General features: G+C 38.4%; 1 protein-coding gene across 1 annotated transcript; it reads right to left on the bottom strand.

The window, feature by feature from the left end:
• Window positions 1-50,538: 50,538 nt before the first annotated feature.
• TLL1 (tolloid like 1) lies at window positions 50,539-192,540 on the bottom strand. Its single transcript, XM_068403312.1, has 21 exons — window positions 192,384-192,540; window positions 128,630-128,740; window positions 124,472-124,552; window positions 121,702-121,854; window positions 119,550-119,667; window positions 108,123-108,301; window positions 106,210-106,315; window positions 103,196-103,320; window positions 96,106-96,221; window positions 87,698-87,800; window positions 86,212-86,328; window positions 85,031-85,176; window positions 78,736-78,931; window positions 77,197-77,322; window positions 74,071-74,231; window positions 70,963-71,143; window positions 64,209-64,334; window positions 62,671-62,798; window positions 57,973-58,186; window positions 52,406-52,656; window positions 50,539-50,673 (listed from the first exon to the last, which is right to left on the bottom strand). The coding sequence occupies exons 1-21, from the start codon at window positions 192,538-192,540 to the stop codon at window positions 50,539-50,541; spliced, it is 3,030 nt and encodes a 1,009-aa protein (XP_068259413.1).
• Between the last annotated feature and the right edge of the window lie 95,818 nt (window positions 192,541-288,358).

Raw genomic sequence — 288,358 nt, forward strand, 5'->3', positions numbered from 1 at the left:
TGTTATTGTTCCTTTTGTCAGTGTGGGAATAGATGTGTATGTTGTGATGTTTTTTTCACCCACCTTCTGATGTCTGATGGATCACCAGCACTTCACTGATCTAGGGCATTTCTCTGTCTCTAGCTTGGCAACTATCTAGATTGTATAAGCTGCTGACTGGCCAGCAATAACCATGTCACATTAATAGGAACTGTAGCTCATCAGAACTGGATCTGAAGAGCATGAAAGATGGTGCTTATGATCATTTCAGCTATGCACGTTTGAGCTCTGACTAGTGTTATGGATGGAACACTCATTAGCTTTCAGAGTGTGCTGGGTTTGCCCTACAAGCACTTCCAGTGTGTTTTCCTCTGAAAGGCATCAAATCTGTGCAGTCCACCATCCCTCCCTGGTGTAACAGCAAAACATGGGTTGTGGGGCCGATCAGTAGACTAGCTTTATAAACACAACCCTAATGTAAGCACAACTGCTACAGAAGATACAAATAAATGTTTCTTCATCATCATTACAAAGGCAATTAATCTAGTAAAAGAGTAATCTAAGTCAGACCTAAAACTGTGCTGCAGCCAGTATTGTCCTACCAGATTACTAACACGGGGAGAATGGGAAATCCATAGAAAATACCAACTAAAACAACAACATCAATAAATCTAAGTAAAACCTTCCATAGAAAATATCAAATCTTCATTGTAGCCTCACATGAATATATGTCTTTTCAACGAGAAGTCAAACTGTTACATGGACTAATAATTTCAACAAAAAAACTGCCTATATTTCAGTTGGAAAAATTGCTATAAAATGTTTTCACTAGACACAGGAATTATTAAAAAAAAGAAAAATAACAGCTTTCTAGATATCAAAGACAGGACTCATCAGTCCGTATTTCTTAACCCTGTTCCTGGATTTTCTAGTACACAGTTGCATAAGCTTATATAGCCTCCCTTTGTATTGCAATTAATACATTAGTAAAATACAGATTACATTATCCTTTCTATTGCTTAATATTCCAGGTTAATTTAAAAGCGCCCATATCCTTGAAACAAAATTCTATCAAATCTTACACTCCTTATTCACTCTGTCAGTCCGTTAAGAGTTTAGTCTTAGTGAAATTAAATAAAAATGAAGAACCTGCTATTTTTGCCTTAAGTGATCAAAGGTTACCAGTTTTGTATGCAGGCAGCTCTCAGAACTTCGTGAAACTTGAAAGACAAACTAAAAAAAACTGTTCAGGATTGTCCTGGCTTGGCCTAACCCAGGCCAATTTTCCTTTCAGTGATTTTTACTTTCAGCTAAGTCTCTTCTAAGTAACTGCACTTTCTGAAACTAACTGCATGTTTTGCAGACAGTGTCTGCTTCCAGGACTGATAACGCTGAAAGTTTGTAGTTATCGCTGAGGCACCGGTAGGGATGTTACGCAGAAAGGCTCTTGCTGTACTTATTCTTAGAGAAACCAAGGTCACTGCTAAATTCCTCACTGCTTACGAGTGAAGAGCCGAAGGGGGGTCGCAGCTGCAGGGGGGAGCAGACAGGGCAGGTGACCCAAAATTGACCAACGAGGGTATTCCATCCCATACACGTCATTCTCAGTATAAAGCAGGGGGATCATGAGGGTCTCGCTCTCTTTCTGCTATGGCCGGTGTCCAAGGAGGACTCCGTCTGTTTTCCTGCTGCCCCCGATCCTGATCCGTGCATTCCTGAATCCAGCTCTTGACCGTCGCTAGGCCCAGCCTGGGCCTTCCCGGAGCCTGCCCTGCAGTGCCGGTGGTGACGTGGCCGACATCGGGGGAGCTCGATCTTGGTTTTTTATATATTTGTATATATTTGATTATTCCAATATTATTATTATACTCTTTTTCATTATTATAGTTTATTAAAACGGTTTTAACTTTCCAACCCATAAGTCTCTCTCCCTTTTCCCTTTCCCTTTCCCCTTCGGGGTGGGGAGGGTTAATAGAGACCATCTGCCACAGATTTAATAGCTGGCCCAGCTTTAAATGGTGACAAGGATGATTAGGCAGTGATCAGACCGTAGCACCAGTCAAGGCGATGTTCCAGGAAGCCTGGAAGTAAATGAAGTGGGAACAGTATTTCCTCTCCTATTGCTGTAGTAATGAGGACGCTTCTGTATTGTGTTCAGCACAAGGTGTTTTCTGCTTAATTTCTTTTAGGGAGGATGTGCAGATCTCTGAGAAGCAACAACGTCTGGTTTAAATACACACCACTCAGTACCCAAGTAACTACTGGGGAAGATAATTCTTGTTAACAAGCTGGCTCTCAGATTTCCAATGAGAAAAGCTGTCAGGACAGGATTCTTCACCATCTAAGCATACTAACAAGTGACTAAATGAAAGAGAACAGTGTTTCTATAAGCAAGCTAATGTATGTGGAGTAAATCAATATGTCTGAGAAAACAGCTTTGGTTAAAAGAATTTTTAACATAATTCTTTACTTCTAAAGTATTAGGTGTAAGTAAACTACAGAGATTCATTCTCCCACTTAAACACTGGTGATTTTTCCCTCTTGAGGACTATGCTTTCATTTTTGGCAGGGTCTGACTGACTGTTCTGGTATAATTGAAAGAGGCTTATAAGGGGAAAATTTTTTTTTCTCAAAATACAGTGAAGAAGTATATATAAAGTTATTGCTATACTTTTCTAAGTAGAAATCCTTTTTATTATACAATAAGGCAGTGATACAAGGCAAAGACCTTGAGGAAGAAGCTAACTCAAATCCATACTTCAGTTAGCATCAATATTAAATAGGGCTTAACGTGCAGCTGTTTCTTTCAGCTTTAATTTAATTTTTTTATGGTTAGAACAGACACTCTACAGTTGTAACCCCAAAATGCCATCTTTAATTATTCTCCACTCATATTTTTTCCATTGTGGATGCCCAATTTCAACTCAGCACCTTTGCATTTTCAGAGCAGCAGTTGCACCCCCCAAATCCCCCTCCCTTTTCTCTGTCTGTTCTCTCCAGTCCCAGAATTCAGGGCAGTTTTGGAACGAGCTGACATGTGAAAGAGTAATTATCTTTCAGACACAGTCTGCATGAGGAATTAAGACATCAGCTGAAGACTGGATATCCAGCACTAGCCTAACCATCAATTTATGCCCAAGCACTTGACCCAGCTGTAGCGCATGAAGATTAGACATGATATCCATTAGTGCTTTAGTTGTGCTGATTGACAGCCAGGTCTTTTGTGCTTGAATTGGTGTTTGGGTATGCACAGATAGAGAACAATTACTTTGACATTCTTGACTTAATGTTAGTTAAAATTTTAGTTTGTAAAAAATAAAAGAAAGAAAGGAAGAAAAAAGGCAAAGAGGCGGAAAAGTCTCCTGTGTATTGTAAAATCTTTTGTGTGTCATTCAAAGTGAGTATGTGGGGTGTTGGGATTTGGTGTTTTTTTTACTTTTTCTAATTACTGTATTCTTTCCTGAGTGACTGCATGTTTAAACTTCCTTCAAAGAATTAAACCTTTTATTTTACTGCTTTTAAGTCTTTATGGCTCATGGTGGCTGTTGACAATTGCCTTGCTTGAGATATTAGCCCCAAGACATCTTATAACAAGATACTAAGTGACGCCACAGATAGCAGGAGGAGCACTTACTGCTCTGAAGATTGAAGTTGATTAATGACTGAAGGAAATCATGCTTAACTATTCTAACAGAAGGAAGGTGCAAATAGCCTTGCTAAAAAAGTGTGTTTCTTTTCAACAGCCTCCAACCTTACACAAAAACACAGTATCATACATAATTATTATACTGTCTGAGCTGTTATTAGGATGGTACATTCAGACTACTTGTGATAAGCCCCAGTGAAGAATTATAATCAGACAAATCAGTCTTATTCAGAAGTTTCTTTTCTTCAACAAAACAAACCCCAGCAAGACCTTTCCATGCTAAGTACAGACTGCTGTAGATTCCTAAGTACTGAACATTATAAAACAAAGGTAATTGACAAATGAAAAGAGAAGTAAACCTTAGTCCTATCCTCCAAAAAAGTGTATGTAATTGATGTCAGTGGAGTGAGGGTTTTAGCCTAGATATTTTACCACTGAGCAGGTGGAAAAAATGTCATAGCAGTGTGACAGCACGGACCTTCTCCATAGCAATAGGTATTAACTAAAAGCAGACTGAAAAACGCATAAACTCTTCAACCAAGAAATACTTAGTTATACATCCTTTAACCAGCTATTTTAATTTTGTTGGTATTCAGTATGGGTAAATAATGTTTTCTTGTGTGGAAAGAGCAACTAAAGAGAAGTTCAAGTAGCATAGGCCTTGAGGTAATACTCAAGAGAAGACTGAATTTCATCCTTTTAGTCTGACAAATGAGGAAGACAATCACAAATATCCTTGAGTTTTTTGCTTTTTATATCAGCCAATATATCTTTATGGTACTTTGCTGGAAACTGTAAGTCTTTATGCATCTTCTTGCAGTCCAGAGTGAACTGCTTGTGAAAATATTTTTCTGGTTTTTCCTGGTTTTCTTTTTTTTCTTTTTGATACTTCTGTGCCTCATTATCCTATTGCTGACTTCAGATTTTGCAGTTTACTTGCTCTTTCTCATGTGTAGCATTATCTAAAACTGATTGGGTATTAAAAGAGTTTTGTTTGGATTGTTTCCTTCATTTAATTTTTTTAAATAAGACCTGCTGAGGCAGCATTATGTTGTTTCACTACCAAATGCATATATTTGCCTTTTAGTTGGTAATTTACAAGTTCCATAAGAAAAGAAGTTTCACATCATCTATTCAGCTGCCATACAAATATGGGGAAGCATTAACATATGGCTGTAGCACTCTACATATAGCAAAATCAAAAAATACAGCAGCACTGTTGCAAAATACTTGCTAACAAGTTTTTTTTCACGTTTTTGAGGTTTATGCTACAGAGTAAAGAAAGAGGCCATAGTAATGAAAATGAAAGTGCTTACCCTGCAGCAGTCATAACAAGAAGCAATGTCCTGAAGACACCTAATGCATTTTCAGGTATTTCCTCAGCAATAATAAGTAGAGGAAACACAATTATATAAAAGGTTCAATACATATTTGTCAGAAAGTCAGCATTCAGCAAATCTGATTCCAAGTAAATTGTGTATCTGCAGTCATAGTAAAAGATATGTGGTTTCCTACCAGGGAAATTCTTAATCATATAGATGGCATATCATAAATACGATAACAGTTCAGAGCAGTTTCCAGAGAAGACTGAAAAAAACACGGGCATTAATAAATTTATTGCTTTGGTACTGCAGTGTACTGTTCAGCGTAGGCCAGGACTTTTAATGACCTTGTGGTATGACATTAGGCAGCAGAGACTGTGTTCAGTTAGTAGTGAAACTGAAGAGCAGAAGAGGCATAGTTTGCCTCCTACACACAGAAAACTTCCCTTCCTATTAATTATGAACTGAATGAGAAGTGTTTTATTCCTTACTACACAGTAACTTCTCCAAACTCTTAATCCGCAGAAAATTAATACCAGAGAATGCTGTGTATTTGTATGTGTGTGTATAAAACACAAGAAGCCATAGTGATGAAGAGCATATAAACGACTAGGTATATAAATTTGCTGTATATTCTGCATGTCCTAATAGTAAGCAATCCTCATATTTTTCAAGATACAGCAACCTGGTTTTGCTGGTCACTATATGTTTGATGAACACCTTCTAGCTAGATTTTTATCAGATTCTACCTAATTGATGAAATCCAGTTTCAGCGTAAACTAACCAAAAGATTTGTAATTAAATGTAACACCCCAGAAAACTGATTTCATGCAGCAATTGGTTAACGCCTGAGGGCTTGGAAAATACTTGAAGGGCACTGCGAGAACTAAAAAAAAAAGCCTAAACTAACGTCTGGTTCATGGGCTGACTGGGACTTAGGGAGAGCTTCTCTTCTAAGAGAAACTTTACTACTTCCATGATTTCCTCTCTTTCACAAAGTGTCTTGTTTTCCCTTGTCACCCCAAGGTTAAAACTAAAGTGTGATAAACAGCTTGTAGCAAGAGCTAAAACCAACGGCAGAGCAGAAATGTCAAGGCAGTGGTTTCATCTAACTGAGAATATTAAAGCTTCATGCTTGGGGCCTTATTTCAGTGAGAGGGTCGTGACTAGTGAGCATACCAGACAGCACAGCGGTGGCATATGGAGCATTTTAGTTCTGGGTCATTGGGTTCAAATCTGACCTAGCTTTTAGTAGCCAGTAGTAATTGCCATCTGTTGACTATTAGTGACTATATGCATTGGTCCTCTGTCTAAATCCTAGTAAAATTATTCCCTTTCACAGATAAAGACAATATTCCAGATTTTATTATGTATTCCTCCACCTTTTTGTCCCCCTGCAGGATTGCCTTCTCTCAAGAAATCATCCTCTTTTCCACAGAATTGGGCCCTATAGAAAGGATTCAGGCTTACTAGGGAGGATGTGTCCACTGGTGCTTATCATGTGGTACCTGCTGTGCAGATAAAGGAAAATGTTCATGCTCCAGGGCTGCCAGTCTGGCCACCTTTTATAAAGCCAGAAATTTTAAACCTAGAGAGGAACATGAAAACCATCTCAAGAAATCCTCTGCATTTCACATGCCATACACCACAATAATTAAACAAGCTCTACACTCTTCAATACTGTTTTGAGCTACAGTACTCCTGTGTTGTGCTCCTCTACTCTTATTGATCCAAGATAGCATTCATAGAACAGTACTTTCCTAATTAAATTGATACATAAAAGTGTTACTATTGATAACCTGCACGTTATTTTGAGTCTGAATTTCTTTAACTGCAGCTTTCAACTAGGTTATTTGCTGTCAAGAGCCAAATATCACCAGAAATCTCTTCTTCAGGTAGGTAATGCATACCCTGATCAACTCCACTGAATTTTTACCTTCTAAAGGCAAGTGTCTTTCAAATTTCAAAGCATTCCTGGATGCTTTGAAAAGCATTTTAATGAAACAAAGAAGATTTTCAACATTTGTTCTGAAGACACCTGGGATTTATATAGCTATAATCAGAGAACATGTAATCTCCCTACTTTATGTCTTGTCTTTCTTTTTAGGGCTGTTACGTAAGTATTCTAGTAACATCAGTGCACTAGAAATTAATTTCACATAATCTTTAAAGCCTGCAAGATACTGTAATTCATGGTGCAAGGGCATGTTACAGACTTAATTCCTAGATACATTAATTTACATTTGGCCTCTTTAATGTTCATCAAATAAGTTCCCCGTATGAAGAAACCCAAACGTATGGACTTTCTCCAGCAACAGTTGACACCTGTCACTTGATATAAGGAATCTGTGCAATTCTTTCTTTTACCCCTAGCAGCAGAACTGTATAGGAAGATCCTGTTGTGAGAAGGCAGGCTCACCTTCTTGTGTCAGCAGCTTTGAGTCAGCTTCAGCAGTAGCTATGGCCTGCTGTTCAATCCTCATGTAGCAAAAGCTTAGAAGGTTCAGAGTACGCTTAATGGTTGCTGCTCCTGATATCAGTAAAACGGCATTTGCGTGCTTGTTGTGTTGACCAGCATGGGAGGAATCCCAGAAAGTAAATACAGCCCTACAGCAGCTGAGACCAGTGCCATGCATGATCCTTGATGGTTCTGTTCTACCAGTCAGTGGTAACTCAAGTGGTAATAGACAGTCAGATGATTAATGCTAGCCTCTTCTTTTACTCGCTGTTTGTCCTCCTAGAAGAAAATACACCTACTTATTTAGAAACGCATATTTCAAACTACCAGGCATGAGAATTATCCCGCAATGTTTTAGCAAAAAAAGTCTACAAATTTAGTTTCCGAAAGAAGTGTTTCTCACTCCTCTTATTTCTCCATCTCTACAACTAGCAACTAAACAGCAACAGACATTATTACCACTTCCTTTAATGTTTTAATTCTTTCTATTCAAGCTAGTTATGAGCTACTGTCTCCATTTAGCTACATCCAGGGCTAGACAATAACCAGTTGTTCTATATCCAAGACCCCTCCCCAGCTGAGAAGGGGAACTGGGAAAAGGAGAGAGACTAGTGGGCTGAAAATTAAACAGATTTAATAAAATAAGAAAACTAATATCAATACTAATACAAAAGACACACAGTTATACTCAGCCCACAGAGTGGCTGCAGGTTCCTCCAGGGATCACAATCATTGAGGAGAGCGAGAAGAGAGCAGAGCAAAAAGCTAGCTAGTTAGTTAGTTAGTTAGTTAGTTCGTTCATTCATTCGTTCATCACCCACCCATCCATCCTTCCTTCCATCACCCAGCAGCTTTCCCATTTATAGTGAACTTGATGTTTATGTTATAGAATACACCTGTGGGCCAGCCTGGGTCAGCTGCCCTGGGTTTAGCTGATAATGGCCCTGATCACCACGGCTGGCCACAAACTGAAACAAAATGTAACAGAAACTTGATTCTATAAATTTTATCCCCACAAAACCAGGACAGCTACCCTGCAGGACAGCCCATAGACACTCATTTAAAACTCCTATTATTCACACTCCAGGAATACCCGACAACAGCCCAAAATCTTTCTATGCAGCCCAAAATCAGACTTTTCCACTGTGGTGGTTCTCAACAGCATCTACTGCTTTGTGGAGGCTGTGTTGGTGAAATATCTCCTCCAGCATCAGAGGAGTGGAGGATAAGTGTCCAGGAACTGAGGTGACCACAGCTATCAGCTCTTCAGTGCAGAGAGATCACAGCCATAGAGATCTACAACTACCAATTCCAGGTCCTGCTGGCTTCCCTACCCCTTCCTACAGATGCACACAGAAACAAAAAATACTTCTGTGTATGTTCCAGGACCACCATACCACTAAAGGCAGACAGTTTGTGCTGGCCTATCCTCTCCTTCCAGGTATTTCATCCCTTGCTGACCCTTTGCTGCACAAATCTCTGGGAATCTCTGACCTAGTGCATCACCCAGAAGAAAGGTTCATCCAACACACACTTTTCTTGGTGCCTACCCCCATCGTGAAAGGGCACAACCATAGCTTGACACAAAAGCTTCCTTCCTCTTTCCTAGATTAAGGTCTATTTTTCCCACAGGCTGCTGGGACCAGAGACAGTTGAGAGCCCTAAGAGAATCATAAGAATTTTCCTCTTCTTTATCTCCCTTTTAAAGCCCGTGACAATCTCTGGATCAAGGTACTTTGTGCCAGGGATTCCAGTCATCAACAGGACTTTTACCACACTATTCAGACTCCTATCAGCCTTCTTTGTGATGTATGTTTCTATTGCTTCAAGAAAACACTAAGCAGACTTTCCATCCCTTTGCCCTCTGCTGAATGTCTTGTCTGCTGTTCTTAATGTCAAGAATGCTGAATTCATGAAAGAAAAAAAAAGAAAAAAAATCCCGTGCCCTATGAATGCTGTTGCTGAGTGTTCCCAAAAAATTTGGATGTGCTCTTCTGATACCTTTTACCTATCAAACATCTTCACACATATTAAATTACCTCTGTGCTTGCTTTCATGTTAGTTTGGAGACAACGTTGCTTTGAAGTGTTTTAAAAGGCATGCTTTTGTTTGTTCCAGTATTAAAAATGTGAAGCCTTACCTTTAAAGTATGAGGACAGCTTTCTGAAAACTGGGAGTTTTGGGGGCATTTGTGTTTATGGCAATTGTTCCTGTCAACGTATAATGACAGCTAAGTATTTTCTGTGGAGGCTTGGTTAAGTGAGAGGGGGCATGATTTCATGCTTCTGAGCAGTCTGAGCAATCCAGGCTCTGAGCAAGAGTTAGGCCCGGAGCGAGTCACCTTGGACTCTCCTTGAACACTGCAAAAATGCAACAAAACAAGGACTTGGCAGTTGTAACAAACAGATAAGAGAAACAGGAAAAGGGGAGGGGGTGCTCATCGCTCCGTGTATCTAAAATTATAGACCAATCATATATGCTACTAGTACGCGTGGACAGCAAGGCTTTACCAATGGAAATGCGGGCTTTGGTGCGTGATCAGCGTGCTCTCTGCTTAGAGTCTATATATATCCTGTACGTGTAATCATTAAAGGGAGAACTTCCATACTCATATTGGGATTGTGTCGTTACACTGGGACCGTCGCCCAGCACCCAAGATTATACGTACAGGATATATATAGACTCTAAGCAGAGAGCACGCTGATCACGCACCAAAGCCCGCATTTCCATTGGTAAAGCCTTGCTGTCCACGCGTACTAGTAGCATATATGATTGGTCTATAATTTTAGATACACGGAGCGATGAGCACCCCCTCCCCTTTTCCTGTTTCTCTTATCTGTTTGTTACAACTGCCAAGTCCTTGTTTTGTTGCATTTTTGCAGTGTTCAAGGAGAGTCCAAGGTGACTCGCTCCGGGCCTAACTCTTGCTCAAAGCCTGGATTGCTCAGACTGCTCAGAAGCATGAAATCATGCCCCCTCTCACTTAACCAAGCCTCCACAATTTTCTACATTGACTTTCACAACCAGAATCAATCAGGTAGCAGCATGAATACACAGCAGTACATACTCAGCCATAAATTGATTTACAGGGTCATTACTTTTCTCACTAAGTTAAGGGAGCAGCTCCTGTTAGTGACACCAGGAGATGCTTGACAGTCAACTGCTCATAAAATAATAAGATGCAGAAACAAGACTGAATCTTTCAAACCGATCCCAGCAGCTAGCAGGAAATTACATTTAAAACTAAGCTAATATAACAATTCAAGATTCCAGGGTGACCCTGATAAGATAGCACAAGTAATATATCTGGAGCATGTATTATGTAATTAAACTTTCAATGGCCTGGAATTACAGAATCACAGAATCACAGAATGCTAGGGATTGGAAGGGACCTCGAAAGATCATCTAGTCCAATCCCCCTGCCGCAGCAGGATTACCTAGACCATATCACACAGGAACGCGTCCAGGCGGGTTTTGAATGTCTCCAGAGAAGGAGACTCCACAACCTCTCTGGGCAGCCTGTTCCAGTATTCAGTTACCTTCACCGTAAAGAAGTTTTTTCTCATATTTATGTGGAACCTCCTGTGTTCCAGCTTGCACCCGTTGCCCCTTGTCCTGTCAATGGATGTCACTGAGAAGAGCCTGGCTCCATCCTCATGACACTTGCCCTTTCCATATTTATAAACATTAATGAGGTCACCCCTCAGTCTCCTCTTCTCCAAGCTAAAGAGACCCAGCTCCCTCAGCCTCTCCTCATAAGGGAGATGTTCCACTCCCTTAATCGTCTTCGTGGCTCTGCGCTGGACTCTCTCTAGCAGTTCCCTGTCCTTCTTGAACTGAGGGGCCCAGAACTGGACACAATATTCCAGATGCGGCCTCACCAGGGCAGAGTAGAGGGGGAGGAGAACCTCTCTTGACCTGCTGACCACACCCCTTCTAATACACCCCAGGATGCCATTGGCCTTCTTGGCCACAAGGGCACTCTGCTGGCTCATGGTCATCCTGTTGTCCACTAGGACCCCCAGGTCCCTTTCCCCTACGCTGCTCTCCAACAGGTCTGTCCCCAACTTGTACTGGTACATGGGGTTGTTCTTGCCCAGATGCAGGACTCTACACTTGCCCTTGTTATATTTCATTAAGTTTCTCCCCGCCCAACTCTCCAGCCTGTCCAGGTCTCTCTGAATGGCTGCGCAGCCTTCCGGTGTGTCAGCCACTCCTCCCAGTTTTGTGTCATCAGCAAACTTGCTGACAGTGCACTCTATTCCCTCATCCAAGTCATTAATGAATATATTGAATAGTACTGGTCCCAGTACCGACCCTTGAGGGACTCCGCTAGACACAGGCCTCCAACTGGACTCTGTCCCATTGACCACCACTCTCTGGCTTCTTTCCTTCAGCCAGTTCCCAGTCCACCTCACTATCCCATCATCCAGACCACACTTCCTCAGTTTAGCTGCGAGGCTGCTGTGGGAGACCGTGTCAAACGCTTTACTGAAATCGAGATAGACCACATCCACAGCTTTACCATCATCTATCCACCGGGTTATGTCCTCATAAAAGCCTATCGAGTTGGTTAAGCATGACTTCCCCTTGGTGAAGCCATGTTGACTGCCCCTAATGATCCCCCTATCCTTGATGTGCCTAGAGACAGCACCAAGGACAAGTTGTTCCATTACCTTTCCGGGGATGGAGGTGAGGCTGACCAGTCTATAGTTACCCGGGTCCTCCTTCTTGCCCTTTTTGAAGACTAGAGTGACATTCGTTTTCCTCCAGTCCTCAGGCACCTCTCCCGTTGCCCACGACTTAGCAAAGATGATGGAGAGTGGCCTAGCAATGACCTCCACCAGCTCCCTCAGCACCCGCGCGTGCATCCTATCGGGGCCCATGGATTTATGGATATCCAGATTGCTTAACTGGTCCCTGACCCAGCCCTCATCTACCAAGACAGACTCCTCCTCTATCCTGACTTCTTCTGGGGCCTCAGGGGTCCGGGGCTCCTCAGGACAGCCTCCAGCAGTATAGTCAGAGGCAAAGAAGGCATTACCATAGAATTACTTTACATTTATGCACATCTGAAAAAAATCTTTACTAATAAAAAAGCAATTTCTTATGGCAAATGACTTACTATGCATAGCTTATATAAAATAGCAAATTCCTTTAAAACTTACAGTCAGTTTTATTGTTTGATTTGACATTGTTTGATTCTTGTTTTATTAGTTTATGAGTTTCAGGACAGACGTCCTTCTGATAAATATAAAAAAAGCTATCAATGCTATGTCAACTCTGCATTCTAAGACTCTTTTTAAGCCAAAGTGTTTAAGCGATCTTTCACTGTTCAACAAGGTTTATGCTGCTTATACCTGTCATCACCACCCTCAGACTGCTGGTTTTCCATGTTCTACCACAAAGTCTATGTTCTGTACTTCAACTTGAAAGGTGAGTCTGTCTCCTGAACATCAAAGGCTGACACTTCAGAGCTTTTATGTTCCCACATGTGCTCCTCCTGACGCAGCTGAATAAAGACATCATACTCAGAGCTCACCTGAATCAGCTCTAACACTGCAACTCTGTAACAGCAATTTTCCTCTTTTTTGCTAGCCCAACCCCAGTATCTCTTCTCCCATTTTGCCATTGCTTTTAGTGTTCTTCCTTAACCCCATTCAGGACTCACCACTGTTATCAGAGCAATGCAATGGAAATCGTAGGGCCACATCAACTTGGCACATTCTTTCTTGCTGGTTTAACTTTTTGCTCAGTAACTTCTCATGGTAGATAGGTATCTGCCATCACGTAGTCTGAATGCTCAGCTGCCATTCCTGGCTACGCAGGAATATTTCAAAAATATATTTTTGAAAAAAAGAAATCCTTTCCTTCTTCAGGAGTGAGTTGATTCAGGACTTGAATGGATTTTCCAAACAAGTTGTCATTTATGGTGCAAACCATAAAACCTTAGTAAGATAAGGGGTCCTTCAGCTGGCATCTTTCTCACCATTGACACAGCACAGGTATGTTGGGAAAATTAGCAAGACAGTATAGTCTCCCCAATATTTACCTTCTCTAGTTTTCTGGGTAAGTCCAGGTGCTTTATTAAAATCCTCATAGTAGTTTCTGTTAAAAAAAAAAGAAGTACAAAAGGTTGCACAATGGATTTATTCTGTTTAGATTTTCCTCCAAAACTTCAAGTCTAAAGCAGGACCACATACCAAACTCTATATTTAGTTCAATTTCATCTCAATAGAGAAGATTACTTGACTGAAGAAGTTGAAAGCTTCATGTGTTTACAGGTTTCTTCCATAAGTACTTTCATGTCAGGAAAGTAGCTCCTACTTTCATTCTCCAACTTCATTCTCCAACTCATTGTCCAGCTTCAGCTCCTACTCTGTCATAGCTCTCTATTCTGTGTTTACATAACATCTTTATAGCTTGTGTTTTCTTTTCAAGAACAGGCATCTCCTTTATCTCAGTCACATTTACTGAAAGATTTTTTATAATTTTGTAGGCATTGAGATCACTAAGATTTAGCTGTGTGAACTGAGAGTCTGTATGAGCTTGTACTATGTATCAAAGAAGCACTGTGGCAGAAAGGTTAATGCAAAAAGCTAGAAAATCAGAGTTTAAGTCCCACCTTTGTTGTTATTTTCCTGAATATACAAATTATTTTTTCTCCCTGTTTCTCTCTAGTGGTAAAATAGGGGCAAAATATTTTCCAGGCTTATAAAGTCTTTTACAAAGGAGCTTTATAAAAGGCACCGTGGAAAGTACTTAAAGACTAGGTTAACAAAGAGAAAACAAGAGCTGCCAGAATAAAGAAACATTATTATTTTCTTATATTGTCTTCATGAATACAATCCTTTATCAAGAACCAACTCACTAATGTGCTAGATGCTGTGCAAACACAAACTAGAAAAACAGCTTCTGACACAAAGACTCCACAACCCACATATAAGACACGTGACAACAGCTGGATACTGACAGTGAAAAAGAATGGACACTCCAAAAAATGGAACTTTCTTTTTCCCAGTTAGATGTAGAAATGACTCCTGGGTGAGATAGAAATGGATTTCTACTGATCAGGATTAACAAGAATGGGCCTTCTGTATCAGTAACATATTTTGTTCAAGGTTTTCTGTGAGTGACACAGTAGAGGGGAATTTTAAGACAGATAATGAAGCAGCTTTGTGGCTATTTACGACACAATTCTCCAGTGCAGAAGAGGCATCGTAGGTCAAGGCATAAGGGTACCTTTTGAAAACTTAACAAATGGGCAGTGAAGTCTGTTGCCACGCTACGGTCAACACTGATGAAAGAAAAGCCTCTTGTTTGCACTGAATGCTTCTGCTACAAGGAAAATATGATTTTCTTTGGGACTCTCTGTTATGTCACAAAATAGAAAGTTTCCGCTTGAGAAAATCTATCTCCCTGCTGTGTGTCATTCCTATTTCCACAAATAAACAAGAACATTTCTCAACCCAGCTAAACATTCCTGCTACAAGATTGCATGTTCATAACGGCATGTACTGCACGTTACCAATTCATCAAAAAATATGCCCATCTTCAATGTGAGTCATTTTTAGAGAGCAGAATCTTTTTTCAGTTTAAAGAATACAGCCCAGGATTTTAATGTTTTCAAATTTTTAGTTCCCCATTTCTGCTACTTATTAAGGAAAATTCTGTCTCTCTTCTATGAGATTCCTCCTTCCTCTACCCCATGCACAAGCTTAATAAACAACATATTTCTCCCGAGAATGCAGTTTAATAGGCAAAATGTACACAGTGCCACTTTTGAGCCCCCCCACATGGACTGGATTGTGCTTAGACAATATTGCCATTATCAATTAGCACTTTGACAATTAGCCAAGCACAGGACCTGAGCCTCCTGCAGCAGGTGATGCAGAACTTTCAATTACATCTTTCTATTTCCCACAGCTCAGCACTGAATTAATAACACACTTAGGGAACTCTGGTGGCAGGCTGATAGAAATGAAGATATGGATTAGCTGTAGTAATAAAAGCAGAAGGGAAAACTTTAGGCAAACTGTAAAAGAGCCTTTTATGAAGCCATATATCCTGTGAGACAACATTAAGGTACAGGTAGCCTTCATCAGACTAGAATACACTGGATCTTATTTACACATTTGCCTCACAAAGTCTCATAGCTACATTTTCAGAGCTTTCATGTAGCTTATGAATTCCTGCATGATTAGGTGTTGGTATGTACTCGAAGTAGGCACTGATTTTTCTAATTTAGCACACAGCTGGTTCTCTGAACCCTCTTTGCCACAACCTCATTCTCTGCTACCATGGTAGAGACAGCTTGATCCCTGAGCCTTCAAGGCTTTGTGAGCCTTCAAGGCCTTGTGAGCCTTCAAGATTTTTGCAGTTTTACCTGTAGAAATAAAAAATTATTTGGGAAAGGGGCACCACTGAATTGTAGCTTTTATATGTTACCTAGTTTGTGCAGTCTGTGGGGAATTCATGCAACAGCTTCTCTTCTTACAGATAAGAGACTGGGGGAGTCTCGTGGGAAAAACTACTTAGAAATGGCCAGTCTTACCAGGACATATCTGAGTTTACTACTTCTGTCGTGGGATCTCTCCTGGCACTGCTGGCAGCCATTGCACTGTATCCACACCTAAGAAAGGCAGAACTGCTGGATGGAGAAGCAGCAAACTCAGGAAAAAATCCTCAGAACTAATGTCACAATGTGCTTGTTGAAGTGTCATTTAAAGGCAGGTTTTGAAGGCAAGAAGCACTTTTGAGAAGGGACAGCTGTGTGTTGTGAAGAGCACGCCTTCCTAAAGCTACTTGAAGAGACTGACAGGTAAAGGAGGGGAGAAAGAATATAAAAAGAAGTAATTTTGTGGTCTGGAGGGGAAAAAAAAAACAAAACAAAACCAACAACTCTTAGATATTTTTACTTCATTACCCTCTCCATAACTCAAAGCAACTAGGTTTGCTGGGCTTTTATGATTTTGACAGATGTAAACATGACAATGCATTTCCTATCAACTGTAAGCTTATTATCAGCCACTGACACTTTCAGTTTGGAATGGGTCTAAATTTTCGGCTTCAAGAACCATCTTATAACTACTAAGATATTTATTCCTCTACCACAGTTGCTGTTAAAGAACTGGAGAAGAGAGGAGCAGGCTAAAAGTAGTGACATGCTTTTTTTGTATGTCTTAAGTTTATCTGTCTCACATCAGCATTTGCAGTGGCATTTTTTCCAAAACAGATAATATTAGGTCTAGATTATGCTCTGGGGTAAGACTGAAGCAATACAGTTTAAGTCTATCTTAATCTCCTTATATTCCTGCAACCCTTACATCTATTTGTGAAGTGTGGATGTTTCTTCCATACTCATCTTGTTTTCTTTGTATAATCTGCATGACATTGGGAAAAGAGACTGTCTTTAGTTATTCTTCTGTGATGCATTGTCCCATTAACAGTTGTGCATCTTGGCATCACTGCAATACAGCCAATTAATAGTACCTCTCTTCTTATACGGTCTCACCTCTTTCACAAAAACATGGGTTTCATTCAGGTAACTACAATTACTTACATGAAGTAAGGTCTCATCTTTGTCCTTTGTAATGTAAATCCTGAAGCAGCAGAAGGCATATATGAAATGGAAACAAGGGGTAACTCAGTTAAAAAAAAAAACAAAACAACAAATTAACTAATTCCCTGTTTGCTCTGCTGTCTCTGCTATCTCCACAGCTACCTACTTCAGATACAAGACAGAAATGTGCTACAGCATAACCTTGTAATTTCAATTTTTCCTACACTGTGCATGTGTTCTGTAACTCAACACCCATTTCTTCTCCTCAGTCTTCTGCCACAGGCATTAGTTTATAACAAATTCCTGTACGAAAAATGTGAAACATAATGAAAAAAAGTAAAAAGAATCACTAAAGAGAAAACTGGGCACTGACATTTTTCTGGGACCCATTTTCCTTTTCTTTGAAAGCAAACTGGATCACCAGCCAAACCTGACTAAAAGCTATAGACTTCTTTCCTGCCATTTATTATTCCTGTTTCCTCCTCTATGCAGATGGATCCTGCTAAAGGCAATAAATATGTGTTATTCAGATAGCAAAGAACAAGCCAAAAAAACTATAAATCATTAAGTGCCAAAGAAGCTACTCAAATAATAAGAAACAGCAACATCTGCTGCTGTACTTCTCCCACTTCTAAATGCTTTCTGGTAGACTGACAGTTTAGGCAAACAGCTCTTCCCTCCAGAACAGATTGGAATTGTCCAGGCAAAAAATAAAAAATCAGTCTTTCTCAGGGTTGGTAAAGTCTCATAAAGCTACACCAAAAATATTATGCATTCAGAAAGAGACCTCTGTCTTTCCAGGCACATCTTTTCAGGCCTCAGCAATGTGACAAGTGGTTCTTGATTCTTATCTCTTGTAGCTAATCCTGGTGAGGATGCATTTAACGTGAAACTGAAGTTAAACTTCATGACTGCTAAGGAGTGTCTGAATTGAGTGCACTTCAGGACCTGGGGCACCATCCTTCCCAACCTGCCAGAGCTAAACCCTGTGCACCCTCAGAACCGGGAGGTTTCTCCCATCCCAATGGATGCAGCTGCTGCTTTTCCCATCTGCAGGTCTGGCCAGCAGCAAGATGCAAATGCACACACACACGATACTAACATTGCCTCTCACACAGACTAACACAGGCAGAACAGCGCCTTTTCCAGCATCCACAGAAAACCCCAGTCTTACTCACACAAATGTAGGCACAGGTAGCCAAAGCTTGTTCCTCCTCTCCAGCTGATCAAGTTTGGACTTTGCTCGTGAAAACAGACACACTCCTCCTCACTCCTTATATTTGCAAGCATGCCACTTTTCCATGGACAGAACAAGCTTTAATTCCATCTAATACCCATGCCTAAACCCTGGGTCCCTTACCTAGTTACCAGCTCAGACCTTGGGTCTTTCCAGGTGCAGGTCACCTCCTACTCACCAGCCAGAACAGGCTGAAACTCACTAGCACACACAAATAATACACACACAGAGGACTAAAATTCGCTGGGGAAACACGCATCCCCAGTCTTTCTGGTTGCTGGCACCCAGACCTAAAGGCATCTGTGGCCCCTTTTCCAGTTGCTGGCACTTGGACCTCTTACATGCCTCTTACACGTGTGCACACACAGAGTATAGAGAGTGAAATCACAGATAAAATATTTAATAATAGGACTTAATGGTAAGAAGAAAAGCTCACAGTGATCAGGAGCTAGGCTCAACCTGATGAATGTACTGACCATCAGCTTGCTTGCAAGCGACTGGTCTCTTTAATCCCCCCTTCTCTGCATTTCTCTGTGCTCGTTCTTCCTCCATTGTCAGTGTTCGCGAGAGGGCACGGAGACACTGCACGCAGACCAATATGGTCATTAAGCAGATCTCGTTTATTTACGTATCTGAGGGTACATTTATACTATTCTATTGAGGGTACATTTATACTATTCTATTTTTGTACACACTCTGTGTACATGTCATTTCTATTATGATTGGTTAGTATGCTTTATTCACACGCCTCTATATTAATTCTGATTGGCTTATGCTAAAAAGTTATATCTTGCAGGTGCAGCATTCTTTCTTATTTTTCAACTTCCCTATATCTTATTTTTCTCATAGCCAAGGTCCTCAACTTCCCCCATATCTTGTTGGTCTCATAGCCAAGGCCCTTGTTCTGTATTATGATTGGCTAGTTCATCACCACCCCATTACCACCCCCTGGACATGCCTGGACATAGCTCGTTCAGTACTTGACCGTTGTCCCGTGGGAACCCCACACTCCATCAACCTTAATCCCTCTCTAAGTCACCTCAGCATTACGCGATATTACTGACAAGGTTATAGGTAGGTGCTGTTGGCCTGGCAAGATTGCACTCCTGAAAATATCCCCAACACTCCTCTAAAATTGTGCATGAAGTGTAGCCGCCTCTCACGTCACTTCCACTTAACTAGTTGTGAAATCCTGCCCTTCCTCAAGGTGCTATATGTAACTGTGAGCCTCTTTCTCCGTTATTTGTGTTCAGTAGTTTCTCCTGTTGTGTCCAGACGTTTCTTGTGGTCTGCTCAGCTAGCCAAACCTGGTGCCAAGGCCTGCACACCTTAACAATGACTACTTGGCAAGGTACTATGTGCATAGGTTTAACTACATGCCTAAGTTTCACTGGATTCCTCAGTGGCTGCTTTCTTTTTTAAAAAGAAAATTCAAAGGGTATATGTGCATTAACCTACAGAGTAAAACTGCAAGATGATTGCAATTAATCATAACTCCCCCAAAAAACCCTATGTTCCTATTACATCTCTCCATGTAGGGATACCACTATTTTATCAACGTTATGAAGAACGCCTTTTCTATAATGTATACACACCTCTGATACAATGCAGACATAATATTTAATCAATTTTAATGACTACTGTATTCTCATATCTGAAAACATCTAATCTAAGATCCCAGTAAGAAGGCATCTAAGATGAGAACTATGAAGTTCTCATACTTATCATAGAAGTTCAAATTTACTTGAAGGCAAAAATATATATATTATAGATATTTTAATGTTTATATGTATTTAGTTTAGCCAGCATCCATTCATAGCAGACATCATTTTTTCCAAGAGTTTCCTAAGAGTTATTCTAAACATGTGAAAGCAAGCCTTTACTGCTTTAAAAAGTATACTGTACACTGACAGGAAGATACTTCTATCTCCTCCTGTGAAGGAATTTCAGTTGAGGTTTTGGCAACTTATGTTTTATATTTTACATTTTGTGAGGCAGGGAGCTTTGTACCACAATCTGGTAATAATTTCACTGTAACATGCAATACATTTAGTTGCCTTCATCAACAATATTCAGCAGCATATTCTGTATTGTTTTGCTGTTGTCTTCAGTCTGTTTAAAATATGACCAAGATTACTGAACTCCTTCAATTGCCTGTTGCATGAGCCATCTGGTATCTGGGTATAAGGAAAGAATAAATACACACAGGGACATACACAGCCTAAAGCAGGATGCACAACTTCCAGTGACAGCCAACTTGTTTCCCTCAGCAGAGACAGGGCAAGACAGGACTTAATTAAGAAGGATGTATAGTTTGTATGATATTTGGGGTGAAAACACAGCTTCAAATCTGCATAAATTTACACCATTTGCAAAATTGGTATAGATTTAGCAGTCTATAAAAAAAAATTGTTGTGAGAAAATCAAATGTCTGAAACCAGAGGCAAAGCCACCAACCAAAACAGTGTCTTCTCTTACAGAAGAATATTGTGGCTACAAACTTGCTGCAGTTAATTATGGATTTTAATACTGCTGGAGTAGCTTGTGTCAAACTCTCTTTCATGCCAACTGAGCTAGGAAATTTGTGAGTCATTTTAAAAATCCTCCTCCTTCTGTAAACACTGCATATGGTAAAGAGGAAATAAGTGACCTAGTCAAGTGAAAGTTTGCCCTCTGGCTCTGGCCTGTGCACTCAGCTGGCTGAGTAATAGACTGCCTGCCTGGAAGGTTTTGTCTTTTTTAAACAGTTCAGAGGTGCAGCTTGGAATCCACATACAGAGGAAGCAGAGTTTAATTCTGTGCAGCCTCTTATTGTTCAGGGTAATTGTTACAATGGCATAATACCTGTGGGAGAAGTGTTTTTCCTCTCTAGGAATGTAGTTAACTTTGCTGTACATTGCACATAAAGATGGAAAATGCTCTTAAAAAACCATATTGTGAAACCATAACAGTAAAAGTAATTCAAATTTAAAGAAAGTCAAGCATAATTAAGCGTAATGTCTTCTATAATTTTGATCTATACACTTTTTATAATAATAATAAGTGGTTATTTTAGCTGAAGAACAGCCTACTTTGCCTGGTGATAATGTTCAAGGATATTACAAATTCAGTTATCCAACAGGTGGAACAGACAGTGTCTTTACTTTGTCCTGGGGTTTTTTGGCTATAAGGAAAGATCAAATCCAAAAAGGTCCCTGTTTTTGTGTAGCTGAAAGCAAGGCAAGTCTCCTTGAGCATTTAGACAAACAAATAAATGTATTGCATTATTAATTTATTCTATGTACAAACTGCTTTATAATTACTACAAATTGCTTTCTTTTCTTTCAAATGCAACAACTAAGTGAATTGAAATAATTTAGTGGGGTTATGTCCTCTTTTTAAGCATTAGGTTTGGATGCTACTTACTGTTGGTATCGAAGATAGTTTTCTCTGCATGCAGACTGCTGAATTGCAAAGGAAAAAGGAATTTCAAAGGAAAAGCCTAGCGATGGTTAATAATACAGTTCATGAATGAACGTTAATGAAGTAGCAGATGCAAAGGCTTCAGGTAAATTTGAACTGGACAGAATAGATGATCAGAGATCCTCATGTAAGGTGCATACACAAAGACAATGACAATTTTGGTATGCAAGATCTCAAGCATGTAAGAAATCTAAAAAGCAGTTTGGGGCTAACTTTGCTCCAAGCAGGTTGTGAACTACTTGTTTTCCCTGATTTTTCTGTCAGTGTGGAGAATAAACAGAAAAGGCAGGGTGACCTGAAATGCTACCTGTTTCAGACCTTGTTGAAAAAATTAACATATTACTTTCAATAAACCCTTTCTCTCTCACACATGCATAATACACACACAGAGATACTCAGCTGTCTCTAAGCATAGACAAGGGAGGCTGTTTTCTGGAAGTGTACCCTGAGAGGCAACAGAGTGGCTGTGGTTTTGCCCATAGACTGCCAGTGCCAGAAATTTTGAGACAGCAAAGGCTGTCAGATGTAGCTCCACTTGTATCTCCAAAATTCAGCCTGGAAACCCTTTCCACAGCAGCATCTAGCTAGTCCTAGTGTATCTCCCTTGGCATGGCAAAACTCATTGATATCTACCTGTTTGAGAAGTACAGAGATGGTTCAGCACACACCCACAGAACTGATATACTATTTGAACTACTCATCCAACAGGCTGGAAAGAGAGGAGGCTGTTTGTATTGGTTTAAAATACTCATAAGTGGTGGGTGATGGAGCCCTCACAAGCAGATAAATAAAGGATGACTGGAAAGAGTAAGAAGTAAAAATCAAAGAGATACAACACTGACTGGAGGAGAAACAAGCAGAAGGTAGATGAAAACAGAGTATTATTTCAGAGACAAACACCTACCTAAACTTCCGAGGGATGAACAGTTTGCAATGGTGTCAGGTGTACATGGAAAAAGGGGAAAGCTAGACAAGAGAAGCAATTAAGCCTCAGCAAACGTGTTTGTATCAGTCATAGCTCTGGCATTCACCTCCAGCTGAGGAGAACCCAGAGAGTGCACACATGGGCCAAATGCAGATCTGTTTATGTCCTTGAAATTTTCTCTTTCTTGTAACAAATCTTCAACCCTAAGACAAATCAATTTTATCAATTACTGCATATAATACGAATCTACTATTATTTCTCAGATAATGGAAACAATGTTCATCCAGGATTGACATCTACCAGATTTTACACCTTCAGGTACAAGGTTAGTCAAAGAGGAAGGCCAGTATGAGTGTTCATCTGTGTGTATATTAGTAGTTTCCATCAATATAATGGCTTTGTATTTCTTTTGGCTTATCTCTGTGCATTTAAAAAGCAGAGAGATGAAGCTGAGCTTCTACTATTCATTAGCCAACTTGGCAATTGCTGTACTATTTCTCAGTATCATTCACTGCTATAAATCTTCTTTTGAAGACTAAAAAACGTTTGCACTGAAATTGTTTGAAGAGCATTCACATCCACAGTGATTAGGACGTCCTTGGCTCTGAGGAGAAGAAATATTTTCCATTCTCCAGACAGGAGCGATAGCTTAGACAAAAACCAAAACAAAACAATACTTTCAGGCAGCACTGTGCTATTAACATGCTCTCCTGGTTGCACCTTCTCATACACAACAGACTTTTAAGTGTCTTAGAGCAAGAGGTTGCATTGCAGTAAAAGATGGTCACCATATTTTAAGAAGTGTAACAGTGACATCTAGTGCAACAAAATTGCGTGGCAGGGCTCAAAAACAACTTGGGTAGACTTTTCATTTCTTCAAATACTGAGGCAAAAGTCATTGCCAGCAAGTTTCTGTAAACTAAACTTACTAAATGAGCTTTGATTTTATATTTTATTAGATTGACATTAATTTCTTAAGTCTTGGTCAGACAAAACAAGATAAACATTTATGATGTGGGAGAGGAATAAATAGGAAAGGAAGAAATGCAACTTTTGTTTGGTTCTGACCTACTCTTAAAGGCAGAGATATCTACCATGCTGTCCTGGCAGGCATTTTCATATTACCAGTTGGGTCATTGATTTCAGGTGTCTCTGAGGCCTCTTATGCAAAGAAAATGGAGGAAGTTAAATGGAAATCTGTGTAGATGAAGGAGGCAATTAAAATATTGGGCCCAGAAATGAAAAGGAGAAGAGGTTATCTGGAGAATGGCTCAGCAAAGAGAAAAAACAAAATAAGAAAACTAAGAAAGAAAAAGAGAAACAAATACAAGCCATCTGAAGATGATAAGAAAAATGAGAATGTAATCTGAGAGGGGAAAAATACGCATCAAAATAAATAGCAGATCTAATAAGACGAAGGGAAAATTAAAAAGAAAGAAATATATGAGACAAAGATAAATAAATTGTGCTGATTCTCGTTGTTTCAAAAATATGACCTTAAAATGTTCAAAATTTGCACTTTTTATTGATCATGACCACTTAATGTTGCTTAAAAGGCCTGGGAGAAAGTTACATGTATCTAAATTCCATGTCCTGCAGAGATTTCAGAAGGATGTCACACCAAGCACTGTAAAAACTTAAACTGTGCTGCTGGGTTCCATGCTTAAATAGGAAACATTGGCTGAAATGTATTTAGCCATTCTGTTAGAATGAGGAAAGCAGAGAAACAATATCACTTTGTTATTAATTGCTGTGAAGTTGGCATGGAAGGGAGAAGAGTGGAGCTGACATAGTTGAGACATTGTAATCCTATTGGAGCAGCGGATTAAATGTTGTGGTAACATTTGTTCAGTTCCTATTGACTAAATATCTTAAAGGAAAAAAAATCTGAACCCTTAAGCCATTAAACATCTGGTCAGTTCCAACAGTACTAAAATATTACTTGCACAAAGTAAAATTTCTGCTGAACTTTCTGACAAAAAGACCCATGTGTTTTCTATCTTGGTAGCAGAGACGAGGCACTTCAGTTTTACTTTAGATGAACCATGGGTGAAGACGTAAAACAGATCTTGTCCTGTTACCCAGAAATACTATAGCTGCCTTTTCTCACTTTTGATTTTACAGTGTCTTAGTCACTTCATACTGTGGCCGCTTTGTCGGGGAAGACAATCCTACCCAAAGTAACTTACGCTTGCTGGAGAAATTTGCATTTGCTTGCAGTCTCCCAGCTTGTCTTCAACAGTTTGCTCTGATTGCAGAGGATCCTTTTGGATCCTTATGGTTCGAGGAGGAGGAGACAGCCTATCTATTTAGAAAAAGAAACTTAAAGCTGCTCTATTTCTTTCAAGGAATTCCCAGATGGAAAATATGAATGCCTGCTGCGTTGCGTAAGTGCAGTAAATCCAAAGCCTTCAGGATATGTTGCAGGAGTGAATACACTGTGCACTGTGTGTGCACAGTAAACCCAACATTTTCCAGAAGTATGGTACTCACACTCTGTGCATATGTGCTATGGAACTTTCTAGGCTTTCCAGACTCAGAGTTACTCTGTCAGAGCTACAGTACAGTAGGTCTGGTAAGCCTGGTAAGCAAGATGGGGGGGGTTGATTTACCTCTCATTTGCCAATGTCTTTCTGACCAACTTATAACTTAAAGCAAAGCAGACTGTAAGACCTGTATGTAAACCATGGTGACTTTCTAAGAAGCAAAGGTGACAGGCTTCCTTCTCCTGACCTAGTCACAAGCGAGGATTCAGCACTGTACTTCCAGAGATCGACCAATGACAGGGAAATGCAGCAAAAATAGAAGAGCCCAAGGGACAAACTAAAAATTATTCAGCAACATTGGGAGCTTTCTAGATGAAAAAGGTTAGAAATGCTTAATTTAGAGAGGAAAATAATAAGGGGAGAACAGAGAAATGTACCAATAACACAAGCAAAGATGAATCAGATATTTCAATTCATCGTCTTGGTGTACAAAAAGGCTATTACAAATACAAGTGCATTACAAATACAAGAGCAGCCTTAAAAATCCCAGCTAAATACAATCAAGCAGATATTTTGACTGAAATTATCGTATTACATGCTGACAAGTTTGCCACTCAAGTTATTAAAATCCTGTGTCACAAGCCAAACCAAAACCGCATCTCACGTTTTCAATGGAGAAAGAAGTAGTAAATCACAGGGTAGTTACAAGAAGCCTGCGACACATGTTCACTCCTGCAGATGGGACAGCAGGTCCTGCCCACATATGGTTGCCAGCTGGGCAGGAACCTCTCACCCCAGCCAGAACCTTCCCCCTCAGAAGAAATTTTAAATTAAACCCTGAGTGTCCTCTCCCTGAATTCACCACCGCAGCTGCCTTTCCCTGCTTGTGACTCATTAAAGCTGCTCTCAGCAGGAAGCAAGAAACCTTGCGTGGGCCCCTCAATTTTTACTGTGTCTGAAGCTTTCACTTTTTCGCTTTTATAATTGATTGTTTAAAGCTTTCACTTTTGAGTCCTGCTGTGCCTGAAATTCTTACAATTTTTAAAAGGTAGGCTCCCATCAAGTATGGTGTTTGTTAAGGTTACACACTTGACTGCCTTAAAACCAGAAAAAGCTGCTCTTCTCATCATCCTTTTCCAGTCTTTAACGTGGCCCTACAATGCAGCCACATTCTCTTCACTCCACTTCTCCGGTCTTATTACATACAGTTTGGGTTTTCAGCCAACTGTGCGAAATTTCTCAGCCTGGCACAAATCTATTCTCTGCATCTTCCTTATCTCCTGCCGCACGCAGTACAGCCTCCTCAAGTCCTGTCATCAGCTCATGTTGGACTCAGGGGCAAGTAACTATATTCAGACTCCTCCTTCATCATCCTGGTATTGCCAGTATGGCCACAGACTGCTCAGCTTCTAATTCAAATGAAACATACTCCTCATATCCCTGAAGATCTGAAGAGCTGCTTTTTCCTTTAACTACATTTATAGACATTTCTATTTTCTTTACTTGTTGTACACTTCTCATCCTCACATACTCTTTAAAGTTATCTTCCATTGTTCAATAGTCTTCATCTTCTTAGAAACCCACTGACCTCCCTCCTCCCATCCAGTCTTTTCTTATAAAACACACTTGTTTCATTACATCCTCAAATGTTTGTGGAAAATTCACTTCCCAAAGTTTCCTGTGCCCAGAAGCCACATGAGGCCTCACTGAGAGTCTCTGGCACTTGCACCAGAAAAATGGCTAGCATGATCAAGAGGATTTTAGCCCACTTGATAAAAAAGGTTTTGCCACTTTTCTGAGCCAGTCAAGAAAGAAAGGCTTTTGTGGATATTGGTTCTTAACAGAAGGCTGCAGCTCTTTGCAACAGCAGCTCCACCTCTAAAGAACTCCTATGTGAACTCTGCTCTTGGTCAAGAAGCTGAGAAGTGGATAATAGTGACAGCCCTAGATAAGATACCAGTGTGATTTTTGCTTGTCTAAGATATAAAATATTTTTCAAAGAAGTCCAATTTTGCACATGATTCTCCTGCATAACACTGGGCAATCTGCACCAGGCTTTTATGTGCATTATTCATGGGCAATGTGAAAGGTGGTTTGCATATGAGGCAGCAGCGTACTTTCTCTGGCTCACCTGGAGCTGGACCTGTTTTCATAGGGAAAAATATTTCTTGGACATGGAGTAGCAACTGTGTTTTGTGGTTCATGTTCCATTTTTGATCTTGGCTTACAGTTACCAGCTGGGAGTTAAAATACTGTACCAAGTGTCAGAGAGATTGTTTTGGCTTCTCTATCCTTATACAAGGGTTACAGGTCTTCAGATGCTTCAGACACCTGGGTTTTCCATCTGCAGCCTGTTTCTGAAACAGTTTCATTTTTCCATGGCTGTTTTACAGACCATTAACTTAGCATAAGGAATTATCTCTAAATTCAACCCATCTGTCATTTAAAAATTGTTGGCTCTGTAGTTTCACCACTATGATCTCTAATAAAAGGTTTTTCGGTACAGAGAGTTCAGCTGAGCCCTTTGATTTGCAGCACGTGAATACGTAGGACAAGCAGCAGACCATTTTCACCTTCTTTTCCATCCTCTCAGCATACAGAAGTCACAGGCACAGGAGATTTAAATGTTATACTACCCAACTGAGTAGGGAATACAGATACATGAGTTCATAGTAAAGACAGCTGGTACGTGTAAATGATAAACCTGAACTCTATATGAACAGCTTGGACCTAAAAGCGGTAGGTAGGTCTGCATTCATAGCATTGCTGCACCATAACTAATAAACCCAGACTATTTAGCTTTCTTGTCACTGATTTCCTAATGCTTCCAGTTCTAAGAAATGACTTCAGCACATCTGCACCAGCATGTTTTTAGAGGTATAGTCTCATAAAATTCAAGGTTATTCTGTACAGATATTTACTGATTTCTGGAGCTGCAATGAAGGAACTAGCTTTATGTGAAGGGTAGTTAACAACAGCAATCTTGTAGTATGGAAGTCAATTTATATTGCTCAGAAGTAGGTTAAATTAGGTCTCTTTGCCATACGTAGCCAGTATGCGTACGTTTTCACTCTGCCATTTTAGATTTGAATTTTTATAGGGTTTTAAACCAGAAAGCCCTGTGTGAGATGTTTAATTTGGAAATATATTCCAGATAATTTACACTCGGGTGCTCTTGGAAGTTTGAAAACTGTGATCTCTCTTCCAGTATAAAAGCTGTAGAGTAAAATAGATTCACCTTCTGCAGAAGTGTTCACACTTACCAAGTCCAGCGAAGAAGCATCTCCATTAGCTGTTTGCAGAGTGAAGTGAAGTGAGGTGAGGTAACTGTTCAGACTTTGTGTTTTCACTCCCATCTCTATGTCACTTCACAGGCTAGTGGAAGACTTCTGCTCATTTAAGGCAATCCCACTCTGTCACATTAAAAAATATCTGCTGCTTTTTCACAGACAGTGAAACATTGAAAAGACATGGGGAGGTGGGGAAAGAAATGAAGAATAACACAATTTCTCATGAACAATTTTGCATAGCTTTTCATACTTGACTATTCCTTGACATTACACTGTATGTACAAAGCACCAGCCAATGCTGTGAAATATGTAAACGTGCAATCATGAAAAATTTAAGAACACAGTTTAAAGGTTGGTTTAAAACCTCAGTGGAAGTTTATCTGAAAAACGCATTGAAGGTGTACCTGTACCACATCAATAACAAACCACGCACACTCCTGTTTTCAGACTACATTCATTTGTGACTTTACACTGACAGTAGGGCTATAAATCTAAACTTTCTGCTCCAGCAACTAAAGTTTCTGTGATCAGAAACCTAACAGTAGTTACAAGTAATAAATATTGTATGACACACAATTGAGCAACCTTATTCAACAGAGGACAGACATACCTAAACCACATTAATAATTTTATTATTTTATATTTATGCTGATTTCCCTTAGATAGCAAACCTTTTTGGAAGTTTTCTTAAATTATTTTTCTCCCTTCATGGTTCAATTGTTGCATTGAAGCGATATCAAAGAACGGGGATTTTTTAAAAGATGCTTTTTTTAAAAAAAAAATTCTTATTTCTAAATGACTGCTAAAAGCCTATGGGCATTTATCTCAGGGCTATTTCAAATGATGTGTTCATGGTTGCAGCATCCAGGAGTTATGATGTGTATACAGCAAGCCTGAAAAGAATGAAGGTGGGGAAGAATAAAGAAGATGGAACAATCTGAATAACGCCTCTGGTAACCTCTGACATGTGTGGTTATGTGTTCTGTTGTCATCTAACCATAAGAAACTGGAGTACATCTCGTTTCACTTAATCAGAGCAGATGGATGCAGTACTGTTGAGCATCATCTACAATAAGTAACTGTATTGCCATCTCATTGACATACAGTCTACATCGCTTTTATTTTGTTTGGCATGCACATATTTTACAAAAATGTCCCAAAGATGCAGCAGTGGCATATTAAGAGCTACTACAGGGAAAGATCAGGCATTCCCACCTGTTCCTCCTTTTATGGTTCTCAATCTCACAAAGCCTTTGGGCTGCCTTCCTGAAGCCCTGCAGAATAAACAAATGTTTCAGTGTGGCAAAGCTGAGAACATGCTTGGGTGCCTTAGTAATTTACTCTGCTCCATTTGTTTTTAACTCAGATCAGGAAGGTCACTATCAACATGAAAAATGTGAGCAAACCCTTACTTCCCACACAAACAAATAATGAGCAACAAAACCCGGAAAGAATCAAAATTTGCATCAGCTTTTTTATATATTGTTTAGTCCAGTATTCATAGAAGGAACACTTGTAAAAGGTGTCTTTTTGTCTCATGAAATAGTCTGTGTTTACTGGATTTTATTGTAAAATGATCTACAGTAACCCTGGCCATTAGAAAAACACACATATCTTAAAACTATGAATTTGTTATGAGCTGGAAACATGGGATCAACATTTTGCTCCACTAAAGCCAAAGAAAAAGGGAGTAGTTGTCTTAAATACAGCCAGGAATTCAGCCCCAAGTCCTACATGGCACCACAAGTCAAGGGTGTTGCAAACGGCTGAAATGGAGTGTCTCGGCTGCACTCAGTGCTGGCTGCTAAAGCCATGAAATGACCTGATGGCCTCTTCCCCTCTGTGAAAAGTGAAATACCTCTTTTATTTTTTCCTGTTTCTCATCACAACCACCTACCACTGCTCATCTGGCCAGAAAGAACAGAAAGAGAGTGTAATTGCTGCCCCTGCCTGTTTAGACCTGCTGAAATACTGCTGGTTACCTTTAATCACTAACAGAAGTGCGACTCTTCGAGACAAGAGTGTGTGACACACACACCACAATTTCTCCCTTCCCTTCTACGGCTGAATTTGATTTCCTGTCAAAGGAGAACACATTAAGGCAGATGTGCCTGAAAGAAAGTCACTCTTAAAAAAGCCCTTTCAAATACAAAAATTATGAAATGGAAAAAAACAGATCATGAAGAAATCTCTTAAATCTTTTCAGAAAACAACTGAGAAGTAAATAAATGTTGGGCTGCACCGAGGAAGAAAATAGTCACACACATGGTGGGAGCACTTTCTGTTCTTTGCACTGAATAGGAAGGGGTCTGTAATCATGATAATTACAGGCTTTAACAAAAAGCATATGCAAGTAGAGGGGGGAAAGTGGCAATTCAATATTATTGAATCAAATGGCAAGTCTGATGGTTTCTAACTTCCCATTACACTTTCCTGCTACAATCTTAATAGCATTCTTCTGATGTATGCACTTGAACATATGTATGTTATACACATGCAGAGTCTATCTATAAATATTTAGAATTGCCTGGACACTTTAGAAAACTGGACACTTTAGAAAACTGTGTTGAATTTTTAAATTACTTTTCTATCTCAAAAAATCAGGTTCAGATCATGTCTCAGGTATTTAGTCAACTACCAATAAAATTAATGAGTTATCAATGCAGGAGTTTCTTTACTATTTGGCTGGTTACAGAATTTTCTGATGAACATATATTATTACTCCTATCTTTTCAGCTGAGATTTGGAAGTATATGGAGGAATCTTTTAACAGGCATGTATATGACTTACATATTAAGGGCATACATACGCTCAGACAACACTTACGGTATAAAATGTACATCAAAAAATACCCCAGTTTATAGTGGTGTGAGCTGTTGCTTTACACAGAACTGTCAAATGGCTATTGAATGTTTTTAAAATTAACTGATGGCACCCGTTTTGAATCCTGCCATAAATTTTTTGTCATGGCAATATGCGTAACAAACAGAGATGCTCCCTTTATAACAAATAAAGAACCATAAGGAAATCAGTTTCATTCTATTTTTAGGAAAAGGGAAGTATTCCAATTACTTTATGGATACCATTATTTTTTGAACACAGTTTAAAATAAAATTATGCCATCCTAAATTACTACAACAATCATTTTGGGGTGCACTTCTGTATCACTGGTATCAGTTTCATTAGAGTATAGCTCGGACCATCCACTGCTCAAATAAAAGCTTTGCCTTAAGTGTTGACCAAAAGGGACTTCACAGAGCTGTGACTGATAGATAAACTGTTTACACAAGATGAAGGTGCTAACAGGGTCAGAAGAATGTTACAAGATACACAGTCTTGTCAAAAGTAAGTAATTGAGATAAATGTATTAAGCATGGGATGGTGTACGGCCAATGATAAGGGAGGAATGCGAACATGTAGATTGGGGGACAGGTCAGGCGCAATGCTTGAGGGGGCTGCGGTGCAGGTGGAGTCTCCTGTACAGGTTTAGGTCAGTGTTCACCCTTCTGATCACAGAAGAAAGAAAACACATAACTCTGTACCGACCAAAAGAGCAGTGCTTTCTGCCAGGCGTACAAACACCAGCACCTCAGCAGAGCCACCACCCAAGGACCATCCTTATGATAACCTTGCCAAGCCTTAGTCAAACTTGTGGTCATTCCTTATAAGACAAGAGTAAGACTGAAGCCTTCTGGCTAAAGACATGCTAGCACTGAGGTCCTGTCAGACCATACAGTGCTGAGAAAAAAATACTACCAACAATAGACTGCAACAGCTATTACAATGCTTAAAAGTAAACAGGCTATAAAACAAAAGAAACAAAAGATAGACCTTTTAGTGCATGTAGTTTCCAGATAAAAGACAAGATTAAAAACTAAAAAGAACTTAGAGCAAATTTTATAAAATTCCAAGTTTGCTATCATGTATGAAAAAAAAAAATTCTATATGTGCAACAATATAGTAGCATTGCTACTGCTTTGGGGGAAGCAGAGCCACTCATCTGGAGGAAGTCACTGACTAATCATCTTAAAGCAGAATTTGTTAAAGTGTTAAACTAGATTTTGTCCCCAGTAGTTCCTTCTGCTATCTGGTTATTTCAATTCAGTAACTCATTTGCTCAAAGCTGAAAAACCAACTGGGAAGTAAAGAAAGAGCAAGGGTTGTTTTCTTCATACAATCTGTAGAATAAAAAATTATGTAATAGCTGGTAAGGTCTCCTACTTCTGAAATGTTGAGTATGTACTAATCAGAAATAACCATCCCAGTTCACTAATTGCAGATAGCAGTCATTTTATATACATTTTAGATTCTTCTCAAGTATCAGGCATGTTTAATGTAGATTTAAATGACTAACAAAAACATCTAACTCGTGACACTTTCATCTCACTTTTAAATTCTGTCCAAATGTACTCTACTCTCAAGTGAAATACCAAAAATAAGCTTTAAATAAATGACATTCTTTACTTTCTAATAACTGAAACACAAAGAGTGAAGTCACAATTGAAGTAGTTGATGTATATCAATTCATTTCAGTAGAGATGCTCACTGCTTTATTTCTAATCCATCAACGTCAGATTTTAAAAGTCAAAAAAAACTCCAGCGAAACATATGAGAAGCCTTTTTTTTTTTTTAAATCAGGAATACTGTTATGTTTTTTTTTCTCAACATCCCTCCTATCCCTTTCATGCCTGCAGCAGCTGATCGCAGTATTTAGTAATTCTTAATCCAGTCAATGCCATTAGCTCATCTACATGTCATCTAGTGTAAAACTCATTGAGCCACTGGTCTGGCTACTGGCTCCCCTTTCCTGAAATGCCTTCAGTAAACTGCCTTCCCCATAGAAAACAATTAGACATGAAGAGTGGGGCATCCAGGCTGGTTGGAGCTCGTCCAGTACAGCCTCACATGTAGAAGTGGGAAGTCACTATATTCATTTTAATGCTGGCTACTTCCGAGATGACAACAAAATACTTATCTGAAAGCTGTCAACATGTGTAATGAAGAGAAACAGGAAGATGCAGCTCTGTATGTGTTTTTTTAAGCCATAGTCACTGCTAGGGAAGTAATATATTCCTAAGTTATTTAAGCAGTGCATACAGCTTAAGGCTGAAGCAATTTTTTTTATGTATTTGTAGTAGCATTACACACTGGATTATGAGTTAAGTGGTTAACAGATGGAGGGACAGAAATTTCCAAGTCCCTTTGTTAAAAATACCTAGGTTATTCCTTCTTCACTAGCCAAAGAGGCTTTGTAAAAAGAAAATGACATACCTTAGGCCAAGGTATATAAACTTGCACTTCAATCTACTACCCTATTTACAAGATACATGAGATAAATATTAGAAGACTGCAGTTATCTGAGGACTGCCTGCAGATGAGTTCTCAGTTATGTTTATTCAGCAGCTTGAGTTAAATTTTTTGCACTGATTCAATGGCAAAATTCAGATTGTTTCCACTGAGAAGAAGAGGGAGACCAGTACTACTATTATGGAGGGGCCTAAATCCCACCTGAGGTTTCGGTATTAACACAGCACATTCATCTATTCTAGAATGACTAATTTACAGAAGGGTTTTCCTCTGACTTCATGGATGATCCCTGGGAGTGACTGACAAATCTAATTTGTGTCTACAGAACTAACTGTAAAGTTGCTTCATTGTCTAGTTTAGACTTAACACACAAAACCCACAACACCACAAAACAATTTATGCAAGATTGCTGACCTCTTTAACCAACTCAAATTTATAAAACAATATATGTCTGCTAGCAAAAAAGTATCTAAAAGTAAGTTTTTGGAAGATGTAAATATCATTTCTAGTACAGCTTTTCTCTAAACACAGAACAGAGTTGTTAAAAAAATCATTCCAAATGAAATCGCAGATTAGACAGGTAAGGTGAGTCCACACTGATTAGAAAAGTTGTATGTGCCAGACAGTGTAACTCTTCTGTAGAGCTTCTGCAATGATCTGGGCCAACACTTCACTACACGAGACTCAGAAGCCTGCAAGAAAAAACTCAGTTTAGTACTCAGTTACTTGGAAAGTTTTTGGGCATCCTTCCCCTTTTTTGGAGAGAAGAGATAATTGAATAAAATTGGTAGAAAGTGAAAAATAGAAACCCTTCCAGAAATAAAAAGGTTTAGTTACTTATTTGTAGAATACTTATATTTTTGTTTACATTTCTTTATCTCCTTCATGTAAATAGTACGGATGAAAATCTAACAGATAACATCTCAAAAATAAGTGTGCTAGGGAAAAAGTAAATAAATGAGTTTTGAGATATACACTTCTGAAAAGTGTGTAGCTGAGTAATTATTGCTGTATTTCTGCATTAATAACCTCTTTCTCGAGGCTATTTTTTTTATATATATGTATATGTATAGGCTTAGGTAAAATTATAAGAGCAGGAGGCAAATGAGAGGCTCGGTGACATGCTAATTGCTGGATGAGCTATTAACGTGTACATGGAAAGTCCAGATTAGCAATAACAATTCAGAGTGATTGCAGCCCCCAGTTTGCAAGGGTGTCTTTTTTTGCTGGTTGACTACAATAGCAATAACGATGGGCAAGAAAATATGCCTGGAGTCAGTGTCAGTCATGAGATTCAGTCACTGCTCAGGTATCGAACTGCAATACTGTAGGCCTAACAGAAAAATAGCCTGTTTTCAAGAAGAAAATCAAGTGCTAAGATCAGGGCAATAAACCAAGAAGGCCCACTGTCATCCTCAAGCTTTTTCTCTCCGAGTCAGTTTGCTTTCTACATCATAGACACGAGAAATGCAAATCATTAGATGGAGTCTGGGTCCTGACTGATGGCTGCCTCTAGCTATGAAAAAGCACCAAGACTTGTGGCCTCCAGAACATGAATAGAGAACATATTAGATTGTGGCTTCGTAGTGGCTTTGCTCCTTTGGTGGCTGTTGACCAATCTGGATTGTAGCCATGCTGTGTTTATGGCCATATTCTGTGAAGATGACCTAGCTGAAAGTCTTTTGCACAGTGGTTCTCAATTTCTTTGCCATATGTAAGTAACAACCTGAACATTTTCCTTAGATATGCTTCCTAAAAACAATTTTCATGGAGATTGGATCCTAGCAATTTGATATATGGAGTCTGCTGATCAGCACATATGAACTCATTTTACTTAGTTGCCTTCGCTAATTCCTTTGGTATAGTCCACATACAACAAATTGTAAATTACTGTTTTAAGAACAGGGTTTTCAAGGCACATATTGCATTTATGCACAAAAGATGTCTCTTGTGCCTCGCTTCAAAAAGCTACAAAATATGAGACTTTTCTTTACTAAATATCTGCTCACTGACTTCAATCAGTTGGGGAACACAATAAATGTTGTCTGATTGCCAAGGCACTGCATGTACAGTGAAACCCCAGGAAGAGGGGCTCTTGTGGAAGGGCTGATAAACAGCACTGCTGTCACATAACAGAAGTAAACACAGCCACTTCCAGAAATGTTGCCTTTTAAAGGATGGATTCATGAAGCATGAGAGAATACGAGAATGAAAAAGCTAAAGTAGAAATTTTGGGATTTTAGGATGACCTGCCTTATTTGCAGGTCGCTGAATTAATCTGGTGAAGGATGCAGGAACTTATGGACACAAGTACAGTAGGCTGGCCATCTCTTTTGAGGCATTATACTGGAATTAGGGCTCATTAGATGACACTGTCCACATGTCATCCGTGTTGCTGGGTGTCTTTCAGATCACCTGGTCAAGCAGCATGCAATGATATTGCCTGTCACTGTGTTACAGAACGTGAAGGTGATATGAACACTTGCATTCGCTTTCAGGGGAGGCATATCAAAGGTGCAATTCTTGTTAGCAGTGGGCACCAGCAGGGAGATTTGCATAGTCTGTCATTACAGACGTTATTTGTCTTCTTTGTAAATGCAAACGGTGGCTTAGTTTTTATACTCTGAGAGCAATCTGCAGCTGAAACAAGAGCAACAGTTATTGGTGTATTAATATTTGCTCTTTATGGCAGTCATTAATCCCATCCAGAGGAAAATAATCTTAATTAGATCTTAATCATACTGTTTACCAATCTGATAAGTAAAAGATCTCTCTTCCTCATTTTCAACTTGCCTAGTAGTAAGGCGAAAAACCAAAAGCAGTTTCTGAAAGGAATTTCCCTTTAATGAGTGGTAGTGTAGGACGCTTTGAGGCATCAAGGGAGGGAAGATACTAGAAAGAGTTGGAAAGCACCTCACTAGGATGACAAGAGTGATTTGTCTAAGGAGCCAGCAACAGTGCAGGAAAGTTCATCTGCGCTGAAGTTCTTGATTCTTTCAGAATGAGGAACGCTCTTGAACAGCTTAATCCTTGCTTTATATCATTATTTGTTTCCTGGCAAGACTTTTCACATCTGTTTCTCCCCACCTCTAAACAGAATATCTAGCCAGAACACTAGTTGTGTGTGTTTGCTCATCTCATGCTTCGGGAGAAAATCATCAACTATCTTCCCACCCTGACCCTGTATGAACGTGAGCCAAGGTTGCTCCTTTGTGTGTAGGTGTAAACAGATGTTTAACTCTGTAACCGGTGTCCTTGAGTCTTGTAATTGATTTGCCTTTTCCTGTGGGGATGTGATTCATGATAGCCTCTCTCTTCCTTTCATATTCATCCAAATACATCAGAGCAGCCTCACAGGCCACTGGCCAGCAGAATTGAGGATCCCCTTCCTGCAGTCATTAGAGCCCAAAGGGCAAGGTGGAAATGACATTAAAATGAAGGTTAATCCATTTGAGCTCTCACCATCTTCCTCATGAGAGGAAAAGGGAGTAATTTCAAGCAGGAATGTGGGGACAAAAATTCCTCTTTCAGTGCTGGGCACCAACCCCACAGTGTAATCCTAAAGAGAAAAGAGTCTATTTTCACACATTAAAGCTAATATAGGTAAGATACAATCATAAATCCCTCTAGACATTACAATTCCTTACCTTAGAGCATAATGCCCAGGTCAGTGGCCTGGACCACAAAAGTAATGTTGTTGGCTATTACTTTCTTTTGGTAAAGGCTTTTGACTGAAGTTGCCAATTCCCTACACGGATTAAGCTGCACAGGTTATAACCCAGATGGAAGATGGATACAATCTCCTTCAAACAGTTTTTCACTGGTGAGAAACAACCCTTTGGGTCCTTACCGTATGGCCATTCAAATCTCTTTCATCACTGGGACGTGACTTTCTCCTCCTTACTTCCAAATGCATTGCTGTAGGTGTTGATTTAGAGAAAGGATAGGGGTTTGTACTTTCTATTCCCTTCCCTGACATGTTGCTGAGACTCAAGGATGGCTATAGTATAGGAGTATATGATTTGTACACATGCCAGATGCAGAAAGGCAAAAAGAAACTGAGGCAATGCTCAGTAGCCAAACCACACAATGTCTCTCCTCATTTTCGGCTTTGTATGGCCCCACCCCAATGCAGCAGAAAAAGAAGGGAGCTCAAGGCTTCATCAACCCCATTCACTTTTGCATCCAGCATGAAACAGGCACCGCTCCACTTCTCTCAAAAAAAAATAATTATAGCAGGATAGCCAGTAAACAAAGTCAATATTTGAACAAGAAAGAAGTCCAACTCTTTGCAACTGTGTAATGACAACTTCTCATTTTCCCATTAATGATGGCAGACTTTAAACCACCTGTCCCACCTCAGTCTTATTCCTCCACATTGCTGATGCCTCAAGACCACTTCAGCACACTGTCCACATGTAGCCAATAGCACTAGTTTAAACACTTATTTAAGGAATCAAAAGGAAATGGAATAGAGAAGAAGAGTTCTTTTAAACAAATGAAAGAAGATTATTGTCTCAGTTAAGAATAAATTTTACTTTTAGTCTACTAATGTATTTATAAATGTTTCCTGCAAACAACTTGACATCTTTTTCCTTTAGGACTTAAAGGTTATACTAAATTTCAGAGATGTCTTATATTGGCTTTGATCTGGGTGTTAAAACTAAGTAGATAAATGATGCTTAAGTCTCTTAATTCCAGAAGGATGTTGGGTGATAAACTGGGTCAAATTCTGACCTGCACAATCCCAGAGCAGAACTTCATTACTTCATCTGTACAGAGAACTAAAAAGACCTGATTTCCTAGTGGTCCCAAGAGACACAATGATTGACAGGCAGATAAATAAGGAACTACAGTTCTAAGAAATTGAATTTAGAGGAAATGAGAAAAACAGAAGGGCCTTTTTGCAGTCCTAGTGAAATGCAAGTTTAAGAATAAAAGGAATAATAGTAATAAATATTCAGATTAAATAAATATTCAGATTGAATAAATATTTAGATCAAATAAATATTTAAGACAGGGGAAAAGTAAATTACTAAATTAAAATGTGCTCCAAATTTGGATTAGAAAAGACTGCTCTTCAGATAAAAATATGTCTTCCTTGAAAACTGATTTTAAGTAAAATTGAAGAAAAGACAAATTGACTGCCAGCAAGAGAAATATTTAATTTTTGCATCTGATGATACTAATGGATAAACTGCATTTTGGGGAAAAGAAAAAGTGAACTGATAAGCTTAACACAGAAAATCAAAGGAAATATTCCTGCAATTTTGCCTGCTAGGAAATAAAATTTAAAAAGCCCAACTCCACCCAAACCATACGACTACTTGTTTATTCATTTAGATTTCTCTGCATACATACAAACATAATTATTTTTCCTTCTGATAGCAGCTTTAAATACAATGTGGAGTGGTAAGAAAGCACATAAAGCAGTTTCTTGTTAAGTATCTCTAAAAGTAAATTCCAAAGGAAAGCTACTGTTGATTTCGTGTGTGATATATATGACAAATATGGAAATCCAATGGAAGGTATTGTTACATTTATTACTGCCATAGATGTCCCAATGATTACATTGTCCCATTTGTATGTGTGTCTGTCTGTTTTTAGACAAATTTGTCTTTTGGAGGAATAGCAAAAAAATTCAAAATTCCACATGATCTTTGGGTTAATTCCATCACATAAAGAAGTAAAAGCTAATAATATTTCAGCACAAAATGTTTTATCTTTGTTATTTACTTATTACAGCACATAGTAACAAGTTATTTAAAGTAACAGTGACTTGACTTGTGGGAAAAATTCTTTTCCAGTTTTAATTAAAGGCTTAATATTATCTCTTTTTTTGAGTTTTTGTCAAATTACAGCTATTTTGGATAGGGTTGTAGGATGAAAAACAGACTTTGGAAAACCAGAGATTGACTGTGGATACGGCCATTAGGCCCTGCTATGGTATACAGCAATAAAGTTACTGTAGAAATCCCATGCTCATTAATAGCAATCATCAGCTCTATAAATCAGACTAGAGCTTACCCATGTTGATCACGTGCTCCCAAATGAATGACACATGGTCCTGGCACAGACCACAAGAAGAGTGCAATAGTCTGTAGACTTCATAAAATAAGGTAGAAAGAATTAAATCCATTCTGTACAGAACAAAAATGTGATGATAAAGTTTGTTTTAAATCTGGCAGGTTTTGCCATTCATCCACCCATCTAAGCCAAAAGCAGTTAGAGAAAGGTGATATACAATGATCGTCTTGTCAGAAAAAAAGGGAAAAAAACAGCATTCCTGCCATTTAAAGAATGAAACACTTTTCCCTCTATAAATGTCACTGCAGCTTTTGTGGAGTGCCTAACCACAACCACCATTTCCATCTCCACTTTCCCTGGAATGCTTCCTTGGTGCAGAATTTCATAATTATTTCTCATGACCTGACTTCATCAATCCTCTGGCATTGGAGCTGCTCCTTCCAGACTGCGGCAACAGTCAGGCTCTTCTACAGAGCCACAGAGGTACACAGCATTTGGAGATTATGTACTCTGCCATCTTTCCAGTCATGATTTAACCATTCTGGTTCTTTGGTTGCATGTAGATCTAGACAAAGCAATAAAACGTCTTCATACTTTTCTCAGCCTCAGTTATCCTACCATTCACATGTTTTTTACAACTGAAAAGTGCCAGATAAGAAACTATAGGTCCTTTATCTTGGGTTTCCTTCTGGAATTGCCAGAATTCTCTCACTCCTGTAATTAATTTTCTATTTCTAAGTTTGGTCTGATTCTCTTTTTCTTGCAGAAACCCTGTGAAAGTTCCTCTTTTTAATCCTGTTCTTTATTCCATTTTTGCTTCTTTCTAGTCACTCTCTGGTGGTCAAAGACTCTGTACATCAAGATATATTGTTTGATTCATCAGTTTGCCCAGAACAATATTTGTCTCTGTGGAGACTACCTTTGGCCCAAGTGTGCTCTATTTAAATGGGTAATATTCAATATATACCCATTTTCTATCACTAGTCTGGAGGTAGGAACTCCTCCTGACCAAAGAGCATGAAGGCAGAACTCAGTAGAGAAAGTGGACAGTCTCCATGTTCAAAATACAGTCTATGTTTGCAGAAACATGAAAGAGTTCTCAGAATTAAACTGAAGTAAACAACTAACAAAGTCCAAAGTTACCCCAGAAAAATTTCTTTCTTTAAAAAAAAAAAATAAAATAATTATGGGGTAGGCACAAGTGAATATTGAAAGTGTGCATCTAATTATATTAACAAAACTTTAGCCAGGTTAAATTACCCATTAAATTTCACAGGGGACAGATTGACATGTTTATAACGTGTTGTACTTGTTGAACAAGTCTAAAAGAATATTATTTCTTTTTGTATATCTATTACCTTTAAGTGGATCTAAAATAGCAGTTAATATCACTTAATTAATTTTAGCACTTAAAATAAAACATCTCCCCATAAAAAATTTTCTTGTCCTTGCTAACATCAACTATTAGAAAAAGACAAACTAAGCAGACAGTTTTTGTGTTATGATCCAAAGGTAAACAAGTCTGAGTTCTTGAACTGAAAGGTCTAGTAAAAATTGTCCTTCCCCATCTTCAAGTAAAACAACAATCTCAGTGAATCTTGACCCTCAAGGCGGGGCATGATGAAAATGAGGAAGAAAGCATTGAAAGTACATTGAGTCAGATCATACAATGGCACTCTAGCATCTTCAAATTATCTATTTGAGCCTTTATTCTACAAACAAGCTTATGGGATTGCCCATTTGCAACCTGTACTGCTGTGTGTGCAATGGTAGGGGCATGCTAGAGAATGAAATATTAGTTGGTGAGCTACCCTTGCACTGAAATATATTTGAGACATGTAGGAATAGAATGGAAATTTCTACATGTTAATGAAATAAGGAAAGTCAGCTAAACAGCATAAAACTCACTCATATTGCATCAGTCCAACATACCTTCTTCAAAGCACTCAAAATTTATTTCAGAGTCCATAAGGGAATAATCAAAAGAAACAATGTCAAAAAACATGCCATGTTACCCACTAAAATTTAGCAGAAATGAGTATAAACAAAGTCTCTCCATTCCTCATGCCTACTTAAGAGCAGTTAATTACAACTGTCTAGAAGATATCATTTCAGTAAAAAAAAAAACTCCAGTGGGAAAGATGAAGCCAAGTTAAAAAAGTGTCTTGATAAATTATTTTCTGGGTAGGAATTTAATTCAGTGAAGTAGTATGACAAAATACAATGCAAGCAAGATGTGACTGTAGACCAGGGTAACTGCAGCTCTCTTTCAGAACTCTACTATTCATGCCAGGGATCTGTTTCATTACGCAGTCCTGATGTTATTTTACCATAAATTTTGCTATGAACTCATGAGTGATTTCCACTATATTTCTTACATATTTGAATAAATGAAGTAGGAAACTGAACAACAAGTTCTGAAGTATTCCTCAGGTGACTTGCATCAGAACAAAGTATTTAATGAAGTGCCATAACAGGCAACTGTAGCCCTCCTTTTTGGAGAGACATCAAGCACTGAGGATGTTGGCAATAGCATATATTTTTCATTTGAACACAATTTCCAGAGACTATTTTTTTTCACTTGAAACAATCCATCTCACTTAGGATGCAACAGCTGTCTTCATTCAACAGCTTCACGCAGAGAAGCGATTTTAAAGGGCACATTTGGGATGTTTCCTATGATCTTATAGCTGTGAAGATCATGACCAAAAGTAAAAATAAAAAATAAAGGTTTCCTCCTGTCTGCAGACACAATAACGCCACTATATTTAATCACAAACTTTCCATTTTTCTATTCTCCCTCAGTGGTTCTACTCCATAGTTTGAAATCCTATTTAGACATTTTCAGACTCAGGAGTTCATTATGAAGACACATTGTGACAATTCCAAATCATTTTTAGCAGTGGAAGGTTAGAGATTAAAAACTGGTTTTCTCCAATTTGCTCTTGCAAGGTCATTTGTTTTCAGATTTTAGATAAAAGCAGTGAATATGTGGTTTCCTGTAAGAGATGGAGTATACATTGTGATCAAGAAAAGGAATAGAGGCAATTTCACATATATAATCTTACTTCTGACAGATCTCTTTGTTACCAGTTGACTTTGGTTCAGTAGTCCTTGGTATAAAGTAAAGATAAACTTAATCCAATTTACATTTCTAAATATTTTCTTTATTGTTTTCAGTGATATCCATCAAATACACCAACCAATCCAAGTTTCTTGGGTAAAAACCAGCACAAGGGGGGAACTAATCACATTGTCTACCTAACAGTCTATTCAGGAAAGGCCAAGGACCTTTAAATACAAGGCAGGGAGGAAGAAGGTGCCTGGACAGCTTAGTGTGCGGTGTACATCCAAGACCCTTCACATGCTGGCCTGCTCCTAGGAGGTTCAGACTCCCAGAAGGTGTTGCAGCTGCCTGCCATGGTAAATCTGGCCCATCCTCCTTTTGTCCCCATCCCTACAGCCTGTAGCCACCATAGGCACAGTGTGGGCCACAGCATCCATCAGGCAAAGCACAGACCTGTGTTCTTACTCTCTATTCTTACTATATTATTTTTACCTGGAGTCTCTTTAGGGGCACACACTTATGGTTTGGACAAATATAGCCTGGGATAGATAAACAGCCCTAATAAATACTCTATAGTATTTCAAAGGAGTATTCTCTTTTCCTGTTAACTTGAGGAAATGGACACCTATAACACTAATCGATATGCACTACGTATTTGGTTTTTCTGTGAATTCTCAACAGCTGTAATATGGATGAATTCCATAGTAAAATCAGCCTACGGACAAGTTACTGATTGATCATTCAATCTCTGAATTGCCATTTTGTGCAAAATCTACAAACAAGAAGTAGGAAGTCCTTGTATCTTCCCTGATGTATATTCCAACTATATTTGCAAATACATATTTAGCATTGTGCACTTACCATGCCATTAATTTTGCTAATGATGTGTTTACTTCTGTCAATAACGATGTGATTCCAGGTCTTTCTTGGTATTGCTTTGGCAGAACTAGGAATGAGAGGCTATAGAGTTTGCCTTTCCAAAGTTATTTAAAGCACAAATAATGCTTCTACAAAATAAATCAAAATCAAGTCAGCCAGTCTGGTTTTTATTTATGCTCTTTATAAATTTATTTATGCTCTTTATTTATTTATTTTATTTATGCTCTTCTTATTATAAAAAATACTTTCACTAGATTTCCTGAAATGTTCCTCTAGTTATTATTGCATATCAAAAGCTCTCTTACCTGAAAACTGCCTTAGAGATCTGACACTTAACATTACTCCTCGCCCCCTAGAATCTAGCATTCCTTCCGTTCTATTTGCACTTCTCATACACATTCTTCATTTTAATTAAAGATAAGCCTAAAAACAAATATGGAAAGCTTCCTTCACTTCCAAACAACATTAGATCTCAATATAGGCTTGCAGCATGAAACCATTTTTTTTAATGGCTGATATTGTGTATGCCTTGAAGTCTTTGCCATCTATTTTATTAAATGCAAGTTAGTACCCAAACCATCCTCAAATGTGAAATATTAGTTGTTTAGAAAAGTTTACAATATCTCAGTGCAAGATTCTACAGACAGCAAAATTAGCAAAATGTAAATTTAATGGTGCAGTAAAAATACAAATAAAATTGATAGAGAAAGGCATCAATAATTTTTAAATATCTTTTAAGGTAAAACTGCTGTGGAAAATTTTGTGTTCAATTGGAGAACAGCATATTCGTAATGGAAGTTTTGAATTGTGACTAGATAAAAGTATTTGATACTTTATGGCATTTAATTTGTATTATTCAACTCAAAGATTTAATCGGATTGAACTACATTTTTCACAGGCAAATTTAGATGAGGATAAAAGTATTGTGAGACATTCTCAGAAAAACTTTCATTGTGCCTGTACATAAACATAATACAAACATGCCCTTTGCAACAGAGAATTTATGAGCCAGATTTTCTGTAAACAACATTGAGAGTGGCCCCTCCCTGCCTGCCTCCCTCCCTCATTATTAATAGCATTATGGTAGGTTAGCACACACTAAGTTCATTTAGCACTCACTGAATTTCCCAAATGTTAAGATCCTCCTTTACAGCATTAAAAAAAAAATCCTTTCAACAATATAACTGAACAGCCTATTCTTTAAACAGTTGTAAACTCAGATTAACACAGTTTTTATACTCCTCCAAGTCAAACTGACCAAGAAGATTCAGGATTTATTCGTCTTTTCTAAAATGCACATTTTGAAAAATATTGTGTCAATGATGCAGCAATCTCCAGGAAGATTCACATTGAAAGGTCAAAAATTGACTTCCTACTGTGATTATCTAGAAATATCCCAAAGATGTTTTATTCAGTGTCTTCACGGTATCTCTGGTTTTGCTGACATCATAACAATGAGAATTTTTAAGTAACTAATTATGACAATAGGTAATATTCTCACCTCCATATGGTCTTCCTATATAGTATAGACAAGGCTAAGGATTTTACTGATGAAAATTGTTTGTATCATGATCATCTAAAGAGATAGCAACAATAAAAAAAAGGAAAGCATGTTAATATCCCATGATGTCTCAAAGAAATCAGCTTTTGGCCATGCAGCTCTTCAGAATACCAGCTTAGTAAAAGCATCTCCACTGTCAGCACCAGCTACACATTAAGATACTGCTTTAGGATTTTGACTAGAAATATCCAGGTTGTAGATGTAGGTCATTATTGTTTTCTATCTATTGTAATAGAAATGCTTTTGTCTTCACTAACTTCAGTTCTTTTAATTACAGAAGTGTATCATTATTACTATTAAATTCATTGATCAGACACCAAATGTTTTGCACAGACTTGAGTGTAGAGTTTTGAATGAAGTGTTTCTAGGGAAAGAAAGGTCATATTTTTTGTAACTGCTACAGCTTGCTTCCTTTGTGAACTCAGAATGAGAGATCAGGAGAAATAAGAACATTTGCTCACAAGCAATAACTTGCAAAATACATTTTCCTTTGTTCTTTTTGTTTTAATCAGACTTCATTCAGCCTGATTCCATGTAACAACAGTATTAAGCAGCTGCTTATTATTTTGATTAGTTGAATTAGATCATGAGGAACAACAGTATTCAAGTATTCAACTTACAGCAGCAAAACTTGAGAGTGCTAGAGGGGGAAACCCCACCCCATATCTATAAGAGCTATAGCCGTGTTACTCCCACTCAGAAACAGGTAGTTACTCAGGATATGCATCATTAGGAACCAAAAGCAAGTCATTTCTTAGGTTATCTTCAGTTCTGTGCTTGAGAAATTCACTGACCAATGTAATTAATCATCTAAATATTCCTTCAGGTAAGTGAAAGCAATACAGCGTGAAACATTTTTAATGAATATGAAGGATGCATTGGAAAATTAATATATCAGCAACAGTGTTGACTTTGGAGACTTAATTTTTTTTTTTATGTAACGTAGTTCTATCTGTGGTACCTTTATATTTTCCTTTTCCAGGCATTTTGTTTGTTCTTGCTCTTCTTTCCTTTTTTGACTGATCAATTAATAATTGAATCATAATAATCAGTGATAAAATCAAAATAAGAGCAAGTTCTTAGATCAGGTTGTGCCAATCTATAAGATCACATATGTTACTGTGATAAAACCCGTCCCCTCCTATTACTCATTTGAACCCAATTTAAGACCTAAAGTCAAAGGAAAATTCCCCACTGGTTACTTGTCAGGTCTATTTTAAGACTGAATACTTTTCTGAAATTACATACCCATACCAGGTCCCTAAACACTGAGATCTGTAAATTGTGGCAGAACAGAACCATTTAATTATAAAAGAAAGTTCCAGTGTGCCTCAGCAGTGACCACACTATGGCGGTGCAGCTCGAGTTAGCGCAGCACGCAACCTGTGAGGTCAACAACAATTTCCTCCATTATAAAAAATTAGGTGTGCCACTTGCACCCCTGGCAACATAGCAAAATTGCAAAACTGATTCCCCAGGTGGATAAAGCTTCCACCTAATTAATCTAATTTTTTACAGTGGTTCAAAAGCAATCTGCTTTAAATGAAAAATTAATGCTGCAATACTGTATTAAGGACCTGATCTGGCTCTTACCCATGCTTAGGTCAACTCACGGTTTCACAGGTCTCAGAGCAAGGCAAGATTACTCAAATATGCTGCAGATTATAACAAAGGGCCAGCAAAGAACAGAATATCTGTTGTGTATACACCTACCTTGCTTTATCCACTTCAGCAAGACCTTCACACCTCTTATGTAAGGCAGCCATTTTAATTGACTTTCACTGGTGATTTTTAAGGATGGAAGGAAAGCCTTTCAGAAACATATCTTCCCTCATCTGAGCATGGTATTGATCACATAACTTAGTCTGCTACAGACTTAAATTCTTCAAGAGGCAGTCAGCCACACAGATCCAGCACATTCCATCAACAACACTTAATGCTGAATTTAACAACATTAAAGAATAATACTCAGGACATGTCACAAGCTCTTTACATAGCTGCAAAGAAAACTTTACATCATGTTACAGGAAAACTAATTTGAAGCCAGCAGATTACCCACAATCAAGAAAGTTTGTGTCAAATAGGAAGTAGGATAAGTATAGTCTTCACCCTGCTGGGACCGTTGCCAGTAAATGCATTGTAACTAGGTCTCAAAAGGTGGATCTCCTGTCCTTCGGATTTTGTGTCTTGTTTTGTTGACTACTCAACAGGCAAGATCTTTAATCAATATGTTGTGAACAAATCTCTCCATTTCAAAGATTTTTTTGGGATAACCCACATTGCCTTTCACAATTTCATCAGCATAAACGATTTTTTCATTGTTTTCTTATTGTTAGGCTATTTATAAGGCATACTTCCATTAAATGAGCAGTTCACTAAATATGTGATTTTCATTACATCAGGAAAAACCTCTTAGGACTTGGAAATAACTGTTTTTAATAGCATCTGATAGCACCATGAGGCATTGACCAGGACCATGGCCAATGCAAAGATACAATCCATATAGCCCATTTATCATCAAGATAATCATTAAGAACACCTTCTTCACTTTCACCACTCTTAAGCATATGGGATCTACAAAGGAATAAGCAATTTGAGAAATAAAATTAAACTTTGTATTCAAAGTTACGGCAACTCTCTTCTGACTTCTACATGTGCCGTGTGAAATAATCCCAGACATACTGTGCTTGAAAGTGATACTTTGATACGACCACAAAGAATCACCTTCCACAGGCTCTTGGAAATGCACTATATGGTGTTCTTACCCTCAGCTTGCCCAGTCTAGCCTTCTTGCCCAACTACTCCAGTCACACTATTTAACATAGGACAGTAGGATTTATACACAAAGGGGCCTGTATGAATGAACAACAACAAAAAAAACCCTTCCAAAAAATAATCTTGGCTCAACCCTGTGATTGTTAAAGTAACCCTAAGGGAAATAAAAAGACAAATTTAGAGAAAAGGAAGACTTAAAATATTTTGTTTAGCAAATAGAAGGGACATAATATTAAGAGGAGACTAGAACAGAAAAGTGGAAAAAGGATAACATGGAAACTTGCTCTTGCTCCCAGCCTCAGACTTTCCCAACACCTTTTGATTACCCGTGACAGGGAGACATTGCTTCTGCTGCTGCTTGCTTTTCCTCTCAGAAATTCGAGCACTGGAATTCCACCCGGCTGATAAATTATGTATCAAGGTTAAGAATACCTTTTTTTTTTTAACTATAGTAATATTACTGCTTGCATTTTGTAGTAAAAGACCTTGGAGAAAATGTATGCAGTCAACTTCTTGTGCAAATACCCTGAAAAATGAACCAATGGAGCAGCATTACAAGAATACAGAAATTATTCAGTTTTTGAACTTCACACAAATAAGCTGTCTGTAAACAAAAACGGTAATATATGAGCAGCAATACTGGTGTTAAAAGAGCCAAAGACACCTATACAGACATTTGGGATTTATTTTTGTAAAAAAAGATCAGGTTTATTAGTGCCAATGTATGTTCATAGTAAGGTAACAGAAACTAAGCTAATCTGAGTAGCAACTTACATCAAAGGATATCAAAATAATATTTCTTGTAAGTGAAACATAATACTTCATTTAAACTTGATTCTTGCCAACTAGAAGTCCTTATTATCTGTCTATGAAGCCTTTAAAGAAAAGTTGCTACAGTCAAACAGGGTCCTGAAAGAACTTGGCACATAAAGAAACAATTCAATTTTCACCCATACAATACCTCTCACTCCCCTGGAGCACTCATTCATACAATACTTACATAATGCATATACATTATGACTAAAGCCATGTATGGCCTAAAGCACATAGAATATCTCAGTTCTAAACGTAACATATCTCTACATCAAAAGCAGGTCACTGTATTTACAGCAGATGATCTCGGTCTGCAGATGGGGGTTTCGCTTGAAGTTCCTTTTGTTAGCGTACGCTAAGATGCCCAAGTCGTCGAATTATTTATCAAATTAGAGGTGTATCTACAGGAAGATCTGTCTGACCGTGTGCGAGGATTCTAAGGCAATAGTAGTAGTTGTTCCACAGGACTAGTGCTGCCGCTGCAACACGCTCTCCCTCAGAGCAGTAAAGCCTTCCTTCTCCAGATGCAGCCAGGCGTAGTGAGACATTCATGATCTGCAAGCTGTTGGCTTAAAAGTCTAAAACTTCTTGGTTTGTTTTTGTTTTTAATGTTCATGGAATAGCACCATAGGAATTCACTCTTGATAACAAACAAATCCTGGGTCTGTTGTTTTGTTTTGCTTTTTTTGCCATCACAGATACTCTTACTCCCAGAAAAAAACCTCTTCAGGAAACCTCCCTCTTGGATACTACTGCAGCTTCATTTCTGATTAGCTAAACCAGACAATTAGCTCATTCACAAAGAGGTCTGAAGAAATAAAGCTTAGTAGTGGTTCCAAAGGTACTGCTAAAACCAAATTCAGTAGGAGGAGGTTCAGATGATCCTTGACTATTTCTGCTTCTCATGGATACAGATTTTGATTCGGGACAGGTTTTCGTCTCAGTCTCTTTCCATGTTCAGTGCAAAATAAGAGCACATCATCAGAGATAGCTTACTTAACCAGTAAATCAAACATTTTCAGATGCTTACAGTGTTCAAATTCAAATTCAGTCAACTAGTGATTGGTCAACTAGTGATGACTGATGTAACAGTTCAGACTTCTCAGTCATTAGTAAGACCAAATACGCTAAAGATCAGTTATATTTCAGAAGTAGGATTTTCCAGTTTCAAAACACAGATAATCTGATATGACAGATGAATTTGTAAAAAATACAGAACAATGCAGGAAGACCTTCCCATTTCATATCTTCTTGCAAGTCCTTGTACACACTGTATGCAGGATACAAAGTCAAAGCAACCAGATATAAGGACAGTATTTTGAGTGTGTGACCTGAAAGAGCTTTTTTCCCTCCTGGACACCATACAATTGTCAGAAGGAAGAACGATCTGCAGGGTCACTTCCCCTGAATGCAACTGATTGAATCTGCATGCATCTATGACAAATGTCAAACCATGAACAAAAGCTTTTACATTCTCCCTGCATGCAAAGTCCTTTCACAAGCTTTGCAGAGACAGTCAAGTATGGAGCCTGCATATCATCATCTTGACTATTCCACTGGGACAGGTGATTTTTTTTTTAATTTTATTTCAGTCTGTGGTCTTATAAGTCATCATTTCAACTGAACTCATATAAAACATTTGTGCTAATAACTTCAGTTTAAAAAAAAAGACACGCCTTCCTTCCTTTCCACTGTGCGTTCTTTCTTTCTCACTCTCCTTTTCTGGCATAGAGGTTCTTGTGTTATTTTTTGGTGTGCACACTATCTGGATATTTTATACTTCTGTATCGTATATGAAATCCTTTCTTGTTGATTGTATCATCAGTGTGAAAGTGAAGTAAAAGAGCTTCCCCTGCTGAATAAATTTCTTCTGGTGGCTAAAATAAACAAATAAACAAATAAATTATCTGTCTACTCTGTGTATTTATCCCCTTCATTCACTCTTTTTTCTTATGGATATTTCTCTTTTCCTGTTATGCCTTGTCATGTAATTCCATTGGGTCTTACATGGTGCCATCTGACATCATCAGACAGAATACTTCTATCTCATTCAGCTCTCAATTACAGGCTAGGAATTTTAGAGACAGACTAAGGAAATGACAACCTAAACTCCTAAAAGCTGGAGGTTAGTTTAAATCATGATGTTTGAATTTTTATCTGCTGGCAGAAGTTTTGAAATTATCTATTATAGCTTTTTGCTTTTGTATTAATATGCACTCTTTCAATCTTGAGCTCTGGGCCTCAAAAAGCATCTTTTTGCACAATCTAAATAAATGTGGCATCACACTTCCCAAATCTGATTTAACTTCTCTGATTTGTATGGAGTATCTCTGCAATCCTTTCTTATGAGACAAACAAAAAGCTCCTCATTCTTTTGTCCTCCCCGGATGTCTTCTATAGTTCTGCTGGAGTCATGTAAGTGACTGGGCAGGACCATACACAATATTCTAAAGTTAGATAAACAGACTTAAGTACCTATTTTCCATCTTATTCTTCATAGTCCTTTTTCTAAAGTTGAGAAGGTGGTAATATGTACTAATAGTGCCTTTTTTCCCACTTCAGTTTGGATTATTTTGCTTTCAATACCTTTTGTATTTAATTCCATCTTTCCTATGTGGCCTCTGAAGCCATTCATCCATATCTTACAAGAACCAAACCAAAACAACAACAACAAAACCCAACCACTCCACCACCATCCATGACCACCCCACCGCCCGCCCCCCCCCCCCAAAAAAAAAAAAAATCGTCTCGAGGTTGGGTCATTCTCCCAACCATTTGCTGCCCTCCTACTTGTAAAATAGGGCAACTTGCAAAGAAAAGTATTGTTTTGTGCAAATCAGTAGATGCTGGGATCAGTTGTAGCATTGCCCTTAGAATATATTGCTTACAGTTCAGTGGTAGCACCTTTCCTGCCTCTTTAGCTGTTCAAAAATGCCCTAAAAGGATTTAAGCCAGCTTACAGGTAACTTGTCTGAATAACTGAGATGTTTGATCCAGCACTGTGGCTGAATCAAAAAAGTGACACGTGGTTAACTAAGGATGTCACCTGGCCAATCTCCTCCATGTCTCACTGTTAAAACTTGTAAGAGATGCATTTGGGATGGCAGGGCTTTCTTAAGGCTCATATTAATCACACAGTTTAGAAGCACTTTTTTTCCCTAAAATCAGATTAAAGTAGTAGATGAGCATATTATAAATGCTTCCTAAACTCCTCTCCCACTGCAAAGTGTGGCTTATTCATTCAAACTGAAAATCATCACATTAAAATTCTTTCATCACTGGTGCATTTCTCTATCTATAAGGGAAAATGCTGCTAACTTTTTTTTGGGTGCTGATCAACACTCCACTGTCAGCTACCTAAAGCTTAACATAACATTACAATAGTTTGGTCAAAAACTAGGTAAGAATATTTATTGTTGAAAATATTACAAGGGAATGCTTGTACTACAAGCCTGCAAATTTATATTAAAAAAAAAAAAATCTGAAGCAGATAACCTAGTTTCTTCATTACAAGGTGTAGTAACCGAACCTCATCCCTTCTTGACCCTTTCCTTCCTCTGACCTTTCTTTTTGTTGTAGAAAGAAAAAGTTTAGTACATGGTTACTTACCCCAGATCCACAAAATCGACCAAGTCTCACAGCTGTCTTATCGTGACCATCAAAGAGCTCCACATAATCGTAACCACAGTCTGCCTCTTCTTCAACCTCAAAAGTCTGAAACATTAACTCGACTCGATAGCCACGCTCTGCCACCAGGAGCCAGTCGCAGTCCGCCTGAACTGGATAGTTGTTATCACCAAACTGAGCATGCGAGTAGAGATCTCTGGCCTTGGTTTCAGCTTTCAGCCGACCACCACACTCTAAACAGGGGAAAAAAATAAGGATGAAGAAGCTTATTCAGTGTAAATTAGTATTTTCTTTTCATAGATGCCCAGCCTTTTTCAGGCTGAGAGCATTTTTATGCCACAAGCAGGTCAAACAAACAAGGTATAAAGTGAAGTACTAGCCAGTATGAATACAGATCCGTCATTCTGAGCTTTCCCTAAACAAATTATGTTTTATATCTACAGAGACTTGAGCATATTTAATAATTTTCAAGTGAAAGGCTAAAAGACAGGGAACACCAAAGTTATAAGGAATGTGGTTCAAGAGGTAGGACATTATTCAGGTAGGCATTTGAGAGGTGCCTATGGCCAGCAAGGCAAGCGCTGTAAGCAGGGTGTCCACATTTCAGTGGTGACAGCCTTTCCACATGGGTTAATGACACCCTTTATAAGTGGCAGGGGAGGATCAGCTCTAGCTCACACGGAGTCAGCGATCAACGGGAGCTAGCGCAAAAGTCTTGTGTCTCATAGGAGTGTCAGCTTTAACCATCATGCAGTGCCTGGAGAGACAGCTCAATTCTAAACACCACTGCCACGCTCACTAGCTTATTTGCTGTGTAGTTCACGGACGGGAACAGGTCCTTCTCCACAAAGACTGTGGCCAGGAGAAAGCTGCTACTACCAGAGAAAGTCTTGTAAGCTGAAAGCCTGCTCTTGAAGCAAGTCCTGAGCTGGACATCCTTGCCCTATGCCAAAGCAATATTTTTAGTATAAATCTCTATTTGTACACAGTACTAAAATGTATGTGTTACTTTAGAGCTTGCTTATAACTGCTCAAAAAGTTCATAATTTAAATATGAATGAACTTTACTGTATAGTCAAATAAGCTGTTCTTTAGCCAGTTTGCACAAGGGGAACAGAATTTGCTGAAAATGCACTGAACAAAAAATAATAATAATAAATACAGTAGCTAGCATTTCACCCTTTCTACATATTTTCAACAGCTATAATTAAAACTAGTGGTTTATCCTAAATAGCCAGTGAATTCAGCTTCTATAGTAACTTAAACATACAAGTGTTATGCATTTGCCAATTAAAAGTTCTATTACAATGCAATCAACAACAGATGGAAAACTGTACTTAAAAGAAAAAATGTATTGTTTGTTTCCAAGAGATGGGTGGAGGCTCTTTTCTTTACAGCTACGAAGATTTCAATGAAAACAGAATAATTTTGTTCTGGTTTCTCATCAAGAGCAATCTATCCTTTATAGCACCCATAAAAACACCAAGTGCAAACGAGCTTGAACCAAAACCTGAGATTCACAACTTTAGATTCAATTTTTGTAAATAAATGAAGAGACAATTCTATCTGCATTTTGATCAAATGTAGCTATTTTAAATCGATCATTATATAATATCCTGAAACAAACTGCAAGATTCAAACATATCTAAGCTTTGGTGAAGAGAATTTGAATTTGACTTCAGTGTCATGGACTCCACCGAAACGAAACATGACCAATTGCAATATCGTATTGTGAGGAGTCAGATTTCAGCTGGGAATTCATCACAGTAATGAGCAAATCTTTTTTTTTTTTTTTAAAATGTGGTCGTTTTTCTTAATAACAAAATGAAGGAGTCAAAGTAGGAAATATAAATTATGTGAGTAATCCATTATGCACGATCTGTTCTTCAATCTGAAATTTCAGAATTTTTTTGCTTTTAAAGAACAGATAAGAGCACACGATAAAGAAAATTTGTTAAATGAGATAGTTCAAACAGTTATTTCTCATTGGTATTCTAATTTACTGGGTTTTTTTCCCTTTTTTTCCTATTCTTGACTTCATTTACTTCCTTTTTCCTTTGACTGGACTGTTGCCAACAGTAAGAACATCTCCCTGCTTCAGACACAGAACAGTTGCTAAGGAGAAAATAATTCATGAACTGTCTGCAATGTTTCCCTCTGCTTGCTACAGCAGACAGGAGCTTAAAGGAAAGTTGTAGCCATACTAGCAACTACAGAAAATGGCAGTTCCCTTTCCTCTGCCCTTCTCCCATGGATTATAGCCTTATATTTTAGGATAAAGTATTGATTTTAGAAATTACAAGTCAAATTTTCAATTTCTTAAGGAGTAAGTTGTAGTTTCAAAAGCCTGAATCCAGCCTGCACAATGCAGTGCTGCACTAGGACAAGTGGGACAGGCTTGCAATGGGTCTGAACAGAACAGAGCAGTGCCACCCAGCAGCGCCTGCTTAGCCTTGATACCAGAACTAACCTAGCTGCACTGACCATCACTGTGCAGGTACGCCTGCTCTGCTGCAGACATGATGTACAACATCTGAGTGCTCAGAAATATGCCTGACTTGTAAAACACTGTTGATCTGACAGCTTTAGGCGAAAGACCCTTTTCTAGATCTGCTAAGGAACAAAAAAATCCTTTCTCGTTTCATAGAATCACAGAATGGTTTGGGTTGGAATGGACCTTCAAGATATCTAGTTCCAACCTGTTTTTTCTAGTTTCCTGACCTTTCTAGGGGCTTTTAGGCTTTTTACAAATGTAGGAACAAATCAAGCAGTAGTCTCTTGACTGTTTAACAGGCTGGACAGGTGGGAAAAGCTTAAATCCACACTACCTGAACTAGTGAAACAAGATTAGAAATTTGATTCAGCATTGCCACACTGAATTATTATAGTCATTTTGGAAGCGACACAGAAGCCTAAACTGAGTGACATCTGAGATGTCCAAATTTGTCAGAGACATCAACCCAGGGTTGACAGGTAGGAACAGGACCTACAGCAGACCTGCAACCTCCTGCAGCAGTGGCTGGAGGCCAGGCACCATAAATGAGGCCATTCAGAAGGGAACTAGATGCCTGTGTTAGGGCAACCAAATCACTCCCTATGGAATGACGCTCACTGTTCTGTCAGGAGCATTTTTGTAAGTTCCTTCTGAACAGGTTATGCCTTTTCTGAGGGGAAAAATATAACAGAATCTCTTTCTAAAACTATGTTGCACTTTAAAAACAGCATTTTATAAGTTTTGCTCCACATGGTGAAGGCTTTCTATCCAATCTATTTTTTGAAACTTTACTGCCTCTACTGCTACAGTTTTATCTTGTTTTCTGAAATATTCTATGGAAATTTGGAATTTGGATAGTATTTCAAGCCAAAAAGTGTCACAGAAGGGAAATCAACATCATCATCAGGATCTACTAGAATAAGAGGCCATTAAATCATGACGATGCCAGGAATACAGCAGCACAGACATCTTTAGGCATAGGATCCAGTTACTCTTTCACTGCTGTTACATTACACAGCTCCTTCTACTGAGTGAGTTCTGTCCAGAGGTCAGAAGTGAAGGGAGCAGCTTCCTGAGCTCTCCCTGTCTGTCTGCACAACTATGCAGAATTGAGCGCAACCTTGCCTACTTCCATTGCACACTGTCCATTATTATTTGCTAGAAAAAGTAAAATAAGGAAATACAATTAACTTTCTATACACTTATCAGATATCTATCCATTCACATGTGTGTCCAAAGCACTGAGGTAAAATTCCCACAGAGCATCTGTGTTTGGCTCAAGACTGCAGGAAAAGGCTGCAAGATCTGAGTTGTCTCTCATTCAAACGCTACCTCAAAGCACACACTGGTGATGCACTGTTCAGCTTAGCAAGCAGTTTGTGCAACAGCAGTTGATGGAAATACACATCCTCTCTTAAGGAGGTAAACTTTATAATTTTAACAACATTCTTGAAAACTGGGCATATTTTATTCTTCAGACTTTCCCAGAAAAGTACTCTTATGCATGCTAAGAAAGTTTTTACACTTAAGGCACATAAAACTCAGCAGATAAATATATATTAGGGATATTCCAGTAAGTCATAACTTAACTAGCAATCTTTAGAAGTTAGGGAATATAAATTCGAACTTCTTTCAACGTAATGACTGCTCCAATTGTGCAAACTGAAAGTGAAAAGAATAAATGAGACTGTAGTTTTACAACACCTGTTTCTAACAAGAGTTCTGACCTTTAACTATTTACCCCAAGGTCATTTAAAAATGAGTAAGTATTACCATTTCTGTCTAATTTTCTATCTAAGGGAAGGCAAACAATGGCATGCTTGTAAAAGAGGATTTTCCACAGGAAAACCAAATTGAATTACAGGTAGCTAAACTTTTCACTTTCCAGGCCCAGATCATGAAGAGTGAATATTTCACATACTGTTGCAGAATATTTCATATACTGTTGTCTTTCTCTGAAAGGTAAATTAAATTAATAAAATTTTAGAATTATTCTTAACAAAGCAGAAGGAAAAAAAGAGCAAATTCTAATATTGATATACGAGTATTTGTTAGCTGAGCACTACACATCAACTTGATGATTACTCTGGGTAATATCAAATGGTATTAACAGTGACTAATGACCCTGATTACTATCTTCTATTAATAAATGCTACCTGTCAGTAAACCTTATGTACTAACACAGATATTTGTAATCTTTTTCTGCATTAATATTTATTGCCAAATACTGGATGAATAAGAATGAACTTTGGAAAGTAAAGACAGACTTTGGCTGAAGAAGAAAAAAAAACAAACAAAAAAAAACAAACCCCAAACCCGTCTTGCATCAGGCACTGGAAGTTCAGAGATTCAGCACTAGGGGCCACTGTAAGCCAAGCAACGTCGGGGAAATCATGTACACGCTACGAAAATGTCCCAAGAAGTCTACTAATGCAATTGCAAAACACTATTTTTAATTTCAGTGATTTCTCCCAAAGAACAAAATCAGATGGTACATGTAAAGGAGATTATTTTCTTATGGTCTTAAGAAAGTCTTCCATATTGTTTTTCCTTATTTTTCTTTGGCTTGTCTTTCCTTTTTTAGCTCTACAGGAAAGTAATAGCTGTTTACACAAAACCCAGACTTTTGTTTAAGTTAGAACAGGAAAGTAACAGAGATGTATCACATGCCCCAGTGAAGTATTGCTGTTACAAATACAATGAAAAGCTATTGAATCTTTTACAAACTAATGGCATGACTCTTAAGAAAAATCTCTTAGACTGTCTGTCAATATCTTCTTTTTATCATATTTTGTTTCAAAATCTTTGAATCATTTACCTATAAAATTGAGACAGACACACAAAGAGAGAGAGAAGGAGAAAGAAATGGCTAAAATATTAGAGAATACTTTCTGCAATCTCAGACTTTTGCTACTGTTCTTAAGGTTTCATTGGATTTAGTTGTAACATTGTCTTGTCTGTTAACTCATCCCATTCCTATAAAAGAAATGACTGAATATCTTCCACTAAAGAACAAAGGGGAAGTTATTAGTGAAGCGCATCCTGATTTTCTGACCTGTAGAGTACGTTGCTTGGAAGCCTTTTCTTTGAACTGAAGCATCAGAAATAAAGCGGAGAAACATTTTGTTGCCAGTAGCAATAAGAGGATCTGGTATCTTATTGCCACATAAGCGTCCCAGAATTGGTGATTTTTCACTTTCACCATCAAACACTTCCAAGTGGTCATAAGCACATTCTTGATGTTGTTCTATCTCAAATTCATTGAAGGTCTGGGAAGAAAAGAAGCAAAATGACTCAATGTAGTACTGTATTTACTGTACTTATATAGTACATATGTACGCTAGTACGTTTCAGAATAGAAAGTAGATGTAGTTGAGATGACAGATTTTAGCATTTCTGCCCCTACAAGCCTGTAGCTTTGAATTTGATTTTGAGAAAGTGGAATGATAATTAAGACAGTGTATTTCAAGAGGGCATCATCCTTCATACAAAAAGGGATTAGTATCTTTATAGTCAATGAATATCCATGACAATATTAAATCTAGATTACTGTGACTTTTCTGTTGAATTTATACCATTTGTAGGTTAATTCCAAATTTCAGAAAACATTCAAAATAGCAAAAAGCAGGAAATCTATTGGTTCCTCAGATAGTTGAGGACCAACCGAAACATCTGCAAAACATAATGCCGCTTCCTCCCTTTTTTATTTACCTCACACCGCAACTAAAGCCTTCAAGAACGACCTTTCCACATGAATGGTTATGCATGAAAGTTATATTTTCTAATCTATTATCTAGAGATCTACTTCTTATTATTACAATACTAACAATATTTCAGGCTGCACCCTTCATGCTAAGATCACGTATTTGCTAGCAAAATGGTTGTGAAAAATAGCAAGATTTTGTTGACTGGTTTATTAAAAAAACTTCATCAGACTCTTTTGCTGTCCTCAGCTCTTCCAAGAAGATTCGAATTGCTGCCATAGTTTGAATACAGTGATAGCAAACTTTACTTCATTTCAAATCTGTGATGTTTCTTCTATACTTCAAAACATTTATCTTAGTTTCTGAGCTCCTAAGGATTCTCAGTCTCTCTTAGTGTTCATGGCAGCTTGTAAGGACAAATTTGGGTCTATTAAAAATTGTAAAAACTGCAAGTCCTTCAGAGCAGAGCCTGGCCAACTTACTTTTAAAAACTTTTGTAATCTATATTTCTCAAACTCAGAGTGTTCAACCAAAAGCATTTCCCAAAGGTATATGCCATACCCTACAGAAACTGCTAAAACACATACAACTAATATGTGCTTTTCAAATATGGAAGAGTGTCTTCCAAGACTGGACTGGTATCAACGAATTTATTTCAAGGGGACATCTAAGAGATTTCAGATAAGAATTTTTGACCAGGGCTAAATTTCAACCAGAAACCTAAAGAATAAAATCCAGTAATTTCCTCTCATGTAAACACTGAGAAGGCAACATACACATCTTTGTGAATTTTCAGAAATAACCTACTATTTAAGGTGAAATTCAAAATCTGTTTTGCTCAACAAAACAGTAGAAAAGTGCTAAGTGTAAATGCTCCCATGAGTAGTCACACTGCTGACTATGAAAAAAACACTAAAGGATTAAGAAGCAATAATTAAAAGGAACATAACAGGACTACCAAATACTAAGCAAATATCATAATTATGCATTCTATCTGGTACATCAAAGCAAATCTGACCTACCAAATGCCTTGTGGAATCTAGCCAGCGTGAAATGTGATGGTAATTTATACTAACGTCTGACCTAAAGGAAATATAAAGAGCTAACACAACGTCTTTTGCACAAAGAACTGGAATACTCAGAACAGCACATTTGCTTTGTGAAAAGTGAACAGCTGCATGATGCAGTGGATGTAGGTTCATTTCACAGGAAAGTTTGGGGGTTTTATTAAGAGAATGAAACTGCAGAGGCAGTGAAAACAGCTGTACAGCAGTCCCTCCTGCCGCTCTTAAATTGTAGTCAGCCAACCTACTTTCATGATGCCAAGTACGTGTTGTCATTTACACACAAATAAAATCTGATGGATTGAAAAAAAAAACAAAACAGAAAGCTGAGAGACTAACTGTAAGGGAGTTAGTTAAATATAGAATTGAGTCAAGCCAACTTGGAATCAACAGGAGCAATAGATGTGATCCAAGAGCAGCCTGCAGAACTTCATTTTCTTTTAAGGAAAACTATATGTTTTGTTCACTTCTCATCAGTACAAAAAGATCACTCTCTAGGAAGAACTTCACACCATGAACTGTAAGATACACCTATTATTTTTCATATTTGACTTATCACTGGGATTCTTAAGCCTGCAGGGGGACCGTACATGTTATACTCTCACAATGAAGAACAGAAAAAAGTCCTAAATATGTTATGAATCTAAAAACTGATTCTAGCAATTACAGAGAGAAACAAAGGAATTTGTTTGTTAAAGGAAAAGCGAGTCTTAGGACTTAAAAGCTCAAAATGCCTAATATTTCAAAACACCCAGAGATGATCTCCATTTTTTTAAAAACCAGTGAGTTCCCAACATTGGACTAAGGGTGGGCTTGAAAGAGAACTGACACAAACTTTCCTTCAAGTTGAACATGACTCGAACAGTTGCTGCTAACTTTTTCTCTATTATTTAGTGCCAACAGAGTTCACACACGATTTAATAAAGTTGGTAGCATAATTAAATCACACTCCATCTTCCTGGGACAAATACTTTTGAATACCTACCCCACCATGACTACAGTCCCCATTTTGTCCCATTAGTCAGGATGGTGTTCAGAAATGTTACACATAGCTTCTGAATATCCAGCCCTTTCTATCTATAGCACTCAACTGAGTAGATACGTTGGTGGCACTTATGGATAGCTGCCTGAATGAGACACTTCAGTCTGTCTCTTACAAACATCCGGCTGATTAGCTTATGAAAATCTCTCTCTCTGCTACACACATTTTCAAAGCCATCTTTATCTAGACATTTCATTTAAAAATTCTGAAGTGCATATCCATTTCTTCATAGGCTTCTTAATTACACCACATGCTTAACTTTAGCCTTTTCAGAGAGACTTTTCAATGATTATCAGAGTGAGAGCAATTGCAACAAAAGATTAGTTTCTGTACACCACCCCTCTTGAAAAATGAAGCACAGCCTCACAATTCACGTGGTTTGTTACCATGAAGAAATCAATTCTCTCCTTGTTCAATTTGACTAAGTAAACTATGAGGAGTAAACTTAAATATGGTGTGAAAGTCCAAGAAAAAATATTTATCCATAGTGGAAGTATGGTATTAATACTATTAATATTATTGATATGGCATTTTACTGTACTAGACAGACTTAAAAGTTATTATATACATGGAATTTAGAAGATTGACCCTACTGGCTTGCACAGAAAAGGGGTTTTCAACTCTAAATCATGGAGGTATTTTTTAAAATTCCATCTAGTAAAATTCTGTCTCATTTTTCCAATTTCATTGGTGAAAGCAAGTTTAAAAACCTTTTCTTTTTAAACAGATCATATGATATTTTACTGAAGAAATCTGAATGCTGGAATTTTGCCTGCTGAGGTTAAAAGTACCGAAAAAGCTCTTACAGTAACATGCCCATGCCTGGCTGCCTTTGGTTTATTCAGCCAGGGTGAAGAAGGCTTGCTCAGAAGTGGCAGCAGGAAGGCTGTCTGAATCGAAAACCTGTTTTTCACCCTTTGAATGGACAGAGCATGTACGCCACTCATTTTCTGCAACTCCCACATCCCCCAGAACAGTTTAACCATTTTACTTCTGGTGAACAGGGATCAACACGTGATCCCATATCAGCACCAGTAACACGGGCTGTGGTTTTGGCTAAGGTCAGGAGTTATGAGATGACAATATCCCTTTCATCCCTGCATCAATATTGGGTATTGCTTCTATTTCTCTGAAGCAGCCACATCTCTCAAGTTTCTTTGCTTCAAAACACTTGTTAAATCAATTTATCAGATTTTAAAATATGTAAGGCTAGCTTGCTTTTGTTGTGGCTGTCTCTTGTGTACTCTGGCTGAAGGAACACTGGGGCTGATCTCAAAGCAGAGAAGCCCCCTGGGCAGGTCCATGCCTTTGGCTTCGTACAGAGGCTACATAACCTCAGCAGGTCTGCTGACCTCCCTGAGGTCTGCTAGCCTGTCTTTAGCCACCAGCACTGTCCTCAGCCAGCTAGACACAAAGGTCACTTAACTCTACACTTAGGTTGCTCTTCTATTTATGTTAAAATTTGGAGCCACTTTTAAATGAGAAGTCCAGATTCGTGGGTTTTGTATCTTGTTTTCCTCCTCCAAAAGTACAGAACAGAAACGAAAAAGGTGTGTGGAGAGGACTGTTCATAACCTCTAATTTTGCTTACTTTAGATATTGGAGTTTGCGTAAATGGCCTCAGTCATATTTGTCAAAACTTTGTGCAAATTTTATGAATTGTAACAATGATATAGTAAAGTCTGACAGGAGAAAAGTATTCCTCCTGCCCTTTGCTGTCCAGAGTATTTACAATCACCACAAACTTAAATTCACAGCTCTACGATATTGAGTAGCCCCAGTTGGCCAGGAAAGAACGGGAGTCAGCAGAGTTTTAAAACAGTTTACCTCTGGGCTGCAAACTGATAGTAAAGTTTAGTAATAGTTTCATGTTGTTGAGTAGACACTTGAGAAACAGGTTTGACAGAAAAAAAGAGAAAAAGGAAAGGTAGGCAGAAACTCACCAATTTGACCCTCTGCCCAGGGGTGGCACTGATTTCCCACGTGCATTCCTTTCTGCTGGGATACTTGTCGGGCCAGTTGGGACTCGTGATGACGCCGTTGGGACTGTGGATCTTCTGTTCACACTCAGCTGTGCCAACAGTGATAGCATCAGTTAGTCTGGGGGTCTGCATTCAGAGGTAGCCAGAAAAGTACCCTTTTTTTTGTCAGGAGACCCACTGAATGGAAAGGATCTTTACAAAGACAGCTAAGCATGCTCTTCAGTGTGCACGATCACGTTCTTCCCCTTTGGCAAATACGTCATGGCTATTAACCCAGCATGCTTGTTTATTGATTGTTGTGAAACATACACTGTTGTTTACAATGTATGGCTTTTTTTAAAAAAAAAAATATTATGAAGGAATAGACATAAGACAGGTATTAAAATTTAATCGAATATTTTGCTATTTCCCCCATTCTACATACAAATATGTATGAAAATCCATATAAGAAATCTTGCTACTCCAACTTCAAATGATATTTCTTGAATCATTTATTTTTCTCTCCTCACTAATTTTCATACTGCAGCTACAGATCAATCATTTTGATTTCTAAACCACATTTTCAAGGGATATATATACAGCTAGACAACAGCTAAGACTAAACTGTGAGTATGTACCAGGAACAGCTTAGTCATTCACATTGTAACTGAATCACCAGAAGTGCGTTTCTGTGAATAAATACAAAGAACTAAAACTTAAAGAAGGCAAGAAGGAAAACAGTTTCATTTTTGTATTTAGTTTTTTAACAATCCCAAATTGCTTTATAAACATTAGAGAATTTTTAGAGCAGGCAAATATCATTCCAACACCAGTGATAATGCAAGTGATTCACAAATGGCACATCTTTACTCACAAATTAAATCCATGCTAGAATATAGCCTTGAGAAATTACAGTAGCTCACATGATACTGCATGCTTGAGGTTCATTTGCAGATAATCTAAATTCTACTTAAGCCCCAAAGCCTACTGTCTTCTTGGAGGTAGCCGCACGTTGAGACAGCAAATAGGAAGAAAGACACAGATGGACTTGACTGGAATTTAGATTGTCTGAATATGTCCTCTAAAATAAACCCAGAAAGGACAGATACAGTTTCAACCTGACCGCGAGGAAACTAAATGCTACTGATACAAGCAAATGACAATTTCACCAGGCTTCTCTCCAGAAACTGTAATCCTGTATTTAATACAGCATTAGATAATTACTCTATCACAGCTTTAAATGTTCTATACTTCACAGCCCTAATAAAAGTAGCACTCCCTGCCAATCATCCCAAGTTTTCCAAACTGCATTCCTGTGGACCTCAAACTCAGCCACACACACAAATGCTGGGGATGGAGGGGATGGGAAAAGGGGGGCATGGGGGAGTGTTTCAGCCCAAATATCTATGCCCCCATTACCAAGATCTTTCTCTTTCCTTTCTTTTCCTTGGAAGGAGAGCTGCAGAGATCTTTCTGTAAGACAGTTGTATAATCAACCATTCAAATACCTTATTACTTACCCTCCTTGCAGTCATGTTTGTTTTCGTGTAGCACAAATCCATTTCGGCACTGGCAAACGTAGCTTCCTACCGTGTTGATGCACTCATGCTGGCAGCCACCATTGTCCTTCGAACACTCATCCTTGTCTAAGAAATACACAACAAGGTCGGGTGAGCATCACAGCTAGCAGTAGTCCTCATTACCAAAAAGGTTTAGCAGAGTGTTTGAGTCCAGAAAAGGATAAATTAAGGCACAGTCACTCTTCTCAGTATGGCAGTTTTGTGGTACCTTAGTTCTAGCCACTCATTGCTCAGCCTGCAACCTTGCACCATGGCACAAATAGTCTGTCTCATCTTTCTAGGAAGTGAGGGGTAGTTCCTAGACGAGAGGAACACTAGTAAAACAAACAAGCTAAATCAAAGGAGATAAGACAGTTACCAGCGGTTAGTCTTTCAAGGGGTCTAGCTGGTAAAATTTTATAAATATCTCATTCAAAGCTTTATTTCAGTAAAGAACAGGAGTGTAATTTATGGACAACACATAAAAGTATTCCAACTTCATGCAAATTCCACAATTTAATGGTGGTATGTTGAAAGGAACACATAGGCCAAACAAGGTTTCAGGCTCTACACATTAAACATGTAAGAAAAGATGGATTTAACAAACTTTTTTAGTAAGTTGATTTTTTTTTTTTCCCCAGTAGAGTGACAGTCTGCTTTACTTTTAATGATTCTGGACATTACAGAACATCACAAAAAGAAAAATATTTCATTGAAAAACATACAAAAGAAACTACCATTAATTATTTCAAGGATATATACAATAGAGCATGCAGTTCTGTTTATTAACATATAATCCTTTAAAAGAGCTTTTAGTGTGTTAGAAGTAAAGCAGAGAGTAGGGGAGGAAATATGACCTGCATTAAACAGCTACAAATTCATTGCATGGAAAAAAGCCAAACTAGATTAACAGGCTGTCATTCTAGCAAGAGGCCTCAGCTGCCACCCTTCTATGCCATTCAGCTGTTGTCATTTTAGGTGAGGCTGGTCCATTTAAAAGAGGCAGACTGCTCCTGACATATACATACACATACATGTATATATGTATGCACATGTATATACCTATATATATATATATGTATAGACACATATATATAAACCCTGAGATATAAAAATATATACCTATATAAATATATAAAAATAAACACACACACACACTAAAAAACTGTATCTCACAAAGAGTGTCATTTCAACACACAAGAGAAAGGAGGAAAAAGAGCAAAGAAATTGTTGTCATCCTAGAGGTCCAGCTGTTTCAGGGCTGGAATGCAGAGCATTCACCCCCTTCAGCTTCATGTACCTTGGAAAGCAACAGTGAGCGTTATCTCCAAACAAGGTTACATGCGATGTTTCAGACTTTAGTAGGCACAGTAAGAATTTCTATAGATTATAAGCCACTATAGATAATTTAAGCCTCTTTTTGTTGTCTTATGTATTTTTTTCCCTGCCTTTACTGATGCTCGTATTCAGTAACATAGCAGAGGAAGTTTACACTATAATTGCATACACATCAGCTTTATCTGCCAAAATGTATGCAACACTTGACCTGTTGACTTGCAGGTCTTTCCATAAAAATTAGCTGCTACTTTTAATACATGATGATAATGTACATTAATAGAAAAATTCTGCAAGTCAAACCCAAGCATCCATTGCATTTCGTCTTGTTTGCACTGAAGGTTTTTGGAAGCTTCTGCAGAGGTGAACAGATTTGAAGGTTAAGAAACAGTCAAAAACATAGGTAGCTCCCAGAATCATACATCCAAAGGCTTATACTAGTTGTAATTTTGATGATGAAAGAAGCATAAAAGCTCAATACACTGTTTATACACCTTGCAATGCAAGTCCAAACTGAGGTAGTAAATCTATTTAATTTCAAACAAAAGTTTTAATCTTTCATCTTTGCAAAAGCAAGCACTGTCATAAATTAATTCCATGTTGCAAGTGAAGAATAGTAACAAGCAAATGAGAAATTAGATATAGTATGAACAAAACTCTTCAATATTCCCCCTCCTAAGCATTAGTTTGTAGTTTTCTACCAAAATGACAAAATAAATGGAAGGCAAGCTCAAAATGCATTCAGGTGGGGCTTTCAAGTACAGAGTAGGTACACAAATTCTAAATGAAAGCCCTGTCCATTTTCATCTTCCACCAAACTGTGTGAAAATACTGAAAAGTATTTTAACATTAAATAAGCTTATATTCTGTTAAATAATCTCTTAAGAGACAAGTGCATAAGCAAACTGTCCGATGCTGGACCTCCTCAGATATAAAACAATGGACAGAAGGTAGAAACAAAAAGCTTTGGCATATATTTGAACCACAATAATTACTTGTGCACGGTTAATCATGGATGCAACTGTTGAACAAGCCTTCCTCACACTTCATAATTTGGAACAGACTTTCTGTCAAATTGATTGCCCAGTTTCAAAATTCATGAAAAAACAATTAGTCTGTATTAGTTATAGGAACAAATGTTTTGCCATGTAAAAACAAAGCCATTTGTTATGCTGACAGATGGAAATGAGTCTCCCCGTTTTGAATGGATACTTTCTTTCTTTTCTCATTTCAGTACTCTGAACAGGGAAAGATCCATTCTCAACAAAATGTTAGATTGAATCATTCAGAGGACAAACGGTCGTACCTCTGAGACTCTCAGAGGCCACCAGTCTGTGAATAATACGTACTCGGCCTGAAGGGACCTGTATCAAGTCCTTGCAAGATTCAAAAACAAAAATTTTCTCTTTGCAGCCAGCTTTCTTGTCTGTGGAAAAAAATGTACCAGGATGGCACCAGAGATGAGTTTGTGCTCCAAAACAAATTTGCTCAAGGCTAGAAACATTCTAGCTTCCTAACTGCTCAATGAATCATCACCCAAGAAAAAAATGTCCAACAAACCTCATTTCTATATTACATCAAACACCATGTATGTTTTGAACGATCATGCAAAGAATCATGTTTGTTTATAACACTGAAGTAACTCTAAAACTTATGATAAATGGAAGTAGTTTAGTGACATATTATCACCGGGTACTAATCATATAACTACACAAAGACAGATTTAAAGAAATGATTAGGCTATCTTCTCAGAAATATCACAAAAAAATATATTATTGTTATCTTTTTTCCTCCCTAGAGTAAATTTAGGAAGTTATTTTCCTCTAGTCTTATGGGCCCAGCAGACTGCACTAGGTCACTGTCTTCTAACAAGAGAAGAAGAGAGAGAGAAGGACAGAAGAAAGAGAGAAGGAGAACGAATAAAAATCTAATTACTGGAAGCTTTTAGTTTAGAAGCCTAATATCCAATTCCAAAAAGCTTTATTAAAAGTTTTTAAAAAAATTAATATATCGACTCCCTAGTTTCTTCTCTCTATCCAAGAAACTCAATTATAAATATACAAGAGTGTCTCCGGTGATTAGCTAAATCCCTGCAACAGCTACCAACTAAGCTTTCTTCAGAACAGTCCCATCAAATGTAAATTTTACAGAATGCTGAAAAAAGTTTTTCTCACTTTCCAGTAGCACCTGTCTGGCTTTTAACACCATTTTACAGCCAAAAATGTAATTGCATGTTGTCTTATATCAACATAAATACCTTCCTAATATGCAGGTCATTTGGTTGCCCTGTGTCACTGTTTGCTTTCACAGTTTATCACAGTGGGTTCCAACCACCCAAAAACTGCTTTCTGTCGTCTGAGCTGGAGCTGGGCCATGCTTTCTCAACTGTAGCCACGGCTGCAGAATTCACCACCAAAAGATTTGCAAAAAAAAAAAAAAAAAGTTCTTTGGCTATGCTTGAGGAACACATTACCATTCCTAATCTTCAAACTAATCTAATTTATCCACCTGTCTCTCTTGCTGAGCATTTCATATGCTTTTTACTGATGAATAGACTGCAAGATGCAGCATTTTACTCATATCTGATTTTTTTCATAATGTATGTCTTTATAACTAAATGCTTACACGTATTTCTATTGTGATTTAATTAATGTAACTGTTAAATGCCTTCCAGCAAGTATCTTAGACACTAGCACTAAGTATTTCTCCACAGATACCATTCCAAAAGTATTGTATTCTGAAGACAAGTATATACATAGGCAAAAAAAACACTTCATCATCTGAACAGTGATCAGCTATCAACTCCCAAAAGTCAAAATACTTGAAGTCTCAAGTTTGTTCTTCATTGACAGACCAATAGCATATTGTGTCCATATTAAGGAATTCAGGGGTAAAAAAGTTATAGTTTTCTGACCACCACAAGAATTTTGTCTGATGAATTATTCAGAGGTGACTACCTTTTTTTAGATACTTTAAGTTCAGAAGTTTGATTTGTCTCAACCATTACAAAGTTTCTGGTTTTATCTGTCAAAAGGGGAAAGCCAGATAACATAGAAGAATAGAATCTGCTAGAAATGATAACAACTGGAAGAGAATTGACAAAGAATAAAAATAAAATGCAAAGTATCTGGACTCATATGAAATGAGAGAAGAGATTATGGCAGAAATGCATTATGAAGCATTCACTAAATTTATATACTTACAGACTCAAAGACCATTTATATCAAACTATCTTTCTTTGATAGGGCTTAGATATATACTATACCCAGGACACATCACACATTTCTGTTCATTAAAAAACACATTAGTTCAGACTTATCCATTGCTAATGAATTTATTCTAGTGATCAATGGTGTGATTTAAAACTTATGTTTTTTAAATTAGCAGGAAAAATGTGTTTTCACCTGTGCAGAGAAAGGGAAGAATATTTCATTGAGAAGTGAAAAAGATAAGGGAAATAATGGTTCTAAAGGATTACAACCTGATGCTTTGAACTCCATGAATTATAGACTAGTCTTTCCCCAACATACAGCATTGGCCTGATTTCTTCATAGAACCCGCTATAATGTTAATAGATCTTTTAAATAACCACTAAAATAAATAAATAAGTCTGTGAAAATGAACTATCACTTTAAAGAAACCCAAAATTTAACTGACTATAAACATATAAATGTTCAGCATGTCCACAAAAAACGACTTCTGAACTACAGAGCTTACACAAATTACAAAGCTATCATTGCCAATCTTATCTGGCATAGGTGTATGGATCCTGAAAATACGTAACAAATTTATTTTGCCGTTTTTAGAACTGGAACATGTCAATACTTATTCTTGTAAAAAGTCAAAATATGTGACAATTCCTGCTGGCACTACTTAGCCCTGCCTGAAATCACAAGTTGTGTAACTGTTTCTAGGCAGAAGCTCTGTTGTGTGCATATACGTATTTACTACAAACGATGAGTAAACCTTGAAAGCTTCTTGCTAACGTAAAATATAAATTTAAAAGTAAAAAGTGCTACCACATGTAAAGACGGATCTGAAAGACTATGACCAGAGAAATGAGATTACTAGAAAAAATAATATACTTTAGAGGAGGTAAAATGTTTTTTAATTTCTTTGTAGGAGATGAAACACTTTTTTTCATCTTTCATAACTGCTTAAGAAAACCGTCAAAGTAGTCATAATGAGAAAACCTTGAAAGTCTAAACTGTTTGTCTTGACATTTATTTTCCTTACTTTCCAACCACATCACTTATACAACATACTGATTCTTATTACTTGTTCATAGTTGAGTTATCAGTTATTAAAGCTAACCAATGAAATATCGTTTTCATTTCAGGTTTGATAATATATTTTAGCAAACAAACGTTAATAACAGTGCCTGGTAATACATTTTGCTACATGCAAAACGTAATCAGGATTCTCCAGATTCAGATTTTTAACTGCTATCAAAACACTTAGGGCAGAATTCAAATCCCAAATGCGTCTGGATGACTTCCAGTTCACGGATGTGGGCAGATGGGACTGTTGTGTTGTTTTACACAAGATAACATACCTATGCACATGTGCATGTGTAAACACACAAGAAAAACACTAAGCAAAATTCCACTACTAACACCAGGTGGTATCCTGTCACAGCCAGATTATTATAGTCTAATTTCAATGGGTAATTGCAGAGACCACTGTTGTGCAAGTATTTCCTCACATCTTCAGCTTCACTCAAGTCTAACTTTATTCAACAATCCATGTCCTCAGATAATAAGAACTTCCATCACTCTGATCTGCCTCAAAGAAATTACACTCATAACTAAAAAGAGACATATTTTTGCAAGAGCAAGGTCTTAAACTCTGTTCTTCTACAAAACATTAAGAAGTGCAAAGTTTGGCAAGAAAGCACCCATAATGTTAAACAAATGTTGTAGCACAAAGTGGTAATTTCATAACTAAGGCATTATATTAAGAGACCTGAGTGAAAAAAACCTACAAGTGTACACATTATGTAACTCATATCACATTACGACTGGGATTTGAAAGAATAGCAAGAAAACTTGGTATAAAAGAAATCTAATCAAAATTTAAAAACACTTAGTAAATTTGCTTTTTTCCTCTGTATCTCACAAAGTTCATTTACCTCTGCTGTTTTTTAAAAATATATATATATGTGTTCTGCATATTTTCTACTATATACAGACATTACAATACAGAACAGTATTTTTAGATAGAAGAGTGGTTTAAGCTTACATAAATAAAACAAAGTCAAAGCTACCAGGAAAATAATACGGGAAATGGCCACTCACTTTCATACCAAAACATAGTATTCACTCCATCTAGTCAGTGTATGCTCAGAGGCACTCACAGGTACACAAGTGGTTTTCTATACCTGAGAAGAAATGTGCCTTGAAGCCTTTTTTTGACACAGTGTTGTCAGATCTGAACTCAATTCGCATGTTGTTGTACTGAGAGGTGATAACTTCAGGCACTTCTGTACCACAGAATTTACCATGTAGTTTAGAATCAGAAGAAAGGCCGCTACGAATCTCCACATAATCGTACTTGCAAACCTGAGAAAAGAAATCAATTATTTTTTTGGCTAACCGAAAGAAAAACATGAAGTTATTTACAAATGCAAGAACTCTGACTGGTATATGCTGCTTAATAATAGGATGATAATATCTTTTTTCACTTTTCCCTGACTCTGAAAACATTTGTAAATGCTTACAAATGTTCACTGATTTTGTGTAAGAAGATTTTAAGGTCACTACAGCATAGCTCTACTATGCATTACATTCAAAACTGTATTTTGATAGATACTGATCTGTGTTTAGTATCTAAATTTGAACATGCTTAGCAATGTTTCCATTTAATCTAAAAAGTAAAAATTCCAGTGACATTAGACTAAAATCTAGAAATATTCACCCTAAAAATTATACCTATCTTTACATTGTAAATCACATATCCAGAACCTACAAACATTCAACTACTAGCATCTCATAGATTTTTTTTTAAAAAATATTTTCACTTAGAAACTTACAAGATAGGTTTTTACCATAATGTATTTAAGATATACTCTTTTATTTACAAATATATAAATCTGCACTATTAAAATTATACATCTTTCTTTAACAGTAGCATAGCTATAATTTGGAGGTCTGATGCATGTCATTTTCATTAAAAGGTTATAAAATAAAATACTGTAAAATAACGTAATAAAAAAAGTCTTATGCAAGGTCTACTACTCGTGATAATATTTTCAACGCATAATCCCTTGGTCAACCTAAAGCCTTCCACCCAAAAACTTCTAAGCTTCTTAGGCTCAACTATCAATCATTTAATCAAAAATGTCCCTGTTGTCTGCAATTAATAGCTTAAGAGAAAACAGTGGCCAGGAGGATTCATACAGAGCTTAGATTGTCCATTAAATCCAAGTTGTATTTCATAAATCGCAATTTCTGTTCAAAAAAGTAATGTCAAGGGAGCTGGAGGAGAACTACAGAAAAGGATGTCTCGTTTTTTTTATCTCTCTCCCCCTATGAAGTATTAAATGATTGTCAACATTTCCAATTTTTTTTAATATAATACATTCTGGACACAGATTAAATTTTCACTGCTACTGGAACAATTTTCATATATTGCAGAGTTGGAACTTGACTAATTCACTTGAAACTACTTTTGCACAATATAAAAACCACAAGGATTTATAAAACTTGAGTTACTGCCACATGTTGATTTATATTCCTTCTAAGATAAATTCTTATTAATGTATGTGATTTTCAAACATAATTCACAATGTTAATAAATCCCAGCAATTTCAGCAATACATTAGTGGTTAGTTTTGATGGTTTCATGGCTTTAGATTAGAAATTAAATGTAATTTCAGATAAGTCTAACTTCCTTCATACAACACTGTATTTAAAACAAATAATTACAAGTTAAATGTAAAATTAAGACTGTAAATGGTAAATGTAAAATGTTAAAATTGTAATATTGGAAAAGACATTAAACAAACATATTAAAATCAGAGCATTTGCTAAATGTGTACTTTTCATGTCTGTACTCAGACAACATACTATATTTTTTTTTTGTGATTTTCACAGGTAGCATTCTTAGTACTGCTACTTAATAATATAAAGTTGAAGCTGATTTAGTAGCACAGGAGAGGATGAAACAAACATTCTAAATGTTGAAAAACATTATGTATATATTTTACATATCTGCTGAAGTTACGTGGCTTGTATGACCTGAAACTGATTTAAATTCATTATACCCCAGGTGTCTTCCTTGAAAATCTGGCTTAAGTATCAAGAAAATGAGGGAAAAATGTTTTATGATTTGTCCAAATGACAATTCAGTTTTAATTCTTTGGGATTTGTAAGATTTTATTACACCTTTTGCCATTCTTATAATGATGATAACAGGACATGAATGTAACATATTAGAAAACATTAAAAGTTGGAATTTCACAGACTTTAGAACCCACCCCACATTATTTAAAGTAAACCTAAAAATTTCACTTTGCTGCCTCTGCAAATAATTTTGAGATATTTTGGAGAAGTCATGACTGGGTTGTTTCTTAGTTCTAAATTGAACTCCAGTTTTTGCCACTTCATGTCTCCTGCCCAAAACATGGTACATCCCCACATCAAAAACGTTGCTACAAGTTTTTTTAGTCAGAAATAATATCATAGGATTTGGGTTCTTAACACCACATGAACAATATCCAGATAAACTCGATGGCTACAGCACTTTGTGGCTAGAGTGCAGCAAGGGAACTCAATGGTATGACAGAGCAGTGCCTAGGAAGCAGAACAGAGGCTGAAAAGTTGATGTTGAAACCCACATTTTACTGATTCTACACACCCAAAACCCACTACAACCCCACCACTTTGTTTAAAGCTATAGGGAGCAGCCCTTACCACATGGACGGCTCTGCCCTGCACCTCTCCCCAACCTCGGGACGAAATCCCCCATGCCTCCAGGGGCTGCCCAGCTCAGTCACTGCTGTTCCATTGTGCCTTATTTCTGGTACTGCTCCTTTTAAAATATTCCCCCGAGATAGTTGTAAGTGATTTAAACTCTCCCTCGCTCCGTCACTAACAGAGCTTATGTATATTCTTTGTCATCATGGTCTGTAAAGATGATTTGGTTTCTCCAGATTTTCTTCTCTTGAATTCTTTCCAATATGCCTCAGCCATTTGCTCTGTTTTACTTTGTTGATAAAAAAGTCAGCTGAGACTCAGCAGAGAACATTTCTTTTAAAAGTCTAGTAATGCATATACATTTAGATGATATGTAAAAGAGAGCTAATTTTCTCCATGTTTGTTTTGAAAAAATCCAGAAACAGTCACAAAATGAAAACAAGAATATCTATGGTTATTGTCAGTGTATGAACAGTCAGCAAGGGTTTTATAAGACAATATCTATTTTTGAACGCTCGTGAAACTGTTTAGCACGTAACAGATTGTGCAGCTCTTTGTTCACAGTTACTTACTTCATTCCCTTCTAACTCAAAAAACTCAAACTTCATTGAAATTCGGTATTGCGTTGGGGCAACCACCTGCCACACACAGTTTTTGTTTGGAGGATACTCTTTGGGCCACCCTGGTGTGGTTATAGTCCCGTTTAGCTTTGTCAGGAGTCCTCCGCAAGCAGCTGTAAAATTAAAAGGGAGAGCATCGTTTCTTGACTGAAACTGTGTTTTACTATAAACAGAAGCACACTGAGAAGATTCAGTCCTCTCATTACTTATACTGCTGTAATGCCCAGACAGACTAATCAGAATCTTGTTTTATCATGCTTGGTGCAAACAAAGAGAAAGAGACAGCCCCTATCTTGAACAGCTTGCAGGTTTGCGGACAGAGATAAGTTTCAGGACTACACAAAGCTACTACAATACTCATTCTTTTCCCTTCCCTCTAGAGACTCTGGTTATTCTCTCACAGCCTTTCCCATGCAAGCCCTCTGACCTCACCACCCTCCCCAGGACCTTGACCATCCCTCTTCTGACAGATGGACTACTTAAGATGCGCTTTGCATTTCCCCAGCTTCTCTTCTTGATTATTGATCCAGAATCAGCCCTACCTGTCTCAGCTCATATAGCTTTATATACCTCCCATAACCTACTAGATAGGGTCACTTCTTTGGGATAGCAGTCATGTACTCTTCAGTCACAATTACTTTTCCTGAAGTATGGATGTTCAAGTAATAGAGAAAATACCTATTCAGCATATATTTGGAAATAAGTCACCTCCATACAACAGAACAATGCTGTACTATATTTGTGAATGCAGTTCAGATAGCAAAGGATAAACACATTAATCTTCTCCAACTGTGGAAAAAAAAATTAAAAAGTAATGGGATTTGCAGGTGTTCTTGATCACTCTTTGCTCCACTGATATCATTACAGCACTGTGACAGCACTGGAAATCATCCACAAATCTCTTTTGAAAGAGCTGGTGGGGCAAAGCTCTACCTTCTTCCGGCTGCTCTGTGCTAACACCGAATGCTTTGAAAACTGGCTATTCCTGTCTAGCTGATGGTCTCACACACTACATCTATTTCACCTAACACACCTGGGAGAACTCTCCAGTTCCTGTGTCAGGGCATACTTGGCCAACCCACACACATACCAGTCTTCCTCCTGGCTCCTGGCTTTCCATGCAGAAGACTTCTTGGTATACATGCAAAGGTAATCTGACCGGGGTGCGGGGACTAAGACCCTGGGTCACACCTCAGTGTATCAAAAAAGACCAGGCACAGGTTAGAGACCACACTCAGATGACACAAGTTGTACCCTCAAATGATCCAGTCTGGGTCAGGAAAACTGACCATGAGTTTTCAGTTTCTGCTTTTCAACATCACTCTGTTGTTCTTTGAGGCTACGGTAGAAAATGTGGAAATACTTTAAAAAAATCTTAAAGCTTTCTAATATGCTGCCAGCAGGGGAGATTTGGATTAGACCAGCATGAAGCAATTTTCTGTGCATGTCAACACTGCAGTGAAGCATTGGGCAGAGTTTCTGAGTTAGAGGCTTCTACTCTGGTGTCACGTGTGAATTAACAGAGCTAGGTCACCCCTCAAATTCCCAAACTACAACTAGGACGTAATGCTCACTGTGACTACAAAATGATTTTAATTGAGCAGTCCCAAGTGTTATCCACATACAGTGAGTGCTATGTCACGTGGAACAAATGCACATACACTTTTAGGGGTAGCTCAGGTTTTTTGTTCCACGCTGCACTGCACTACTTTGAGCGACTTCTTTTGCCAGAGTTGCTTTTCTGTTTGGGTGCCGGGAAGGTATTCCTTCTGTATTTTTCAGAGGCAGAGGGAAGAGTTTTCTGAAAGACTGGTAATCTTCCCCAATATTCTGACTCAGATCAGCAGGCAGACTAAGCCAAATTCCTTACATAAATTTGGGCTGATGATTAAAGGCCCAGAGATCAAACCTCTGTCTTCATGGCCCCCCTTAGATTAAGCTTACTTTCTGCATACTGCCTAAGATGCAGACATCTAAATAAATTGTTTTTCCAGTGTGCTCACTATTACAGTTGAGGGAGGGGCAGGAAGCAACTAAAAAAACCAACCAGCTTGGTGAGAGCCACAATCTAACATGCCTGTAGTCTAGAACTATCGTCACCTTACATGAACACACATCCCGCCCCCCCCAACCAAACAAAACCAACCCCACAGAACCAAAAGCAAAAGAACAAAAAGCACAAAGAAACTAAGCAAAACTACCCCAAATTGTGACAAATCATGAATTAAAGCCAGGAAATTGGAAAAAAAGAGAGACAGTGAATCGCATCAGAAGAAAACCATAACTCCAGGCACTCCAGTTTTCAAACTCCACTCACTACTCAAACAAATGAGCTGAGATAAGAAGAATTTGTGCTATCTCTGAATTTATTGGTGTTTATGAATAAAAATCAAACAATAAATGGTGTGTAATGATTAAGAGCTTTTGCTTCTTTCCTTTGATATGAAATATGTATAGAACGCAAAAGCTTATCTGAGACTAATCCTATGTTTACACAGACTTCCACTTATCAAGTTTTTATTTCTCCAAATGATTATTTGAACACGCTTTGCTCACCCTGACATGTAGAATTTGTTTTCAGCAAGAAAAGTCCACAATCTGACTGGGAGTGGGGAGGATTTCTTTGAGCTAGAACAAAGGATCCTGCTCTTCAAACCTGTCAGCTTCCCAGTCACACCCCAGAGGTGGTCAGAGGGATCGTTAAATACTCCGATTCTGAGACAGTGGCACATTGCTCTGCTGATAATTGTCTCCTTATGCATGGTGGGAGGCTTTGCTTTAATGACTACAAATAGTGTAATAAGTGGTTTGGGAAGGTACGAAGTCCTGCTTTACATCGTTCCGTATCGACTAACAGCAAAACCTGTAAAGCTAAATTAGTGACGGACATCGGATGAAGATGACTGCTGTGGACAGACATTACTCTGGCACCACTACTCAAAAGGGAGCACTGGTTTTCCAGGCTGGGTTCCACAGATCTCACATTACTAGGGCAGAGCATACAAAAGGTGTAGCATTTCATTCAAGCAATGGCACTCTGTGAGCTTTAAGAGCCCATAACACAGCAACGCACTGTACCTTCACAACTCTTTTTGTCAGGACCAAGTTCATAGCCAGGATCACAGGCGCACTGGTAACTGCCCAGAGTATTTACACAGCGCTGCTCACAGCCACCATTGTCAGGTTTGGCACATTCATCTTCCTCTGCCAAGACAGGGAAGAATGCAAAAACGTGTTAAATAATTACCTTCCTCAGCTGTAATTGCTGGATCAACATTAACCCAGAAAGCTGTATGCATGCCATTATAAGGTGTGCTACATAACACACTGTGGTTGCTGACTAGAGCATTTTCAAATGCTAAGGAGACCTGCAATGGAGAAAATAAAAATTTGTCCTTTGTGGTGTTTGGGTGGGTTTTTTAATAACAATACCTACTGACAGCTGCAGACCTAATTTATAAGCACTTTGTGGGCAGCATACAATAATTCAGGCAACCGTAATCTAAAGGTTGTATAAAGTACTGAAAGACAGATTGAAAATCCACAGCAGGGTCACTTGAAGGGCACTTTATCTCCCACAGAATCAATTTGTGCATTATCCCGAATTCATACTCAAAAACAGATTAACAGAATCCTCAAATCCCAGGTTTTCATTCTACTAATATTAAAGGGAACAAGATGCATCAGAGACGGGGGAGGGAAAGGAATAATGTATTACCTCTACTAGCTCTGAAGTATACCCATGAAATTAATTGTTAAAATATTCCTCTGACGTTGAAATATTGTTTCCTTACACCAGGATAAGTAATTTCTTCAGAATAAAACAGAGCTCCCACTCTCATGTCTACAGCCCTCAAGGTTATAATTGTCTACAGTGAAAACTAACAGCATAAGAAAAGCCCCAGCTTGTGGCTTTTCAAAAGAGCAAAAAGGTTCTCCTGGTGCCATGACCTGTATTTCAGGGGTCACTATGGCCACACCACTGCTAGTGGCTTTCACTGTGCCATAGGCAGCACAGGGTAGGAGTTACACACTCCCCATGCACCAACTGCAATTGTATGACACACACACCCCCCTCCAAAACTGGAGGAAGACTGTGAGGTTGTTGACCACTGTATGATTTCTCAGTTGTGTTTTTTTTTCTTGCTCACAGAGAGTAATAAATCGATAAAGCAGCCTAATGCAGCCAATGGGTTATAAATAACACAACATTTAGACAAAAGAAAAAAACCTTAACAGAAAAGACCCAGTTGTCTCTATTCTGATTATACTATTTAACTTTACATTTGATAACACAATATGTCCAAAAAACCCATTTACAAGATTAGGTATATTTCAAAGGTCCTTCAAAACTCAGCTGATTATTTGAACCTGGAGAGTAGGAAGTTACATTAAATATGTTCCTTCATTCTTTGGACATATTTTACAAGAAGATAGAAATACCTTCTTTTGATATGATAAAATTGCACGCCCAGGTAAAAAATATGCTGGAGTAGTACAGAAATGGTTTTAGAAAAAATAGGTTGAAAAATATTTTTCATATCCTATCATAATTTTTCTAGTACAAAAACAAGTGATAAGCAGTTCACAGCTCCCAAAACATGCTTTAACATTTACCTCTAAAAAAGTTAGCTGCAAACCCTGCTTTGTTAACAGTTCCATCGGAAACAAACTTCATCCACAGTGTATTGGAGGTAGATCTAATATCTTCTGGTTTGTCATAGCCACAAAAGTGACCAATTAAAGGACTGTTCTCATTCGTTCCATCTCGAATTTCCAAGTAGTCATAGGCACAGTTATCGTGTCTTTCAATCTGTAAAAAAATATTTTTAAAGTGACTGATTTTAACTTGACTGTAAATATCAAATATCAATCAGCTAATAAACAGAAGAAAAATTTTTCAAAGTTAAGGTTAGGGTTCTCTGTTTAGAGTTCAAACATCAGGAAGATGAGGAAAATAAAAAAGTATCACTGGACTGGTTTAACTATACTTATTTTTTACAAGAAGAAATAATTTTGAGATTGTTACACAGGACACAACAGTCTAACTGGAAAAAAGTAACTAAAAAAGACATGCTCACCTCCAAGCCTCCCAATGTTCTGTCAAATTCCTACTCTGACTTCAAGTAAAGTCCTCTTTTCTCATGTATGCTCAAGTATACAAGATTAATGTTTCAACAACTAACCAGGTCAGAAATATTAATTGGTTTTGAAATATTAAGAAAACTTGATTTGATTAATATGCATAAGACTTTTAGACATTATCAATCTCTGCTATTTCAGGTGATGAACAATATATTACTTTCTTCCTTTATGTTCAATACAGTGCAAAATTTTGCATTTGTCACTACCCACTGAAAAACTACAGCGCATTAAGAGTTTGAGGCAGCTGTGGAATTAGATCTAAACACGTTTCTAAAATTATCAGCTACTAAGTAGCCAATAGAACAGATAAAAAAAAAATCGTTATGTTTCTGCAGCTGATGTGTCTAGTTCCTGTTGCACATTTCCTGGTTTCAGATGTCTTTTGACTTTCTGGGTCAATCTTTGCCATACTGATGGACAAACCTACTGAAACCAGAAGAACTGAAAATGTGCCTCTCATTTAACCATCCTGCCAGATGACATCCAAACACAGACTAATATGTGAGCCGAGATTTATTCAAGGCCAGGTTAGATGGGGCTTTGAGCAACCTGGTCTAGTGGAAAGGTGTCCCTGCCCATGGCAGGGGGGTTGGAACTAGATGATCTTTAAGGTCCCTTCCAACTGAAACCATTCTATGATTCTATGATTTCTACTTGGGTAACAAGTCTTATGCTCTTTACATAACAGTACCTGCAAAGTCAGTCAGAGTGGGAATTGCACCAAAGAAGAAAGCAGTAGCAGCCTGAATATGATCCTATCTGGATCCTAGACAATTTATGATACCTGTCTTTATTGAGAGAGTATCTTTCCCAACAAATTAAAACCCCTCTTGATCTGGGTCATTTTACTGCAGAATTACTTCACATTACTCAAGTAATACAGTGTCTTAGCTATAAAAGAATTAACTAAATCCAAGAATTCAAAAATAAGTCCTCTAAGAAAACTATTGTTCAGCTAAGCGACTGAATCATGAGGTAGGCTTAGGGGTGAGGGGAGTGGGACCACAGCCAGGGAGAAGTGGTTGAAGAAGCCTTAAATTTAATTCAGCACATCCAAATTCTGTTAAAAGTCAAAACCAAACCAAACCCAGAAAAATCCACATCTTATTTCTAGATAGAGTTTTTCTTGCACATAAGCTGCACAGTTAGTAGAAGTGGCTGCTGATACTCTGCTCTAGTTGTGCATTATGACCCACACTAAGCTCTGTAACCACCACAGACTAAGGAGCTTTCATTTAGCACATTAAGATTTCGGCTTCTTTTATGTAAGAGAGCAAATTGGTGGAAGGTGCTCTTTGATTTTATTTCATTTTAATGGCATCGGAATATGGCACTTACACACAAAATTTGTCTGTCTTCTTTCCAACTTTCCAATTCTTCAAGCATTTACATACGTAATTTTCTCCCACTCACTTCTCTGGCACAATCTACAGTGCCATTTACTCTGATTTCTTAGCTGTTTGCTTGGGAATTGCTTTGAACCAGAGCTTGGGAAATGAGTGAGAAAAGTCAAGAAGATCTGGGGTGCAACCACCCATTGCTGACTTCAAAGCCAATTGTATGTTTGCAACTAATGCAGTCAGGCATGTGTCTACCTGAGCACTAACAAGTTTTTGACACTGTAATATCGACTCCAAATTTTCATTAATCTAAATAATAAATTTTAAACACAAGACATCATATTCCAATTTGAAACAAAGTCTGCCTTGTTATCTCAGTAAAATCATATTGCACTCTGATGTTGAAAGAAGTGACCTGGTCCAAAGCCCACTAATATCAATGAAGGAATTGTGTATTTCCCCCACACGTCTGTGGTCATTTCACTACTCAAGACTTCTAATTAACATCTGTCTTTTTCCATGTTTCCGTGTTTTCCATGTTCTATGGGGCAATATGGAAAATTTGATTTTTCACAAGCCAAGGGCAGCTCTGAGTTACACATATCAAATTCCCATTGAAGTGACTTGTTAAGTCTATTTTCTGAGAATCACTCTATTTTAGGCAGAAGACAACAGCTAAAAATACATTTTGTATAGCAGTAAGTTCTAGACTTCCTAAGACTATAAAAATCAACCAACTTATAAAGTGCTATTGATTTTCAATAAAACAATTTGAAAGGTGGCCATTCTACCATATTCATTTATTTTTAGTGTACTACTACTGCAAGTGGTGCCATTATTACTATTAATATTATTATATTAAAGGATTAAATCGTTACACCTATATATAAACTAACAGATAAGTATTGTGTTTTTGAGAAATGATAACTGATGTTAAGGCACTTGGTAATCAATGAAAAAGAACTAGTATAAAATGTGCTTTGCTTATCTGTACCTCAGGTTTTAAGATGTCGTGGTACTGTCATCTGGGAACACTGCCATACAACAATCTATTACACTTGCAATAGTCAGTTATTCTTCCTACTATAAGGGCAGAAAATCTCCTCAAGTTAATGAAAGGACTTCCAGTGAGTTTAGTTGCAACTGGACTGATCCTGTAAACCTTATTTACTGGAGCATTAAAATTTCACAAGATTGATATTACATGCAGATGAGAAGAAATATGCAAAAAGTTGGCAAATGCAAAAAAACCATAAATAAACAAGTTTTACAGAAAAATGCATTGCTTATAGGAGAATGAAAGATACCATCGGCTCCTGAAGGCCTTAGAGGAAACTCAGAATTTGAATGGCATTAGAGAACTAAGTTGAGAAAATGCCAGAAAAATTCCTAAGACAGGAGCATAAGCACAAGAAAAGACTAAGAAATCTCCTGGTGAAATAGAAAACCAGATATGTTCTCAACATTCGTTCTCAAAAGAAAATAAAATTCCTTGTACATAGTTTCAGTCTTGAAAAAAACAATTACTTTAGACTAAGACATATTTGGTTAAAAATTCCAGACTACCTTTGTTTTGAAGCACTTCCCCAACAGAAAAAAATATACGTATTTAAAAAAAAGATTAAAGGATTGGAAGAGCAAATCTGGGAGCAATCATATTTCAGGAGAAATCTTCCAGTTGCTTTTCATCATTCTTAATTTATTTGTTGATAGAGTGAAATTCCAGTACAGGTAAACATATCTGACTCAGGTCATAGACTTTAATCATAAAATGTGGGATATATGCCTAGTAGAGTCAGATCAGATAAATTTTATTCCCTGACTTATGTAAAAATAATTTAAATGAACACTATCTGCACAAAGATTAATAGGGCCACTCAAATGAGGAAGATTGATATGGCTCAGGTCTACAAACCCTCTGGATTGCCTTAGCTGGTGAGTCTGCGTGCCAACAAAAGTTCTTTAAAAAAAAACAAAAACAAAAAAGCACTGCTAATTTTCAAAGAACAATATAATAAAGGTGAATATAACAATGAAGCAAAAAAGATGGAGTTACCAGTCCCAACATCTCTGCTGTCATCTAGATACTGGAAAGTGTAGCTGCCCATCAGGCAGCCAAATAAGAAAGGGTAATCCCACACTCAGTGGAAAATGCGTTACCCACAGCAGGCAAAACAAGATGACTCATTGATACAGTTTGAAATTCTCAGCTTCCCTAGTGCTTTCATTTCAGAGTGAAGGTTATTTATACAGTTATTTTTTCTAGCATTACACATGGATAATGAGAATTGCTCTTACTTAACTGTACCTTTCACAGGACAGAGAAGTAATTTTCTCATAAACACGCTGCAATAACTCTTTGGCCTGACATTTACTTTTTTTGATCTCAGCTGGCATAAAGAACTGTGATTTTTAAACAACTTTTTGTTTTACTGGGCAGTGCACCAAGGATTCAGTCCAGAGAGGGACTTAGTACCAAAAAACAGAACACCTACGTTCAGGCGCTTGGACCTGAAATGGAAATCAGACCCAATGGTGAATGTCTAGGCAAGGAACTTCAGAGCAGTTTCCAAAGCAACTCTCACTCTCAGCAGAGAGCCCTGTGGATGAGCCAATAAGAAATGCCATGAAGACAGATATAACAGAAGTCTTGTGCCTTTCTTGGGCACCTCATTTGCTGCTCAGGAGTGTCTTGCCACTCTGGAATCACAGCTCAGACTCTCCCTGGAAAAGTATGTGCCTTTCAAGTCCCTACTGTTGGAAATATTTTTTTGCTTTCAAAACACACCTCGCAGAGGCACTAAATTGAGAGTACCACTCAACTATACTTCTGTTCAATTTCCTCTTTCTTCTTGTGCAGTGTCAGTCCACATGTTTCACCTCTAGAGAGTGCCATAATACTAAACAGTCTGGGGGAAAACCGACATTTCTTTTTATAGCCTTAACCACTAGCTTACTAAATTGTGCTCTTGTTTGCTGGTCCTCTATTTCTAATTATTTTCTATATGGTGAGGCATGAACATGCCATCTTCACACTTGCAAATGGTCCATAATTTGGTGTTAGAAAAAGGTCCTGAAAGATAAGAAGAGATGGAAGTTTGATGCTTCCAGAGGTGATATTGAACAAGGGTGAGTTCAAGCGATAATGTACCATGCATGTACACCAATCCTGAGCATCTGCATAGAGATAAAATACTGGGGCAAATCTCTTATGCCAAGGCATAGTGCCATTTCTCTTGGAATCACACTAAAAAATACTGAGCACCAATGGCAGACTAGAAAAGCTCCATACCTATTCCGTAAATTATATAAAGTTACTGAAAACATTGTTCATTTTCAACAGTGCTTAAAAAGAGAGACTGACATACTGTGTTAAGTAATCTTGAGCCAGGCCATGGAGAGTCTGAATGGCATTTGGAAAACTCTTTGGGCAGGGAGAACTGATCTTGTCTGCACTAGACTCAACATTAATTCAGGATATGAAAAAGGGAAAATGGAGTAGAATCTGTTAAATTATTAAAATTTCCATTGCTTGCATTCATAATTGCTGATAAAGTCCCAAACCCTTGTTATCTCATGCTCAGACCTTTCTTCAGTCATAGCAAAAATGTACCATACCCCTGAAGTCTGTCTGTAAGACTAAAATTACAGGTTGGAAATTATATCTGTATTTAAGATACCTGTGTTTATACCTAAAATTTATATCTGAAGTTTGGCTTTTAGATATAAAAGCCAAAAGTTTAGATTTAAAAAGTGTTCATGTCATCACTCACTGCTGAAGCATATTCAAATAAAACAAGTGAACTCAAAAGTATGTTGTTAAATTTATCTATAAATGCCAAGTCAGTGCATCGCGTATGCACAAAAAAGATGTATGAAATATTATTTTTGTTACACAATAGTTTACCACTGTTTAGCAGTGTTATACACTGAGAGATGTACCCTAAAGACATGCAAGTATGACTCACCATGGCTTTTTTCTTCCCTCTCTAAATATAGGTTTGTAAACTGAATTTAAGTAGGCTTTTTTTTTTTCCTTTCTTCTCAAAACAGAATCCAAAACCCACAGTGGTTTCTTTCCGGACAGACATTCCTTTTTAACAATAAGATTTAGCAAAGATAAAAAAAAACCTATTATTTAACAGAATATTAAAGCAGCCTTGATGAACTGGATTATGTATCTGCTAAACTGCAACTCTTGTCAGTGCTTTAAACATTCCAATTCAAATAGCATAGAAAACATGAAAAACCTTTAATCCTCAAAATTTCTGCAGAAAGGAAGGTTTCATGGAGAGTAAAATTGGATTCTGGAGCTTATTTTTCATAGAGAATTCTTAAATTCATTCACAGGTTTAATGAGGATTCCCTTAAATGTCACTGTCACTTACTCACTAGATGCTCTTCTGAGATCAGTTAAAAGGCTTTACCTCAAATGCTTGAAAGGTTAATCCTACATTGTAGTTTTCTGACACTGTTATTTTCCACACACATTCCTTCATTGGTCTGTAGTCATCAGGATAATTGGGAGACTGGATCTGGCCTTCGTTTTTGTGGATTTCACCTCCACAAATAGCTGATAAAAGCATAAAATTCTTATTGTCAATAATGGCATTTTCTGTTCCCCATGCCTAAACTGACATTTTATGCTCCACTTTTTAAAACTAATGATAAGAATAATCTGGAGAAGACTTAAAAAGTCTACCAAGGACAAATTCTTGAAAACGCAATCCATTTAAACCACTATATATATTTCAGTTAGCGAATATAATTCAGAATTTCTAATAGCTCTAAACACCTCTACAGTGTTCAGGAAGACTTTGGAATCATGAATAATCTTAATCTATACATTTTACAGAATATATTTAAAAGGTCAAAATAATTAGGTTTTACTTTTTCTTCACCTTTGAAATACAGTTAATAAACACTCTTCATTAATATTTACTAACCTTTAGAAAGAGACAAATGAGACAGAAATCTCATATTTTATAATGATCTATGCATTTCAACCTACAGTTTATCACTTCAAGCTTACACTGAACTTGAAGAAACAGATAATATAAATAAAAAATATTTTCATGAAAAGTAAATGCACTTTTCAGGATCCACACTAATAATCATGTAAAGATCTGTGAATATCAACTAAATCATACAGTTTACTACCATAGATGCAATATTTAAGAAAACATGCTCTGTTTTAAACAGGTGAATGTTGACTTGCTAATACACTGTGTGGGAGTGTCTATTAAGTAACCCCAGAGCATATGGAAAACTTAAGTCAGATTTTTCTGAAGAATAGACAGAAAGTACTCAAAGAAGTCTTTCCACACACTAAGCACAAGAACATGCACATTGAGTTAATTAAATGACTGGTAAAAAATGCTTATGAATATTATCAGTGGTGTCCCTGGAAAAGAGGTCATCTGAAATCTGATCACAGGAACAGTTTCAAAGTCTCCTGTCTAGTAAGTTAACATCTACTGTCTCTTTTAGTAATAACATACCAATTTCATATTAGGTTATTTCTGACTTTTTTTTTAAAATACCCAAAGGTATCAGTTAATAATTTTCCTCCATAATCAAGTCATTTTTAATGCTGTAAGAGGCTTACCTTCATAAATTGCTGCAAAACCTTTCCCAACCCAGTTGCTGCTGCTGCGGAACTCAATCCACATCCTGCTGTCAGAGGATGCGAGGACTTCTGGCAGTTTGTCACCACAAAACCTGCCTAAAAACATGCAACCAGTAACTGCATTTTCTGCCGCCTCTGAAGCCAAACGCTGCAAACATTTATACAAGTGTTTAACATTATAAACAGGAGTAGCATAACCAACTCAGTGGAACTATTCACATGCTTATGGTTAAGCACATGTTTTTATGCAGATCAGGACCTAATACACAAAGATTTTATTATAAAGCTTTCAGTGCTTCTTTTCATTACAGTCAGGCTCACTAGTCTAAGTATAAAACCTAGGGGAATTAAGTAGAAAAATTATTGTTATAGATTGTTTCTCTACATACAAACCCGGGCATTTTGAAAGGGGAAAGTGAGTACTAATCTTGAGAGGAACATAATCTAGGTCACAGTAATACCGCTCATTGTGTCTAAGGACCAAAGAGATTTAAAAACTAACATCCAAATGACCTTAGACTATATTATCCTCTTAAATTTAGCCTAGGTAGGTGAAATTTCTGTTTGTCTAGGTGACAGAGGAGGGAACGGGAGGAAAGGGTAATTACTGTCTGTTCTTAATTGTTTCTTCTTTATTTTCTTTTCAAGATCAAGAGAATAGGCACTACTGTTAAAAAGCTGTCCTCTGTATCTGCTTCCTTTTCTTTCTTTTTTATTGTTTTTCAATTGTGGCTGTTAGGACGCTAACAAATAGTTTTAAACTTCATTCTAAAAATGACAACAAAACTGACCCAAGAAACTGGAGACGTTCAGGTTTCCTATGGTCTGAAATCCCCTGTTTCAATCATAGAAGATCACAGGATGTCAAACTGAGCCTCCGGATTGAGCAGTGGCATTATTATCCTCACCAACCCCCTGAATTAAGAAAAGGATGGCTGCAGCTTCCTGCATAATAGTTGCAACCCTAAGACTTAATTCATTATTGCTTTGCATGTCTTTTCTCTGCAAGAGCAAGGAAGGACATGCAAAGAAGAAACAGAAGTAATCTTCAATTCGTAATTTAAAAAGTAGAGGAACAGAGCTGATAAGTACAACTCCACAGTGGGTGCTCTATGGATTTTCCATCACGTGTTCTATAGATTTGTTTGTATACTATTTCTTCATTTCTGTGAGCAAAACTATGGCAACTTCATATTTTAATATCCATAAGCAAAGCATTTGTAGTTTTCATCTTTCCACACATGAAACTGAATAACAGCTAGCTGCAATGAAAAAAAGGGTTGAGGCTTGAAGTCAAATAAACGACTTATTTGAGGCCATTTGGAGTTTTTTCCCCTCCCCAACTTTAGATACATTCTAGACACCTAAAGACCAAGAGGTTTGTTTTGGGTTCAACAGCAATCAAGCTCACTGAACTGAATAAGTGTGGTAAATATGGACAGTGCAGCATCCAACAATTGCATACCAAGCAGAGGTGATTTTCTCCAGTAGCCATCTCTTACTTCAATATAGTCATACCAACATAGACTGCTCTTGTAAAGGTCCATGGTAGTGAAGTTTAAAATAATCTGCAATCAGAAGAGAACACCTAATTAAATCACATGTGGTTAATACTAGAAAATGATCACAAAAACATTCTGCAGAACTGAAGGAGAGAGTGGTCACCTGTAACAGGATTCCAACTACTTAGACACTTAATTAACCTCTCCTCAATTATTTCTTATACTAAGTAAAAGTTGTTTGGAACATTAGAAGTTTTTTATTTAATCTTACATATTTGAACAGATTCAAGACAGACTACTCATATTTAATTGCTTACAGGGAGCTTTTTCACTGAGAAATAAAAATTTGAGAATGCTAATAAGGTAAAATAACGTGCTAATATAATTTAAAATATGCTATTTGATAATTCTCCTTCCAATTCCTCTTCCATTCCATTCTGACTATAATCAGCACTGACAGCTGTAAAAAAAAAAACCCTGTTGTTTTATTTTGGTTTGTGCTTCCTTCTACTACTGTTTTGACAAGATAATTCACTTTCAGACAAGTTAAATATTGACAGTGGTGGACAGTAATGCTGCAAGCAATATCACTAGAACAAATGGTACACAGTCCCTTAATGTCTCTTAATGAAACTATAATAAAGCTTTTTATACAGAAATCTGAGTTCTGTGCATTTCTGGAACTTTTGAACTTGGGCTCTCAATTTTACTGAGCCCATCTGTAAAAAGGCATTTTTTCAATACTTAATATCAGGACCCTAGACCTTTACATCATCCCACTTTGGTTTAGAAGTACTAATCCTAAACTGCCATAAACTCACACTTTTAACACAGGAATAGGTTTCATCCTGGATCACAGGATGACACAATAGCTACAGTTTGGACTCTGACTGACTGGGACAGTCCCAGCATCATGTCCTGCAATTTCAGGGATAAATCCAAACAAGAAGATTGAAAGTCATCCGTATTTTGTATTATAAAATAATTTCCAATGCATACCCTCTCATTGGATTTAGGTGTATTTGGAAAAAGAATTCATCTTCTTCCAAATCAGTTCCCCAGTGTAGATTATAATAAATATTTCAACCTAACTAAAAAATCTTCTTTAATCACATATGAGCATAGAAGTGGTTTTATTTTTAGCTTTGATCCTAGGAACTCACAATTGAAACCTGCTATTATAAAGCAAACATGCATTGCTGCACAGTAGCAAATACCTCACACTGCAAAAATATATCTCCATGGCAGCCTATGAAGCAGCTGTGAGTGTCAGTTGAAAGGAGAGGAATTTACCCTTAGTCCAGTTGCGAGGAGGAAATATAACACCATAACTGGAACAATGGGCCCAGATAGTCAGATGAGATGGTTTACTTCCATCTCCTCTGAAGGCACCATGTCTCTCTCCAGCCACAACATAGTACAATATTAAACCAGAAAGGCAGAACTTTTTCAGACTTGTTAGTTTTAAGAAGATAAAAACTATTAGCTATTGGAGGAAGCTAATTTAAAGATAACATAAAGCTCAGTGGTTTGGGTGTGTAGGTGGTAGAGAGTCATGGTAAGACTCTTCTCCAAACAATGCAAAATGGAGACAACCTTTCATAGAACACATTACGCTAGCAGGGGTTTTGCTTTCACTTACTTTCCACAAAAAATAACTAAGTACATCCATACGAGCAATTACATTCTATAAAAATCTCTTCTGTTTTCAATGGAGAACAGGAAACTTTCTGACTTAATCTTAAAAGCTCTGTCTTCCCCTATCCCCTAGTGCTGACACTACTGACTGTCTGGGTGGAAGACCAAGATCACAGGTGATTCTATTCAGCTTTTGCCTTTTGCCCATGATGCCATGGGAAACAGAAAACATCTGTAAGGCTACACATAAAATTCAAGAGCCAAAAGTCCTGTACAGTGAGGCACATTATGCTGGCAGCCACAGCCTTGTGGGATGAGGTATGGGTCATGAAGCATGCCAAGGACCACAGGACAGCACTGCATAAATGAATACTTGTTCTGATGGTTGAGTATGGCCAAACATTTATATCCACAATCTGCTACCACATCCACAAAACCTGCAAAAGGGTTGCTTAAACAGCACTCTGCCTCTAGCACTGTGTTCTCCATGGGAACAGCCTGCAAGCAGCTTTGGTACGTTTTTAGTGTAGCAGATGCAATAAGTATAGCCTGCCCTCTCTTTTGGCCCCTTCCTTCTGTCATTTTAGAGCCTCAAAGGGAGGCGATAATTTAATCTCAGATCTATATGCAAAGAATGTCTGCTTCAATGTTAGTTTGATACTTCGGAAATATATTTAGATAATATTAACTCATGTCCAGGCTGCCATTGGCACTCTGAATTGTAAAGACCTATAACAATGAATAACCATCAAATTATATTGTAGGCTTCCTTCCTGAGCTAAGAGATGAAAATGGACTAATCTGAAATCAGGCACAATTGCTGTGCAATACCTTCTTTTTGTTGCAACAGAATTACAGTAGAAATTAATATATTTAAGGAAAACGTGTTCCATATACTGAAAGGTTTGCAGTAATAGATATTCTAGTATCTTGAACTATTTGTCAATATAGATACCCTTTCCCTGAACTTTGATAAACAAAGCAAATCAAGTCCTAATGAAAAAAACAGTTTCAATTAATATCTTGTATTACGTAGATAGGGGATGTGTTCATAAGCATGGAATTCAAAAAGACAAATAAATGCTCACCCATTCAATCATTCAGTGAATTAGAACAATAAAGAGTTTTTTATATAGAAAATACATCAAATTAGTGCTTTTAAAGCTAGAGCAAGTAGGGAATTGAGTTGAGGGGAAAGGAGGGAGTGTTGCTTGTGTCTTTTGGGAGGGCATTTTTTTTTGAGAAAGCCAGTAGGCAAATCATCCAGACAGTCCACTGTTGAACTCCAAGGCTTTGAACTTCTAACTTTGAGACATCCAAGATTTGATTCTAGATGTCCTATATCTCTGCAAGTTCTGTAAGCTAGACTTTAAGACTGCTTTCCCATTCGGATGTGGTTAAGTAGAACAAATTTCAACAGCAGAGGGACAACTGGAATGATTCATGTAAGCACAGCATACACTTTGGATGCACTGTCAGCAGAGCAAGCAGTACAATCTGGGCTTCTACCTAACCATCTCCATCTTCAATCCAACTATTGAGCTACATCTCTCTTCAAATGGCTCTCATTTTTCCCTTGCCAGTTTTTCACCAGGGCCTTGGTGGAGAATGATTTTAGGTTTTTTTAATTTTGCAAAATAGGAAGAATGTTTTCTTTCCAGTGTTACTGAGAAAACTGACAGAAATCCTTCAATGCCATACTCATTTCCAGACTACTGCACTGTTTACCTAAAAATGACATACATCAAAGCATTAGTTGATCCTCTCAGCTGGCATTCACTAGGTTACTGTGTTGTGTCCATCCACATGCTCTCACACTTCTTTCAGTCTAACTGCAGCACACCTCCTATTTCGACTTCCCTGTCTTATTCTTGGATGCAGACTTCCCGTGCCATTCCTTCCCGGAAGGGGAACCTCACAACTCACCTCTTTGCTTTTGCCTACTGCTACACCTCTCGAACTTCTTGTAGCTTACAAGCAGCCTTTCCCAGATGTCTAACCCACAGGACATTTTGCCTTTACTATTCAGACATTCCTTCAGGGACATGTACTGAAGAAATAAATGCACAAATACTATCAGAATTCCAAAACCACCTACTTATCATGTTATTCTACATGAGAAATATGCAGATCTGGATAAAAGTACAATCATTCATATGCTTTCCTCTGTTTCAGCTTTTCATTACATTTCCAAAAGCTACTTGAATCTACCTCCAAGGATGGCAGAGAGGTCTTGTATATTCTCCCATTCACACAGCAACTCTGTCTGTCCTTTGCAGACTATTTCTACTTCAACTTGTCCTTCAAATAAAGAGGCCTCACCAACTACAAAATTTTTGTTCTTCTCCTCAGCTCATCCAATTTGCAATTCAGATTCCTTCTAAATTCTTACCTTCTTTCTTTCCTGAGTTTCTCAGACCACAGGCAGGTATCTCTGTTTGTATCTAGCCATACTACTTTAAAACCCTACTGCCCTCAGCAGTCTCCTTGTCCTTTTCCACCCATGCCCACCTCACCTCAGCTGTGCAGACAGAGGGGTTCACAAAGGGGAGCCTTTTTCTCTGCCCAGATGAGACACAGACAGCTGGGTTGAGGTCAGGCTACCTTCCACAGCTGCTTAAGCTAGCCCAGCTGGCTCTGTTGGAAGCAAGTTATGGAAGTCACATCCTATACCTCCTCCATTGGCTCAGCTGTGTAAAGCCTGGAGGTCTCTCACCAGTCTAGCCATAAGTTTTCCATGACACAGACAAAACATAAGATTTCTCTGTTTTCTGTTTGGAAATTTGCCTTTTTCCAAACCTGAGATGCCAGGATAGAGTTGGGAAAAGAATGGTTTTACTTAGGTGTGATCATGTCATTGTCTCAAAAGTGCTGCTATCTAAATGCAAACCACTAAAATTTAATGGCCCCCACCTTTGAAACTATATGAAATAACCTTCACAGCCTTTTCTCACTCTGACATGCCAAGGTATTTGATGATACAGCAATTCCTTAACGTTGACCAGAATTCATTAGCTGTACATAGGCAGAAGCCCCAATATGTCACAGCATGATTTCTGATCGGGAACCAAACAGGTATAAATATATTTAAGATACTGATTTGCAATTCTGCGAAGTATTAAATAGAGCTACAGACAAGACAGAACTTGTTCAAGGGGACAGGATAGCTGAAAGTCTTCATAGAAAAAACAATCAATGGGTATTTATCAGCACAATTAAGGAATTATTGATTACACAACAGATTCAATTGTGCCACTGCAGCTTCAGAGAGAATATATTATACCTCCTACTGCCTGGGATAAGAAAGCACAAAATATATAGCAAACACCAGGTAGTACTAAGTTTTCTGCAGGTAACATTTATTCCCATATCATTGAAGGATTTGTCTGTCCTATTTTATCACACATGTAAAACATTAAGGAAAATTGTAAAGTAATGTAATCTACTCAAAAAGGTGGATTTAAAAAAAAACACTGGCACAGCTGTAACTCCCTATGCCAACAAAATTTCTACACACCGGAAGACAGGATTCGCCCTGGCAGAGAGCATACAGTATTACTAACACCATCCTCCCTCAGAAATTTTTCTGTGTATAGATATACTGTGTACAGCTGTTTACCATGTAGTCTTAAATCTTTAGAGAAAGTAAAAGGTAAGTGAACTGCCTTGGTTTAGTAATAGGGACACACATATTTTAGGTTGGGCTGGCAATTTATGATGCTTATCAATAAAAGGAATGCTGCAGCTCGTGCACATCACTGGAGTCCCATCCTTCATTGAATTTCCTGCCATCAAAGATCGGAAGTGTCTGTACTTGCAGGAAGCAGCATGGATAGAATAGAAGTCCTGTCAACTATGCTCAAACAGAACAATGTTAAATCTCAATAAATAAGAGACAAGAGCTAGACAATCTGGACTGATGTTTTTCAGTTTATTTTTAGGTGACTGAAGTGCTCAATGACATTTCAGAACATGATGTAATATACTTATACATACTCCAATCTCCACACAACATTCCTGAGATCAATCAGGGTCAAAGCAGCAAACAAAGGAACAAAAATTTAAATACATTTTTATTTTCCCTTCATAACGTGAATATGTCATCATCATTTGCTGAGAAAATTTGGGATCAAGCATAACGTGTGTCAAAGGTACCACAATATATGCATTAGTTAAGTTTTAGACCTCATTTCTGTTATCTGCTATTCACATCAGGTACTTGCTGAAAATAGGGTCCTTTATCTCAAGACAGAAAATATCGTATGAGAATAGCACTGACAAAACAGAGTTTCTAACATTAGCATAAATATCATTTACTGTGTTCTTGCTGAACTATATGGAGACTCAGAGACCTGGAGGTCAGACCAGTGCCCTACAGACATGACTTGTCATGTCAAATTCAATTAGAAAATTCTGTTTAGTCCTGTTCCCTATTTGGGGTGAGGGGCAAGATGGGAAGGAAGCCGTTCTTACATTGCTGACTTCAAGAGAGGGGCTTTCCCCCATTATGCTTTTGTACAGTATAATACAGCTCCAGTGGTGGTTACAATCTCAAGACATAATGGTATTACAAATATATTACAATTACACTAATGTCCACAGATAGGCTTACACAAAGTTGGAGCATGCTATGAATATTTAAGCATAACCATTTTCTAACTCATATATTAATATTGTTTTTAAAAGCCAATAACAATTGTAGATGAACACATTTTTATTTTTTTTTTTTACCTGAGGAACAGAAAAGAAACCTAAGCAATTTTTGTTGTTACCACATGTCACGGTTTAAAGCTGGGCCAGCTATTAACCAGGTGGCAGATGCTCTCTGTTAACCCTCTCCCCCCCCGCCAAGGGAAAGGGAAAGGGAAAAGGGAGAGAGACTTATGGGTTGGAAAGTTAAAACAGTTTTAATAAACTATAATAATGAAAAAAGAGTATAATAACAATAATAATAATCAAATATATACAAATATATACAAATATATACAAAGCCAAGATTGAGAGCTTGGAAATCCTCCTCAGGCAGAGTTGCTCCCCCCAGCACAGGCAGAGGGGAAAAGGCAGTACCTCCCCCCAGCACAGGCAGAAGGGAAAAGGCAGTAGCTCCACCCAGCACAGGCAGAGGGCAAAATGCAATAGCTCCCACTGCCATCACACCTGCAGGCTTTTAACTGGAAACTGGCAAAGCTGGTACCAATCAGTGGGAGACAGGAGGGCCCCTCCCTCCTGGGCCCCACCTCCAGGAGGCAGTGGGTTAGTGATAAATAGGAAAGTGAGAATGACGTGTGTGGGATGGAATACCTCGTTGGTCAATCTTGGGTCACCTGCCCTGTCTGCTCCCCCCTGCAGCTGCGACCCCCCTTTGGCTCTTCACTCGTAAGCAGTGAGGAATTTAGCAGTGACCTTGGTTTCTCTAAGACTAATTGGCCTGGTTTGGGCCAAACCAGGACACCACAGCAGTGTCTAACAAGCAACACAAATAGTGGGGACATAAAATTATCTATCTAGATTAATTTGCATCTTTTAGGCAAACCTTCTCTTATTCATCTGTTTCCATTTGTTTTTCCCTGCCAACCTGCAGAGCCACCCACGCCCTTCCAGTTCAGAGTGTGTTTATTTTTCCTCCTGTCTCTGGCTCTTGCCCAGAGACGGGCAAATGCTTTCCAAATGACTTTGCTTTCATCCCCCACAGTGGTAAATGCTCTTGCAGCTCCTCAGGATCTATTAGCACATCAAGAATGTATATACTTGGTGTCTACCAGCACCCTGACCTGAAAGAAACATGGAATAAAGTAATCCAATCAGGAGAAAACTATGTCCAATATTGAGTGGGAGACCACTGACAAAATACACTGAAATATCTGAGGGCAAATGCTAGGTTTTCCTCTTTGGACTCTCCAGTACTGAGGCTGGTGCTAGGTTCTATATTTCAGCCTTCAGGCTGTATTTGGCTGCTTAATATTGGCCACTGCTTCTTGTAAAGAAACTTACATATTTTTTTTTTTCCCCCTGCGTATTTTGTCTCAGGTGAAACTTCCCATCACTCCCTCTATCCTTATTTATTTTGAGGCAGGATAATATTTGAGCCAATAATTTAAAACAAGATTCAGCTAGCACATTTCGAAAGTGTACACAAGGAGAACAGGTTTTGCTTTCACTAGGATGGCACAGTTCCTTCCCCAAGCCAATTTTTCTTCCCCACTTTTTCCCTTAAAATTGATGCCCAGAAAATAAAACTATATGCACTAGAACCGATACCAGGGAATACCTACAATGACACTTTCTTTACCCCACATTATTACTGTTTCACTTTAGAAACATCTCATTCAACATACTAAAAGCTTCCTTAAGCAGGGCCCAGCCCCACACAGCTCAGTCAGCTCGCCCGAGCCTGTGCTGGAGAAGAAACCATTCAGGAGCTTGAGCTACCTCTTCCACCTTTACACCTAACCACCAGCTGAATTGGAAGCATGTCTTGAAGGGATTTCATGATGCAAACATGTAGCAGATTGAAAGCCTTCATTTCACATGGACAGCCACCAAAGAGATCATGTGGTTCTAATGCCACAGACCAAAATCAAGTCAACAGCACATAGTTCATGGTCCCTTTTTTTATGGCATACCATTGTTTTCAATTATTATGCAAGCTTTAAACTTAAATGAAAAGCTAAAGAAACACAACGTTTTATTTTGAAAATAGTATCTGTGTTTAGCTGAGGGAATGTTAAATTACCTTCTCCCCTGGGGTCACAGAGATTCTCCATATGCAGTGTGTGTAGGAAGGATAACCATTTGGAAATCCTGGAGAAGAAAAGTTGCCTGTAGATTCCTGCAGTGTTTCTCCACAGGCTGAAAGAAACAAAATACAGTAAAAATATAAAATTGAATGCGTCTAACAGAGAAAAATGCATCTTTCCAATATCTACTCAGAATACATTTAACTCACTGCAGATGCAGAATGGAAAACAGACTAGTTATTTTACGATTTATTCAAAACAATGATTTTAAGCCATTCTGACATTCATTCCATTTTACACAGCATGTTTTTATTCCATGAACTCTTTCACTGGTGTGCTGTCTGCTGACATAACCAAAATTACAGCAGTCTTAAAAATGTCACTGCTGTCAATCAACTGCAAAATTATACATATAACTTTACTTTGGTGAAAAAAAGTTAGCCACGCCCTTAGACACAACCTTTAGGAACTAAAACAAAAGTAAAACAAAAGCTGGCACAGCATGACTGGCACCACACTGGAATTTTGTCAGTGGTTTCATTTAATTTAGTACTTTGCCCGCATGAGAGACCAATCTGACCTAAACTCACTCATTTATATTGGTATAGAAAACTATATCCTATATTCAACAAAATCTCTTGCAACAGTGATTTGTAGAGATATGAGTAACAAAGTAAAGCAAATGTAAAGTCCTAAAATACCAAAGGCTTTTGTATTCTTTATTACTGAAGCTTTTAGCACCCATATCTCACTTGTCAATCATGCTACGAGCTACTGGCAGACTGGTTAATAATTCTTCTTCACACTAAAATATATCATTGGAAGTTCCTGCCATCCTCCACCACTAAAACTGATTCTGGTAGGGTGTCACACCTCAGTCAGTCATCTTTTTTGACCTTAATCAAGTTGTTTCACCCACCAATTTTGCAGGTGTGATATGAGACATGTGAATTTGAGAATATTATCCCATGACTGACAGTGTAATCAGATGTGCAGTGGTTTCAAATTACAGCACTGCCACTGCCAGCAGGTGAACTACTGTGCCATCAAAAATCTCAATGAATAATAAATTATCTGGAAAATCTTTAAATAAAAGGGGACAAAGGAAGAGATTGTTTATGACAAGGACAGACAACACAGCTGTAAAAGCTGTCTTGTTAAAATGCATCTAAGATGTAATCTGACAACTACACTGTAATATCAGGCATAAGCTTACATTCAAGGCATTAAATATGCTCTCTGACTCTGAAATGGTTATTGTGATGAGGATAGAAAAAAAAGATTGGTGCAGCCCCCCAAAAATTTAATGGTTAAAGTCACTGTCACTGTGTCCTTTAGGAATGAAACAGAAAAAAAAAACCTTTTCCTCCCCTCATTTAAAAAATGTGGTTTTATCTTTAAAAAATTGCAGGCAGCCACAGCAAATGACACATACAAAAAAAGGTATTCAGTGTTAAATAATTATTTCTGTAAAAAGCCTTTTCAGTGAAAAGGCTATATCCATAATTAAGCACAATTTATTTTTAACACAGCAATGAATGGAAACTTAAATAAATCGCAGAGTCCTGTACTGGGTTGCCTCAGCGCTAGTGAACTGTATGGTAGCTTACAACACACATGTAAAGCACTCAAGAGAAGGCCAAGAGTAAAATCGTAGTCTTGTACAGGAGTAGAGGAAAGCAGAGCTCAAAGAGGAGATACCCTGTGCAGCGGATGCACGCACAACTCAGGAGATCCGTGAGGATCCAAGTATTCTGCTTACTGTTTTTAGAGCCCTTCTCTTGTTCTTCCCCCCACGCACGGCTTCATTGTGAGTACACTGCCTCAGCATACTCTCACAAGGCATACAACCATATTTCCAGCTTTAGTACATCTTCTGTTTGCTCTAGCTATAACTATTTCACCAACACTACAGTTACTAGGCAAGCCTTGAGCAGATGACATGATGAGCGATGGGGAATGCTATTTGTCCAATCTTTTCTGCTCACATCACATTTTTTTCAATTCGACTCACAAATACTGAATATGAAGTAATGCAATGCACACACTCACATAACGTGAAGTATGTAAGCAAACAAAATGCTATCAAGTATGTGGGACATACAAGATACCGGTGCAAATGCGGCCCTGCAATTAGTAAGAGGAGAGGAGGAAGACCCTGGTGTAACTACCCCTTACGCTATTGAAGTCCCTAAATCACCCTGCTTTAAAAGTAAACACATCAACGAATTAAGCCTAATAGCTTTACATTTTTGAAAACATTTCAGAATTTTTCTCTCTTATACAGAGTACAGGATTATTTTCTCCAGAATATTAATAGCACTCTATGTGCCATATACAGAAGTTGTATATAGCCTTAAAACTATGAATTTTAAGTTGCAAAAGGTGCTGTGGAACATTTTGTTTTTTCTAGGAATTATAGAATAAAGCTAGTTAATACAACAATTTAACTTATATCTCCATTAAATGGCCAGGAGCTCTCTATCAAAACACAATTTTCATAAATATCTCTGAATTTAAGGGAAGCATAAGAAAAATTGTAATTGGATAACTTCTACTAAGAATTAACACAATTAGAATTTATAAAATATGTTTGCGCTTTATGTTTTTCGCCATATTTACCATTTAATTTAAAATTTGTGGTTAGTCAAGGGAACTTTAACGAGAACAGCTTATACCAATCAATAGTTGAATTAATTATCTCTGGGATCTGAGTTCCAGGCTGGTTTCCAGAGCCACTGTAGACAGGGCGAAATTTGTGCATTTCTTGTTTAAAAGCACATTTCTCTGCAAGGTGACAATAGTAATTGAAACTGTTAAAATTCTATCACTAGAAAATGTAAAGGTTTTCTCTGTAATTGGACTGTGGCAACTACAAGATTCCTGATTAGGCTTATAAAATGGTATATTATAAACATTTTACCATGTGACAGTCCATTAGTAATAGAGTCCACTTTGGGAAAGACATGTAGAAGGAAAATGAGTGGTAAGGGCCACTTATTTAAATTTCCTAAGAACTAATCTTAGTACATTTCATGTCAGAAGAAATTATTTACAACTTCAACCTTATACACCTCTGTTTTATAAAGCATTTTTACATTTTTATCCCATTGTTAAACAATAATATTGCCAGTGTTTTCTCTGGTGCTTTTTTTCCTCATCCAAATATCATGCCTTATATCTATTTTACTAGGCTAGACCACATGCAGAAATGCCACTTTAGCTCTCCCCCCACACACACTCCAACCAAATAAAACAATCTCACGTCTATTTTACAGCTTGAGAAAGTTACCTTCTGATAAGCCCTTCAGTAGTAAGTAAAGGGAAACTATTTTTTCTTCTCCTTGTAAAGATTAGCAATGGGTGCAGGCAGCAGGCAGATTATATGCTTATATAAAGCAACTTCTACCAGTGAACTCTGTGGCAGTGTTTAATTACACAGCCTGTGTATAACACCTCTCTGGTTGGGCCTACACACACGGTCATGTTCCATCCAGGAGTACTGCATCCAGCTCTGGGGCCCCCAATATAAGAAGGCCATGGAGCTGTTGGAGCGAGTCCAGAGGAGGGCCACAAAGATGACCAGAGGGCTGGAGCACCTCTCCTATGAAGACAGGCTGAGAGAGTTGGGGCTGTTCAGCCTGGAGAAGAGAAGGCTCCCAGGAGACCTCATAGCAGCCTTCCAGTATCTGAAGGGGGCCTACAGGAAAGCTGGAGAGGGGCTTTTTACAAGGGCAAGTAGTGTGAGGACGAGGGGGAATGGTTTTAAACTGAAAGAGGGTAGATTTAGATTAGATATTAGGAAGAAATTCTTTCCTGTGAGGGTGATGAGACACTGGAACAGGTTGCCCAGAGAAGTTGTGGATGCCCCCTCCCTGGCTGTGTTTAAGGCCAGGCTGGATGAGGCTTTGAGCAACCTGGTCTAGAGGAAAGGTGTCCCTGCCTGTGGCAGGGGGGTTGGAACTAGATGATCTTTAAGGTCCTTTCCAACCCAAACCATTCTATGATTCTATGAAATCTGCAAATGACAAAGCCCAGATCCTCCAAGACACTTGGGGAACCAACTCATTCCTTTGTCCATAGCACTAGGAAATACATACTGTCATATACGGCTAATTTAAGCTTACCCTTTTCCAAAGACAGTTAAGATCTTTAATACTTTTCACTTAGACCCAAGTCTGTACATCTGTACATATATGGCATACATAGCTGCCACAAATGCCAAGACACTCAAAGTTCAAAATAAGATTGGCAGAGGAAGGACCCTCAACTTAGTTGTTTGCTTTCTTCTTATTATTCTATCATGTAACAATGTAACTCAGTATTAAAACGTAACAGATCCCTATCAGCAATTATGTTTTCCTTTGACAAAAATCCTAAGAAAAGTTAAAGACAAACCATAATTGCTGTTGCTAGGTTGTTGAGTCCTGGCACTTACTCAGCTGATGAAAGACAGGTTATCAAATCTCATGCCTTGGCTTCACCAAGCTCAAAACTGTTTCTCGGTCACTAAACCCTTTCCTGAATAATGACCCTGAATATCCTGACTAGCTAAAACAACCCAGGAGGCTCAGCTGCCTCACTGCTGTGAGGATCAGCCATATTCTCCAGCCGTCCAGAGCTCAACTTCATGTTCACGAGCCCCAGAAAATGCAGCAAGCTTCTTGAACCAGAAACTGCTTGCAGGTATAACTAGAACTCCAAACAAAACATGTACAATACTACAAAATCCTCTATCAACAAAGTCTGTATCTCTGGAAAATACTGATTTATTTAAGTTACTGTTTTATGTATTTTCATTGTATTACATCTAAGGCAACAAAATGAACATGTAAAACAATGCAGATGTTATTAATGTTTGAAATATTCACTGCTGTTTTATCACAAGCAGACATCATGATTAACATCTTTTGTCTGAAATAGGAAATACAGCACACCTCCAAAAACAACAGTCAGGGACTTTATTGGTATATACTGCAATGATCACATGATTCTTTTCATAAAACCAAAAGTTTAATGTCTGAACTTTCAGTCTCACTATTTGCTGTAAATTTATTAGATCACAAGTACTGTGCAACTTTCAGAGAGTTGCTTTCTTTGTTGGATGTTTAAGTTTGTGTTATTCAGTTATGCAGCTTCTATTACAAATATTAACTGAAAAAAATAGCATGTTAAATAGTACGCTATTTAAAACTTGTAGCAAAACCTTCTGCCTTTTTCTCTCTCTTAAAACTCACCTTCTTTTACGGACTGGCTCATCTAAGCAAGGCTAGAAAACCAATGTCTTTTATCCCAAAGTTTGCTGAGACAAAGTGCCAGAAAAGGAGCATGATCTTGCAACCCCCATTCCCTTTTATTATCCCTCCAAAGTGTGTTCACCAGTGCTGCAAAAATAACTTACAGTGCACACTACTGCTGAACAATCATGGTTTTACAATACTGTGAAACTAACTTTCAATAAGACTTTTAAGACATTGAAAGAAATGATAACTCATCATGCACATTTTCATGCATTATATGAAAAGGACATTTTCTCTGAACTATTTGAACATTGGCTCAAAAAGCACATTGTGTCTTTTTCAGTTGACTGAAAGTGCATGTTAGTGTATTATATACACACGAAACAGCCTAGGTTTAATTTTTTTTTTCTTTCTTACATCAATGTGATCATAAGATACTATCTACTTTCACAGTGATTTTGATTCTATAGAGTATTTTTTGTCTCCAAAATTTGTCTTTTATCAAAATATATACATATTCTCTGTGTTTATGAAATTATTGCTCTCTGTATATGCTTATTAGAAATAATGCTACCAAGAAGAATGCCATTATTCAAGTACTTGCTGTACTAAAAGGAAAGAACAAAAATTATTCCAAAAGGAACAGCTGTTAAAGAAAACAGGTTAAAGTGGTTTCTCCTCTGGTAGCCCAGAAACACTGTGCATGTTCTTGGTATATAGAAGATTACGATTCAGTGTACTTACAGCACAAAGGAAAAGCATATTTCAGCTGCACAGTGCACATCAAATGCACACCAGATGCCCCAGATCTTCAGTAGATCCCACTGCTGCTGATACAAATCAGAAGCAGCGCCATCCCTTCAGTCCTGATCCCTCTTTTTAGTCCTTCTGTATTGATCAGGTGATAAAAAGTAGCCATGCATCTGACTTAAAACTGAGACTTCATTAATTCCTATGAGGAGCAAGAGGGTTGTAAAACCTATGTGGCAAAGAGCTGGTATGTCTAGCCTTCCACAAGGACCTTGCTGGCAAATTCTGGCTGAGAGATGTCACTTCTGAACTGCTTCAGTTTACACTAAAGGTTAAAACTGGTCTCAGCTATAACTAGAGCAAGGAAAGTAAAATCTTTTGCTTTGAGATTTCCATCACTTTGCCAGCACTTAGAGAAGCACCAGCACAAGAGAGCAACCACAGGGTTGACTCTGGGTTACTCCAGGCTTGCTACTCATGTCTCTTAGACAGACAGCAACTCTACCCCAACACTATTTTGAGATAAAACAATAATATGCATTGAAATTATAGGATGCTAGAATTAGGCAGAAGGTATTTAAACACTAAACGTAACCGTTACAATTGTATAAAGTTTGTAGTAAGATCTAACCAGATCATGCACAAAAGAGTTCACAACTTAGTTGTCCTGGCTTGTTATTTGTCAAATTTTCAAAAAATGTAATGTATTCAGAGTTGATTGCAATAATTTAATAATAATTTGCCCCTTCTCACTCTGCTTGAATTAAAATAAAAATGGATTCCAGTCAATATGCAAACCAGAAGTGATATTAAACATGATGGTTTTTTATTAGTCATTAAACAGCTAAGGAAAACAAAGACTGAAATGTCATGAAACTAAGAGTTGTTTCATACAGTTTATCTGTCCTTAAGTGCTTTGCATTCCAGACACCTTACCTACAAGATTTTTTTATGATTCCATTCTTGAACTGCCTACGTCAGTTGCCAACATGGAAACAGACTACTGAGGAGCTGACTCAAAAAATTTATCATTCCTCCTGAATAACAAGTTAAACAGTTGCTAGTAAGTGGCTTTTGTTTGTTTGTGGTGCAATACCTGGACATCTATACAGCTTTCTTGCCTGTGCAATGTCTCCTTTACTTAGACGAGTACGCTGGCCAATGGCAGGTCGTATACCATTATCATCACGGGAAGGAAGAATGGTATCCAGAAACATGCCCCTAAAAAAAATAAAAATAAAAATAGACCCCAAAAAAACCTATCAGGTTTCTGTCGTAAAACTGTCTGAGTTTTATGAATGTATAATACTATTTTGTAAATCTAGAATTGACATTTGGCATAATTAAGAGGGTAAAAATGCGGAACTTTAAATACAGAAAACATGTCATAAAAATTCCTCAAGTTGGCAAACCTTATGCAAAGTTATCAAAAAAGAATCTTCTTTCAGGACATCAATTAACATATCAGCTTTTATATTTCTTTGAGACAACAGGAGGGAAATCTCTTACTACTATTTAGACTACACAGTAAAAAGGCTCTGCTATTAAGGTCTTACTCTACTGAAAAAAATTAATTATAAAATTATATAAAAGTAGGTAAATTAGGCCCTATCACAAAATTCTTAATCATAAAGTTCCTATTTCTAACATTTAAGGAAAGTCTTAAAGACTGACTTACGCATATAAGAGCAGGTAAAGTCAGGCACACTTGCCAATCATTCTTCTGTAAGGTGTTATATCTAACTCTAGCCACTGCTGCTTTTTGAAACATAAATGCTTACTTGCCAGTCTTTGCTTGCTTTACAATAAAATATATCAACTTACCATATGTGATTTTAATAGCATTTACCCTAAATGACTAGACGTAATAGAGAAGCACGCTTGTTCCAAATGTGCAGTTTTATTCAAAATTTCCCAAATTTTAAATATGATCCAAAATATTTTGGTAGTCTCAAATAAATTTTAAAATAGTAAGGTACAAAATTAAGTTCTATTATCATGTTACAGAATTTTAAAATCCCTCAAATCCCATAAAATGGAAGTTAACAGACGAATATGTTTCTGTATTCTCTTGTTCCTTACTTTTTTTTTACTCTCTTATACACTTGTAGGGCTTCTATTGAAAAGTAAAACTGGTATTTTCAGGCATAATGTAGGTCCAAAAATGAATGAACAGTAAGGACCTTTGTAGTTAGGAATATTGTTTATAAATACAGATTGGTTTTTAAATTATAATAAATGAACCATTTAGAGTATTGCATGTACAGACTGCTCTCTTTAACCAGCCAGATTTCTTGTGGCATCACTATAAATTTTGCAAAAAAAAAAAATAATCTCAGGATGTTACCCTAAATCTAAACAGTGAAATAAACTACTTATGGCATTATTCAGTTTCTAGAAATATAGCACATTATTATTTCAAAAAAGTGTTTGCATCCATAAATTATAATCTTATTTTTCACCAATTTTTAGTACAACCTGAAACCTATTCATATTTTGAAAAATGTGAAAACAATCCTCTCTTAAATGCCTTAGCACTTCAATAAGGGAACAACCTGTAACAGTTTTAAAACAGCACAAACAACATCATTGTGTGTGACTAGAACTTTATGATGTTTTGTGATTTCTATTACCTATCCAGGTGAGTCAAGTCTAGCAACAAACAGCTGGCAATATGTCACACTGAGCACGACTCATGCTTTCAAGATAAACCAGTGCAAATCAATACATGACCTCAAGGGTTTGCTGGTTATTTTTAAACAGTCTGAAGTAACAACCTCTTGTACCTTAGGGCAGGGCATGCCTACTCATGGCATTATCAGTTTTTTGCCAGCTGGGAAAGTGGTGAGATCAGGGCCCACAAATCAAATTGTCTTGATGTTGTCATTGCCCTAGGACTCTGGGGGGTTCCAGCTTGTTAAATTACTCTATTTTATATATGTTCTTATAATCTTTTCCTTAAGGTAATATATCTGTAACTGGATTAAGCAATGTGACTGATATCTACCTCATGTGGCTCATTCCCATGCTCTTCCATGCTCTTCCGGGGTGAATTATGTGTATGCTGAATACATCCTTTGGTAGGATTTTTTTTTTTTAATAATATCATTTATATTGAGGAGAACAAGCTTAAGAAATTTGCAAAGGCTGGTGAGGTTTCTGGTGGTCTTCCATTTATTTCAGAGACTCAGACTGTCTAGTATTTTTGCCTTAAGATGAATGAATTGGACAAAAAAAAAAAAAAGCTAAGCACATAACTTCAAATTAGCATTTTTTGTTGGTGGTTTTTTGAGGTTTCTTTTAATTTACATTACTCTGGTATTTTAGAGAGTAATTAGCTGAACTGCGACTTGCTATGAAATATAACAGGAGAGTGGGTGAAAGACTCCTCCTTCACATATTCTCCAGACTAGAGCTAGACTATGGGAACAGCTCGTTGTACAGCTCCATACATCCACATAGAGTTTCAGAGCAAGACCCACGTGAGTTACTATGGAGTTGGGAATAGATCAGCCTGCAACAGGCCAGAGCAAAAACAGCAGAACTCTTTTGTTATATGGTTTTGATGACAGTAACAATCTGTACAAAACAACAGGGAAGAGATTGCAGCCTCTATTATAAATAGTTGACTGCAGTCCTTAGCAAAGGCTGTGGCTTGCGAGGTAGATGTCCTAATACCATAATGTGTTCTACTTGCGTAATCCATAGTTACTGAGCCATTATGCATCAAAGGAGATTTCTCTTTAAGAGAACAGATCATGTTACACATAAAATTCCTAACCATTTCACTCATTTGTTTTTTTCTGAATTCAAATTTTTAGAAAGTGAGTATTATATGAAATGATATTTCCAGCTTATCTTGTCTTAACATCTAAAGAACTGAAGCAAGATCAAAAGGCTGCTTTGAAATTGAACAGAAACAAAACATGTTTAAAATTATAATTAAATTATTCAGACTTAAAATAAACAAGCTGTGCTTTGACTGCTGTAAGAATACTATATCGCAAGGGATATTTTAAGTGATTTTGGAATACTTTAAAAAGCATAGTTCTTAGCATTCACAGAGAGGAATAGAATTAAAAGTCAAAAGGTATAACCTGAGACTCCAACCTTGAGAAGGTGTTCCTGGCATAGTGCATAATGCTGTCAAAGTCGTATGGTTCCCCAAGGGAGTTCACCTCTCCAGGCTCCATCTTCAAGAAGTTGTATTCCTGACCTATGAATGATTGATAATTAGAGCTTCTTTAATATCTTTTTTTTTGTGAAGATAAAAACTAAACAGGAAAAGAGAAACAACAAAGATCCTAACCTAATCGCTCACTGACATTCATAAATCTTAGCCATTTTGGGAGTAACTGTGTGATTTTATTAACAAAGAGGGCAGATATGTCTTCCGAAACACACATCAAATTCCTATATTTGCATTTAGAAAGACTGTTCTCATTCACCTAACCCACATAAAGGCCCCATACATTATGTCGCGTTTCACACAGAATCCATAAAATTTGCTGGCTTGGTTCTTAATTCCAGAAAGAAATAATTTTGACAGCATTTTGATCCCAGAAGAACCCTCCTCATTGTAGACTCATTAGACTGGATACTAGAGAGACTTTGCTTCAGCAAAGGCTAGTCTCTGAGTCCCCATGTAATACTAACACTACAAAGTCACATTTTCAAGAGCCAGCTGTTGCAACTTAACAAAAGCAGGAGAGGAACAAAAGAAGTATACTTAGTTCATAATTCCAGACCAGAAGTTCTTTGTCCTAATCAGTATATTAAGAGATGCAAAGCACCCCTTACTCCAATTCATATTCCCATTGGTGTCTTGCAAAAAAACTGCAGTGGCATTATTAACCAACATAATTTGCATAATGTAACAAAACCCAAATGTCTTGATGGTCATGACTTCCTGATCCCATTTAGTGATCCCCAAGATCATGCCACACCACAAGAACTGGTTTCAGCCAGAAACTAGAGAGACAACTGAAAGGAGAGAGCAGAGAGGTGAGGAGGGCACTCCAGCTGATTTTTCCCATCACAGAAAAAGCATAGGGAAGAGCACTTATGGCATATACACAAGTCAAGGACACAGGGAGAACAGAAGGAAGGCTTGAATGCACATGCCCTTTCAGGACTTAAGAGACTTGCGGGAGTGTGCATCAGGTGTCAGTCATCTTCCAAGTCCTAGTTAAGATGGAAAAGATTTATTGCATCTCAAATCTGTTTTGTTTTAAAACATTTTCTATAGGAACAGAACAATATTCCAAGTTATCATTGGCCAATTTCTGATTTCACACCTTCTTGACCAGAGAATTCCCAGAAGTCAAAATCAGTGTGTCACAAAGACCATGCACATTTATGAGCACTGCAAATGAAACATGCCTGGTTCTCTCCTATCTTGCCCACACAACACAAGCATGGGCACAACAGCTTGACAAAGAGATGATAGTCATAGTTTAAAGCTCTTAGGTTCCTCAGATGCTTTGTCTCAACAATGTCAAGGCCACTGGCTAAAGCTGCAAGCTCTGTAGAGCACAAGTAATTAGGAAACCATGGGAACAGTGCCCATCTTTGTCACAGACTCAAAGTCCTCAGCTTACCTTCCAGGTCTAAACCTCTTGAGCAGCTAAAAAGCTATTGACATGTTTCTACTTATTATTCAGTAAAGACTACAAAAGAAAGCCCTTTCTCAAGCACAGAAGCATGACTTTTAAAAGGCTTTAAGAGCAATGGCTTCCTTCAATGTTTTTGAGCACGACTACTATTTCTCTCCTTCTAGCCAATACTATTTAATGGCTTGCTGCTTGGCCAGATCTTTAGAAAAGATTTATTTTAGTTGCAGTATTTAATTTGTGAATCAGCTTGAGATTAGTCTAGCTGAGAGGAACAGCAGGCATAAATGCTCATTTCTGCTATTCAGTTCATTTCTGCTATTCAGCATTCAGTTTTAAGAGTTGAGCAGACGAAGGAAACACCAAATATTTTTTTTTCCCCCCTCTAAAATACTTATTAGAATATCTCACCAGGCTGGATATTTTCTCTAATGATGGTGACATGGTCATCACGGTCTGGTCGTGTATGTTCATGCCAAAAACCTATCACATGACCCAACTCATGGACAACTATGCCAAATTTATCACAGTTCTTGCCAATAGATATAGCCTGAGGACCATTTCCCCTTCGACCCACATAAGAACAGCACCTGTAATTAAAACACAAACACAGATGAAAGTTTTCATGCATATCTCTACAAACCACATAGGAAATTCAGTTAAAATATCAGAAAATATTATGTAAAAAAATCAGCAGAACAATGCACTATGCAATTTCTGCAGTCTCACACACCCTAGCTCTAGTGCAAGAACAACTTATTATTCAGAATACCTAATAAAGGACACATGTATGTTCAGGTTTTTTATTCAAGGTCTCCTTGCAAGATGCTAGCTGTGATCAACAGAATTGTTACTTGTGGCCTTCTGTCTCAGACTGACACAGGAACTTTTCACCCAAAGAATCAATAAAAATAAAGTTGACTGGAAGTACCATCTCACCCATGCATATCACTGCTTCTTGCCCGTACCCACACAAGAGGCAGAGGGAAGTGGAAAGAATAAGTAAAGGCAAGGTTCCTTCTGTGTCATACTTCTGCTGTGTGTCTTGACAGCACTGACCAGACTCTTGGTCACTCAGTTCTGATAAGTTTGCTTTATTTTGATCTGAAAAGTCACCCTACTTCATTAGTTCCATCTATAAAGGGTGCAGAAATGATGCAAGTGAAATAGTAGTCTTTTAAAATATTCATGTAGCATGCAGTTGAAAATACAGAAGGAAAATATTCTGAATGAGATGTGGAATCCTGTGATGCCACTGTAAAATCTCTCATTTTTTGTTTCTCTGGCTAGGGGTGACATACAATGTCATTTGCAACAACAGTATATTAGGAGGTTGAACGCTCTGGATATGTGTGAACTGTTTTTTTCTCCCACTCCTGTTTTCTTGTAATAGGAACCTTAGTCCCAGAAAGTCATCTTTTCACAAGAAAAAACCCAACACAAACAACCAAAAAAAACCTAACTTTGCAACCGCTCTCATGTTTCATTCCTGTTCCACTGCACTTCCATGATTCCAACGTAAACTTACAGAACAGAGATGCCCTTTTCAGCATTCATACTGTCAGCGTCTGAGATGTCTGCTTTTTGGTGAGGAAAAAAAAGTCTGCTGACTATGCTAGCAAAAAGAGAGAAAGGAGAGTAAAGCAAATCCTACCAAAATGGAAGACAATTTCAGGTGTCATAAGCTGATCTCTGTCACCTCTGAAGATCTTAAGTATTTCAAGCCAGCATTATATTCCCTAATAAAAGCCTGATCTCCCATCTCTGCTCTGCAAATTCTGCAGTCTGTCAGGTGGAAAGGAATTGTACTGAGCAGATCACCTCCACTCTCTCCCTCCTCCCCCTTTTTTGTAAAAAAACCTATTTTCTGACACAACATTTACATAGCAGAATATATTTGGTCCTTGAAAAGGTCAATGCTAGTGTGGAGAATGATCCTATCCTTCATATGCTTCTATGTGCAATAAAGGAAGAACAGCTATGGGAGCAATACTGATAGTGGATTAAATTCTACGGCCAACATTTGTTTGTTTTTTCCTTTTCAGGTTTTGTCGTGGCAAAGAGACTTTTCACTTTGGTTAGCTGGCTGGTCAGTCAGTCTTGGTTGGTCTTCTTCATTGATTTTTGTTAGTTAGAATTTTAAAATATGAATATTAGAGAAGTACAGCCATGGCATTTTAGCTCACAATGCCTGTTCTTAGTAAGCATATACTGATTTTGCACTAATGGTTAGAATCAAGGGTAGAGATACCAAAAAAAATGATAGTAATATCTTAAAATTATAAAGGTCACACAAGTTACTTTATAGAGGAAAATATTACTACATCAGCCTAGAAGGGTTGTTTCAAGAAATTTCAAACTATCTTGAAAATACTGTTGGGAAAAATTATTGTTCACATTACAATCATTCCTTGCTATCTCAACTGCTTCTCAAGTATTCTTACCCTCAAAATAAGTTAACTGTTTTCTTCTTGCTTTAGATAGTTTGAAGGATAGGTATGAATCACCCTTTTAGGTCAAAGCACTGAACTAGGCTCAGTGCTTTAGCTAGAGTTGTACGATATCATGTTTAAGAAATTTCTTAATGTTTCTTCCCTTGACAGCTCTCTTCAAGGCAGGTAAATAAAAACAATGGCAATTTATACTCCCTGCTATAATTCTGTGCCATTGTCAATGCTGCAGGTTTATGGGCTACTGTTCCACACCACAGTAAAAGAAAATGAAAAACACCTGTGTATTGCTCTGTGTATTTCCCTCACTCTATATAAACTGTGTTAATGTAAAGTTACAATCTATAATATTTATGATATAGAAATATTATTATAAACACTGATATAAATAACAGTAATGGAAAAAATACCTTAAGATGTACCCTAAAAATATAGCATAGGTGATAAAAAGGAGCAACAGATAGCAGAAATGAGATTAAAATAAAAATTTAGAGTAGTGATACCATTTTATCTCATAATTCCACAGTGGATTTCACCTTTGCACCTGACACGCTGACATGGCTTTGCTTAACCTATTTTTCAAATTGCATGTTTGCAGAATAATTATTATGGCTACAGGTGAATATGTAAACATAATTAAAGCACTACAGATATTTTCAATATCCTTTTTACTTGGTTTTTTATCTTTCACTAGTCACTTAACTATTTGAATATATTTCTATTGCGCAATAAGGAAATTACATAGTTCATACTCTCTTATTCACTCGTGCTCACCCTGGGGAGAAAATTGTTTGGATCCTTAAGAAGGTTTTGGGTTTTTGTTTTTTTTTTAATCCTCCTACACAGTGTTATATACTGTCCCATCCAATTAGAGAGGGAATGCCAGAGTACACACTTTGTACTCTGAGCCAAATGTAGTAGAATTTGCAGTAGCTCTTCATTCTCAGAAAAGTTCATTCATTTAAAAAGCCATTAAAGACCTTGTATTCTCTATAGAATTCTGAATTCACTGTCATACACAGTTGCGTTATGTACAACGAATAAATTTGTCAGATGCAGTTCCTAGGTTCCAGACTTCAAATCTTTTAGAAAACATGGTACCTATCTTTGAACACTTTGAAGTAAGGACTAAGATGTGGCATATGCCTTGGCAGTCTACAGGAAGCCATGGTAGAAAGCACAAGAATCAATCAGATGAAGTAATCCACATTCTGTGAAAGCGTGTCACCATTTCTGAACTTAATGAGTTAGTGCTTCCTACCTATGTTAAGGTCATGTACATCATTATGTTAATTATGCTATACTGACCTTAACTTGTGCAAAGAGATAAAATGCACTGACAATGCCCAAAGGTTGTTTTAAAAATAGAAAAGCATAAAATGCATGCATTCTATGAAAATTCACATCAGACTACTAAATATGGATAAAATTCCACTGATTTTGCATAATTCAGGTTGGAAGGGACCTCTGGAGGTCTCCAGTTCAACTTTCTGCTCAAAGCAGGGTCAGATATGAAGTCAGACCAGGGTTGCTCAGGTCTTATTCCAGTTGGGTCTTGAAAATGTCCAAGGATGGAGATAACACAGCTCCTCTGAACAACCTGCTCCAATGCCTGGCTGTCCACACTGTGAAAAATTTATTCCTTATATCCTGTCTGATTCTCTCATTCTTCAGCTTATGCCTGTTGCCTTGCATTCTCCCACTAAGCACCACCATGAAGAGCCTGGCTCCCTCTTCTTGTTGCCCTCCCTGTAGGAACTGGGGGCTGCTGCTGGGTCCCCCTGAATCCACCTCTTCTCCACTTGAGCAAACTCTGGACCCTCAGCACCTCCTCATAGGGCAAGTGCTCTGGCTCCGAAGTATCTTGGCAGCCCTGTGCTTAAGTCCTTCCAGGTAATTAATATCTCTCTTGTACTGGGGGCTCATAACTGGATATAGGATCTATCTGTAATCTAGCAAGTGGTGAGTAAGAAGGATGACCCCTTCCCTTGAGCCACCAGCTACGCTTCTGTTCACAGAGCCCTGGATGCTGTTGGCTGTCTTTGTTGCCAGGGCCCATGGTCAGTTTCTGCCCAGCTCACTGTCCCATGGATTTCTCCACAGAGCTGCTCCCCAACCCAGCAGTGCCTGGCCTATCATGCTCTTCCTTTGCAGGTGCAGGGCTTTGCATTTGTCTTTGTTGAACATCACAAGGTTCCTGTTCATCAGTTCCTCCAGCCTGCCTGGATCCCTCTGGGTGGCAGCTCTACCATTGAGCCTATCATCTGGTCCCTGCCAACTTGGTGTCATCTGCAAACTTGATGAGAGCATGCACCATCACCTCTTCATGGGTCATTGATAAAGATGTTAAAAAGGACAGGTCCCAGGATACGCCTCTGCAATACTTCACTTTCAGTCACAGTCTGAGTCCAAGCCATTAACCACAACCTTCCAAGCCCAACCATGCAAACAATTTTAACCTATCTAGTTTTCCATTCATCTATAATCCTGCAAAATACACTTTGGAGACTCAACACATCTGTTTAAATCCTGGAATTTAATCTGTAATTCAAAACCTTTATGATCTGAATACAACACATGACGGAAGTGCAAGAGATTGATGAGAATAAAGTTAGGATAACCATGCATAATTATGAAAAGGCAGAACAAATCCTTTAGTTCAAAACAGTTTAAACACTTCTGCTGAGTCTTCATGTTTACCACTGTGTGGAAACTCTATAGAGAAAAATTGCAATGCAGAACTAAAGTACATTAATCAATATTTATAGCTTAAAGCAAATCAATAAGTTATTAAGACTGTAGGTTGTAGAATACAATTTCAATAGGTTTAACATGCTTATGTTATTGATTTCATGTACATTACATGCTTCAACTAGCAAAGACATATTTGGTGGCTTAAAAATTTCCATAGATTTTCAATATAATTTTTGCACAGTGGTACTTTGAAGACAAATAGAGAAAAAGGAAAAAGTGAAAAAATAATACATAATCATTCCAAATACTACCCTCTATGATGACTCCAGCTCTGCTTTTATTGACACTCTTCACAACAAGGACAAAAGAATAAAGCAAGAATTTAACTACAGTCTGTCTTTTCCTGTCCTTTTTACTTCATTTGGACCAAAAGAGGGTTTAACTTTTTAAGGTTGTGCACTGTAACTTGGAAAAAGTCAGGCAGTAGCTGTGCAATAATAGCAGAACAACAAAACAGCTAGTATAACACATTATGTTATTAATACAATTTGGTTTTATAAGAAAATTTAGTAAATAAATAACTAATTAACCAATTTACTGAATACAATTAACAATACCAAAAAGTTGATTGTTTATTCAAAACAGAGGTGCTTAAAATCACCTCTGAAAGTTTTTAGTGGTATTTCATAAATCAGATAGATTTTTAGGTGTTTTCAAAAATCATTTGACATTTTACTATTATAGTCACAAAAAACAAGAGAAGTTGGGCATTATCAAATGTGTATAGTGACCTTAGGTACCTCATGTGACATTTGAAAGATGTTTTCTTTTCAGAAAAAAAAAACTAGCTGCCATCTTTTACACAGTATTCCTCTAGGTTGTCTAACACTGAACACCTGAAACCCAATGCACCGGAATTATTTTTTTAATGCTGGCCTGCTCCTAAAAACAAGCAGCCAGATGAGTACGGTAATTCCTTCACACTGATTACTTGACAGATTTCAAGTACTTCCCAGAAAGTATAAACAAATTTATTGTTTATTTGCACGCCGAAGAAAATTAGAATTAACACCAAGTCTTAAAATAACAGCAGCAGTGCACACTTATAGAAGGTCATTAGGATTTGCTAGATTGAGTGTCACGTCAAGCACACCAGATTCATCCAATTAAGCTACAAGATTTTGATCACTTCAACAATTACACTGAGTCCAAGGGTAAGGAAAACTAAAATAAATAAATAAATCTATGAAGGAAATTAATTTGCAATATCATGGGTTTGACCCCAGGTGTGTTTGGCAAAAGGCCAAGACCTCTCTGTGCTGTACAGGCACTTGTCATGCCCCTTAAATTGAGTCAGCTGGCAGCCTTTAAAGCTCCTCATCTCTTTAATCTTTATTGCACCAGACAGCAGTTGGAGACAGTAACTATTTATGAATCTCTAATTCCATTTAATCAGTCTAGCTGATCAATGATGGTGAGCAAAGAGAAACAAATGACAGAGAGAAAATTACATGACTGGAACAATACGCTCATTCTTTTAAGTAATACAGCTGCTGTCAAAAATGATCTTAAATTAGTATAAAGGAAGAGAGAATCAGGTGGGGTCAATGCTCCACTTTTTTAAAAAGCTGCACTCTTCAGAACATGACAGTATAGAAACCCTCATAGACCACAACATCAGCTTGCCACGGCACTGACTGTATGAAGTTGTGGATCAAAAACTGCAGAACTTCATAAGCATACTAGAACTGCGTATCATCACAAATAACAGAAGGAAGTTCACAGAATTCGTGAACAAACTCTCACTCAAGAAGCAGAGGGTTTTTTTTCTTGGTGAAAAAACACCTCTTTCAATCACAAATATAACTCTTTCTGTACAAAGCAGATATTGGCTATGACAAAGAAGATATTGGCTTGATGAATTTGCTTATTTTCAGGGATCAGTATATTTGTAGTTACTAAATGTTCCGATTCACTGTTCTAAGAGGACCTGTTGCAATGGCAGAAGTGACTACTGCTTCTTCATCTGCTCAATGGAGATGACCATCCCAATATTTCAAGGAACAACCAACTGAGTCCATTCCTCAGTTAACAGTTGCCTATCCCAGTGTATTAACATAAATCATCCCTCATTCAGTTTATGTTAGTACACTGTGTTGTAGACTATGGCAACTGGTCACCTGCACCTTGGTCACACCCATCCTGCAGGCCACACCACAACCAGCAAAGAAGCTGTGCCAACTGCTGTGGGCAAGAAGAGTGCCAGCTGCTAGAATTAATTACCACCTGAGAGCATGAGTCAGCCCTAATGCCACAGATTATTTAGTACAACTCTGAATTTCTTCTCATTCCATAAAAGTGATTGAACACCCTTTGTAACATGTACCTCGGACAATAAATTTACCCATTTCACCAACTTCAAGAACTTGCCAGTAATGTCTATTTAATATATGAGCAAGTTCAAAAATCATTAAAACATTCAGAAGCTGTTCAGTCTACAATGTTTGGAGAAGCACATGAAACAGATCTGATTTTCCTGTATCTCAGGCAGCTTTGTCAAATACTCGTACTAGAGGATACAGCAGTGATTGTAGCAAGTCATCTAAAGTTTGTCATAAAAAGTACTTAAGTCTTCTGATGGAGAACAAAAATTGCCACAAAGACAGATCAAAGGCATGCTGAGATGCCAGAACACTATGACTAATTATTCTCTTTTTGTCTCACTATATAAAAAGAAGCTTGATCTTGTACTCAGCAATATTTATTAAGAGCATGTGACTAGAGGCCATTCCAGTTTGCTGACCCCTTTTTTCGCTTTGCAGACAGAGAAGTATACTGACTGTGTCTTCATGCATTTCCTACAAGACAGGAAGAAACACAAGGATAGAGAAGCAGTAGTGAACAAAGTGTGTTTTGAACCTGTTTACAGATTAGAGTTTTACTTGACCTAATCAACTAGCTGCATAAATATTTCCTGTCATAGATATTAATGCCAATGTACACTGCTTTGGTAGAATAATCATGAACACTAGTATCTAATACTATATTCTTATTCTCACATCTGCAGCTAATGGGTACGAATGACTATCCATAATTACAAAATTTCAAACTACTAAGTGCTTCAGCTGTACTAAGAAACAATATTTCAATAATTAACTGTTCTCAAAATCAGGTTAAATAAACAAGATGTGATGACAAATAATTACAGTTTAAGAGTGCAACAGATTAAATTATTCTGATTGGAAGGAGGGATCCAGTTGTAAAGCTTTTGACATTTTTCCACACAAGCTGCCCATAAGCAAACTAGAGAACCCTGATATAAAGCGAGGGTGTAAAGCTGGTTGGAATATTATATGAAGTGAAGATAGAAAAGATGCTCTTTAAACTTGTAGTCTGAAAAAAGACTGCTAAATATCATTAAGATAAGCCTGGAATTGATAGCAACTTTAACAGATTAGAAAAGAGATCTGAAAGGGGAAAGACGCCATTACGTGGTGTCCTGAGATGTGCAAAACATGGCACTTGCTGGAACCAGTGACGGGATATCAGCGCTGTGGAAAGAACTCTGGCTCTTACTCGGAGTCACATCCCAACTGACCATAAGTCAAACGTAGCAGCTATTGAGAAACAGGGAGGCACCCTGCTTAGCTACCTCAGTGGAAGGAGAGACTACAAGACATATGAATTAGCTCTAGCACTAGCTCAGCAGAAGTAATGATTCATCTGGACAAACATGCCCTAGTTTTGGGTCCTTAATTTCAAGAAAGATGTGGACTAGTTGAAGAAAATCTCAAAGAGAATAACAATGTGATCAAAGGCCTAGAAAACACTACTTACCAGGAAATATTAAATTAATTAGGTGTTTCTAGCCTAAAAGAAAACAGAACTGAGGGTGGACATAATAACAGTCTCAAAGTATATAATAGATTCCTTCAAAAGAGGAATGATTTATTTTCCATGGCCATGGTGAGCAGGAAAAAAAGTTAATGTACTTTAATTGCAGCAAGAAATACCTGGTTTAGCTATGACCAAAAATACTGCCCCCAATTTCCTACAGTTCTTATATTAAGGATACTGAAGCAATACATTTCCTAGCAGGCTGTGAAGTATTGATTTTTGCAGGTTTTTAGAAGCAAGTTAGACAAGCACATATCAGCAATGACTTAGGTATAGCTGTTTCTGTCTTAAGAATACACTAGACATCTTTCTGAGATCTCTTGCAGTCCTGTGGGTCTACGATAATCAAAACTTATTCTCACATTCACTGCTGATATATACACTCTCAACTTTTGGGAGGTCACGTATCTCTGATAATCAGCTGCTATATTTCAAACATGCTTTTTCATCACTGCCCTTCTGGGATGAGCTTCCCATGAACTGCTGCAAGAAGTAATGCATTACACTCCTTCAAAATACCCTTGATGTTTACAAAGGCTCAATAACACTACACTTGCTAGTGTGCTAATGCTGTCATCTGAGACATCTGTAGATATTGCCACCTGAATTTCCACATATTTCCACATATATGACTGTATCCAATTTCTGTTTCATTAGATGTTATGTTTTGACTGTGTGCTCTTTGGGGCAGAGTTTATCATTTAGTTTTTAATTTGAACAGCGCTAAGTACAAGAAAGTCTTCCTCATCTGTGAATGTTAGCTGCCACGGTACTGCAAGCAATAATGGCACAATGTGCTAACAAACCAACACAGCAGGGTGCTATGGGAAAGAACTGAGATTCATTTCAATGTGACTGGCCATGCAGCAGAAAGTATTTGCAGATGGTTTGGTGTCACTTTTGTCTGGGCTCTTTCCATGGAAAATCCTGCACGAGCACTGTATGCCGGTGGTTAGTGCACAGTGGTTCCTATTCACCCAGAAGTTACGTGCTTATTTATCTGGCTCTTTCTGAAATGGCTTATGGATTCAGGACTCTCCAAAAAAAAAACTGCCCCTTCTGTTTAGCCTGGGTTTTTTAATCACTGGTGGACTGTTCATAGCCACACTTTTCCTTGGTTTTATTTTAAACTTGTTACATCCTTTATAAATTATTTGTAATTTGTAAAGTACCCACCAATAAAACAACATTAACTGTGAAGGAAAAATGGTGACTTTGAAGGTAGATACTGAGTATATTCCACCTTCTGGTTCAAACTGGTTGCAATCCAGCCTTCACCCTAAAGTGACTTGATCTCATGAAGTATCAACCAGCCAAAAGAGCAGAGCTTTGTCTGAAGAGATTTTCTGTCATTTGGCTTTAGACACTTTGAAGTTGTAGAATTTACTTTTCATGAAACCAAGATCTCTGTAGATATCCCCATACTTGTCTTTCTAAAGCACCTGAGACCATTTATATCTTTTATACTCTTCCGTTTAAATTCACATTGCTTTCTACCTCTGTGAGTGAAGGGAACCATCACGATTATTCCCTGCTCCCCATTTCTCTTCCAGTTGTATGTCAGTATCCCTGACATACAGGTTGCATCGTTAACTAAAATAGCAGCCATACTGGGTCAGAATAAAAGTCCATGTCACTTGGCACCGTTTCTAAGAGGGGTCTAGAGCAGACCTATGGAAGCACAAGAACATGACAGGCAAGTTCACAGGCGCTCCTATAGAATAAGCTCCCCGATTGCAAGGATCTGTGGCTCAGAGACTTTCCAAGACAAAGGTGATGCTTTTCTTAAAATAACTTAGGAGTGGGTTTTATTACACTGTCCTATGACTTAAAAAGAATGTCGGGTAATTTAAACAGATAAGTCTACATGTAATTTTATGGGCTATAATTAAGTACATTCCGGATCATTCCTAGAATGCAAGGAGTTCCCAAAACTTTTCACAGTCCTATCCTATAAAAATTTAAAAGTAGGCATGCAAAGTGTTCATTGATCAGGAAGTCAGCAAGACATGAGAGCTGTTCACTGTGGAGCCTACAACCCAAACAGAAGGTGACTATCAGAAGTACAGTATTTCCACAGGTAGTGAGCACTCTTCTTGGAAAATGAAGAAGGTGCACTTAGGAAGTTCACTGGCCGCTATATAAAATTAAGAATTCTGAGTGGAATAAATAACACACATAGCTGACTGAGGCATTTGTGAGCAGAAGTATCTGAAGATGGAATACGGTGATTAACACAAAGCTGCACTAATGAGTAATAAAACCTATTTTGTTCACTTTTACACATCAGTGTCCTGGAAGGAATTTGCAAAACAGTCACGAATTTGGTGGCTAAACAAATCTGGGCAAGGACAGTCTAACAATAGAAGAGTTAAAATTACAATTAACAACAATTGAGCTGGAAAAGGAATATGGGATAGATTTCCACACATAATCCAGCAGTAAACGTGTGACATGGAGGAAGCTAAGAATAAACAAACAATAAGCCTGAAATACCTTTAGAACAATACATATCAATGTTAAAAGCATGACAAAAAGCCAAATATAAAAGTCTCATTCCTATGTATATATAGTGAGATCATTTTCTCTAGAAATAGATAAAAGAGGCATAACGTCAAAAAGTTACTATACGTATTGCTTTCAATGAACCTAAAGCCAAGCAGAACACGTATCATTTAAATATGGCAACTAGCTATTCATTTTCCTGTGAAGTATATATGCACTTATAACTGCAAAGCTGGCAAGCATGGCCAAACATTGAAAGCCCAAGTATCTGTTACCATACATACACACTTACCCACATGGTCTGTATGTAAATACAATATAACTTTCTTCATCGCTCCGTTCAATAAATGTAACGCACGTGTACTTTTCCCAGTGCCGCATAGCCTGTTTGAACATGGCGCGCTGGGTGCCTGGAAGAATAATTGTATGAAAGGAAATAAACTCTTCTAACTGTGTCTTGTTCCTTAAAATCAGATTTCAATACTATGAATATATGCCTGGAAGGAGTCACTGGATCATGAAGTCCTATGTCCCAGTAGTCACATGTACTGCCAGACTCCAATCAAAGGGATACTCAGATCATCAGCTCATCATAACATATCTGCCTGCAAGGGGACCAATACTGCCTGACACGCTCTAGCAAACATAAAACCTGCAATAAAAAGCATAGCTATGTTACACCAGAGGAAGACAGCAGAAGAAATACAGTGTTGCTTGTGTGCCTGCATTAGCATAATATTTGCTAAGCAATTTCCCTGATGAAATTATCAAGTGGACCACATTGGAGAAAAAAAAGAAAAAGGAAAAAAAAAAAAAAAAAAAGAAAATTGAGGAATCCTGGATCCTAGCTATCTACCCAAAAGAAAAAAAGAAAAAAAGTCCTACAACCTTCAAATCTGGCAACCAAATTAGCCTAAGCCATGTAAACAGGCATACCAGTCAAGGCATTTGATTTTAATAATGCTGTCTTGAACAGTCTCCACTTCTTTGCATCAAAATTTTTCATAAATCAAATGAATCAGCAAAAGAGGGAAATTCTTGATTTGGTACAATACTAAGCATACCTAGCTATTTGGTTTAAAAACAGGAAACACATTCAGAAACAATCAAAACTATACTCTAGATGCAGAAGCAGCCAGGCCAGCTCTCACCACAGAACACAAAACCAGCTAGTATACAGTACTTCAGATATTATAGCAATGTAATTTCATTGCCTGAAAAAAGACGAGGCTTATTATCTTAGAGGCAGCATCTGAGAATATAGCTATACTGCTTCTGAGCTGGAAATCCACAAAGAAGAGTACTTTTTGGCACGAATTTGCTAGCAGAAATACATCCAGCTTGCAGACTTTTGCAAAGTTGCATGTTACAGCATAGGAGAATTTAAAAAAAAAAATATCTACTTTGAGTTTAAAGACAACAAAACCTCAAAATTCATAAAAGTAGCAAGTTCAAATCATGTCAGGATCCTAAAAATTAAAGGTTATTTCATCCCATCTTGCCCTTTTCTTTTATCTTTAAGTAATGTTTGCCAAGCTTTAGAATTTATCTTTCATTATGAAAAAGGTAAAATGTTTCATGTGATATGCTTTCATTTAGTTTACTAGATTATTTCAGAAGATGGTAATCCTAAAAGCAAAGGTCACGTTTGGTATAGTACTATGTAAATACCCAAACTAAAAGTTTGACTGTAGCCCTCTGTTTGAAAGGAATAACTCTGGTTCCTTCATACACACATGCATACAATATGTGAGCATTTGCATGTTTCTTTTGGTTCCCTGTATTTTTGTGCACAATAAATGTTATTATATATCTTTTCCCAACCAGCTTTGCTTTTCTCCCTCCCTTTTTGTTTTAAATTACCTCTTACATCCACATTGATATTGATTCATTTCCTTTTTTCAGGGATAACAAAAGTTTTAAACTTCCTACAGTTTTCTGCTAAGAATTCTATATATTTTGAAGTCAGTCTTTCTTCTTGTCATACATAATGTCTGTGTGTACCCATCAGAAAACCAAACCGAGGAATTACAAAACACATTTGAGGCAGTTTGTTGAGAGAAATTAGTTTAGCAGAATACATGTCACACCAGTTAAATTAGTTATAGTCTTGTGCTAAATATCCTGCATTTTTTAAAAAAACAGATTTCATGAAATTCTGTTACAGAGGCTCTCGAAAACAAACACGCAACAAGAAATATTAGGTAAAGAAAAAGAGTCTTTCCTTTCTAAAATATAGTTATACATTTCTATTATGTAGCTTGCCTTTAGGAACAATTTTTTTGAAGTGTGACTAATATTTTCAGAAGAGATGTACTTCGGGCTTGACGCAACAGACACTCTTCTATTGACTTCCATAGTATGACTTGACTTTAAAAAAAAAAAAAGGTGAGAATTTAAAAAAAAATCATATTCCTTCTCCCCATTTAACGCACAAAGCTTACCAGTGAAATTTCCACCTATTACATACGGAATGACACCCCCTGGCCATATTCTTTCTGTTCGTGATGTAGCAGCCCTGGGAAATCGGTTTTTCTCATTTTTCCCCGAGAACTTTACAGTAGTTCTTCCTTTAGATGTATTATTTTGCTCAAAGCCTGTAATGATAATTAAAACACTGAATGAGATCTCACACACACACAAAAGAGAACAATTATTTTCCAGCAGGTCAAAGTCAGATTATTTCTTTATACCCTTTAAAAGTAGGACATTGCTATTATGCAACAGTATCATTACTTAGTTTTCTGAGAAATGCTTGAAATAAAGAGTCTAAATCTTCATTTTTCAAACATATCTGCAGTAACAATTTGCACGTATATTTATGAACTTGAAGGCACATTGCATAATTTAATCTAAATTTTCTCATTGAATAATAATAATTTAAAAAAAAAAAATCACACTCCCCGTGTATTTTTCTTTTTTTAAATAAATTGGGATATTTCCAGCAAAGAGGGAAAGACTTTGGACAGATCAAAAGTAATCAGGCATTCACTTCCCCTTTCATTTTTATTGCAAGATCTGCAAAAAGCAAGTGCATGATCATCACAGAATCACAGAATGTTAGGGATTGGAAGGGGACTTGAAAGATCATCTAGTCCAATCCCCCTGCCGGAGCAGGATTACCTAGACCATATCACACAGGAACGCGTCCAGGCGGGTTTTGAATGTCTCCAGAAAAGGAGACTCCACAACCTCTCTGGGCAGCCTGTTCCAGTGTTCGGTCACCCTCACCGTAAAGAAGTTTTTCCTCATATTTATGTGGAACCTCCTGTGTTCCAGCTTGCACCCATTGCCCCTTGTCCTGTCAAGGGATGTCACTGAGAAGAGCCTGGCTCCATCCTCATGACACTTGCCCTTTACATATTTATAAACATTAATCATCCTTGAAGCACTGGACAGAAAGAATTCCTTAAAGTATTAGATTGGTTTTTATTATCAGGAATTACAAGGAAAAAATACACACATTATTTGCAAAGTTGTATACATATGGAAAAAGTCAGAGAGGGTCATTTCTCCCTCAGATCTCCATCACCTGTAGCTACTACCATCAGATACATTTTCAGATGAAAATGTGACTTTCATTTTGATAGTAACCCTACAACGCTTCAGGATGCAAATATACACTTTTCATAAATGAGCTTTTGGAACCCTACGGGTATTACTCATGGCTGGAATTTCTTTACAAGACAAAAAAATGTCCACTATTTTCAGAGATATTACCACTATTCACCCCATTTCAGGCAAATCTTTCCCAAATCAGCTGAAACTTACTGTGACAATAGAAGAGGATAAGGATAATCAGACAAGGACTTGCACACCATAACAGGTGCTTCTTCTGAAGCAATTTATAAATTAGCATGCACATCAGGGCAGCTGATTAAAATGGAATACTTGAAAGGAGGTCAACAAATCCTGCTCAGCAAGGCTGAAGTCTTACTCCTCTTTGAAGAGTAAACCTTCCCTCTGTGAATATCCCCTGTGATACCAGTTCCACCTAAGTGTTAATGGCTACGTGAGAATCACGGAGGATTCCAGGGCAGGATCATGGTATGGTATCTTGGCACAGCCCGAGGGCTGGGAGAGCAGCAAAAGGAAGAAAGGGAAGAAGCTACAGCCCAAAGCAGGGAGAAAGCCCTTGATACACAGGAAGAAAAGACTGCACCTTTGTAACTTAACTTTATAACTTAAATTATATCAGAAATGATATAGAAGATTTCAGGGTTTAAAAAAAACACTCAAGTAAATAAATTATCCTTGTAATTAAATGTGTAAATGAGAATTACACAACAGTCTACAACATAGGTAGAAAAGTCAGAGAAAAACTCTTGTTACACTCAATATGCAGTCATTACTGAACCACACCACATGTTAATGTAGATGTTTCAGCATTCAAAATTCTTTTGAACTAGAAGTAAGAAACTTATGTCAAATTGCAGGTAAAATATGACAAGCATTTATGCAATAATAAAATTGTAATTCTCTTACAGAGAATGAAGATTATATAGCAGAGCACATCTGCAAAGGCAGTCACTGTGCTCTGGTTAATCTTACAAGATATACAGTGATGCATTTAGACATACTGTGGTATGACTACAATGAAGTTTCACATATTTTCCTTTTTGAGATTGAGGTTTCATAACATTAAAGTGACATCTCCTTGCATCAAATATGGTGAGTAAACTCAACCAGTATTAATGGCGATTCCACTTACATTGCCTGCTGAATTCAGCTACGTTCATACTGACAAGAGTGTAATTAGTATAAAAATGTGTTTGTTCAGTGTAACACACCATAAATGCTTCAAACACAGTATGAATCATCAGAATGCCCCAAATGGATCCAGAAGAAAAAAAATAAAAACCACACATAAAACTAGCAGCTATACAGCATAGCCTACCTGTACTGAAAAGACATCGTATTGATATCAGTTGAACTGATAACTGTGAACACTGCCATACAAAGAAGCTACGAGATTTTTAATATGAGATTTAAAACTATATATTTTAGCTTCCAGATTTGATGCTGGAAATTGACCTCTAAGGAAATGCAACAAATAGCTAATCTCTTCATTACTAATCTTGTACTATTTATTTTTCAGTTTGTTAATGCCAATAGTAATACAGGAAGACTTTAAAGTGTTGAAGTACTATCTTCATTAAAGTTCATGATACATTAGCACATCAGGCAACCTGCTAATGTAAACAGTGAAAATACCAGAGCCAAATCTTCTTATCCTGTCTATAAGCTGATAGAGGGCACCTCGTTTTTTTGACGTCCCATGCTCTCCGAAGCCACCTTTAAAAAGAAAAGAAAAGAAAAAATGCAATTTTACAGAAGAACACGGACTCTTACACCTACAGCAACTATATAGCCTCGAGAGATTAGAAAATACCCCATAAAAATTGCAATGCATCTTAAAAGAAGTTTAACGTTCTTCAATGACTTGCATACAAATTCTTCAAGTATTCTTGACATTGAAATAAAAACACATTTTTAGCTGAAAAATTTTCTAACATGCATTCCAGAATGTAAGCCAACATGTCATTGTTATTCAGACAAGTCATGACAATTACATCATCTAATTATTATTTGGAGCTTTTTTTTTTTCTTCCTGGTGACCTTGACATCCTCAGAGCCATACTGATTGACAGCTAAAAGCCTTACGCTCACAGAAATTTCCTGAATGCAGACCATAATCTTCTCATTTCAAGGGAGGGGAAAGAGGGAAAGCAAACACCCAAAGATTCACCAGAAAAAAAAAAAACAACGAAACTGAATACAAACTTAATATGGCTGATTTTACCATGAAAGATTTGGTTTTCTTTGTCATCATGCAAATAGATGTCCAATGCACTCTAAAGGTTTTGAAACAACACATGCTGGTGTATATTGCAGTAAGACCTCGTAGGCATATATGTCTGTGACATTTCAGTAATCAATGAGCAAGAAAAATTAAAGTAATTGATTTTAACATTTACCATGCCATTTACAGAAATGCAACACATTACAGAAATGCGTACATTTGATGCATCTGCCACATACTCTCTTCACCGGTAATCCTTTCGTGGCTGCAAATGCCGTTGCAAACACCAGTAAATCAGAAGGAAGAACACCAATAATACTTCACTAGTCAATAAATTGTTCAGAATTGTTCAGAAAGTTTTGTGATTTTCAGAAGTTTGTAGAAGGTTGTATTTTAAAATTCAATATCTGTTACAGGACAAGAGAGTTTTCTTGTTTCTTCTTTCTTCTTCTTTCTTTTACAACAGCAAAAGTAAAAAGGTAGAAATAAAAGGACCATTGAAACCTCCACAACCACCACTAAGAAGGCCTTTCCCAATTTCCCATAACAACTTTCAATATATATGTGGAAAATATATATATTAAACAGCAACTTAAAATCACATTATAGACGAGAAAATACCATATATGGCAAGTGAGTTTGTGTGGCTCCTCAGTGAATAACAATGTGCCTAATTATTTGGATTACACTGTCACATAGTTGCTGGCTCCCTTGAGGAAAATTTTGCAAATTTTTTAAAACATTTTAGATAGATGAGGTAATAGTTCAACACATTCCTTTCCAACAAGTTACATGGTAACTATATACACTACAGAGACTATAACAATTCCATTCCTTGTATTGATCATCATTAATGTAATTTTCTCTCATGTTAACATTCGTCTTACAAAAAACAAGCCATATAGCTAGATTACAAACAAATATTAAAAAAGCCTTAAAAGCATCAACTGTCACAGACATAGCAGAAAAACCAAAGAATCCATTATTTACTTAAAGAAACTATTATACTATAATTATGTCTAGAAAAAAATATTAAACTATCATTTCTGTGTTAACACAGCCTGTGTATACCACTTAGTGAAAAACTGAAGAAAAAGTATCTCACATAACTAATCTGTCTTATATGAATAATATACAGCCTTGCCAAGCCACAGTCTAAAAAAGTTTAAAAAAAAAAAAATCATATTTGCTGCATCTTCTCATACTTCAGGCAGGAGAAGAAGGATACTTTTGGCAGTTTGGACTTATAATAATATATACATAACAATTTTATCAGATTTATTCTTGTTTCTGTTTACAATGATTATGCGTATTGCTTGGACAAAATGACAAGTAAAAAGACAGAGCCACACTCTCAGAAGTTCACAGATTAAGTATCTGACCCTGCAAATCCAGGCAGATAATCCTCACCAAAAGGAGTAGTCACATAATGTGCATCAGAGTCTGTGAGCCTCAGGATTTTTAATTAGTAGTTGCAATGATAAATGCAACTCTGCAATTCCATCTTGATAGTATACATCCAAGTATCTAACCCTTCTACCTGATGTCACCTCTAGTTTGTGAAGGTCAACAGCAGAAAGTGCTCAGAAATCAAGCTTGTAATTAATTGTCATTGTGTCTGTAACTAAGGTAAAATATGAATTTGTTTTCTATTTTACAAGCATTTTACTAGGTAGCAACTGGAAAAACAATGTATCAACTAGTTAGTTGTTGGCAATTTACTCTTTCGGAAATTAGAGGGCAAAAAAGAACACTAGGCTGTGCAGTTTGCTAAATTCCTAGTTTATGCATCAAAATGCTGTAAATTTAGAAAAATAATTACATATGTAATGTGTAAAATTGAGTTCTCCAACTCTGTTTTTAGAAAAATCAAGAATGTTGAGGGTTCACTAAGAACCATTACAAAATCATTAACTTCAGCAGAGTTTGTTCTCCAAAGTCCAGTCCCACTGACCACTGCAGTTGCATTGATTCCTGTTGTGCAATAATGGTAGAAAAATTTGATCCAAATGCATTAGCAATCCTCAATAGGATGACTCAATATCCTGAACAGGATACTGTCCACAAGAAAAGATAATGCACAAATCCCAAGACAAGGTAAGGAAAGAAAATTAAATAATAGAATATTAAATATTATTTTAAAACAGCTTAGAAATGTATATTCTTTCTCTGGCAATTGACAAAAAAATAACTGCAGTTAAAAAGAAAAAACAGAAAAGCAAGAAGAAAAAGGAAAGTCAGCAAGCCAAAGAAATCACTTGACTGCATCCACTTTAAGGGGAAATGACCGACCTTGCTCTCTACATTTTGTCAGCAAAACTAGTGCCTGAAATACCTTCAAAACCAATTAAACTATTTGTTTGGGGGAAAGGGGAGTAGGGAAACTGCTGACTCTATTAACATTTTAAAATCCAGTCTTGATCTAGAAATGCTCAAAGGTGTTCCTGCCTTAAAAAAAAAGTGGCTTTAAAAGGAGATAAAATACATTTTCAAGTTGTTATAAAAATAGTCTAATCAAGACTTCTAACTAGGAAGAGTAAAAATATTTTAAATATATCAAATTGAAAGGTTAAATTGAAAATTGCTTCTTTGGTCTGAAAAATTCCTTTCTGATCATTCATCAAAATGACCCTTATTTCCACATATCAGGAACCATTACGTTAATAGTAGCTCAGTTCAGGAACATATAGAACATGCTTAATAGAAAATAAATTTCAATTATGCATTTATACATTTTCTAATAGCATTTTTTCTACACTTTTCCTAAGTAACTTGTCTTTTTTGGTACCATAACCTGAAAGTTTACAAATTCTCCATTATGAATTACCAAATCAGAGCCTGAAAGTATAGATATTTTTAGATATTAGATAGACATCCATTTAGACATGGATTATGCTTTCTCTTTTGCACACACTCATATTTATTTACACATAAATAATATCTCTCCATCTATCTGTCTGACTATCCAACTGCCTGTGTTGATCAGATTGCAGCTTCTGGCACTAATGCACTGTATGTTAACAATAGCAAATAAACACGTATTAAAATGTCAGATATACAGTTGCTTTTTAGACATGGCAAATCCTAGCAAGGATGACATGTTCTTGTGTTGCTTCTAGATCTGGGTACAGATCTGGATGGAATCAAACAAAGAGCAAAAGGAGGGGCTGTAATCCAGTACTCCCAGTCTCACCTCCAGGATTCCACGTATGTTCTCCATAGGACATTTGGGCTCTGCTATGAGGAACTTTTAGTCATGAAAGCAAAGCTTTGTACAATTTCCTTTCCCACATGACCACCTGCAGACTGGACTTATGGTTCCTACCAGATTCTGCTCTTCAGTTCAACATGATATTTTTAACCAGAAATGCCAGAATAAAATTAAAAATTTAGCTTTTCTCTTTCTTTCCCTAAAACAAATTTATACTCATTGTTTAACAACGTTTTAAAGTATAAACTAATATTACCCCAAACATTATACTGACTTTCTACATTTAAAACAGAGATTGCCTTCTATGCAGAAGTAAATAACAGGAAAAATAAATTAAAATAAGTTTGAAATATCGTACCTGTGTTATGGCCAAGTCTTTCGCTGGAGTGCTGCGTAAGGTCAATCGTCCTGTCAATTTGAAAGATTTTTAAGTCTTCATCATCTAAGGCAATATCTCCCCAAAAGACAGCTTTAAATAAAAAAGAGCTCAATTTAATTAAAGAATTTATTTAGACATTAAAACCAATCTGAAGACTATAATGCCATGTTATCATCCTTGGGAAAATATATGATAAATATATATTTGTATCACATATATTTGTATAAAAATATAGATCAGTAAGCAAAGAAAGAAAACTACCTAGGCAAAAGGCAAATAATTTATTTCAATATTCTCCTAAGCTCTTGGTCTTTTTAATTTCTTTACACATTGCCTAAATGCAATCATTTAAATGTAATGTCACTCTATTAACAAATTTTCAGCATATATGTTGTTTTATGTAAGTAAATACAACAGAGCATAAAAGACACTTAAACGTTAACATTTGAATTATGAAGTCAAAATCCACACAGTGCTGTGAAAATACAACCTTTACATTTCCTAACATCTTCCTGAAAATGAGAATTATTTGAAGTAATTTTTACTGTGTTCCAATCACTTTCTTTATCACATTATTGTTTGCCTCAGAGAATTAATATGTTTATCTGTTTTCTGTTAAACTGAGTGAAAAAAAGCCTTTATTTTTCACTGTCATCTTGGTTTATTTGTATGCTTTCCTTTTATAGTTAATCTCACTATTAGGATTCTTTAAAATACTTGTGCTTTTCAAAGCTCCAGTCTCTTTCTTCTGTTTAACCTTTCTTTGGCCTTTTTGGTGGGTTTCTTCTTTCTTTTTCTGTTCTCTTTCAGGCTCTCCCCATTTTCTTCTGTTCGACTTTTGCATAGCTAACTCATCTTCCCTAAGCTGCCGTTAACAACTCAATGAACCAAGATATAGGCCCACCTGCAAGAATTCAGGATCTATAACCTCAGTCTTTCATCTCTGCCTATTTTTCCTGAGATTTTATCCTGAAACCTCCCTGCCAACTCAAACTTATCATTAAAGCTGAACTCAACAGGCCATATCCTCAACTGCTGTCAACGAAGTCAACAGAGCATATACTAATTAACATGAGCTGAAATGGTTGTTTATTATCTTTATCCAAATTCTTCCTTTTCCATCTCTTCACTGCCTCTGTCAATAGCTCTATTATTTGTCCCCTTAGAGTCACAAAACCCCTGTGCTCAATCTTGGTGTCATCTTCAACACTTTCCCTTCTTTCCCCCATCCAGGAAGACATCACTAACTCTGCCTGGTTGTTCATTATACAGTTCCACAGCAAATTGCTGTCTTTGCTTCCATACAACTAAAACCTTGTCCAAAGTCCAGCTGTTACCAAATCATTCTCTCTGGCCTACTTATACCATTCTGGGTTTTGAACAGTGAGAGAAGAAAGTCAGTAGTCTCCATCTGACTTGAATTAAATATTATTTATTATTACTATTATAAACACCTTCTAGCGATTTCTCTTGGATGTCATTCATAACTGTGGCCACTGTATAAGCACAATGAAAGATTGCAAACTTTAATAAACAGAACAGAAAATGGTCAGAGGAAAAAACTATTAACATTTCAGTCTACAAAGACATGCTGTGCCCCAGCAGAAGTCACACGGGTTGCTCACACCAGACTCAAGGAAGTGCTAAAGCTTAATAGCAAACCCATTTTTCTTTCCTGGTAATATTGAGAGTTAACAAAAGGAAGGTTCTGAACTAACAGTAGATGATGGAAAAAATAACTCACTGACAGAAATGCATTAGCAGAAGCCACTTTGGTTTCAGTGTGTAATACTGATGTATAAATATGAAAACCCAAGGTAAATTGAACTTCAGAAAAATAATAAAGTAGAAAAAATAATGGTGGAAAATATCCTCCCTAGTCCTGATAATGCATCGTTATTGCTCACTGTGGTTAACATTCACTTTGCCATGAAAATACAAATAGCAAAGACTAAACCCTGTGAATCTGTCTGACATAAATGCATTGAATTTCTGTGCACATATATAAAATATACCTCAGTATTCAGGCAAGGTTTAGTAACTTTGTCTGTCGGGTTAGAAAGGAAAACAAAGCTATGATGTTTCTGTTAAACATCTAGACTGTTAGCTAGTTTTTGATTAGCCACCAAGCACAAGGATAAGTTTAACAATAATATAACCATGGTAATATAACAATAAGTGCTGATGCAAGTTTGATGTAATTGTAAACAAGTAATACGTGTGACCAATAGGAGCTAGGTTCTTAATGTATTAACTAAATACGAGCTAACACTGAAGAAGGAAATATATATGATTGTTTGTCTAAAAGTATAATGGAAAGTTTGGAGCTTTCTTCAAGCTACTGTTTTTTTTCACGCAAGGCAATTCTGTTTTGAAGAAAAAAGACAGACACATAAAAGACAAACATGATGAAAGGCAGAAACCTTGGTAGAATTAACCCATTTGACTTTTGCAACAAGTTAATAATTGCCACTTTACTTTTACTGAAATAAACTTGTGGTTTTCTGAATTACTTTCCGTGCAACTGATAAGAGATATGCTTAGCAAAAGAAACAAGAGTTAACTGGATGCTATTTAATTTCAATATAGTCCAAACAATCAGCAACTGAGACAAAAAGGGAGCTGATAACTGCTTTTTTAAAAAATACACCTTTTTTCCAATGCAAGGTCTACACTGAATATAAATTCTGCCCTTCAAAGCCTGAAGCACAACCCCACCTGAATTATCAAAAAAAATAAAAACAGGTATCTCCCAGAACTGTTAAAAGCATCCTTTAATTTTTTGGAATGCCTGTGTAAGTGTCAAACTACTTAGTAACTAGAGAAGACCGTATTTTTATCTGCTGTCTTAAAATTTTTCTGGCCTGAAACTATCTGAAGAAGTCACTCTCTATACTTCCTCATGTCACACACCAACCTTAACCTTACAGAAAGCAAGCAGAGGATTGTTCGGGTATGCAAGGCATGATGTTAAAGACCTTGCTAAGAGCATGTTAGGATTAAGAGCTTTATTAGCTCCCTCCAAGGAATTTCTGACAGAATTGACCTGTTTAGCTCTGCACTTCCCTCATTTTTCACAGATAATTAATTAATAAATTTCATTTAGAACATTAATAAGAATCTGATAAGCAATTCAGTTAGCATGCAAAAACAAAATTGAAATAAAAGGATGGAAGAACTTTCAAAATTATCCAAACAGAACTTTAATGTACCTCTACTTATTTCAGGTTGCTTCATATTATATCTCATCCTATCTATCTATTCAGTGATCAGAAAAACTTGATGTTTACCCATAGCTTTTTCATTTAATTTGAAAATGCAAGATTTACAATAAACTTAGGAAAAATCTGTTGAAAATCCGAGACAGCTTTAATTAAAGGAGGAAGTATTTCAAATATCTTTTATTATAATAGGTTCTTCACAAAAAAAGAAAATGGATCTTTTTGTCCAATACTTACTAAAGACATATCACAGAATCACAGAATGTCAGGGATTGGAAGGGACCTCGAAAGATCATCTAGTCCAATCTAGTCCAACCCTGCCGCAGCAGGATTACCTAGACCATATCACACAGGAACGCGTCCAGGCGGGTTTTGAATGTCTCCAGAGAAGGAGACTCCACAACCTCTCTGGGCAGCCTGTTCCAGTGTTCGGTCACCCTCACCGTAAAGAAGTTTTTCCTCATATTTATGTGGAACCTCCTGTGTTCCAACTTGCACCCATTGCCCCTTGTCCTGTCAATGGATGTCACCGAGAAGAGCCTGGCTCCATCCTCATGACACTTGCCCTTTACATAATTATAAACATTAATGAGGTCACCCCTCAGTCTCCTCTTCTCTAAGCTAAAGAGACCCAGCTCCCTCAGCCTCTCCTCATAAGGGAGATGTTCCACTCCCTTAATCATCTTTGTGGCTCTGTGCTGGACTCTCTCTAGCAGTTCCCTGTCCTTCTTGAACTGAGGGGCCCAGAACTGGACACAATATTCCAGATGCAGCCTCATCAGGGCAGAGTAGAGGGGGAGGAGAACCTCTCTTGACCTGCTAACCACACCCCTTCTAATACACCCCAGGATGCCATTGGCCTTCTTGGCCACAAGGGCACTTTGCTGGCCCATGGTCATCCTGCTGTCCACTAGGACCCCCAGGTCCCTTTCCCCTACGCTGGTCTCCAACAGGTCTGTCCCCAACTTGTACTGGTACATGGGGTTGTTCTTGCCCAGATGCAGGACTCTACACTTGCCCTTGTTATATTTCATTAAGTTTCTCCCCGCCCAACTCTCCAGCCTGTCCAGGTCTCTCTGAATGACTGCGCAGCCTTCCGGTGCATCAGCCACTCCTCCCAGTTTTGTGTCATCAGCAAACTTGCTGACAGTGCACTCTATTCCCTCATCCAAGTCATTAATGAATATATTGAATAGTTCTGGTCCCAGTACCGACCCTTGAGGGACTCCGCTAGACACAGGCCTCCAACTGGACTCTGTCCCATTGACCACCACTCTCTGGCTTCTTTCCTTCAGCCAGTTCACAATCCACCTCACTACCCGATCATCCAGACCACGCTTCCTCAGTTTAGCTGCGAGGATGCTGTGGGAGACCGTGTCAAACGCTTTACTGAAATCGAGATAGACCACATCCACAGCTTTACCATCATCTATCCACCGGGTTATGTCCTCATAAAAGGCTATCAAGTTGGTGAAGCATGACTTCCCCTTGGTGAAGGCATGTTGAGTACCTCTAATGATCCCCCTATCCTTGATGTGCCTAGAGACAGCACCAAGGACAAGTTGTTCCATCACCTTTTTGTGGATGGAGGTGAGGCTGACCGGTCTATAGTTACCCGGGTCCTCCTTCTTGCCCTTTTTGAAGACTGGAGTGACATTCGCTTTCCTCCAGTCCTCAGGCACCTCTCCCGTTGCCCACGACTTAGCAAAGATGATGCTATATACCCTTTTATGTCAAATTTCAAGATGATATATACCCTTTTATGTCAAATTTCAAGATTATATATACCCTTTTATATCAAATTTCAACTTTGTTTCTATTGTGGGGGTTTTTTTATGTTTTATATGGCCACTACATTATGCATTTACACAAATTCAACAGAGACAATACATGCATCAGTTTCAGAAAGATGGACACAAACCAACTACACAGTAAAAGTATGTTTTTCTGTAACAGTTGAGAAGGATTTATGTGCAGCTGTTAAAACAGAAAATACTCTTCACCAGCAGATGCAGTTCTGCTTTCACACAACTCCAAGCCCTCAGCCAAACATCACCTTCAAAAAGGTCTTATTTTATTAAAAGACAAAACACTGCCATGTAGAGCAGCTAAGTTTGCTATATGTAAACAATCATCTCACAAGCACAAAAACAAACAGGAAAATAGGTGGGTTGTAAAAGAAACCTGCCATCCAGAGAAACACACCTTAATACTACCACACAAGTAACATGATTGGAAAGGAAAACTATGATGATCTAGAAAATCCAGATCAAGCACAGGAACTACAGCTACAATCTACTGCTTGTAACAGGAACTATTATTTTATCATAAATAGTTAAGATTCATCAGAAAAGTTCTCTCTGACAATTTACTCTATTCCAACAAGACCATCACTGCACCAAAGAGCCAGTATTCTAAAGGAATAAAATATGCTACTAAGGATAGGAAATAAAAATAGATAAATAAAAATATATTTTTAAAAAGATATGAAAACTATTTTACGTATATGGATGTACACACATGGTATGAGTCAATTAGCATACACAGGCTTTCATGACTTTCTAGAAGATGGTCAGAAATCCACGGAACAAGAAAGAAATCACATGGTTAAATCCATGGGGCTGCAATATGTGGTAGCGTGGCTCATTTTGACATTTTAAATACCAATTAGCATGTAAGTCTACAAAATATATACAGGAGTATATTCCTTATAATTGCAACAACAGAATTATCTACATCAAACTTCTTTCACAATTTGTCCTATAATTATTAATTTTTAAAACTCAAACCATAACCAGCCATTTTTAAATGAAATATATTCCTGATAGTATTCATACTGATGTTAGTAACAAAGTATAAAACGCAACTAAAGACTTCTAGTGTTTGCCCCTACAGCACAGCAGTGTAGCAGAAGAAAACCAGCTCTACCTTGGGCTAAGTCGAGCACCCAGCTACCAAGGACAGCTCTAAGAGCCTGACACTGTCAGAGACCGCTACAATCCAGACACCATTTTCATAACGTGATTTGTTCTGATGACTGTGCAAGCTAGAAAAATGTTCAGCTCAGGTACAACTTTCCCACATTTGGAAAGCTTGTGAAAATAAGATTGGAGAAACTCTTTCTTAGACTTTCTCAAACTGAGATGTAAACTGTGATCAGCCACACAGGTATTCTCTTATTCTATGAGCAGATGCAGAATTGTGACAGGGAGATTACTCCTGTACTGAGAAGATAACAATGAAAGGATTAAAGCAATATTAGAAGACATTTTAAAAGCAAAGCCTCAGATTTTGGTATGCTACTGGGAGTAGAAAGCACAAGAAGTTCATGCTTCACCACCTTCATAGAAGGTGCCAAGAACGGACAACAAAAATATTAGAGTTAACTGCAAGGCAAAATTGAAATCTGAGGAGTTCCTTTAATGTCCTTTGCTGGGAGGTGGAACACTCGGCACTTTTCAAAATCTGACCAGTAATTCATGCAGGAAGAGATGCCAAAAAGTGTGTTGGCCCAGGTTCAGGGTAGATATTCATCTAAACCCACATGTGCAGCAGTTCCAATTAGCAGCCTCTTCTATAGCTGAGTCATTGAGTACTTCCCTGTAACAACACAGCTATGTGCATTATAGTCTATCTTGGTGAGTCATTTTGTTCCATACAATCACTTCACAGCTTACATAACTGCCTCTAACTCTGAACAGAAAAAAGGAAAATTTAGAACTAAATAAGTAAAAAAAAAATTCACCTCATTACAAGGAAGACAACATGTGCTACTATAATTAACCTGATTTTGTATTCCCACTGCCTTCAAATCAGTTCAGTCTTTTCAAGATTTTCAGGTGCAATACACTTTTCTTAGAAATCATTAAAAGGAGAACAAGACAGGGCAAATAAACAGCAAAAGATCTTACATGCAACCACAAGCATAAGGACTGCATGCCATACCCTGAATGCTTTCTATCATTTTTGGTCATTAGTGCTACCTTCAGCCATAATCGTGTAATAAATTTCCATGGTACCATACAGAGCTCACAGAACTTTCAAAAGAAATTTAAGAATTGAAATTGAAGTTAATTTAATTGTGTTTGATAATTATCCAAATCAGTTTGAATTTTTATCGAAAAAAAATATGACAGTTAAAAAAAGTTAAATAAAACTTTAACAACATTAAATAGAAGATCAAGGCAGCCTATTTTCAGATACACCAAAACAAGAAAATAGTTACTTCATTAATTTCACCATGCAGCATTTTCAAATCTGTGCATGACTATGAGCAAGTGTTAGTGAAACCTCTTGATTTACTTGAAAAAGCTCACATAGACACACCTGAAAAGGAATACAACACTTCTGATTGGCTCCTTCCATGTTCCTACTTACTGTAAAAGTAAATTATGTAAAATAGCAAGCTCACCAACACTCATACCAATTCTATTTTTCAAGACTCCTGCTTCAAACTCCAAACCAGAAAGCCATGATTTTCCCTAAGGAATGTATCATTTCCACTTTTATTAGAAAATAAAATAATGATGGCAGAATACTTTAAACATCTCCAGACTGTATACCTGTTAGAAATACATTCCTCCATTCTTTGTATGGGGCATCTCTTGACAACAGCTTGCATAGGCATACATAAAGTTACCCTGAAATCAGCTAGCTTGTGTATGGCAGTGTTGTAGCCTTAGAGGCACAAATTTTAATGCAATTTACTCAAATCTTCAATGACACGGTTTCCCTGTTGACATAACTACCTGCAACTCACCACTGTCTCATGTCATCCACTCTTAGAAACTTCCCCTGTGTTCCCCACTCACAATGCTTTTAGCTTCCTTCCTTCCTTACATTTATAGGTAGGGTTCTGGCAAGGCAACATCTCTATTGGGGCCAAGTTACACTTGGTCAGCCCCATCTGTGGCACGTAGCATTTCGCTGCAGCTCCTTCACACTGTTCTCCAAACTCTGCAGGAAGTTATTACCAAACTGACCCAACTAGGACAGAAAAATAACCAGGTATGACCTGACGATGGACACAAAAAACAGTTGTCGAGTCAAAGGCTGGAGAAGATAAATAATTGCTGGAGAGGCATCCCCCATCCTACAGAGCTGGTTCCAGACATCCCTCCCAGGCGCATGACAATCAGATCACAGCACAGATGGGCTACGGGTTAAGTGGCATGCAGCACTGGGGCATGTTCCAAATTTTTCAAAGCAGACAACATCTCCAACACAAAGTAATACTTTCAAGGAAAATGGAGTATTTGTGACACCCTTTATCAGCGTAAAATGTTCACTTGCCAAGAGAGGCATTTGTAGAGCTTGACCTTTGGGAAAAGGGATGTTAATTTGCTAGAGATGTTTCTCCATGACACAGCATAAACCTTGATTTACAGGTGTCCATTTCCTCTGAGCTAACTGCAGCTTTTCCTTTGTTCTTAATTTGGAAGTAGTGACTTTTTTAATTCCATTTTTTTCTTTTTCCTTTTTTGAGTGACAGTTTTTATATTCCTTTAAAATTAGTACAAAACAAAAAAAAAATCTTCAAGAAAGAAAAGGCTATTTGACTGAAGTTGCAATCTTAAGTAAAAGGACAAGCTTCACTCCTAAACTTACTGAATGGTATTCTGATGACAGTCTCTTTAACAATGCAACAGCTCCCCTGTGAAAGTTTTGGTTCTTGGTTAAACTGTTCAACCTGGCAAGATTCTTGACTTTCAGTAACTATTTACTTTTTTTTTATGCAAGATCATCATCAACACCACACACACTTTGTAACTGGTAAAACCTATTCCTCATGTAATGAGTTAACCACTGAACTGAATGCAGACGACTCTGCTGAGCAAACAGTAAAGGAGTCTGCACACTACCTTGGCAAAGCAAGCAGCTACTCTGAGAACTTTCTTCATCACATATAACTGCTTCAGGCCAGATACTGACAAAACAAACCTACAGAGAAATATTCTGAAACAGATCCATTTACCTATACTATTAAGTTTTTTTATTATTATTTTCTAGTATTTCTAGTTTCTAGACTGCAGAGTCAAAAGTTTAAAAAAAAATATTGAGACACGAGCTTTTAAGAGCAGTTATCAACCACTTTGAAAGGAAAGCCACACCAAAAGACCAGTGGCTCTCAAAAAGATCAATGATTACCAAAAACATGGGGCAATCACAAATAATTTTTCTTACCATAACACATGCTGACCTGCTCTATATGAAACCACATGCAAGAGTACCATCATTTCCTGGGTCTGTCACTCCCTTCTGGCCCCGGGACAACAGAAGCAGTGAGGGAAATACTTCCTCCTCTTCCTGGAAGGACTGCACGTCACCCCTACCAGAAGCCACTGCCCCAGAATTTGCTGACCATTCATTTAGTGATAACAGATTGTGATTGCTGACATAGGAGAAGAGGGCTGATGGGTCATGGGTTTTTTTGCTGTCTGCAGTCACCTGCAAATGCGGACTTCTTCTGCTATAGCTAGCTTTGTTACGGAGGCTAGAAAAATACACCGGTGGGGAAACTGGGGTCTATAACATCACAACAGTCATAATTACCCCAGTTAGCCCTATATGACCATTATGATGCTATAACATTCATCCTCATTTTACTTTGAAACTCCATTATCCTGTGAATAGCCTTAGGGTCAAGATCTACAAAGTTAATTATATGACTAAGCTTTCTTCCAGTAGAAAGAACAGGCTCCACAAGGCAAAATTATCACTCAAAGTGAAATCTCTTTTAAAATATATAAAATACATGAACGTATAAAACTAGAAAGAACAAAACTCCTTGTTTTAAAATTAAGAATAGAAATTAAGAAATTCATTCTATTCCTTAAAGAATGCAAAAATGGATAACTTTAAAAATAAGCTACATATAGAAGAACAAAGACAAACCCTCGTTGGAAAGAAAGTTGTCAGTCTGAGCATGCCACCTACATGAAACAGCTGTTAGGGCTGAGAGAGACACAGCAGCTGCTACAAGGCCTCCCCAAAGATGCAAGCCTTAGACATTTTCATTTGAACACCAAGAAAACAGAAGAGCACCAGCAAATCAAGTGAATTACCAAGCTAACTGATAACACACAGCACAAGCCAAAGGATTAAAGAAACTATTTTATTCCTTGCCATTACACCCATATTAATCAACTGTATCTACTTTGTAGAGAATTTTGTATAACACAGCTGATGTTTTACAGCTTTTTGTTTTTCCTCATACTGTCTAAACTTCAGGTCAAAATAGCTTCTCTAGGTTCACAAAATAAATTACATTTTATAAGTGAAGTACCATAACTTTCATAACTTTTTCCACATGGTTAACAACATGTTTTTGCCCAGAGCAGACTTAGGTACTTTTTAAATTAAAATAATACTTTCATCATCATGAAACGACTGTGCATCACTTGAGCACAGTACTAGTTTCGTTGTTGCAAAAACTGAATTCAATCAGTTCAGCACTGTTATTAATGGAAAAATCATTGTGTTGTTTTACTTGGCAGTTTTGAAATATTATTTTCCTTCTAACCAGAAGGTAAAAAAGGAGCTAGAAGCTTACATGTATAGATTCGCCCACATGAATGCATTTGGGGACAGGGGAAGTGTTATTGTGTAGTACTCTGTTCAAAACACAAATGAACTGCTAGTTTGATGACTTTGATGCTTCAATCTTGAAGCCTCAGAAGAGAAGGAAGGTAACAGCACTGTCTGAAGATAGGAAACTGCAGCATATTTATCACACAAACCATCAGACACTAGAAATAAAGTTCATTTTGTTTCCAGCTCTTGTGGTCTTCAGCCCAATGCATATTAGTGTAACTCCAGAAGAGCAAGTGGGGTTTCAATGTTTAGTAAAGCTCACTTAAGCAAAAAATCATGCCACCCAGTGAAGACAGAGGTGCTTTACAGGCTAGATAGCTGCAAACTAAAAAACTTTCAAGGAGTTTGGAGTTCGGCATATGCACCCCGACCAGTCAACAAGCATGGAAATTTTCACCACATGACTGTGATACAGAAAGGGTACCAGGGGAACAAACCAACACCAAGTGGAAGTTGTGATATACACATTGTTGAACAAAGACTATTAGGACTACAAATCCCGTCCACGCTTCCTCTCCTATCTCTAAGAAAAGGCATGCAGGTTTCAGCAACAGAGGTTGAATGAAGCAAGGAAATTAAATCAAATGAAGCACAACAGAAGAGAGCTACAAAGTGGAGAAAAGGAGATGAAAGAATGCAGTTACTAGGAAGACCATTACCATGCAAAGGGCAAACGGCTACAGAGTATTTAATTTTAGCCATCTACAATGAATTTTTCTTTTTTTGGAGAGAGAAGATTTTTAGTGAGGTAGAAAGACCAAGATAATTTCAGACTTTGCCTAAATGTTTGTATTTCATAGGATACAGTTAAAATCCTTTATATGCTTTTCCACTTTCCAGACCTTAAAAAAAAGAAAGTTAAGTTCCAACCCATTCAATGGAATGGAGATATTATTGAATAGTAAGGATTTCAGAGAATAAAATCCTTTTTGAGGATGAAGAACAAAATAAAATATTCAAAATTCACTTAAATAGACTACTGAAGGTGTGGGGCAAACCAGTTTTGGCCACAACTTCAATTTAACATCCTAGCCTTTCAGTGACAGAGTAAGTTACAGGGTCAAAAATTATTGTTTCTGATAAGCTGAAGGAATAGCTTCATACACTTTACAGGAGAAGGACTATTTTAGATGAGTGGTTCCCAGGTCTTGAGCTTTTGCAAGCACGTTTTCCTGGGGGTTTGCTGCTTGTGATGACATTCAGGCAAGTCAGAAATGAACAGTGCTCCTGGAAGAGTCCTGGTAAAAGGACTGGCGAGACTGAGCTCAGCACGTGGACGGCTGGAGCCAGCAGAGCACAAGCACTGTGCAGCAGCCTTGGCAGGGATGCAGCAGTAGCTGTCTGGGGATTTGGAGGGCAACCCAGAAGAAGGCTAATTTAAAATAAAAAAAAAGATTGGGAATTACTGTTTAGCTAAGAGATCTCACTTTGGAAATACCAGTCTTCAAGAAATTTCACAACCATAATGTCTTTCAACTAGTGCTACAGGTTGTTACTATGGAGTAGAAGTGGACAAGGAGCTCAATAATAAATGAGATAACTCCCTTCGCAATTTTGTTGTGCTATGACAATAAGAGGCCACATATTTATACAGCAATGCTTTCTTTAAAACTTGGCGTTAGAATATAATAAACATGTCACATCAATGTTATAGTGTGGCAGCACTGATCTATGTGGAAATACGCTCCTTCTGTACCTTTTCCTCATCTTTGGGAAATGAAAAAAAACGTATTTCATTTTCTCACAGACATAAAATCCCAAGTAGGCTAAAGTAGTACCTCTAAAACAGAAAATCCCCGAATAATCATTAAATGCAACTAAAGATTTATACAGAAAGCCAAATGGCACAGAAAGGAAAGTGCTGAGGGATATCTGAGGGATTATCTGGCATTCAGGATCAAGGTTCTCACCATACCACATGAAATAAATGTTGCTCCATTTGCACCATCTTAAATTTAAACATGGAGAATTATTAAACTGTATATAAATAAACCTCTATTTAGGCTTCAGAGTGATTTCCATTATCAGCTGCAGCCTCCTGTTTCAGTCATTTTTGTCATGAAACTCACTTAAGTCACTCCAGCTCAGTTTTTAGCACATCATTCTGCGACCTAACTCAGAGGAAGAGACAAGGAAAGGGACTAAACAGCTCTTAACGATGCTTTTTTTGGCAGTGATCATGTGCTTAATACAGCAAGTTCTGGGTGTTGGACCAATGTAATTCTATATTCCTGTCCACATATTCAACAGGTGTCTTCTACCACATTTTTTTTTTGTTACCGGAGTACAAATTCTAGTCCATACAGCTGAAAAGCTGAAGCATGATTGTTTTAGTCTATCATCCAATTCACGTCACGGTTTAAAATAGAAATGAGGAGTCCATTCGTCACAACTATTTTGCTTGCTTGTTACTGAATACTGATTTTTTTTCCAGCATTTGTAATTTAAGGGGTTGGGTTTTTTCTTCCCATGGAGACCCTGCACAGCTACCGATTATTTTTTGGACGCAGCAAGTAAATCAGAAACTGAAAAAAATATCCTCAGAGTTAGTGAGGCAACAGTAAATGAACAGTGGAAAATCATTGATGTTATCTAATGCCTCATAGCAAGTTGTTAGTTAGAATTTAATGCTCCATATATATATATATATATATATGAACCTTACATAGCTTAATATTCCGAGCAATTTTAGCCATGATAGTACTTGATGGAGAATTTATATAATCACTCTAATGTTTTGCCTCTTGATAGATACAATGAAACTTCATCTCAGTTATGCATTTGTTTCCTCCTGAAAAACACTCTTCTGCTATAGAAAACCAGTGCTGCGTAGCTGCTGAAAGCTTTTTTAAATCCTTGTTTTTAAACAGTAAAGAGTGTTAGCCTTTTGCAAGTACTCCACTGCAAGCCAGCTGAATCTCTGCCCCGTTCTGAAGAGAATTATACATGTTACACACAGTCCAAACTTACTCACTTCCTCAGTTTTGGCACTGTTGGTAATTCAAGTATCATCAACAAAACTCAAGTGGGGGAGGTAGGGGAGAGGGCAATAAAAAAAAATTAAAAAAACACAGCTTCAACTTTCTCCCGTCCCTACAGTTTCTTTGCAAGACTGTCTTTATCCCAAAACTTGTGAGGCTGCAACTACTATCGCCACCCCCGAGCTGCCACAAACTCTATTAGGTTAAATTGTGTATATTTACAGTGGTATTTTACATAAGGACTTAGATGCTTGTTAGCAACTGATTAGTTATCAGACTAATGTACTAAAAGCAACTAAAGGAAAAAGTAATCCAATAACAACACCTATAAGTCCCACGGATTTTATTACAGACAATCTTGTGGTGTAAAATGGTAGCTATGTAAAAAGTTCAAGAATTTCACAAATCTTAAAAGAAAGCAAACAGTTATAACTTGGTTAAGCTTCCCACTCCCAGGAAATCAGCCTCATGCTGATCCTCATTTTATAAGGCATTTTAGTTTGTACGTCAAAGAAAAACACTAAAGGACCAATCCAAATAACAGATCCTGACTTTTTCTCCATGTCTATTATCCTTCTTTTCTTGCCTTCATTAAGCCACTGCAGCTCCTTACGCACTGCTTACCACCAGATTTCTTAGACTGCCTTATAATAGTGGCCCGTATGTTAGCAGGAACAGCATACCATGGTCCATTTGCCATCCCACTCACAGACATCGCTTCTCCCGTTGCAACTGCAACAGTCTTAATTACAGCTGTTATTTGCATCAATACAGAGAAAACGGAGACTAAGTATTTATTGGTTTTTAATGGCTTTGGTTTTTAATTAATAAAGATGTTACTGCCTAAATTAGTCTCAGAGTATTTTTAGATGTCTTTTAATACAATTCAGCAGCTGGAACAAAGGAAGTGAGCCAAATATGATGTTTCTAGCCAGCTCACCCTGGGCTAGCATAGTCTGCTGGCCATTAGGGGTGTGTCTTTTGACAGCATCACAGTAGTGGCCTCAAATAACCTCTTAATATATCTCTGGAAATAGGAATTACACAAGATACTGTGATTACTAAGCTTCCTTCAAGCTCAGAGAAAATACAAATATTTAATATAGCTAACATTCAGAATAAATATGCCAAATTAAATATTACCCTTTTCAGGGGACTGCTATTTAGCCTATGGCATTAAGGGTATAATATTTCAAAATTCCTTGACTATTAAGATCTTGGGAAACAGAAAATTTTAATAGGCTCCTTAACTCTTGGATTATCTGTATACTTCCTTTATTCTTTTAAAGCGAACTATTCATTCATAAATAGGAATGAACATGGAAAAAATCATAGGAAAAGCACCTGACCAACTAGAACTTGAGCACCCAGAAAACATGTTGCTGTATCACTTACCCCTTGAGTAGATCATATGTATTATTACCGTGTTTACAAAACATTGTCTCTAGCATGAGATTCAAATGTTAAATGAAAATTCCTATATTATGAAAAGGCATACTCCTGTAAATATTTGAGACTTCTGCTCTACATGTGGAAGGAAGGGAAAAAAAAAAATACAAACATGCGTGTCGTGGTTTAACCCCAGCCAACAACTAACCACTACACAGCCACTCGCTCACACCCCACCAGTGGGATGGGGGAGAGAATCAGAAGGGTAAAAGTGAGAAAATTCGTGGGTTGAGATAAAAACAGTTTAATAGGTAAAGCAAAAGCCATGTGCACAAGCAGAGCAAAACAAAGAATTCATTCACTGCTTCCACCAGCAGGAAGGTGTTCAGTCATCTCCAGGAAAGCAGGGCACCAACGCATGTAACAGTTACTTGGGAAGACAAATGCCATCACTCCAAATGTCCCCCTCTTCCTTCTTCTTCCTCCCAGCTTTATATGCTGAGCAGGATGTCATGTCGTAGGAATATCCCAGCTTCTTGTGCACCTCCAGCCTACTCTCTGGTGGGGTGGTGTGAGAAACAGAAAAGCCCTTGACTCTGTGTAAGCCCTGCTCAGCAATAACAAAAACATCTCTGCATTATCAACACTGTTTTCAGCACAAACCCAAAACACAGCCTCATACTAGCTACTATGAAGAAAATTAACTCTATCCCAGCCAAGATCAGCACAATTCAACACATACACTTTCTTCTACCCACTGTCTCTTGTGATATGAATCCTAGTCTGTGAGTCATAATCTTAAACATCCATATTTCTCATGTAAAAAAAAAAGTGGCAGTACACATACTTGTTCTAAGTGTTTCCCTGAGTTAACGCAAGAGTAATTGAAAATAGAATTCCTAGTAAAGAATAAAATGGAAGGGTTTTCTTATCCAGTGCTCTGAAGCAGTGCTGTTTAAGCCAGCCAGCTCATTGGTCTTTGGATATGAGTGTGCTCAAATAATACAGTGTGTTCTGGGACAGAGAAGATTTCAAGTGAATGACCCTGGGCCACTCCCAAGGTTTGGAAAGGAATGCCAATCACCTAAACTTTAAATTTTCTGTTCAAAACTAAAATATCCCCAGATTGCCATTTTACAGAAACGTTATCTGTTTGAAGCTATTCTAGGAAGGATTATATGACAATGTTTCAGATTGTGAACTAGTAGCATGAATAATGCTTCAGGTATTAGATAGATGTAATATTACACTCCTATTGTGAAAGTGAGAATCTTTCAGTTATAAGTTATCCCCAAGAACATGACTTCCAACAGAAAATATTTTTATCATAACATTAGCATTAGTGGTATAATTACATCTAAGTGGAGAATTCATTCAAACGCCATATAAAAATCAATCTGTAAAAGCGTCAATTAGAAGTACCCTCATGAATGTGAAAATCACTGACATTTGTAGTTCATAAATTAATCTTGCACTTGTCTAGTTCTGAAAGTACATTTCTTTCTATCGCTGAAGAAGAAAAAAGCCCAATATTTTAAGATATTCAATATTTTAATACAATCAGTATAAACAGATCAGAATCTTTTAGAAATTTCGTATTCATTTTCAACTGCAGAACTGACATATTAATCTTTGAACTAACAAATATCTAAAGAGGTGGAAGGCAGAATAGAGATAGACGGAAAACTCATGTAATCTACAAGACATAGTGTGAAAGAAAAACAAAAAGAAAATCTTGTACTACAGGACTTGATAATTTTTTTTCATGGCAGAAAAAAGGAAGAAACATAGCTCTAGATTGTAAATATACAAAAAAAACTGTCTTTGTGGCATGCTAAAACTCTCTTAATTTTGATGAACATCTCAGAAATTCATGAATGCACAAGGGACACTACATAGAGCAGTAAATGACCTAACCCAAAGTTTAAGAACAGAAGACATCTTCATGTGCTCAAATGACTTCATTTGTTTTCATAAAACATGGGAGGAACATCTGGCAGGACAGGAAAGGATTCTGGAGCTTTTTAAGGCAGCAGAGCCAAAGTTAGTGGGAGGGATTTGAGGTTTGGGGGTTTTTTGGATTGCTTGTTTGGCTTTGGCAAAAGGGTACATCACATTTCTGGGACTTAAAGAAAACGGGCTAGAACCCTGGAGTCCAAAACTGGATGGAAAGGATTGTAAGGTTCCTACAAATTGTGAGAAAGTATAGTAGATTAAAGACCTGTGGAGTGTGGATTTTAAGAGATTAAAACAAAAACCTGCAAAACAAGCAGCAGTATTATGCCACCTGCAACAACTCTATTTCGAAGAAAGCACCAAAAAGCTTCTGAGTCACTAAAACCAATACTTCTATTCCCAGTCCTATGCTTGGGTGATTGGACTGATCCAATCTATTTGTGGCAATTTGTGATGCCTCAAAGGTTATTTATTGGATTGGCACTTAAATAAATTATCTTGATAAAATGAGACAAACACCTCAGGGAAGCAGCATACTTCGCTAACTCTGCAGGGATACTTTCAGTACTAACAAAAATCCTGAAAAGCAAAATGCAGCTGCCATTGCCCTCATTTCACAGGCTGGGGGAAGAGTGGTTAGAAAGCAGACTGGTGGAAAGAGACGTGGGGGTGCTGATCGACAGCCGGCTAAACATGAGGCAGCAGTGTGCCCAGGTGGCCAAGAAGGCCAATGGCATCCTGGCCTCTATTAGGAATAGTGTAGCCAGCCGGTCTAGGGAAGTGATCGTCCCTCTGTACTCGGCACTGGTGAGGCCGCACCTTGAGTACTGTGTTCAGTTCTGGGCCCCGCACTTCAAGAAAGATGTTGAGGTGTTGGAGCGAGTGCAGAGGAGGGCGACCAAGCTGGTGAAGGGTCTGGAAGGTCTGACCTATGAGGAACGGCTGAGGGAGCTGGGGTTGTTTAGCCTGGAGAAGAGGAGGCTCAGAGGTGACCTTATTGCAGTCTACAACTACCTGAAGGGAGGTTGTAGTGAAGTGGGAGTTGGCCTCTTCTCCCGGGCAACTAGCGATAGGACAAGAGGGCACAGCCTCAAGCTTCGCCAGGGGAGGTTCAGGTTGGACATCAGGAAGAATTTCTTTTCAGAAAGGGTTATTAGACATTGGAATGGGCTGCCCAGGGAGGTGGTGGAGTCACCATCTCTGGATGTGTTTAAGAAAAGACTGGACATGGCCCTTAGTGCCATGGTCTAGTTGACAGGGTGGTGTAGGGGCAACGGTTGGACTCGATGATCCATGAGGTCTCTTCCAACCTGATTGATTCTGTGATTCTGTGAAGAGTAGGGCTAACTACTAGTTAACTAATGGTTATAACCAGCCCATACTCAGTCTTTCAGGACCCAGCACAGAGCTACACTCTATTGCACAGCATCTCACAGGGCACCTGTCAGAGCTACCCCAGGGGATTTCTCAGGTGGCGTTGCCCTACTAAGAGCACCCCTAGCCCCTAGTCTCAGCGAAGCTTCATGTGCGAGCATGAAAACACTGATATGCTAGACTGTTGTCGCTAGATCAACAAATATATTTTCTTCAAGTATGGAATTGAATATTATTAATCCCAGCATGGGATTAGAAAAATTACCTTTCTTCCCAATGATTACATAGTTTTCCATTCGGTAAATGGATTTTTCCTGTTCTCCATATTTCAAAAATAGAACTAAAATTAAAGTCACTGTTTTTTTTATCTTATTGGTTTTTCCTTTTATTTCACAGAATCACAGAATCACAGAATGTTAGGGATTGGAAGGGACCTCGAAAGATCATCTAGTCCAATCCCCCTGCCGGAGCAGGATTGCCTAGACCATATCACACAGGAACGCGTCCAGGCGGGTTTTGAATGTCTCCGGAGAAGGAGACTCCACAACCTCTCTGGGCAGCCTGTTCCAGTGTTCGGTCACCCTCACCGTAAAGAAGTTTTTCCTCATATTTATGTGGAACCTCCTGTGTTCCAGCTTGCACCCATTGCCCCTTGTCCTGTCAAGGGATGTCACTGAGAAGAGCCTGGCTCCATCCTCATGACACTTGCCCTTTACATATTTATAAACATTAATGAGGGCACCCCTCAGTCTCCTCTTCTCTAAGCTCCCAAACATAAATACTGAGTGTGTGAAAGTAGAAATTACAAAACATGATAACATAACTTATGAACTAATATACCTGTTGTCTTTTCCATGTTAGTTTCCAGTTTCTCTGTCCAATAGTATCCAAATTCATAGTCCAATCATATATCGAATCAAAATTTTCATGGAATACCCAGAAGTTCATTATTTAACAATACAGCATTTAGTGATACAATAAAAATATTTCACTCTGCAATTTTGTTAACATAGAAATATATAACTGGTCAAGTTACTGAATTCAGAACTCTGCTGGCATCATCAAATTTATCATATGCAACTTCCCATAATTTATCAAGAACCACTTTAAAAGCAGTGCTCCCTTCACTATTCCTATTGAAAACTTTTTCTGTGATACTTCCAATTTGAAGCTGACCTTGCTTACTTGGCTTTAGACTTTTATTTTTTTTAAAAAAACTGTTAACACTACCCCTCAATTTTCATAAACCAATACCACAAATGCATTCCTACTCTAAGAGTTTAAAATATATCAAGTCAAAGATTACAATTTTCTGACAGTATTACTGGAATTCCTACCGTGCAATAAAATTCTGTAAGAGCATTTAACTGATAACGTACTTCCTGTTACCAAATAATAACAATGTTAAATGAAAATGATTGAAGCCCTACTGCACAGCAAGATACAGATAGATATAGCTTAAAATTACTAGCAAAGTAATGAAGATAAGTGGATTCTTAAAGAAAGGCATAACGACAGCAGGAGTTAACTTATCAGACAAACTTTATACTGAGAGATAAAAACAATTACTTTAAGACTTCAAAATCTCTAGGTTAATATGAGATTGATAAACTGACTGTGTCTTTAATTTGGTAGGTATGTCACACTTTCATGTCAAAAACTAAATGTTTCTTCCATACACAATTGAAGCAATTATCTCCATATTACTAGCACTAGACAGTCATATTAAATTGATTAAAACGGCCTTTTGACAAAAAAAGGCATAATTAAGTACAAAGAATTATCATTCAGCTGCACCTTTTTTCTTGCAAGAATTACGTCTTAGCTTAAAGCTATACAACCATTTTTCAGCTAGAAGAATATATAGGAGCATTTATGAAAAATCAGCAAATGGCATGGGGCTACCGTATATGTATACAATGAGAAAGACAAGTCATAAATGCAGCGTGACCTCGACTTCTTGCTAAACTGAATCCACAAAACTCCAAACAACAGATAACACAGAACTGAGGTAGATGTCAAGAAGTTTACGCATTTAGAATATGTGTGTGCGGGCACACGTGCACGTACCTATGAAGAATGTAGGATATATTATGGAAAGACAGACAGTATCCTAGAAAACAGACTCCCCAAAAGGACTTCGGGCCTGCATGATATGCAACCTCGAAACCAGTGGTTTGGTCTGACAGCAGGCAAGCAGCAGTGCATGACTTTTGACTTGGCTGGCAAGCGAGAGGCAGTTCTCGGCCACCTTGTCAGACTGTGCGTATCTCTGGCCACCTCATCAGAGAAGCAGCAGGCACATGGATCAGACAGAGCCCACTTGGTTTCATATCAGTCTGGCAAGCCATGGAAAACAACATGGGAGGGAGATGGGGAAAAGCTCAGGGTACTCTGGGGTGCAGCTGGATAGAAACAATAGAAACTGCTAATGACCCACTTACCAACTGCACATGGAACTAGCAGAATGGTGAATAATCATGTAAACATGATTTTCAGTGCAATACTACGCCCCAAAAAGTGTAAGATATTTTAATGGAGGGATTGTGTATAAGCACAGTAAGCATTTTACCTGGTAAACAAACTTAACAGACCATTGGCAGAACAGTGAGTTCAGCTTTGACATACGCTTTCTCAACAGAATGCTGACAGACTGGAACAGGTTCAGAAAGCATTCAGGCAAATGATTTTTCATGAGTATAATGAGAGACCTGAGGAACTCAGTATATATAACTTAACAGAAACCATGTTAAATGATTTGATCATCAATAAAATATTGTCATGAGAAAAGGGTTATTCACTGTGTGACTTTTCTTAGTCCAGCTGACAAAAGACAAAGCAAACAAAGAGAAATTGCTAACAGCGAAATTCAAACTGGACATAACACACCATTATGGAATAATGCATAATGGAACTAGGAAAGCATTTACAAAACACCATTGACCATAAGTTAAATACTTCATATTATCTTTTGTCTTTAAAGTTTTTTGGAAAGGAAGCTGTCTGCAAGGCACTATTTTTTCAGTCAGAAAAAAGGTACAGCTACTGAGCTATACTGGATTACTACTGGTTTTATGAATTTACATATTACTACATGATCCCTAAATTTCACCAAGAATTAGACTATATTCTGCACTCGAGAAAAAAAAGAGTTGCAAGTAGACCCTGTGCCATCTTGAGACAACAGAAAGCAAGGAAATGGAAAGAATTTTAGTAGGCAGTTTGAAGGAAAAGTGCTTGATGTGACAATCACAAAAGGGAATTACCAATTGAAAATACTCCCTTTATGGCCTACTTAACTCCAGTCCAAAACACTGCATTTGAAACAAATTCAACCCCTAGATAGGAAGGGAAGAGAAAAAACTGTCATTGCTCTACAGACCCCACAGAAAGGCAAAGCCTTTCCTTAGAGGCAGTACAAAGGAGCCAGTATCTGGAAAAGAGACCATGAGAAAAGAAAATTACTCAATTTATCAGAAGTGGCAGCCAGCAAAAGTTAAGTAGTTTCTTGACCAAAGAAAATAGTAACATTATTATGTTCTGGAAGAGCAAATCATCTCTATTTCAAGAAAGCTGGAGATAAAACATGTACCTAGCACGGGCAATTGGAATAACAGACTGCTCTATTCATCTTCATCTCTGAAGACAAGTGGAACCTCTCTCAGGGATAAATTTGACCAAATCAAGAGGGGGGTTTTTTGGGGGGTTTTTTCTTGGTTTTTTTTTTTAATATTAAGCTCAAATATACACCTTCCAGTGCTTTCAGAAAACCTGCTCTTTACTGTCCATAGCATTTAAGGAAAACTCCTGTTGTAAACATTCTATGATGTTTAACAAATGTAGAAAATAAATCCCAGCAGCCACACAAGACAGTTTCATAGAATGATTTAATCAGCACACACAAACTGACAGAACATTTTAATTCTCACCACTTAGTGAGAGATCAGGATAAACACATCAAGGACACAGCCTATGTTTCACAGATCTGGCTTCTGTTGGCTGTCCTCGATGACTGACATTTTGCAGAATAACTTAGCTTCACCCAAAAACTTGTTAAGGTATTTGTGGCAATCAGCACGAGTCAGTGAGCAAACTACAGCTGACAACAAAAGTTGTCATCACAAGGTGTGGCCATTCCACTTCTGATCAGATTTGGTACCAGCTGGAATGACTTTTGCATGTTAACACCACACTTCCCGTTACTTTCTAGTTCAGACCTTCGAAGTAGCCAAAAAACGCATCTCATATACAAACGGCTACATTGCAGAAAATGCTGAAATATATAAAACCTGAATGGAAAAGACAGGGCAAATTCTTAGCACCTGGTTTTAGTTGGTTCTGATGCCTTGACACAAATAGGCATTAATTTTCTGAAAGGCACAGGAAATGAAAGTAAAGATTCACAGTAATCTCATGAATGTTTTGTTTAGGGCAATCACAAAAAAGACACACATAACAAGATTTGACTTTTGGTAAAGTTATCTGGAAAACAAAAACGTCTTGGATATACATGATGGACAGATAAATGAACAGTTTTGATCTGCTCACTTGTGTTCTTCCCGTCAACCTATTTGATCTGGCAAAGTCATCTGTCAGCAAAGCAAAAGCAGCTTTCAGGAATGGCATCTTTGGTATTTTCCACCGGGGCAGAACTAAACTTCTGAAGTAATTCTGTATTATGATAATCATGGGTGAAATTTAACATGGAGGCACTGTACAAATGGTATTAATAATGCACCACTGAAGAAGGTATTTACCGAAAATGCAACTCCCAGAAGCACCTTCATCTTCAGCAGAGAAATACTACAACAATGCAAAAATCCCATGTCAGCACTCAGCAGGAAAAAGAAAAAGCACATGACTGGGTCTTCTGTCTGATTTGCTTGGAAAAGAAGTTATCTTGGGTTTGGGAGGAGGAAAAAAAGAAAAGAAAAGGAAACAAAACCCTTAACAGAAATTGTGTCACCATAAAAGACACAAGAAAAAATGTTCACCAAGTCTTAAAATATAACAAATATTTAGTGATAAGCAGCTACACAAAATAAATTATTAATTTCCTATCTGTATGCATTACCTAGGTACACTAGTGTACATATATAGTGTACAGCTATGTACACATCTTCAACACTTGCATCTAAGACTGCTTGCTTCTATAACAGTCAACAATACACTTATTGAGTATATACACGATGCTATTGAATCTTATGGCTTTGACATTCTTTAGAATAATGTAAAGGCAGTTTTCTTTCCTGAGAAAATTATTATTTTTTTTCTTCTGAGTATATGGAATTTCTTCCCTGCTATGTAAGCAGTTTAAAAATTGTCTTTCACTTGGTTTTGAAAAAAATAACATTTCTTTCTAATCTTACATAATATATTTTGCAAGGATACATAACAAGATTTTACTTGGAGCAAAATACCTGAAAAAAGTAAAACTCTTGGAGATATATAGTAATATATTAATCAGAAATAGCAAGGAGTTAGTTTAATGGTGCATTTCACACTATAATTTTAATCTGTCAGCAGATCACCCTATCAGATACTTAAAATTAAAAAATACTACAACCAGTTAAATGGTAACAGTTTTTGGCATTTCATATACTGACTTCTGTTCCATTTCTATTATTTCTGTCCTCTCTTTTTAATTAAAGCACAAATAGGCAGATTACATCTGAAAAAAACAACGCCTGCAGGTAAAATATGAATGCTAAATTTAGGTACATGTTACGTACACACCACTGGAAAGAACCCAGTCCACACTGAAATATTAGAATAATTTTTTCAATCTTCTAGATCCTCACAGTTATTAAGAATCTTTTCCCATTTTTCCACTTACCCAAGTACAATCATCAAGAATGGTATTTTTGTTTTTTCCCTATGAAAGTCTATTCCACAGTACCTATGTCTAGAATAAATTTCATTATTTTTTTCCGTGCACACTTGCATATTTCTGTATACAATTTCAATAAAAATAAGTCTTAGTAAGGAGCATGAATGAAGAAAAGTGTGACATTTACAGAGAAGTGGCAGGATGCAGACTACCAGGAAAAGATAACTAAGTCAATGGTGAGCGATTGCAAAACGTAAGCCAGTTTGGCAGAACCCGATACTGTACTGCAGCTGGGAAACTAGATAACAAAAGGCTGGCAACGTGCATTCTGCTCTTTAATAGAAAAGATGATATCAGATAAGCTAACAGCCAAATAGTCACATCGTCTCTTTCCTCACAATAACACGAACAGGAATACCTGGCAGTACTAAAATTTCATGGTATTTTGTTTGGAAGAAAAACTAATCTGAACTGTATGCTAAGATGACCTTTCATTTAGATAAAATTGAATTTAAAAACTACTCCTTCTGTAAAAAAAAAGCATAATTCATTAAGATAATTTTCTGTAAAACTGATAAGTATCTAGCCATTGTTAGACGTCTCATCGCTATAAAATGTAAGACTATCCCACTAGTAAAACTCATATGTTTTTCTATATAAGGTCTGCCAACAGACCTTAACTAATGAATTCAAGAAACAGATGTAACAGTAAGGTTGTTTTGCAAATACAGCAATGTTCATGATAACGTTTAGTTTTCTTTTTACATAACCTTCATTTTAAGTTTGTAGTGTACATTTGAAACAAACCCTTTGGAGGAGTTAAAGTCTGCACACTGGTGTAGGCTCTCCTTTTCAGTCTCTCCCCATCATATTTCACACAAGTTGATATCTTAAAAGAAAGGTAAGTTATCCTACAAAATAAAGTACTGCACAGTGCTTCTGACTCTGGGCCTTGTATTATGATGTACTATGACTACAAAAAAAATTTCTACATTAGTTATATGTGAACAAGCATAAAAAGAATCTAAATACAGAAATAACAGATACATAGCCAACCTTAAATCTTTTCTGTTACAGGACTATTTTTAAAGACAAAATAACTTGCTACATCACTGAGCATTCAGGGCATAAAATATGCTTCCACTACTTATTGTTACAAAATAGGTAAAAACTATTTTACAGTAATTTCTTAGTTTTTGTTTTAAAAAATGAAAAGTCAGTTTCTAATATGGACAGCAAAAAGCACCATACATCCATCATCAGGGTTTGTAGCCTGAAATTATAGCACAGACTTCTGTCAGATGAGATGCACGACATTAATTGGCAGTAGCAGAAAGCGTTTATCCCAGAGAGGGAAACGGCCCCTAGAGCTGACTGCTAACTCCAGCAGCGGTCAGGAGAGCCCAGGCCCAATTTATCCCTCTCTTTTCTCCCACCCTGGAGGTGGGATCCGTGCCACATATTTGTGCCCCCAAAGGAGGGAGAAGGGTTGCTGAGACTATGGTTTTATGGAGCAAGCCTGGCCAGGCTGTCTGCCTCTCCAAGTTTCCCAGGAATTGTGAGAACTTTTTCTCCCAAGACGTATTCTGAGAGGCTGCAAGGATGTAGTTAAGGATAGGAGGTAGGACTTCACTAACTTGCTTCCCTCCAACTCACATTGCTCTATTTGCTCTGTCAGCTCCAAGCATACTGTGATCTAATGCTTCAGTGGTAGCCCAGAACCCCCTCTCTGGAAGATCCACGTTCAGGCATTGATTTGGCAGCTTGACACCATTTTCCTGAGAAAAATAAGCAAGTGAAGTGAAATGGTGTGTCTGAACTGTTTAAACTCAACTAAATCTGAATAAAATTGGATGGGATTAAGCAAAGGTGTTTTTCTGGCTCTAGGGCCTTTTCTCCAAATTTCAAAGATTTGCAGTGTAATAGCTTTTCTCTATCCCACCCACCCTTAAAAGTCAAAGGAATCTTAACATACCAAACACAATATACAGTCTACATACAGGTGTAGTAATCTGCTCCAATTATAAAATTACAGACAGTGCATTTGCAGGAATTTGCATTTGAGGATTGTGATCCTCATTCTTTAAGACTACAATAAGGCACAGAGAGCAAAAAGGAAAAATGCCATAACACAGACTATGGCACTTGACAATGCAAGGGACACCTCTTCAGCAGCAAAGCCCAATTTTGTTCTGAAATCAGTAGCTGAAATCCAGTCTAGAACCCGTCGTGATCAGCAAACATCGTCGTGATATTTAACTATGAGGCAGCCTATGCGAAGTGTGTTTGTGAAGTTCAGTACACTATTCAGCAGACATGTGCTAATACTATACATAAATGACAGCTTTATCAGCAGATTCATCAGAGCCTTCATCACAACATAACTGCAACAGCCTAGAATTGCCATGTAAGGCACTTCATGCTCTGCATCACTTCCTAACACCTATAGTAATAAAAAAGGAAAGTTACAGTCAGACATTTTTTTGTCCATATATTTTGTGTATTTAGACTGGAAATGTAGTGTAATTAATATTTTATCACTGAGAAATTTTGTATAAAAATGCTGAGGAAATGGGTGGGTTCATTCAAACTTATTTGATTATATGTTCTTCATAGCAGGAAAAACTTTGTAAGCAAACTCACAAATATTAAGTAACTAAATATTAGTTTACTTAAACTACAAATGACAACGTAAGCGTAATTCCTGTACTTGGCTTGTTCTCTTCTAAGTGCTAACTATAAAGTACAGTTGATGATTTACACAGTGTTTGTAGATTCACACAGAGTTTACAAATTTGTCTTTGTTGCCCAAAGTGATTCTTGTGTTCCAAGTAAGTGGTGGATGATGAACACAGACATATAGACATGTGGCTATGAATGCCCAGAGAAGACTGAAAGCAATAACATGTAAAGCCAAATTAGGACTGCAATTGGCATGTAATCTTTCCTCAACTTCCATTATGTCCTAATATTTGTTTAGAATAAACTTTGTTTCATTTTTCTATAGAATTTTAATTTTATGCTTCAGTTCTGTGCTTCCATCCACTCTTTATTCTGGACCTCCGGAAGTGAACACTAAGTTTCTTGAATTATTTGAAAATATATAAATAATGAATCAAATATGTGAGTATCAAAATAAACATATTTTTTGAATCAAAAACTAATTTTAAATAAAGGAAAACAGTAGTTACTAGCTGTTACACAAAAACAGCATTAAGTGTAGATCAAAACCTAGCTTCCAGGAAGTACACAATGACAATATAGAAAAGTGAAGTTCATAGGAAAAAAATGTCAAAGTTACCTAAAGTTTTCATGCATGCATTGAGGAAGCCTCTTTTGAAAACTTATCGTTATTGTCTATACATACAAAACCTGAGCGCTCACCAACCAAAAAAGAATAATACTGTTTTACTGTTACTTGCTTTCTACGGTTTAGTAAGACAGTTTTTGGAACTACCATAGTGATTTATATAATGGGTCACTTCCACTACACTGAATAAAAAGAGGGCCACCCCACAGTCCCACCTCACCAATCACATCACCAAACACCTCGCAGACTATAGAAAGCTACCAACTGTTTCAAAGAGCTCTTTCCTTCCCATCTGCTTTTCAGGATGAGGAGGTAGTATTACTTTTTTGGAAAGTCTTGGTTTTTCTATTCTTTGGCATAAAGCATTGACTGTTTTTATGGAAAGTTCTTGTCTTTCAGCCATCCTTTCTTTGGAAGGAAGAAGAGTTTAGCTCTTGCCATAGCATGTTTACTTTTGCTAAGAGGATAAAGTTAGTGTCAGGTCCCAGAAGATATACGTAATACAAAGGAGAAGCATTGAGGAATAAACTTGTAATGCTTTCTTTTTTAACAGCATTACCTGTTTCTAAAAAGAAATATATTTATTTTTCATAAGTGAATATGACTGCAGAGCACGTGAGCCAGGCCTTCCCTCCACTGAGTTAAGAACACCTTTTAAAAGTCTCTAGGTCTAATACCTCAGCTCTGCTGAGTTACTGAAAGGGGAGTAGAGAAAGAAAAGGAAACACCTTCAGGTATGCCTCAGTAGCACTGTCTGAAGATCTCCTCTCCATCTATGTAGAACCCAGTAACTGGACAAACTTCAAAGTACCTGTCCAGTTATACAATAGTTTATGTCAGCCATTGATGAAGGACTTGATTCTCAAAAGGAACATTTTACAGTTCTGGAAATCTTTGGAAAGGGTGCCTCAATACCATTTTTATTTCTTGTAACCCATTCTTCAATGTGAAAATATCAAGCCCTACTAAACATGCAAAAACAGGGAAAAGTGAAAACCAGAAAAAAGGGTCACCGAGCTTGCAATGGTGAAGAAATATCCAGCGCACAGAAATTGTGCTTCTAACAGGCTGTCCTTTACAAGGAAGACTCAGAAAAATTGTATCTGTCTGTGTAGTGTTAAATCAAACACCAGCTATGTGAATTCACATGGTAAATGGGCATTTACACCGACAGTTTTAATGAAACAGAATACCTGATTACTTATTTGGGAAGTCTAGATATTTCCTCTGAATTCAACAGTATCCAAAGTGCATCTCCCTTGATCCTGGGCATCTATACTCACTTACCATTCCAGCAAGAAGAAAGAAAAACAGGCAGCTCAGGCCACGGCCATGCACCCCTATCTAACACAGGTATGTAACATAGGCAGATGTAGTGACTGACTGGTAATGCCACCTCTCCCTTTCAACTCATTATAGCAGGATGAAAGATGACCAGCTTAAACTGGATACCTGTCTTTTACAAGGCTAACCTTAAGAGAGATAAATGTTATCTTCAGTGTTTCTAATGCTTTAGCAGATTTCCTTCCCAGTATTTTTCAGATGCAATACAGAAAATGGATACGCAACTTTGTGCCTTCTTTGTTGCAGCATAATTACATTCTTCAGTGAAGGCACAAGAGATAGTGGCAATGTAACCAATCTTCTGTGCACCAGGCAAGTGTGGCATGTGTGCAATTCAGAAAATACAAGATAAAACATACATACATAAGCAGATGATTTAAAAAAGAAAAGCAAAAATACACCAAAATAATGTTTTTGAGATCAAAAAATAGTGCTGTATTAAGTTCCTATTAAAAATTCTGCACATTTTGAGATATAATAGTTACCTGTTTCCTCTACTTAGACAACATTTCTAAGAATTCAAATGTTACCCTAACAGAGAACTAAAACTGAGGAGAGAAATCAACAGCTTAATGTGCTTTTCTCTTTTTTCTTTTTTTTTCCCTGCATAATAAGTACATGCCTTAATAATTACTGTTACTACTCAGCAACCTGAACACCTAAAGGTGCTTGCCAAAATTATGTCTTAATCTTTGTCAAAAATTGCACAGTCCCCTGAAATAACTTTTGCAGCTAATTAGTAATTTTGGCAACAAAGTTCCACATTGGATATGGGACAGAATCTTCCCTGTAGATTCTTAGACTGATTACCTAAGGAGTAAAAGATTAAACAATTACAAACTTGTAAAAATATTCAGTCTAAAGAAAGCACAGTTAATTTCAGAACTAACTCAAATAGAGAATCAAGATGTAGGCTTACAATAAAAACTATACTAAACTTTGTTTAAAAGCAATTACAGAAACCAGAATAAAAGTAATCAAATTAATTAAGCCATCCATAAAGCTCTCTACATTAGGCAAGTTTGTCCTAATGCCCTGTCCAAAGTTTTATCAGTTACCCCAGTAGGTTCAGAGATATTTTAAAAAATAGCTCTCTTACAGACTTCCTGGTCTTGCACTGCTAAATAAAAATGGGACCAGAGCAAGCACATCTGAGCACAGGGCCTGTGATTATCCATACTCCCTAACTGTTAGCTCATTCCCTCACTCAGTTTCGAATTGTTTCCAAGAAAAAATTTAAGCACGGTCTTAAATGTAGTTCACTCCAGGGACCATTTCCAAACAAAACTGCAAGCGTTCAGATCCCACCAGCTCAGCTCCCAGGAGGCTCACCTGCCCTCTCCTGACACGCCACAGGGCAGGCAGCGTATACCCACGCGTACCCTTCATCTCATGCTACAAAAACCATCACTTCAGTGGGTCTCAGCACAGCCCTTGCACTATTTAGATACTTTGAACCAACAAGAATACACACAACCACAATCATCAATTTGTCCTAAAAGCACAATGTTGGGACTCAGTATGAAGCTGGAAGATTAGAAAACTACGTATTCTTCAGTTGTTAAAGTTTATGAAACGGCATCTGAACAGCAGCTTTATCTCAAATTTTAAGCAGGGCTTAAGTTTCAAGAGTATTTCTTGTTAGTCTTAAAAGCATCATTTGACACCTCTAAGTACTAGTTTATATTTCTGAAAAAATGGGCTATATGTTTCAGAGAAACACTGCACAGCCTAATTAACATTTAGAAAATGTTTTAAGGTCCTTGGATGAAAAGCAAGATCTCATGTAAATTGTGATATCACACAGTGTCTTAATTGGCAAAACTTCAATGACTTCAATTTAGAGAATAATTTATCCTACCCACTAAATGACTATTTGCCTAAATACAAGGAAGAATCATTCACTCTTCCATTAATGAAAGACAGATTTTCAAATGACACACTCTTGCAGGTGAGAACCATTTAGTTTACCTGGAAACTATCGCCAGATTTGCAGTACTTCAAAGCAGAGCGTGAAACACTGGCATATCAGTTTTTTTGGCTCCAGAAGGGTATTAAGTGTAAAGGCCAGAAGCTAAAATGCTTAATCTTCTTACAGTTTAATAATCCATTTTATTAAGAACAATGAGGTTATCACTACATTTTTTTCTTAACCATACCAAGTAGGAAAAACCTAGTGCTTGACAAATAAAAACCAAGTTCATTAAAACTACGTTTTCTATTACAAGAAGGAAAATAAAGCCTCTTTAAACATTGCCTTAAGACAACAGACTTAGAAACATTTACTTAATCAGCACTCTTAAACAAACTTACTTAAAACAGTATTTCTCTATTACTATCTACTGTGAGAATCCTTAACTCAACAATGTTGTAAATCCCTGAAAAGAAAGAGTCGAGGTGAAAGGCAAATAGACTAATGCATAAGTGTCAAAAGGACTAACATTTAAAGAACCCTAACACCAAATCAGGAAAGCTAGGTATCATCTCTAGCAACTTAAAGCAATAAAGCATCCTTACTGCTCCAGGAATCAGAGAATTAACATAAAAAAACAACAGCAACAAAAAAAAACCCAACAAAACAAAACAACAACCCAAGCAAGAAAAAAAAAAAACACAAACCAACCAAAAAAACAGCATGCCAAGGAATTTACAAAAAGAGATTGTAGCTACTCGACATTGAGGAAAAACAAGATATGGTCATGAAGCTCAGCATGAAAAGGGCCACAAAGGTGATGAGAGGGCTGGAGCACCTCTCCTATGAAGACAGGCTGAGAGAGTTGGGGCTGTTCAGCCTGGAGAAGAGAAGGCTCCAGGGAGACCTTCTAGCAGCCTTCCAGTACCTGAAGGGGGCCTACAGGAAAGTGGGAGAGGGCTTTTTACAAGGGCAAGTAGTGACAGGACAAGGAGGAATGGTTTTAAAGAGGGCAGATTTAGACTAGATATTAGGAAGAAATTCTTTCCTGTGAGGGTGGTGAGACACTGGAACAGGTTGCCCAGAGAAGTTGTGGATGCCCCCTCCCCAGCAGTGTTCAAGGCCAGGTTGGATGGGATTTTGAGCAACCTGGTCTAGTGGAAAGGTGTCCCTGCCTGTGGCAGGGGGGTTGGAACTAGATGATCTTTAAGGTCCCTTCCAACCAAAACCATTCTATGATTCTATGAAAAGAATCAAACCCCTCCACTATTGGCAAAACTGACACCAAGTTCCCCCTCTGCACAGAAAGGCAGGAATTCGGGGCAAGCTATAAAATCCCATGCCAATCAGGTTCACTGAAGAAGTGACAGCCCAGGCTGTCTGTGGTTTATTTCCCCTTTGATAGGAGTGATTAAGTCCCATTAGCGTCAGCAGGAGGAAGGCGTGCATAGCGAGGGGTGGAGGCTCCCTCAGAGACAACTGCCGGTGTCACTTGGGCTGCCCAGCAATTAACGCGCAACGTGGTGATGGAGACAGCGGCTGCAGGAGAGAAAAGAGCTGTGAAAAAATAATACATATATCAGAGAGAAATGGCAGTTTCAAGCACAAGGAAAGGTCCCCATGTCTTTGGGATTTAATCATGCATTTTAAAGGGGAACAGAAAGGAGCAGAGGCGAAAAGATGGGCTCTAACCCAAACAGTATCATGAGTGATAAACAAAAGGGACTGGAAATCAGAAACTTCTCCATAGCGGGCAACAAGCTCCACAAGTTTCCATCTTTTCAAACTCAGTGTTGATAAGGGTCAAGAGGAAAATCCATACTTTTAGGAATGTTTGCTGTAATCTGTTCTTTGAAAAATGACAGCTATGGAATGAATCAAGTAACTGCTGTGAAAAATCATCTGTTCTGCAAAAGGCAACTGGCAACTTCTCTGCCAGCTGGTATTTAAGAGACTACTTTATGTGAAGAAAAACAAAACATAATTTACAGAATACATTAATCCAAATTCACCAAACACTAAAATACGTTTATTTTCTTGACTGCAAATTATTAACAATTTCTCCTCACAAAAACACCAGTATCACAGCTGATTGGCAATTTCTAAATCTGAAAAATATTCTTAGAAATCACGTGTGCAGATTATCAGCACCAAAATCCATCATATGGATCCAAGAGAAAAAATTCATCCACTAGCCTGTTCACCAGTAATCCTTTCAAGTTTATCCCTCAGTGAATACCTAATCAGAGTAGCATACAGGAAGAGAGAGAGAAAGGGCCAAATTCTTCTGAGACAGATCCTCAGTGAAATTTGAAAGGTAAGTACACACAATTTTAGGACCATTTGTAGCTTTATATTTTAACTTAGTAGTTACCTTCCAATCCATTTATAAATAGCAATTTTGTCTACTTTGTTCTAAGTATTGCAACCTGTATTTTATACATCAGTCACTGTGTAAATACATCTACCTGAGGAGTTATTTACAGCACATAGCACCTGACATTGAAAAATCACTGCTTAGTCTCAGGTTAAAAACAAAGCAAAACAAAAAGATTACGAGGGTGAAATCTGCACATATTAAAATAAATTCACTGGATTTTTCTCCTCTAAATATGCAGAGTGATCTCTATATACAGCTACAAAGCACAAATTAAAAATTTGGTCATGTAAATATTTATTTTACTGTTCAGCTAACTGCAAAAGTTTATTCCACAAGCTGTTAATCAGAGGTTCTGAAACAAAGACAACTTCAATCTTGATCTCAGAAGCATAATGCAGAGGGGGATCCGTAATCTCTATTTGAACCAAACACTGCATATCCAGCTAATGTACTGAGATAAATTCTGATCCTGCAAATATTTGGTTACAAGAACATCCAACAGAACTGGTCAAGGATGTTAACAGAAGCTCTATTTATTGACTTATGCTAAATGCCCACAAGACAAAAATCTGCTTATCTTTATAGAGAACATGCTTAGAAAGTCAGAAGAACTGGACCTTGCCTACCACTTCCATTCAACAGCACTCGCCAGGTCCACCTGAGCTACTCAGATGATTTGACTACAGCTGCAGAGCATGTGGGAGAACAGTTCAAGTCACAAGGACAAGCTATTATCTTTCTGTTTTAGCAAACATACAAGAATGAACTTTATTTAAAGTGGTTTTGAGCTCAGTAATATACAGGAACAGGAATTTTTGAAACATCTTCTCTCACCAGGCCCTTATTCACAGCAAAAAGACATCTGTTTTGTCAGCTTAACTGGATCAAATAGTGTTTGACAAATGAGAGTCCTCGCTGCAAAAATTAAGTGCCTTACCGAGAACACTCATATAATTTAAAGAATTAGACTTGTTTCTAATACCTACAGAACAACAGATTCAACTTAAAGCATGTGCTTACAGTTTTTATAATGTGAGATGCTTTCATAATTAAATATTTCAGCTGCTTTTTGCAATCTTTCTCTGAATTTGTATAACCAATTCAGCCTCATTAACATTTCACACACTCTATCTTATTCGGGTTTCCTCTTATTCCAAACACTGAAACACTGCTGACAGAAATCAGACACCTAGACAGAAGCTCAGATCAGTGTTCAGTAAGCATGCTTTCAAAATATCTCCATTTTGATAAGCACTCTTTATAAAGCAGATTTTAATTACATCTAAATCCAAAATAATTTAAATTTCAGTAGAACTACTATCTGTGTTAGCCTGTTCTTTACCATATCAGGTCACCTCAAAGGTAGCATTCAGTCAGTCTTTCTCTTGGCTTACCCTCAGAAAAACCCTAGTTGTGCTAAATGGTAGGTAGTTTAAAGCACACCCAAGAATGGTATCTCACAATTCACACCAACAGATGTTCAATATGCATTTTTTTGTTCATATGTTCTAAAATTGAAAAAAGTCATAAAACTAAATGCTTATAGTAAGTAAGATATAAAGAAATGCAATTACCCATATATAACTGGTAAGAGCTAGTTTTTAATTCAACTGGGTAGACAAAAATGAACTTATTTCTCCACAAATGCTACTTCGGAAAAATCTTCCCTATCAGAAAATATTCTACGTATGTCACTGTGATTTCACTACATTGACCTAGTGTTTCACATGAGTGCAAAGTAAAACATTTCCAAACCAAACAAGCTAAAATAAAATTTGATGATGTATTTCTTCATCTCTCACTTGAAGCTATTAAGTGGTAACCAGTTTACTATCAACATCCCTATTAAGATGCTTTGTCTTCCCATCATCCTACACAGAGCCCCTCAGAACATAAATGCACAAAGATTGATTCAGCATTTGGCACCACTGGCAGGTGAGGGGGAGATGGGCTAGCAACCTTTTTTTTCATGCCATATCTACTCTTAGTTGTACTGTCAAAGTAAAACTAACAACCCTATCTTAACCTATAATTTTCTACTGTGTCTGCAATAAAGCATTAAGGAAAAGAAACTTCATATAAGAACCTTCAATTGTATCTGAGAGGGTTGTTTTAGCAACTGATTTGACTAATTAATGCTGTTTACATACCAAGTTTGCTAGAGTTTTTTGCTTTAAGAATGGTTTATATTGATTTAGCTTTGAAACATTAGCATAAGGTGCTCTTAAACTGAAGCAAGAATGTCTAAAGAAGGCAACGCCTTGTTTAACTAAACTGATCTCTAAACCTGCTTAATTTAATCACTACACTTTTCTTGTGTACACAAGGCCTTTGTGTTACTGCAGCCTCTTGAAAAGGTGTAGGTTTTAAGGATACCGAGAGAAGAACCCTTGATGGACCATGCACCCGAGAGAAGAACCCTTGATGGACCATGCACCCAAAATGAACTTCAGTTCAGGTACGCAAGGCTTTGTTTGATTATTCCCCCGTAACCAGCTTGCCGTATACCAACAGCTGTTAGGACAGTTATATTTGCATGACAAGGAAAAAAAGAGATTTTTAACCATTCTGTATGTAGGATGAGAAGAAATGGATACCCATTTTGCCACCACACTGAACTAAAACATTATAACTTACGCAAGCCATGGCCAGCCAGACAGAAAAAATATTAATTTTTTCCAAAATCTATGCAGGCACCACATGAACACTCGCACACAGAAAAAAATAAAGGCATTACTCAGTGAAAAAATTTATGCTTTGCAATAGGGATTTCATTTGCCACAGTCTATGCCTAAGCAAAACAAACAACAGAATATCTTTGTGAAAGCAAATTTCAGGTACAAGCAATCTGCATAACAAGATTTTCTCTAGTAGTACTTGCTTTTTTCCATATAATAAAAGCCTATGTGGATAACAGTACACACGCTCCTGTTGTAATGCCTTGGGAGAAAACTGTGATCCAGTGAGGCTGGGCCCCACCTCACTTCCTTCCCAGACAGGTGCCTGCCAATCCTTGTGCTAAGGGCACAAAGCTGTGGCTTCCCCTCTCCTCCTGGGAGAGTTAACACTGTCCTCGCCAGCCACTGGACAACCCATATGGCTTGTAAAGAACTCTACACACCTCTTTCCCATGTAATTCATCTCTTAGGAGGTCTCTAGTTTCTTAGCCTTTTGAATCTCACAGTGTTTACTTCCAGGCTGCTCTATACCCTCCTTTCAAATCCCTTTTATAGCTTCTTCAGATTTTTATATTTGTGTAAAATATGAGAGATGGCTTCATTAATCTATTGGTGTCTCCCTTACTATTCTATTCCCTGACTTTTGTTTTCACATCCAGATCAATAAACACCAAAGTGAGATTTTTCTCTCCGTTTTTCCTATTTTATACCTCCCATCCCTGTGTCTGTTCTCTCTTAGACTTTTCTCTCCTGCCTTTGAGTTTTCCCCTTTCACCTTCTTTCCTTGCTTGGTAATCAATAACAACCATTGAGATTACCTAACAGGAGAAGGGAACCTCCTTTCTTCATCCAGGAAACAGGTCACTAACTTAAGTGTAAGGAGATGCATAAAATACAGTTGGGCACCTGCACAAGTTAGACGTGGGCACAAATCCCAATTCTTTTTGCAATACCAGATCACACCAATTATTAACGTACACTCCTGCCTTATAAGCCTCTGATCTTTCACTTTCCAATAGAGATTTTCAGAGGCAAGACACAATTTCCTCTAGTATACACCAGTACTTTACTTCGTTCTACAGGAAAACTGAACATTTAAAAAAAACTACGCAAAACCCCCTCATTTTTCCTCTACAGCATTAATCCATTAAATATGTAAAGTGTTCTCTGTGTGTCACGACTGCCTCATTTGTCTTTGTTTCTAAAACTGACCTGCGTCAGAAGAAGGGATGATGTAGCCAAGTAGAAAATGAAGCTACCTGTGGCACATGGACAATGTCTACCTAAGTTACAGATTACGTAGATTCAATACATCTATAAATATGCACAAATTACATACAGATCTTTAAATTAATGCATGGAAGAGTCCCAAAGTGACAGAGGGTATACTAGCAAACTGCTGGAAAGTCTCCTGGTGTGAAATTCGTCCATCCCAACCAGCCCTGTGCCTGAGCAGCTCCCAGGAAGGACAGGGCAACTGAAACAACCCTTAGCCCATGGCCAAGGATAGGCAGCTCAGATACAGCCACAATTGTTGGAGAGAGACAAAATTTAGTAGCACAGACACTGGCCACTCCACAACAGCTGGCCTCAGTGTTCAGGGACATTTTTAGGCATACAGACACAGCCAAAGAGATTCCTAAAGGATGTGATATAACTTTCCCCAAGTTTTCCTGTTTTGCCACCTGACCCTACATCAACCCAACCCTGGAAGCTCTGTCACTGAGAGAGCTCAGAGATGCTACCAATACCTTCCTGGTGTGGCTGGGAAATCTTCTGCTTGCTATCTGCAGACTATCCCTTACAGCTGAGACAATCAACAAACTTCTGCAAAAAGATGAAAAGCTAGTGGAAGTTTCATTATCTCCTGCGTGATTTCATTTATAAAGCACATATAAATACAGTCCTTTTGCTAAAGGGAAAAATCCCAGTTCACTTTTGGCTCTCTCTGAATTCTACACTCGCCTCCAGTGTCACCCATGGTCGTGGGCGTTCAGTTTGATCCAGGGTTTGGCATCAACCTTCTATAGCTCTTCAGTACTAGTGTATTTGGATAAAGTATTTTCCACCATCTTATTATTGCTCTGACATACTCATTTAGCTTTTTTACATAAGCAAACTCTCATTTACTTTAATTTACTGCCAGAGTAAAGAACTCAAGAGTTTGGACTATTATTTTTTTTTGACCTGATCTCTTGCCATACTTGGGCAAGGCACTCTACAGATAAGCACATCATGCCCTAAACAGGCCAAGGGGCTAGGCAGTAATAGATTTTCTTGCTTTCATACTTGATTTCACACATGTGGCATGTTGTTTTCTTTTGTGATGATATTTTGTGTCTGTGTATAGTTAGAACGGGTTTTTTTGTTGCGCAAAGCGGGTTCTCAAGCAGAGTTCAGAGATGAGGAAGACTGGGAGAAGGGGGTTCTGAGAAACTAGGAGGACAAGGGAGCCACTCAGGAAGTAATTTCAATAATATTGGATAAATATCACACTTATGGAAGGACTAAAAGGAGAGGGAAAAAAAGAAAAGAAACAAAGAAATCCAAACCCTGCTCTGTAACTTGCATAACGTCTTTCTAAAGAGACAAACATTAAAGCAGAAAACCACAGCATTTGTATGTGAGCTCCATTTACCTCATGAAACCAACTGAAAAGCTATTAACACCACCAATTTTACAGAAACATAACATTTTCTCACTGATAAACTTGTTGGTCTTTTCCTTTATGTTTTTCAGCCAATACACCTGCCCATAAGACCAACATAACTTGTAACACAGTTCTGCTCTATATCAGAGACCTGAGCATCTGAGTGAGCTTTAGGGTATACACTGCATTTTCAGACAGCTGTGGAAGTGAAGACTTCTGGAATAAAGTGTTACAGTAACAGTGACACCTTTCATGGAAGCTTGGCTTCCCACCTAGAACCAGTGCTGGAATACTGCCATGAGAACTCTAAATATCCTTTGTGTTTACAGGGCCAGATCTCCCAAAGCAGCTCCTAACATGGTCCCTGAAAGAAATATTTTATGTGCACCAGAATTTCCATTTTTGTCAATAGCAACATATTGGCATATGCACTGAGTCACCACAGATGATCTCCCAGGCCAGACATCCATCCATACAAATATAGAACTTGCCTGAGCAAAGTTTGCAAGAGATCGTTTTTTCAGATGAAGTGCAAGATACATTTCATTTGAAGCCTTCAGGTACTTCAGAAACAAAACCATTTTAAAGAGGTCCTATTTTTGTCCCTGTATCAGGGTGAATAAGGTAGAACAAAAGACTTATACACAAAGTACTTCACAGCAAAAACAGAGAAATGGGAAGGTTATTTTTCTCCCTTTGAGCCTCCAAATCTCATCCAAATAAGCACCTTCTTCTCAATATTATTCTTTTACCCACTATACTGAATTTCTTGGATTCAAGGCAGACATAACTGTGAAGTTATAAATAGCTGCTGTCCAACCACAAAGTTAGTTAAAATCACAAAAAAAAAAAACCAACTCCACTGATACACTTTGCCACCTGCCTAATGGTCTCTTTTAGGCAGTATGACATATGTATGCCTGTAATGATTTACACTGCAATCCAGTGACACCCAGTATGTTACAAACATTGATGCTAGCCACCATAAATTTTTATACTGAGTCAGAACAAAAGTATTTAGGACAACGATTCATTAGTTATAAGTAAAACAAAAGAGTCAAAGGACAAATTCTGGCTGTATAGAAGCCAATAGCAAAATTTCTCCAAGCTTTTAAGCGAAGAGTAAGAATGAAGTAGTAAATGGACCTCTGACCAGAGCTTCTGCTTCACCAGGCTATTTGTATAGTTCTACCACATTAAGCTGTAATACAAGCCAGTCAGTTTTCACATGAGTGCCTTCCTCAAAAACACATTCCTCACTCAGAAAGAGTTCTCGTCCTCAGGAACTCCAAAAAACTGTCATTTTCACGCTTTCGCCAAAAACAATAGAGGAAACAAATCTTTTCATTTCTCTCCTGCTTCCCTGCCACCCACGTGAGAAAGCTCCCCTCCTGTTTGCTTCTCCACCTGCTAGTGGTTCCCCATGGCAAAGCAGGCAACAGACCATCCACCAGCCTTTACTGATCATGCCATTAGCAGGCAGTGGTCCTTCAGGACTTACTGGTGGCAGCGATGGTAAGCACCTGTCTGCAATATTCTGTTTATGGCATGACCAACTGAGCGGAAGTTGGGTCACTTCTGAATACAGAAGATGATGCAATAGGGGTATGCAATTGATTCTCGTGACAAAGTGTTCATGAAGTGTTGCCAAGTTTAACTTAAACCCTCAGGGCTTAAATCTGGGAACAAGTTTCCCCTCTGATCAAGCAAGAATCAATTTTCCCCTTCTGTTTTTGGAAAATATGACCGAGGCAGCATCCCAGACAGCTTCCATATACCAGGTACCTTCTTACACTCTAAAATGGATAGAAGGAAGAAGGTGTATTTAGGCAGCAAGGTACAGAAAGAAAGAGAAGAGATTGCACTGGCTAAGAGGCTCACAGCAGTAGCCAGCAGGTCTGCAAATTCTGTTGGGTGCTGATGCAGTGCTCCCACCTGCATTCCTTCTCAGTCTGCCAGGAGTTACAGGATGAGAACTTTCTTCCAGCAGCTGTCCCAGGCACACTGGGCACAGTTACCTGGGAGAGCAATAACCATCTGCCTTCAACTCTCTGAGTCAGTGGGAGATGTTAAAGCTGACTCAGGCAGGTTTGGGGGGTAAGGAATGAAAGATGAATCAGTGCAACATTTCTTCTCCCCGGATTTTTTCTACCATGATCACATCACTATGCCTGGAAACACCCTGAATAGCTGATTTGCTAATACACGTTACTACATTTTTTTTTTTAAGCTCAAAAGATTTGGTTTTAGGCTCCCTAGACTTTCTCTCCGGTAGAGGCAGCTGAATATTGCATTCTAATGATTTTAGTGATCGAAGGAAAACACTTTGTGTTCATGGTTATTTTTGAAAGTGAAAGGGAGATAAAATTAAAAACCAAAAACCTTTCACATATGATTCTGCTGTAAATCTCTCTAGTTTACACAATAGATAGGAGAGAGCAAAGAGTACTAGTGGAATATAAGAAATGGTTGGTTGAAAGGAAAACAAGAGCTTGTGTGGATGGCATGCTTCATAAGATGGATAACCAAAAGATTTTTGTTCTTCAATATATTAAATCATTTTTTTGGTTTAATAATCTTTTTATTATTAAAGTTATTAAAAACCTTTTACATGATAAGTTGTCAGTATTCTATATGGCAAAAAACCCCGCTAACTCAATGGGAGGCTGTCATAAATGTCAGTGTTAGGCAGACACTGGACTATTACTTTCTTTTCCTACAATTAAGTAAATTCTCAGTATGTCAAAATATACATTACAAGAGCAGACAAAAAAAAACTAGAAGAAAAGCACCGAATGAACAAATTCATTATGTATCTATTCACTACCAAGTTCATCCTTCTTCTATTACTTTACCTTCTCAACCTTCTGGTTAAGCTTTACATTTAGTCAGATAAGCTGTCTCCTGCAAGTAAATATATGGTTTTCACTATAACATAATCTGTCTCAGTACACAAGCACTACACAACTACAATTACATTTTCACTAGCTAGATGATAAGGGAAACTTTTTGTGTTTTCTGTAAAAAATCCATGGTTATACAAGTAAGCAGACAGTCATGTATATGTGTGATTTTTTTTTTTTTTTTAATATATATAATGCAGTGTGCTGGTTAGCAGCTTAATCAGCTGAGACCAAAGGATTATTCAGCATCAATAACCCCTATTATGAGTTGTGAATTTTTTTTACATTAAAAGTGCTTAAATGACAGCAAAAGTATGAAATTACTGAAGAAAAATTAACAAAAGCTTTTAATAAATCTAATTTCACATGTGTTCATAAGCACTTCATAAGCTTTGTTCTGTAACTAAAAGGACTTTAATTTGAAAAGTTCATCAGATAAAAAATACTTTCCTTAGCCCTTGTGACATTTAATTTTATAGATCTGTTGGTTTGGGGTTTTTTTTAAGTAATGCACACAGCTCTAGGTTAAATCATTGGACACCTGTGAGGGAGGAAGAACAAAAGAACACTCAAAGCCACAGGGAATTGCCATATTCTCCATTTCAGCAGTGAGATAAACTCCTGGAAGATTCTGATGGAGATGCAGAATGGCACCTGCATCCAACCCTGTACCCTCAGAAAAATCAGTGAGTTTTTCACTTGCTCGCAATTGTTGGTGCTGAATTGGGGCCCAAAGAAGAAACTGCAGAATAAAAGAGCAGATGGAAACCCCAGAAGAGCAGATGAAGAACTGCCAAGAGTGACTGAGGTGAAACAGAGCCAAATATTTTTATCAACTCCTAAAACAAGACATTCTTGGTAGCGAGATCAGAAGCTGAGCAGTCACACCAAATTATGCTTCAACCTGAGATGAAAATTTTAATTTTGTTCTTCTAGCCAGTATAAACAAAAAAATAAAAGAAAAACATAACAGGAGCTTTTTAAACATATCCAAAAAAAAACAGGGACAACCTTATAACTTACAAGCTCTGGAAGTGAAGTCCATTGGAAAAAAAACATAATATGGATATAAAGCGAAGATGCTACACAGCAATTTTGTTTCATGGAGATAAGTGTGGCTTGTAAAATGAAAGTTACTTATCTATTATTGGTTTATGGAGTGTTTGTTGTGCTGATGGAAGGCAAAGGTCAGACCTATAGTAAAGAAACTTTAGCTGATTATTCAGAAGCCAGGGTTCAAGTTTTTATTGCTGAGGTTTCTATTAACAAGTCTGTGTCCTGAGCAAACTGAAAGGTGATGTCCTGTACCTGACTACTGGTGCACAACAGCCTGACTCCAGGAAGTGCGCTCCTGGGAGAGATGTCTGTGATGGGCTGAGAGGGCAACAAAAGCTTTCAGGGACTGTTCAGGAGTGAGCGTGCCTGATCAAAAAAAGAACAGTCTCTCCAAATTTCCAGGCACCAAATGCAAAAATAAAAGATTGAGTTCTGGCAATTTCCCCCTAAGAGAGGAGGGGACAGAAATCCTGGGATTCATTAAAGACCTCTGCTGAATATTTTAACTGGCAGATCTAAAAAGGCTCTGTACACAGGCAAGGGTTTTTTTTTTTTAATTAAAAAAAAAAAAAGCCAACAACAAACCTACATATTGTCCTGAGTGGGAACAAGGAGGATCGGTGTGGAAGACAAGATATGCATCTCTGAAAGTGAGGAACTGTAACACTCCCTTTTGAACCTAAAACTATCTGGAAAAGCGATCAAACCTTCAGGAGGGACCTGTATGTTTTAGAACATGGCATTTGTACCAAAATTTGTCCCTGACATGCAAAAAGAATGACCAGCTCTTTGGGGGACTACTTAATTGGGCTATAATGAATCTTAGCTTCTCTACCCAACAACCTCACAGCAAAGGCATCGTTTCTTTTTTCCCCCCTTCCATCCGGCTCCTCGCCCTCCTACAGCTGGTCCAAACACGTTACTCAGTCCTCACAGCTCTGTCTGTGCCCAAGCGTTGAGAGGCTGAACAACAGGAATTGTCCTCCCATGGTGCCAAACCTTCAGAGTCCCCCACAAGCCCCTGCTTTACGGTGCTTTCTTCTTAGTCCATCTTAACCACTGTTTATCAGGGAATCGGAGTCCCCAGAGAGGGAGTATTTGCACCAGGCGCTGGCAATTGGCAGTGCAGGCATTTTGCTTGCTGCTGCTGAAAGCTAAGAACTGTGCAGCCAGATCTGACAGTAAGACCCCAGATGACAGATATGACACAGAAAGAACCAGCTGTTTCACTGTTTTACACGGCAGGACATAAAGCAACTGGAAATGGTTTTTAGCTATAAACAGAAGGCCCAACTGGTGAGGATGATTTTTGGGCAGCCCAAAGTGAACATTCAACACTCCAGTACACACAAGGTTTGCTGAAAGTGACCTTGATAATGTGGTTATCTGCCACTTTAAAGCAGAAGTAAAAATGTATATAGTGAGGGCAATACTGCCTATATCATTAAAGAGGCTGTCCTTTATAATGTGTGCATAACATAAGCAGTGTGCTTTGGAAAAATCAAAACAGAAATGAATATACATCAAGTGCCTGCAAAATCTGGACTGATGATTGCAATTTTGGGCAGACAACTTGGCACAGACACATTCCTACTGATAAATAAAAATGTGGTTTTGAAGGCAGCTGTATATTGCACTTCACTGGAGAATTTTCTCCCACAAAATAGTCCACCAATGCATTAGCTCAATACTAACCATTTTTTTTATTACTAGATGAACATGTTTTATGTTTGGATGAGATACGGCTGACAGCTCATTTTTCCCTTGCAGTCAACTCGATCTCATCCAAGCTATTAACGTAACAGAGTTCCAAGACAGATTTGTCAGCGGATGTTAAGTCAATTCCCACTGACTTAACTGAGGACAAAACTCAGCCCTTAAGCAACAGAAGAAATGTTAACTGGTACAGCTACTGAGTAGAGAGTTTATTGTCTCTCTATGAGAAATAGGCATGAAGGAATATATTCAGGAGACCAAGCAATTTATGTAATGTCCTTGTTACCTTTATCAACATTTTCACAAAGTACTTGCAGTTCACTTCGGTATGGCTTGTTTTGTTATAAAATGAGGTCCTGTACCACAAATGTATTTCTGCAAGTACAGTAACTGGATCGAAATAAAGACATGCTTTGTTTCCAGGAAAAATATGCATACGATATAGAACAGTAAGCTTTTAAAGCAAGTCATCTTCAAACACAAAGTGTCCCCCAGGCAGATTTTACTCCTCTTATTTTAATATTAGCCTGTTTTGTAAAACAGTGAAGTAGCTGGCAAGCGCTTCTGCAAGATTTTATCTAGAAAAAAATAACGACAGCAATTTCCCATTTTTCATTTATATTACCAAATTCCACAAAATCTTCACAATTAAAACTCAAGTTCATGCACTTCTTCAGGTTACAGTTTATCTATCAAACTGTTTCTGTGTCAACATATACTACAGCTGTATGTCCCAGCACCCTCAGTTGTAATTGACCTTATGGAGCTCACTGAGAGTTAAGTCTCCTTTTGTAACTATGTATGTTAATTTCAATAGCATAAATGAAGCAGACATTTTATAACCAAAACTTGCAAATGTTTTAGTACAATAAGTATCTTAAGTCTTAAGATGATGATCTAAAAAAATTCAAACTGCCACAGCTACCCATATACGTAAGAATTAAAATGCGATGTCATTTATATAAGCAACAACTGGAATAACAATTTTAGAATGACTCAGTTTTTAACTACTCTGTTAACTTTGCTGTTGAACAGAAACTTGACAACTCCAGTCAGGGCAAACTTCAACAACCTCCCTCAGGCAGTCCTTCTTAGGAATATTTTTATTTCAATTACACTTCTATCAGCCTGTGATGCACTGACGAGCTTCCCTCACAGACATGTCACTGTGTGCATCAATAAATACTACATTTTATTACTAGCTATTTTCCAAAAAAATCAAAACCAATCAACCCATAGGCCAGTCTACATACAGATGCACTACTCCTTCTCACAAACTTGCAGTACTGTGTGTCTACTAAAGACCTACTTCCTCCTACATGAACGTGAGAAAACTCACATGAAGATGCTCTGTGCAGGCTTTATTTCACAAAGAATTAGCAGCTTCTCTGACAAAAGCCCACAAACTCAGGAAAGTTTACCCTCTGGGGTAAACTATAGATGTGATACAATATCATTAGACAAATATGACATCGTGAATGCAGATATTAAACAGATAAATAATATGATGATGTGCAATACTGGTAAAACATAATGGGCCATATATTGCTTACCTGTCTGAAAGATAAACATCCAATAATGGACCCAAATCCCTGCTTCAAAAGTCTGGATGAAAATAATGTAAATAGTTGAGACAAATTTTGCCCTGTTTGTTCATACAACAGCAGAATTTGTTAGCTTGTATTTTTCTTCCGGAAAGAACATCTACATTTAACTGCAGGAATTCATTTAGATAAGAAGAGGTGAGAATAGCCCCTCTTACATAAAAATAAAAATGCAGGGATTTAAAAAAAAATCAGAGTCAAAAAACTTGGAAGCAACATAGTCCTTGCTACAAGAAAAAACATTATCAAACTCATAATTCTCTATCCATTGCCATTTAAGACAAAAATCCATTGCTATTAGAACCACTGACAATATATTACACTTGTTAACCAAACCTTGCCTTTGGGTAAAACCAGGGGTGGATTTCAATTGAAGACAACAGAAATTGCCTGGCCTTATAATGGAACTGAATTTGACCCTTCCTGTAAAGGCTGTTCTTGCTTCCACAAGAAGTAAAGCACGTATAACATAGGTACTCTTACTTTGTACACCTGTACTGAATATACTTCAAGGCAATGTTTTGTGTGCTATCCAATCAGTTGTTTTGTATTTAGCAGAAATATATTTCCATGTCTATTATCAAAAGAATAATTTTATTATTCTTCCCTCAGGAGTTGTAACTAAATCATATACTACTAGCTTTTAATATTATTTTGATGTGTTTGATTATAAGACATATGAAAATTGAACTGAAGTATTTGAGTTTGTTATGTTTAATTACTCATTAAATTTACCATCCAATGATACAAGTATCCTTAAATTTCAGTTACCATGTACCTCATTCTCACACACACTTTTAAAAACATACACATTCATTTGTGTTATATGCAAACATGTATGTACAGTGCCCTCTGCACCACTTAGTGTTCACTCTCCTTGGAGCTCAAACAAACCTCCTATAAAGGAGATGCATTTTTTTTTCATTGATTATGTGAAACTATAGGACACATTTTTAAAATAACCAGAAATTCTTAACTACAGACACTGACAATACAGCCACATTACCAGTACACATGAACATTTCTCCACTACGTTAGTTGAAATCTTACATTTTGTGCCATGTGAGCAAAGGATGAAGAACGGTCAGTGGCATCACCAGTGTCCCTCTGAGAACTGCAGACAGGCATAGGTCTCTCCACCTTCCTCTGAATCAGGAGGAAATACGGGAAAGGATGGCTGGGAGAGAACCGACCCTTAGAGGCAACAGAAAGGGCAAAGTGGTATTGCTGGGGGGTGGGGGGAAAAGCAGAGAGAATAAATGAGATCTCCTAAGTTTCAGCTTTCAAAATCAGGACCTTAATATAAAAAAACTGCCATAAAAAATGGCAGTCTCTACCTTCCTCCTGTAGCCAGCTCTCAGAAAATGCCATCCACTCTGTCTCCCCTAGTGCCAAGTCTCAAAACGCACAGGTATCAGCATGGGAGCATTGCTTGTCAGCCAAGATGAGCTCCTGTCAGAAAGCGCTTAGTTGCCTTGACAAAGGAGACTGAAGACAGACCAAAGGACCAGTTGACAAGACGGGCATAACCCAATAGTCCTGCTTCACTGAAAGCAAAAGCAACAGTGACCTCAACATCAAGCCTGTATGGTATGATTGCATCCACGCAGGTGAAAAAGCTGACAACTCTTTCAGTGGGAGAAGTGCTTTTTCACATCACCCTCTCTGATGGTAGTCCCATGAAAGTCACACCAATTAAGTTTCCATTAAAATTCCAGAAAGCCTGAACAAGGGATACACAGTAAAAACTGAGAGACAAACTACCAGGGGAAATTAAAAAAACCACAACACAAGCTGATCAATATTTTGTTGTTGAAATACACCAATGGTGTTTTTTCTGTACTCTTTTCCATGAATCTCCAATATTTCCAGCTGGACAGCCCCTTAAGAATGAGTCCTTTGAAAGATGACACATACAGAGCATTAACTATGGTGAGCATCTCCCAAGAATTAAGAACATTTTTCCTCTTGGATGCATATGGCAAAACAAGCCAACAATTATTAAACACTGTCCCAGTATCTCTCTATTTTAGAGAACGGCTGTTGGGAAATGGTGAACACTTCGCCAAGTTTCCTTTGAGTCAGCTGTGAGTTTCTTACTTGCCAAATGTAGTTAAAATAGAAAGTATAGAAACTGACAGTAACAACTGAACCAAAAGTTTGGTGCTGTGGCCTTAATTTAATCAGAACTAAGATAGGATTTGGAATGTTTTGGGTTTTAATATGTATGCTAGGGAAAATGTACCAAAGATAACAAATAAAAAAGACAAAAATTGTTAAAAAAATCCTCTTCTGCACATAGAAGATGACAGATGCATTATCTACCAAAACTACACTTAATAGGATGTCTGCAACTTGTTTCATTCTTTCTTAAGAGGCATAGAAAAAATCTTTATTACCCTATTTTTATACTCTACAATAAAATTATATTTAGAACTTCAGTATGTATACTAATTCATGTGGTAAAACTTTGAGGAAAAAAATCTAGAAAATTAGTTATTGAATTGAATGCATATCTAAAGTATTTTATTTTAAACATGTCTCTGGTATTTTTTGTAAGGCATGCTATACTATATTCATTGTAGTAAAATAATTTACCTAATATGAAAATCCTAACACCCTTCAGTTCTTCAACATCCCTTAATTCTCATGGAAGCTTACATTAACAAATATCAATGTGTCTACTGCTCTTTATCACAAAAAAAAAAATCTCAAAATATACAAAAGGACACCTAAAGCGTTACAGCATTCGTGGGAAGGTTGGGTCTGTCTTGCTACCACAGGCTTTCTAAAATTCGCTCCACTGGCCCCTAGGAACTGCAGCAAGTACCCTCCAGACTGAGGGGGGAGCTGCAGGATTTATTCCCAAGCACGGTGTGGCATGCAGCCAAAGGAGTCATTTAGGGGAGGTTTTGGCCAAGCAGGAAAGTGTTCCATTTCTTCTGCCATTCATTGAGACCCACGAGGAAACTGAGACAGGAAGTCAGGCTTCCAGATAATAGGAGTGTTCCTAATGATGTCCTTTGGCTCGCAGCGCAGAACAGTTCCTCTATGCTCGCCCTTGCTACAACATCTTCTCTCTATATAATTTCCCCACTGTAGAGAAGGAACAACAACAGAAGCATTTTAAATGAGTTTTCCTTTGCATCCAATTCAAAGGGCCCAGTTAAATTGCATGGATCATCTGCTTCTGGACTGTGTATGAACAGCAACTAATTGGTTTTTTTTTTGGTTTTTTTTTTAATCAGCTATTTACACTTGGAAATTAGTCTAGCATAATGCCACTTCAGAAAGATTCTTCCATTGCAATGTCTACATACATATATTTTAAAACATTACAAAACACCAAAAAGCTAATTACACCCCAATTACCTGGTTACCTCTTGCCTCCATTGTAATGAACTGTTGAAAAAATGTACCTGCAGTAAGTCTCAGTAATGTGGCCCTAAATATAATTTTTCCTCGGGTTCACTTTCTGACCTCATTAAGGTGAATGTCACCATGCCATTCATCTTATTAGAAGTAACAAGAGGTCCCGAGAGGAACTGCAGTCTGGGTGAAGAATTCAGCCTTATAAGTTGCAACACATAAACATAACGCATTTAGTATTCCTGCATAAATGTGCCAGTACACACAAATCGGATGAAAAATAAAGACACTACTTTATCATAAAGGGAAAAAAAAATACCTTCACTGGCTGCTGTGGGTCCCTGCCCTGGGCACAGCTCCCTACTGTACAGTCCACACCATGGCCCACCTAACACAATCCAGGGCCCATAACACATCATTAATGCAGGCTCTTCCACATCCCACTTACAGGATCTGCTGTATCCCATGGCAGGATACAAGGTAGTTACTGTAGCTATGATGGTCCAAAGAGATGAAACTCAAAGTTCGCAAGGAAGTAACTATCTTTTCTTAGACTAATCTTACAGAAAGAAAAAGTTTAACAAACTTTCAGACACGATATAAGCCATGGCATTTTACCGGGTGGAAAAGCCACTGAACAATCCACAGCAGTGTGCGAAAGAAAAAACAGAAGATCTACGTGAGAACAATTCATCCATATTTAACTGAATGACATGTTGAAACAAAATACCACTAGGAATTTTGATATGTGTATCATTGTTTTAATTAAAAGTTACTACCTTAGCAGCAGCTGAATATAGAGCGCGGTTTGATCTGCAGTCAAAATGCACTCCCAGAAGTTTCCGCTGGAAATTGCCTATCCACAGCTGCAGAGGGCTCAGCAGAGGATAATTCACCTCTCATTTGCATCTCAGTTTTTACCTGGTTATCTGGCTTCCACTGGCAGATAACCTGTGCAGCACTTTGTGATGTCAGTTTATTCTCTGAGACTTCTACTTCTCTAAGCACCTATCCAACCTTAAACACAGATACCTGTGACTCTTCAGACAACTAACAGGAAGGAAAACTAAATCCAAAACTGATTATGAAGAGGGAAGGAAGGAAAGATGCAGCATGTGTTCAGCAGTGCCCTGGGGAGCTAGAAGTCCCTGCAGCTCCATCAGTGCAGCAGCAAGTCTCATGCATGCTCTTTTCCAGTGGATAGCCAGCTGTAGAAAGAGTTTATCGTGATAACAAAACAGCCATAAAGAACTAAAAGGAATCAGAATTGATTAGCACGTAACAATGGGGATGTTAACTTGTTTCTTTAACACTTGTTCAAAATCTTATCTAGATCTTTGCTGATTTCCGTGATACATCATCTGCTTGTTGGAAGGAGAGAAGAATTTCTCCACTGATAAGACCAAGGACATTTTAGGTCAATGAAGCCAAGCCAGACTATGTGAGCAGAAACCAAGGGTCAAATAATATTTCTTCTTCTATAAAATTATGCAGTTAGAACTGAGTATTATCATTTATGTTAATTTTTGTTGATTTTTTCCTTAGGACCATTCTTTAGTCCAACCTTATTCATCACTAGGAAAGACAAAGAAAAGGTTTATATTTATAATCAAGTCTTTCTAAATAATTCAGGAAACCTTTGACTTCCTATACAACCTTGGCCCTAGAATAACTAGATCAATGAATCAGCAAAAATACATTATATGTGATGGAGTGCTGTACCATACTCCAAATAAATGGAATGGACACTTTTTTAAAAATCTCAAAAAATAGCCAACAAAAATTAATTTTGTCCAAGTTGAAAAAATTGTCATGACTTTAGCTGGCTCTACACATTGTTGACTTATTTCACTATAGAATAGTTTGCATTTCTCTCTAACACTTTAGTTTCAGCCCCCTCAAGATCTGCATATCTCCATAAACAGTTACTGATCAAGGAGGCATCTCTGTATTTGGCTCTCTTCCATAACACAAAAGGGAGCCTATGTTATAAATTCTCTTCAGGTTTCACTTCTGTAGACACACTGACTGTGATCCATCAGTGCTACAATTCATACTTAATTCAGCTTCTTCCAGTGTAAAGGTATTATGAATGAAAACATCCAAAAGACCTGAACTGGGTTTCTGTATTTCCACCTGTACTTCATGTGTGAAAGGGTTTAATCCTCAAGAATGCAGATAAAGGACTGAAAAAAAAAAGAACCCCCCTCTCCTACACTCTACTCTCCAGTGCTCCTTCAATTCAGGGATCAAAGAATCTACAAACTGTAAAAGAAGAATCTTTTCATGATGGGCAAAGATTCTTCTCCTTCCTTCCCCTGCCAAATAACTCCAGAAAACTCCATAATTAAAGCCAAGTAAAGGACTTTCTTCAAACAAGAATCCTCAGTCAAATCTAGACTCATTTATCACCTGCAGTTCTCACTCAGGCCACGATTAAAGTTCAACACACGGAAGAAACAACATCAGAAAGAAAACAGAAGTTTGTGAAACACAAAAGTAACAAACTATGTGGTTAAACACAAGATTTGCACTGCATTAGGCTATGTCATAAGGATACTTAGGTCTATACTGCAATCTAGAGTTTTTGCAATCCATCCAAACTATACATAGCTTTGGAAAAAAAATACACTTTCTAATATTTTTTTTTATTTTACCATTTAACTAATTCTTCAACTTATTAAATAAATGGGGATATTAGTACACCTGTTCCTCCTAGTTTTCCAAGATCTCTTTAGCTTCTAGCAGCCTCTAGGATAAGAAATGTTTTCATTTGGGGATATTGTAAATTACGGAAGAGACTTTCAGTGCTTGTCAAACTTCAGCTAATGGTACATGATTTTGCTGATATTATTACAAACCAGACTGACACCAGTTTCACATGTCTGCTGTATTTTGTAACAAATGGCTTATTATCTTTGACTTTACATTTCTTGACATTACACACATAAGTAACTGTATATGCAACTGCGACCATCATGTTCATCAGCATCTTTAGCCATTCATCAGATCGAACAATTAATAAAGTATTCAGCTATGACAAGAAGAAACCTATCTCTAAAGGCTGAGAAATTATTGCAGTAGTCTAAATTCAGTCTTATCCTGAGGCTTCTTATGAGGAAAAAAAAATAGATCAGATGCTCTTGCAAGCTGCTGGATTTTTTTCACACCCCAGTCCAGCAAGAAAGAACCTGCAATCACAAGGTCACTGAATGTAAGATTTCATTATAGTCTTGTGTTAGTGATGACAACTACAGAAACCGGGGCAAAAACCCAACTGCCTTCATTAATGTGCCTGCAAAGCATGTGAGCACATGAATACAAGCGAGCCATATCCCAAGTACACCGGAGTAAATTAGTCAGCTCTGCACTTTATTACTTATTCACCTATAAACATTATCTCTAAAGTAACTGGAAACATTCCCACTGAGTTCAATAGCTCTAAATCAGGTTTAACACAGAGATTAATGTGGCATTTCCCAGTGTAGAGAGAAGAAAAAAGAAAAAAAATAAAAAAGGCACTCACATGATTTGTACATGCAACTTTAAAGATCCTATATAGACACTTCTACAGGCATCTATGCTTCAACAATACTTTGTTAGGTAATCAGGTGAGCATGTGCACACATGTGTTTAAAGATAAGCATGTATACAAGTGCTCCACTGGACCCATAATGAGAATCTACATACATTAAATGAATGCATTTTTCTGCTTGTGTACTTGCATACTCTAATTTTCATCAAATACAGTTGGTCAATGTATTTACAGTCATACTGAGATTTGAAATTCATTCACTTCCCAAAACAGCCAAACTGCATTTATCTTTCAGGCATGCTACAAGACATGAGTTTTTGAAATAGCATTTAGGGAGGGCTGAGGAACAAAGGAACTGCAACACTGGATTATATCCAAGGTCCTGTCTCTGACAGCAGTCACCACCAGCTGCTCCACAGAAAGAAACAAGAATCTGCAGTAGGTAGACGAGGATAATCTTGCCCCACGTTAGGGTTCATCCCGGTTTCCAGCTACTAAAGACTGGCTTGAACTCTGAAACCTGAGGTATAATATCCACTTGAAAATGTTATCATTATTAATTATTAGAGCTCCAAATATCCCTGTTATCTATGTAATGTCATATCATATATCCGAATAGTGCCTCAGTGGAATCCTTTAGCAGACTTCAATCTAAAAAGAGTTGTACAAAAACCACACATTATCTCCTTGTCTCAGTTCTGAATTGGCGACTTCAGAATTTAACAGACTAACAGGAGTAGAAACAAAAAACTTCTTTTTTATCTTCTTGTATAATTTCTTAAATTGTACATGTTTATCATGTCCCTTCTCTTTCATTTTCTATTTTCTAACTTGAACGTCTTTTTACCCTGTTTTCATTAAACAGTTTTTCCAATAATCTAACTTTGTGGAATAAAACACTTAGCCACATGAATCTGGTTCCTTAGCTATTTATAGGCTTGATTTTTTTTTTTTTGTCTGAGGGTTCGTGGAGGTTTTTTTAATAATTTATTTTCCAGGCATGAAAGATTAATCTGTATTAGTTTTCAGAACATAATGCCATTACAGTATATCAGTAACAACATAACAAGGATTCCAGAATTTAGTCCTGAATCAATTGTCTTGAATAGCTGCACAGTTAGAGAGACTGAGCAGTTTACACGACAAAAGGATGGGCTGATGGACGGATGAAAGATCCTGGTACTAAAATGAGGAAGATCACAAAAAGATGAGTAACATGCCTCCATCATGATGCTGGCAGTTTTGCACGGAAACACGCTATGTTCTTAGTAAGAAAAGGGCTAAGCAGATTGCCTGAACACAAAATACCTAATTTATCAATTTGCCTATATGCCTGTACACCTTTGCAAAGGATGAAATAGAAAACTGTAAGTATGGAAACAGCTGTCAAGTGGTGGAGCTTAACCCACGTGCAAATAAAACTGAAGAGCACAATTGTAAGAGTAATGTTGAGTAAGGGGAAAAAAGCGAATACAAGTGAAAATGAAGATGTATGCAAATTTGTTATAAATATAAGGACATTTTACCAGATGGAGAAATTGGGCAGTTCATCATCATGTTCTCACACCCGCAGAGTTTTTCTAAAACTACTCTTCATGAAAGCAAATATAATTGGCTGTGCAAGTAAACTGTTTAAATAAATCTTGATATTATATAAGAACCATCTGAAATTATTTTCCTTACTTATCTGAGTACATCATCTGGAAACATAGAGAAGCTCTGCCTCTTGGCTACTCCTTCTAGAATAGCTATGCCCTACTCAAAATTCTTTCTACTTTATTGGGGAAATGGAAAAATGTTGAAGGTCTTTCGTGATACAATACCCATGACAGCAAGAATGAACCTCACTAGCACCTATTAAAATGTCAGATATCAATAAAATGGATTCATTTTTGTTTAACAACAATTAGAGTTAGTACTACGAATATGTTTAACTGCTGCTACCAGCATGAGAATAATGTAACCCATCCGCACAGCTCTTTAGACACATCCCTCTCTGCTGATGTCCATGCCCCCTCACTTCCAAAAGCTGATATTTAAACTCCACCACACAGTTTACAATATCCAAGGAGCACAATGTAGCTGGAGAGGTACTAGTACCTTTCAAATGCAGCAATGTAGCTGTGTCATTCAATTTTTGTAGGGAAAGGGATGAAATTCATCAGGACAGCAAGACAGATAATTTCTAAATTCAGATTTCACAGAATCACAGAATCGTTTTGGTTGGAAAGGACCTTTAAGATCATTGAGTCCAACCATTAAAATAACACTACCAAGTCAACCACTAAACAATATCCCTAAGCACCACATCTACTTGTCTTTTAAATACCTTCACGGATGGTGACTCCACCACTTCCCTGGGCAGCCGGTTCCAATGCTTGATAACCCTTTTGGTGAAGAAATTTTTCCTAATATCCACGCCAAATCTCCTCTGGCGCAACTTGAGGCTGTTTCCTCTCATCCTATCGCTTGTTACCTGGGAGAAGAGACTAGTACCCTCCTCGCTACAACCTCCTTTCAGGTACTTGTAGACAGCAATAAAGTCTCCCCTGAGCCTCCTTTCTCCAGGCTAAACAACCCCAGTTCCCTCTGCCGCTCCTCATAAGACTTGTTCTCCAGACCCTCCACCAGCTTCTTTGCCCTTCTTTGGACTCGCTCCAGCACCTCCATGTCTTTCTTGTAGTGAGGGGACCAAAACTGAACACAGTATTCAAGGTGCAGCCTCACCAGTGCTGAGTACAGGGGGACAATCACTTCCCTGGTCCTGCTGGCCACACTATTTCTGATACGAGCCAGGATGCTCTTGGCCTTCTTGGCCACCTGGGCACACTGCTGGCTCATATTCAGCCAGTCATCGATCAATACCGCCAGGTCCTTTTCCACCAGGCAGCTTTCCAGACACTCTTCCCCAAGACTGTAGCAGTGCATGGAGTAGTTGTACCCCAAGTGCAGGATCTGACACTTGGCCTTATTGAACCTCATAAAGTTGGCCTCACAATGCATTTAAATGCATTGAAAATAAGCTTTAAAAGAAACATCTTTCATTTGCACTTCTGTGTCCTGATTTTGTGGATTATATCCTGATGAGATAGTTCCAATACTTACTATTCCTTAATATCAAATTTTAATATTATATTTTGTCAAGACATATGAGAATACCAATCTAGAAACCTCTGAAAGTCTGAATCCTGATAAGATATTCCATTAGACTGATAGTGACAGTTCTGGCACAGCTGAACTTATTTTGCTGGGTAGCACCAACTTTTAAAGCATGATTTATGACTATTTTAAAATTAAAACTCCCATGTAATTTACACAAAATTTAAGCAGAATTAGAATTTTAAGTGTTTCATGTAACAAAAGTTGTTGCTAAGAATGTTCATATGCTTTAAATTACTAAAAGGGTACATCAGACCAGGCATATTGTTCTGCAATATAATTTATAACCAATATAAATAAACAAATTTCAAAATTGACTCCTAGTCAATTATTGATAAGACTTTATCTCAATAAAGTATATATAACAAAGAAGCAGGTTAAATACACACTCCGTATGCTATTAGGCATCATATTTCACACCCCTCAAGAAAAAAATCAGGAGTTATTTTAGAACAAAATTGATTTTTTGGTGTTTTGGTCTTGACAATCTCTGTTTTTAAACATTGAATGGAAAACCTACAAACCTACATTTTGGCGTATTTTTTCTCTGTAAGAGCCATCTGATTGTGCTCAAATATTCTCAAACATTTGATGCTTACAGATTTATAGTCACTCAAAATTTGCACTTGCAAACCATTACTCAGGCAAAAATCACAATAAAAATCATTTGAGAGTATCCATATGAGTAGGAATTGCCTCTGAAACAGTCTGCAAGAGCAACCACTCACGAGTTGCACACTTGATCAAGGTCGCACACAGACACTATATATGGCCATGGCACAGCCTCCACCTTCACACTCCCCAACTCAACCTGCTCTGGTGCATTACTATTTATACAAGTTTTACACTTCAAGTACTTCTAGTACTTATTTCTATTGTTCAGCAAGGACAGTCTTCATATCAGATTCTTGATATTTAGGTACGTGAGTCCAACAGCGACAGAAGGTTCATGTATGTGTTCTTTATAAATATTTATAGCTGGATATTTCAGGGTTTGACGTGCAGTGTTTAACAGATCGCTGGCAGCCCACTAAGCACTCCAGTGAGAGGCCTCTAAGAACATGCTGGTCATGCACAGCCCACTCGTCCTTCTCCTCCTCCTCATTTCCAGCTGTGGGCATAGGTGCCCAGTTTCTTTGCTACAGAAGTATCAAAGCACTAGAGGACAATCTTACAGAAAGCCTGATGATGAGCTAGAAGTTATATTTGGAGGGAATAACTGCTAACTGTCAGCAAGAAAATAATATGTCAAGGGAAAAAAGAGAGATGAGGACTAGGTGACTGGTCAGGCAGCACAGGGAAAAGCCAAAAAGAAAGTAGAAAGTACATTCAGTGGAGAAGGTGAATCCAGAAGCAAGGAAACTTGTCATATGAACAATAAAAGAGATGACAGGGGAAAAAGTAGTAGATGAGCAGCAGACACAAAGAATGAATATGCATTAAAACATGTTAACAGATTAGCCATTAGCTCTTCCTTAGCCAAGAAAAACATCCTGAGAACAGAGAACTAAGAATACCCAAAGATTTCTCTAGTCACACTCTGAAGGGATGTAGTAGAGAGGCGGACAGAAGTTGTTTGTGGTCAAGGAGGAATGGACTGCATTCAATAACGACTGGAACAAGTAGATTAGAAAGATCCTAAGGAGGCTGAGAAAAGTCTGAAAAACACTACGAAATGCTGCCCATCCTACCGAAAGCTTTGAAAGCCCAAAGCTTAGTTTTTCTCTGGAATACTCTTAGTCATCTTTCCTTCAGATATATTAAAAAAAAAAAAAGTTGTATAACCATAACATTTTTCATGAGTCTAAAGCTAGACCATAAAAAACTATTTCAGTTTAAGGATAAACACACATCGTCTAAACAAAGAATAGAGATTTCTCCCCTTGTTTAGTTTATTCACCATTATAAAACTTAGAGTACTGTAATGCATCCAGGAAAAAAAAAAAAAATGTCTGTTTTCCTCCACAAGGTCCCCTGCACCTGTGAAAACCAGAAGTTGACTCTTCCATTTTACAGCCCTTCTGTCAATACCACGCACCACAGACGTGACCGTTTCTCTCCAAAAAGAAGTGAATGGAATTACGTCACAAGTCGATCAACCCTGTTTTCCAGAGGGGCAATAAGAATGAAATAAGGCAGACATCCAGGTGTGGTGAATGTTTCTGAGCTTGCCTGGGGGGACCTGATTCCAAGCTCAATTAGATTTGTCAATTAGCCTTGTTTTGCAGTGATGTAATACTGCTCCTTGCAGGTCACTTGTTTGACACACCAGAAATATATTCAGAAACAGATCCCTATGGAAATGGTCTGGATATGAAACTGAGCCTTTAGTATGGAAGAACATTCACAAAGTTAGAACGTCAAATATATTCATTTAATATAGTTTTCCCAGAGTTTCACTATTGAATTAATCTTTTCAGTGAAGCCGAGGAGAAAAAGAACTTTATGTTCACACAAATCTCTCTTAAAGTTGTTGATATACCACATTAAAGTGCACCACAGATAAAGTAATGGTGGAGAATTCTGAAAAAAAATTATGACTTAAAAATTAAATTTTTCAGTAGTCTGATTTACCCTATAAGTTTATCCACAGCAGGATGGAGACCATTTGGGACAGACTATTCAGAAGAGCTTGTTTCTGTTTCAGCTGCCTACACTATGCGTTTACTACATAAATATAAAGATGAAAGATCTCAATTATCTAAATCATGCAACAGATCCAAAATGTATAATCAGAGGTTTTAAGAATTTTCTTATTACCAGACTGCACAATTAGCATGCTTAGAGCTGAAAACACATGTCCTGGAATACAAGACACAAACTAAAACAAAACCAACCTAGCAGTACAGAAGACTGCTCCTACAAAATCAATAAACAAAAGTTAGGTTGCAGTTACAGATGGCACCATATAATAGTTATACTTAATGTTTACCATCAACTTTTCATGTTCAGATACTTTACAAATAAAATACATGACTAGGTTTCACACCTGAGCAAGGTGGGAAATACTAATATCCCTGTTACGGACAATCAAAACTTTTTTTTATTATTATTTACAAAGGTGCAAAGAAACCAAATTAGTTCCTTAGATGCTCACAGGAGTGAGAAATGGACACAATGAGGAGGGTCTGTCTTAGTTCTCTCATTCTCAAGCAGGCACACATACATACAGAATTTGTTCTTAGTCAAAAAACAGCAAGCTAACCAACTTCCAAGTTATGAAGCTGTACATCTAATTTTTTTTTCTTTATTATTATTCTTTTGACATTTGTATCTAGCTTTACTGGGAAAAAAGAAATGAAAAGCTTCTGTTCCAAAGCAAGCAACTCATACATAATTTGAAAGAAAAAAAAAAAAACAATTAAGTGTTTTGTGTAAAAAAAAAAAAAAAAAAATCATCCAAATTAACTACAGTGTGAATGTAAAACCTTCAGTGAAGTTTTCCTTGGGAGAAGTTTCCCCAGTTCAAGACAGGATTTCTGGTGCAAAGAAGACCAAGGCCCACAACAGGGAAAAACAACAGATAAAGGAATTCAACCTTAAGCCTATTCCCCAAATCTTTAACACTTTTTTTAGGAAGTGAAATACCTCACAGAAGAAATGCTAGAAGAGACTTATCTGAGGACAGCCAGCTGTCCAGAGGCTGGAACAGTCCTCAGTGATGTGGATATGAAACAAAACTAAGACTTGTTGCCTAATCTCCCACAGTTCACAGTATTTTAATTGGAAGATCACACCAGAGTCTTTCTCTCTCCCTTTTTTGTTTTGTTTTGTTTTAGGGAAACAAAACAAAAGCCTTCAAAAAACCTTTAATATCAACTAAGCGCAGACTATGAACAAGTATTACAGGATGGGAAATTCTTTTCCTACCCATCTCACTCTGCATGTTTCTCAACAGATATCCTTAATACATTATAAGCTGCAGTAAGAATGGAAAAAAGAAAAACTGCCAGAATCCACAGATAAATGTAGATGTATGTTGCAATACGAAAAGTTTGACAGCACCCACATTTAAATCTAACTAAGCATTTTAATTTTTGGAGTACTATCTGATTTATACAAATGCTGATCTATGTTCTTAGATAAAGCCTGACATTGCAATGAGTACGGCATTCCCAGTTTCACATCTTCTGGCAAATTAGATCTTGAAGATGAACTAAGAATGCCTCACACTTGAACTTCACAAAGGTAAACACTGAGGGCAATATCCTGCAGAGAGACACAAGGAAATATCTGAGACATCAGAAGCACAGAAACTGTGTTACATCACATCCCGCTGTTACAGCATGCCAGGATGCTTGTTGTAAGGAGAAGTAGCATGACCCAAAATTCATATGTAGGTTAAAGGTCTGCAGACAAAACACACAGGAAACCACACAGCTCATCAAGTTCTTCTGCACAATGTCAGCAGCTTCCTTACCAACTCTCTTCTCCGCAACACCATCACAACATTTCTCCAGGATCTTCTCTTCCCTGGAGCCCATACTCCAGGGCTCCCAAGTTGCTGGCTTCACTGACGAGACAGAACTTTGGGGTTATTACATAAAATAGCTGCTGTTTTAGATGCAATTGGAAACATCCGTTCCAGAAACAACCCCTAACCCTACTGTGCATCTGTCAGACTCTGTTGATTTTTCACAAAGCTGGAAACATTGTAAGAAAATGTATTTTTCAGCCTCTATAGCATCCTGCACTACACTGCTTCTGGGAATTTTAAGTCAAAGGAACAGCATGGTTCCAGACACACTTGCTAAAATGATCCCTTCCTTATGAAAATGTTAAAATACACACAGAATACCCATAAATAATCCCACAGAATACCTACAAATAACATCTCAGAGGCTGTCTCGTTCTGTTTCTGGTAAATTACTCCAGCTGTTCCACAAAAAGGAAAAAACGAGGAAAAAGGGACCTATCAAAAGAAGACTGATTCAACAGAGTTAGGACTGCATCTATTATGAGTTATCTATATAGAATTATAACTATATCTAACTATAGATCTGAGGTGTCATGTACTGTGTTTTCTGTCACAGGATCACAAACGTTTTCTCATGTGGTCTGTGGAATAAAAACTAAGCAGCAAACACTACTGACTGGAGAAAAACAGAATGCAGATAACAAAATACAGGTGAATCCATCTTGCATCAGCATATTTGGGGGATCTTAGTTGTGGCTGGTTTCGAAGCATTTTATTTGTTCACAAGTTGTGGTAGGTCAAGTTATTCCATCATGTCTGTAAAATCTGCATGGAGCTCGCTGGAGTTTTTGAAGCATGTCAGTAGGTAAAACCCTAAATGACTTTGGGCATTCCCCCATTTTGCTAAGTTGCAGAAATTCACTTATATCTGGGACCTAACTGTTACCAGCCTGAAAAGTTAAAAAAAGAGCACTTTTACAACGTCAGCTGTAGGCCCTTGAGAAGCAGTAAAAGCAGGTGCTAATTATATCTGAGATACAAAGCTTGCATACACTGAACACAATCTCAGCAAGGATGATCTTGTTTTGTCCCGTTATCTCACGCATAGAGTGACCACACAAGTTTGAGTGTGAAAACTCACACTCATGAGTGTGAAGCCTGGCTTTGTCCTTCTTTAGGGCCTCCTATGGAAACCATCCTAACGGTAAATTAGTAAAATTACTCATGGGAGTCCAAAACCCACCCCAGACAGTAAGACCTGACCTAGGGAGAACACACATTTGGTTTATGCTGCTAAAAGAGGGTCAGCACCCGCTAGCCGCATCACCTTTGATCAGGTATCAGTACTTCACAGGCTATGATTAACTGAGCCTTTAGGAAAGGTTTAGCAGGAAAAGCAACTGGGAAATACTGTCGGAGGATCAGTTTCATTGATATATAGAACTTTCTAATTTTTGTTAAAAACAATTGGTACATGGTACAAACCCAGTGTGCAGCAGTGCCATATATTTTCATTTCTGAAGAACTACCACACACACAAAAAATGAATGGGCTGTTTACTGAATAGAAAACCTCAAAGTGATTGCTTTTAAGACTAATGGGACCTACACACAACTAACTCTTCATGCATCTACCTGTTACTCGTCACGGTAATATCTAAGCACCTTGTGCAGAAGCAGCAGCAGCAAGAACTTCCATACAATATTTCAATGGGCCAAACTTTCCAAACAAATGTTTCTTTCTTCAAACAAAACAAAATGATGGCAGAGAATTGTCAACACTGATCATCTTACTGTTGTCCTTCTCTCATCCATAACCTTAAAACACTTAGTATCATGAATTATAATTTTTAATTATTCCCACTATGAAACAAGGAGTACTAAAAAAATCCCACGGCAAACTGAGAGTAAACACACATTTCTCATTATATGAAATGATGCATATGAATCATCCTATAGATTTACAGACCAGAATAAAAGAGTTCATGTTAACTATGACCAGTTACTTACACATATTTATTTGTGAGTGCTAATTGGGAAAAAAATAATGTTTCATTTGCCGTTGCTTCTGCTTTTTTTGAACTTGAGCACTGCTCAGTTGTAAGCAAGTAAGACCTAACAATTCACACTTAGGAACAAAATATTTTTGTGATTAGAAAAACATAGTGTCTGCATATTTGGCATATATGTTCACCACATTCTCCTCAATAAATTAAACAAAACCACACAGACATAGCGAACAGAACCTTTGGCTGAACTAGTTTTCAGAATATAAAATAACTAATTAATGCAAAGGAGGCTGCTGGAAAACTTAAGCGCTTGTTTAACAATAGAGCTGCTGGGAATGGACCACCACTGTTGTTCATAACACATCTGGGGAGGGGGAAGCATCATCGAGATACACTTGTCTACTGAAATACCAGTGAACCTGCTTCCTGAGGTCAATTCTGGTTGATGATGACTTTAATGGATGAAGAATTGTACCTGGCATTAAGGAGGCTGAAGTCCTAAATCAGTGAGATAAACGTTCTAGAAAAGCACTCACACGCTCTGCAAGGTGAGAAGAGGCTGTAACTCAATTCTTCCCACGCAGTTTAGAAAGGGGTCGGTCAGGCACAGAGCGAGCAGGGGGCACCGCAGCGGCCCCACACCACACGCTGTGAAAGACCAAACCGCACCACATACGAGTTGGGTTATAAGATACCCACTCGGGGGTTACACGGCTGAAAACCCCTCAGGAGTCAGCCCCCGCGCCTTGCCCTCCCGTGCACTCCTCTCCCGCTCGGGCTGTGCACTTACAGACACATCCATAGGGCGGCCGGCGCCGAGGGCCCGACCCGGGTCCGGGTCCACCCGACCCCATGAGAGAAGGTGCCTGGCCGAGGAGACAGGTTGAGGAAGTGGAAGGCGAGAGGAAGCCCGCGGGAGGTGGCAGCCGCTCCCGCCGCGGGGGCGGGCAGGGCCCCGGGCGGAGCCGCCACCCTCCGGCGGGGCCGGGCCCGGCCGCTTCGCGCTCCCGGCTTGTGCTGCGGCGTACGGTCCCGCCTCGAAACCTTTGAGCCCCACCGAAATACCCTCTGCAACTTCCGCGTCCCCGGCACGGAAGGCGGCCGGTCCAGCCCCTCTCCCACCGAATCCGGAGGCTCTAAGGAAGTGGGAAGTCCCAGAAAAGCAGGTCCCGGGTACCTGCCCCCAGGTAAGGGAGCCGAGTGCAGGGCTCCGGCCCAGCTAGTGGCTGCTGCCCCGGGAGAGAGCGGGTGAGCCCGGGACTCCCCCCCCCGCCGCAAATAAAGCCGAGACAAAGTCACCAGCTGGGAAAGGGGGTGGGGAGCTGTATTAGACGTGGAAGTCACTTACCGGCTTTGCAAGGATCCTTATAATCTATGGCCTCAGCTTTATCCTCTTCAGTGAAATCGTAAGTGTAGTCATAATCAAGGCCAGAGCAGGAGGAAGGCTTCCCACAGACAATCCACCCGGCCAGCCACAGTGCCATCCTCCAGCAAAGCATTTTCATCCTCCCTCAGGCAGAGAGGTGGTGGGCAGGGTGTAGATGAATTGGGCGGCCGGTACAGCTGTCCACGCCGGCTTAGGAGAGGAGGGTAAGGGATGGAGGAACCACAGGTTTTTGGTTTGTTTTGGGTTGGTTTTTTTTTGGGAGGGGGGGGGTGTTGTTTTTTTTTCCTTCTCCACCTGGAGGCTCTTCCGAGGGACGGTGCGCTCTAGGTAGCCCCAGTCAGACGGGTGCAATACAGAGTGAGGAGCATAAGCGCCGCTGCCCCTCCTGCCCCAGCCCGCCACCTCGCCGGGGAGAAGTCGCTGGGGGTGTGGGTGGGCGCAGGGGGTGGACTCAGTCCGGGAGATCCTGTCTGTCAGGGCGTCCCCTCGCCTCTGTCAAACCCCAGCCAAACTTCCCGCGGAGGAGGAGGCGGCGGCAGCCGCTGCCTGCGTCCCGCTCCGCGCCCGGCCCGCGCCCCGCTCCGCGCCCGGTCCCGCTGCTGCTGCCAGAAGATGGATCCGGGCTGCACATCAGCAAACTACCACGGGGAGTGGGGGAAAGAGAAAGAAAGAAGGAAGGAAAGAAAGAAAAGGGAGCGCGGGGGGGGGGTGCGCTAGAGCAAACCGCGGAGCCCTGGTGATGGGAGGCAGCAGCTATGCTAGAGGGAGCAAAGTGTCAGAGCTTCCCCCACTCTGCACGAACACTCACTCTAAGCTCTGTCTCTGGTCTGTCCCCCACCTCCCCTCCGTCCCCCTTTAACTTACGAAAACCTTACGGGCAACTAACACACAGTCGTCAGCATCCTGCTTACTTATTCATACAGTCAGGGTCAGGATCCGGGCTGCTTCTGATCTGCTCCCTTGATAGTCTTATGGAAACACACGCGCATTCACTATATGCCTCTATCTCTATATAGCTTTCTCTCTAGATAAGCAGTGCCTGGCATTTAAACAAAAACAACAACAAAAGAATCGAGATCAGATAAAACAACGCACAGACCGACACCCGGCAGCCAAAAAAGCTCGAGAGAACGGATGGTGAGGAGGCCGATGAGAAGAATTAACTGCAATTAAGGAGACGGGAAAATAAATCAGTGGCTGTGTATTTCTCCCTCTGCTGCGGCTGCTTTGCAGCGTTAGCCCCATGAGCTGACGGGTGGGGGTTAAGGAGCGAGGGGGAGGGGGAAAAGAAAAGTTTAAGCGTCCATAGTTTGTTTAAAACAGAAGAAGGCAATATAAAAGGTCCATTGGTCTCCAGAAGTTCAGCCAAGCAGCTGGGAACCGGTTCCAAAATGAAAGTAAGGACAAACAAACAGAAAAAAAAATAATCAAGGCAAACAAAAAGTAAAATTGCAGCAGCAGCGCTGAGATCTTGCAGTCGGGCTTTCCTGTTCTCACGTGGATCTCCGGGAAAGTGGTGGACGTTTATTTTCCAAGCGAAGTTTCCGCGGGAGCCGCCGCCCCGCTCCGCGGGATCCTGCTCGGCCCCGCCGCGCTTCAGCGCCGAGGCGCCCCGAGCCGCTGCCGGCTGCGCGGGGCCGGGTTTTGTTTTAAAGCCCGAGAAGGGATCAGCGCGCAAAGCCTCATTTCAGCCGATCAACCTGGAGAGGGAGGGGGAAGGAGGGAGGAGGGGTGGAGATACGTGCTGCTGGAATAAAATAAGATCAAGCGGGAAAAAAATAAATATATATATAGGTAGCTAAAGATCTCCCTCCCTGCCTGCCTGCCTCCTCCCCTCCCCCGAGACGGGCAGCTCCGATCCTGCAGAAACGCCTGAAACTGTTTCAGACCAAGGTGAGACTTTTCCGTAGCAAACTCTACTCCTCCTCCTTTTACGAGTTTCCATGGAAAAGGGCGGTGGGGGGACGAGGGGTGGGTAGCGGGGAGTTTCTCCTGCTCCCATTTCGCCGGGGTGTCACATTTAACACGGACTTTTGAAAGGGCTGCCGCCAAGAAGTGCCTGCGTCTTTCTCTCGCGTCCGAGCCCGCACACGCTCGCTCTCTCCGCAGCACTTCCCGGCTGCCTTCCCCCCTGTCGCAGGGGTGGAAATCCGGAGATAGTCCCTTCCCCCGGCTGTGCCAGGAGCGCAGGCAGAGCCGGCGGTGCGGCGCGCCCCTCACCGCTGCCTCGGGGCGCAGCCCCTGCGGGGCAACCGCCCTGCGTGCCCCTTCCCTCCCCGGGCGCAGGCTGCCCGCACCGCCCCAGGTGCCGCGGAGCGGGGTGGAGGGAGGGGCGGTGAAGGGCAGTTACGCAAACTCCGTGTAGGCACAGCTCGCTGTGGAGGCTGAGCTGCTCCAAAAATGGGGGGGAAAGGCGGGACAAAAACTATACTGCCTGCCCGAAGTGGCTCCGTCTGCCCCCGCCCTCCTGCGAATGAAGGGTGAGTGTTCCTATAGATGGGTACTCGCAGCAAGTTCATACCATTAAAACTGGAAAGGTCGGTTAAGACAGAGCTAATAACAGCTTAATAAGAGATCATATTAAGGAGTCCAGCATCGAGTAACGTCAGTGGCTTTGAAGCATCCATGCGTTGTGCTTCCTTATGTTTTTGGCATCCAGGTTGTGTCCACATTATTCCCAACTCAATCATGTTGCTTCAAAGTTGAAAGCCAAGGAGTGAGTAGCTGCCACTGAAAGGCTGCAGCTTTCAGTAAGGCATAACTGTTCTCTGTCCCAGCAGTTCAGTTTGCTGTGTCACAAGGCCCACAAAAAAGCACCACACACCAGATCACAGAAAAGCCTGAGAAACTTGTGGCATTTCCCTTTCCCCTCTTCCTCAAGGTAATTTCTGTGGCCAACCACCCCAGACATTTGGTACTGGCTCCAGGAGACCCTTCCCTGCCAACCCATCAGAGCAGTGTCAGGGCTGATGACTACCTTTGCTTGCACAGTGTCATGGTTTGGTGGGCTGTGTTTTGCTAAAGAAGGCAGTTTGATTCAATCAGAAATCTAGTGTCTGTTATATATGTCCACAAATGAGACAGTTTATCTTACAGTGTCATTAATTACATGCTCATTTCACATATTGGACCTCCCTAACCTGGTTTTGTTACTCTGCTCGGTCTTGTTTCATACATGCACACCTTGAAAAAGTTAATTTTCTTTCCTGCGCCTTTGCACCTTAACCCCAAAAAGAAACGACCTCTGTCTAACAACCACGCATGTTTGTCAACAGAGCTTTAGAAACACTGACTTTGCCGATTGCTTTACAGCTCCAGAAGAGGAATGTACAACGTGCGATCCTTAACACGCCAGTCTCCCCAGTGAGGAGATTATTAGAGTCTCTCTCCAGTGGGAGATTAACTCTCCCAGCAAGGTAGGCACTGATGTCACCCTCAGCCTCCAGCCAGCAACCTGCTCCCGACCTCAGCTTCACCAGCACTAGCAGAGCAGCACCAACCGCTCGCAGCCTTGAGGACAGCTGGCCTTGCAGAGCCCTGACTAAGTCAGGAAACAAAGTCAGAAACGCTGGATGGGAATCATGCAGAAATCTGGGCACACAAGTGCTGCAGCAAATAAATGTGTGTATAGGTCAGGGTGAAAGCTGTTTTCTGCTTGTAATCCAGAGCAGCTACACATTAGAATTACTGTTTAAAATAGGCATTGCAGCTCTGCAGAAACTATTGCACATTGCTTAGGTATTAATATTCCCAATCACATTAGTAAAAACCTTTCCTCATTAAGAGAATTTTTTTGCTAGTAAACAACCAATTTACTTTTTTTTTTAAAACGAAACTTTTTACCTAAGTAACCTGTTAAATATTCAATCTAGCTTCTTTCATGATGCAAACTTTTGTAACATTTTAAGTATAAAATATTTTTTTCTTATCACACATTCATGTCTACCATTCCAAAAAGCTCACAACTCTGATAATCCATCTGACAACACAGTCAGTCAAAAATCCATCCTACAGCCGTTTCCACAGAAACGAACACATAGCCAGGAAGACAGAATGCTTCAGCTGGAAGGAAACCAACCAAAGGAACACAACAACAGCAACAACAAAAACTCCAAGCATATTCCCTTTTCCTTTAAATTTCCTGGTTTGGGAGTATATTACAGGGACACTGATAATGGTAAATGCAGTTTTTGTTAAAAGTGGTGGTGGTATTTTTGCATTTTTGTTTTTAAATTCAGGAAGCTGGAGGCTTTTCTGCTCTTCCCACACACAAAAAAAAGAACTTTAAAAAAAGGACAACTATGTAAGAAAGACACAATCACAGAACTAAAAAAACACATCTGAAACATCATTGCTCACACCTCCTCCTCATTCTTTGGCTATCTGTCTCCTGCTTAGGCCTTCATCTCGTGTGGAGTTTTAGGTGGGTGGACACAATGGGCTTATTCACAAACATCAAGCTCAGCACATGCCTAAGGCTTTGAAGACTGAAGACCATGGCTGGTCAGCTCCTTGGGACTGGGACTGGGTTTTTTTCAGGAGACTAACACAGTGAAGTTCAGTAGCAGCTAGTTACCTTCCTGCTTTTATCTCCTGATAACCCCATTCCTTGTCTCTGAGGTACCTAGAGCACTTCTGAAACAGCTGAAACTATGTTTAAGTACTTCTCACTGTAGGGAAATATGGAAGCTGATAGTGCATTGTGGCAAATACACTGTCTACAGTAACAGACAAACAGGCATATACACAATCATAAATATATACTGAGTAAACTATACAAACTAAAATTAAACTTTTGAAGTTAAAAATGAAGCATTTGTGATCTTAACAGCAGTGAGCTCACCTGTGAAAGCTTACTTCTCCATTCTCTCCCACATCTACTCATGTATTGTGAAAGTTGTTCATTGCATGTTCACATACTTTTTTCTACAGATCTCTGTGCTTAATTAAGAAGAAGCCCTTCAATGTTACGTGTTCCATTTTATTTTTGAAAGCATGCCCCATGCTTTATTCATTACACACTTCTTCAGATCCTACTCTGCATACAGAGTTATTAATTTCCTCATGGGCTTTTTATGGAGCTTGTTGCTACAGTATTCATGTGCTTCAAAAATATTAATTAGTTTACTTTCATAATACACCCCTCAGATGAGGGGATATTGTGACAGGATATGAATATTACACATGGGAAACAGTTACAGATTGCCTGGTTTGATATCTTGTAGACCTGCCAGGACTTGGCACTATAGAAAACCTTATTTCTTCAAGGCCTGGTTCCCACTGGTTTCAGTTGCAGTAATTTTACTCACCAAGTATCCAGAACTACTTCTAATCAAACCCTGGAGTTTTCAGGCATCTGAAAATGAGAAGCAAATAATTAGCAAGAAGTGTAATTTAAAAGACTTGAACCAGCTTTATCAAGGAACTCTGTGGCAAGGGCTAAGACTCAAATTTCAAGCCGTTCAGCTCTCTGAAGACTTTAGGCACCACTTCTCTTCCCGTAATTCCTTTTCTTCAATACTTTCTTCAGTTTCTAGAACAAACATGGCCAGACTTCTGCCAGCAAAAGCCCCATCATTAATGACACCGACATAATTCGTCCACCACTTTGAATCTTCTGCTCCTTCACACACTACCTGTTAGCACGAGTAGGTAGTCCCATGTTTGGCCCAGCGTTTGAAAAGATGTGTCTCTCTTCACCACTGGATATCACAGTTATTACTGGAAGAAGAGGGACAGCAAATCTTGGGATTCCTTCCAAGCTCTGTGAGAGGGTGTTTTTTAATAGCACACTCCCATCTGCTTGCTTCCCATGTCCATGTTTTGCCTTATCTTGGCTTGTTATTTCTAACCTGTCGTCATTCTCTCTTCAGTCTTGGCTGTTCATCCCAGTTTTGTTTTTCTTATCTAGTTAATGCTAGTGTTTGATTCTCATCCCAGTTCCAGCTGTTGTAGTTGCACTTTTCTTTAACCTTATTCTGCGACTCCTCTCTCAGATTCACCTTCAGCTGTGCAGGGGTTTTTTGCTGTTGTTTTGTTTTTATTTCCATTATCTAGCTGATCCTTTTCTTATGCCTTCTCACCTGATTTAACTTCCAGTTATGTCAACATTCACCTTCCTTGTCTGTTCTTTACTCCAGCTATGCACCACAAACTTGGTCTTGCTCCTAGACCTTTTTTACCAGTTAGAGAGTTATCCTAGCTCCAGACCTCACCTTGCTCTTCAGGCAAGGTAAGGGCTCTTTCCTTTCACTCTGTTACTTCTCAGGCCCAGTTCCCTCATGCAAACAATTTCATTGTCCCAAAATACAACCACCATTCCCATTGCTGATTCTCCTAATCACATCCCACATTCAATTTCTCAGGAGCTTTGTGCCAACTTTACCATGCTGCAAGATCTGTTCTTCCTCCCCATCTATTCAAGTCAGACAGCCTTCCCCTCCTCATCCCATAGGTACAACCGGGGTGCCTTGAGCACGTGAAATCATCACTTCTTCTCAATTCAGTTCCAGATCCAAGCAAGACACAGCTCAAAATGATCATGTAAAATGTCATTGCAGGTGAGACACTCAGGTAAGAGAGCTGCTAAAACTGTGCGTATTCAAGGCTGACTGCGGTGATGCCTAAGTCCATAGCAATGTTAAAGGAAAAAAAGGATACATCCCTTGACATAAGGGCTAACACTCTTCTCCTTTCTGCTCTGCTCAAGATTTAACTACATTTCCTACAGGTTAAGCATACCAAAGCCCTTCCAAAAATAATGCTATGATTTTCAATTAGGAGCAAACTCATATATTTGCAAGTTTCATTTTTCAAATACCTGGGTAATTTAAGCTAATATACTAAAAGAAAGGTTAAAGAACAAGAAATTAAAACTAAAAATCAGCTTGCAGCAGATACCTAGCATGGGAAGTGTCATACCAAATCCTTACAATTAAGCAGAGATATATAAACAACTTAACAGTATCTATCAGAGAATTTTGACATTAGATACCCAACTATACTCTGTTTATAACATAATGTGTGTTACGCCGCCTCCATTTTTAATGCCCTAAAAAGTGCAGAAGAGCATAAAACCACCTTGAGAACACATACTGATGTTAAAACAAGTAATCAAGCAACAACAACAAAAGTGGTGGTGCACTACCTAAATTAGAAACTGTTCTGTGTTTGCTCAGCATCCCTGATCCTCATCAAGCAATAAATCAATTTGCAGTAGCTGTGGACAGCTATTTAAACACAGGGCCAGGAGAGCTTAATTGTTAAAGCAATGTTCAAAGTTAGAAGGCATAGAGGGTTAGTATAGGAGGTCATATTAAATATTCACTTGTCTGAAGCCAGCTGCATTCCAAGTATGAGGAGGCATCCTGCCCTCTGCTTAATTAAAAAACAAAGTCTATGAGCTCTGGGCTTAGCAGAGCTTAGCTTGCAGTTCTTCAGAAGATAGATAGCGACTGCCAGATGAAAAACTGACATCTAAATGTTTGCCAACTTGATTTTGTTTGATTTACTTTATTGTCTAGCATGCAAAAACCAGCTAAAAGCTGTTTGTTTTGAAGTCTGTAGTTTATTTTTACAAGTTGGTAAAGCACTCAGGATTCAATTCTCAACTTTGTAAGAGGCTGCTCCTTGTCAAAGTTGACAGCAAACTTGTGTATGACTTGCCTAGGAGCTGAACAGGATCACTTATCAGTCATCGTTCGAGACACTGCTAGCTGGTGAACATAGTTTCTTTGGCAATTATATGATGATGTAAGTATAATAAACTATAACAATGATATTACTACTCCTAGACCTGTTCACCCTTCACCTATGAAGAAATGTTGCTGTTAGACTGAGAAGTGACATTTGTTATTAGACTGACTAGGTGTACAGGGTTAATCTTACCCTCCAGTATTCAGCGTACTGTCACATAGCTAGGAGTCAGTGGCTGATTTTTGACAGAAGAAAGCCTCTAATGAGCCTGATCTTGAGTGATTGCTGAGCATTTTGATCTTCCATTCATTCCTAGAAGATGAAGCAGCTCAGCACCTTGCAGAACAGGATTCACTGTTTTGAGCCATACACTGCTCAGATGAAAACCCCTATTTTAGTTTACATCGTAATTTATCACTTATGATAACCCCTCTGGCACTTGCTGCAGCAAACATGCAACACTGAGACAGGAGGTAAGGAATCAAATCAAATCGAGGAACCCTACCATAACTGGGTTTTCTACATAGATGCAATATATTCTTCTAACTCCGGAAAATAAATAAAGCGTATCACCAACTCCCAGGAGGAAGAATGGCAATTGTCTTACAGAAAGCAGCAAGACATCCTTGTCTCTAAATTGGAGAGACATGGACTTGATGGATGGACCACTCGGTGGATAAGGAATTGGCTGGATGGTCACACTCAAAGAGTTAGGGTCAACAGCTCGATGTCCAAGTGGAGACCAGTGATGAATGGTGTTCTGTGGGGGTCGGTATTGGGACTGGTCCTGTTTAACATTTTTGTCGGCAACAAGGACAGTGGGACTGAGTGCGCCCTCAGCAAGTTTGCTGACGACACCAAGCTGTGTGGTGCGGTCGACACGCTGGAGGGAAGGGATGCCATCCAGAGGGACCTTGACAGGCTTGAGAGCTGGGCCTGTGCGAACCGCATGAAGTTCAACAAGGCCAAGTGCAAGGTCCTGCATGTGGGTCAGGGCAATCCCAAGCACAAATACAGGCTGGCCGGAGAATGGATTGAGAGCAACCCAGAGGAGAAGGACTTGGGGGTGATGGCTGACGAGAAGCTCAACATGAGCCAGCAATGTGCGCTTGCAGCCCAGAAAGCCAATTGTATCCTGGGCTGCATCAAAAGAAGCATGGCCAGCAGGTCGGGGGATGTGATTCTGCCCCTCTACTCTGCTCTTGTGAGACCCCACCTGGAGTACTGCGTCCAGCTCTGGAGTCCTCAGCACAAGAAAGACATGGAGCTGTTGGAGCGAGTCCAGATGAGGGCTACAAGGATGATCAGAGGGCTGGAGCACCTCTCCTGTGAAAACAGGCTGAGAGAGTTGGGGCTGTTCAGCCTGGAGAAGAGAAGGCTCCCGGGAGACCTCATAGCAGCCTTCCAGTACCTGAAGGGGGCCTACAGGAAAGCTGGAGAGGGACTTTTTACAAGGCCATGTAGTGATAGGATGAGGGGAAATGGTTTTAAACTGAAAGAGGGTAGATTTAGATTAGATATTAGGAAAAAATTGTTTACTGTGAGGGTAGTGAGACACTGGAACAGGTTGCCCAGAGAAGTTGTGGCTGCCCCCTCTCTGGCAGTGTTTAAGGCCAGGTTGGATGAGGCTTTGAGCAGCCTGGTCTAGTGGAAGGTGTCCCTGCCTGTGGCAGGGGGGTTGGAACTAGATGATCTTTAAGGTCCCTTCCAACCAAAACCGTTCTATGATTCTATGAAAATACGATACAAGGACTACCAATGACAGCAATGTTGTCCTGTAGTTATTAGCCTTGTTTTATTTGCTGTAATATTTACATAAATTCTCTACATGGCAGAGAACTTTTACCCCTTTCAACATCATCTAACATAGATTTCTTGTATACAGGTAGTATCATACCCACTGAATTTTACTGTGCAGCTATTCAAAAAAACCCTCATATACGTAAGGTGGCTTAGCTTGTATCTTTTTCTAATCTTCAGTGGCATAAGATCATGAACGTCTATGGCAAAACTAATTTAATTGCATTCACATTATCCAGCTCTCCAAAATTATTTGTACTGTGCTTATTATCAATTCTTCTTTGCTATAATAGAACATTTTCCTAGACTATGCAGCATAAGCTTTTAAAAGATGACACTGATGCACCATGCAGCAATAACTAATAACCTCTGTCTGAAGGATTCAGGGATTATATTGTATTTTAAAGATGGATGCTCTTTCACTCACCAAGGTGATAGTTTTGTGCAAACACCAACCAGTATTTGCTGTAAATAATACATATTTTACAGTAATTACAGGTATATACAGAATATACATATGCATTACAATTTGAGCTCAACTTGCAGCCATTTCAGTAAAGTTTTCCTTCAGCATGGTTGGAGCACTAAGCCCTCGTAATTCATTTTTTGTCCCCTCCCCTCAAAGCTATACAACTTGCAATACTAGAGATGTCACAAATGACTGACTAGAGATAGTTATTGGCAATTGTGTGCACATATACATGTACACACACTCACAAGGACTCAAACTAAAGTCTCAGATCAAAACACTTCCAAAATTAAACCAGCATATGGAACCACCACTTACATAAAATTTTCATCCTTCGAAGAAAAGAGTGAAAGAGGTCCCAGGCACCACTTATACATGCACGGTTCCATGTTGCATATAATACAGAGTTCAGTCTCACTGCAAAAGCATTATGGATCTACTTTCTGCATGTGCTGCAGATCGGAAGAGGCAGATTTGCTAAACACGCTCCAGGCGTTTAGGTTTTGGTTTCCCATGCGCTGGCAGGAGTGTCCTTTTCAGATTAGGCACTGAAGCCTTTACTTAATGAGTTCAGGCTTAAAACATTGCACATATGAACAACTCAGAATCTCCAAGTATGGAGCATAAGAATCAAGGTGTATGTTTGTACTTGTGTTTATTATTGTGTAGAACTGCCACAACAGGTAAGATTTTTTTTAAGTATGTGTGTGCATGTCCATTTTATTTGTTAAAAAATTGCATTTACCATATAAAAACTGCACTTAATTCCCAACAACTAAAAAAACCCTAACTCAGTCTACCATAAGTCAACTTGTCTCTGTGTGGATCCTCTTTTTCAGCAAGTGCCACGAATTGCCAGTAGCAGTTTGCAGGATAGACATTGCAGGTCAATGCAACAAGACATATTATCCAAATCCTTGTGCTAGAAAAATCTGTGACATAAACTCTCAAATTTTGCACAAAATGCTTACAGTGAAAACAGACAGAAATCTTCCTGGTTTAAGACTTAACTGTACTGAAGTGATGGCTCTTGACTTCTAAATGATTCAAATAGTCTTCAATTTGTGAAAAGCTCTTCTACTACTGCTTCTCCTTCCTAAGCCTGTTTTCTTCTCTCTGTATGCATACATAAGTATGCTGAAAGTCATTACTTTTTCACTCAACTCTCTTTAGAAATCGATACTGTTTGTTCATTTTTATAAGAAATTATTTCAATTAGTGTCAAATGTCAAACTATTTATTGAATAAAATTTTTAATATTTGAATATTTCAGTTGACTCAGAAGAAAGCTGCTTGATATATTTTTAATGAGTTCCCTACTCCTGCCCAAATTCCATTTACTTCAATAAATAGATCAGTTTGCCAGTTGTCTCCATCAGTAAATTTGGATCTTTCATTGTTATCACTTGTTACATTTCTTTCTCTAACTTCCATCCTCACTGTCACCACAGTAACAGAATATTTGTTTGTTTGGGAAATAAAGACATAGAAACATGCCTGAGGTTTGGTTTAAAAAGCAGTGGCAAACTAGATGAGAAAGCTCTCTTCTGAAACTCAACCTGTGATTATATTTTAGTAGGAGAACTTTCACAAGAAATATTGTTGGTGGAGACTGCAATTTTGATGTAGTCCTTCAGATAGTGTAGATATAATTAAGTCAATCAGGTGGTTTGCTAGAGAAGTGCTGAAACACCAGTAGCAGCTCAAGGACTTCACTGTGGAAGAAGAGACTGGTACTTACAAGCAAAGTTTATTATTCATTCTCAACAGTGAGCATTTAATGGGCATAATATAGAAAACACTGCCTGGCCAAGTCTCCAGTTCATACCCAGGTTAAAGCCTGCAACCAAAATAATCTCGCCTGTACCAGCACTGGGCCTTTCTAACGGATTACCTATGTATTTAATAACAATTAGACGCTGCCTTCTTCCCAGACTTAAGCCTCCTGTCCCGAGCAAACCCCGTCCTTAGCGAGCCCCCGGAGCCCCCAGCTGCGAGGGCGGTGCGCGGCCCCGCGCGTTTCCCCGGGGCTGACCCTCCGCTGCCAGCGCCAGCGCGGCAGGTAGCTCGCCGAGAGGCCCGGCCCCTCGCCCTGGCCGGCACGTTGGGATTTTTCGGCATCCTGCGACCCCTAGTGAGAGGCGGCCCAGGGCGGCCGGGCCGCAGCCGCCTCCGCCCGCCGGCCCCGGGCGCTCCGCGCTGCCAGCGCCGGCGGCTCCGGCCGGGCAGCGGCCGCTTCCAGGTCACGGGCAAAACATACCTCCAGGGATTTCCGTTTCCCCCGTTAACTCGCTGAGACGCTACTATGAAAACGTAGTAATGCGCTGCCTTTGGTTGCTCTGAAACAATGCGCTGATTGTATTGCAACTTCATAAAAAGCTGCTGTTGGTGTAAACTCCCACGGCAAGGCAGGAAAGGTGGGAGACAGCACCCATCTGCATGCTGCCAAAGAAAAAGAAATAAAATTGCCAGCTGCACTTCAGTGAGCTTTTCTACTTAACTGCATACATGTAAGGCCTAAGCGTTTGCAAATAACAGCGATCAGTGTGGAAACAATATTTGTTTGCCTGTTACTCTTGGGAAAACATTGGAGAGAAGTTTATCTCTCAGAGTTCAAAATTGCAAGCTAAGCTTTTTGCTGTTGTCATCATGCTCAGATCCACCAGAACAATGGAGTTTAAAACAATGATTTTGTTCTAAACACATACATGAATTAAAAGCTGAAAATGTAAACACAAATGTTGAAGAGGAAAGGGTATTTCTTAACTTGCTTCAGTTCCCTCAACTAAGGTCAACTTGGTATTCATATATATGCATGGGAATACGTGTGTTTATATACACATAATAATATATATCAAATTGGTTTATGGACTTAGGCATGGTGTAGACACGCTTTTAGGGACACAGTTATACTGTGAAAGGGCTGAATCTGCTGTTTTCATTCCTACAATTTATTAATAAACCCCCAAACAATTCTATTTTATATTTTAGTTTTAATATTTTAATACTTTTAATATTGTGATTGTCCAATAGAAAGGAAAATACATATTAACTAGTCCAAATAGTTCACTTTTCAATGGAAAGATCTTGACAATCTGGCTGGTAAAGCACTGTTATCTATCACATGAAAAGGTTCCAGGATATGAAATGTACCTGGTTTTCAAAGACACTTATTAATATCATGTGATATATTCATTTCCAAAGAAGCAGTAGAGGCCTAGAATGAGGGCTTTTTATTCAGCCTTTTGCATAAAAAAAATAATGACTTGCCTTTAATGAACAGTATTGCTTTCCGACTTGTAGTTCTCCATGGTTTAAAAAAAAACCCTAAACTCAAAGGCAAGCTTTCTAGTCATTCAGTCTTCCGAGTTTCCATTTGCTCACAAGCTGAGTTGGGTCCCAGTCATACTTTGAGCCAAAACTAAAAATTTCAATGATCTTCAGCAGTTCAGATCTGGAAACCTATTTTGAACTTTCTCAAACAATTTCCTTTGGGAGTTGAGATTCTCCCGATTTACATAAGTTTGCATAAGGGGATCATGGATAACATGAATGTTGGACAAGCCTGCAATTGCCATCTCTGATTTTTCCAAAGCTTCTTTTAAATGGCTTAGTGCCTCCTATCCCTTGGTCACTTTGCTAAATCACAATTTTAAGCAAGCTACTGTCAAGCCTATAAATTGCCCCTGAGAAAATGACTAGTGCAGAGAATTCATTGTTAGTTATACTTTTGCTACATATGTATTTAAAACATCTGTCTTATGCTTTGAAGGAAAGGAGTCCACCTTTCTGCACCAGTGTGGTGAATATCACAGCTTGCATAACCCATAATAACACATTGGTAAACAAATAATAAAACAGTTATGTCTCTTCTATGTAATCTCTCCTTGATACGTTAGGCTAATTTTTCTTTAACTTTACTCCACATATGGGCAATATTTATTAAACAGAAGTTTTTCTAGGCCTCTTTGGCTGAGCACAGAAGCTGCATACTCCAGTAATACTAATAGAATCCTATTGTGTCACAGTGAGGGAGAGAAGGGGAAACAGCCCATCGAGGCAGTAAACTTGGTTCTGTGCAACAAGCCATCATGTTGATGGCTTGGTTCATAGCTATTAGGTCCTCCACAGCTGTATGAATCAATTTGTAAAAATATATTTTTATGCAATGGGAAGTGTACCTTACTGAAAGTAAATTATATAAATTTTTAAAGCATACGGTTTGTGTTCAAAGTTTTATCTGATTTACCAAGGATTGACCTAAGCAGAAGATAAAGATTTATTTTTCTTAACTGTTATAACATCTTGCTTTAAATCATTTTTTCTTTTGCCAAATAATTCTGGAAATTCTCACAGAAAATGCAAATTCTAAGTTGATATTTACATACATTTTCTGTAGGTGTCAGCATTGCTTTATATTGTTGTAGGGAACTGTATTTTTTTCTTCTCAAAGAAAGAAGAAACACAGACTTGTCATTTTCCAAATGAAAGATAATTTTTCTGCTGTCAGTTTGTCTTGTACTACCCATTTCAGACTAGGATTTAGTACTATATTGTGTAGGTGCAACTAAAGTAAATGTAAAGAAAAAGCCTATATTGTTTTCCTATGCACCTGTTTTCTGTTTTAAAACCTTTTTATTCCATTCCAGTTATTTTCTGTGTAAATATCACCCTTGTTGATGTAAACACAAGGTTCATGTAACATTTGCAAGTATTTCTCAGATGTGGCAAGGAGCAACAATTCAGTGATGCTAAGTGAACTGTGAATCTACCTTCTTTACACAGACTGTAGAGGAATACTGGACCAGAAGTTCTTATGCGGTTCTAGGTGGAGTCTGCAAAGAGCCACCATAGGGCAAGTATTTAATACTTTCATTCATAAACTTACCATACAAAAGTATGCCACTGAGATCTGTTGGTAATACTTTATTGAGATGAATTATCCATGCAGAAGAGAACTGTACTATCACACTAGAAGTGAATGACCTTGGGAGCCAAAGTAATAGTAATTGGATGAAAATCAATTGTACAGAGTGCAAGGTCATAAATAAAGAGTAACAACAAGAATTCTTTCTCGGATCTCAGGCATACAAAGTGATCGAAGAGAGATATGGATTAAATATTCAAACAAAATTATTATCAACCTCCTATACCCGTGAAAGAGCAATACAATCCAAGCATCTATGAGGCAAGATATTTCCAGTAAAAAAAAAGCAACACTGGTGACGTTATTACAAGCTCAAGTATATATGAACATTATTTGAAATGGAGCATATAATCCTGACCATTCTTCCGACCAAAGGAATGGAGAGCCTATCGTCCAGGAGGCTATTAAGAAAGCACTTCAAAATGATGTGAAGGGATATGTTAGCTTCCTATAAAAGCAGCGGGAAACAAATTAACTACGTAACAAAAATAGCATCAGCACAAGGGAAAAATGGCTACAAACTGCTCAAGATTGACACTAAAATTGGGACAGAGATTCTGACACAGCCACCCAGGAGGAATAACGACGGAAGAAATCCCATCTAATTTTCAAAGGGAGTTCAAAAGAGAACATATGACCTGTCTGCTTAGTCTAAGAGTGTGCTGGGGTCCACATCTCAGCGAGGTCCCAGTAGCTCAATCTTTCATTTGCATTACAGGTTTGAACCAAGGTTTGTCTTTGCATTACAGGTTTGAACCAAGGTTTGACATTGGTGCTATACCATTATCTATTGATAAAGTCACGTGCTGCCTAAATCCATGGATTGTGGGCAGTTTCAGTTGGTCTATTTGTAGGAGAAATGGAACAGATGAGAAATTTTTTTGAAGTAGTAGCCTCAGAATCTATTTAAAGTAGAATTATCCTTCTTCACAAGTGACAAGCACCTTGACTACAGAGAATTCTTATGTTGGCTGACTCACAACAAATATTTTCAAGTTATTGCATTTTAATTTAGATGTGGATTTCACATTAGGCATTTACTTATGTGCAAGTTTTACCTGCATATTTGCATAACACGCTTTTTAGAAAATATTGCTTCTGAAGATTTGTTTACATAAACATTTTCCTCTTCTCTCGCCCCCTCCCACCATGACTCTAATAAATTTTTCTATAAAACAGAAGAGCTACACTGACTTATTTTTAGGTCATCTCAAAAGTACTTAGAGGCTCCTATTAATGGCACAGTGGAACACTGAGTTTTCTGTAACGCTGCGGCTGTAGAATCTTGTCTCTATCATAGATTTGCCCTTGGGCTGCAGAATAAACAAAGAGAGTATTTATAGCCCTTCTCATACAAAGAGATTTGATCATTCAAAGAGAAGGCAATGAATTTCACAGTACTTTCTATATCCCCAGGCTTGCTACTAATATTAGTGCTAAGGAAAAGCTGATGTCACCTGATCCGTCACAGTCTTTGCTTTTGTACATCTCTGGGTAACACTGGGCTAAAAAGATTAAGTATTATTTTTGCATTCATTTATTTGAACACAGTTCTATTGTCATGACAAATTTAGAAATACTGTCCTTCACCTGTATTACATCAGATTGCTATAGTTGATACAGGAAATAGGAAAAATCAAAGTAGCACTTCTCAGAGTCTATCTAAAGAGAGATTTAAGGAAACAGACAGCTCTGACCATTTAAAATGACCCATAGTTATTACTCTTCCTAAATAAGAGATGCTGGAGATGAGGTAGACAAGTTCTAAATTATATGATTTTTTTCAGACAGTAATTTGGTTCTAACGTAAGATTCAGAAGATTATTGGAAGGTTAAAAGTTGCTTGTACTATAAGGCATAAGCCCAACAGAATAAGCTCTATGACTTAACTGGCCTTCTCAAAGTCGTTCTCTACTCTCCAGGTGCAATATCCTTGCTTTGAAGGAGTCTGATTTAAGCTACATCTTACAACATGGCACACAGCACAACTGTGCTTTTGTGAGAGCACCTCTGGCTGGAAGCCTCACTTACTCAGCTGGATTGACTCCTCTGTGCCTCAGGGTACCTGGGCTGCAGTGGCAGCGATATTCCCTTTCCCATCTGTGCTGAGTACACATACTTCCATGCTCACAATCACAGCCGCATCCAGACCCTCCTCAACTCTGGAATATTCTCATAAAGCTCAGTTTTTATTTTCCTGGACTAGAGTTGATTGCTGTGAATAAAAGCTGAAATGAAAATATCCAATATGAGTTTATTACTTTACCTACCTTCTATGATGAATAACTACTTAAAAAGCAAGATAACCTTTGTGACTCTTAAAAAAAATCAGAATCCAGCAGAACTATCAGTGATCTCTTTTTGTTACCTCTCCCTTTAGTTTGCTGTAAGAAGCACCAAATCCAAAATCCAAACCCTCACTGAAAAAAATATTTTAATGTTCAAAACTTTAAACCAAACTGCTAAAATGCAGAATAATGACAGATTCGATAAGTGCTCACATACAAAGAAATATTTTTAGACTACTAATGTATTGCCATTACATTTTGTCAGTAATACAGGAAGAGAAAATGGGAATATTTGCTAAGTGATCAACCACTTAGAAAACAGGAGTAAAATTTTGTGACTCTCAGGTTGTTTTCTCCACTGTAAAACAGCACAGTGATTTTCAGTTCGGTTACTTTAAAGCATGAGGACTGGAAACCAGAATATTTTGGAAAGTTGAGAATCCCCTTGTGCGCTATGGCATAGAGACCCTGTTTGTATTACTGAAGATGATAGAGTTTGAAGATGTCAGAGATAAGGAAAAAAAATCTTTTTTTGATCTTATGATAATATGGTTTAGAGAAAAATATTCAAATTTTAGCAATAATTCATCTGAGCAGACTGTCACTTGCAGTCCAACTTCCGAGTACAGTGCGGATGTTTCTCTCCATTGATTAGGCCCTTCTGAAGTAGGACCTAATTACGCAGGAACAGAGGCCAACTGGATTACTTCTACTTTGTTCTGGAATAAAGAAAAATTAATTCTGGACATGTCACTGTAGTATTGGCTAAACTGGTACCTAAAAATAAGTGTTAAAATGGAAATGGAAAGGACAACCACAGTGAGTTACATGGAGAACAGACTAGGTGCAAGTTGAATATGTGAAAGCTGATACACCAGTTTCATTTGGGCCCTGATTTTGAAAGAATCCCTTACAACTGAAAATAAACTAGAATATTTCAAAAGGTTACAAAAGAAAACAAGTCCTTCACGGACAGTTCGCAACTACTGTAGTAGGATGTGCATCTGAGTGTTAAAGATAAACACAAACTGTCATCATAAGTTAGAAAACCTGTAATCAAGATGTTAGTTTGCACTAGTATTTCATATCCATATATAACAATGACTAACTTACTGTTAGTCACTTTTTCTAGTTTTCTACTTAGTTAACTAAATGTTAGATATGTGTATACAGTGTATACAGATAACTTTGTTATTGATACATCAAACACCTATAATGAGAGTACAGAATACGAACTATTGAAAGCACAAGACACGTTTATACAACTCTCTTGCAGAACAGCTCTTAATTATGATTGCACACTATGTTTTCCCCAAAGTGCAAGAATGAACAGTGCTCACTGAATTCAAGATTTTGTTTGATATTGGTAGTATAGAATGTGGACCCACGCCCTCAGATTTCTAGGAAAATTAGGTGTTCGCAGTTAATGGATACCTGCGAAAAGTTTTTTTGTTTTTTCTCCCCCAAAACAGTAACTCACAGGATCTTTTTGGCAAAGACAGTGACAGAAACTCATTCTCCACGGCAACATACAGTTTCCTCAGCTACAAGACCATCCTTTCTTTTCTTGACATCCTAACTCATTCAAAACACATATCCCAACTTCCTCAACAACTGAGATGAGTCTTGCAAACAGCAGACTGTTTCACTGTGTTGTGCTGATTCATTCCAAGCACTGTTCATCCTGCACACTGAATGAGGCAGGGTCCTGTGGGAAAACAAAGAATGAGATCATATAATTAAAGACTATCTCATAATGTACACGGGGATTGAACTACAGTGGCCTCAACAGTCTTACTTCTATTTCTTAACTCTTGAGTGATTAAGACTGCAAGTTATTTTAATATTGTTTTCTGAACATAACCATCAACAGTTCTGAGCAAAGACATTTAAAAATAACCAAAAACCCCAACCCAAAAAACCAGCCACAGGGAACCATGCCAACTACTACTATATGGTATGGAAGGAGAATTACCAGTAGAGCCAGCTGGAGGGGAAAACAACACCACTTCTATTTTTATTGAACACTTTTCTATTCTCAATTTGCCTATCCATTAATGTTTAAATGTTTGCTGAAGAAGTTTCAATTTTAATGAAATTCTGCCTGATTAAACTATTTTCAAATCCTGCCTTGTGATTCCCACCAGCTCACATGCTTGCTCACTCCAGAAGGATGCTGATGAGTCTACCCATATTCCCCAGGACAACAGCCTACCTGACAAATACAGAGATCCTACAGACCCTGCTCCCAGCCTCATGATTTCTCTGCTGAGACCTTTGTCAAGTCGGACGCAGAATGGTAATTTCATTTTGAAGGAAATTTAGCTTTTTGTGAGAGTTCTAATTTAGATATGCTAAGCTTCTAAATCTCTCATAAAATGGATGCCATTCTCCACTCCTGCAGCACAAGTCTCTGGTACATGTACAACTTGTTTTCAAGCTGAAAGCCTGAACCATACAATGGGTGTTCATTGTTCTTTGACTCTTCCCAAGAACTGGATCTTCTGCAAGTCCTGATGGCCATCCCACAGCAAGAGAGATTGTTTTAAAAAAACACCCCTCCTTCCTGAAATTCTAGACCTTGAAAGCCCTTTGTTTTGAAGCTCCAGAGAAACAGATTTGGGACTATCATACCTCATGTTTTCTGTCTCAGCATGCCAGGCCTCTTACGCTTAGTGCTGTCAGGGAGAAGCACAGGCAGAGCTGCTCTGTGAGGTGTGCCAAGCCAGGAGCCCAGGGCAACCCCAGCTAAGGGCATGCTCACATTGGCTAGGGTACAGTCCCACAGCACATGAACACCATGGGCAGAACACAGTACTAGAAACAGGGTCCATCCAGGCACTCCTGGAGAGCAACTGCAGGCAAGACTGGAGGTAAGGCTACAGCATGAATCAGAAGTGTCTACCCAAGAGATAGGGCTAGCAGCAGACTACCTGCAATGCAAGTCCAAGCTCCAGCAAGGGAGAGAGGGATGGATGGCTGAACAGACAGACAGATAGACCCAGCATAGCTCAGGAAGGGACTGAAGGCTCGGGTCTGAGCTTAAATGGAGCCCCAGGGCCCATGAGCAGAGGGTGCGTGGGCGAGGGTCCCAGTTGAGGCTACTCAGGGCTGTTAATGCCTATTAGTGCACTCAGTGCATTGCAAGTGTTATGGTTAGTGTTGGAGTCACGGTTAAGAAAAGCAGGGGCTGCAGAGCCTCACCACATTCAGTAGTTTGCAACCTCCAGAGCAGGGTGTGAGCTTCTATGAATAATTCCCATTTGTTCTTTCTTTTCCATATTCATTTGGGGCTTTGTGGCTAATATTGCTTATTTAAAGGATTTACTCTTCCTCTCTTTCTTTAGCTGTATTTTGACTTATATTGTCTTCATTTGTTTGAAGCCATATCCTTCCTTTCTCTGTTCTTTTTGTTTGTCTCCTTTGTTCATATTTTATGTTTGTTGAAATGTAAACTTTTGGGGACTGCAATATTGAACAAGTTCCTCAACTCTAGTTGAACTCATTAATGTTGGGAACAAGAGTCAACAGAGCATAAAGGATGTAAAAACTTTTGTTCCTCACTCCTGGAGGTTTTTCCATCATATATGCTTGGAACTCCACTTCCAAGAACTATTCCTAAGTCACATCCTTCAGTCCTTTGAGAGCCTCTGAACTAGGAGGGGACCCAGAGAGAACTCAAGACCCCTCTTCTCCTTAGGCAGTGAGCTCTGTGTTGCACCTTACAGACATGTCACAGGGTTTCAGTGGTTGTTTTTACTTTAAATGTCTCTGAGGCTGTCAGTGTGAAGATCATACACAGTTGTGGTGCTTTTTAAAATTAAGAATCATGTCCAGCAATACTGAAAATAATGCCTTGTTTAAATGTCCACATATAAATGATATAAATGCAAGCAGCTACTGTGACTTGAGGCACTCGCAACTGAAGGTTTCAGTGAAGAAATGTATGATACTGTTTTGATTTTCTAAAGGATCTTTTTTTATCCAGAGCCACAGAATATCTTGCAAACATTATCTAGTTAAAGCTCACCACATTCTTGTGAAGCAAAGTAAGAAGACTTTTGTCAGCTTCTGCACAGTTATATCTAGGGTGAAGCACAGGTGGTGACTAGCACAAGCACACAACAAGGCAATGTGGCACAGATGGTGAAAAAAGGTGCTGTAATCAGTTGAACTTTGAGCCATCCTAGGGTGCTGTTTAATGAGTTTTGCCAGGACAACTTTTCTTAGAGGGTGCCATACAAGATTTCACATCAGAAAGCGTGATCAGGTCTTGGATCATGTCTGATACAAAAGGTAGCAGGTCATATTCTCAGTTGTGTTTTGGCTCCTTTTCCCTACTTAAGAACCAAAAATGTCTGTAAAGTGGACAGAAAACTCTCACTGTGAAAGAATATTGCTGTGAATATGGATGCCATGCGACACTGGACTTCAGACACATTGAACATTCAGAGCAATACAGATATATTATGAGAATCAAATGAATACAGTTATGCCAAAAGTCTTCTATGTTTCCCTGTTATAACAAGACATTGCATCCAGCAACACAGTTGATACATGTCATCTTGGGGTAATGGTAGTACAGCACTGGGGTACTCTGCTGACTGCACCCCCAATGTTACTTGCTGTACTGTTCCAGGTGTGCACAGTCAGATACGGACAGTCATGACCTAGCTCCACTCACACTGTGACCTAGCATTACACAAGATTTTATTGTACCAAAGTTGTTCAGAGATTCAGAAGCCGACCCTCTCAACCTCTCCATGAAGCACATCCAAGCAGGGTTTACAAGCTTAGGCATGGTCCCCTGCTAATATGGTCTAAATGCTTTTCAGACCACAGAGTGAACACAGAGGTGTCATGACTTATGTGACTACTTGGACAGCTATCCAAATACTAGAAAATCCAACCTTAATTAAGTTGTTAAAACAAGCTGTTAAAGATGCAAGATTTGACTGCTTACATAAAATAAATTATGCTGTTTGGATAAGCATGCTTATCATAGCAATTTTACATCTCTTCATTAACTCCAGTGCACTGTTTCCAAAATAGTAACATACTTTTATATATTTTCACTAAAAAAAAAAGATACATAGCAAAGCATTCTGGGCTTTCTAGGTGAGAAGACAACAAAAATTCATAAACATGTATTTAGTAATTCATTCAGCCAGTGACAAATAGTACCCGTTATATGGACTTTTCAAAAACATCCAGCATGTGAGGTGCATTCATTAATGTGGTGTAGCAGATTGGGAGCAGTATCTCTTTTCATGCAAAGATTTGGCCTAGAGCAAGAAGAATGATCATCTTTGTCACTGCTGGTTTTACTAAAATATTTTTCTCATGTTACAAGATAGGACTAAAATCTCTAAAGAATATGTGTTTTCCTGGTCCTCTTTCTGGTGCAGAGGCTGCTCTTGGGAGAATTTTAAGTAATTGAACTGTAATTTTAATTAGAAAGCACTCACACAAACTCAAATGAAATACAATGCTGAAACAGTTCAAAAATTTAGTTATGCATAAAACACAGAAGATATTTTAATGATGAATGAATCAGAAAAAAATGTGGGTGTTTTTTGGAAAAAAGTGGAGTATCCTTATTAGTAGCAGGTCCAGAGGAGGGCCACGAAAATGATGATCAGAAGGCTGGAAGACCTTGCCTGTGAAGAAAGGCTGAGAGAGCTGGAGTTGTTTTGCCTGGAGCAAAGGTAGCTCCAGGGAGACCATATTGTAGCCTTTCAATATATAAAGGCGGATTATAAGAAAGATGGAGAAAGACTTTTTACCAGGGCCTCTAGTGACAGAACAACAGGCGACAGTTTTAAACTGAAAGAGGGTAGATTTAGATTGGACATAAGGCAGACTTACTTTTTTTCATGATGACAGTGGTGAGACACTGGAACAGGTTGCCCAGAGAAGTTGTGGACGCTTCCTCATTGGAATTGTTCAAGGGATGGGGCTTTGAGCAACCTGATCAAGTGAAAGATGTCCCTGCCCATGGGAGGGGGTTGGACTAGATGACCTGTAAGTTCCCTTCCAACCCAAACCATTCTATGATACTATTATTCTACTCTCTTGACCTATCTTGAAACATAACAGACTTTATATTACAGTCATGCTTGCTTATATATATATTTTGACAATTATAAATATATTAAATTCATCACTTCAGCTCATCTTATGCATTTAAATTCATGAAACAATTTTCTTTCCAAATATGATTATTGTAATATTATAAATATCTGCTAAATGTGCACAAATTGTAAGCTACTCCCCCTGAAATCATTCAATAATTTTAGAAAATGGTTGTATGAATTTGAAATGCATGTCTGGGATTTATACAGTGCATGTTTGAGTTATAGAAGGTCCTAGAAAGTACAAACAGAATAGATCAAATTATTTTTCGTATATCAAAATGTAATCTTCCAAATACAAATAGCAACAAACAATTGACTTTTGGCTAAAACATAGCCATTGTTTTATGTTCAGGTACTGAGTTTGAACTGCTCAGAGAGCTTCACCAAGCCAATAAAAAAGCAGGATTTAAAGAAGTCTTTACCAGTTTTCATGACTGTAAGTGTTTTGCTGAAAAATCCATGACAGAATCATAAATAAACAGTATTATATTTCATTTTCCTTGATAAAAGACTTAAAAAAGAAGTGATATCCTAGCAACTAGACATCAGAAGTTTTCAGTGCAAACACCTCGCCCCCTTCACTGTCTCAAGTAATAAAAAGAGAATAATAAAATTCCAAACTTGCAACCAAATCTTAACATAAAACCTGAAAATACAACAGCTCAATAATACATAGTAGATTTGAGCTCTTTTTTGTTCCTGGCAGCAGTATATGTTCATATAACTTCCATAATACAGCTCTGTGATTGAAAGCGCAAGATAGTGTGTTTTGTGCTCTTGGCCATTTAGGTCTCTAACTGTGAATATGTAAAACCTTACTGTAGCAGGTTTCTTCTGATGACTTTTACTTCATATCCAACAAATATCTTTTTCTGGACTCTTTCCTTCCATATAACTCAGGCTGTCACAAGCCCTGTTTGTGGTCCTTGCCTCGATTGGTTTCCCCCTAAAATAATACAAACTGTTGTTAATATGTGAGGATACTTGAGAACACAGCTCCCTGGAGCATCTAAAGAAAGTGCCAGAAATCGGCCACATGGCACAAACCAATAAACTACAAAGCCATTTTATAAAGCCAGCTGTACAATAAAAATACGTTTATTTAATGTATCCTCTCTTCCATGCTAAATATTTCCACTTTCAAAGCACTTCCTGATCCCACCAAATGAAACACTATCTCTAGCTTTATCATACACTGTCAATGCCTGTTTCTAGAAAACCATCCAAAATCACTGTTAGTCCTGAGTGTGCAAGACCATTTTTTGGTCTAGTATGATATGCACTCATACCACTATTATTTTGGGTACTTCCTGTCTTGTTTTTATTTTGTTGCCATAAACCAGAGAATAAAGTGATTTGGATAAAGAGGCTGACACAGGGATGTATTTCATCTGCACGGTAATTGATAGTAGCCAGAGCTCACAAGGAAAGTGTGGATCACAGATCAATTTCTCTCTTCGGTTTGAGCACGGGCGAAGACCTAAATGTGCTGAGCATCCTTTCATGCAATTGGCATGCTGAAATGTGTGCACTATATCCAGTGTACTCAAAACTCCTCATTGAACCATTGTATAAAACAGAAGATCACAAAGGAAATTAACTATAAATACATTGGTGCCATCACATGAATGGGCACACGGACTGAGGGGAAGAGCAGGCTGAGGGGGAGATTTTGGGAAAGCAAAGGCCCAACTCTGCAAAACAAAACAGGCAAGTATTGGTGTCAGGCAGCATCTTCCAAGTGACCCTCAGCAGGAAGGAAGGTTCAGCTTCTAGGTAGGTTTCCAGTCCAAATATTACAGTGATTTGCCAGCCAAAGCCCTTCTGTTTGGCCTTCTGCTCTACATGCTGGGACTTGGGTAGAGGTTAGTCGGGGAGACGGTTAACCAGCACGTCCGGAAACTGCTGTGGCTGTGTCTGATAGTCGAAGTTTACTTGCAGCTCACGTGCTTGGTCAGTCTGATTTGGAAAAGGGTCCCACCCTCCCAGGAGGTTATTGCAACCATCAGGTTATCAGGCGGTTCCCATACCTCTGCACAAAGCTGCTCCACTGTGATTTAGAAAAGTACTACATTTACAACAGGAGAAAGAGAAATAAACAGAAGGTCTACATGAAGTAAGGGGAAAAATGGGGGGGCGCGCTCGCAGGTGCTGGGGGACGGTCCGGAGTAAACTATATGATCTCAATGTGAGTATGGAAGCTTCTCGTTTATTCGCAAAGCACGCCGCGATTATATAGGCGGTAACCTGAGTACATGCTAATCACGCGCCCCGATCGCACTTGTGATTGGTCTATGGATTTACATACTCAGAGCTCTGGACTTAACTCTTGCATAGCTCCAAGCCTGGGTTGCTCAGACTGCTCAGTGGCACAAGATCGTGCCCCTTCTCACCCAACCAAACCTCTACATCTACATAAATTAAAATTAATAACCTAGGCAAAATTGATAAAGAAAACTGAGAAGATCAAGAAAGTATGTGTATTTGTCAGTGACTAAAGCAAAAAGAAAATGTTTAATAGTACAGATGGATGAAGAGGCTTATTCAGCTCACTGCTGTTTTCTATCTGGGAAGAAGGATGAGATACTCCATCTTATAGGGAGAATGAACTTCTTCAGAGTGGACAAGTAACTGCAGAGTATGTCAAAAAAAACATATGCTAACTAGAGTTCAATATTTTTAAATTCCACACAGGACTCCCAGAAGAGTTTCTGAGAGGATTTCAACTGACTGTTTTTATTTTCTCACTGCAACTTTTAATAACTTGAGTCAACATCAGAAAACTGGAGCAGCACCAATATTCTTTTGCCGTTATTCAAAAGGTCATGCAAGATGAGTTGGGGAACAGAAGGACAAATGATCTGACGTCAGTCCAGAGACACAGAACTGAAACAGATAAGATGTTTCATTTTTATAAGCTATATTATTCACACTGTAACACGGCTGTAAAATCATTCCTTCCCTCGGCCTGATGAGTCTCTTCCCAGGAGATCTCCATTTTGAAATGCCTGACCACCCCAGGCTTAAGGCACTTGCCTGGAATATTGAAAAACTTTCTTCTTACCGGGCTGAGGGGAGGATGTGGAGCACCTTCACACACTCCAGTTAAGCGTACTAGCGCTCAGACTTACATGGAAGACCACCTCTTTCTTGAGCATCTCCAGCTAGCTTTCTTATGTGTGCAGTCATTGGATTTTTTTCTTGACTTATAAAAATTACATCACAGCTTTTCAATCTCATGTTACAGTAATACTATATTGAAATGTATTGCAAATTAAATTATTACTATTTAATTCATAAAACTCCATACTGGCAGTTTCATATAACAGAAATTATCCAGGCTGAAGATCTAATTATTGAAAATGAATATTTAAGTAAGTCTATCATGTAATTTATCTTGCTAACTTAAATGAACCAATTTGTTATCCTGAAATAAAGTAAAAGGCATGGTTTTAGGAAAAAAAAAAGTCCCAATAGCACTAATATCTGTGTCATCTCAAAAGAAACTATATTCAGCATTGACAAATAGTTTATGTTATAGATGTGAAACTATCCAAAGGTCCGGGTCCATAATGTTTGCATTAATACTTTATATACAATTCTGTCACAAGTTTCAAACTTGGGCTTCAGCTTTTGAAGTGAACTAGGTGTTTAAATGAATTTTCAAAAGCCTCTAGGCCCTCAATTTGCGTTGAAATCAAAGAGACATAGGGTCATATCTAAACTTAGAGTGTATTTGGCCCTTAATCACATTTTTTAATACACAAGGGCAAAATTTTTATAAGCACTTAAATCAGTTAGAAACATAAATCCCATGACTTCAAACCCAGATGAGAACCAAAACATTTAAGTTTTCTTGGCTTCTGGAAGCTCCTTCTATACAAAATCATTCGTGATTACAAGAACAGATCTTGGTATTGAACTACAAGGTTATTGGTCCTTTATTTCAATTTGTGCCTTTTAACAGTAAGGATCCAGAATTTTTCTTTTAATGTGAATAAAAACTTTGGGTAAATTTGTAAACCTGAATCCTATTACAATCCCATTACAATCCTACATTACAATTATTACAACAGAAATAACATTAAGAAGTGACTTAATTGAAAACACACCTTAAAAAGTAATTCCAAGATCTTTTTAATATCTTGTTAAAGTAATGAATTTTCAGCCACTCTGCACACATGAACCCTAGAAAATAGATTTTTTGAATAGAAAATGTATAGTATAAGGAAACCAGATTAATAGCTACACATATGCAACCTGAGATTTTAGATCGCTCATTTTAAGTCTTTATTTCTTCTGGGATGTTTTCTCACTGTCTCGTGAAAGAAAAACATTGTAGTGCCATGTGGAAATACAGCCAAATAACTTCACTTTCCCTACAACCTACCTCATAACTGGAGCTGTCACTTCTCTCAGGGTGCAGTTGCACAGTCAGTCCACCTGAAAGTGAAGCTGTAGCTGCAGGCCACTGGTGCTGATGACAACTATCCCAGCAGTGGTGGCTCAAGGTCAGTTCCTGGTCCCTGTAGGAGATATGATTTAGTGGCAATCACAGAGACTTGGTGGGACGCCTCGCATGACTGGAATGTGGTCATGGATGGCTATGTCCTGTTCAGGAAAGACAGGCCACTAAGGAGAGGTGGTGGAGTTGCTCTTTATGTGAGTGAGCAGCTAGAATGTAATGAGTTCTGTCCAGGGGCGGATCAGGAGCGAGTTGAGAGTTTGTGGGTGCGAATTAAGGGGCAGGCTGGCAGGGGTGATACTGTTGTGGGTGTCTATTACAGGCCAATGGATCAGGATGAGGAGGGTGATGAGGCCTTCTACAGGCAGCTGAGAGCAGTCTCGCAATTACAGGGCCTGGTTGTTGTGGAGGATTTCAACTACCCTGATATTTGCTGGGAGGCCTACTCAGCCAGCCATCCTCAGTCCAGGAGGTTCCTCCAGTGCATTGATGATAACTTTCTGATGCAAATGGTGGATGAGCCAACTAGGAGAGGAGCGCTGCTGGATCTTATCCTTACTAACAAGGAGGGTCTGGTTGAAGCGGTGAAGGTTGAGGGCAGCCTTGGTTGTAGTGACCATGAGATGGCAGAGTTCAGGATCTCATGTGGCAGGAACAGAATAGCTAGCAGAATCACAACCCTGAACTTCAGGAGGGCCAACTTTGGCCTTTTCAAGCAATTGTTAGGGGAAATCCCATGGGACAGGGTACTAGAAGGTAAGAGGGCCCAAGATAGTTGGTTAGCATTCAAGGACTGCTTCCGAGCTCAAGATCAGAGCATCCCAACAGGTAGGAAGTCAAGGAAGGGTACCAGGAGACCTGCATGGTTAAACAGGGAACTGCTGGGCAAACTCAAGTGGAAGAAGAGGGTGTACAGATCATGGAAGGAGGGGCTGGCCACTTGGGAGGAATATAAGTCTGTTGTCAGAGGATGTAGGGAGGCAACTAGGAAAGCTAAGGCCTCCTTGGAATTAAATCTTGCAAGAGAGGTCAAGGACAACAGAAAGGGCTTCTTCAAATACATTGCAAGTAAAGCCAACACTACAGGCAATGTAGGCCCACTGGTGAATGAGGTGGGGGCCCTGGAGACAGAGGATAAAAAGAAGGCAGAGTTACTGAATGCCTTCTTTGCCTCTGTCTATACTGCTGGAGGCTGTCCTGAGGAGCCCCGGACCTCTGAGGCCCCAGAAGAAGTCAGGATAGAGGAGGAATCTGTCTTGGTAGATGAGGGCTGGGTCAGGGACCAGTTAAGCAATCTGGACATCCATAAATCCATGGGTCCTGATGGGATGCACCCGCGGGTGCTGAGGGAGCTGGCGGAAGTCATTGCTAGGCCACTCTCCATCATCTTTGCTAAGTCGTGGGCAACGGGAGAGGTGCCTGAGGACTGGAGGAAAGCGAATGTCACTCCAGTCTTCAAAAAGGGCAAGAAGGAGGACCCGGGTAACTATAGACCGGTCAGCCTCACCTCCATCCACAGAAAGGTGATGGAACAACTTGTCCTTGGTGCTGTCTCTAGGCACATCAAGGATAGGGGGATCATTAGGGGCACTCAGCATGGCTTCACCAAGGGGAAGTCATGCTCAACCAACTTGATAGCCTTTTATGAGGACATAACCCGGTGGATAGATGATGGTAAAGCTGTGGATGTGGTCTATCTCGATTTCAGTAAGGCATTTGACACGGTCTCCCACAGCATCCTCGCAGCTAAACTGAGGAAGCGTGGTCTGGATGATCGGGTAGTGAGGTGGATTGTGAACTGGCTGAAGGAAAGAAGCCAGAGAGTGGTGGTCAATGGGACAGAGTCCAGTTGGAGGCCTGTGTCTAGCGGAGTCCCTCAAGGGTCGGTACTGGGACCAGTACTATTCAATATATTCATTAATGACTTGGATGAGGGAATAGAGTGCACTGTCAGCAAGTTCGCTGATGACACAAAACTGGGAGGAGTGGCTGCGCCGGAAGGCTGCGCAGCCATTCAGAGAGACCTGGACAGGCTGGAGAGTTGGGCGGGGAGAAATTTAATGAAATATAACAAGGGCAAGTGTAGAGTCCTGCATCTGGGCAAGAACAACCCCATGTACCAGTACAAGTTGGGGGCAGACCTGTTGGAGACCAGCGTAGGGGAAAGGGACCTGGGGATCCTAGTGGATAACAGGATGACCATGGGCCAGCAGTGTGCCCTTGTGGCCAAGAAGGCCAATGGCATCCTGGGGTGGATTAGAAGGGGTGTGGTTAGCAGGTCGAGAGAGATTCTCCTCCCCCTCTACTCTGCCCTGGTGAGGCCGCATCTGGAATATTGTGTCCAGTTCTGGGCCCCTCAGTTCAAGAAGGACAGGGAACTGCTAGAGAGAGTCCAGCGCAGAGCCACAAAGATGATTAAGGGAGTGGACATCTCCCTTATGAGGAGAGGCTGAGGGAGCTGGGTCTCTTTAGCTTGGAGGAAACTGAGGGGTGACCTCATTAATGTTTATACATATGTAAAGGGCAAGTGTCAAGAGGATGGAGCCAGGCTCTTCTCAGTGACATCCCTTGACAGGACAAGGGGCAATGGGTGCAAGCTGGAACACAGGAGGTTCCACATAAATATGAGGAAAAACTTCTTAACGGTGAGAGTGACCGAACACTGGAACAGGCTGCCCAGAGAGGTTGTGGAGTCTCCTTCTCTGGAGACATTCAAGGCCTGCCTGGCCACGTTCCTGTGTGATATGGTCTAGGCAATCCTGCTCCGGCAGGGGGATCGGACTAGATGATCTTTCGAGGTCCCTTCCAATCCCTAACATTCTGTGATTCTGTGATATGCCACTGACACCTAGCAACCTTCTTGGATCAAAGCATTACCCCATTAGAAGTATCTACAGGAAAAGAGAACTTCAAACCAGCCCAACACCTATTCACTGTCTACCATTCCCTGCGGTTTACTATTCTCCAGAAGCTGAGGAAACACTCCAGTTGCTTCTTATTGCACCCCCTGGGATCTATGTCCACGTCTCACATCTGTCCCTGTCAGCAAAAACAGCAGACTCATAATTCCTACTTGCATCCCTCTATCCTCACTGTCTCCTTCCCTCTCTCCAGAGAGCCCATTTAACAGTGCAGATATCCTTTGATCTCCGTATTCCCAGCTTGAATGAAACAGCTGTGTAACTCTGGACTTAGGAGGGCTTTGCAATTGCATCTCCCATTCAAGAACTCATCCACATTGCCTCCTGACACCTCTTCTGAAGGTGTCTTATCAAAGATCAACACGCAAGATAGAATCACTTACCACCTCATATACCATTATCACTCCCCCCCATAATCAATCCCATAGGCAAAAGTCACAAAACACTGAGACTGGAGAGTAGGGAGGATCAGTTGTTACAAATTCAGCTTCACTTTATATTAATGAGGCTCTCTGGCTATGTTAACTTTGGCTGAAAAAGAAGAATGTTATAAAAAACCTCTAAAACATCCAGCCAGTGCCAAGCTCTTGCACCTGTGTGCAAAACCTTTATCACATACATGTATTTCATAAAGATATGTCTGTGCACACAATGATAAAGGTAGAAATATAATAAGAAAACATGACTCACTTGAACTCAGCGGGTAGTAGCCCTAAATGAGTGACATCTATGATCATCTGTTTAAAATGTCTTTGGTAGGGGGGGAGATAAGAAACAAAAGACTTGATGAGTATAGGATCCTACATCTGTTTGTTATTTGGAAGAAAAGTACCAGAAGTAACTTGTCGTCTTCTGACCAACAGGTTGAAATTTTTTTTTTGCTACTTGGGCAAAAAGTAAAACAAGCAAAAAAAAATTTTACGGAATATCAGTTGCTATATATCAGCAATTTGCTCTTTCCATTTCGGACGTAAGAATATTACTATTTTTGTCTGGATGGAGCTTAATCATCATGACATCATTAAGTTCTAGAAAGCAGCACATATGTAAAATTTGTGAACATGAATATAATATAAGCAGGATATTTATACATTGCTTTTAAGCCCAAATAAAATAAAAGTGCACTTTCGATAAATATCATTGTTTCCCATAGTCATTTATTTCTTACAAGAATCATTAGTTTACTATTTACTGGAAAACCTCAGGAAAGAAGAGAAATAAGTTGAAATCTCTTCTGATTAAAATAATTTTATGTAAAAAATGTTTTTTCTCCAAAGGAAAGACAAACAGTTTCCCAAATGAATTCCTCCCCTCCTACCAGCACTATGTACTAACTCCCATGGAGAAATAAACTCAGGACCTTCAGAACAGATGGCAAAGACCTTATCTGTTTTCCTATCACAGCATGGGGCAATATAGGTTTGCCTAATATGCACTCACATTGAGAAAAAGGTTTCTCAACCCCTCTCAGTATATCTAGATCCACCAAACAAATGCTTCTTAAATTTAATCTACAAGTTTAACTTTGACCTTTACAAACTAATTTACAGAATAACCTATGGCATATATTAACCCTCACATGCTAAAGAAACTGTTTTTTCTTTAGTGTGCTTCCAGTGTACGTTATGTCAAATCTCAGGCACGTTTTATTCTCTGCCTTTAATTAAAAGACAGTTAATTTCAGCATTTATTTTATATTATTTCAGTATTTCAGTCTATTTCATGTCTTCTTTCCACATTTGTTCTTTAATTATACCATAGCTTCGGCATTGCTTTGGCTTGTGCTGTAAAATGAGCTCACTGTGGGTTAGCAGGCGAGTACAGCTCAGTTCTGACACTGCACCAGTCCAACAGCTCCTTTTGATCTATTAAATTGTCAGCTGCCCACCTACAAAATTCTTAAAGCAAAAAGCAATAAAATCTTTCCCCCAAACTATGAAAAATATGTAGACATGAGAGCAAAAGTAGCTATTACCCTGAAGTAGAGTCCTTTTCGACTAAGTGATCTTAACCAGTTAATACTCAGTTCCTGTATGTTTCAGCTTTTATATGAATGCAAGAGTCTTAAAAATTGACACTGTTTTGGATTTTATTGTGTTTCAAGGTCCTATTAAAATTTTTTTAATTTTCAGAGGCTTTTAAAGGAAAAAAAAAATTGAGCTTAGGGTGATTTTTTATATTAAAGAAAAGGAAAAAAAAAATCTATGAAAATGCTTTGAAGTATTAGCAAGTAAGAATCACTAACTGATACTAGTGATCTGATGGCCATTGGAGTGCTGGATGATATGTGTTGTGGGCTCCCTAGGGTTTCTTCTAAATGGATATTTATTTAACACAATCTTAGTTTTTCCCTGTGTTAGAACTCACAGGGAACCACAAAGACATACACTTTCTTTACAGAAAGAGAAAGACAAAATAAATTATATTTTAAAAAAAATATATAAACTCAATAAATTCAGTTGAAATATTGACTCACTAATACTTCTAAAAACTATTTTTGCTGTTTGGATCACAGCAGCAGTAGCAATAGGAGCTGAGGCTTACAAAGCTTGTTCTAATTAACTCACACATGTTCTTTCCCATAGTGGCAACTACAATGGGGCAATTCAGCTGTTTACAAACTGACAAACAAAATTGTAGGAGCGTACGCGAGTAGGTAAGGAGGATTGTAATGTATAATTTCCCCATATAAGCATTGCCTGTCCATCAAAGTAACTCTGTCATTAGCTGGGAAGAGATTAAGGTCCTGTTTACCTACAGCAAAATTCTTGTTCTTCTTATGACCTAAATATCTTCAGAGTCCCCTGCAGCTACCCTGACTCTGTACCAAATCACATCTGTATCTTCTTCCTATATTGCTGTTGTACTGATATATTCTTGCAGCCAGGAGCTCTGTCTTTATTACATATGATGGATTCCTCATGTCTTTCTTATACAGTCAGTGAGATTTCACACTTCATTAGAGGCTAACACACACACTTACATAAGGAAAAATGTCTGAGCAAGTCATCTTAGTCCCAAAATCCAAAGCTTGTCTCAGGTTTGTGGAAGACCGCTTTAACAGTGTTCAATGCTCGTGCATGCCTTAGAATCAGCAAAATAATTCTAGAGTGGATTAATATGGTTTTGTCCCTGGTGTTTTCTGCATCACAGCACAGAGTAGTTTAGCAAAATATCTTAGCCAGCTGTTGCAGTCATCTACCTCCAGATGACTATAGTATTTCCACATAACCTAAACACCTTGATCAGATCAAGCAAAGGAATTTGAGAACCAGTTAGCAAACTTGCTGAGAAAATGAGGCTTTCAGCCCCCATCTTCCATTGTTGCTTCTGGGCAAATGTTTTCCACTGTTTGGTATCTGGGTGCAACCTGTGACTAGAGTAAAAAAACAAAACAAAACAAAACAAAAAAACACCAGGGAGAGAAAGGTAGAAGATGAGATGGTATCATAAACGGCAGCCTGCCATGTCGTTACTTTTTCAAATATTTTTTAGAATATCTGTGATTGTTTATAATGAATAATTTAACTTGGGAAAAAGAATTAGCATAGACTATTGCTACATGGTACATCTAGGCCAAGCAAAGATATTTTTAGTTAACAGCATAATTTTTATATCTTGCTATTTGTATGAATGTCCCCTTTGGTCTTGAATTAGTGTTTGGTCCACCCTAAATACTACAAGTGCTTTCCTCTTTGTGAAGCTTCTATTGTGTTCTTCCACAATAGAAAGGAAATAGGAGAAGAGAGAGAAAGAAGGCTGCCCACAAGGCTGCCCACAATGAGACCAGCCATGCTTTCAGCTGGGGCGCTAATGCTTATGGATTGAAAGCATATTGGCAAGATTATTTCCCCTTGTGTAATTTCAAAACAGCAATGCATGGAGGTATATATTGTAGACCTATTAGGCAGAGTGATAATGAGCAAAAAAGAAAATATTTCTCAAGTACTAAATCCCTACTTTCAAAACGTATATGCATGCTCAGTCTGAGAACAGAAAGCCAGCTCTTTAAAATCCCAAATCAATATTTTATGATATTTCTTCATTTTTATCCCTGTACGCACAGATCTTGTTTGACATTTCCAAATCCCGATTCTGCCTTTTCCTACTTCCAGCAGAGAAGAGCCTTAAGATGCACTTGCTTCTTCCTCTGAATATTATTTTCCCACTTGTCTTAAACAATAAGAAATTGTCTCTAATAATAAAGATTCTGTAACACAGAGGAAAAGGTCACATTGGAATGAGGTGCAGACCTAAAGGTAAGAATGACTCTTCAGCTCTCTCACAACTACAGTATTGAACCTCTTTGGCTTTTTCCTTATGATCAGAAGTGTACCCAGCACAGGAAACCATCTGAAAATAATGAATTCTTGTTGTAGATAAATGAACCTTGCCTACCCTTTTCCTTCCTTTCTAAACGCAGCAAAGATTTTACCAGAAAATCTATTTGGTAAATACAACTATAAACATTCTTACAGCTCTGTAACTTAAAAGATCTTCACTGCCTTGCCTAGGGACAGGGTGCACTAGGGCTTGTGTTGATACAGCCTAATGTCAGAGACCAGAGTCAGACAGTCAGCAGCACGAAGGGCAGGAAATTGGCTTTTTACAACCCATTGTTATCCCCACCGGCTTCTTAAAGGCAGAATAAGCAAATGAACTACCTCAGGATTAGATCTGGTTATATGGTGTAAGCAAAACTATTTCGCTGATAAGTGAAAGGTTTTTCTCAGAAACATGTTCAAGAATTACAAGGAAGAAAAAGGAAGTGCATTCAGCTCTAGCAACCAGTTTCAAACAGTTGCATGGCTGACACTGCACTATACTCGAGGGAAAAAGACGGAAGGCTCTCCAGCACCCAGTGACTGGCTGACTTTATCGGCAATAGAGGCTTAGGAGCATTAACACGGTTATGAGAAATGAAAACTATTATAACAAGAACCATGTCTTCCCTTTTACATGGTAAAGAACAGCAACAAATGAAAATAAGGCTTATTTTTATTTTATAGTTTTTAAAAAGTCATTATACAAGTACACAGAACTGGGAGATACTAGTACCCAGTGTGCAAAAGCATCTAGAATATAATTAAAACTAGTGTTAAATTGCTGTACAAATTGTAATTCTTTTCTTATGACTGTATGAGTAAAAGGCTTACAGTAATTTTAAAAGACACTCTGTATCAGAAACATTTCACCTATCCACAGATTTTACAGGTTTATCACCACTTCCATATTCAATTTGAGGACTTGAAAATAAAACTGCATTAAATCAGTAACATACCAGATATCCCTACATCATTTTGACTATTTCAAGTTCAATAAATACAATATTTCCAGACTTTCTTCCAGTGTCTATTAAAAGTACTTTTGCTTCAGATTCTCTTCCTTCCCTTTATCAATTTACACTACCAAAGTACCATGAATTCAGTAAAATCAGCCTTTATTAGATAGGTATTATTAATCTAAGAGCTTTAGAAGAATCTCATCTGTGAGGTGTTTCTGGAAAATAAGAAGCTTCATCAGAGCCTAGGATAACGGTCATCCAGGAAGCTGCTCCTTTTGTATGTCTGGTTTAGTTCCATCCATTTAAAAATATATCAAGATAGCAGTGTTTAAACGGAACAAATGAAACCATCTGCCTCTGTGATCAAACTGTGTTTTTAGAAATTGTGTCTTCAGTATTGTTTTCTGTAACCGTAACAGACTTGGCTGAAAAAGGGAGAAGGTTATAAGCTGATCACCTGTAGGCACCACCAGTAGATAGCCTAGCCAAAGCAGCACATGGGTCCCTGGCTGTATCTTTTAGTTAGAAGGACATTAGTAAACATATGACGTGTCCTCCTCCTTCTCTTCTAAGAATGGCAGTGAGGAAGATTATTTTAAGGACTCAGTTCCACAGAAATAAAAGATGAAGCAAATACTTGATGTCCTTTCTCTGCCTTATTTTTTTTTCATGTGTAACACTGTGCTTATTCTCTGAGTATCTGAGAATGCCTGAGGGTTTTAAGGTGTAATCATTTTTTTTTCTCATCCTAATGTCTTTTCCTGTCAAGTGAGGGTGAAAGCTCCAATCAAGTTTTAAAAAAAAGAACAGAATATCACTTGTCCATAACAGAGATCGTATTTTGCCCAGTTATGCTCATGAATAGCCCCTGCTCCAGGTATTACAGGTAGGTCAACCCCCCTAACCAAGTGTATGCCTCTGCCAATTTTTCTCACTGTTTACATTTCTCCTCAGAAGTGAATAAGATTGTATTCTTTTTATTTCTGTAAAGAAGGATCACTATTCCACAGATGCTGTCATATCAAAAGTTATGCAGGTTATGGGCTGCATTGTCACTTTGGAAAACATGACGAGTATCTGATCACCTGTCTGAATTCTCTGTAATCAAAATTTTCTTGGAAACTCTCAGATCTTAGTCCGACTCTGATAGTTTCTAAAAAATGTAAGTGAAATTTACCTATATTTTTGTGAAAGTTTATGGTGTAAGCTTTAGATTTACTAGCCAAGAGAAATTTAGTTAAAAATTTCTTCCCAAATCTGAACTACTCTATACTTGTCTTCATAAATACTCCAAAATACGGCTACTTAGGTTGGTCTAGGATGCAACTGCTGGCCATCTTATGCCAGGGTTTCATTTTGTAATATGGGCAACAAGAATGAATGTGTGACTCTCTTTGGCTTACTAGTGAAGTTTCCAAGCTGAACAAGTCAAAAAATTAATGCATTATCCTCTTCAGCTCTTGTCCAGCTGAAAGGTATATGTGGCTATCATGCCATAGCTGGTGACTCATAGCAGGGTTTTTCTTCTCCTCTTGAAGAAATGTAGTTTCACAGCCTTAAAGCAGTAGCATCATTTCCAGGATCAGATTAAGAAGCAGCTGCCTACAAGAGGGAGATTTTCTATCCCTATTACCAGTCACTCAGTCTGTATACCTATGAAAATTGTACACAGTTGAGCATGTTTCTCTGCACTTTGCAATAAGTTTACAGAGGTTAAAAATAAAAAAATAAATTAAAACTGAGAGGTATGTTATGCTAATAGCCATTGGTTCAGTAGGCTCCCTCTTCAGAGGATATACTGAATAGACAGAATCCCTTCAAAATATATTATTCCCTTAAAGTGTTATTTTCTGTGTATGCAGCATACTGTAATCAAATCAAGCCACTTCAGTGTTTATTGGATTAGCTATAATGATATGACTAGCAAAATGCAACTCATCATTATACATTAGTAGTTCACACCCAGTATTAGTTATCTCAAAAAGAGAAAGATGCGTCTGGAGTCTGCGTGAAGGAAGACAAACATCTCCAATACAAACTTTGGCAACAAACTTAACATGAAAATGCTTTTTAAATTGCTTTTGAAATGATGGAAATTCCTGCTGACAAAGACACATATTGTGCAGAGAAGCACATATTCCATCTGCCTGGGCAACATGGGGACCCTTTATGCTGAGTGAAGTAGAACGTCTGGTTCCAGATCCTTTCTGTGGTCAGGCTGTGCACCAACTTTGATGAAAAAAAGAACAGAGCATTTATTTTTTTTTTTTTTTTAAGAAAAATAAATGCAAAGTTAGTCTGTGTGGCTCCCATCACGCATTAATTTCCTGTGTAAAGGCTTCTTCTATTGTGAGAGTGAACCACTGAGGAGTGAGTTCAAGACTATTTTTGGCATCTACTAAGACGACAGGGCTTTTTACAGCAGCATATATGCAGGTAGGCCTAGCGGCTAAGCATTGACTGAATTCCAGGTAACTCAAGATTTGGGTACTATACTAACAGAAAACTAAGCTGGAAAACCAGAGTAAGAAGGCAAAACAAGGGCACTATCAAAGGTTAAGGGAGGCAGTCCATGTGCCCCAGGAAAGCAAGTCAAGAGCACAACACAAAGGCACGCAAGGGTGAAAATCGGCAGAGCACCATGTGTCGCTGCGAAAGTGTATACGGGTCTGAAGCAAAGATGAACTAGGTGGTCCACAGCAGTAGCTGGATAGAAATAACGCACCCTAAAAGTGGGGCTACAGGTAAAGGATCAGGAGCTAGACCAAGAGGCTGAACCCAAGGCATCTGCAAGACAACCACTGATGCCTGCCTGTTGATGCTGTTGCTTGAGGCAAGAGCCTTCGTTAACTGGGTTGTTGGCAGGCTCAGTAACTATTACCTTTTGCCCAGTGTTTTTCCTTCCTCACCTGCTTGTAGATTTGTCACAAAGTGACACTGTTACAACAGTGTTGCAGAAAGCACTCAGAAGTAGGACTTTGTTCACTGATTACAGCTCACTGAAATTTTATATGCCACAATATATAATGCTTATTCCCACGATCACCAAACCTCATACTTAAAGGGCGGATAATATCTGCTGGAAATGTCATTATAAACAACAACAACAAAAAGCGTCTCTTATAAGCAAAAAATGGGATCATATAACATTACGTTTGGAACTGCATAGACACATGATACATAAATTCAGCTAGTATAGATGTATTTTCCTATATATATTGCAGCTCATGTTTTTATGATTAAAATTTCTTTTATAGAAATATTGTTTCCAGATATGTTATCTCCTAATCTAAAATAACTGCTATTTTAAAGCTAATTTTCAGTAAACTATAATATTTCTAGAGGCTAGAACTTGAATATTTTATAATCGATACATGATAGTGCCATACTGAGTTCACTAAAGAGATTTCATAGACATCACAGCTATAAAATTCATACTGTTCACTTATTAGTGGGTCAACATATTTTTTGATACTCTGCTGAGCTTGTCAGGCTACATGTTTATTTATAGGTCTTCCTTTTGTATCCAACTCATTCTCCTGTATAGTTGCAAAGCATATGGAAAAAGCTAGTATATCTTGCAGAATAACAATGAAAACAGCACTAAATAGAAATGGTTTTCTGTGTTCGTCCAAGAAAGCTCAAATCAAAATATTCATTTTTACTAATTCCATTGGATTCCCACCCAATCTATGCAGCTGCATGAAATTTATGTGAATTGCCTATAACAGCAAAAGCCATTCAACCTCCTTTTTTAATTTTGATTCTTCTAACCCTGAATTTGTGAACTGTAGTGCTATCTCCATTTCAACAAGTCTTATATCTTACCACATACAGTCCCAAGCCGTATGGCCTGTAACAACACAGTTTCATTTCCAGATTAACTAAAAAAATATAAAAATTAGTAGGTCATAATAAAATTCCTCTGACGATTCATGGAAGAGACTTGCAAACCTTCATCACAGTCAGGTTCCATAAGCTAAGTGCTTCCCTAAAATCCTTTGATATCAGTGCAGTGGCACCAGCAGAACAAACAAATCAACTGGAAAGCCATACCCAGTTCAGAATTCATGATGCCCTCAGGACCAAACAGAGTATTTAGACACATGTTTGTAGGGGGGAAAGATGGTATCCTCAATGGAGGAACAGAACTTTACTGTGCTTATCATTATCACAGGAAATGTGATCATTAACCATGCAAACATTTTTGTCTGATGTATGTGCAAAGACAGACACAGGTCATGTAAACTACAGGCTTTTCCCCCAGTAAAGAGCAGCATCGTCTTCCACTGAGAAAAGCTTTTCCATGCACACATTTTTAGCTAGTTTTATTAGCAGGGTTGTCTCTGTTTAGCCCGCAACCTGGGGCTAAACAATAGACAGTTTTTCTATCACCCAATGTCCCTTCCCCAACCAAGGAAGGGAATTGGGAAAAGAAAGGAGACTCATGGGTTTAAAGTTAAACAGATTTAATAAAATAAAGAAACCAGTATAAATGACAACACAAAATACACAAAATTATACTTATCTACAGAGCCCCAGCAAATTGCTCTAGGAGTTACAATCATTGGAAGAAAGAAAGGAGAGCAAAAAAAAAAAGCCCCACTCCTACCCAGCAGCTTTCCCTTTTGTAGTGAACTTGATGTTAATGATCTAGAATACACCTGTGGGCCAGCCTGGGTCAACTGCCCTGGCTTTAACTGCTAAGGGCTTTGATCACCATGGCTGGCCACAAACAAACAAAATCCCAGTGAAACCAGGACAAGGGTAATATTTCAAAATTAATTAATTACTCATTTCTATAATAAAGTTAAGAAAAAAAGTGATGTTAATATCAGAATTTGAAACTAGTATAATTTTCAGGAGTTATCTTTCAGTTACTTAAACATGCTGCAAACTGAAAAGCATAATTTTCTTAATTTTGAGATCTGAATTTTAAAATATAGAAAAAACTTACTGGCTTTTTATCTTTGAAATACATTTATAGTTTCTGCTGAAGTGTTAAATATATAATTGCTGGTTTATAGAACAAAACTCTGAGGGCAACTATAGATACACAAAGGCTTTTTTTTCTTTCTGTGAAGACAGGAAGGAGAATCCAAAATACAAAGGAGAAAAGAGTTAGGAAAAAAGCTTGAATGTAAAGAAGAAAAACTTCTGTTTTTCAAAGGATATCCCTTATGCTGACAGTCTGCTGTAGTTTGATCTTGCTAGTGTCAAGTGAAGTGAACCAAGATGGTCAAAGAAAACTCAGCTGATACCGTATTTTAGCAGGTCATTGAGCTTTTGGGGGTGAAAAGGAGAGAGAGGCTGTGAGGCAAATCCAGATGATATACCTAATCTCTTGTTTATGTTCCACGGTGATAAAGTCATTTCAGTGTAACAGTAATACTGAAAAGCAAGGAAGTTGAAAAAAAGTGGAAGGACAGAAAAAAAAGGGGGGAGAATTATTTGATTGTCATTTTGTTTTGGCAGATAACAATACACAGTTCAAAGGCTATGATCTTAATAAAATGTTTCTAAAACAAAGAACTTTTAATATCAATAGTGCATGTGCTGAAGGACAAACTAAGTAGTGTTAAAAGGGTGTTCAAACAAGAATGTCCCAGGCCATAAGTAGACTAACAAAAAATGGTAAGAATGTCAAAGGGGAATAGTTATTTTGCTCTCATCTGAATACAAGATGTAAATAATTTTCTCCATGTCACCCTGATGCTTTTCATTTTCACTTTTTCCAACTCAATGTAAATTTTAAGGAGAGATTCAGAAAATTCATCCATGGCCAGTATATGACTGCAGCTGAAAGAATGCCATATATCAGCTTCTGAAAAATTCAACAACTGACTTTTTCTAAGAATAATGATTTCCATGCATGACATCCTTACTCTCCCATAATGCTATGGAATTCCCAAATTTTAACTTGCTCTGCTCTCATAAAAAAGGATTTATAAAGAATCTTGTGGACTTTTCATTTATTAAGGATACTAGACCTACAGGCATTCTGCATCTCTGTAAAACAAGTCAGGTCTTTTGTATAATTGCTTCATTCTCATTTCTTTTTGAAAAAGAGAAAAAAGAAGACTCATTTATAGACAGAAGTGCTTTATATGATGATACATAAATGTATTAACAGCCTTTTATGAAATATAAGTTGATTATGAAAACTAAAGGGCTTCTAAAATTCCTATTTAATTTAATTTCTAGAAGCAGCTCAGCAGTCTGTACAAAGCATCTGGTAGATTGAAGAAAAACTGAGTGTTCAGTGTTCAGTCAATGAAGTCCAGGAAGTCCCCAGAGTTCCTATTTGCCTGCTCTGCTTGCAGAACTGTGATGAATCATTTAAAATATACATAGGAACTTGTCAATAGCAACAATTCTATTAAAATTAACATTTCTGAAGGTAATTTTCTGAGATCACATACATCAGCAATGTTAGGTGAAGAATCCCTCTCTAATGATTTTCCTTGCAGAGTCGAGGTTTCTACCTTATACAAATGATAGCTGTACTATATCATACTTTTTGAAGTTTAGTTATATTTTAGTTCTATAGTGTATTTGTCCCTAGAAATATTTTCATGGCTGAGTATCACAAATCAACATCTGCAGCTGCAACATCCAGGGGATACTGAGGGACATCCAGTCCCTAAGTAGCATTTAGCAGTTTATACACTGGTTTTTGCACAGTTTAAATGTGATTTACTTTTAACGTTGTTTTACTTCAGCCTTTCCCAGGCACAGTGAAATTTTACTTCAACGATTTTGCTGTTTTCTGTGTTTTTGCATACGTGGCAGATTCAGATCTAGACACATGAGCCCTTCTACAATAGATACATTTTGTTCCTAATTTTCCTGCTGGTAAAGAACATTTGCGTTCCAAGAGCTCCCTTGTTACTCTTCAGACATGGGTGAATACTGCAAAGTAAGTACTCAGAGATATGTATTACACTAAAAACCATGAATTCACCTCAGTGGTATTTATGACCTTTTGTATTTATTTTCAGAAAACATGTGAGTACTTTTGTAGCCGAAATGCTTGCGGAAAACAAGAAGTCTCATGAGTGTTTGTACAAAGGCTCACGCCTAGGAATGTTCATTAGGGCTTTCTCAAACCTCTGGTTTCCCTTCTTCAGTCATCTGGTCACCGACCACAAATACTAGGCAGCAAACAGTTAGCTGAAACAATTTGATAGAAATCTTAAATCTTAGCTGAAATGAACAGCTCAAACACAGCCTTTGTTCAGTGGTTCAAGGCCTATAATCCATAACTGGTCTAGAGATTACTTTTTGTCTCCACAGAGTGTCAGCTAGTCACCCAGTACACTCTTACTTCATGTGCTACATCACACACAGACAAAGCAGAAATACAGAAGTCCCTGTCCTATTATTTTGCATTTAAACAATTGTTATGCAAATGTGTTTCTGGGAGAGAACAGGATGACACTTAAGTGGCACTACACAGTGAAAAGGAAAGCTTGCCACTATAGAAGTAATGTTTTCTTCTCTGTTGAAAGCTCCCAAATATGTCTGTCTTACAGATAATTCATAAAGGAAAAGCAGCTGCTATTATTGACAGTTTGAACAAAATTTAACCAGTGCATTTCTTAATAAAAACCTTTTAATCTTAGCAAAGATTTTAAAAATGACAAGATGACTGGAACTGGTTCAAGGGACTTGAATTAACCAGACAATTTAAATCAACCTTTTTACACTTTAAACTCACAATTCACACTTTTCAAAAGATAAATTTGACATCAGTTTTCCAATTCACTAACAAGTCTAGACATTCAGTGTATTTTCCCCAATATATCTGCATATATCAAGACAGAATTACCAACAATTTTAGTGAAATTAGATATTTGGGGAGAAGACTGAAGTATGTAATTAAACTACAAAAGGAGAATAAAAGAGCCTGTGTTTGAATATGGAGAATGCTCCAGCTCAAATTCATGAAAAGACAGGCATCCAGGACTGAAACTCCTTCCCTATCGTGTAAGAGTAGCACAACACACAGGGCTCTGAAATATATATACTGATCTGAGGTGCTGTCAATGCTTAAGCACTTAATTGCCATATGCAATGGTCGTTAAATATAAGAATTTAAAGTAAAAGGGAATAAGAGTAAAATTCAGTATAAGATGTCTTCGGGTCGGTATCATTTTGGGTAGTGAGGTTCAATTCATAAAATGCATTTGTGAATAATTTGTGCAGCTCAAGGTATGTTTTTGCATACAGATAGACCTATTCATATGTAAATATCCTCGTAAGCATAGTCACCACATGGAGACATTTATAATACTTTACTTTCTTTGTTCATTGATTTATTTTATTATGCTATGGTCAATCCGTATTTAGAGTCCAAATTATTGGCAGATGTTAATACAATTTGAAACCTTCAGTATGGATCTTATTTGAAAGAGAGAATGCAATTATGAAATGTGAACTTCTACTCTTTACTTTTTCACTACTGTAAATTTGACAGTTAAAAGTAATAAAAAAACAAACAAGTTCCCAGCAGAGATTTCATATTCATGCCATGTTTAGTATTTGTTCAGCCCAACCTGACAGACATAGCCAAGTTACAATAAAAGTCATAACTTAGAATTTAGGCCAATTAGCGCCTAATGCTGGTGGCATAGTTTGACAGGGTTGTATTTTTTGTTTTTCATTGATTTCTAGCGTGCTGAATTTGATTGACAGAGGAAATCTTTATTGCTTTTGATAATGAAACTCAGCTCTTCCCCACAAAAGTGCCTCACACTTAGATTTGAAACTGGATGACCAAGATTCAAAGGAAAATTTGTTTTACTCTAAAAACTCTGAACTTCAGAGTAAAAACCTTAAAATTTTATATTTATATTTATGGACTCCCAGCAGATCAAGCTGGTTTTGGCACATAAAAAGAACAACTAGCAACACATACTTAACTGGTTATGTTTAGATAACCTTCAAGCATAACCAGTGACCAGTAACATCCAATGAGTATCCATCTAATTGTGATACTGGATCACAGCAGAAACTGAAAACTCACTGTAACTAGAATGAAAACCAACATGAACATTTATGTGGCCTTTGGAGGGTAAATCAGTAATTCCAAGCTGAATACCTTCCATTTCCTCAGTTCCTCACAGTTGCTCACAGTTTCTCAGACTGTAGTTATTTCAGTGGTGGTTGTGGTACACCACTGTTCCCTATGCTGTGTGATCCTCCCTTCCAAATAATGCATGAAAAACAGAAAAAAAAAAAGGAAATAGTACTGTGACAATCCAGACCTGGCAGAGGTTTCTTCAAAATAGGGCTTGTAAGACTCATTCTGTGGTCCAGACATTCCACTATTACTAGGAAATATAAACCTCCTCCCTTTGAGGGGAGAGTGTATTACAAATTAGTTATCCTTCAACAGACAAAAGAAGTCTTTGGACACTCCTTGCTCCAATTAAGTCAAAATCTTTTACTAAACAGATCTTTAAAACCAGACAAACTTCTACTTACTATGTAACAAAAAAGAATTTTTTAGTTTTAATTTTTAAATAAAAGACACTGAGTTTAACATATATATACACATATAAGATGAACTTACCTCTCCCACCTCTGTCCTTATATATTAAATTTCTCTTTCCCCTGTACTGTTTTCCAACCCCTTGGGATACCTCACAGTATAATAGGTTCATTAGTATATGAATGGCTCCAATAGAAATACAAATACAAATTACTCTGTATTATTAATTTAGAAATTAAGAACAAAACCATCCAATTACAGTTCTGATCAGTCATACTGATTTTATGTGAGTGCACTTCTGTGGATTAACACATACATATACCACAATACCAACTGAGGCAAGAGGACAGTCACTTGTTACATATGACTTACTCTTTTTTGTCTGGTTTCCATTGAAATAAGCTTTTCTAAAATCTAAGAAAATTCTGTAAACATTTTTGAGAGTCACACAGATTATGTAGACTGATTCAATCTCAGCTTCTCAAAAGTATCATACAAGTGAGAATTCATTTACTATTTCTTATCTGATACATACTTCATATAAACTTCTTCCTTCCTTTGCTTCCCCAGGAAGGTCCAAGATATTAAAATATTGTTGCATAGGCATCTGAGTACTATGTGCTTTACATACAACTCTGATTTTCTCCATTACTATTTAGAACAGGCTGAGATTACCTAGATAAAACAAAAGATTAGAGGTGGAAGCTGTCCTTCACCTCATATGTTAGTAGAAAGCTGTAGAACATATTAGCGCAAAACTATAGAATTTTATTGAGAACCTTATCATAGAATCATAGAATGGTTTCGGTTGGAAGGGACCTTAAAGATCATCTAGTTCCAACCCCCCTGCCATGGGCAGGGACACCTTCCACTAGACCAGATTGCTCAAAGCCCCATCCAATCTGGCCTTGAACACTGCCAGGGAGGGGGCAGCCACAGCTTCTCTGGGCAACCTGTTCCAGTGTCTCACCACCCTCACAGGAAAGAATTTCTTCCTAATATCTAATCTAAATCTACCCTCTTTCAGTTTAAAGCTGTTACTCCTCATCCTATCACTAACCTCTTTAGCAACCAATTTTTCCTAAAGTTTCATTGAACATACTCTTCTACTACCATATAGCACAACCGACAATAAATATAAATAACACAAAAATAAGGATATTAAAATAATGAAAAACTTCAGTAGTGAAATATAGTTCAGTCTGAACTTTTTTAAACTACCTTTCATATTTTCCTCAAAAAAAAAAGATTTGTTAATGTGGAAATAAAGATTTCTGAAATGAATTTCCTTATAGGAATGGAAAACAGGAAAAGCCACAGGGAAAGTATAAATTAAGAGCACCTACACACTCAGCCCAGAGCTGAGCATGCCATCATGACACCTGTACTTTAAGACACCAACTTAACATACCATTCTTTATCCAATGCGTACAGTTCTGTATGATACCATCACTCTAACAAGAACTGCCATCATGACAGCCACTGTTATATAGCAGACAGCTTAGCTCAGACTTGCATGGTTACAAGACCAGTCCACTTGGCCCTTTCCCTCCTTCCTCCACTGGCTGCCAAATTTATCTTCATCCACCGACTAAAGCACAGACCCATCTTTCCTCCCTTTGGGCAACAGCTTCTGGCTCTCTGCTCTCCATCCCAGCATAAAGCAATAGGTTCTTGGTGCTGGGCTGAGAGCAGGCGGTCAGCTGTTATGGCAGCATTTGCTCCTCAAACTATCATTTGCTTTACCTTCCAAGGAAAACCTGGCTGGCTTGATATGTGATAGCATAGTGGCCATACTCTGCTGCCACAACATTAACAGTGCAGGCAAATGGAAATTTCACAGTACCTGTTTCTGTGAATGCTAACGAAGCTGAAAATGAGTTGCACAGGAAGAGGTGGGAAACAAGAGTAACTTGTAAATGCCACTTCAAAGAAATCTGCACGTTTCAACTCCTAAAGAACACCAAGTCTTGCATATAGTTCCACAAAGCCAAGAATTGCACTGAGAGGTAGGTAAGATGTGTGCAGAGCCATACATGTACATGCAATATAGGTCTAATCCATTCACTGTAAAGGTAAAACCTGTGTACCTTTAGCTCAGGGTCTTGAATTCTATCTAAACATTCTTTAAACTGTGCAACCCGCTCAAGATTTATATCACGATCTTAGCAGAAAATCTTAATGGAACTGTACTCTGAAGTCAGAATTGCCCATGTTATATTTTGATACACATCATATATAAAATATATAAACTGTTATTTTATTGATTTTTAAAACTTCTCTGACTCTGATCTCCAGAGGTGCATTATAGTACAAGTAGAAGTAGAATGAGCGATCTGGGCTCGTTCTAGAAACATGCCCTGTACAACATTCCTGAATAGAAGAGCTTTCTCTTGCCTGATCTTCCAACCAAAATTATGGTGAATATGTCAATTGGTATTGCATTAGTGTACCATGACAGAACTCTGAAGGCTGTAATCGCAGAAGGAGAAGGTGATAGTAAAGAGCCAGTTCACAATAGCTGTTTTCAACTGTAGTGATGGCCAATTATGGGAAAGAGGTGTGAGAACGAGCTTGAATCGCATTCCAAGGCACAGTACATGTTCCTGTCCATTTTATTATTTAACAGGGAAGGTATATTATAAGCAATAGAAGAATGTAAAATTTATTAGATCATCCTCACTGCCCACACTTCTTCCCAAGAAGAAAATCATAAGCACAAAAAGTGAGAATTAAATGAACTGAATTTTACTTTTTTTCTGTTCTAGTACAATAAAATATTATTTACATGATTTTTCAGGATTTTTAAGTGTGTCATTAATTTCTTAAAAGACACATTAGTACACTAAGAAATTTAAAAAATATAAGTGGAATTATTAATATACTTTTATCGTAATGAATATCAGCAAATATTTTAGATAGCTAACCAAGTATACAATACAATCAAATAATTTATTTTTGTTTAACCTTATCCTTACCTCATTACAACTTCCCTTGGCATGCAGAGTAACTCCAATTAGCTACAGAGTGTTTTCAAATATGTTTCAGAGAAAAAAGGGAAAGCCTGCTAGACCTATCAAAATACAGTTCTTTCTATCCTATTTTCAAGTACTTGTTTGGCCTTGGAAATGTTAGGAATATGATGAAACGTTACTGTTCTGCTAGAGGAATGGGACACAATAGTATCCTACTCTTTCTCAGTCACTGACCTTGCAAATTTCTGAGGACTGAATGACTTCTCTGGGAACTGTTACAGGAACAAAGATGAGCACTTGCAAGCGCAGGGAGCTGAGGAGGGGCTTTGCAAGAGTAACCTCGTGTCTGGTTACTGTAAGGACAACACACACTGAACATAAACTGGCAAACAGCAGCTTCTCCTACACAGCTGAAAGTCCTGACATATTAGAAAAGAAGTTACAGAACGTGAAGGTGGTCGGAGCAGTGCACAGACTCACACCCACATTGTGCCTGGGGGAGACTCGGGCAGTTGAATCCTAAATTGTATTCCACAGTTTCCACAAAATCCCAGAAACAAGCCTGCCCTGCGCTGTGTGACGCATCTTCCTTTTATAAACAATAAATAAAATCAGCTCTAAATTGTCTGGAATTGTAAATTCTCTAATTAAGGGGTGGCTTTGGTCAAGTCCAGGCAGCTGACCCGCCCAGAGCTGCGAACAGATGGCTAATAACAGCCTGGGACATCCAACCGGTTCTGACAATTTGTCACATTTCCAAGCTGTGGTGACAAGCGGCCCCCTGACACCTGCTGCAGCTCCAACTTCAAATCTTGAACGTTATTGACAATCACAACTAAGGTAACTTTTTTTTCCCATGGGGTTGTAACAAAGGGCTTTTCAGGTGGCTATTTAAAGCATTTCTCTTGTCTAAATTAAGCATATGTATGCGTGTGCTGAATGAGGAAGGGGAAAAAACCAACATGAATTATGAAGTTATATAACAATTTGGAAAATACTTCATATCCCAGACACTTTACAATGGATTCCAAGAGATACACGTTGGAGTTACGAATGAAAATGCTTTGGCTTTTTTCCAGGCAATAATTTATCTTCCCTGGGTGAATCATTATATTTGCTTGGCTTAGATTACAGTGTAGGGTCATTAAAAAACATTCTAGTTCCTCCACTATATTGCAATACCTTGCATTTATCACAGCTGGAACCACACACCACATTTAAAAAAATCAGTTCAATATTGGCTAAAAATTGATGATGAAGGAAATTTTTATGATCAGTTCTTTGTGACTGTATTAGAAAAAAAGAAGTGTAGGCAACTTTTATGTTTGTTCAAACCTTATTAAAACAACAGCTTTATCTTCCCAAACCATAAGTGAAGCGTTTGCAGCGTCGGGGCTGACCCTGATCTTCTGTATATTCTCTGCTTAAAGGACATGAGCAGGAAATGGTCAGCTTAAGGACACAATGAAAGGAAACACAGCAGCAAAGGTTTCACTGATAACATGTGATTTGAAGTCAGTGAGCAGATTCAGTCAGTCATCCAGCTGTTCGGGCCAAAGTCTATACAGCACTCTGCTGACTCCTACAAGACTGTGTCACGAAAACATGTGGAAGACCGATGCTTGACATGGGCAAGGCAGGGAAAGCAGAGTGCTTTCACACCATCAGATGCTGTGGCTAGATTATTTCATGCCAGAATCAAGGAAAATTATGCTGGTGTAGAAATATTTATTTTTCTACGAGTTAACTGGGCCAAATAGAAATAAGATGCTGATGTGAGGGTGTATTCATGTCAGTGCTTGAGTATCACTAGATGTAATGGAGTTCAGGTCAGAGCCAGAACTGCAAAATATTCCACATCCACAATTAAGGATCAATATTTATTTTTTTTTAGGAGATAATTTTTCAGGAGACATCAGCACTTTGGATACTGAATGCTTACAGTGTGTTTAAAAAGGATTTCTAAACTATAACGTTAATGCTGTTTGTAATTTCTAAGTAGTTCTTCTCTTTCCTCACACTCTCAACAATAAACTTATACCAGTCAACAATCAGAAAGAAATCTTTCTTGAGTGTAGCAAGGAAGGGGAAGCTATTATAAGCCTTGGATGATGTACTTCCATACTGACTTTATAAGCATAGTTTAATCAACTTCTGGTCTTGAATTGCAATAATTACAGGTCTTGTTACTAGACAAGAACTATATGTCCTCTGTATTTTTCAAGGCATGTTAAACTAGAAGGAAAACAGACTGATTTTAAAAAAAAATCTTTAAAAACCTAACAATTTCTTAAATCTAGCTTAACTATTATTTCAGAAGACAATCACTACCAGGTTGATCAGGGCCTTTAAAAATTCTGTAAGTATTGACTATTTACCAAATCAACATACGGGCTTCAATGTCAGCACTATTGGCTAGTGCTGACTATTTTCAGTCCAAATGGACTTAGTGGTCAAATCAGAGCACCTTATCCAAAATAGTTAAATACCCTGACTGCCTGAAGGAGTTGTGGGTGACTCAGGCTTCAGACTCCATCTACTGCCTGGCTTGAATTTTTCTGTTCTGTAAGAGCTGTTCTGCAAGACCTGTACCATTTGTCCATTTTATATATACATAAAAAATACCAATATTAAGAAAGATAGAAAAGGAAAACATTATGTACTAGAGGAAAGAGACTTTGAGTATGGAATCTCTCATATTCCAATAAAAGTTTTCTACCCATCAAGTAATAAGTTATGCCAGAATGAATCAATACTTATAAGAAATTCTAAAAGGTCATGTGAATGTTCCTTTGCAAAATTGTTGTATATTTTAAACCTCAAATAGTTCTGCAAATAGAATTCTTGTTTTCTGGCCAACCGTCCTCTCAAAACAAGCAGAGTTGTAAAAAGAATTGAAAGCACATAGAGTTTTACTTTCTGCTAGTCATTTTAAGATTCTGTCATGAGTGTCCAGTGTTGCCATAGCCTTTTCTGACCCTGGGGGTCTTAGTGAAAAATGATACTAATGCCATTATGTGTTATGTGGGGTTTTCCAAATACCAAAGATGATAAATGAATATTACACAAATTTGCTACCTACATACCCAGGCAAGAAGCTTTAATACACTGGCCAAACGGAGATCACCACCTGTCATAAACAACATTTTTATTTTTCTACGCTCAATATATCTAGACTGTGTGTGTGCATGGTCAAGAGAGAGGACACTGGGCACCAATAAATTAGATGCATAGAATAAAAAGCTTTATAAATAATATATGCTCTATCATCACTGAATTAGATAAACCCAAACCCAGTCAAGAACATTTTTTCTTTTCTATTTAAATTTTTAAAAAAGAAAGGGATAAGTTTTCAAAGCCCAAGGAGAAACACTTACTGCAGGCAACTGCATTTGACATCATCCTCCCTCCATTTTGAGCCAAGCACTGACCAAGAGTTTAGACAGAATCCAGACTAATATTTACTAACAAGAACAAGAAAACACTTGGTGTATTTCTCTTCATTATTAGTGGTTTGATTTTTTAAAATTACAATGTAAGAACAATAAGGGATACTGGTGGACCTAACCTGTGTGCGGCTTCCCCGGTGAAGATGAAGTTGGCAAATGGACAGGATCCCCCCAGAGGAAGACCACAGGAAGTCTGAGGAAGACTGACTTATGATATTTAGAAAGAGAAATACTGGACAGATTCCATTATTATGAGTGTTGTCCAACACATGCAAGACAAGGAGAACAAGTTTGGCACCATTCGTTAAAGATCTTTTGCTCCTGGAGATGGAAGATTAGGTGGATAACATGAGACAGCTGCATCCTTTACTGTAGGAGACTTTCATAATTCATTTAGGCTTTGCCGCAAGTGCCAAATTCTCAGCTCTGCTCTTGAATCCATCTGTCATCATTTCCTCCCATGAGCTTTCCATTCCTTTCACTTTGTATCATCTGCCAGTATGCATAGTCATTTCTCCTTGTACAGATTTGCAGTGCACCAGGCTCCCTGTTATCAGGAGGCTTAGAGCTGAATGCTTCTACAAAACAGCGAAGATCAAATGGAGTAAAGACTGGCATTCTCAACTTTTGTTTTTTGTTTGTCCTTTTAGATTGCAAATGCTTGAAGGAACTTCTTAATTCCTAGACACAACTTCAAAGGAAACAGAGCTTTGAAAGCCATGTTGTGATTACTGCCCAACATGAGTAAGGGTCTTTACCTCATGAGCAGCATTATTGTGGAGGTTTCGGTTATTCCCTTTGTGGATAAAAACGTGAGTAAAACGTTCACGCATAGATCTAGGCAGGTAACTTTGACACATGGTTCATTTACCAAGAATATGTAGTTTTGTTCATCCCAAATGGCTAATCAGTTCTGATCTAATCAATTTAAAATTTTCAGCTAGAAAAGCTTTGTTTTTATAGAAACTAGATTTCTGGAAGAGAAAGAAAGAGGTGCTAACACTCCAGCTATTGGGTAAGAGAGGCTAAAGTAAATGCTCTGAATGTGGGTGAAGATCAGGATTCAGTGCTCACCTCTGGAGTGGGGGAGGATCTTGCTTTGACCTGTGCTAATGACTGCAGTGGTTACAGGTGTTCTCAGTCTGTACAGAAAATAGCACTCTTGTTTGTCCAAGTAACTAGCCATCTAGTGAAGCACTTAAACAGGTGTCCTGCCCACCATGGACACATGTACATTTGAGTATTTATAGCTTTAAAGCAGATTTAAAGAGCTCATACAGGAGGGACTGGGAAAAGCTCACATCAGAGTGCCTAGCAGCATGGTAAGTAGGTGAAAGCAAGGATACAAACTATTACCCTGAACTCGGCATAAAGTGATTATGGCACTGAGCTGTCAGGGTTGAGTTTCTGTTATTTTAATGAACATTTATTCACTGGACTGGCGTAAGTGTCGCCATGGAGGAGTGAGAACAGCACTTCTGGGTCCCAGTCAGTGCCATCAGCTTCCTCATCTTACATTTCATGCTATTAATGTAGTATTCATATATAAGATATAGAGCTATGTAAACATAGGAAGTGACAACAGTTCCTTGACTTTTCTAACTAGCAACCCATCTCTAGCTCAGCATGTTATTTCTGTTGGGTTTCTCTTAGGACTGGAACACTAGAAACAACTATGCCCCCCAAATGCTGAAATAGCAGGAGCAGATACTTCAGGTAGGATGTGCCTTTCTAGCAGGAGGCCTTTTCCCGAGAGGACAGTTTGCCCACAGATCAGGGTTACAAATCTGACCCTGCTGCTTCTAGGTCCATGCAAGAGAATTCTGGCACATTCCTGCTAGATCACCAGAAAGCTGGAGAAAATATACAGCCCTACTTGTAATGTATAGGAACTTGGTAAAATACTGTATAGAAAAGACAAATAATTGCCTCAGTGTTCCAAAGTTTCAATCTTCAGCCCCCATCCACTGCAGCTATGCTCTGGCTCCTAACAAGGAGTTCAAGCCCCCCAAGCCAAGTCTTCAAGACAGATTTTAAAAGGAGCACAGTTCAAATAAATACTTGGCCTAACCAATGGTTTTCTTCACAGGCAAGCCTGCAGCTGCAACAGACTATCCCAACACTTGTATACGAACTCCCAGACCTATTGATTCAGCCAAGCAGTAGTTTGAGACAAGCTTCTTGTTTCCTGAAGCTGTCCAGTGCCTCTCACTTTAAGCCTTCTTCCTGAACCTAGCTGCCAGCACAAGTGTAATAGGGTAAGGTTAATTGTGCCATATTCCACATCCTTCCTGGCTGCAGCTTAATTAACTCTCATTTCTGAAACTCTTTAATAAGAATTGTTTCTCATGTACTTTGGATATCTATTCCAAATAACACACTCATGTTACCCTTTTGAACAAGTATAATAAGCGCTCTTTCTTTTTTTTTTTTTTGCAGTTACCACTGAATGCTTTTAGATAGTCACAGAATCCATGTCTTTTGCAAGCTTTAACTACACACCTTGCAGTTTTAATTTTTCTTATAAGTGCACCCTGGATTTGTTGTTTTTTATGCAGCAGCTCAACATCTTTCCAAAATAGTCCTCCTTTATACCACTTGGTTCTCCGTGTCTCTGAGAAACTGGTTTTCCAGTGACTTGATTTTTTTTTCCTGTGAAACCCTTTGAAACACCTTGTTGCTCAATTAACAGAGTGAGAAACTAAAAGATTTAAGAACGGATGCATGGACAAACATGGATCCCATTTTTTCAAGTAGTACCCACCACAACTCTGATGATTTATCAAGTGTAAACAAATATGTGGCATTTGCCTTATCCTCAGTTCCCTTCCTTCTCTATATACATACATGATTCTTTTTTCCACAGAAGTGTTTCTTCTTTTAGTAATGCTTTTATAATTCATTTTTTCCCCAGTAACTTAATGTATGGGAAGCTTGAATTCTTCTGTTCTGTTCTTGGTTATTACTCTCCTCCCAAGATGACACTATCAAAGGCTTTTCACGGACTGCATTTGTCTGCCGCTCTAACACATACACCCTTTCTGTGAGATCAAAGGCTTTATGGACTTCTAAGCCAACCCTGGATGCTTTTACCCTTAGCAGCTTTATATGTGTCTTCTGAGCTAATACCTAATCGTAAGTGGTTCACATACTCTTCTAGTGGGAGTTTTCCTCCCTGTGTCCTGAATTTTAATTTACCTGTGTCTTTTTTTTTTTCCATCACTTCACTGCCATGTTAAATGCTCTGTTTTAAAGGAAAGACCGTCCTATATGCTTTTGGTTGGTAGTCAACACTGAAACTGCATCCTCTTGCAACTACAAAGCATTCATCTTGGTGGTACTATTGTCCTTTTTGTTCGTCATGAACGTTACACAGTTTACAAAACGCATTCAGCGCATTTCTTTTTCCAGATGTCTGACTTGCATAACTTGTGTTGGTTGCCATGCTGAACACAGTCTAGTCCCATATAGTCCGAGTAAGCTTAGTTCCGCATTATGTTATGAAACTCTTTGCTAGCTGTACAGGAACTAGCTGTAAAGGAGCAAAGGCTCCAAATGGAATTTTTATTTTCAATCCTTTCAAAATGTCTCTTTTATGTTCCACTTTGGTTTCTTACCCAGATTACAGTATTGTATCTTCACAGCTCATTTCATCTGCCTGAGTTAACAGAAAAGTATTAAGTAGACTAAACTGTACAAAATAACATTACCTTAAATATTTTCCTTCTGCCTAGCATTCATTGATTCAGCACATAGTCAAGCATTCTTTGAGCTTGCCTCACTTGTCTTATACTTTGCCAAAGAGTTTCAGCTACAACGTGACTTTTAATTTCTCCATTCTCCCACATGAGATTTTTCTTAATTTCCATGCTATTGGCAATATCTGGTTTTCTGTGACTACCTCCTCAGAACTTAAGGTGCTTGCAAGAGGGGTTTTTCCATACCTTGCAACTTGACTAGAGTTATGATGTTTTGTTGAAGTCCATGCAATAAGATTCAAGAGATTATACAAAAACTTTCTCCCTCATTGAAGAAACCCACCAGACCTGAAGTTCTTTTGTTTTTGAAGAAATACTTTAACACATGAACGCTCCTCACACAAAACATGAAGACAAATTCAAGGAACTGAAACTGTAGTATCTGTTTAAAACCTCATTATTTTTAAACCAGTGTCCTGCTTTCTCAATGCTTAGAATAAGCATGCTGCATCTTGCTGGCTTTCCAGCTAGCCATAGCTACACAGAAAACTGAGATACCCATGACTTTTTCATCTCCGCTGTGAAAGAGTGAGAAGGACACAGCTCTCAGTGCAATTGTCACAATCAGGTTTGGGATTTACAAAGGGAGATTTGCAAAGGGATAACTTCTGTATAAATGTGTAGAGAGGATACAGAAACTCAAGCTCCAGCAGCTGCATTCTACCTTCTAATTAAGTAGTGTATCACACAGAGAGACTATTATACTGATGCTGCAGAAACTTGTAGTGACTGCTGGCAAGTTTATGGGTAGGATTTAAACTGTTGGTTTTAATACAGAGTGAGCCTCAAAGGTTTCAAATGTGATTACATGAGAGACCACCTATCTTGACGGTTGATTCTGTTGCATTAGTGGTCAGCAGAGGAATTCAAGTTAATAGCTTAGTCATATAGGCAGGACCGACTTGGCAGAAGGAGATCTGGTGGACAGCCTTGAACTCTGGAACTTATTCTTCAATTGTAAAATGGGGATAATAATGCTCCTCTGCCTCCCAGTAGGGTGCTTAGGCTAAATTCATTATTAGACATTTTCAGTAATGCTTCTGTTTATGTTTCCAAGGTAATGAATAGGGATGGGCTGGAAATCCCTTAACAATGAAACTTACAGAGCTTAAAGGGCAATGAGAGTTAAGGGGCCACAGCACTTGTGGCAGGAACTATAGTTATTGCAAAATCTGGTAGATAACTCCCAGCCCAATCAATTCTTGTCAACACAGTAATAATGTTTCTCTGGTGCAGGCTCAGACACCTATGAAGACCGCCCAAAGATATTTTGTTTCGGCTTGTACAGAACTAATCATCATATTGAGATTGAGGAAAAAAAACCACTAAGCTGTATGGTACACTGCAAAAACAGGCGATTATCATCAACTCCATCCTTGCAGCCAAGAGTACTTTAACAGGCCAGAACTGCATACATATCCAGGATGGTAGCAATGGGATTCCTTGCAAATCCCATCAGTCATTAGAAGACAGCTCTCACACATGGATTTCAAAGTTAAAGAAAGAGCTCAGTAAAGACCCCTCCTCCGACAGTACTTTGCACGGGAGCCCCAAGCTTCACCCTGCATTGAGATTCCTTTGCTGCCTAAAAAGCTAACCAGAAACCTCTACTGTATCCATGCAGGGTCAGCTCTAGGTCAGGCTGCACATAAGGCTTCATGCAGCTTGGAAGGCTCTAGTAAGGGATATTCATCTTTTCATGCTACCAATAAACACAGATAGCATCCAAATATTGAGTTTATGTTTCATCAGACTGAAGTGTCAGTCAAGCTCTCTTCTGCAAATGTTGAGCCTAGTGCCTGTGAAAGGATGGCAGGCTTGTGGAATCAGCCTCAGCGATGGGCCGAATCCTTCTTGGCTCTCTGCCTTGAATCCTGATGTTTGAACAAGAGGAGAAAGCAGAAGGAGTAAACACTGTATGATACAAAGTGTACTCAGCCTCCCTCAAGGACAAAACTTTTTGGTCTGTATTGCTGCATTCGTTTAATATATATTTCATTCCTTCAGTTTCAGCAGCTGCTCAAAAACCTGTTAAGAACAGCAGCTACAATATGCTATGTTCTGATATATATGCCTCCAAGACTTAGGTGGCATTTCTTCCTGGTAATATCCAAGGTTAGCTGGATAATTCAAAGACGGAAGACAAAATAAAAAAACCTTTCTACATTTGAACGTCAGCAGAAACCTGTAGTAAGCAATGGTTGTTACATCTATTTCTCGCTTGACGCTCAGTAAAGAAAAGGCTATTGGTCTTTGTCATACCTGGTATATACACCAGTGCCTGCAGCATATTTTTCCCTTGTATCCAGTGTATTCAGTACACAGAAGAGGTTAATGAGCTAGAGCAGCAGTGTATCATGCACTGAAAACCATGTTAACAAAGCTGTTAAATGAGCCTCCTGGCACTGGGTGGGCCAGGGGCTTCCTTAGTAGCACATAATGCATTTTGCATTGGCACATCATGTCAGGAAATCCCATTTCCTAGCTTCAGAGGGCTGAAGCACGGATTGCCAGCATACTCGATCAAATGGTTTCTACTAAGGTCCTTCATTTTTTTGAGCAAAGAAAAGGTTATCCAAGGTGCTACCTGGAAAGGTATTAAACCAGAACTGTCATCACCACTTATCCCCACACTTTTGTACAACAAAACCCATCTCTGCTGGATTTAAACAGCAGCAGTTCAGTTCAATTCAGTTATCAGAGGTGTTATGGATAGAAATAAACAGTGATTTTGTTCATGTTTTTATATAGACTAAGCGTGGTCCCTAGGTTTCTGGCACACTGTCAGTGGAGCCATCTGTTTTACAAAGTTTATGCATCTCTCTGGAAACAGACAGCCCAAAGCTAAAATGTACTAGAGGAGCATTTTTTTTTTTATTGACCTGCTGTACATGAGGAACAATCAGATTTCAACAGGGAACGGGCTTTAAGGTCCATGTAGGCCCAAAGTCAGCCCATGTAAGTATGCAAAATGAACTTAAATTCATTTCACTTATGTTTTCTTACAACTCAGCTTCTGTAACTTGATTATAAACTTCTCACATACACAGACACACACACATACAAACATAGATATAAGTACAAAGAGGGAATGTAGGAGGGCCTGAAGTCCAGAGCCAGGTCACACCAAGATTGTGTGATCTTATACAAACTTCTGCTTCAAAGAGCTTATATATTCAAAAACAAATATAGCACCTTAAGTATATAAACAAGCAAGCCAGGATGAAGACAGAAGGTGTCCGATATGAAATTCTGATAGCAGATGTGCAGTTTGCAGGCTATCAGTAAGAAGAGATGTCATTCTTATGAGGGATGGAGGGAGATAAAGCAAACCAAGCCACTACCAAGAATTTGAAGATAAGTGTAAGAAAACTGTTTTTAAAATGTATTTTTTGAAATTTCCATTTGAGTTTTCTCTGCTACCCTGTCGTAATAATAGCATGGTCCACCTCAAATGTCTCCCTGATTTCAATATAGTTTACTCAATTTTAAAGTGACTGTATGCCACATCAGTTTGAATTTTATTACATGTTCCCACCATGAATAAACTAGCATGTGAATTGAACCATGGACTACCATAGAAATATAAACAAAGTACCTAGTATTGATGTGCTGGGTCCTGGCATCTTGAAACAACTGGCTAGGGCATGTCTAGATCTATATTTTGTAGATTTGGGGGTTTTTTTTGACCAACACAGCTGAAGTGGTTCAAGCCTGTCCGTTGCTTTTCCAAAATGTTTGTGGGTGGATTTGCCATTGTTCTTATGACATTAGCTGCCCCCAATGTGGTTTGAATGTCAAGTAGCTGCTGTCAGGATGGAAGTAGGTGTGCTCAAGATCTCTAAAGCAAAAGGGAAACCCCACCTAATTTGTAATTGTTTTATTGTATTGCCAAAATCTAGAAGATCAACAGTGCAGTGCTGATGTTCCTAAACCTGCAGACACGGAAGTAATTTCATGGAAGTTTGTTTTAAACAAAAGTATTTCTGACAGTGCCTGAGGACTGGAGATGGCCTTGCACTAGACTAGAAACCAAACTGATGCTAGCCAAAATGTCAGTTTCACTGGCTCAGGTGTTAAAATTGAGAACTACAATTAGTATAACTGGTTATACAAATCTGCCTCATTTTAGTGAGATGTTTGTTTCAATGCAATCAGCCTATAGGCACATACTATTGTACTCTTACCTTATTCTCTGCAACACTTTTTACGTCTTTTTTCTCACAGTGGCTTTTGGACTGCACTTTGCACTCAGAAGTCCTATTCAGAAAGCATCAGTATGCTTTCTAATTTATATTTTTCCACTTCTGCACAAGGTAAGGAGGAAAAAATAGACCTCCAGTGGATTTTGCTGGCCTGAGTATGAGTCTGCTGTGAAATACTGAGCAGTAGAATGGAGTAAAGGAAGCGGCATCTCATCCTTACTCATGAAGTACTGTTAAACAAAGGATTGCAGCTTGGGGTCCTCTGCCAGACCTATAAGAATTGTACCCTCCAGTACCGTCACAAATGAAAAACTGAAACACCACAAAGGCCATAAAACATTAAAAGGAAAGTACAATAGCAAGTATCAGAGCAACACCATGATGGAAGTCTGCACGCACAGACCAACGCTGCTCACAAAGGCTGACAACAGTTCTCAAGAGGAAGGGGCTGCTCTTGCAGCTAAGCAATACCCTGTCACAAACAGAGGACACCACACTCTATAACTCATGGTGCTCATATCTGTGGCAGGAGCTTCTCTCCAGCAGCATCCTCATGGTGTCCGTTTTAATTAAGGTTAAAAGGTCATACATATAAGGACTTTTTGAAATATCATAAAATCAGCTCGTATTTCTTACTACATTAGAACAGTTTGTAGTGTCTCAAGGGAGAAATGATATGGAAGACCACACCTTTGATTTAAGTTTTACACGTCTGAAGCAATTACTGTTGCACTGGTTTGCTTTGGCCATTAGCTAGAGGACATAAGGGCTCTGTTACACCTCTCTGTCTCTGGGATCTGCAAATGACTTGTTGTAGATCTGCTTCAAATCCAATTAGAATCAGTGGAAGACTTTCCAGTGGTTTTGTTTTGCTTTTTTTCTAGATCAAGTCCTATGTGGGCTTGGGCTTCTGCCACAGTAGGGAATTGGGATTCAAGCTCTTTCTTCATGCCCTTTTGCACAATCTCTCCTTAAATGCTGTACATGTTGGTTTCTAAACCCATAAGGTAAAGCAAAAATGCTCAGTTTCATGGTACAGATTTAGAGATGGAAATTGCTAAGTATTAATAGCACCATATAATTCTTTTCTTATGGAATTCATACTCAGCAACCTCCAGACTCTCTCAGCTGCCCATCTGAAGATGTAGTAAACAAGCCTCTGCCACAGAAATTTTCATTTGATTGTTTATTGTCAGATATTATCTACTCTCCTTCTCAGTTTGAATTTCAGAAGTATCAAATCTCTGGCACAATGACAGCACTCAAACATGCTGATGCAATAAAGTTACAAGCTGTCAACAGTAATTCAGGCTGGGTGGCTATATCAGACTGTATAGAGCCAGATCTGTTATTGTTTATTTTTAAAGTTAGATTTCAAATCATCACGTCAGCATTAATTCAGTCTTGATTAGAGTTTTGCTTCTTCCTTGTTCATTGCCAGCTTTATAGTTCTCCTGCTGATCTCAACTACTAGGCTCCTACAATCCTGGAATTTGGGGTCCTCTTTGCAATTTTAGACTTTGCAGGTCCTCGCTGCAGCCCTGTGTAGGATGTGTAGTAAAACAGTGGGCAGTGGTTATTCATAACTTATTGAATCAAGCTCCTGTCAAATACCACTTCTGAATATATGGTCAGCAACTTCCCCCTGCTCTTGTTTGAAATATATGTTTATTTTACATTACTCCACAGGCTATTATTCAGTCAAATATATTAGAACTGAAGAATTATGCAAAAGCTTTGGCAAATGCTATAAGTTAATCAGAAAATCATCTGCTAAAATTGTTTTGCTAAAAAGGCAAAACATTTCAAACCTTTTGTACTGATGCCACCTTGAAACCCACATCTGGAGAAAAAAACTTTTTTGCAGGCAAATATTTTCTGCTGAGTAACAATCTGTTAAATGGTAAGACCAAGAAATTCAAACTCTATTTCCTGCATCATTGAAAATCTACATATTTCTGGTGTGCTACTAACCTCTAACACCTTATTAGATGTGGTTTTAAATGATGCATCTAAAGGAGACTGAGAAATGGTTCAGAATCTCAGATTTCTTAGCTAAGCGTACAAACCAGGGATTTTTCCAATTCTTTTATAAAAGGTTACAAAAGCAGATGGGCAAATGAGGAAATGGCCAGCCATCACTTGGAAAAGAAATGTTGCTGACTAACAGAGGGATAATAGGCCAAGCATTCCTGTATAAGTTTTGAGTCCTGTGCTTACAGAAGTATCCTAAAATTAAAATTAATTGCTGGCTACTATCCTGGAAGCTAGAGAGCCTAAGCTTGAACAAACTTAGGTCCTCTCAACGAGGCAAATGGTCATAAATCCAAAGGCTTTATTTCCTTCAATTATTATTAAGGTAAAGGGTTTTTTACAGATTAAAGTATGCTTGCACTGACTTATTTCATTATAGGCTGTATACTCTTAATATCACACTTCCTGTATCCTTTGCAGCAACTAAACACTAACTGCCTGGATGAGAAGCTGTACTTTTAGAATGCTTTCACTATTGCAAGCTGGTTGTCATATTGTGAAGATATATGTTTTACACAAGGATGGGGAGCTAGAAATCAGGTACTGAACGCAGTGGACTCCTTTAGTTGTCCAGGTGATACCTGAACAGTATGAAAGGACGCATTTAATGCATTGAGAATATTCATGTGCTTTCATTCTTCTGTTGTCACAGAGTGATCATAACATTTCAATATTAATATTATTTTGAATATTATACATGCCATTCAGACTACCAAGGTAATGGTGTGTAATCTACACACTTTTGAATGAAAATATGTATGTAAATAGGGCACAGAGGGTAAATACCCCACTATGAAGAGTTTGACTGAAAGGTAGCTGACTCCATCCAACAAAATTGTGGCCATTAAAACAAACACTTGGAGTACAAGTATGAAAACATTGGTTCCCTTGTTGTCCACATTCATAGCTGCTCTGTTTATATCAGCTATCTTGTGTTTCTATCCGCTTTCTTTCCACTATTGTACTATAGCTCTACAGAACTGTTTTGTACAGCTAATTAGAGAAGGAAGGATACAAAGTTGATTCAACATTGATATTTGTAGGGCTTTTAATATTAGCACTGTTAAAAGCATGTCTTTCACAGTCTATTGCTGTATATCTGCATTTGTTGAAGCTCGCTAAACAAAAGGGAAAGAAGAGTGGAATAGGTCAATCTCCAGTTATGAACTATGATTCCTCTTTTTTGTGGTTCATGTGTGACCAGCCAGGTGAGCAGAAGTGCAGCACTGCAGTTGAAAAACATCATTTCCAGTTTGGCCAAAAAGTGACATTTTTATGAGCAGATGTGCAACCTTGCTCAAGCAAATGAAGTCATAAGCATAGTTTGCATATATGAGTAGTCTTCAAAGGCTTGTGTTAGTCACTTCAGTTGCTTTGTGGACATTACAAGTAATGGCCATGGCACAGATCACAGCATATTTTCTACTGTAGATCAACAGAAAATGATGTAGGCTAAAAAACTGTGATTCAAGTAATGAGTGAACAGTGCATGTATTGAGTTACTCAAACCCAGTGAGCTGAATTATACATGAGAGAAAAGTTATCCTTGAGATTCAACTAGAAACAAAAAATACTGTGATTTATTCCATCAACCAAGCATATTCTCAAGAGGAAGTATCTTGTCTACTAAGCCACTTAGACAAATTTATAATTCCTTTTCCTGTAGTAAATCACCTTTGCTTTAAAAAGAAGGGAAGGTGAGACTGACAGATACAACAATGGGGGTCTTGCAGTCATACCATTTTTTCTTGCAGGTGATGTAAGCTTATAAACCAAAACAAAGGTCAAAATAACTGAGTTATTATTTGTCATTAAGCCTACCCTAATTTATTTGCCAACATAAAATTTCTACAGAAGCACATATGGCACAAACCCCATTTTTTTAGGGTTCTTCTTTCACACAGTGCTCTATTGTAGCCTTTTAAGCTGTGTGAACTGCTAATGCTACATATACAACACTGTCTTCATTTAGCCCACACCTGGAGCTAAACAATAACAGTTGCTCTCTCACCCAATGTCCCTTCCCTGATCAAGGAAGGGATTTGGGAAAAGGAGGGAGACTTGTAGGTTTAAAGTTAAAGAGATTTAATAAAATAAAGAAACCAATATCAATGACAATCCAAAACACACAAAATTATACTTATCTACAGAGCACCAACAAGTTGCTCCAGGAATAGCAGTCATTGGGAATGAGAAAGATGAAGACTAGAACAGATTAGAGCACAAAAAAACCCCAAACAAACAACAACAACAACAACCAAACAAACAAAAAAACAAACCAAACCAAACCAAAACAAAATAAAAAAACAAAACAAACAAAACTCCTCCCCACCAAGCTTTCCCTTTTGTAGTGAACTTGATGTTAATGATATGGAATACACCTGTGGGCCAGCCTGGGTCAGCTGCCCTGGGTTTAGCTGATAATGGCCCTGATCACCACGGCTGGCCACGAACTGAAACAAAAATCTAACAGAAACTTGATTCTATAAGTTTTATCCCATGAAACCAGGACAAACACTTAACTGAACTGTGTTGCAATGGGAGTTCACTTTTGGAAGGCTTGCTGAAATGGTGTTTAACCAAGTACATTTGGCATGGGTGTTTCTGTTTGCCTCATTGCTTGGAGCAAACAAGGTAGATGTGAACTGCAAGTTTGGAGTGAAATCCTGGATTCAGTGAATTCAGTGGCAAAATTCACATGGACTGTAGTGCTGCTGGGATTTCTCTCTTCAAACATCTTTCTCCACCTCAGTAAGAAGAATGTCCCCTTTTTGTGGACAGACCTGGCACAGATCCTTTTAGGAATTATCAGTCAGAGGTATCAAGGGAAGCACTGGATTCATGGCATTAAAGACATGCTCACACAAGTTACCACACAAAAAGCTGGGATGCAAACTCAGACAGTGTCTGCTACATGATGTTATCATCCCATATACCCATGTTTCACCATTAGTAAATGAAATGAAATAATTTACTCCTTGCTGCAAAACTGTTTTTTTATTGGCTAAGAGAGTAAAGACGGGCTGTTAACATGAGTTGTCTGATTTTCTTTATACAGCATGGTACTTAGAGAATGCATATAAGTAGTTACTATCATGTATTTGGTGTGATGTAAATTTATATTCTTACTAAATTCTTACTTTTTGATTTGCTCAAAACTCCAGAATTCATACTGCATTGTAAGCAACTCCTTCTAGTCCTGTTTTTTAATGTATCTGTATACATGTATTTATAAACTTTATTTTAAAAAAATATTTAGCTTTGACTTGGAAATCAAATACTAACTGTATCCAATCATATTCAAGTGGAGTTCTTGTTCACAAAAATAATTTTAATAATATGTTCAGTGATACTTTTCTGGTAAAAAAGGAGTACATGTACAAGACACAGAAAACCCATTCCTACCAAATAGCCAGCGGGATATGTCAAAAGGAATAACCTTAAAGAAGACGGAAACTGAGAAACAAGAAAAAGGAAACAGGTACTAGAATATTTCATTTAGTGACTATATGACAAGTCCATCATAGATCATTATTTATAGGTCACTTTCCTGTCAGCTGTAGGATTTCTGGTCTTAATCATGAGAGTCAACACAGACTTCCGAATAAAAACTTCCAACATGATAGAGATAATTCTGAGCCGGAGAAAAGATACATATGACCATGATTTGCTTCCTTTCTTACATTAAAAATGCCAGGATATTTCCCTAATAATTCCTTGTCATTAATAGTCCTGTTTTCTCCTGTCATAAACAACAAGACATTTCTATAGCAAGATCTTGAGCCTCACTGAAGCTGAAATTCAAGTCAGCAAGAAATTTAAAGGAACTACATTTTTAAATACATCATTTTGTTATAATGCCTTGTTTCTTCTCTGTGCAAACTTGGAAGATTATTTACCTCTCCTATCAGATTTTGCTCTTCAGCACACACAGGTTTCATTTTCCCTTCTTCTATCTTCATTTGGAATTAAAGTGGAAAAAAATGTCTTTATTTTGTTACTGGTTTTGTTTGATGTGAAGATACTAAAAAAATATTAGACTGTCCTTGGGAATATGGCCCAGACAAACTGGCTCATAGTTCTGTTCTGGTATAAAGTTACACAAAGAGGGCTGGGGTTGTGGGGCAGGTTTGGAGAGGACTTTCGTTCCGGTGTTTGGACTGAAAACCAAAACCATACTAGGTCAGCCTGAAACAAACAAACAAACAAACAGAGAAACCCTGGTTTTCCCCAGAAAGCAAAAAAAATAGTGTAAGATCCTAACAAAAGCTATCCAGAACCTTCCCCCTACACACACCAAAGGAGGCATTTTAAACTTATTTTTAAAAATAAAAGGACAAGAATTTTGAAGATGAAAACCAGATGCCCATAAACCAAATCAAGAAGGTGGCCCACCTCTCCCTACTGTAAATGAAGATGAAGTTTTACCACCTTCATTGGTCAGTTATACTACATTCTCATTTTCAGCTTCAGATGGCTTTTAAGCGTCCAGATTCCTGTGTCCACAGGCAAGACTGCAGGGCCGCTACAGATTGCCTCTGAAATATGGATTGTCCAAATGTTGCTCACCGAGAACAGTAAAAATTCTTATTTCATTCCTTTCTCTGAGAGGTAGAGAAACTTGAAGAGAGTTTGAGCAACCTTTTCTACCTCCAGAGAGTACCCTTAATCACCATGACACTGTCTAAGGGGTAACAGACCTTCATCAGTACATCTTTTTTTTGTATGTACATGCACATCGTAGTTGGACAGCAGAGAGAAAGAGAGACTATAAAGAGAGAAAGTAGAAAAGTGCCATTCAGTTCTGACAATTCAGAAAAAGGAATCTGACAGCAAACTTGCATTGAGGTTTGTTCATTTAAAAAAAAATCAGTGAAGTAGGTTTTCTTTGTTCATTTGTTCCTTGTAGTCTGGCTTTAGGTTTGAACTCAGGCAATGCACCTTAGGTTGCAATATGTGTTCCCTCCTATTGACAGCATCTCTAGGACACTGAGGAAACTTGTCTTCTGCCTATGCTCTGATGACTTTTTTGCATGACTACTGAAAACAGTCACTCCCAAAACCCTTTAATCACAAGTGGAATAATTCAGTGGACAATTTACAGGTTTGACTGACAGTCAATAATTTTCTTTAAAAATCTAATTAATGTTTAAATACAGAGGTTCATAACTTTGTTGTTTAAAAAGCACTTGAGAATAAGCAAGAAAATAAATTTATACAGTGAAATGAACCATACAGAAGTTTTTGCACTAAGCTGTAAAGACATTTTATGTTTATTATCTTCTATAAATTCTGTAAAACAAAGCCAAATGCCCGTTTGAGGAAAGGTACTGCTTCCATACGACAGTTTGATGTTGGTGCTAAACCCAGATGTTCTTACGCAACATCAAACGACCCTATTATCTGCCCAGTAAACCCTCCCTTGTAAATTGGATAATTTCTGTAAAGACTTGCAGTATCGGGACCCTTGCATGAAAGTGCTAATTGTCAAATCAATATTAATTTAACATCCATAGACTTCAAAAAAAAATCCATATAAAAACTTAAAAGTTACAAAAATGTAAGAAATACTAGAAATATTTAGAAAAATATTAGCCAGCTCTTTATATTTTAGCCAAATCATTGGATGACATTAGAACAGAAGAAATTAACCGATTTCTCGAATGGAGACAGTTGGCTAAGCTTAGAGCTCACCATCAACATTATTATAAAGCAACTAATACTTATATCTGGAAAATTGCTGGCAGACCTCTACCTCCTGGCTAGTAAATGTGGACAGACTAACTGAAGAAAAATGTTAGATTTTACAAAATAGCTAACTTTTGACAGTAGCAAAACGGTGCAGTGTGAACTAATATTAAGCAATGTTTATGCTACCAATTTTTGCCAGCAGACCTGAGTTGCTCAGGGATGGGGAGAGCAGTGGGCCTTAATTTAGCAGATGCCTTTTAAAGACTTCTATTCAGGCCCATTTCTCCTGACTAAATTTTACACTTTTACTGGGACAGTTTCTTTCACTTACAGAATGTGGTTTAATTCTACCAAAGCATAACTTTTCAAAATGCATTTATATTCACAAAAAGAAGTTGTTGTAACATGTATTATTAGTAAATATTTGTTTGGAAAAAGAGTTTCATCTTATATATGAAGAGGATCCATGTTGAAAAATAAGACCCAAGAGTTGTCTATAATTTTTTTCAAAGCCACCCCTGCTGAGAGTCAGTGCTAATTTTGTTGTTCTGCCTCAGTATCTAGCATCAGAAATGCTGCTGAGAAACCTGAGCTGTTGTACTTTTATCTGGTCTCTGCACACATCAGATTGATTTATAAGTTACAATTATATGTGCTTGGTACAGTATTTTTGGTCCTTGTTGAATCTTGACAGGCCAGGAGGAAATATCAGATTCAAATATTCAAACAGAATAAAATTCCACATAAATAAGTGACAGAAATTTAAGCAAAGTTTATTCAGGAGAAGGGTTTGACCACACAAGCACTTGAGCATAACAATAGATACTTATTTATTTAAAGCTTTGGCTTTAGTAGTCACCAAAAGAAAATCCTGATAGCCATCAAAGACTGTAATGAAAAACAATCATGTGGAACATGGATGTTGTATATTTGTATTAAGCTTCCTCTGGAAAATCACATTAGATATAAAAGTTTTTTAAATAAAAGGTAGGATTTAGCAATGTTGACTCAAACTTTATTAATTCGTTAAGTGGTAATTTCAAACAAGACTTTTCCTCACAAGCTCTTCTTAAAATGTTCTTCAAAAAGAACTAAAAGAGGCTTAATTTCTCTGTCTGAGAAACACCAGATACAGTACGTATTATGTTAAATATCTTCACCACTTAATAGACCAAGAGCTTACAAAGATGCCCTATTGAAAATATCCATGCAACATGGAAATACCACTGGAAATGTGTCGTCACCTAAAATAATTATTTACGATGACTGAATTATTTTCCAGTGGGGCCGTATGATCGACATTACAGAATCACAGAATCACAGAATCAATCAGGTTGGAAGAGATCTCAGGGATCATCGAGTCCAACTGTTGCCCTTACACCACCCTGTCAACTAGACCATGGCACTAAGGGCCATGTCCAGTCTTGTCTTAAACACATCCAGAGATGGTGACTCCACCACCTCCCTGGGCAGCCCATTCCAATGTCTAATAACCCTTTCTGAAAAGAAATTCTTCCTAATGTCCAACCTGAACCTCCCCTGGCGAAGCTTGAGGCTGTGCCCTCTTGTCCTATCGCTAGTTGCCTGGGAGAAGAGGCCAACTCCCACTTCACTACAACCTCCCTTCAGGTAGTTGTAGACTGCAATAAGGTCACCTCTAAGCCTCCTCTTCTCCAGGCTAAACAACCCCAGCTCCCTCAGCTGTTCCTCGTAGGTCAGACCCTCCAGACCCTTCACCAGCTTGGTCGCCCTCCTCTGCACTCGCTCCAACACCTCAACATCTTTCTTGAAGTGCGGGGCCCAGAACTGAACACAGTACTCAAGGTGCGGCCTCACCAGTGCCGAGTACAGAGGGACGATCACTTCCCTAGACCGGCTGGCTACACTATTCCTAACAGAGGCCAGGATGCCATTGGCCTTCTTGGCCACCTGGGCACACTGCTGCCTCATGTTTAGCCGGCTGTCGATCAGCACCCCCACGTCTCTTTCCACCAGTCTGCTTTCTAACCACTCTTCCCCCAGCCTGTAGAGCTGCATGGGGTTGTTGTGGCCGAAGTGTAAGACCCGGCACTTGTTCTTGTTGAACCTCATGCCGTTGGTCTCGGCCCATCTATCTAACCTGTCCAGATCCCTCTGTAGGGCCTTCTTACCCTCCAGCAGATCGACACTCCCACCCAGCTTGGTGTCATCTGCAAATTTGCTGAGGGTGCACTCAATCCCTACGTCTAGATCATCTATAAAGATATTGAACAGCACCAGCCCCAGAACTGAGCCCAGGGGAACACCGCTAGTGACCGGCCGCCAGTTGGACTTTGCCCCATTCACCACCACTCTCTGGGCTCGGCCATCCAGCCAGTTTTTAACCCATTTAAGAGTTCACCCATCCAAGCCCTGGGCAGCCAGTTTGTCTAGGAGGATGCAGTGGGAGACAGTGTCGAAAGCCTTACCGAAGTCTAGATAGACTACCTCCACAGCCCTGCCCTCATCATTCATTCCAAGTTCCAAACATGTTGAAAAATAATGTGCATTATTTACCAGTCTTCATAATAACAAACTGTCTCTTGAAACTGGGAGAAGATCCCAGTTCATAAAGTAGGACGTCACTGTGATTCCTAACTATATCCATCTCTAAGGCAAGGAGGCAAGAATAACTGAGTACTCCCTGAGACTGGAAAAAGACCCTTCTGTTCTGGTCATCCCTCCACAGTGAGACATCAGCAGGGACAAGAACAGTATTTACTGACCTGCATTCTAAGGCCCTCATTCATGGAAACAGTTTTACTTGGAAAATCACTTAAAAGTGTGGGTTTACTTTCAGGAATATGCTCTAACTAACTTAATTAAAACCTGTTGCTTCTTACAGGAATTACTTGTATATATGATACTATGTTAAACCAGAGCTAAACGTCTAAAACATCCAGACCCTATAGATACAATCTGTCTGCAGCCAGTATTAAAATCTTTCTTTCTCCTACCTAGCTTCTCTCTGGTGAGAGCAGACAGACTCAGTTTCTGTGCTGAAACATGAAAAGGCTAAATTCCCCACTAACAGTTTCATGATGGGCATCTAAGTGAACATTACCTGCCAGCCTTGCCATGGCGCGCATTGAACACATATCTGATCAATGTTGGGATTCTGGTGCAGAGCCCTACAAATTTTAAGAGAAAAATGGAGAAAGATGAAAAATAATACTATCTTCCATGGTCTAGACTGGAAGTTTGATTGATGGTATCCTAGCAACAAAATAATATCCCAACTTATCTGTCTGTCCTTCTAGTCAAGTTTATCATGCTAACAACCTGAGAGACATTTCCAAGACTGAGGAAAAAAATTTTACTGGATGGGAACACATGTGCAGTCTGCAAGATTAGCAGAAGAATGGCACATTAGCAGGAGAGCACAACTGGGAGAAACTGCCCAGGGAAACAAAGATGCTCTAAAAACACGTTTTCTCAAAACAGCAGCTTGAGAAGTTTACAGACAGAGGCAAAAACAGAGATGCTGTAGACAGATAATGGAGAAAAGGACAACAGATATATTCTGCAGGTGAAAGGCAAGTAGTTAGTAATGAGACTATTCAAGATAATCTAAGTTTGTTGTTTGGTTTTTTTTTTAAATCTAGTGAACTTCATTAGCCTGTTCGAGTTTTTTTGGCATTTGGCTCAGCAAGAAAGAAATTCCCTACTTTCTGCCTTTTGTTTCCAGGAATTTCTATTTGTGGTTCTTTCTGATCCAATTTATATCAAGGTCACTATCACAGAAGCACAATGTTGAATTCCTAATGCTAAATGGAAAGGTTAGTGATTTCATTAAATTATTAGCAATGGTTTAACCCCCTTTTAAAGTTACAAATATGTTTTAAATACTGAAAGTACTGATTGGTAGGACTGGGAGAAAATAAAACACTGCCCTGTTGCAACAGGTATTTTGCAAGAGAACTGCTACTGTTTTTGCTGTATGTCCTAAATGCAAAAGAGCTTGGAGAAAAAAACAGACTATTTCCCATACGTATAATATATAGGAAGAATCTCTATTCAGTAGGAGATAAAGAATATCTAAATAAAACATCAGTTCAACAAGTTTTTTCAGACACATCTTATTTAAATTTAAATTTTAGACAGATTTAAAATAACGGCTTGAGTGGAAAACAAATGTTTTCATCTGGGCACCAGTGAAAATTTTATGGTTCCCTTAGGTTTGCTAATAATGACAGCAGCTCTTTTTTTTTTTTTTGACTGGATCAAAGCCAAGTTATATTTTTCAAGAAATTGATTTTTTTTGTTCTGTAATAAAGATTTTCCCCATCTGGGAAAAAAAAAAAGCCCCAACAAATGTTGTATACATTAGTGTCAAATTCAAGGGCGAATATGCAAGATTAAATTGTTAGAGAGAAAGTAAGAACACATGTAAAACCATCAAAGCTAAACAGCAGTGAAGATAGCACACAAGGCCATTCATCACATTTCCTTTGCAATTATATTCCTGTACCATGCTACCACATTCACAGCAAGCTGTAAATACAATTTCTAGTTATAAGGTGAAAAAAAATTCAAGACGTAATATGTTCTCAGCTGCACTACATGGGGAACTTTTTGGTCCTATTACAGTTCAGGAGTAAAATCCAGCTCTCAACTTCAGTGGATATCTGATGGGCTTCCGAAGGAATTGCACCTGCTAATGTCGAAGCTTCCTATGGCCGGGGACATTGTGCACATCAGAGAAGCAGTTGTACCTATGAATCAAAAAGCCCAGGGGAGCCTCAGCTGAATTTGTCAGGCAGAAAGAGACTGTTGGAAATCCAGATTCAGAGTATAATTCCACAACACGACTTCTCCAGCAAAAAGCTCCTACAAGCATTTCTCAAGTTTATACCCTTTAATTCTGCATCTTCAGATGTTCATTTCCTTCTCCTGCCCTACAACTTTCTATTCCTCATCTGTGACAAAGCAATGGCATGTAACACCATACTGTAAAACAAATGACTGAAATGGTGCAAAAATGACAACAGTGTTGAGTGCAGCTGCAAGGTGCCTTGGAAGCATTCAGAAACCATAACCTATCACAAATCCTGTTTAGGCAAGCAGCAATTTTCAAGCCGTCCACAAAGCACCATTATAGGTAGAAGGCCTGTGACCGTGGATCGTGCTCACAGGCTCCACACGGAGACAGCCAAAGCTGCGGATGGCATGTAGCAGCCTGCACTAGGTTACTGTCCCCAGTGAGCATTTACAAGCGAGGGAGCATATTCTATTTAGGTTGCTTCTATTCCAGCCTGTCACTTTGAGGTCTTCTGCCTACCAGCTCATGACACTGCCACCATCCAATTTCATTTTTATTCTTCATCATGAAAAGAGCTCTTCATAATCTTTTAATAACTGAATATAAATGGCTTTACCAGCTTCGGCTTCTCATTATAGAGTCTTCACCTAAAACTTGCCATCTCTATCTCAGAGAAATACAGCCAAATTTATCAGACAAAATTAGGTGAAGAGCTATTTCAGTTTTATTTCTGGTGATGAAGCATGAGCCACAAGAGGTTACAGAGTATATCACAGTGGCTCAAAAGGACATGGCAGGCAGGCATGAAAAAAAACCTTTTACAGTGGAAATAAGGTTTCACAGTAGTTCTTCACGCTGAATAGAGAGTTCAATGGCAAGAACATCCTTTTATCGTAAAATACAGGGAGGTCAGGACCTCAGCACAACATAGCAGGGATATTTCTAGCTGAAATGACTAGAAAGAGAGAGGACATCCCTGTAGCATTGATATTCCTAAAGCTATTTATTTTAATCAGTAACACAATAAACATATTTTTTAATTTTTTCCTGACTAAAATGCAATAAATAAAAACTGTGATCTTAGATCATACTTTTTTCTCCTACAGGAGACTTCACTTCCAGCCTAAGAGCTCACAGAAGAAGTTAATATAATTTGTGTAAAATGCTACCCCTAGGAAGGGTGTTTTCATGGGCTGAATCCAATAAAAACATACTGCTGTCTAAGCAGTGATATATTTGAGCAGCTGCATAATGCATTGGAATATGTTCGATCATGGACTTTAAGTATGTTATGGCAAAGCATCAGTTAAATACAGTGACTTCATCTCAATCTCTGCCAATTTAGCACTTCCACAACTTCTATGAGAGGTTTGTGATTTGACATCTGCTAAGTAGTTACAGACCACTGGCCAATGGAACTCAACATCTCAGCTCTGAGACGATGCAGGAAATGCTCCAGCTTCAGACCAAAGAACTCATATCCCCCCAAAATACTCCTAGAACAAAATAATAACTTAATATGAAAATTAATGAAAGATGATAATGAAAAGCTCATGAAACTGACCTACCCAACCCATCAGCCCCTCAACATGTGGAGCAATATCCATCAATGGGTGGGATGGATCCATAAAATAAGTATGTTTTATAGGTCTCAATAAAATTTCTTTAAAGTAACTTCTAAAAAAGAAATAAGTAGATAGAATCAGGCACTAGACTAAAGGATAAACCATATAATAGTATAATAACTTATAAGGTTTGTAAAAATACAAACAAATATTACTGGCTTGTCATATGGCTCTGTTATTTCTATTAATGTTTTTGAGAGTTTGATATCTAGCTCTATTGATCTGGGGGGTGGTGGGGGAAACAGATGCTGTTTCATTCCCCCCTCTACCACAGGAGGTAAATTTTCTAAGTATTTTATAATGTAGTTCTATTCTATAAATTTATGATAGCTGCATCTTAGTTCCAAATACAGAATAGAAATATCTATTGACTTTTTCTACCTGTTTTGCATTGATGGTCCATGATTTTACCATCTGCATCTAGAAATTCAGTTCCTGTTTTTGTTCTTTGTGTTTTAAATGTCTTCTGATTGTCTTAGTATTAATCTGTCTTTAAGTTTGTTGTTAGCCAGACACATTTTTAAACTTTTAAGTTCTATTCATTGCCATTAATTATCTAAATTCACCAGAAAACTTGTTTTATTTTTTATTCTATTTTGTAACACTGTTCCAACACTGTCTTACAACCAGGCTATTTTTGGCCCAGCATAACTTCTTTATGTTTATGAAATCATGTCTTTTTGAGCATCCAGTGGGTTGTCTAATCAGTTGCCAGTTTCCATGAACATTTCTTCTTTTGAATTTATGGTCCCTGCCACTTACAGTAACATGTCATTAAATTTTGGTAAATTGGTCCTTTTAAAGTTCCAAATATATAGACTGATTTGTATGAAATGCAGTCAACTAGTACCTGGTCAGCTGCTACTTTTAAGTCAGTGATTAACTCTTTTCCATCTTCCTGAGTGAGGTCAAGCATTTGGTAACACCCTGGTGGACATTGATTTTCTGTTCAGACAAATTATTTCCAAGCCTTTACAGAATATCTAGGGAAAATTGGCTTCTAGCCAATAAAAGGATCAGCATGCATCAGCTGAATTTAATTCACTCCACAGAAGGGCTAGCTGGAAATCTTCCAAGAGAAAAAAAAAAAAAAGAAAGACTTTAAAAACCAACCAATGAACCAAAAAAAAAAAACCACCCAACCGCTTTTCAGAGCTAAAGTGTTTTACTCTGAAGACTTAAGAGACACCAGATTCAGGACAGGGCTCAACTAAACCTTTGCCCAGCCTACTCCTGGCTCTTGGGCAACCCACTCCTCCTTCCCTGCTTTCCTTCTTTTATTTTTCACAGGTCATTACACTTGGGACTACGTGTTGCAGAGCTAAGATTCAGAGTCTGGAAAATCCAGGACCAGTCTGAAGTTCTGTACCTGTGCTGAGTGGGAAATCTTGCTTGACAATGGACATGCTGAAAATTCTTCTGAAATGAAGTCACCCAGGACTTGAGGTGAAAGATTTCAGGACCACCTCCTACTGCCCATTGAAAATGACATTCACAAAGATAAACCAGACAAGTCTGCCAGTCTAATAGAGCAATTGCAACACATAGCTGGATAGTCAGAGTGTATAACAACTGTCCTTTAAGGAAGACCGTGCATGCTCTGATGTTTCCAAAACAAAGTTTTCTTGGAACTTCTGGCTAATTTCTACCAGAAATTAGAAAATTCCTGGCATCCATCCAGTTCAGACTAAAAACATCTGAGCAAAATTCTAATGGACTAGAAAACCTGCTTTATATCTCTAGACGTGACTGCAAGATCTGAGAATCTTGTTTGTTGTTTTTCCCCCTAGGCATTGATGGTAGGTATTTCAGAATCAATTTCTCCTGTTTTCTAGTGAGATGTTTTGGGTGCTCATTCTTAAGTAGCAAAACCAGACACATGCTTTAAATCCCAATAGCTGATCAATCTCAGTTTTCCTACAAAGGAAAACTCTTAGTTCTCAGATTGGCTTGCAACCTCGAAGTCTAGGAGCTCTGCTCTTTGTTGTTCTGTCAGAGGCAGATTTTAAGGCTAGGTAAAATGTAATCCATGGAAGAAATCTTTTTTGATAACATGGATACAGATACCTTGTGATTACCTTCTAGGTCTCAATTTTCTACTTCATAACCTGATCACATGCCAGAGTGACATGGTAAAGCATCACTGATAAAAAACAATGGAATTCATTAGGGCTTTAAAGCTCCTTTCCTGTATAGAGTAGGAATAACCTAGACATTTCTGATTGGGAAAGATGACCATCTATTTCATGCAAGAGGTAAAGAACACCGGAGTTTTATTAAACATGAATATTTAATCTAGAAGTGCTAGCAAGTGGTTGCTGAAATAATGATAGACATGTTTATTACTTATAGAAAGTCAGTGCAAAAATAGTTATGTATAATTTCAAGATGGTAGGCACATTTTTCCTGAGTCATCTGCACTGACAAATGAATTCTTGCATTTGTGCATCCATAGCTGGACAGTGAACAGAGATTTAAGTGTTTGCTGAGATAAGCTGACATGTGACTCTGAGTCTTTACATATGCAATTCATTTATGTTGCCTCAAATTTTCAAGGGAGAATTATTCAGGGAAAAAAAAACCTGACCTCACTGAAGACTGAATGAAAAATATACTTTAGGCAATCATTTTAGTTCCTTGGGAATACATAAATGATATCATAATGTTCAGATATTATTGTTCAGATGGCCTAGAACTACTGATCCAGCATGTAAGGCTCTAAAGTAAAGAGAAGAGTTATTATCTGTCTGACCTAGAAGCAGAAGCTCCTTTAAACTGAATAGAACTTCAAAAGTTCTCTTTTACCAAGTTACACAAACACAGATGATTTGGCTTCTAGTTAGTGAATGACAGCCAAAGAATACTGTACTAAGGGACTTCAGTGTGAGGTGGAGTTAAAATATACAGAATACTGCTTTTGCACTGTAGTCGAGCTAGCTCTGCATGGGAAGATGGCCCTGGTGGATTCTGCAGGAAGAGATAAGGTTTTCTGGTATTGAAATTCTATGAAAGATGTTACCATTTTGCATGAGTTTTATGTCTGCTTTCACGTTTTGAGCCATACTTCTTAAAAATACAATGGAAATGTCAACAATTTCAATAACATTTTCATTTCTGAATGTCTTAAGGGAAAACTTTTTTATTCAAAACTAAGCACTACAGAAGTGGTCAATGTTGACCACTGCACATTCATTTTCTATTGAAGTTCATAAAAATATGTCACATTTCTAGTACTCTACATTGCAATACCTAACTGTGGACAGAATTTTAAGACTAGTTATGAGGTAACTTTAGAAACTGAACTAACAAAAAAAAATTCTCATGTTAAATGAGCAAATGTATCTCTGTGAAAAACAAAACACAATATTCCCTGACTCATTAGAGAAAATAACTTGCATTTTGCAAAACAAAATAAGATACTGAAAAAGCTTGTCTCCTCCCAAGCATGCAGCTAACACCACTTCAAAAGCTGTATCAAGCGTCAGTACACCACATTAATAGGATGCTTAAAAAGAGACATGGACAAGTTACACAGTTCTTGTGGTCTTCTCTTGTAAAAAAAAAAAAAAAAAGAAAAGAAAATTGTGTCTTCAAAATTTTTGAGACTGTCTGGCAGAAATATATTTGAATTATTTATATCTTTGTTCTGTCCTGCTATGAAGCCAAATACAATTTATTTAATGGCTCATAGGCCAAGTTTTCAGTCATGGAAGTAATTTCATTTCTTGGGCGTTCTATGTTACAACTAATTTAATTTAACTGTGAGGTTCTTCAGTGATAACAAGAATAAAAACTGTTCATGGCTGTTAGTGACAGGCACTAAATGTAGGTCAAATCAGCAGCTGGGGTAGATTCCTGTAGCTTAATTGGTATAAATGGAGCTACATTACTGAGCGGTCACTGCTAAGTACTTTCTTGTTCTTGAAGAACTGGACATGACAGCATTGAGAAGGTGACCAAGTTAAGCTCATACCTAATGATCTTACATTGGTTCTTGTTCTTCTACAACTTGTTATTGCAAGACCATTTAGCAAATACTTGCAAATTTTAAAGCTATGTACTTTATGTAGCTACAAAACACTGAAAACACAAATGTTTAAATATCAGACTTTAAAACTTGTGTTGTTCCTCCCTTTACTTTGATACTAGCTACAATAAAATTAATAATGTTCGTATTTCCCCTCTTCCCTTTGTCTTTTCAAAATGTCTCCATACTTTAAGTACATAGTGACAAAGTCTCAAAACTTTTTTTTTCTTTTTTCCCATCATTATTTTTCTAAGCTTGACAAAGTGCTGAAAATTTAGAGTAAAAAGCAATATATTAGTGAAATTCCCAGCTGACATACTTTTTTATTATTATTCCATAGACAAATGAGGGAGAAAAAGGAAAACAAAATTCAAACCTGGAGATGTAGGTCTTTAAAAAAAAAAAACCAAACACAAAAACCCTAACCCCTTTCTGTACATTTTACTGTAGTTTCCCATGAAATAAAAAAAAAGAACTGAAAGCAGTATTTGTCAAGGGAGAAGATATTTCTGAAAAAAGCCTGTACTATGCCATGATAAAAATGTGGCTACTTTTTTAACCAGATCTAATTTAGCCTGAAGTACTCCTTATCTCTTCCTATCAGGAAAAGACTCCTGAGATGCTATGAAAACCAACTTCATCCACTAGCAGAATTGGAAATAATGACTATGTCAGTGTCAAAATGCAGTGCTAATCTATGAAGGCGGCACTGGTCAGTCAGGTAGCTGATCAAACTGAGAGGTTGATCTCCTCACCATTTGAATTTCAGTTCTCAATTAAACCAATGATAAGACAAAAGAAAACCAATTAATGTTTCCTTAATTACAACAGAAAGGACTGTTTTCCTTCTAGTTCTACATACAGTTCTACATAAAATATTCCATATTTTAATTCTAAGGGCAGCATATTTATGACTGTGGGCATGTGACCAAATGCACTCTTCCTGAATTTCAGGCACCAGCCTCACTTGCACTACTGGCAATTAAGAAAATACTCACATTTTTGCTTGCAAACTGAACACAGTCCATCTGCCAGGCATTTGAATTTCCCATGCTGAAAACTGTTCTGTCTTCTTTACAGGAATTCAATGAAGAACTTCAGTTTAGAATCATAGAATCATTTAGGTTAGAAAAGACCCTTAAGATCAAGTCAACTGTTAACCTAGCACTGCCAAGTCCACCACTAAACCATGTCCCTAAGCACCACATCTACATGTCTTTTAAATACCTCCAGGGGTAGTGACTCCACCGCTTCCCTGGGCAACTGGTTCCAATGTTTGATAACCCTTTCGGTAAAGAAATTTTCTTAATATCCAATCTAAACTGCCCCGGTGCAACTTGAGGCCATTTCCTCTTGTCCTATCACTTGTTACTTGGGAGAAGAGGCCAACACTCACCTCGCTACAGCCTCCTTTCAGGTAGCTGTAGAGAGCGATAAGGTTTCCCCTGAGCCTCCTTTTCTCAAGGCTAAACAACCCCAGTTCCCTCAGCCGCTCCTCGCAACACTTCTGCTCTAGGCCCTTCACCAGCTTCGTTGCCCTTCTTTGGACTCGCTCCAGCACCTCAATGTCTTTCTTGTAGTGAGGGACCCAAAACAGAACACAGTATTCAAGGTGTGGCCTCACCAGTGCCAAGTACAGGGGGATGATCATTCCCCTAGTCCTGCTGGCCACACTATTCCTGATACAAGCCAGGATGCTGTTGGCCTTCTTGGCCACCCGGGCACACTGCTGGCTCATATTCAGCTGGCTGTCGACCAACACCCCCAGGTCCTTTTCCACTGAGCAGTTTTCCTGCCACTCTTCCCCAAGCCTGTAGCGTTGCATGAGGGTATCATGACTCAAGTGCAGGACTCAGCACTTAGCCTTGTTGAACCTCATACAGTTGGCTTCAGCCCATCCATCCAGCCTGTCCAGATCCCTCTGCAGAGCCTTCCTGCCCTGAAGCAGATCAACACTCTCACCCAACTTGGTGTCATCTGCAAACTTACTGACGGTGCACTCGATTCCCTTGTCCAGATCATTGATAAAGTTATTGAACAGAACCGGCCCCAATACTGAGCCCTGGGGAACACCGCTTGTGACTGGCCATGAACTGGATTTGACTCCATTCACCACAACACTTTGTACCCTGACATCCAGCCAGTTTTTTACCCAATGAAGCGTATGCCTGTCCAAGCCATGATCAGCCAGTTTCTCCAGGAGAATGCTGCAGGAAATGGTGTCAAAGGCTTTACTAAAGCCTGGGTAGACAATATCCACAGCCTTTCCCTCATCCAGTAAGCAAGTCACCTTGTCATAGAAGGAGATCAGGTTAGTCAAGCAGGACCTGCCTTTCATAAACACATGCTGACTGGGCCTGATTGCCTGGTTGTCCTGTACGTGCCACGTGAAGGCACTCAAGATGATCTGCTCCATAATCTTCCCCTGCACGGAGGTCAGACTGACAGGTCTATAGTTCCCTGGATCCTCCTTCCGGCCCTTCTTGTAGATGGGCGTCACATTTGCTAACATCCAGTCGACTGGGACCTCCCTGGTTAGCCAGGACTGCTGATAAATGATGGAAAGTGGCTTGGTGAGCACTTCTGCCAGCTCCCTCAGTACCCTTGGGTGGATCCTGTCTGGCCCCATAGACTTATGCATGTCTAAGTGGTGTAGCAGGTCGCTAACCGTTGGACTTCTTTGTGACCAGTCCAGTCTGGAATTAGGTATTCATGCTGGGTTTTGTTCAAAAGAGAGAGCACAGAATTTTAACACTCTGCTATGATGCCGCATACAGATGTATCACCTGCGTATCATTATGGATGCATTATTTTTTGTTTGAACTTTGCAAGTACACTGACTTTGTACAGACAAAATTGATATGGGTCCCACCCTAAAGGCCTTGTAACTTAGATAATTTTTGCTGTAAATCATTTCAAATTTGTCAAGTTATTGTTAAAGTTGTGTTGAGGAAAAAAAGCAACGTCTGTAGTCACCAACTGATCTGATAATAGAATTACCAGGAAAAGAAAGAGGCCATCCTATCTTTCCGCCTAGACCCAAATTGAAGCAATAACAAATGCATTTTCTTTCTGTCCAGAATTCTGTTGTTAAAAATGAGAACTGTATTAAAAGAGGATAGCTCTTGCCCTCGTTTGTACAGCAGATTTAAATTCAAAAACAGTCATTGCTATAGGGCACAGAGCCATCAGCATCTCTGGAACTATTTATACAAATAGAGAGAAGAAGAATAAGCTGTTATCCACCTCTTCTACTCAAAAAAATACACCACTGCTGTTGTTGCTTGAAATGATGAGATAAATGCCTAACAACATGCTCTTTTTCCATGTAACAGACGTGGGGAAAACTGTGTTTTCCGAATGCATGAGTGTGAGGTACAGAGGAGACGTGGCTGTCCAAGCAGACTCTTGTAAAGGAGACTGAAGCTTTTGTCTGTGGCGGTGCTTAACTCATCTCTACAAAAGAAAACAGTAACGTTCTCTATACAGAAATGTTGAGATCTTTGCCGGCCATTTCTAAGGATGGCAGCCAAAGCCAGTGATAGAGATAGCTCTATATTTTCTGACAGAATGTTTTTCTAAACAAAAATACCAGTTCCTTGAAAATTAACTTCTTCCCAGGAATATGGCAATTCCAACAAAATTCCTACGAAAACCAGACAGGTCTGATCATAAATGTACCTGTTTTCCTCCTAGCTTGTCAGATGAATTCCTCTGCAATTCCTCTGGCAAATTGCTGAAGACTCAGAAGCCTGAAAACCAGCTTCCAGGTTTGGGGCTCCCGAACTGCTCAACAAATGGACTCTCTAATACCACAGGTGCTCAGAAAGAGCAGTGTTCAAACCCTTACCGTACTGCTGCTGTGTGGTAGCTTGAGGGGGAGCTTGTAAAAGCATCTGAAAAAAATGCTATGATTTCTTCAAAAGAAAATTTTGAACCTTCTACTCCACCTGAAATTTCACCACCTCATTCCACAGTTCTGCTTTAGACGGATTTTGTATGCACATGTGTATAATTTTTAGCTTTCCAGGAAACTGTGATTCTGATTCTGAACCAACTTAGACTCCTAGACAATTCTCAAAATGACTGGGAGTGCCTAAAATATGTCTCCATACAGTGAAAAATCCCTAATTCATATGTAAAATATCTGAAATCTAACTATTATAGAAATCTTTGGGCCTGGAAGACTTCAACTGTGGGATCTCAGCATATTAAAGACCTCAGAGAGATATAAAAGTTGTCTCCAAAATTTGTTCATGCTTCAATGCATTATAAATGCCTCTCATTACTCAAAATAACAATATAACAGAGTTTTTTTGGCATAAATCCAGATTGAAGCTGCAATAAAAAGTCAATGTTTGCATAATACTCTGTCAATTCTTGATAAGCACATTACTCGAGGTTTCTTGACAATGTGTAGGAACACAGAAATATGAGATTAATTCAATGCACATTTTATTTTTAATCACTGTCCAACCATAAAGTTATTTTATATATGCAGTATATCATAGCTGTTTTCTGCATAGATGATCCTGTCCCTTTTGCTTCAGGAAAAGTTACATAGTGCACTCTGTGGGATACAAATTGAATGTGCAGCAAGACAAAAATAAAAGGATCAATATTATCATTTCCCACAGATTTAAGAGGATTTAAAAGTAATTGTTCTTTCAGAACTGGAACAGACTTTAATAGCTTAGAGTTAAATGCCTACATGTTATTTGAAACCTTGCTGGTTTGTGAATATTGATCCAATATAATTTTTGTATGTGTTTTTATGAATAATGTATAAATGCCTCGAGCACCAGCTAGATGCTTCTGATCAAGAAAAATAAGGCTGTGAAATACATTTAAAATGGATTGGATGCTGAAGTACAAGGTTAGCTCCAAGTGTGATCTAAGCTTGGGAATATACAAATATAGAAAATTGTCACAAAACCTATTGGTTTTATATGTGATGTCATTAAAAATGTGGTAGCAAAGAGTCTAAAGATATTAAGATGAGAATGAGGGGTTTTGAATCCCATTGTCTCTCTGCTTAGAGAGGTAGGGACAAAGCATTCCGATACTAGTCCTTAGAGAAACTTTCAGTGATATAGTGATGAGAACTACATCTGTAGTGATGACTGCAATACCTGCCTTCAATGAACATGCTTTATAAGATTAAATATTTCAATAAACCCCAAAAGACTCATAGCATTTTAAGCACTCCTGCACTTGGTCAAAACATAGAGGGTCTAATTTACTGAACATTGGAAGTGGCCTAGATGCTTTGTGTGTACCTGCACTGCACAATACACTGTTATGCAAGACTATATGAGATGTTTCGGTACTAGAAGGGTATCCTGGTGTTCCTGCCTGGCACGTATGTTTTTCATGCAGGATTGTTATCTCTGACTACTCCACTGACATGGCTAGATTGTTGTGTTATGCTGTGGGGCCAAATGCTTAGCATCAACTGACTATTGTGGTATTTGTTACAGTTTAAGACCTAATGGCTGGTGAAATTAAGTTCTCTAACTTAATAACTATGAAATTTTCCTAAGCTTCTGATGCAAAAAAAAAAAAGAACTAGGCAGGATCCTGCAAGTGCTGACCTGGAAACCACTGTTCAGCTTCTGCCTGTGCCTACAGTTATTGAAATGATGTAGTACCTTTGAGCTGCATTTATACTGCCATAGGGGAGTATCACATGCCCTTCTCCCACAGGCATCCAATATGTTTCTATTACTTTTCGCCTGGACTCCACTCTAAGGGGAAATACAGAGGTATCATTTTAAGGAAATGCAGATGCTAACAAGAAAACAATATGTGCTGGTGTCTTAAATATACAAAAACTGTCAACACAACCTGCTGCAATTTCTTTTTTTCCAGCCTGCCCAAACTTCATATGCCAGCGTGTCTTATAATGTGCTATTCCCTTTCATGACCTGACTTCATGTCCCGGGGCAGCTGCATGCAACCAAAAGACACATCCACCAGGCTCCCTACCCCTGCCTGCAGTGCGTGCCATGACTGCCAGAGACCAGAATCCTGCCCAAAAGGGTTCCAGTACAAGGGCCATGCCTGTATCTACAGGCTTCCTTCTAGATGAATTTCCAAGTGGCAAAATGGGAAGATACCAGCACAGCTGGTACATGCAAGCTACTTAAACAGGGCTGGTGCAAGTCTAAAACTGAAAGCCACATACAAGGCATGCAGGGCAAGAGATATAAGCTAGCAGTGGGGTACAGCTCAAAATTTCCAAGTCGTCCTGTGGTAGAGATGCAGCTTCTCATCATCCGTGATCCTTGGTGTTGGGGCTAGAGTTACACATGCCAATATCAGAGCCTGAAAGCCAGGACGCTCTGGGTATTTCACCACTGAACCAGAAGATACATTTTTCCATGGGTAGAAAGGCACTTTCCTGCCACCTCACTCCTCAGAAACAAGTCAGAAGAAAGCTGACAGTCAAAAGCATCACAGCCCATGACTCTGGATCCTGTACTACTAACACAGGGCTTTCAGGGACTCCCAGGGCTCTCCCGCAGCCTTGCCAATCTCTGCAGGGCTTAGCAGGCCCTGAGGATATACACCCCAAATACATCCTTGAGCTCTTGCAGTTCTGGTCAACCTACTGAAGGTAAGCACCGCTCATTTCAGGCCCACCTGAGGTGCGTGCAAGGACTGTGGGACTACAAGATAAAGGGAAGGAAAGGATATATTCCTCACCTGTCATACAAAAGGATACAGTTTTTCACTGATTATTATTGTCCTTTATGAGAGAAGATACTTCAACAAGAAAACTTTTCTTCACATCGCTCTTCCATTTGACTAATATCTTTCTATGAAGGACCTCCTCATACACTGATCACTTCGAAACTGCATTTACTGAAGTTTCAAATTTGATTTTACAATTACTTTAGGTGTTTTGGAGTGGGTTTCAAAGAAGAAAATCAAATTTTAAATCAAAACCAAAACCTATATCTACAAAAAAAATAATTTAGAATATATAGGTACAAATGCAACTTGAATCATGGAACATGGTATTTCAGATCCCAGATTACTGGAATTGCAGACAACACAAGACATGCATGACAGGTTTCAGCCCAAAAGGAACTATTAAAGACCAATATTTAAAACCCTACGAGCAAAATAATGTGTAATGGAAATTCTGACAGAACTTTAGCAAGGCAATGTACTTTTTCTACATACTCTTGCAGCTACACCCATTGGCCGGAACCACTATTGGCCACACTCTGATTGCCAAAATGATTATGTACTGGTGGAAGAATATGCCAATAATAACAGCTTGAGTAGAGCTAGAAACGATTAGTATGCCCTATCTGATACTGAATGCTCAAATGCCACTGAAAGACTAATCAACTTAGGAAACAGTAAATATTCATCTTTTAAAGGTGCAATATCACACACATTCAGCTGAACTTTAAATTTGGCTTTCATTTCAGCAAGTTTTCCACTAAGGAGACCAAAGTTTGATGAGGTTAAGTTTTGTGAATGTGTATAGATAGCCACATATGCCTACCAGATCTGTTTGTTTCTCCTCGTGAGCTTTATCTTTTTCTACTCCAGAGACATCGTTTCCTGTGATTTATTGCTTGTGTTCTGTTCCAGAAAAATGCATGCCTCCCAGGACACTTGGTTTCTAGCTTGTAAAACTTGGAACATCTATTTTATCAAACATAGATGTAGAGCAAAGCATTTTGAATGTAACAGCAGGGAAGCCTACCAGGTATTTCTCATTAGCAGCTTTAGCAAGGTGGGGAAGGGAAATATGGCTTTCATTCAATATTTATGGTTTTGTGAGCACCTTCCAATATGACTTCCCTCTACCACATATTTGCCCTGGTATTCTTCGTAAAGAAGTGCGCTTATGTTGTTTTGATTTCTATGTCTTATAATGTATTTTGCTTCATATTTTCAACTGAGAAAGCAACACAAAAGGAACAGTCTTTCCACTGAAGATATAAAATTAGATGGTTTGTGATTTTCTTTTTCTAGTTACAAGGAAACGATTGAAGTTAAACTTAGGCTGGCAGCTCACTGACCGGCTCATGTATTGACTGCATGTTTCACAACACAGAAGATTGAAAAGGGATTATTTTTAGACTCTTAGACAGGAGGTTCAGTAATGGAGGTGTCATGTTTCCACACTACTCATGTGTACATCCCTCCAGAGACATGTCCAGCCATCACCTGTAATGCTTGTTTGACCTCTATGAACCGAGCAGTGTCTTATCAACAACAGCTGCTGCAGAAAAAGCCCAGAGACAGATACAGGATGTCTACTTCTGCCTTTTGCAATCTCCCTGTGAACTATTTACCAGCACTGGTGTCCAGGTGGGACTGCCACTCCAATAGTGCTGATTTCACAGCTGCACAAAGACTGCTGAGTAAAGTAGGGCAGGACACACTAAATGTTGGTCTCTGCTTAGTGTTTGAGGTATTTCTGTACTGGCAACGTAGTGCACAACTTCAACATGGGCTGAGGTGAGAGTTTTTATTAGCCTACTTATTGTCCATGGTAAGAAAATTTTAAAAGCCACTCGCTGTCAAACCTCCCAAGGATGGTCTGCAACGACAGACTGACTAGCGCCACTTGGATTTAGGGACTTTAAAGACAACATGTTTCAGGCTTCATATTATGAACCATGACTATTTGCACAAGTGCTCCTAATAAAACTCTACCTCCAAATTCACAATAGCAGCTAATAAATTAGTAACATAACATTTACGTTATTTTGGGGTCTTTTCTACAGAGCATTGTTCCTATAAACATAGTTGCAAGCCATTCTCACAAAGGCAAACATGAGAAAGAAAACAGGCACAAGTAATTATGGAGAAACATCTGAAAAAACTGCCAAATGCTATCACAGCCCAGCATGCCTGTGTGTGGGTGAAGGTAACAGAAAGTGAGGCGCTGCTGCAGCCATTTTGTTTCAGTTAGAAAAGAACACATAGTTACTGGCTGAAAAGCTGTACAGATGGGCTTCCATAATGGAAAAACCTGCACTGACAAAATATTCAGGGACTAGAGCGCAATGGACTTCTTCAGGGGGAAAAAAAAAAAAAGAAAAAAAGAAAAAAAAAGAAGAAAAAAAACTTCTGAAAAGGAAGTTCAATGCAACATTATTTAGATCTTTTTTTAATTAGAAAACAGAAAATAGTTGCACATCCTCCTATTCTTCTAATCGTGCAATGTATCATGAAAGAAATAAGATTCAAAGATGCACAAAGGATTTTATTACTTTTTGTTCCTTTTGATTTTTATTGTGTGTTCAGTAAAATATGATATCATTCATACAGTAAGCTTTTCTCTCAGAAGTGCTAGGGTTGGGAAACACACATCAGACACTGGTATTTCTACAGAAATAAATACATACTGAAGTAGTACCACAGAGCATTAGAAGGGATAAACTAATAGTTTAAGCAAGCTTCTGAATGTTTTTTGAGTTTGGGGCTCTTTTCCTCACCTAATCTGTGTCAATGATATTAACTAAAAACAGATCCACAAATATTTACCATGTAAAGCAGAAACACATGCAAGACACTTCAGAAATCTCCGTTCAGCAATCCAATATTTATTTTATTCAGTTCAACACCGATACACTGGGACTGGTGCCAAGGTTATGAATGTTGTTGTATGAATCCCAAAGTGTCCTTTTCCGCTATGTTTTGAATCCCCATTAGTATAGTTCGCTGTACAATAACCCTCACCCGCTTCTCAGCCATCTCCCTCCCTGTAGAGCAATACACGCTTTACTTAAGAACTTACATCTACACAGAAACACACTGATAATACATTCCCAGAAGAAGGCTGTTGTATGGTATCAGGGACAAAATAATTAACACAAGTCATTTCAGATGGAAACAAGATTGCAAACATGTATAGCAGATAGCATATTTGTTTCAAAACACCAGCAGACCCATCACGTCAGTAGGGCTGTTACCAAGAGGCGAATTTGACGCAATTACTATAATGCTGGAAAACCCAAGGCTGATGTGGTTGCCCAGGTTTCAGAAAATATGGGTGAAAACTATTTAATTAGGAGGACTGGATGTAGGTGAAACCAGTTTCATTGGTAGAACTGGATAGTTTTAATAAGAATGATTTTACAAGCAGTTTTCATCAGCACACAGAAGCAAATCCTGCCTCTTTCATACAGAAATAAAGGTAGTAGAACTAGAACTTTGCAAGATGAGGCTGTGTATATCACATCGTCTATCCCACTCTCTGCTGGCCAAGGTAGGGTCTATTTTAACCACTTGGTACACAAGAACTAATAAACTTCCAAGCAGCTCGTGGCCAAGGATTACCGTCTCCCAGGTCTAGCCATCCAGAAGTCCTAAGGCTTCTTGCATGTTACAAGTCCTGCAATAGCAGAATAAGTTCTTGCTCATTCTGCTCGAATTTTCTGTTCAAATAGGCTTATTTGCATGCTACAAATAAGAATGTTTCATCCACCCCAGTATGTTTCTGTGTTATCATCACTTACATTACTACATGATGTGTAAAAATACTTGACTTGGTGATATAAAAACTATCAGAAATCAAACACACTGCAAAATCTGCTTTCTTTATAATAAAGAGAAACTCCACCCTCACCCATTCCCAGCTTGCATTTACAATTTTTTGGTTCTTTCCTTTGAGAACATGGGAGCTCCAGTACTCTCATGCCCCTTGTGAGTTCACCATCCAATTACCTATCATCACCCAGCAGTGATTCACACCCTGAAGTTAGATTTAGCAGTTTGAAAATTTGCTTCCAGCAAAGTTCAAATGAAACAGGTCAAAGGGACACATCAGTGGTAACTCTGAGAGCACAGTGTTTAACAGAGACAAGTCTAAATTTCATTCTGGCAATAGTTTAGTCTTTGAACTCACAAAGAGCTTAGCCTGTTTAGCAACAGAGTATCCATGACAAATTCATTTTCATTAGTTTGTTGGAGTCAGTAATGCTTAAACCAAGAGCAGTGTTATTTTAAAACAGCAAGAAATTACTTTATTGTAGAACATTAGTATTTTCATCTCTGTGGAATATTCTGTTAAGCAAATCAGGTAGGAATGGAAGAATGCAGTGATTTTTATCTTCAGAACATTTAATATTAATACCTTTCCATACCTCAGTGTTAGTACAAGAATTAAGTACCTGCTTATGTTTCTCAGATGAAGAAATCAGGCAGAAACATGTCAAGACCCTCATATAAAGTTGAAAATTAGAATGCAGAACAAAATAGAAGTATTAGTTACACTGAATATTTATACTATGATAGTATCGTAAGTCCAAACTGTTGAAGACACCCCTATAAAACTATAGAAATTACACTACCATAACATACAACCTTCTATATCCTACTGGATCCTAGTACTGTAAGCACATTATAATACCTACCATCTTGTTATCAGTTCCTTAATCTGTGGCTAAGGAACAGGGCTGGGGTTTGAGAGACCTACATCTTATGCCAGAGGATTACACACAGTTCTTCAGTGATTATGCCCGGTCTCCTTGACCATGATTCCGACCCATCAATTGCAGTCCTCATCGAAATATTGCAGAGCTAAATCAATTATTGCTTGTGAAGCGTATTGCGTTCCTATGTAGGTGATCATAGAATCATTTAATTTTGGTTGGAAAAGAGCTCTAAGATCAACTCCAACTCTTAACCTAGCACTGCCAAGTCCACCAATAAACCATGTCCCTAAGCACCACATCTACACGCCTTTTAAATACCTCCAGGGATGGTGACTCTACTGTTTCCCTGGGCAGCCTGTTCCAATGCTTGACAATACTTTTGGTGAAGAAATTTTTCCTAATATCCAATCTAAACCTCCCCTGGCACAACTTGAGGCCATTTCCTCTCATCCTATCGCTTGTTACCTAGGAGAAGAGACTAGTACCCTTCTCGCTACAACCTCCTTTCAGGCAGTTGTAGAGAGCGATAAGGTTTCCCCTGAGCGATAAGGTTTCCCCTGAGCCTCCTTTTGTCCAGACTAAACAACCCCAGTTCCCTCAGCCACTCCTCTCAACACTTCTGCTCTAGACCCTTCACCAGCTTCGTTGCCCTTCTTTGAAAGCACCTCAATGTCTTTCTTGTAGTGAGGGACCCAAAACAGGACACAGTATTCGAGGTGTGGCCTCACCAGAGCCTAGTACAGGGGGATGATCACTCCCCTAGTCCTGCTGGCCACACTATTCCTGATACAAGCCAGGATGCTGTTGGCCTTCTTGGCCACCCGGGCACACTGCTGGCTCATATTCAGCTGGCTGTCGACCAACACCCCCAGGTCCTTTTCCACTGAGCAGTTTTCCTGCCACTCTTCCCCAAGCCTGTAGCGTTGCATGAGGGTATCATGACTCAAGTGCAGGACCCGACAATTAGCCTTGTTGAACCTCATACAGTTGGCTTCAGCCCGTCGATCCAACCTGTCCAGACCCCTCTGCAGAGCCTTCCTGCCCTGAAGCAGATCAACACTCTCACCCAACTTGGTGTCATCTGCAAACTTACTGACGGTGCACTCGATTCCCTTGTCCAGATCATTGATAAAGATATTGAACAGAACCGGCCCCAATACTGAGCCTTGGGATGCACCACTTGTGACCAGCAACCAACTGGATTTAACTCCCTTCACCACAACTCTTTGTACCCTGATATCCAGCCAGTTTTTTACCCAATGAAGCGTATGCCTGTCCAAGCCATGATCAGCCAGTTTCTCCAGGAGAATGCTGCAGGAAATGGTGTCAAAGGCTTTACTAAAGCCTGGGTAGACAATATCCACAGCCTTTCCCTCATCCAGTAAGCAAGTCACCTTGTCATAGAAGGAGATCAGGTTAGTCAAGCAGGACCTGCCTTTCATAAACACATGCTGACTGGGCCTGATTGCCTGGTTGTCCTGTACGTGCCACGTGAAGGCACTCAAGATGATCTGCTCCATAATCTTCCCCTGCACGGAGGTCAGACTGACAGGCCTATAGTTCCCTGGATCCTCCTTCCGGCCCTTCTTGTAGATGGGCGTCACATTTGCTAACATCCAGTCGACTGGGACCTCCCTGGTTAGCCAGGACTGCTGATAAACGATGGAAAGTGGCTTGGTGAGCACTTCTGCCAGCTCCCTCAGTACCCTTGGGTGGATCCCATCTGGCTCCATAGACTTGTGTGTGTGTAGAAGTGTTATTATGAGTTCAAGATGGAGCTTCAAGGACTGAGAACAATTAATGAAACAAGAGAGGCCAAAAATGAGGGAAAAAAGTCTTCTTTCCAGAGAAGCATTTAGTCCACTATAACAGGCTTTACAAATATTGACCTCTTCAATAAGCACAAATAAAAAGCAAGAGATCCTTTTACACTTTTAAAAGTTCAAGTTACTATAAATTATCCTGCGTGTCTAAAAGGTCTGGTTTGCATAACACAATAAGTCTGCCATTACCTTTCTTCCTTCAGTTAAAAACATAATGTAATTTACATGAGATCAAAAAGAAGATAACTTTGTTTGAAAGGACTTATTTCATACAAAATTACAAAGAATTTTCTTATACATTGTGGGTAAAGTAGAGGACTTTCATCTTGCTATAGAGAAATTACTTTTGAATGGTTTTAATTTTGTTTTTAAACTCCATTACATGAAAAATTACTATGGTTTCCAATGGAAATTGCACATGTGTAAGAATGTAAGATCAGCCTCTCAAGTCTACTCCTTTTTTTTATATGTATAATTCTTTTCTGAGGGCACAGAAAGGAAAATGTTGAGTGTATTTACTGAACAGATCCAGGCTTGGATGATCAGTGTTTCTTTTTTGTCATGAACATACAGGAAAACATATTAGCGTGATTCACTTGCCAAAAAAAATTGGGGAGAAGATGATGGGCAGGATTAAAACTTATTTATCTAGCAACATCAGCTATGGAAAAGGTACAGTGTTCATCATTAACTCAAGTTTGAATTAAAGCAGTTAGAATAGTAATTTGGAAGGTAAGACACCTTCTTAGAAAATAAAAATCAAATTCTAAGTCACTGAACAGTGGAGGAATACTAATAGAAGAAATACCAGTGTTGTATTACTCTAAAATGTAAAAATTGGAACACCTTCCTCACACACATTCAGATATCTGCTCTGGACTATATACTTTTTAACAGGTTATCACAGAATCACAGAATCGTCTTGGTTGGAAAGGACATTTAAGATCATCGAGTCCAACCGTTAACCTAACACTACCAAGTCAACCACTAAACAATATCCCTAAACAATATCCCTGAGCACTACATCTAGTCGTCTTTTAAATACCTCCAGGGATGGGGACTCCACCACTTCCCTGGGCAGCCGGTTCCACTGCTTGATAACCCTTTCGGTAAAGACATTTTCTTAATATCCAATCTAAACTTACCCTGGCACAACTTGAGGCCGTTTCCTCTTGTTCTATCGCTTGTTACCTGGGAGAAGAGACTAGTACCCTCCTTGCTACAACCTCTTTTCAGGTACTTGTAGACAGCAATAAGGTCTCCCCTGAGCCTCCTTTTCTCAAGGCTAAACAACCCCAGTTCCCTCAGCCGCTCCTCATAAGACTTGTTCTCAGACCCTTCACCGTCTTCGTTGCCCTTCTTTGGACTTGCTCCAGCACCTCAATGTCTTTCTTGTAGTGAGGGGACCAAAACTGAACACAGTATTTGAGGTGTGACCTCACCAGTGCTGAGTACAGGGGGACAATCACTTCCCTGGTCCTGCTGGCCACATTATTTCTGATACAAGCCAGGAGGCAGTTGGCCTTCTTGGCCACCTGGGCACACTGCTGGCTCATATTCAGCCGGCTATTCATCAACACCCTCAGGTTCTTTTCCACCAGGCAGCTTTCCAACCACTCTTCCCCAAGCCTGTAGCAGTGTGTGGGGTTGTTGTGAGCCACGTGCAGGACCCAACACTTAGCCTTGTTGAACCTCATACAGTTGGCCTCAGCCCATCGATCCAACCTGTCAAGATCCCTCTGCAGAGCCTTCCTGCCCTCAAGCAGATCAGCACTTCCACCCAACTTAGTGTCATCTGCAAACTTACTGAGGGTGCACTTGGTCCCCTCATCCAGATCATTGATAAAGATATTAAAGAGAACTGGCCCCAATACTGAGCCCTGGGGAACACCACTTGTGACTGGCCAGCAACTGGATTTAACTCCATTCACCACAACTCTTTGGGCCCGGCCATCCAGCCAATTTTTTACCCACTGAAGTGTACCCCCATCCAAGCCATGACCAGCCAGTTTCTCCAGAAGAATACTGTGGGAGGCTATGTCAAAGGCTTTACTAATGTCCAGGTACACAACATCCACAGCCTTTCCCTCATCCAGTAAGCGGGTCATCTTGTCATAGAAGGAGATCAGGTTAGTCAACCAGGACCTGCCTTTCATAAACACATGCTGACTGGGCCTGATCACCTGGTTGTCCTGTACGTGCCCCATGATAGCACTCAAGATGATCTGCTCCATAATTTTCCCTGGCACTGAGGTCAGACTGACAGGCCTATAGTTCCCTGGATCCTCCTTCCGGCCCTTCTTGTAGATGGGCACCACATTTGCTAATTTCCAGTCCCATGGAACCTCCCCAGTTAGCCAGGACTGCTGACAAATGATGGAAAGTGGCTTGGTGAGCACTTCTGCCAGCTCCCTCAGTATCCTTGGGTGGATCCCATCCGGTCCCATAGACTTATGCATGTCTAAGTGGCATAGCAGGTCTCTAACCATTTCCCCGTGGATTATGGGTGCTTCATTCTGCTCCCCGTCCCTGTCCTCCAGGTCAGGGGGCTGGGTACCCAGAGAACAACTCACCTTAATACTAAAGACAGAGGCAAAGAAGGCATTAAGCACCTCAGCCTTTTCCTCATCCTTTGTCACCGTGTTACCTCCTTCATCCACTAAAGGATCGAGATTCTCCTTGGCCCTCCTCTTGTTGCTAATGTATTTATAGAAACATTTTTTATTCCCTTTTACAGCAGCGGCCAGATGAAGTTCTAGCTGGGCTTTGGTCCTTCTAATTTTTTCCGTGCAAGATCCTGATTCTTCATATGGTATCTCGGTCTGCATTTTTGTCATAGGGTGCAGTGAGATTCCAGGAAGAAATCCTACAGACTGGACAGAAGAGCATTAGATTCAGTGATTTTGAAGATGCAGGCTTTTTGCTTTCACGTGTAGCTTTTCAACAAATTATTTCATTCTGCTATTAATCATAGCAAACATAATAGTCCTTTTCAGTTTTTCCATTGAAATGGCACCAGGTAAGAAAAGGTGGAAGTTAGATATTTTCCTGAGTTTCACCGTTTTTGCAGGTTAACTATGCAAGATGAAACTCAGCAGCCTCATGGTAGTAGCTAATTTCTGATCAGTACTAATTGAACATGTATCTTATTTCACAGGATGTTAATGTAAACCTGAGGGTGCAATTATACCCTTTAAAATATTTTTCTTGAAACTAGATACTATTTAAACAAAGCAATATTAAACATCAAAATTAGATTAAACTGAACTGTTAAAGAGCTTTAAGAAAAAATACCAGAAAGCCAACAGAGTTTTGATCCAGGCAAAACGAAGTTCTATGGCGGCCAACCAATAAAAACTCCCTGGACTGTATATTTTTATGAGTACTCCATATTCAAAGAATAACTCTGCTGCTTCTCTGCAGTCCAGATACTAATTGCAGCTCATTACCACTTTTCTCAACAGGAATGCTATGATGCCTTCAATACAAAAATCAAACTCTTGCAAGTTTCACATTTCATTGTCTCTTTGTAGCGTGGTTTCAAATCCCATCTCATGAAAGGCAAAGCTATAATATTGAAATGGAGCAATAAAATATTTTCATCTCTTCCATTACAGTCCTGGGAGGCAATGAAAATGCTGAACTTTACTGTCAAGGAAAATTTACACCATACAGCACCTTGCAAGACCTGCTCTCTGTTTTCTATAAACATGGTAGTTAACTATATCATATATAGTAGGCAGTAAAAATTACCTAAAGATATCACAATATCATTAAATACATATACTGATAAACAAGAAGAAAAACAGTGAATTCAACATCTCTAAAAAAAATACTTGTAGTCATGTGAATAAATTATCTACTCATTGACCTAGTTACAATCTAGTCGAGAAATTCACTCATATCCAAAGGGAAAACCACAAAAATCAGGACTTTGGAAATATACTTAAACCATTTTTGAGTTCCATGGCATCTTTCATCTTGTGATTTCTTACTAACATTAATCCTACATGTGAATGCTATCATTCCCTTTTATATGGAAAAAATAGATACAGGCACACTAAGAATAGTAAATACAGCCACAAGTATTCAGGCTGTGATTGAACTCTTTCAAGCAGGAATAAAGTACGTATTGTTTTCTCAGTGAAAATGTGCTAGGGATTTATTCTTTGAACTTACTACCACTACCTCAGAGGACTGTTTCCCCCTTTTCTGAGGGACTGGAAACCAGGATATACAGATTCCTACAGAGGTGTCACAGAAAACTGGAAAAAAAGAATGTAAAGCCCTTACCTTTTCTTTTTCAAAGCATAAAAAAGATCTTCTAGTTCTTCCAGAAAAACAGACCTGACTGAGAATAACACAAGAATGTATTAGGGATGCTAGATGAATTACAGTGATATTTACACTGCATCTTAATCACAGAACTATCCTTTCTTCATGAAGATATTTTACTTCCTCAGAAAAATAAAATCAGAATAAACCCCATTGATTCAGAAAACTTTTTAATATAATGGGATTCTAGAAGTCTAGAAGGATTGAACTGTGATCACTTATATGAGTAACTTGTAGGGGGGATGATCCCTCTAACAAGGTAAACAGCAAAGTAGGCAGAAAGGAGGAACCTAAAATGTCCAACCTAACACATCAAAATAAAACACACGATAAGGAACAGA

The sequence above is a fragment of the Nyctibius grandis genome, chromosome 6, assembly GCF_013368605.1.
Source record: "Nyctibius grandis isolate bNycGra1 chromosome 6, bNycGra1.pri, whole genome shotgun sequence".
Lineage (NCBI taxonomy): Eukaryota > Metazoa > Chordata > Aves > Nyctibiiformes > Nyctibiidae > Nyctibius > Nyctibius grandis.

Excerpts from the sequence above, each read along its gene's own strand:
- TLL1 (XM_068403312.1), bottom strand. The coding sequence starts at position 192,540 with ATGAAAATGCTTTGCTGGAGGATGGCACTGTGGCTGGCCGGGTGGATT. Across the intron at positions 128,741-192,383 it reads TAAGGATCCTTGCAAAGCCG|CTGTCTTTTGGGGAGATATT; the intron begins GTAAGTGACTTC and ends TTTTATTTAAAG. Across the intron at positions 52,657-57,972 it reads CCAAGCAACGTACTCTACAG|AGTGTGGTGGTCGGCTGAAA; the intron begins GTCAGAAAATCA and ends TCCCCTGTTTAG.